General features: G+C 35.7%; 5 protein-coding genes and 4 long non-coding RNA genes across 30 annotated transcripts; 6 read left to right on the top strand and 3 right to left on the bottom strand.

Moving 5' to 3' along the window:
• Window positions 1-15,347: 15,347 nt before the first annotated feature.
• Window positions 15,348-21,181, top strand: LOC106018799 (uncharacterized). Its single transcript, XR_001193170.5, has 3 exons — window positions 15,348-15,611; window positions 19,400-19,514; window positions 20,449-21,181. It is a non-coding gene; the product is annotated as an uncharacterized lncRNA (long non-coding RNA).
• Window positions 21,182-42,055: 20,874 nt separating this feature from the next.
• Window positions 42,056-45,339, top strand: LOC140002398 (uncharacterized). Its single transcript, XR_011808820.1, has 3 exons — window positions 42,056-42,279; window positions 42,881-43,058; window positions 44,906-45,339. It is a non-coding gene; the product is annotated as an uncharacterized lncRNA (long non-coding RNA).
• Window positions 45,340-54,375: 9,036 nt separating this feature from the next.
• Window positions 54,376-90,651, bottom strand: TMTC3 (transmembrane O-mannosyltransferase targeting cadherins 3). 5 transcript variants are annotated; one of them, XM_038173101.2, is made up of 17 exons: window positions 90,513-90,647; window positions 88,113-88,315; window positions 82,183-82,271; window positions 81,226-81,336; window positions 80,437-80,653; window positions 78,384-78,602; window positions 74,887-74,986; window positions 74,119-74,234; window positions 72,402-72,574; window positions 71,248-71,500; window positions 65,894-66,042; window positions 62,575-62,695; window positions 61,861-61,972; window positions 60,949-61,052; window positions 59,654-59,823; window positions 58,601-58,827; window positions 54,376-57,073 (listed from the first exon to the last, which is right to left on the bottom strand). In XM_038173101.2, exons 5-17 carry the CDS (start codon window positions 80,623-80,625, stop codon window positions 56,253-56,255), a joined length of 2,754 nt encoding a protein of 917 aa, XP_038029029.1. In that variant the 5' UTR covers window positions 80,626-80,653; window positions 81,226-81,336; window positions 82,183-82,271; window positions 88,113-88,315; window positions 90,513-90,647; the 3' UTR covers window positions 54,376-56,252. The 5 variants fall into 5 exon arrangements, with proteins under 5 accessions (XP_038029029.1, XP_038029032.1, XP_038029028.1 ...); XM_038173104.2 differs by lacking the exon at window positions 82,183-82,271; XM_038173100.2 differs by lacking the exon at window positions 88,113-88,315 and having other exon boundaries at window positions 90,513-90,643.
• On the top strand, window positions 90,642-145,029 carry CEP290 (centrosomal protein 290). Of its 8 annotated transcripts, XM_072036821.1 has the most exons (56): window positions 90,642-90,779; window positions 92,983-93,039; window positions 93,607-93,727; window positions 93,864-93,941; window positions 94,722-94,791; window positions 94,993-95,039; window positions 95,389-95,532; window positions 95,756-95,809; window positions 96,701-96,853; window positions 97,209-97,391; window positions 97,744-97,833; window positions 97,909-98,031; window positions 99,451-99,574; window positions 100,118-100,290; window positions 101,278-101,440; window positions 102,140-102,240; window positions 102,330-102,417; window positions 102,898-103,010; window positions 103,200-103,296; window positions 103,393-104,000; window positions 106,125-106,209; window positions 107,039-107,181; window positions 107,818-107,982; window positions 109,623-109,772; window positions 110,803-110,918; window positions 112,279-112,381; window positions 114,301-114,531; window positions 115,117-115,290; window positions 116,832-116,943; window positions 117,234-117,439; window positions 119,969-120,120; window positions 120,708-120,819; window positions 121,655-122,110; window positions 123,237-123,401; window positions 123,638-123,745; window positions 123,835-123,969; window positions 124,506-124,772; window positions 125,544-125,651; window positions 126,221-126,417; window positions 127,059-127,272; window positions 127,482-127,619; window positions 127,705-127,926; window positions 128,509-128,631; window positions 129,978-130,123; window positions 131,063-131,218; window positions 131,831-131,954; window positions 134,144-134,275; window positions 134,544-134,630; window positions 136,294-136,458; window positions 136,790-136,912; window positions 137,238-137,410; window positions 140,836-140,977; window positions 142,724-142,797; window positions 142,930-143,033; window positions 143,874-143,980; window positions 144,262-145,029. In XM_072036821.1, the coding sequence occupies exons 3-56, from the start codon at window positions 93,626-93,628 to the stop codon at window positions 144,448-144,450; spliced, it is 8,115 nt and encodes a 2,704-aa protein (XP_071892922.1). In that variant the 5' UTR covers window positions 90,642-90,779; window positions 92,983-93,039; window positions 93,607-93,625; the 3' UTR covers window positions 144,451-145,029. The 8 variants fall into 8 exon arrangements, with proteins under 8 accessions (XP_071892922.1, XP_071892910.1, XP_071892923.1 ...); XM_072036809.1 differs by having other exon boundaries at window positions 103,200-104,000; XM_072036817.1 differs by lacking the exon at window positions 90,642-90,779 and adding an exon at window positions 90,830-90,955 and having other exon boundaries at window positions 103,200-104,000.
• Window positions 131,961-134,134, top strand: LOC140002397 (uncharacterized). The gene has a single exon (XM_072036930.1). It carries the CDS (start codon window positions 132,435-132,437, stop codon window positions 133,143-133,145), a length of 711 nt encoding a protein of 236 aa, XP_071893031.1. The 5' UTR covers window positions 131,961-132,434; the 3' UTR covers window positions 133,146-134,134.
• RLIG1 (RNA 5'-phosphate and 3'-OH ligase 1) lies at window positions 145,023-152,449 on the bottom strand. 2 transcript variants are annotated; one of them, XR_003495476.3, is made up of 8 exons: window positions 152,269-152,449; window positions 150,588-150,705; window positions 149,954-150,049; window positions 149,453-149,569; window positions 148,908-149,102; window positions 146,950-147,152; window positions 146,517-146,686; window positions 145,843-145,943 (listed from the first exon to the last, which is right to left on the bottom strand). XR_003495476.3 is itself a non-coding variant. In XM_027451719.2 (7 exons), the coding sequence occupies exons 1-7, from the start codon at window positions 152,356-152,358 to the stop codon at window positions 145,755-145,757; spliced, it is 975 nt and encodes a 324-aa protein (XP_027307520.1). In that variant the 5' UTR covers window positions 152,359-152,447; the 3' UTR covers window positions 145,023-145,754. The 2 variants fall into 2 exon arrangements, 1 of the variants encoding a protein (XP_027307520.1); XM_027451719.2 differs by lacking the exon at window positions 146,950-147,152 and having other exon boundaries at window positions 145,023-145,943; window positions 152,269-152,447.
• A 15-nt stretch (window positions 152,450-152,464) lies between these two features.
• Window positions 152,465-171,291, top strand: C1H12orf50 (chromosome 1 C12orf50 homolog). Of its 10 annotated transcripts, none has more exons than XM_072036894.1 (15): window positions 152,467-152,605; window positions 152,853-152,918; window positions 153,020-153,193; window positions 153,437-153,864; window positions 155,747-155,870; window positions 158,947-159,120; window positions 160,742-160,819; window positions 160,906-161,019; window positions 162,269-162,388; window positions 163,046-163,108; window positions 163,529-163,636; window positions 164,023-164,130; window positions 164,351-164,551; window positions 166,686-166,777; window positions 168,289-171,291. In XM_072036894.1, the coding sequence occupies exons 4-15, from the start codon at window positions 153,811-153,813 to the stop codon at window positions 168,349-168,351; spliced, it is 1,299 nt and encodes a 432-aa protein (XP_071892995.1). In that variant the 5' UTR covers window positions 152,467-152,605; window positions 152,853-152,918; window positions 153,020-153,193; window positions 153,437-153,810; the 3' UTR covers window positions 168,352-171,291. The 10 variants fall into 10 exon arrangements, with proteins under 10 accessions (XP_071893003.1, XP_071892995.1, XP_071893009.1 ...); XM_072036908.1 differs by having other exon boundaries at window positions 152,479-152,605; window positions 152,874-152,918; XM_072036911.1 differs by having other exon boundaries at window positions 152,483-152,643; window positions 152,874-152,918.
• An 8,315-nt stretch (window positions 171,292-179,606) lies between these two features.
• Window positions 179,607-181,938, bottom strand: LOC119713712 (uncharacterized). Its single transcript, XR_005260935.2, has 2 exons — window positions 181,595-181,938; window positions 179,607-181,154 (listed from the first exon to the last, which is right to left on the bottom strand). It is a non-coding gene; the product is annotated as an uncharacterized lncRNA (long non-coding RNA).
• Window positions 181,939-211,606: 29,668 nt separating this feature from the next.
• LOC106018797 (uncharacterized) lies at window positions 211,607-245,947 on the top strand. The gene is made up of 6 exons (XR_005262912.2): window positions 211,607-212,143; window positions 227,994-228,097; window positions 228,244-228,347; window positions 233,722-233,894; window positions 241,787-241,902; window positions 243,919-245,947. It is a non-coding gene; the product is annotated as an uncharacterized lncRNA (long non-coding RNA).
• Window positions 245,948-288,358: the final 42,411 nt, after the last annotated feature.

The following is a 288,358-nucleotide window of genomic DNA, read 5'->3' on the forward strand; positions in this document are numbered from 1 at the left end:
TTAAAACCAAGTCTGATGTGGTTCAAATTCACTTTGTTTTGGAGCAAATCTCTGATTTATTTAAAAGGTTGTAAAAGCTAATTTACACATATGAGAACCAACACATATACCTGCAACCATTTTTAAGCACCTAAATAAGTGCACAGAGCTGGGTTTTTTCAGCCTGGAGAAAAGGAGGCTCAGGGGTGACCTTATTGCTCTCTAGAGGTACCTTAAAGGAGGCTGTAGCAAGGTGGGTGTTGGTCTGTTCTCCCATGTGCCTGGTGACAGGACGAGGGGGAATGGGCTAAAGTTGTGCCAGGGGAGTTTTAGGTTGGATGTTAGGAAGAACTTCTTCACTGAAAGGGTTGTTAGACATTGGAACAGGCTGCCCAGGGAGGTGGTGGAGTCACCATCCCTGGAAGTCTTTAAAAGACGTTTAGATGTAGAGCTTAGGGATATGGTTTAGTGGGGACTGTTAGTGTTAGGTCAGAGGTTGGACTCGATGATCTTGAGATCTCTTCCAACCTAGAAATTCTGTGATTCTGTGATATAATTTCACCTCAAACAAAATACCAGTTCCTTCTTCAACAAAACACGTAAATTCTTCATTTCAGCTTCTGTTTCATCTGTTCACTTTTTATTTATTTATTTAAAGGCTAAGAGTCATCAAAATTTCATCAGATACAAAACATTTCCATGAATCATCATCCACATAGAGGACTAGAGGAGAACAGTGGCTTAATCTCTTCCATTATTCTTAAAAGGACTGTGGATAAAATACTTGCATCTTTTCTTGCTGGTGTGGTGGTTTTACTCAGCTGGACAGCTGAGCTCCACCAGAGCTGCTCTCTCACTCCTCTTCCTAAGAGGAAAATGGCGAGAAAATACAATGGAAAAGGCTCAGGTGTTCAGATAAGGACAGGAAAATCACTTATGAATTATCGCCATAAGCAAAGCAGAATCAACATAGGGAGATTAGTGAAATTTATTACCTATTTCTAACAAGATAGAGAAGTGAGAAACAAAGAAAAACTAAAAATACCTTCCTCCCATCCGTCCTCATCCACCTCCCCCCCCTGAATGGCACAGGGGAATGGGGGTTGCGGTCAGTCCCTAACACTTTGTCTCTGCTGCTCCTCCATGGTCACTCTCTACCCCTGCTCCACATGGAGTCCCTCTCACGGGATGTCATCCTTCCTGAACTGATCCTGCAGGGGCTTTCCACAGGCAGCAGCTCTTCAAGAACTGCTCCCACATGAGTATATGTACCACAGGGTCCATCTGTCAGGAGCAAACTGCTCCAGCATGGGTCCCCCATGGGCAGCAGCTCCCCCCAATCTCCCTGCTCCTGCATGGGCTCGTCTCCAGGGGCTGCAGCTCCGGCCCGAGGCCTGCTCCTGCGGGGGCTCTCCATGGGCAGCAGCCTCCTGCAGGCCACATCCACCTGCTCCACTGGTGGCTCCTCCACAGGCTGCAGTGTGGAGATCTGCTCCATGTGGAACCCATGGGTTGCAGGGGGACAGCCTGCTCCACCAGGGGCCTCTCCACAGGCTGCAGGGGAACTTCTGCTCCAGTGCCTGGAGCACTTCCGGGGAGGGGAGGAGAGGAATTATTAGAACACAAACAGGTTTCACCTTTCTTTATGGACAGTTGAGTAATGTTTTAAATTTAAAATATATTCAGAATAAAAAAAAATCATGTTTTCACAGATCTTCCCAAAGTTTCTCTCAGGCTAACTTAACTGACAAATATAAATAGGAATCAGCTGCAAGTAATATTTGTACTGAGAACAAATAGAAAATTTTGTTCTTCACTTGTATTAATGCCAACAATCTGCACTTCAGAATACAGGAAAGCTTATAAGTGTTCAAGTTTCAATTTTTGTCTGTCAGTCTAGCAGCATAATGATTTAGAGAAGAAATGTTCAATAGTTCTGCAAAATACTCTGATAGTATCTATCCATATTGTTATGTAGGAAAGAAATGTTTGATTGAATAGTATAACAATTCAATATATCAGATGGAAAATCCTTTTTTTTTTTTTTTTTTTTTTTTTTTATGATACCTCTTATGAAACTCAAACTTCTTTCAGTTCTAGCACTTTCCATTGACCAGTTCTGTTAGCACATCATTGAACTGTGATTCACTTTTGTTATCAAACAGAGGCTTATTAAAGGTCTGCTGCATGTCTTTTGCAACTGACAGAAGATCCCAGCAGGATCAAGTCAAGTGTCTAATTTTGTTATAAATAAGGGATTCAAAAAGCAGTTCTCCATTCTTGACAGATCCATTGATTTCCTGATTTTTTGGCAGGTTTGTTATGGCAGATGTGCTCAGCAGTACTGTAGGCTATGCTTATAGCTACTTACAGATTTTTGGATGCTGCTGTTTCTGCTAAGTTATTCAATTTAGAGCTGGAAACCCATATTTTGTAATAAAACTTGATGACATCTGTCACAGCTTAATTACTTATGCTGAGGTAGTACCTTAAGTCCCTTAGTATGAATAAATACCAGTGTGTATTATATGTAATGCTACCATCTATCAAAGACTAAAATCAGTTTACTATCAAATGTTGAATTAAAAAAGACTTCTACTGAATATAAAGACAAACTTTTTCACCATGAGGATAGACAGGCAGTGGAAGAGGTTTCCCAGAGAGATTTGTGCAGTTTCATTATAAGAAATTTTCAACCTAGGCTGGATAAAGTCTTGAACAATGTGGTTTGACCCTGTTTTGAGACAGCCTCCTAAGATTCCTTCCAACCTGATTTTTCCTATGATTATATAAGCACTTTTTTTTCTTGAATCAGAATAATTAGTGTATTGTTTTTCTGCTCCATGTAAATTCAAAGTTAACTGCATGCCATCTTGATCAGGCATTAGTTAATCAAGTACATCTAAATAACATTAAAATTCTAATTGCCCAAGTCTTATTTGTTAATTTAATATCAGAAGAAATTTAAAAATTTAAATGAAAAGTCAAGATTACTTTCTCCCTAATCTATAATTCCTAAACTTTGAGAACAGTTGTACCAATAAATCTTAAATTGCTTAAGATATGACGAAGAAGTACCAGAAAAGGTTTATTGATAACTTAGTTTCAGTCTACAATCTTATGGACTTTCCAACATTAATCCAAAGGAACAATTATTATTATTTTTACTATAGGTAATACTTCAATGCAGTAAGATGCTAAATTAATCCTAGAAAAACAAGATCAAAGTGTATGAATCCATGACTACAAAACACCCACATGACTCTGTAAACAAGATTCAGACACAGATAAAGGGAAATAACAGAGAAGGGAGAGGATATGTTAGTAGCAGCAAGGATAGAAATGTAGTACTGAACTTTCAAAATGTGCTGCATTACTGTATACTCTAAAGGGAAGGGAATAAAAATACATTCTTAGCAGTTGTTTAGAGAGAGAAACTGCAGACCACTACATATCTCATGATTTGTAACAATTCTGCTTTTGTGTATGAGCTCTACCTGTAAATTTCCCAAAGCTGTAATTTATTTGATAATTTGAGTACTTGATAGAACAGGCATCAAAGGGGTAACACTTAAGCTGGATTGTCTGAGTTCAAACAATTTTGTACAATCAGGGAAACACTAGTTCTGCATATATTGTGTGACCAAAAGTTCTCTGCAGAGACTGAATTTCTCAAATAATGACGGATTCCTTTTAAACTTACTGGAATATGAAAAGATTATACCAGGACTTCAGGAGGAAATTACTTCAATACATATGAAAAGTAAATTGGACTTAATTCAAGATTTTTGTTTCTAATTAAGACTGAACACAAGGGAAATATATACCAAGAATTCACAATGTTAATCTGTTTCATTTTTCATTTGTTTAACTATGAAATAAAGAGGAATAAGGAAAGGATCACAATCTCTGGATAGCTTGAGGCAAATTCTCTTTTTAATTCTAATATTGGGTAACTTCTGAGTACTTTGCATAGAGCTAAACTTGTTCTGTTGAGTTGAAAATTGATACTCTCAAAGGCAGTAGTAATTTAGAATCTAATTTATGGAGGTTTTGTTATGTGTCCAATGAAGATAAATTTCTAGTAGGTTTTACACAAGTCCTCAGGCACCTAATGTTCACTGAAAACTTTATCTGTGAGTACCTGTACCTTGTATTTAGCTGCCAGCAGAAGCAGAACAGCATCTAACTAACTTTCAGAATATCCACATGATTTCAGTGAATATCAGATGCTTGGGTATTTGTAATTCCAGTAAGTGCCTGTTTATTAAGTATATAAGGATATACTTATATACTTTAAGTATAAGTTAAGTATATAAACACCTTTAAAAGATGAAATGGTAGAATAGAAGACTAAGAACTTTTGTGCTACTCTGAATATTCAATACTATCCAAAATATTAACAAAACAGGGAAAAAAAAAGAAAAAAAAAAAGATTGTCCAGTTTATACCAAATATACCAAATTAATATCCTCAGTCTGTGAATGCTAGATGTAATCATTTCTCTGGGCAGTGCTCACAAGTAGTCTAAATAGAAATACTAATTCTTCTACTGAAGGGAGGTTAGCAGTAAAGTTAGAGTAGAGCTGGAAACAAGGGCTAATGCTTTCAACAGCCAAAGTCCTTACAAACTGCTTCATGCAACAGATGTATTCTAAAAGTGAAGGTTTGAAAAGTGCATTTATGGTATACTTTAAAAGAAATCAGACATATTAATGCAAACATCCCCTACTAGAGTGATTCAAATCAGAAGTCCTGCTTCTCTTAAAGCCCATATTAGCCCTTGGAGGGCAATATCTGGTAAGGTAATGGATGTCACAAACGTAATTGCCTACAACTTCTCCAAGAGAAACGATAACATAAGATGGGGTAAAAACATTGACTACAGTCTCCAGGGAAACTTGTCTGTTTGCATTTGATTACCTGTATATCCATGAAGGGCAGGTGATATTTTCATAGAATCAGAACCATCTAGGTTCAAAAAGACCTTCAAGACCACTAGGTACAACCATACATTTTAAACTATTCTGTTTAAAGAGAGCGCTACACATCAGCAGGGCAATGATTGTTTCATGGAAGTAGATTATTTCCAGAATTCCAAGGGACATCAACCTGTGAGTTTAAGGAAACTGCCTGTGCTGTGAGACTGCTGTGCCTCATGGTGCACCCTCAGTGTTGATACAAGGAGTTCCTCTTGGAACATATTTTGGTTCCCACTCTTCCAGAGACAGAGGGATCAGAACTGCCAGAGTATACCCCAACCTTCACCTCCATTTCTCTATAGACTTGCCATGAGTTCAGTCCATGCTTAAGTCGAAAGAAGCATGCCAAACTGCAGAGAATGACAGACTAAAATACCCTGTGAGTGTATGACTGGTTAGAAAACAAATCAGCTGCTCAGTAGGATGGGCCTGAATTTACAAGGATTTAGGGAAGGTGTCGTCTGTTTCCTAGTTTTTCCTGTCTCTGTCCCCCAGTGAGCTGTCTTTCTCTTTCTGGTACACCACTGACCTCTGCTCTGCTCAGACAAGCCAGAGTGCCAAGACTGCCTTAAAAACATTCCCAATGACAGCACCTCAACAAAAGAATGGCATGAGTTTCCCTAAGTCACTAGATGTGTCGTACTTGAACTGGGTTAGACTGGACTTCAGTACTGCTACTTCTGGAGCTGCTGGATCTGTGCCTGGTCTAGTGCCTTACTGCTGGAAATACTCAGGTGGAGTGAAGGCTTCAGTTCAGAACCCAGACTGCAAACATTACCATATCCTCTGAATTCAGAGGTCACACTCCACACTCTCATTTACTGGAGGTAGATGTGAAAGGTAGGATTCAGCATAGAGGTTAAGACATCTAAATGTATATGTACATTTATATAACTGTTAGTATTCTACTGATCTGAACTCTTCTTACCACTGGAGGGTAACTCACCCTGAAGTAAACACCAAGCAACTATCAACTCTTTCTCTGTATAAACTCCATCAGCTCTACACCAAGGTCTTCAGGAACTGTAATGGGAATTTAGAAGGGTAATACATATCTGGATATATAAGTAAAGGTATCTTAAATATGGACAGAGTCCCACAGCTGGTTCTTGTAGATGTATCACAAGAGTTTTCCTTTCAAATATGGTAGACGTATTTTTCTAAAGAAGTCACTCAAGCCCAACAACCTATTAAATTATCCAGCAAACCATTCTACAAGATGGCCTGGTATGTTTCTGTGTTCACTAGAAGGCAATGATAAAATAGATTCATCTACTATGAAAATTTATCCATTGGACAGAAATCAGAAGTGCTGTACTTCCGCTGGTATTTTTAACTGTATACTTTCTGTACACAAAAGTTACTGTTATATTCAATTCCTACTGAAGTTGCAGTTTCTCTGAATGGCAAAATGAGACACGTTTCTTCGTGTGACATAAGTTATAACATCTCTAAGGGAAAGGACTAAAATTTAGTGGAATGGTAGCCAACCAGGAAAGGCTAGGAGGGTAGGTAAACAATAAGTCATTTCCTATTCACTGTGTCTATTGTATTTAAATTATGTTTTGTTTTGTTTTAATAATAAAGGTCATAGAACCATGGCCAGGTTTAATAAATAGAAGCTTTCAAAATTTTTCTCAAGATCTAAAATAAGGTAGACAGGAAGCATAATTTTTTTTTAGAAACAAAAAGAAATCTCAGAATGACTTGGTAGTTTAGAGATCTCTCTATCATAGTTGGGATGCTCCCACTACAAAAATAACTACACCAGTAACAGTACATCTCAGAATCATATAAGAGTGTCATCACAGAATCAGAATATCCCAAGTTGGAAGGGATCCACAAGGACCATCGAGTCCAACTCCTGACTCTGCACAAGACCACACAAAAATCAAACCATATGTCTGAGAGCACTGTCCAAATGCTTCTTGAGCTCCAGCAGGCTCAGTGCCATGACCACTTCCCTGGGGAAGTGAAGCCTGTTCCTGTGCCTAAGGAACTTGAGGAAGATCTTAGCGGGGATATCTACATACTCTGGCAATCCATATGTCAGTATTACCCATGATCCTACCAAAAGTAACAAGTTTGAACCCATGCCTATCAAGACAAACAATTCTAGTATGCTTGTAATAAAAATAGCTGTCAGCAGGAGAGAAAAAACTTGAGACTAGCTTGTTGCTGCTACTCCAAGATAATCCGTTTCAAAGCTCCTGTCAATGAGCCAAGAATCTGTATGTCAGCTCTAATGGAGTTGTTGACTCCTGACTTTCAACAGAGGCTCGTAGGCTACAGCTATGTCACAATATTAAACAGCTTCAAACCATGGGTCTCTAGCCCAGGCAGAACTCACAGAATGGTTGAGGGTGGAAGGGACCTCTGGAGGCCATCTGGCCCGACCTCCTGCTCAAACAGACACACCTAGAGCAGGTTGCCCAGGACCATGTCCAGGCAGCTTTTGAAGATCTCCAAGGGGAAAACTCCACAACCTCTCTGAGCAGCCCGTTCAGTCATCCACAAAGTAAAGTTCTTCCTAACGTTTATTAAGAACTTCTTGTGTTCCACTTTGTGCTTATTGCCTCCATACAGCACATCTCCTGGAATACTTTGTCCCATGCTAACTAGCATTACATGGTTAAGGGACTTTTAAATTGGCAGTATAGATGAAGACAAACTATTTTTCAGAAAGAGATGTATATGAACCCCTTCGTGATATTTATCCTTTAGAAGAAAAATAAATAAATAAACAAATAAAGCAAGCCCCTGTCAGGCACCTGAGTGCAACAATTGGCTTTAATGACCCTGACCAACTTCATCTGGGGCCTCCAACCACACCTATGGGCCCAGACACTCTATTTAAACTCTTCTCTGGGCTTTTACTTCTCTCCCTAATCTGCGTTAAAGTCCTTGTTTCTAGTTCAGCTACAGATCTGCCTGGTGATGTACCTTCTTGATCCAGGCCCCAACCAGCAGGCTGACTTCCTGGTGTGTCCTGCATCATCACAAGGGACCTGCAGGCAACAGCTGAACTAAGTCCTAATCCTGATCTGTAGGTTTTTATATAGGCTTGATTATGAGCCTGCTTTATCACTATAATAATCTAGGCTGTTGGTTGGATGTATCTACCACCTGAGAGTTTGCTCAGCTCCTTGACTGGGGTCGCTGGGATGGTCCTGCCTACCCAGTGAAGCTCATACTGCTCCCAGCTCTCATAATGGAGGGAGAAGATGGCAAGTACTATGAATGTTTTATTTACTTGCATAAATTTAATTCTAAGGTGTCATTGCTTTCAGAAGTCAGAATCCCAGCTCTGGAGCTGGTGCTGTGGTTTCTCAAGGAAATATTCCCCAAGGAGGGATCCTTACTGAGAACTTCAGCTGTGTTGTTAAACCAGATGGGGACATCAGTGTTGCCAATTCTGGGACATCAACAATTTGCAAGAAGTGTTTTCAACAACAGTTTTACTGATTTTTTGACGCTGAACATTTGTGAGGGCTTTTATCAACTTGTTCTAGATTAAAACTGTTTTAAAAAGTCTTTTCTGGCAGATCTGGCCAATACATGCAGACTTCCTTTTAGCAGTCTGTTTTTGACTCAGCGTTACAAGGGTTTGGTACAACTCCTGATATTCTGGTAGTCATATTTAAGAAAATATTTCTCTGGCATAAGTAGAAATTTGAAAAAAGGTGCATGACAACATAGAGGCATCAGCTGGATCTTGCAGTGCATACATGCATACACTCTTAGCTACTAACACTACATTTGACTAAAACTTTAATAGGTGATTGTCGTGCTGAGTGTTTCTATTACAAGACAACACAAATTTGTTTGCCTGACAATTGTATTAAAAAATAAACTTACAAATGTAAGTGTTGGCACTAATATGCGGCGCTAATTTCTCTGTGATGTTGCTTTATGTATCTCTTGCAGATATGCTCAGACAAAGCTTTTGTCTTTTTTCTTTGTCTGAGCAACTTTGTCTGAGTAATAGCAATTAAGAGTTGTCCATAACAAGCCCTCTGGGATTGCTTGGTAATTATTCTAGAGGCATCATCATTAAACACATCCTAAAATACCAAGCAATATTTTGTGTAATTTAAGGTATTTGTTTCTAGTAACTACATTTGCAATTCATAAACAAATAACTTCTATGATAATTCATCTGTAAACCTGCACTGTAACTGTATAACTGCAAAGTGATGGGGTTACTGGAGATTGTAATTTGTGGATTTAAGCAGCCTAACATTGTGTTGTGAATTATGAAAATTGCAAACTTAAGTGTCTAGTGGCCTGTAAGATGAACAATTATCTCACCAGGAAATCAGAGGACTGAAAAACATCTTGGTCTGGGAAGAAAGTATAAATTAATCTACTTATGTTCTGTTGCGTTTTCTCCTTAAAGTACCATCTATTAAGCTAACTGATTTCTACTCTTGAGCAGGGCATGTTAATTCAGTGGGTACTAGGCCACCTCTGACTTTTCCCCTGATGACTAGATAGCGCTTGAGACAGTGTTTATTAGTGACCCTAAAATTTGAACTCGCCTGTTGTTCCTAGGAAACAAAACCTATCAATAGGTCTTCTATGGTAAAACTAAAGACAGAGGAGTATTAATATATGGAAAATCCTTATCTTCAAAATAGTCACATGTTTAAAAATAAATTGACTTTTGTCACCAACATGTCTGTTTGTTTTGTTTTTGGCAGGCCTGAACACCTCTGCCCTTTGGGCCATTGACACTTTTAATGTTACTCTCTGAATTGAGAATGCAGAGATGGGTAGTCCTTACTACTTACTTCCCAGTGTGAAAATGGATTTAATTCCACAGCACTCACACCTTTTAGGATAAGAAATGTGTTTAAAATCTTACAGAGATTTATAGAAGCAAGACACTCTTGTGATAGTATTGTTTGAGCAGCAGTGATTTCAGAAAAAATGTCTCCCAAATCATTAGCTTTTTGCTCTCAGTTTGAGATTCTTACTGAAACTAATAGTAAATATGTGAAAGTTCTAAGTGCTTTAGAAGTATGTTAAGAAGTCAACTGGTATTGGTCAAAGATGTTAACTTAATAAGATTCAAGTAGTAAACCTCTACTTCTTGCTGCAGATAGTAAATTGCAATGCCTGAAGCTGTGTCCTTCATTTTACCTCTTTCGTAAGTCAGACTGCTAGGACCACTTTTTGCCAAGAGTTTTAGTTTTATTGAGTTTTATTATTGAGTTTTAGTACTTAACACTAAGCAGTATATCATGTTGTATTCTTGTCAATTAGTACTTCCAGTCAGATCACTGAATGGATATATAAATGTCTGTTTTGAGCTTTGGTCATAAAAATACAAGAAAATGACCCCCACATAAAAATATTTCTTTTTCTTGGAAAATATTAAAAAGATATTTTAGACAGCCTTAGGCTGCAAATTCTTCACAGTGAGGATTACCAGATTACTTTGTTTATTTACCTCCTACAGCCAAATAATGCCTCTGAATAGTAAGATGTTTTGAAAAAGATATAAACTACTGATGACAGAGACATGCAGAGAGGAACAATTAAGGGAAAAAAAGAAAAAAGCTATTTGCTATTGTTTCATATCTAAGTAATGATAAAGTGATTTAACTTCATCTATTTATGTGGATGATGCTAGCTTAATTTCTAGTAAATATCTGTTAACAAAAAAAAAAAACAAGAAACTTATTTTCATTTTCTTCTGTCTTGGTACTTGTGGTGTAAAAAAAAAAAATAGTGTTTGTCTTCTAGGAAATAAAAGGCATACTTATTTATGTGATGAGATGTGATTTTTGAAAATTGAGAGAGGAACACCTTGCACAAATTCCAATATTATAAATACCAAGAAATATAAAAAATACTGCTTATTGCAACATTATCAGATGTAACGTCAGCATCCAATCCCTTCTTGACCATATTTGTCCATGGATTTAGCCCTTATTGTGCTTGCAGTCTTAAATTCTGTCACAAAACCTTATTAGAATGTGTTAGTGAGACATACATATTAAGATAAATACTGGATCCATTCCTGGGCTTCCCAGTGCAAGGCAGACATGGACTTACCGGAGTGTGTCAAGTGCAGGGCAATAAAAAAATGGTTATGGAACTGCAGCATCTGACATGAGGAAAGGCTGAGAGACCTGTGGCTGTTCAGCTTAGAGAAGAGAAGTGCTCAGGGGAATCTTATCCATGAGGAGAAACATGTGATGGGAGGAAAAGAAGAGGAAGACAGACTTCTTTCAGTAGTGCCCACTGGTGGAACAAGCATCACTGGGCACAAACTGAAACATGAAATTCCACCTGAGCACAATCTAATACTTTTCTGCTTTGGATGTAGTGAAAACCCAATGTGACACAGCCCTGAGCAATCTTCAACAATTCTGTGATTTCCAAAGCTAAATGACATGTGAGGATCAGCAATGGCAAATATCGAAAAAATATCCTACCAGGATCTCACATTTCCAACAAGGTCTGTTGTAAACCACCAAAGTCCTCACCATGCATACTCTAGAACTCTTTAAGTGCATGCAGTGTTTCAGTGCATAACTATCTTCCATCAAGAGTTCAGTTTCTGATAAAATAATGTTGAGGCTGAAGAAATCTTAAATTTAAGTCTCATCCCTATGCCTTTCCCTCACCCTCGCTGTCATCCTTAAATTCACACCCACCCACCCCTTTGTGTCTAGTTTCCTCCCTGTTCCAACTTCCCAGGTCATTATTCCTATATGCAGCCTGCTGAGAAAGGCACTCTCCCAGTGAGTCAGCAGGACACAGTCAGCAGCTCCCTGAAGAGTGCCTGCGAACAAAGTATGATGTTTTTCATGACCATGGTATGCTGTGTGTTTTATATCTCAGCTGCTGAATCCTAAGAAATTAAACAACATGGCAGTTGCCTGACCACAACATTGTTTTGTTGAAATTGCAGCTAAAGTGCAGTGGAAACTCTGATACTTATGGCACATACTCTTGAAAAATGGAGAGAATAAAAACAGCCCTTGAAAAGAAAGCATTTAACAGCTGCAGACAGGCTTAGAGCATAATAGCTCTTTGATCTCGTGTATGATGGGAAGAACACCACTGGGAGCTTAATGCCATCATTTTATGCAAATGTCATGAAAGGAGACTCCACGTAGTTAAATTGTTCTGTCTCAAATACAACATTTATGAAAGCCATTACTTCTTCATTATCATCTAGGTGGATACAATAGATCATTATATAATAGCAATTAAATCTAAATGTTAACTTTGAGTTTGAAGAAATAGAAGATTCTCTATGAGCAAGAACTGCCTGTGATATGTATAAGCCTGTTTGTAAAAAGTTATTGTTAAGAAATACAGACTCTAACTAATAATGCAAAACCGACCATATCATAACAAATAAAGCATATAAACTAGTGACTGAAAATGTAAAGGGGGAGGGGAGGGGAGGGGAGAGGAGAGGAGAGTCTGGGATAAAGTGTTTTTTTTTTGTTATTGTTGTTTTGTTTTGTTTTTTCTGTGTGCAATCCTATTGTGGCTGAAACCAGCAGAGATTTTTCAGAACACATCCTTCAAATAACAGATCTTTGAAAACATTGTTAAGAATGAAGGCCTTAATATTAAAGAATAGTATTCCTCCTATCTTATCCTAAAAATATAATATTGAAGTACTGACTTCTGACCCCTCAGTTTCTTTTCCAGGATATTCAAGAGTATTTGTATCTTACTTATCTGAAGGAAAAAAAAAAAAAAAAAAAGTGTTTGCTTTTTTGCTTCTAACTCTCTGGCCTTTGCCAGGCTGTGTACTTAAAAACAAGCAAACAGGTGAAAAAAAAAAAAAAAAAAAAAGGAAAAAGGTAACAATCATCTGAGAAAGCTCTGAATCTGATTTACAGCAAATATTTCTGAAATGCAAGCTGAATGTTTTTCTACTGCACAAGAAAAAGACATGTAGGAACAATATGCAGAACATTTACAGAAAATAATGCATCCAAATCTCTAAGTGACACATCTCTATACGAACTATTTACTCAAAAGAATTCCAAGTTAGAAGAACAAATAGAAGTAGTATGAAAGACAGATATGTTATGCAATGAGAAATTCTAGAAGAAAAAGCTTAGAGGAAATTTACTCTAAGCTGTTTGCTCATAAAAATAAATAAATAAAGGAAATCATCTTCTGCATAAAGCCTTTTGGATACAAACAACTGAGATCATACATTATGAGTTCAGTGTTATTCAGCCAAAAAAAAACACAAAGCCATTTAAAATAAATAAGTTATGGGTCAATGTTTATCCTGGTCTTGGGGGGGGGGGGGGGGGAGTAGAATTTTTTCTCTTGTTATCTTTGTTAAAAGTTACTGCCTTTTAAATATAAAACATGAAGAAGATATCTTTGAAATGTAGGCTTCTGCTTTAAATATAAGTATTTGACAGTTATAGACAATAATTAATAGTTAATTCCAGTATAGATTTAAATAACTGACAACATAGAGAATACAAGTAATTAAAAGAGTAAGGTCCACTTATTACTTGTTGGGAGTCTTTAATTTCTATTTATTTAGTAGTCATGGCAGCAATAGTAGTAGTAGTAAATTCTCTCATTATTGTAGAAATAAGGCACTGAAGTTGGAAACAAGAATTCATAAACTGACCTCTGCTCCAGTGGGTAAATTAATGGCCTAGAAAGCCTTATTCCTATCTGATTTAATATGTATGCATCATTGTTCTCACCACCACAATACGTAACCAGCTCTGCACATGAGCCATTCTTCAGGACTCCCAAATCCTTCTCTGTGTTTCTTTATATTTTGAATTACCACATACTATCACTGGTGAAACACATGCAGTTAGGCTGGTTGCTCTATGAATGCTAGTGTGTTACAATTATCTCTACTGTTTGCTGTGCAAAGCTCAGTAAAATCTTCCTTGGGTTTCCTTAAAAAAAAGTTACTAAAAAGGAAGGAAAAAGAAGTCTTTCATCTCCCTAACTTTTTTTTTTGTTTGTTTTTTTGTTTTACAAAGCTTGTAGGATCCTTTTGATACCTCTGTCCTTTGGTAAATTTGGTTGCAATTAGACACTAAGCTCAAGAACTACTGAGAAAGTATTAGTAAGAGCATGCCAGCCCTATCATTTTTAGCCAAATGTTCTGAGGGCACTTTTTGGCTCCTTTAAATTTCTTTAATTTTCCAAATATTAATTAAAATTATATTGGCCTAACTTGAATGTATTTGGGAAAATAGGCTGTGTGTGGAGGGGGAAATTTGTAATTAGTCATTTTTCAGCTTGTAAATATTTGTACCAGGAAACCGGGAAACCAGGAAACATTTCTACCACAGAATAAGTAACAGGCAGCACACCTTTTTACTATCTACAACCTACTGCAACGTACTATTGGAACTGTTTGTAAAAAAGCATATAACTGTTTTTATAATAATATTAACTTAGGGGATTTTTTTTTCCTCTCTCTCCCCCCACCCCAAAAAATAAAAAATAAAAAATAATAGAAGATTTATCTATTACAGAAAGACCTAATGCAATTCCCTTTTTCCACATAATGCTGCTGAGCAAAATGGGTTTGGTAAGGTAGTGACAAATAAAAATTCGGTTTGAGAGCCAGTCCCTGGCAACATTGGCACAGTGCTACAGCAGATGTTCCTAACTTTCAGATAGCTGAAAGGGCTGTTAACTGTGTCTTATAACTGAAGTGCACAAGGACAGAACTTGGCAAGGTAATGTTATTGTGATTCATAAAAACTGGGCTTCTTCAAAGCACTCCTGAGGAAATGGCATTCTCTCCTTAGCCCAGGGAAGTATATTGTCATGGACCGACTTTGTTCTCTTATTCCCATATTAAAAATAATTTTAGTGGGATTTAAAGTATTTTTTTTCCTCCATCATCTTTTAAATATTTAATCATAATATTATTTCATAAACCAAGAATCTCTACTTCATGTTCTGCTGTCACTGCCATACAACTTGGTATCAATTTTGACCCTGAATCTTGCTTCAAAAATGTGACGTAACATTTACAGCTATAGATCAAGATTCAGATTTTTCCCTTAGGTATCCATGTTGTCCATAGATGCAGCTCTTGATCTTGAGCTAGTAGTTTTGCCTAGTGCCTCCTTTTACCAGGAGGACATATTCTCCAGCCTGGAGCAAGCTCTAAGGTCTGATCTAGTGCCCTTGCCCTGTACAGTTTTAGCTGTCCCCACTGAATTCCCATTGTTGAGGAACTGCTGGTGTCCCTGTTGGGGCAGATGATGTCAGTTACTCCATTTTATACCGCTTAGCACAGTGGAGCTCTGTTCTTGGATGTCCCCAGGATAACACCCTCGTACAAACAATAGTATGTTTTTTGCTATCTGACCATCTAATTTCTCTCAGAAATCCAGCAGAGCTCGATACTGATGACATTACAGACAACAAAGCCAATTTTTTTTTCCATCTTTCTCAAATTTAAATAACTACTTTAAATGTCATAGTTGTCTACAAGTTATGCATCATACTATTTTTTTATTTTTATTTTTATTTTTTTTAAGATTCACCATGAAGGGAAATATAGAAGATTCATTATAATTTGCACTTTTTGTTTCTTTTTTTTCAGCAAAGGGAGAAGCAGTCATATGAGTAACTACTGGCAAATAGGTTACCTACCACTTGAACAAGGTATGTCAGATTACTGCATGGTAAACAAACAATTTTCACTTCACTCAGAGTGATGCTTCCTCTATTAGTCATTTATTTCCTTCATAAAATGAATATTTAATTAATTGCTCACAATGACATGCAGAGGCTGTTACAAGTTCTAATCTTTATGTGAATTTTGTGTCCTCAAAACCCAGTATAATATCTTCCTTCTGTTCTTAATCTTCCTAAACCAAAATGAAAACAGTTATAACATTAGATAGTCATTAACAGCAGGCTTACTCTTTGACTTGCAGGTGCCAGATGTAAATCTCTTGAAATCAATGTGTTTTTATATGGGTTGCAGTCCCTAAGAGACCTAACTACAAATGTGAGCCCCAAACCTCAGATTTATAGCACATTAAAAAAGGTAATTCTTCCTACGTTGTGTAAATACAACAGGAAAAATAGAAGCATTCAAGTATTTTGTTGTGGTCTTTGAATATAATGTAGATTACTATTCCTAACTTAAGAAGAAATTCCTACCACATGTTCTTTCAAAAAAGAAAACACAGAATCAAAGGAAGATTACTGCTATGAACATAAGGTATTGCTGGATATGACCTTATCAGGGAAAAAAAAAAAAAAAAGAAAAAAAAAAGAAACAGCCACTGGGTCAAGAGGCCTGAGATACTTCAGCTTTTTCAAAAAGCAAACAAACAAAAACAAAAAAACAGGTTGGCAAAGAAAAATCATGATTTAGAATGTAACTGTTTCCTGCATTCACAGTAGATTTCATAGCTCTACTTTTCCCCATAAACCAAAAACTTTATGTAGTGTTCCAACATCTGCTTATTAGGATCCATAACATCCATTGCTATGGCAGGACTTGGCGATCTCCAATTGCAAAAGTCCCTGACTGGTAGAACTGCATCAGCAGAAATAAAGTTCAGCAGAATTCAGACAGACAGTAAATTGTATGCATGACATTTGTTCACAAGCTCATGTGAGTTCTGACACAACTCCTTTAGGTACTCTCTGAGCTCCAGGACCTATAGGCAATTCAGGCAGTATATCCCAGAGTAGTAGCCAATCTTCCAGTCACTCTGAGGTCATGAACAATGTTTTCTTGGAGCTAAAGAGCTGCAGAAATGCATTGCATGCTATGCAGAGCTCAGACTGGACAGGAGCTTCCTGAGCTGGACAGACTTGGTGGGAGGAACATTGAAAGAGGTAGAGCTGGTTTAGTCCAGTAAGCATGGTATTTTTCCATTACAAGTAGAAGGTCACAGGCTTTGTGCTAACCTGACATTGTAGGAGATCCAGATTTATATGGGTTTGCCTATGTCCTAAGCTCATTTTAGCTTTTTTTTTGCTATGATAGCAATTACCTAGGTTTGGCTTAGGTTAGCTTTAGTTTATAGTGCAATAATAAGTTTTGGATTATAACACTGTGCATACAGTTTCTTTCCAGGTTCAAGGATTAGTAATAGCTATACCATTTCTGTTCACTCAGAGTTTAAAAAACCTTCACACCAGCAAAGCCCCACTGCCAGTCACCAAGAAAGAGGAAAGCCAAGTGGCTCTACAGCAGCCTTAGCCAACACGAGGAGAGAATAGGGAACATGCAGCCAAGGGCAGAGAGAGGATTGTTTGGCCACAGCTGGATTGGCTTATGCTGAGTTGTAAAAGAACAGAACAAAATGACTGTTAACATCCACATTCAAAATATGAATTATTGGTAATATTATGGTAATATCACTTGTAATATTGAATCATATTTTCATGAGGATCTTGATTTTTCTTTGTCTCTAATGAAGCAAATTATTCGTTCACATTTTTTGCATAATTTATGTAGTGCAGAGACTTTGTCCTTTATCCTTTTGATCAATTTTCTGCAGCATGGCTACCAGAAGTATCAACAACAGCATTCTTAGAAACCTTTGTTATTTTCCAGTACCTTATCATTGTATTCCCTCGCTGAAATTTTCCTTTCTTAAAGTTTTGTACAAATGTACGCATTCAAGTCGTTGTATGCAATTCTGAACATTTACGTCTGCCATGCATATATTTTGTATCATTTAACAAATATTGTAGGCTTGTGATTATTATATTTAAAATTCATATCTCCTGCCTGATTCATTAGATAGGCAACAGAGAAAAATACAAAAATTCATTGAAAGCCTGACTTGGCCTAATATCAAATAGATCCTAAAACTATAATGATTAGTTGCCATGTGTACTGTTGGAATCAGTCCTTTTTTATGCTCACTGGAATGTAGCTTGATATGTCTGTGTCTTGAACCTGAATGCAATATATCACATCATCAGAAGGCAAATTTTGTTTCTCAAATAACAGCACCAAAGTGTCAAGAAGAGGAACTGCAAGTTCTGTCTCTCAGTTCCTCTCCCCTAACACCTATTAGTGGCTCCAAAGCTACTAATGTTTAGCTTCAAGCACATCTCTCCATGGTCTGCTGTAAAGCTCCACCCACCCTCACACTTCAAGTGCGTTCCTCCTTATTGATCAAATTGCCTTATTGATCAAATTGCCAGCACAGTGTCTGTGGCATTTAGTGGGATCACGGCTGTTGTACCTGCCCAATGAGTATTTCACCATGCTGGCTAACTTTAGGGCTTTGATGAAATGAAACAACAAAATTCTGTAATTGAATCGATTATTCAATTCTCCAATTAGTTAGAATTCAATTATTCTAACTAATTACATACACACTTAAAAATAATTTAACTTTATGAACCAGTTCCTCACTTTTGTTTATTGTTTTGGAGTCCCCAGGGGGCCTGACTTCTTCCTTTCTGGTTCTGTCACAGTTGTATGGTATGACTTATCTAAAACAGTATTTAAAGCTTAACCTGGTGTTGTTAAGGAAGCAGTAACATTAACATGTCTTTAACTGTGAGAACAAGCCCTATAGTCTCTTAGCTACTCAGACATGCTCTTGCCTCAAAAGAGAGATTAGTTATTTATCCCTTTGCATTAGAAGATAACTTTGGGAATTTGTTTTGTTTTGGTAATAAACAAAGAATAACGGCAGTTACAGATGTTTATATAAGACACGTATGAATATGAGAAATGACATCATATTCAACCTGCTCACATAAAAACAGCATTTTGTAGTTTATTTTCCTTCTTTTAAACACAGCTGGCTGTGTATTTAACTGAATCATCTCTCAGACACTATCCAGCAACATTTTTTTTTTCTCTAGTAAACCATGATAGCTTTCTAGGAATAATCTTATTTCCCCCTAGTGATCCCATTCGCATTCAATTCATTCTCTCAAAAGCTAATCAAATTAAACTCTTAAACATATTTTTTTTTCCTGGAGGTCAGCTGGTGGCTGTCTTTCCACTAAACAAGGAACAATATCACCTGTGTGAACGCTTCAGTGTCTTCACTGTACTTGCCTATTGACAGTTCCTAGAGTCAGAAGTAAAACTTCTCTCTCTAGTTTACAGCCATCTATAATTCAGTATAAATTGTGCCCATCCATTGAAACATATTATTTATTTCAACATCAAAAACAAGGAATACTCTTCACATAAATATGTGATTAGCATAAAGACATGCACCTCTGTACTAGCTCTTGGTGGACAATAGAGGTGATGATAATCACCTACTTTGTGTCAGATTTAATTGGCTCCTGAGCTATGATTGAAAAACATTGTAACATTTTTAACAAAATCAAATTTTTCTGGAAAATGTAATAATCAAAGAGGTAAAGCAGTAAGAAGCAAGACTGTATCAGAGAAAATACATATTGAAGTAAAATTGATCTTATTCTTCTGTCAATTTATTCCATCCTAACAGAGACAGAACAATTATAATTGCACAAAAGAAAAGTTTGCTTCACTCCATTGGCTATAAGAGGGAACTGTGTTAATCATCATAGTTGCAGAAATCAGCTGTGTAGAAGTCTAACAAGGTAAGATGTATTGACTGGATATTTCACAAGAAGCTTGTCATGTAAGCATTTACATTTAAAACAACACAGTTTTATCACTCTATTACACTACTGATAGCATTTTAGAGAAGAGTAAATAAGAGAAAAATTTAAAAAGTAAACCAAATAAGAGTCTTATTTTGTTTTTAGAGAAACAGATTTTAAGATCAAATCAGAAAGATACACTCAAGCAGAGGCCTCTTACCAATATGTAAATAGAGAAAACTATATGAGAATGAAACAAAACCTGTTCTGATTAGTGTTTTTCTTCTGTACTGGGTGTAGCCTTTGATGTCTGCCCTTTGTGGTTTGTAAATTGAACAGACACAATAATATCTGTAAAAATAGAATATGAACTTTTTTTTTTTTCCCATATTTGCCAGAAAAGATATTTGAGGAAAAACAAAACAGAAACTTCCATCAGTAGCTTTTTAGAAAGCATTCTCTTTGTGGCAGCATTTTTCTAAAAGTAGAACAAATGATCCAGGAAAGATCGTTTAAGGATATGATGCTAGTTTGAAGAGAACAGTGAAATAAAAAGAAGCTCTGAAAAATTTAGCAGCTCTCCATAGTGAAGATGTTTAAGATAATGGGAGTTGCAATGACATACAGTCCATAGGTTGATCCACCACCAGAACAGGCTCTACTTTTTAATTTGAATGTCTGTCATGTTAGGAAAAAAATCTCAGGAATATTACTACTTAAAGAATTATATCAAAGACAGGAAGGAAATATTGGTGGAAAAACTGTTTCTTATTATGCAGTTAGGACTTGTGAGTATATTTTGAGGTTTCAAATCAATGGATTTGACCAACTCCTAGCAAATTGTGGACTAAACCAAATGACGATATGCAGTACAAACACATAGACTTATATGCTGATGAAAAAAAAAATATAGATCTCTTTTAAATTGCAGGTTTATCATCAAGGTGTTATTCTCAGGTGGCTCAGAAGAACAGTAACTGTCTGTATGGTTCTAACATGAGTTGAAGAATGACAGCTGAGAAGTGCAAATCACAAGCATGCTAAAGGGGTTGAGATGCTCAGTTCCTCAAGCCTGCCCCCTTAGGCTGTAAAGGTGTAACAAACTGGAGGAAAATTACACTTATTTTTGAATGCTTTCCATCTCCTTTCTTTTTTCCAACTTTTTTTTTTTTCTATGCAAACAGAGAAATATATTTTTCCTAGTGTAAAGTAACCATGAAGAATAAGAATTACTTTTGATTCAGAATCCAGAACTGAATAGAATTGCTATAGTCATTTCATATTAACTACAACAGCTCTCAGCCAAAAACAGTTGTTGCAAATGTAGTCTGTGAGTTGTCCATTTTTTTAGGCAAAGTTTAAATGCCTATGTAGTTAAATGTCAACAGCTCACATTGGTTGTGTAAACACTGTAGTAAACACAGTTTGCTAATCTGTTTTATCAACTGTGCATTCAAGTCTACTAGCTAAGCTAAGAGAAAACACTCTAAATATGTTCTCCTTCCTTTCTATTATATGTGTTCTCTAGACTAAAGAAGCATTCAGTATGTTGGGCATAGTTGGACATGCCTAGATTACCACTTTCTCAGGGTAAAAGCACCAAATATTGACAGGGGATGAAAGATTTTCAGAAAATAAATAATTTAATATAATTAAGAAAAAAAAAAAAAACAAAAACAGAGTACAGGTGAAGTTCTGATGCCAAGCAGAGCCAGTCACAGTACCACAGGCTTAAAAAGCCACTGTGCTCTAATTATTCATATTCGGGGAGATATGCTAAAATGCAAGATATTAAAGTGTAGAGTGTAATTGGTATTCCTTTGAATATACATGGACTTTTCCATGAGTCCAAAACATGGTCAATAGCTGTATTTTCCTTAGTTTTTATTCTTGCTTGTTGGTCAGACATTTATGGTGATTCGAAATCCTGAAATTTCTGGAGACAGCACATCTCCCTGATGCTTACAGAAAGACAGTCAGGTGTAAGTAGCACAGTGGTACTCATGATTTGCCTCATTTCTTGGACAATGGCTTTGCCTCAGTTAAGTAAAAAGTAGGTGGCATAGGAACTGAACTGTGACACAGGAGAAGAAATAAACGCCCTGAGACAAGGAAAGGAAGGAGCTCTTTAAACCAGCATTGCTGTTGGAACTAGGAAAGGACGCCATGGTTTTCATTTTCCCTGCCTTCCACACCTCCCAAGTGAACTACGACTTACTGAATTTCTATGGCTCTGCACACACCTAACTGTTTTCAATATAACATCTTCATTTTTAGCCAAAAGCAGAAAACAGCAAGTTTAATTAAAGCAAGCTTGCATCTCATGCTTTCTATTCATCAATTTTAAAAGAACCTATTGAATGCATGTATAATGTATGTGCGTATGCATGTATGTATATGCATATATATTTATTTATACAATCCCATATATTATGGATGTTGAATATATATATTTGGGGGGGAGAGGGAGGGGAAATACTATCTAGTTACAAATATGCATGACATATGCACTTACATAAATTTTATATTTTATTTTTATCTATGTAGAGTCCCTAGTGCATTGAATTTTCCCTTTTGCACTTACATGGGAATCTTGCAATTAAAATAATCAAAACTTTCTGCAATGGATTTTCCTTAATTTAGGAAAAATTACTAAAATTTCAAGCTGAAGGACTAGCTAGTCTGCAGACTTTCAAGTTAAATAAAATAAAATGAAAAACACAAGCATAAAATAAAAAACACTTTGTTTTTAGCAAAACACTTTCATCATAGCTTTCACATGTATTATTTTAATTATTTTTTTATAATTATTTTAATTATTTTAAGACAACTCTAATGGAGGCAGAAGGGCAGTAAAGCCATTTCATATGCTAGAATTGATTTGGAAAAGTTTATTATTGCTAAGATTTTCTGAAGCTACTGAGAGATCTAAAACTTCACAAGATGGTGCCTAGGTACAGTGCAGATCATCTAGATTGACTGAAAACAGTGTTGTCATTGTAACATGTACACCTTAACATGAGTGTTTTATCAAACAAAATTTGCAAATACATCAAAGAAATTCAAATGAATTCACAGGAAATACCAAAAATACAAATTTAAGGTAGAAGCAATGAAATATTGTTTCAACTACCTGAAGTAATATGTCCTCTATCTTTGGAATAATTTTTTTTCCAATTAACTACTTAAAAATATTTGTCTCCAAGTTTTACTTACTAAATTTCAGCATCCATTACTTCAAAGTATCTACTTTGGACTTTTGATCGTTTTCACATTTCAGATTCCCAATCTAGAAATTACCTATATGATCTCTAACAGCAAGAGAAGAGTTCATGTGAACAGAAAATACTATTACAGGCAATGAAATTAGATAGTTCTGCATTAAAAGTAGGCCAAAGTGAGTAGTCAATCTGACAGATGATCCCTGAGGACATACATTGAAAGAAAAATACTATTCAGTTAGAAATATTTCCTGGGATGTCATATACATGAATATGATAAATATGTATTTTATATATCTATAAATATATATATGAATATAATATATATTATATATAAATATATAAACACGTTTATTTATAAATATATAAACATATAAACATGAATATGTTAAATAAAACTCTGTTAATGAACATTTATTTTTTTCCATTATTTGCTGATGAGAATACACTAGGAAATAAACATTTTCCTTCTTCTGTGTAAGAGAAGAGAGAAGGACAACATCATACTAAAACAGGTTGCAATAAACATTTAAACAATCATTCTTCCTTGTTCTCCTTTCCAAAATTACATAACTACAGTCTTTCAGTCTTTCACCTATACAGTGTTTTTGGTTGGTTGATTGTGTTTATTTTGTTTGTTTGTTTGTTTTCTTACATAATAACAGACAAATTCAGGTGTCTATGTAAGTATTTTTCTGTGGGAGCATGTCATTTCTAATGTGTAAACTCTAGAGATGTGTCTGAGATGTTCAAGAATTTAAAATGTTTCCAGCTTGTGCATGATAATGCATGATATACATATATAATTTAAGCCAAAAGATAAAATAATATTGTATAAAGATGTAACACAGTATAAATGTTGGCCTCTTCCCTCAAGTAATCATGCAAAATGCAAGTAATAGGCAATACATGACCAAAAATCAACATACAACTATGAAACCAAACAATGTTTGATCAGACTGTGCAGCCATTAGATTCTTATGACGTTTTCTTTACATTATGGATCACCTACTTAAAAAGAAACAATTGCCAGGCAAATCTTTTTCTTAATGAATAATACAACATATGCCATTAATTTTTTATAGCAGGAATTCACTTTTAGCAAAGACAATATGTAAGTACATATTTATCCACAAAAACACATTTCTGGGAAGCTCACACAGCACTTGGACCAACTGTTGTGTGAATGGGAGGGCTGGCAAACTGTAAAACACCTGCAATCAAACTCTAAGGTTGATTGCATGGGAAGGAGAAGCTGCCTTGCTTAGCTGAATTTGGCAAAGTTCTGCTTCATTTACCCCCTCTCTGACAATTGCAACTTTTTAAGAAAACACCAGTCTGCAACCCTGTCCCAGACATCTCATCTCCAAAGCTAAGCCACTTGAAGATAATTTCCAATAGCATATCTTTGCTCGACAGGCTTGATACAGAGATTTAAGTACTTCTATAATTGTTCAATTAGCCTCTGAGATACCTTATTCTGCCATTTGGGCTTGAAAAACTCCCTTGGTGGAGTCATTTATTCTGACAATGTCATGTCCTAGTGCTCACATATCTTAAATTTATGTTTCTTCCCAGGAGAAAAAAAAAAAAAAAAAAAGAATAAATGTTAATTATCCTTAACAAATGAACATATAAAACATGTTAATGATTTCTTTCCATTATGTGTCCAAATGAGATGGATGTGTAACAATTCTCCTCCACAATGTCTGGCAACCATTGACTCCTACCATATGTATAACCTGTGTTATTCTTCTGGAACATAAGCAATGTTTATGTGGGGTTTTAAAAGTCTTATATGTCCATTTATAGTTTTTGAATTCCCAGTTCTTCTTGAATAACATGTCAGCAGTTGGTAGCATGTTAATCTGTGTTATTGCATAGCAATCGTGATAAATATAGATCAGTGTCTGACTCCATTCTTTTTCACTATGTATTTTATTATTTTTTTTCCACTAGCCCATGTCAATGGGTAATAAGGAGTAACAGTTACATATCTAAATTCATATTGCACATTAAACTGCCTAAATCAAGCCTACATCCATGGATCATTGTCAAACAGGACACTGAATATACTGTGTTGGAAAAAAAAAATGATGATACATGTTATCTAGTGAAGGAAAATAATCTAATATAAATTAATAATTTGTCCAGTAAATGCAAATACATTTATACTTATTTGCTTAATTTAATCACAGTTTGGTGTAACTATTATGGATGAAATTTCCCCAACATTGCTGTTCTTAGGGATTAATATAGTGCTGGGGGTGGTGGGATAGAAATAGTAACGTGGTATGCAGAGTTTATACAAAACTTCAACCTCTCTCCACCAAACAATGCTCATTTCTGTATGCTATTCACTGGGGTGCAGGCAAGGATTATTTTCTTCTGAAATAACATAGGAATTCATATCCGGAGGCTGTCAAGAAAATCACTGTGGAGAATTTTACATCATTATGACCTGCCCAAGCATTTTCTTGGAAGATTCCTATGTGATATGGTATTGCAGAGAAGACTGTTTCAGTAGAGCCAGGTAATTTCCAAGGACCACCTCCTACAAGCTCAAGAATGGTATATCTTGATGAGCAGGAAATCAATCAAGTGGCAGGAGACCTGCATGGAAAAGCAACAAGCTCCTGGTAAAACCTAAATATAAAAAGGAAAAATACAAGAAGGGGAAATAGGGTGAAGATTCCTTCATAGAAGGAATATAAAGACACAGTTCCACCATGCAGGGATAGTGGGAATTGTCCACCAAGAGTTGAATGTGACGGGGATATGAACAGCAACAAGAATGGGTTCTATAGATAGATAAGCAGAAAAAGGAAAATGTAGGCCAGCTCCCAAAAGGGGTGGGAGACCCAGTGACAAAGGACTTGGAAAAGGCTTAGGTATGCAATGTGTTCTTCACCTTGGTTTGCACTTGTTAGTCCAGCTTTTAGCAAACCCAGCTCCTTGAGACAAGTGAGAAAATCAGGATCAAAGCTATACTGAAGAAGGTAGAGGAAGAACAGTTTAGGGAGCACTTAAACAAATTGTACATAGGTAAGTCCATGGGGCCTGATATATTTACATGAGTCCCGATGAGGGAGCTGGTAAATTTCATTATGATGCCACTCTTGGTTATCTTTGGAATGTCATGGCAATTGAAGGGGGTTTGGGAACTGAAAGATTGGAAGAAATCAAATGTCAATTTAGGAAGGGAAAGAAGGAGGACTCAGGCTAGTCAGCCTTGCCTTAATCCCTGCCTAGGTGTGTGATTAAGAAAATTTCTTCTGGACAATATTTCTAGGCACAAGAAGGACAAGAAGATGATGGGGACATATTTAGCACAGATTTATGAAGGGGAAACTATGCCTTACTTACCTAATAGTTGTCCACAATGAAATGACAGACTTGGTGAATGAGAGAAGAGCAGTGGATGTTGTTCAACTTGACTTCATTAAGGCTTTCCATACCCTCCCATAATATTGTTCAATGACAAACAGATGAAGTATGGGCTAAGCTAATTTACAGTGTGCTGGACTGAAAACCAGCTGGACTGCTAGGCTCAAAGGTTTGGGATCAGCAGCATGAAGTCCAATTTGAGGCAAGTCACTAATAGCGTATCCCAGGGGCCAACCCTGTGACAAACTCTGTTTAGCATCTTTAGTAATGATCTGGACAATGGGACAGAGAGTGTCCTCAGCAGTTTTGCAGACGGCACAAAACTGGGAGCAGTGGCTAGTACACTGGAGGGTTATGCTGCCATCCAGAGGGGACTGGAAAGTCTGGAGAAATAGATCAATAGGAACCTCATGGAGTTCAACAAAGACAAATGCCAAACCTTGCACCTTAGGAGGAATAATCATAGGCACTGATACAAGCTGAGGGCCAACTAGCTCTGCAAAAAACTGGAAAACAGCTCTGCAAAGAAGATCGTGTGAGTCCTGATGGACAAGAAGTTAAGGATGCAATGCACCCTTGTAGGAAAGAATGTCAAAGGCTTCCTCGGCTGCATTAGCAAGAATGTTGCCAGCAGATTGAAGAGGGTGATCCTTCTCCTCTTCTTACAACTGGAGTTTGGAGATCTTCAAAAGCTGCTTCAATGTGATCCTGGGCAACCCGTTCTAGGTGTCCCTGCTTGGGAAGGGTGTTGAACCAGATGACCTCTGGAGGTTCCTTCCAACTTTGACCGTCTGTGATTCTGTGATTCTCTGAAGGCCACATGTGGAACTCTGGCTCCAATGCTGGCTTCGCAAGTGTAAGGCAGATATGGACTTACTGGAATGAGTCCAGTGTAGGGTCATGGAGATGGTTAAGGGACTGGAGCATATGACATAAGAGGACAATCTGAGAGATCTGGACCTGTTCAGCTTGGAGATGAGAAGGCTCAAGGAATCTTACCAATGCATAATAATATCTGCTGGTGGGGGGAAGGAGAGGAAGGATTTGATGAAGTCATACTTTTCTCACTGGTCCTCAATCAAAGCACACAAAATGAAATACAGAAACTTCCACTTCAACAGAAGGAGAAATTTTTCCACTGTGAGGGCAGTCAAACACTGGCACAGGTTGCCCAGCCAGGATGTGGAGTCTCCATCCTTGGAGATATTCGAACAGCAGCAGGACACAGCCAGGAACAACCTGTTCTTGCTGTTTCTGCTTTGAACTGGGTGGGTGGACTAGATGATCTCCAGGGGTCCCTTCCATTCTGTTATTCTGTGATTTCTTCAACCATTCTGTTATTCTGTGATTCAGTGATTATTTGGTGCTAGGGGCTGTAAGCATGCTATCCTACTCAACCTGTTCTGATTGTTTCAGTCTTTCTCTGGAGTATCTTAATTTCAGCAGTAGACTACTGTCCTATTTCATCTGATAATGTCTATATTTTTTGTTTGTCTGGGGTTAAAACATACCACAGCAAAAATTAACTTTCTACATTGCTTAACTGCACCTTTTATACGTCTTCTAAAGATTTTGTCTGCAAAGTATGCATCTTACCCTAGTGTAATGAATTCAAAAAAAGGAAACATCCATAAATGATGAAGAAAAACATCTCTCAAAGTGAAGGGTTTCCTAGCCCACATTAAACAACAGAAGCGAGTGATTTATGATCAGTTTTATCCAATCTTAATTAAAAACATGAAACTTTCTTCTATGCATCAAATTATCTGTTCAAACTGGTTATATATATCTTGATGTATTTTGAGATACTGAAAAAGAGTAATATGACCGATTCGTATAGACACATCTTAACAAAAAATAAAAGCAAGGCAGGTGAATCAGGCCTGTTATTCTCCATTTTGTCTTAGTGAAGGTTGGCTAACATAGAAACAAGCATCTTCAGTGCAAGTGTCTCAGTACAATAATAAATGTATTGGGATGAACTATACTTTCAATTTTCATTAATGTTCAAAATACCTAAATCTCTACATTTGATCAGATTTCTTTAGAAAGGATCTCTATCCTTCATCTTTGAGCTTATTTTAATTTGTGAATTTATCAATAGATAAGATGTTATCTCTCTTATATTCATTCAGTATGATTTCTGTGGTTTGACAACTTTTTATTTTTTTTTGCTTCTGTTTAGAGATTAATTCCAAATCTTTTTGTACTCCTTCCCTAAACTTGTCTACAGTGCCAGGTGACAAGAGTAACAAATTCAGAGAAAAGGAGGACTCTCAGAGAAAGACTGTGTGTATAGACTTGGGCACAGTTCCGTGCCTACATGTCACTTCAGCTACTGTATGCCCTTAATTCACAAATAGAGGGTTCTACCTTGGAAAAGTGTGTACTTGGTCAGATGCAAGTCTTAATTTTGTCTCCTGCAAGTCTTGGTTAGTACCCATCATGTTTGCCAAAACTGTCCCATTCTAACACATTGTGTTTGCCATTCTATCACATTCTTTTACTATCCTTCTGTTAAGAACATCTTTTTCACATTTTGCTTTTATGCAGGCTGTAGTACCCCTTCAAAATTTTAGTACAGTGGTGTCTCCTCTGCCTGAGTTAACTTGAAACTAGCTTGTGAACTCTGTAAGTGTTTCAATATATATGACAGTCAAAAATAAGGCTTTCCTTTCAATTAGCCATCTGTGATCTGTTGGCCAGTTCATACAACTTACAGTAAAATCAGTGCCAACGTTTAATTTAGGCCATAGAGTGCCATGATTCATATAAACTAATTCTCTCTTCATTTGCTCCTAAGAAGTTTCTGTGGCTATTTTCGCAGTTCACATAAATGCACACATAAACACACACACATACATATATTTTATATATAACTGGATTAAGCTTCATTAGGAAAAAAATTTCTATTCAAGAGTATTATATATATGCTAAGGATTTCTTTCTTGAATTAGCCCTTGTTTAGCCTCAAGCTCTTTAGAAATGGAATATTGTTTTAGAGGGATACATTTTCCCCTGCTTAAAGTATAAAATAAGTGGGTGAATTAACCTGAATATCCCAGACAAGCTATAGCCCAGACAATTACACCTTCCGTTACACCTTCTTACACAGTTTAGCTCCATCTTTTTATGCCTGAGTGAATAATTATGAGAAGTGTGAGTAAATATTTGTAAAGATTATTGCAAGCACATTTTTGGATTAAAGGTTTAAAGATATAATTAAAACTGAAAAGGACACAAAGGGACTGATGTAACATTGCAAGGGAGTTTCATTTCTGATATTTCCTAAATTTTAAGAGTATCCTTATGCAACTAATAATGATATATGAATAGAGTTGCTTATAGGTGGATAAAATACAAGCTAAAGATGATAGTTTTCAATGTATTCAGTCATGAAAGTTCTATTTGTCCTAGCATTCAAAATGCTTTATTTCAGACTGGCTAAAATTGAACTTGTAACTGACAATAGAACATGCTTTATGTTTAAACAACAAAGGCAATGTTAACTTTTAGAACAGAGAACAAGGTACCGACTAAACTAAAAGCGTCTTTGAAAATGCCAGACACAATTCTAGGAAGTTTATCAAAAGTATCCATTTTAAAAAACAATTATGTATGTAACATCAAAGAAGAAAATATTGCCAAGATTTTAATTAACATCTGAAAATAATGAAACGTATTTCATTTAGGTGTTTATAATTTGCATGTTGCCATGCTATTACACTTAACAAATATATTCACATATATACACTTGCATATGTAATCTGCTTTGTGCATGAGTGCTATTGCTGTGCCATATCTGTATGTATTTTCAAAATATAAGTCATACTGTCCAAATGATTTGGATTAATTTCCACATGAAAGCTAGACTTTCATTTCAGTTCTCCATGTACTCCCATTATGTTCTCCATGTTTGTTCTTTTAACCATTAGATGATCTTCAATTTCTGCAAAGACTCTATTCTCTAAAAATATTTTTTCTCTCCCATTGACAGTAATGGGACCATGCTAGCACCTTCAAGACAACTTCCCCCAAAAAATATAATAAAAAAATACAATTATAGTTGAAATATAAGTACTACTACTACCTACTAATATTATAATCAAAAATGTCTGTGCTGTTAATTTTATGATTTTTTTTCTCAGTGAAACAGAGCTTTAGTTTCATCTTCAGTCAGACCCAATAACGAACTTATAAACCAGTATAACAACTAACTACAGTTTAATAAAAATATTAAACCATTTGATATTTAATTAAATATCAGTTTAATTAAATTAAATTGATTACATTTCAAAATCAAAGGCCAATTATAACAGGGTTTGTAAGAAGAAGTTCAAATTGAAATGCTTAAGTAATGGTTATTAAAAAAATAAATAAATATTTGGGGGGGCTTAAAAAATAAAGTATTCATTAGCAAAGAAAAAGACAGGGTTTGCAATTTGCCTTTGACTCTCAGCATTGTCTAGGTGGCTTCACCCATCTGTTCTTCTGTTTAACTTCTAGTAGCAACACCTAAATGAAATGGCCAAAGGATCATTTAGCTTTTGGTAGTAAGTAGTTAATTTGGTAGTAATTAGTCAAAATCATGGAAATAAATTTTCTTCATAACTCTTCCAACCTTTTATTCTGTTCTCACAATATTCAGTATTCCAGCATCTGAATGTGAAAATATTAAAGTATTTCTTTTTTCCTCATCTACACTTCCATTTATGATTCCTTTTCTACATTTTGCTAGCTAAAACAGTTATGTCATTGTAGCTCTTCTGATAAACATTTTATTTTTTTTATATGTCCAAGAGAACGGAGCTTTTGCAATAAATAGTTCTAGCATTTAAACTAGATTAAAACAGCTTTTAAAAAAACATCTTACAGCATAGGATCCTCTTTCTAGAACAAGATACTCAGATAAAATTTTGATGAAATCTTTCCTATTTAACGTGATTAGTTCTTTCCCCAGCACATCCAGTCATCAACACTTACAAAGAGCAGCAGGTAAGAAGGTGGTGGAATACACAGAAAATAAAAGGACTAATAAAATCCCAGGACAACTAAAATAAGATTTTTTGTAGATGTATTTAGTACAGTATATTTTTTGAGAAATGTTTTTGAAACCTAGTTCAATTTCAAAACTTGAAGAAGTAAAAATTATCTTTCATTCCTTAAAAATAAGAATTTGCCATGTACCATGTTAATATATTACAGAGAACAGTTTCAGTTCTGTTATCAATCTGTTCATGTCTGGAATGTTCATATGCAAGCACAATACAGTCTCTCATAAGAATTCAGAGAATCAATGTATGAGAAGCACTGAAGTCCCCAGATTTTCTTAATAAAGAATTTTATTAGTCTGAAGAACCAGTTCACAGCCAAAGTGCCAGTCACTGGACTTGCACTGCCATGCTGGCATATGGTTGCACTCCTGACGGAGATGAGGTCCATGTGCACTGACAGCTCCAGAAGCCATTTAAAACCAGGCTGGGCTCAGTGTTCAGCTGCATGGTGTATGCAGGCCCCTCCTCACTTCCAGCCTCCCATAGGTGCCCTTGTGACTCCTCTCCATTTTTAAGAATCTTCCCCATCCTTTTAGACACCACAGAAGTGGAGGTCTCTGTGTCCATGACAAATTACTCCAAGGTGGAACAATAAGGTAAACTGCTGCCAGAGAGATAGAAAACTTTCCTTATGATTGACTAGTCTGTAAAGGCAATTAAGCACTACCATACACAACCAAAGTAGGATGTATAACCCATTCACTGAAAGATTTTAAGCACAGATTGGACAAACCGCTGTTAATAGTTCAGATATTATTGTGCTGCTTTAGGAAAAGATCTATATTAACTAATGTCTTGGCAGTCCTTAGAGAATATTTTCTGTGACTTTCTGTAACCTACATGTTGATTGAAAACATGGCTATTTAAATATTTCTGAAAAACCTAATTTGAGGTCACATCAAAAGAGTTCCAACTAAATCCTTCCTTCCTTCCTTCCTTCCTTCCTTCCTTCCTTCCTTCCTTCCTTCCTTCCTCCCTCCCTCCCTCCCTCCCTCCCTCCCTCCCTTCCTTCCTTCCTCTGGAATCATTGAAACCTGGACATAACTAGATATGCAAAAGAACATAATAATAAAAAATCCAAAACAAAATCCATAAAGTAGATGCGGACATCTGTTCTTCAACAATTTTAATAATTAAATTCATAGACATGATCATCTGTGTTCAGAAAAAAAAAAAAAAAAAAAAAACAAAAAAAAAACAATAGGTAGTGCCGATGGAATGATGTTATTGGAATTGACATTCTTTTTGGTGGCAAACTAAAGACGTTGTTTGTAGAGTATTACATTACTCTATTACTTAGAGACATTACTTAGGCATTACTTAGAGACAAAAAAAAATGCTTTTCACAAAAGAAAACAAAATTAATTGAATCAAAAATGTCAAACTTCAGTGAGCATCATCTGAATCTTCCCTCTACAATTCTAATAAATGTTTTGGAATTTCAGAGAGTTTTGCTTAAAATTTCAATGAAAATTTGGAAAGCAAATTGGAATCTTAGAAACAAGAACTTGGAATTATAATTTTCAGCCTGCCTGCAAATTTTTATCTTATTTTTGGATGTGCCGAGCTCAGTATGTTCCCACTACAATTGTAAACTTCCTGAAGTTAGTATGTCTGTTTACATACTGAATTAATGAGTGTTCCCACATACCTTTTTAAATTGTGGCCTACAAGTAGCTGATATTGGAACTATTTGCAGATTCCTTTTCTTGTGTTTACTGCAGGCCTAATTAATCATTCACTAAAATACACATTCCCCAATGACCCTTCTAAGAATCAGATAAAGTCCTGAGTCCTTTAGAACATAAAGTTTAGAGATTCAAGTAGTATTTGCCTTCTCATTTTCCCTTGAAGTTCTTAGAAGCCAATTTATTCTGTTAATACTAAGTGGTATTCATGCAGTGCAATGTTGGATTCTTCATTGAAAGCCATGACTCAAATGTGATTTCTATTCCCTTCTATAATGATGACTTAGTATGAAGTACTGACGCATGCTCTGGTAGTAAACATCAGTCTACTTTGTGGTGAGTGAATGTACTAACCAATTCACTGTGATTCACCTAATATTTTCTCACAGGAGAAGTACAGCAATGTTAGCAATAATGGCCAACATTTGCTCCCTTCCCTTCCCTTCCCTTCCCTTCCCTTCCCTTCCCTTCCCTTCCCTTCCCTTCCCTTCCCTTCCCTTCCCTTCCCTTCCCTTCCCTTCCCTTCCCTTCCCTTCCCTTCCCTTCCCTTCCCTTCCCTTCCCTTCCCTTCCCTGCCCTGCCCTGCCCTGCCCTGCCCTGCCCTGCCCTGCCCTGCCCTGCCCTGCCCTGCCCTGCCCTTCCCTGCCCTTTCCCCGCCCTTTCCCTTCCCTGCCCTGCCCATCCTTGCCCATCCCTGCCTGTCCCTTAATAATTTTATTAAAATATTATTTTAATATTCCCATCCTCTTAATATTTTTAATCCAGGAGGGCTGAAATTTCTGTTTGTTGTTGAAAGGTAAAAGGCCATGACAGATTACAGACTGGTTAGAGTGAGGATGTCCACCTGTTCACCATGACAATAGAAGAAAGCAAGTCAACAGAAGATCCAGGCTCTCTATCTAGATGCAATGAAGGAAATTAGAATTTTGCTCCTTTTCATATTTTCTAGACAGACACTATCCCTGGAACAAGAATCAAAAATAGTGTCCCAGACTAGTGGCTGAGAAATATTTAACATTACTTGGTACTTATTTAAGGATTTTTGCTTGTATTCTTTTCATCAGATGAATGAAGAACTCCAAATCCATCAACTCATTTCAATGTTTTTGTTCTGATATCAGAAAATTATATTTTTCTAATTAAGATTTTACAAAGGAAATATTTCATTTCCCTAAGAAAAAAATTTTGCATTGTTTAGAATACTTGTCACAGTTAAAAGCACCACAGAACAATGCCAGGAAATATCAGGTTATTTAGATTTCTAGTAAAACTAAGTAGGCAGTGGATATCATCAAGATGGCATTTTTAAAAAAACAGATTTGACATACATACATACAACAAACACTAAACAGGTTAAATGCACAGTTACTACAACTGGGGTTGTAGTAATTTAAGGGCTAAATCTTTTGTTTGATATCACAGTCAATGGACAGGTTATGTTTGCAGAACATTCAAGGAAATGGTTCCTAATAAATGCAAATAACAAGCTCTGATTCCACTGAATACTGAAAACAAGTACTTTGTTAATGATCTGTGCAGTATATTCACCTTAACTCAAAAGCCTGATAAATTTACTGTCGACTTGAACTGGATATTATTAGCTTCAGTCAACAATAATCAATAAGCTTTAGAGCTGATGCAAAAAAAAATTTGAGAACAGAGAAAAGAGCAGAAATACAGGTTGATGATTTTTGATGTTTGATATACTTGATTTTCTCAGTGTCCAACAACCTACATTATAAAGAACTTGACAATTTTGAAAAGCACTGCTGGAAGAAAAAAAATCAAACCAAAACATTTAAGACAGAGGCTGAACCAAAGAAAGACACCAAATGCAGTATCTATAGAAATAACATCTGAAAACAAAGTGATGTATTTGCTTAAGTGAGATTTGGATTCACTAAAAAAAAAAAAAAAAAAAAAAAATGAAGTTATGAAATTATACTTAGCTATCCGGCTATCCGAAAGCTGAAATAGGATAAGAACATCCAAATAAATGGATATTTTCCAAATTTATATAGCAAACCCTTTTGAAGAATGAAACTAACAATCTATCACTTCTGAATTTCCACTTAAAGAGAGCATATATATGTGGCTATAGTGACACAGAAGATAAATATTTATCAAAAAAGAAAAGAGCCTCATCTGTAAAACTTGGAAATTCACAGCTGTTGGGAACTGAATCAGAACAAATCCTGTCAATCCTGTCATGCAATGAGTGATTCCTGTAAAAGCACACTACGATCTAGGTTTTCTCTTACAAATGTCATCTATATGTACCACGTATGGGTAGACCCTGCTCTCAAGGTCTGCTATCAGTTATCAGACTGTGGCATAGAAAGAGACATTTAGATGGTAAGTACCAGGTAATATTGTCCCCCAGAATATTACAAATTCACAACACATCACCTCTTCTCACCAAAACAAAACAAAACAAAACAAAACAAAACAAAACAAAAACCAGAATATAAGAAAAAGCATAGGCCAGGCCAAAAACACACACACACAAAACAAACAAAAAAAAAACGAAAACCACCACCACCACAACAACAAAAAACATTGCCAGATGGTCTGCCAAACAAATTCCTGAAACCAGTTTTCTCTGGGGATTGGGACTACTGGTAGTAAGGAACAGAATATTCGCTCCTAACTTCCACAACTTTAACAGATGCCACATGAAGAAACACAAGATAAACACACTTCTTAGGAATAGTCAAAAAAATCCAAATAAATTTGAACTCTCTCTGTCTCATACACACACACACACACACACACACACACACGCACACACAGAGTCTTAGTTATTACTTCTATGACATTTGATATATGTTTAATTCATGGAAATATTCCAGCAGGAGATTAGTCTTTATGACTGTCAGAATAAGAATTAACCTATTCTCCTGCAAATAAGAGAAGACCAAAGTTTCTTTCTCCATAACCTATAGCAGATCTTTTCTCAGTGTGGTAATTTAAAAGTATGTAGAGATATAAGTGAACTTCGTTTTTATTTAAAAATGAATAATTGTAAAATTGAAACTTTGAACCAAATCATAAACATATTTTAATATAAAAAGTCATTTTTTTTTGTTGTTGTTGTTAGTACTAATAAATTACAGTACCTTAGTCCCTTCCTGTGTTTACATATAAAACACTAATTTCTGCTAATTGTATCAGGCTTGTATTACCCAAAGACTCATATTTAAATATTTGTAAATAAACATAGAAATAACAGCAATTTTCAAAGAAAGCAGAGAGGGATAATTAAATCCTAGTGAGTGCAACTACTTTTTCACTGTATTGAAAATACTGTAGAATATAATGTATTTACCTCAGAAGAAATTATGTTTAAGTACCTTTAGAATTTGGATTTATGATTATAGGTTATCTATTAGTGAAGGTACAAGTTATTCACGTTATTTCTAACAAAGATATAAAAATACATCTGACTGAAAATCAGCATTCTGATTTGACAGAATTTGTTTACTTTTTGAAAGTACTTTCCAGAAAATTGGAAGATTTTGACCCTGACTATCCTTGAATGTTCTTGGCACCTTCACTGATAAGAGAATGAGCAAATCTCCTAAAAAAGATCACATTTACAAGGTCTTTTACAAGGTTATTCATGAGGTCACTTACCAGATCATTACAAGATTGGTGGCCACACTTCTTCCAACAATGCAACTTTTCTATACTTGCTACTACATATCCACCAAAATTCCTGGCAGATTTTCCCTATCCCAGTGAGAGTCCTGTGTTGACATCTCCAAAAATTAATTGAACCATCAAAAGTTCATTTGAACAAAACACAGTAAATCTCTATAAATTGGCTTTTCCAACTTAAAATTATTTATTATCCATTTTACTCTCAAATCCCTCCAAATATGACTGTAAGGGGTATCATAAATATTTTTCCTATGTCCTTTGGTATAATTAACTCTCTAAATATATATTTTCTGAAGCAGGGGAGCTTTTTTAAACAATTGATATAAAGCTTTGTCTGGTACAAGGGAACTATTTGTTACCATTGAGAAGGCTTATTCACTGATTTATTTCCCAACTGTTGTATGACAGCATTTGTCCAGTAAGAACATCAGTGGCCCGGGTTCCAAACAGAATATTCTACTATTTGCCTTTAGAGGACATGTTTAACTTATGTACTTTGTGATATACATCTACATCAATACCACCAAGAAAGACAATACACTGACCCCTGATAATGTCAGTGAAGAATATTGGTCTAAAATTGAACTCAACAGTAAAGAGGCACCATAATTAGCAAAGGAAATAAATTTGAAAAGTTTCCGATGCCATATTAATATGCTTCAGTAAACAGTGCAGACCTATCCTTACAAATCAGACAAGTCCATAAAGACAGCAAAATGTTTGTGCAAGTTCAAACTTGAGCATGTCTGTGAATGCAGGAAGAGACTTATGTACTTGAGCATGTCCACCTGTTCAGTATCTCACCATATGACTGGATGGGTTACAATCGTAGTAGCAGTGTATGTAGGTATATGTCATAGAACCATATTAAGGTTAGAAAAGACCTCCAAGATCATCTGGTCCAACCATAACCCTACCATCAATATCACCCACTAACTCATGTTCCTAAGCACCATGTCCAACCTTTCCTTAAACACTCCCAGGGATGGTGACTCTACCACCTCCCTGGGCAACCCATTCCAGTGCCTGACGACTCTTTCTAAGAATAAATTTCTCCTACCTTCCAACCTGAACTTCCCCTGGCATATTAGATGAATATAGATGAAATAGAAGGAGATGAGGTTGATCAGGCCTTTCATGAACCCGTACTGACCCCCTGATTGTCCCGCATATGCTGCATGATTGCATTCAAGATGACCTGTTCCATCACCTTTCCTGGCACCGAAGTCAGACTGACAGGTCTGTAATTCCCCGGGTCCTCCTTATCATGTTTGTTATAGATGGGTGTTACATTAACAAGTCTTCAGTCATCCAGGATCTCTCTGGATGACCATGACTGATGATAAATGATGGAAAGTGGCCCAGCAATCACAGCCACCAACTCCATCAGCACCCTTGGGTGGATCCCATCTGGCCCCATGGACTTGGTGACAGTCCAGGTGGAGCAGCAGGTCTCTAACTGTTTCCACCTGAACTGTGGGGGTTTCTTCTGCTCCCATCCCACCAGGTCATGAGGCCGAGTACCCCAAAGATAAGTGGTTTGACTAGTAAAGACAGATGTAGACAGATGTAAAGGAGGCATTAGGAACCTCAACCTTTTCCTTATCCTCAGTAGTCATGTTACTGCATCTAGAAAAAGAATGGGGATTCTCTTTGACCCTCCTCTTACTGTTAATATATTTTTAAAAACATTTTTTTTTATCCTTAACCATAGCGGTCAGGTTGAGCTCATGCTGGGCTTTAGCCATCCTGATTTTTTCTCTGTGTATGCTAGCAACTTCCTTGTACTCTCCTCAAATTGCCTGTTCCTTCTTCCACCAGACATAGCCTCTGTTTTTCTCCTCGATACTCAGCAAAATTTCCCTGTTCAGCCACTCTGGTCTTCATTCCCACCAGCTCATCTTATGGCACACGGGGATAGCCTGCTGCTTTCTTTCTATGGAAGGCTGAGGAAAAAGACCTCTCTTGCAGAGAAGTTTAGGCAATTGATGACACCAAATCTGAAACACAGTTACTGGCAATAACACTTAGCCACCAAAAAAGAAATTATTTACTATGAGGGTGGTGAGGCACTGAAACAGGCTGCACAAAGATGTAGATGTACTATCTTTTAAAGTGTTCAAGGTCATGTTGAATGGGGTTTGAGCAAAATGATTTAGTGGAAGGTGTCCCTGCCCATGGCTAATGAGGTCAGAACATTAGATGACTCTTAAGATCTCTTCCAACCCAAACCATCCTGTGAAATTCTGCCTCATTCAGATGGACTCCAGGCTTCAATTACTCCTCAAATGACACCAGTCTCATAAACTAGAAAATTTCACTGCATAGATACCTCTCACCAACATACGGTTTCACAGGATAAACACAGCGGATCTACCTTCCCTACCAACTTTCTATTAAAAAACAAGGTCAGCAACATTCAGTTATTCATAATTCCTTTTTCCATAGGCAGAGATACTTAAAGACCACCTAATATGTAGGACAAGTAATTCTGTTCTTGTGGATGAAGGAAACTGTCATAAGGCAAGATGGGTTCTCTATCTACACAAATAAGGGAATATACTTTTTGTTGGCATAAAATATTTGGGTAAATTCTTCTAGGAGGTAGGAATTGAACTGACAGCAAGAGTAACTTACACAATCACAAACCTGTTGTTTGCCATTAAAAAAGAAGAGCATTAATTCCATAGCAAACTTCTGGACTGAGTTGCTTGCCTGAAAAGGAAAGGGTAAATAACATGACCATTTTTTGTCAGATTGTTTAAAGCAGTACTGGCAGGTACTAAGTAACTGTGAGTATAACTGAACACTTGTTTATGAGCAGACAATATATATACCCTTCTCCAAACTTAACATAAAACAAATATGGAGTATGGTGAAATAACTGAAACCAAAAAAAAATAACAAATATGGATGTAGCCAAAATATCTGAAGGCTTAGAAGTTTCACAAGCTATAATTTGACCCATGGTTACTGACACCAGTATACAGCACAGATTTCTTTGGCATTTCATGAAGTCCTCCTTAAGTCCATTGTGAGAAGAAAAATTACATCTCCTAAAATTCATCGAAGGCAAAAGTCATATTATAATAACTTCATATTATAATAACTTCATATTATAATAACTTCATTTATTGTATAACTATTATAGTCTGCAATGAAAGTTATGCACAAAATGTGTATGTGGAATACAGTTTTGCTTGGCATAAAGAGATTGTTTGGGCTTCATTCAGTTCACTAGGCAGCATGTAAAGGATAAGAATGCCTACCAGTAAAGATTCCAAAAGAATTTTCATTAAGCATTTCAAACTAACTTTTTAATGTATTTGACCTTACAAGTTAGAGAATGTTTATTTTGGTCATGTAAAAGTGCAATGAGTAAAAACAAAGACTGCATCTTCAGTGGCTGCTTCTGATCATCTAATTTTTTTTTTAATTTTGTTTTAATGACATGAAATTTTACAGGCCTAGTATAAAATGGTCTTATCAGAAGTGCTAACCACTACAAATACAGAATAAAAATTGAATCTCAAATAAGGTCAAATAAACATAGGGATTAAAAAGACAGTCTGAAGAGTTTAACTTTTTGTATACTCTTCTGAATTATTTAGTATTAGCAGCATTAATTATTAACATGCTAACTAACAAATTATTAATAAACACATTTTCACAAGTTATCATTAGATCTCTTTAGAAAGCATTCCTCAGATTCTCCGTCAGTTAGAAGAATTTGTTTCTGAGATGTATCTCTGCATGTAAAGAAATTTACATATAGTAGTATCAAAGGTTTTACAAAAATTCTCCTTTCAACACATTGTTGTCATCAAAGATCCCACCTTCTGAAATGTAGGTCTACAGAATCTGTGATTAGGCTTGTCAAAATTATATTATCTCTATCACCTTATGATCCTTAAAAGAATATGCTGTATCTTCCATATATATTAAAAATACAAATATTTTTAAAATCTCATGCCAAATTTAATCTCTGGATTTTATTTCAAAGTAAATGAATTCATTGCTGATTCTAACTTACAGGTATTTGCATAGTCAGATTGTTATAAATCCACATAAGCTTCCCTGAGAATAAGTGTTTTCATGTGTTTAGCTCATTATTAAAGAACAAAAAGTCCAAGCAAATGTAGTGATTTGACAGCAGAACAGTTTTATATGCATGTAAGAGTTATGAAAGAGGAGACCTAATACCCAGACATCCCCTATTTTTAAATTCTCTTGCTCCAGATCCCACAGTTTGCTTCCTACATCTGATTACAATTATCTTTCTATGTAACATGCATTGTCATATATTTATATGGTACCTGGCAATGTATTTGAAAATACATGTCATTAAAATAGTGCTTTTATTTCGATAATATTATTTCCAACTGCAATTATTCAAGAGAAAGAAAAAAGCAATCAAAGTGTAAGTAGAAACACAATTTCCATTTGGAATGTTTTCCATTTGTTTATGTAGTCAAAAATTAGATATCTGTGAGAATAGCTATGATTACAGCTTAAGAAATGTGGTTTTGGAAATGTTATTTCAATAGGGAATACAGAAAAAAGTGTAAACTTACATTAGCTCTACAACATTCCACTTAATCAGTCATCTCTTGCACAATATCTACTCCACTAAATGTCATGACAATTTTTGCAGGTTTTTTTGCAGTAACTAATTTAAGTTACATGGAAGGTTGAGAAATATTGTAACAAAAATGAGGACAGGTTATGTGGCTCTCATTGTGACAACAAGGCAGGTTATGAATCTGTATTATATTATTTGATTGGAAATTGCCAACTGGACACCTTCAGCTTGACACTTCAGTCCAGTGTGAGGAAACTTTTCTGTAGCCCCCGCCGGGCTGAGACCAAAACCCAGACAGCGTGGCCACAACCCCCCATCTCCCCACCCCCCCGCCAGACACCTTTACCCAGACAGACCTCCCAAGGGCTGAAAGAGCTACCCAGACCCTCAGTTGCAGGGAACTCCAGTACCCGGAGGTCCCTCATCAGCCTGAAGGCAGAGCTGGGTGTTGTGGGTGCAAGTGTGACCAGATAGATGATCTCTCTGAGCAAGTTTCCAGGCTGGGATAGGAGCTCAGCAGGCTGTGATGCATCCAGCAATCTGAGCAAGAGATCGATGTGTGGTGTCATGCGCTGGCACAGGCTGAGCCTTAAGTCCTTGCCTTAAGTCCTCCCAAGGGGGTGGTAAAGTAGCTTCCAACCTCAAACCAGCAAAAATGCAAGACTCACAAGACAAGGGAGGCTGGACCCTTGTCTCTGCTCAGAGGAGAATGAGGAATCTTCCCCTTGCCTCTGAATTGCCCCTGCACAACAGATATGATGCTCTGGAGCTCAGAAAAGAAGAGGTTGTCAATAACAACGTTAATGGTCAAGACTCAGGAAAGGGCAACTGCAAAAAGGTAGACCAGCAAACAACTTGTTTAGGAACCAGTGTCACAACAACAACAACAACTGAAAAAAAAAAAAAAAAAAGAAAAAAAAAGACAGAGAGTGTTTGTAATTGATTAGAGTATCGTCTCTGAGAGGCACCTATTTGCCTCCCAGACAACCTCTCAAGAGAGGTTTGCTGCCTGCCTGAGGCCAATTTCATGACATCACAAAGAGGCTCCAAAACATCAAAAGAGAGTTTATGTCCCTTGGAAAGATGCTGAAGGGAGCACAAGTAGTGTTATCCTCAGTTCTCCAAGTTGGAGACTGGGACCCAGGGAGGAGACAGCATATGGATCAGGTGAATGATTGGCTGCGTAGCTGGTGCTATGTTCAGGGTTTTGGGTTCTGTGATCTCAGGTGTGTTTTTGAGAGATTGGACATGCTGACTCTGGAAGGGGAGCACCCAACCAAGAGGGACATGTGAATGTGTGTGCATATATATACTGTACGTTTATATTTTTTCCCCAACCCTTAATTCCCCTTCTTCCAGGAATTTGCCCATCACGTTAAGTTTGAATTTTACTCTAGTGATGTTTTGGGAGTGAAAACAACTCAACAGATTTATTAGAATGGATTTTGCCTGTTACCTATTTGCCCTATTATCATCACCATTCAGGATTGTATTACCTTTACATTACTACAGTAATTTAAGAATTGTTGGTAAGGTCTTAAAATATTTTCCATGGCTATAGCTGTATGCAAATAATCTATTTCATGCTTTTTTTTCTCTATTATTATAGAAGAATGTTATTTATTTATTTATTCATAAATCTGAAAAATTATTTCCTGGATTAATTGTGTGTGCTTATCTTCTACATGAAGAAATAACTTATAAGCATTTATTTTTATAGACAATTTTCTCTAAAAGAAAATTATAACAAAACAGCTTTCTTTACCAGATCCATATTATAGAACGTCAAAACATAAAATCTGGAATCCCAGTAATGATGATGATGATGAAGAAAACATTTTTCTTCCACTTGTATCTTCACCTATTCCACACTTTGGATAAATCTAATCAAGATCCTTTCCTCATATGAGAAATATCTGAGGTGTGAATTCAAATGGAGTAGTTAAGTAAGTAACTGTTATAGACCAGCACTCTTTGAGTTACTTAAAAAGCAAAATCCTTTCAGTAACTGTTAGATCATTTTAAAATGTTTTTGTTTTTTGTTTTTTTTTTTTTACCAAATAAATTCATCCAGCCACCAAAAAATAAGAATAAAAAAAGAGCATTCCACACAGACAAGCTCATCTCTCTGTGTATATATAGGAGAGAATTAAAAAAAAAAAATAAAAAGACATTGTCATTTTCAATAAAGATGAGATAAAACATTGCGAAAGACTGTTAAAGTTCTCATGTGTGAATATGATGTGAATATGTAATGTGAATATGTCCAGTGTCAGGAGAATTCCCTTGACTCCTAATGAAGATTTAAACTAAATTGCTCTTGTGCCCTTAAAATATATAACAGGTTTTTAGATACACACAAAACAAAACCAAAACGACAATAATCACACACACACAAAAACAAACAAACAAACAAACAAACAAAAAACATCACTACCAACACACTGCATGTTGTGTTGTTGAAATCGGGAAACCTCTTTTTCTTGATTTATGCTTTGTGCAAGGATGGACCCTGCCAATACATTCTAAAAAACATTTTAAAATGCAAGTATAACTATGGAGCTGAGTCCTATGCACTTGAGGAGATAGACCCTCAGCATGAAATGACAGCAGAGCAGGTTTACTGAGAACTTTCTCATCTCACGTGACAGACATTTAAAGATCTTGCATGTCTAGCATGCACTGTTCAGAAGTAGGTGAAACCATGTGTTTTATAGGAGGTAAGAATTTTGAAGGCTTTCTGAAAATATGACAGGTTAAAGAATAAATTTATTTAAGGGTGGAGGTGAAGGGAGAAAATGAGAAAAGCTGTAATATCATTTATAATATCATTGCAATTAGAAAAAGCTTCTAACACTGAATAGAGAAGGAAGGCAAACTGCCCCTAACACTGAATAGAGAAGGAAGGCAAACTGCCCCTATCCTCTCTTTTGAAAAATGAAGTGTGAGTTGGACCACTAGCCTAGAGGTCTAGGGGCCAGTGGGAAATGAGCTCTAGAAAAAAGATATTTTCAGCACTGAGAAAATGCTGAGGGATGAAGATTTGCACACTCTCCTGACAGGTTTGGATTAAACCTCTGCTGCTCAGAAAGAATTATGTCTTAGATCAGCTACAGTCCTGCAATGATTTATCCTATTTTGGGATCCAAGCTTGCTAGTTCAGCCATCTCAAAGCGCTGGCAGAGGAAATCAGGGCTATCTGCACCTATCTTCTTGCCCAAGACATGCTTGTGAATACTTGGTACCGAGTGTCAAAGTGCTTCTACTGCAGTGTAAACAGGAAACACTTTGAAATAAAAATTTTCATAGCCAGAATTGTAATAGATATGATATAGATTTTTTTTTTTTTTTTTTTTTTTTTTTTTTTTAGTATAAATACAAACGTGTTTATGTCTTGGTTATTGAAGATTTTTAGATAGATCCTCAATGAGCATGTCAAACATATGACTTCTACTAAGACAAACCTGTTAGCTGATGGGAAACAAAGTGATAGTTTATGATAACTGCATTTACATTTGCATCTTTTCTGTATCAATATATTAAAATGAATAATAATTGTGTATGTTCCTTAGATCTTTGTGTGCTCAGAAACAATAAAAGAAATGGGAGAGAGACAAAACTTTTGGATGAGGATCAGACCACATTTCCAAAAAATGTGTTCAATAGTTTTAAAAAGCAATCCTGGAAACTCTTTCCAGGACCTCATCTTATTTTTAAACATACTCTACATTCTTTGGTATTGTTATTGCTCAACTGCAGTCTTAGAATTACTTTCACTCTTTTTCCCTCGTAGTCTCTAAAAGAAGAACCTGAAAAAAAAATTCTTTCTTTAAATGTAACAAATTATTTCAACAACCAGATTTTTCATATTTCCTGAATGACAGAATAAAGTTTCGTTTTCCATATCTTCTTGATTCACACCTATCTTCTTATTGTAAGTATTATTATAACATAAAGAAATATATTTGATTATAGATATTGTAGCAAACTGCATCTTATTGGCCCACAAGCTAGATGGCATGGAAACTAGAAAAGAAAGGGAAAGATCTAAATATCCTTCTCTAAATTCATATTACCTACAATAGTGATTCAGTCCAAAGTTTTGCAAGGCTTTCACTACTATCTCCGATATTTATAAAAAGGCATTACTTGCATCTTCAGAAACACTGAATTCTACTTCAAACTTTCATTTACTTCAAGTACTCTCCCATGAACTGAAGCAGTAACTCAGCATATATGACTATAATAGTGCGTACATCTGTTCTAACTTCACCGAGCTGGCTCTTTAAAAGTTCACTATTTCTTTATTTAATCTGCAGTGGGAATTTCTTAATGAAAAGAAAGTGGCAAAATATTTCAGCAAGAAAATAAATGTACTACTTCAGAAAGCTTATTTTCACTCTTGCATTTTCAGTAAGATTATAACCTCCAAAACCAGGCAATTTTAATATCTTAGTTTGCATTGTTCTGTACAGAATAATTTCACAAGCAAAATATGTCAGTTTGCAATAGGCATAATTACTTTCACAAGAGCATCTCCAATTTAAACATATGTATTATTATTATTATTATTATTATTATTATTATTATTATTATTATTATTATTATTATTTTAGCTCAGGGTGTTTTAAGGAAGTATGAAATTAGAGTGAACCTGCTAGGTCAGAAAATTTTATTCTTTATTATCACAGGCAGCATCTAATGCACTCACTTTCAAAATTGTTCATGGCTTTTGTTTGGGGGGTTTGTTGTGATTTTTTTGTTTTCTGAAAGACAGTCACAAATATATTGTTCTGAGAGTCCGCTTTTTGCCTTATTTCCAGACTGAGTTTGTTAATAGTTTTCTCCTTTTTATTCTTGTACAAACATTGGCTTTTAGCCTAAATGGTAGTTTTCCTTTTTTTTTTATTTTTTTTTCTTCCAGTTTTTAACCTCCTACTTAGTATGTTGATAACCACATTCCCGTTTGACTTGTTTAGCTTCAGACAACATGTTCTACCTCTTATCTAGAAGATAAGACTCCTGCTTTCCCTATTCACCCAGCAGAGATTTTCTGTATTTGTCTTGGTTTGTATTTATCAACCTTGGACATAGGTAATCAAAAGTAAGTTAATATTCCAGATGAGCATCAACAGTATCTTTGTAGTAGAAACAACTCTGTTTCTACTGGAGATAGCTTCACCACATTCACCTTATTTTCTGGCTAAATTACAGAAGTCATTTATGCTGCTGTGTAGGAAATTTCCAGAGTCGTTTTTTTTGTTTGTTTGTTTTAAGAACAAACCTCCAGATTTCAACAGAATTTTGATACCAGCACCAGAGCACGTCATTATCTATTATTGAATTGTATCCCATTTTTACTAATCCAGACCTAATAAGTGATTTTATACAGCATCTTATCCTGTCCTGACAGCACGTACAAATTTATATTGTCAACTGGTACAATCAGCATTTTCACTGTATTTCTACCAGGACTATTAATTGACAATTGGACAAGATTGAACAAGTTGAGTAGCAAGTTCTTATTAACTTTTCTGCTAACTACTGTGCTGCTGTATATTCCAGGGCTGCCTGTGGCTGTTTTCCCTTCGGATGGCTTTTATTGGCTCTCCAATAACTCTATTACTTCTTAACTGTAATTTAGCTAGTATTTTCTCCAGAGATTAATTGCAGAAAGACAGTATCAAGAATTTTCTTCACCTGTTAAATCAACTATTAAATAGTGTCTTAATCTACACAGAACTTTATGTTTTACAAACACAACATATTTAATACACACTCCATATATTTAATTTATCCTTTTGTCTTAGTGCAACTCTGCCTTCAAGAAAAATCTGTCCTTTGCAAACCAGACTTCAGAAATCGGCCTACTTCATATTTCCCATATTTCCATTTAATTGAACATAAATCAGTTTGTAGTTTTTTTTTCTTCTCCTGCAAAGTTTATTTTGTCAGCAAGATGCTTTAAATTAATTAATTAATTATTTATTTATTTTTTATTTAATTAACTAATCTCACCCTTTGCAGGTTCACAGCCTATTTAACCAACAAATTTCCAGCCAGATGTACACAGATATGCAAGACTTACCACATTATTAGTATTTGATCTCTAGTCTCTATCTGTGAAGTTCCATAACATTTATCTGTCCAAAAGCATTGTAGACAAGATCTTCATCTGTATTTATATCCACAACTGAGATTAGGATGGATTTTTTTTTTTTTTTTTTGATATATGTTACTCCAGTCAATTTTTTTCTTCTTTTTTTCTCTAGTGATTTTGAAGTTAATAGTAATGTTTCTTATGGCATGAGTCAGAACAAAAGCCCATTTAACTTCCTGGGCAGTTTCTGACTGTATCTACTGCCAACTGTCTAGACAAAAAGTTTAGGAAGAAGTTCAGGAATATAGCAAGTATGCATTTTTGCTCTAGGTATATCCTACCAGGTTTTGGTAATAGGAAGATCCTAAAACAGAAATTGAACCTATTACTTTGTGTTTAATGGCATTTCAAAGATCTTTGCTCTCATCAGTACCTCTGCTTTGCTCCAAAAAATGATTTGCTTCAGCTCTGCTGAAACAGGTGGCCAGCACAGTCCTGGGTGTGCAAGGATGTGACAGCTGAAGAGCCTGTGACCTGGCAAAGGGTGATGTGCCTCTGAACGGCATGACTATACACAAATAGTAATGATGAGAAGAGTGGAGTATGGAAGCGTGCAAGAAAAGTGCACACTTCCATAAACCAAGAAGGCAATGTATGAAGTAACTGTAAGGTGCATGTTGGTGCACAAAATAATGCAAGTAAAACCACAGAACAGAATGAGAGTAACCAGAGTTGGAGGCCCAACCCCCTCCTCAAAGCAGAAATAACTTCAAAGTATGACCTGGCTGATCATATCTAACTCCTGGAAAGTTTTGAAATCTCCAAAACATGGAGACCTCAGAACTCCACTTTAGTGATTGTTCTTGAAGAACTTTTTTTTTTTTTTTTTCTTCTTACATTTAATTAGAATTTTCCTTGTTGCAGCTTGTGCCCATTACATTTGCTCTGCAACACAGAGGAGAATCTGGCTGCAGCTTCAGTGCAACTACCTACAGAGAGTTGAAGATTGCAATAAAATGTCCCTGTAGTCTTGTCTTTATGAAAACCAAACCCAGCTTCTTCAGCCTCTGTTCACATCATATGTTACAGCCCCCAGCCACACTGGGTACATGGCAGAATTCCTTTTAAGAGCAGCCACCCCAAATTAGACTGTAGCATATGTAACCCACTTTCAGACTCCAAAAGTGAATGCTTAGAGAAAGAAGAAAAGTGAAAAGCAAGTTAGAAGTGATATTTCTGTGATACATATTCAAGTTCCTAGAAATCTGTGGAGTAAACAGCTCTTGATACAGTAGTTGTAACTTTGAGTTAAAAAGTTTTAGATGATTATTTTTGCTCTTAAACCTTTCCTGTCTGTGATATTCTGAAAGTGGCCTTCACAGCAATTTCACTGTTTGCTGCAATTATACACATAGGCTTTTCAGTATATAAGTAAAACAATCCTAAATTACATTAAAAAACAAAACCAAAACTTTGAGTATGGGATTTGACATTTTTTTTTCTCATTATGCAGTTGAAGAAAACAAATTCTGATCAAGAAACCTACAGGCAGGGAGGGATGTTAAACCATATTGTAAAAATCTTCATATTTCAAAAGAATTAAGAAGCTTTGTATGATTTTAGATGCTTTATTGACAGTTGCCAACATATAATGGAAGCAATGGTTTTATTTATTTTAAAATTTAGATCATTACATACTTTTATGATGATGATCTCAGGTCAGAGGCTGTATCTGCTAGCAACGTTACTAAGAGCATTGCAATTTATCCTGTCACATGGAGAACATGGATTAGACAGGTACTTAAGATTTATATTCTTACTTGGCTGAACTGTAGCAAAGTTGTTACTACAACTTCAAGGAAAACTAACTGTAAAGAGCTAAACACCGGACGGAAATATGGAATGATGCCTCCTAATTTCATCCTTATCCATACATCAGCTATTGTATCATGATCTTCTTGCAATCTTGTTGACTCTACCTCTGCTCCTCCATTTAACAAGATGGACCAAGTACAAAGATAACAAGTACAAAGGTAACAGCTTTCACCTCTGAAGTGGTAACAGGATTGCAGACAAACAATAGCACAAACAGTTGCTGCCCCTGGAAGCAAAGTGGTAACTGCTACCTCCTCAAAATACTGCCAGACCTTGGGCAGTAAACAAACCAAACCACAAGATATAACATAGCTGACCATTTCATGATTTATGTGACTGCTCCATAATAGGTAATAACCTGAAACAGTAATTTGGTCATCACTGCCTGAAGATGTTTTTCTACATTGCTGTTCCAAAAAGCAATGATAATAGCTTTCAATAATAAAGAGAAATGAGCACTCCTCCTAGCAAAAGTTGAAACGACAACATTCCAGTTCTTTAGCAAAGACTTACATATGTGATTTTATAAATATATATATTTAAAACAACAACAACAAAAGCAGAACACTGAAGATGTTTATCAGTGATAAATACATGAAGACTTTAAAACCTTCAGTTAGCTCCTCTCTTTTTTTCTTTTTTGTCTTTACAGCCTCTGTCCTGAAGTACTGGCAGTGTGAGAAAGTACCAATGCCAGGGAAATGAAAGAATATAAGAGAACAAAAATAGTAACTAAAAGTATCCGAGAAATAGTCTGTTACCTCACTTCAACCTAACATTCAGTCCCTTTATAGCATTTCATTTTGAACTGAAGAAGCAACAGCATATAATAAAAACAACTACATGACGGGTTTTTTAAACTTTGAAGTTGAGATGGTTTGTAGTTAGGGTAGAGAATCCCTAGGTATTAAGTATACTTTATGCATATAGAATTTGTCTTGTGTTTGTAAACTGAATGATCAGTTTACAAGAAACAAAAAGCTGCTGGAAAGAAGAGGAAAAGGTCCTGCAGACAGGGCAAGAACAAAACAAAGGTGAAGAAGAAAGATGATCAAAAGAAAGTAAATGAAATCTTATGAATTTAAACTAACACAAATAACTGAAACATCCTTGGAAAACCTTAAAGAATCATTTAAATTTCTCAATTGAAATTAAAATCTTTGTAATTTCTTTGTTTCTTTTATCTTTGTACAATGCACAATGTCATATTTTAACAAAACTCTTTCATGCATATGGATCAGAATTAAATTACTCCAAAACATTTTTTAAAAAATGTTTTCATGAACATTTTTGCAAATTAATTCTCTTGCTATATCTGTAGAAACAGATGAATGAATTTCCTGAGTATTAAGCTCCAAATATCTCCTTTTGCCTGTTTTATTTGCTTGTAGTTTTGCAGAATAAATAGTTAAGTGCTTATGTACAGAACTGAAGAAAAAACAGCATTGCAGACATGAAACTATTCAACTGTTTGAAAATTGTTCAAGGCAAAAATCTTCTTGATAAACTTTTTTTTTTTTTTTTTTTTTTTTTTTTAACCAAGACCATAGTTCTGCATAATTTCTGAGCACAGCAGTTAAAACATGCCTTTTATAATACTTATTGGATATCAATTACACTTAACACTTCTTATAAATTGGCTTCCTCACTTCCACCCGCTACAGCTTTCAGGTGTGCTGAACAACATAAATCAGGCTGTCTTTATCTGCTAAGGAGGAGGCACATGTTTAACACAGAATCATACAACAGGAAGGGACCTCAAAGGTCGTCTAGTTCCAATTCCCCTGCCGTAGGCACCAGGCACCATACATCTACATATAAACTGCCATACCTTGCCAAATGAGATGCGTGATTTCTGGTAGCCTATAAGTGAAACATACAGTGTGCCCAAACAAACAAGCAAGGCTCTGTTATTCAACTGAAGGCTGAGGAAAGGTAAAAACTGATCCCCTTGTGAAAGCATCAGCTGTCGTGAACTTGCTTTTAGTACTGGCAAGTTAGTACTACAGCATCCTGCTTTAATGGTGATCATGTACAACAAAAATGTAGGACTGGGTTAACAATTGCAAACCAAATAAAGGTGAGAATATGTTCAAGATGGTATTTTAAAAATCAAAAATTATTACTTCTACATTTGGTAAGACATCCTGTAATTGTTGTATTTTCCTCCTCCACCTACTCTCATTGTGTGTGGATGAATACACATGAATTAAAAATACCTTGCTACGTGTATTTAAGACAATATGCTGGTAACTACACGCAAGGAACAAAAGTATATGCTGAATAGGTGTAGGAAATCTGAACAAGTTGCTTTATTTTAATGATTACTTATATTCTATCCAGAATCCTTCAGGCTTCACATTTGTAAAAGTTTCATCTCAGAAAAGACTCAGAATTAATGACCTCATATAAAGCTTATTTTATCCACCCCCCCAAAAAAGAATAAAAAATATACCTATTTGTCTGTATTGTCAACCTACCAGTTACTACAGTTCCTGCCAGCACAGCCCCTTTCACTCATTAGCATATGTAGATTTTCCCACATCAAGGTGTAGTCTCACACAAAGCCCCAAAGACCCACACATTATATTTCTTTCTTTCTGCTCACATCTGAAAAAGACAGCTCACCCAAATAAGCATGTAACCTCCAAACCTTCTGTAAAACTTGTTAGTGCCTCTGTATGGACATTTTATCAAAGCCGTAACTCTTTCCTAGCTCAAGAAAGTTAGAGTATATTACAGTCTTCCCATCCAAGAATAATTATGTAGAAGGTTCTTTTTGTTGTTGTTGTTTTGTTTTTCATTTTTTTTTTCTCTTATTTTGTTTTGACAGAGACAGGTGTATGGTTTTCCATTTTTTTTTTCCCCCGTGTGTTTGTGAAAGACACATACATGCTGTGTGCAAACCACTGGTTTGTAGAAGGGGACTATCAGACCACAAAAAGTAGTTTGCAAGTTTTTGAAATAATACTGGTTACTGGTTTTGCTTCCACTTACCGAATACTATAAAAATAATTTGGTATTTATCTTTTTTTTTTTTTTTTTAATTGAATGTAGCATATGAATACATGTAAACTACCAAGCTATGCTATTTTGATCACAAATAGGAGTGGTTTACTTACCTTTTTTGTAAGCTAAGTTGGAGGTTTGGGGGGACAGGCTCTTCTTGCTCAGCTGAAACACGAAGAGTGCATGAAACATGAAGAGTGCTAAAGCTTTGTATGTAGAGGAAGTGAGGTGAAGGATGGGTGAAAGGAGAAGTGTCTTCCAGCCTTTCCATTTCCAGGCTTTTTTTTCCTATGCAAAGCAGGATTCCAAGGATGAAGGTCAAAGAGGCACAATTTTGGTTACATGGCATAGGCTGAAGCAGGTCCTTCAAGGAGGAGCAGGTTCTGCTGCAGCAGCTCTATGCATTTGGCTAGGCAGAGGTGGATGATCACAGAACCTCTGCACAAAAAAGTCCCTGACACATACACTTGCCCAATATGGGACCCTTCCTTGTGCCTTTGTGGGATGCAAACTATGCAAGAGCCCGGGGCGGGCTGCTAACTTCCCAGAATTGTTTTGATCTCCATTGGGCCTTTCCAAATGAAATTTCAGGAAGAAACAAATGCCACAAGCCTGCATGCTCAGCCTTTAGCTCTGTACCCTGGAAGCAGGCACGTGGGCAGCTTTACATTTATGTAGAAGGTACAGTTTGCTATTGAAAAAACCTCATCTGACACTGAAGCAGCAGAAGACTGAACTGTTGCATATAAAAAGCTGCTCTCAGTGAGTCTTAGTCTTGTGATGTGAAGAAGGGGAATCTGCTTGGATGCTGGGCTGGACAGCCTATATGTACAGTGCCAAAATGTTTCAGCAGCTTTTGAAGCACTTAACTTCTGCAACTGACAACACCCACTGAGAAAGCAGGTCCATGCTTTGTTCTGAAGTCCCATTAAATGGGAAGCCGCCTCAGTATCCCACAGGCCCTATTCAGCCTAGCTATTTTTGGTAAACGAAAAAGGCAGAGTAATAACATACTTTTGTCAGTGTTTCATGTTGATTTAGGAGCAACATGGTGACAACAGTCCTGTAGCTCCAGGAAAACAAAGAATGTGCATCTCTTGCATCCTACGGGCAAAGAGAACCTTGTCTCTTCAGAGCAGGAGGCTTGTGAGTCTGTCTGGTTCATACCAGAAGGCTGGTGGGGAATGAGGATCTGGATGAGAAGTTGCTATAGGCTACATAGGCATTTTTTCACAGGTTGAATCCAAGACTCACCTAAGATTTCAGTGCATCATCTTCCTTTTAAATGTATTGAAATTACATTGTTTCAAAATAAGGTACAATTCTGTAAGCCTCTGCAACTGAGCAGAAAACAAAATCTTCACATTTCAAAGTCCATGGCAACATACACGTACCACATTTTCTTGCTTTCCTTATATGTAACCCTCCATCTACACCAATCTTTCTATCTTTATTCCCGTCTTGACTTTTTCTCTTCCAGTATTGCCAAACCAAGGGGCAAACAGCAGTACACACTGAAAGGAATTTATCTCCCACTCCATTCTTTGTGAATTCAATCTGCAACACTTTGCACATGCCTGTTTGTAGGGAAATGTTTTTATTATTAATAATAACCAGCTATTTCCCTTCAGAGATGATAAAACTCAATGCACTAAAAGAAACCAGATTTGAATGAACATAAAATTTGACTTTTGTTGTTGTTGCTGTTTGTTTTTAGCAGTTACACAGCTTCAACTTACTGTAACATTCTTCCTGTGAGTTTAAAATGGTTGACACACCCTAAAATAGGATAAATACAATTTGGCATATTGACAGTAGTCAAAATACTTACTTTTACTACAGTTTTTAGAAGAAACAAAGGGTACATATAACCTGGTAAGAGAATGGAAGACCTACCACTGGCATACTCTAGTTTATTCCAGTCTGATGACTTTATTTAAAACTGATGGCACATCTGAGTGTCAGTAAATCTAACAACTCTTGCAAGTCTCTGAAGAGCAGCTACCTGTATGGTATGGCCAATATTAGAGCAGAGTGACAGCAGCTCAACTGCTGAACCTGAGAGCATGCCTCTTCAGCTCTCAGATTTACAGACTGAATGATAACAGCGTGGCAACTGGATTCTAGACTCTTAATAGTAAAACCAAAACAAAAACAGAATTTTGGCCTGCATAGCCAGACAGAAAGTACCTTTTCTTGCTACGCAGTTCCTTCCACTTTCAAATGAATGTTCCTTTGTATCACCCAGAACAATGACTAATTCATTTGTAAAACAAAGGTCAGGAGGGAAAATTTAATATGCAATTTAGTGTTTCTATACAGCTCCACATAACTATTCTGGCTACAAGTATCCAAGTTATGCACAGATTAAGATAAAGCAGCAATTTTCAAGGTGCGGTCAATGGATTCCTGGTGTTACAGTGAACACTAAAACCTATGTATAAGGAATGGCTGCACACCAGGTACCTGGTTATGTCCACAAATTTTAGATCATGTTTTTAAAAATCCATACAGTCTTTTCCTAGTTATTAACATACAAGCAATTGTTGTGGTAACATTACAAATGATACATAATAATGAAAAGGTCCCTGCAAAGCCTTCAGACATTTAAGAACCCTCCCACTAAGATAAACATTACATCTTACAGCTGGATTACTGCCAGAGGCAGAAAGCTGAGTAGTTACAGAAAGGACTATGGTTAAACAGGGTTGCTAAGGAATACTTCTACATCGTGAAATAAGATAAAACATGGAGAGTAAGAGTTAGATTTAATGATTAAGTTATTAAGGAACCCATCTCTTATACTTCTTTCTCCACCCAGCTCTTCTATTCTTTCTCATAATTAAGGGAGTCATCATACTTCAGTAATAGGTAATATATTTAAACAAAAATATATGCATAGCACAAGGGTAAAAGCAACACTGAAAATACAAACAAATAATTTCATGTAGGAAATAAAAATTATGCATTAGTGGATAAGTGTAAATGGGAATATTTTAGTAGTCGAAATAAATATTTAATAAAAACCACACACCCATAACAAAGTATCAAAACAACAGAACTTAGTATTTGGAAGCACACTATCCACATTTCCTTGTGTTAAACGTTTCTAAAATTCAGTGGCTTAATTATTATCACATTGTTCTAAGCAATCACTGCTTAAATCAATGTTGTGAAAAGTCATGAGACTTAAAATAGTGTTCCAACAATGAAGCCGATTTACTATAAACAAGGAAGAATTTCCCAGACAAAAGAGTCAATCCACAGTCACCCATACAAAGTTGACAAGGACTACTGCATAGCATATCGGTTGCTGTACCAAAAGTGCATTTGTCAGCATTCAACGAACTGGGGAAAGAGTGAAAAAACATGTTTTTTGTTTCTTTCCCCCATATATATACTTTAAAAAACAACCAGATGTTTGATAGCTGAAGAAAAAACATGTTTTCTTTAAAAGTAAAGCATAGACTAAAGGTCTTACAAGCACCATAAGATTTCTATTCGGTAAAACAGTACAAACCATTAGCACTGTAAGTAAAGAACAATTAAAAGGTTATCATATCATTCCTTATTTAGAACACAATTGAAAATTTTAGTGTGCTGCTGCATCATCCTATGGTCTAACACATACATACAACAACCAGTGGCATTTTACTGACTTTGATAAGCTCTCTAAACAAATAACACAAAGAAAAATGCTTTTCCACGTAGAGCAAACAAAGGTCTAGAAAGATTTAAACTGTTGATGTGTAAAATGGAAATGTAGAAAACATTAACCCAAACAGATTTTTATGTGGAAAAGCAGCAGTGTCTGGCTTATCCTATCAGTTCACCACTCATTTTTTTCATGGATTCCTTGAAAGTAACCTTCCTGAATATCCCTGACTTACAATGATTTTTGAGTACTATTTTCTCAAATAAGATTCTGCATTTAAGATTATTCTCAACCCATTACTCTTTAATCCCCATCTATACCCCACATCGTATTTAATTTGTAGTTCTCACATAAAGCATTGCAATGACTTTCACTGCTTGCCAAATGATATGAAGTCAACATTTTTTATACGTCCAAAGCACTGAAACCATCTTCGAGTTGGGCCATATTAAACACCTAAAAATAGCACTCCTCCTGTACTCTTTTGTGACATGATAAAGACTATTCACCATTTAATATACGTTCAATCTCTTCTAGTCTTTTCAAAGCAGCAACTCTCTTTTTCTCAATATCTTTGATTTCTTTTGTAGATTTTTTGGGAGTCTCTTCTTCCATATTGTTTTTCTCTGTTCGTTTCTTATTTTTTGATTGTCCTTTTTTGTTATCAGCTATCATTTGGGAGGTTTTCTGCTCATTTTTTACTTCTTTCAAATTTTGAAATGATTTTTTTTTTTCTTCTGCAGCAGTAGTTGCAGTCCCATCTGCCGGAAGTGATGACTGTTCTGTAGCACTAAGTGATGCAATTTTACTTCTAACTATGTTCAGATGACGCTGAATATACTCCTCATGAGGTGCCAGAGCTAGAGTTTCAACCAAACATTTTTCTGCTTTTATTAAGTCCCGTTCTTCAAAGTAAACTACACAAAGATTATGTTTTCCTTGTACATTGTTGGGATCCAGTTCCAAAATTTTTTCAAAGCACTGTTTTGCTCCAACTATATCTTTCTTTTGGTTCATAAGGATATCTCCTTTCAAAATGAGACCTTTGGTATGATCAGGATAGTATTTCAGTAGGTCTTCCAGGACAGGCAAAGCCATCAATTCTTTTGATGTCTGAGAATAAAGCAATGCCAAATTGAACAAAGCACTTCGGAAGTTTGGCTGTAACCTTATGGCTTTCTTCATCCATGCCTCTGCCTCCACATCTTTTTTGTCATCCATTGCCAGCATACCCAAATTGAAGTAGCCATTTGCGTCCTGTGGTTCTTCTTTCACATAATTTAACAGTCTTTGTTTAGCTTCGGGTCTAAGCCGAGCATCACCTAAATGACAAAAAATGCATTTAGATTTATACTGAACTATTTTTAGGCCAGGCCAGTAAAATGCTAATTCTTACACAAATTAAAATGTAACTTCTGTGAAAATTAAAAGGGTTTAAAATATTACTTTTTATTTGTGCAGTGTAGCAGCAAAAGTAAATGACATTTACATCCTTTACAGGACAAAACTACTTACAGCTGACTTGTCTCCAAAGTTAGCATCATTATCCTATTATCTGTTAAATTATATTTAGATTCGGTACAACAGATACAAAAGGCGTCTCTACAAGTTTAACAGAGGTTATTTTCATGTATGAGTGAGCAACTGGAATGCAGAGAAGTTGTCAGTTCTGACAAATCACCTCTCATAGAAGCAAAAAGAAGACTTCATTTTGTTAAAGACATATTGAAAAGAATACTGATACGAGATTACATAGGGTGATATCTGATTTAGCCAGGCTATAATACCTTATCATGTCAAAACAAAATCTGCAACTCATTTTGTTTTGCATCAGGTTGTTTAAAAAGTATAAAAATAATTTTGTCTGATAATAGCAGGAATCCTAGCTTGTAGTCTGTGCTACTTTAGTTAATATTTCAGTGAATATATTTTAATAAAGAATTCCAGGCATAGACTTACTGAAGGATGGGGGATTAGGGAGCTGATTTTAACCTCCTCCTTCCACCTTCCTGCCTGTACCTTCTTCCAGTATGGGTTACTCAAAACTAGAAAACTAACACTTCTGCTCTTTTGAAGCCCCTTGTGCTACTTCAGACAAGAAACAAGGTGTTTCTTGTACTACTTAATTTGGAAAGAGATGAAGAACAAGAACAATCCATTTGGATCAGCTCCAATCAACTCTATTATCTCTTGGTAGGATGGTAAATTACCCCTAAGAAAAAGGGAAACAAACCTTACTTGTCACTTCCTAATTACGTTTTGCGACAGCTTTTGTATGGTGACAGCCATATTTACCCATACAGGCAGAAGCTAAACATCTAAAATCAAAATCATGAAAATCCAGCTTGAATCATACTAATCAGAAATATTTCAGAGGAAACTGAAAACATTTACATGTCCCAAGACTAGACTTAAAACCCACAGAAGTCGATGATTTTTAATCAATGAGGAAAGGACAAAATCAATATACATGCAAAACTATATACATTCAAAATACTAATACAAATACTATCACTAATACAAAATATACATACAAAAATACTAATGTATTATACACACTTCACTATTTTATAGGTACAATTTTGAATAAGAGTTTTGTGTAACACTATTTTTATATGTATAAGATGTTCTATTGTAAACTAGTTTTAAATGTGCTAATCAGCTATAGTATATGTACACTTTGCATAAATTCCAAACACTACCAAAAAATGACAAAGACAACTATTACAAAAAACAGTTTCTTTGATGCTACAAACTTTCACTTTTCAAAAATAAACCAGTTCATTAAAAAAAGAGGTGATATGCATCCTCTAAATACATAATATTTATTTAAGGAGTAACTAACATACCAGATTCCTGCATTAGCAGGGCTGAGTTGAACAATGCTAATTTATGTGTTGGGTTGAGTTCTAGTGCTCGGTTAAAATTCTTCAGGGCTTCTGTTGGATCTTTCAGTTCAATGTAAACAATTGCCAAGTTGTACCACAGGTCTGCATTGGTTCTGTCTAGTTCTAGAGCTCTAAGGTAAGCTTCCTTAGCTTTCAGAGGCTTGTTCATTTTTAAAAGTAATTCTCCCCTGTTAAAGAATAAATTTAATCTTCAGCAATTTTTATTCATGTAAGTACAAAAATAATTAACATTTTTTCTGCCTTTTTTTTTTAAAGAAATTAATTTTCCTATAGAAAGTAGATGTGAAATACTAGTAATGATAGTTTTTTTTATTTAAAACAAAAAAAAAAACAAAAAAAAAAAAACAAGAAAGCACAAGATTTTGATTGTATACCATTCCCCAAAGCTTTCAGCTCTGAGAAGTTTACATACAGGAGATGTATAAGCAGAACAAAAGAACCCACATACAGGACTGTTATCAAGGACTCCTGATATTGGCTGTGTGACACTGCAAAAGCTGGAGTCTACACACCTCTGCACATCCCTAAGTCCCAGGAAGAATCATAATTAACAAAACAGTGGACAGAAGCCTCAAAACCCACAGTCATTTAGCCTCCTGTTTATGTGCTTCCCATTTCTTGCTTTTTCTGAACCATTTTCAACAAAAGAATAAAGAAAAACTCCATGATTCGGAGTAATCAGAAGTTTTTTAGTTCAAAACTAAACAAGGAGATTAGAAATCTGAGTTTGTTATTCATAAAGATGTCTAATGGAGGTGTCTTCCTATACAATGTTCAAATACACAGCATATGTGGAAACACTGTTTGAAGTAGGAATGTATAAAAACAAGACTTGTCATGAATAATTTATTATTGCCCCAAATTTTCATCATCTTATTTGAAAATAAATCAATTCCAGAAGCTAATGTAATTGTATGAACTAAACAGTGTTCACAGCACTGCAAATACCCAAATGTACATTCAAGAATATGTATCTTGAAAATTAGAAAATACCTGCTGATGTAAGCCTGCTTGAAATCTGGCCTCATACTAATTGCTTGTCGATATAATTGATCTGCTTCTTCAAGGCGAGATTCATTTGCTCGAATTAAGTTTGCAAGATTAATATAAACATTCAGGTGGTTAGGAGCAACTCTTGCTGCATACTTTTTACCTGGAATAATCTACCAGAAAGAATATATGTACCAAAAAAAAAAAAAAAAAAGAGTAAAAATATGAAAGACAATCAGTACAGAACTACTCTTCAGCCTGCTGCATTTGTTTTAGGGTACTACTGGACAGTCTAAAGTCACTTAACAATTATAAACAGCAACTCTTTCTCCAAGAAAAAAAACATAACATAATATTTTGTCTTCTTTGTTCTATGAACACGTGGAACATCACCTTAAATGGGGTACAAAAGTTACCAACTAAGCTCTGTTAGTACTTAACTTGGCTCATGCAAATAGCCATTAACAACCATCCAGATCTTGTAAAACTTTCCCCATTCATACAAAGAGTATTTCTTAAAGCCTAAAATGACATTCTATCAATCCTTTTTTTTTAAACCCTTCAGCTCAGCATAAGTACAATTTTACCATCCACTTACACAGCAGATGAAAAATTTACATGAAAGATGAAAATATATGGCATTAAAACCAACATACTGTCTACTAGGATCTTCATGCTGTTTCATGGTGCAAGCTTTTTAATGTTATACTCAAAGGACTACTGATTTTTCTTGTCAGTCTCATTTTGCCCTTAACATTTGTTACCTTGCCCCAAAAATATTCCTCTTCTTTTAAACAGCTGAAGTAATACTTACTAGGTATAAATATAATTTTACAAATGGTAAAGGTAACAGAGGACAGTTTTTTAGAAGTATTTTCAAAGATTTTTTTTTGTTGCAGCTGCCAACTGCCTTCTCCAACCTCCAACACTGCATTTCAGACTTCTCCTGTGGGCTCAGAAACTAATCATTATCGATTAGCTGAGCATTAAAGTATACCCACTGTGATTAGAAGCTGTAAGTGCACATTTGCAACTTGCTTATTTTGTATCCTCAATTTGAGCCATAAAAAAATCTAAAACAATATAAAAAGTAACTTAAAATATTTTTTAACAAAGAAGGTCCTCCAAGTTAGCATTTTTTAAAGTGCTATGATTGTATATCACCTTTTCTTTTAATAGATAGTTTGGGGGTAGGGGGAGCATATAGCAACATGCAGCTTCAACAAAAAAATAAGAAAGTTGTATCAAGAATGTAAGGTCTGAAAATGTTTCCTCCTATGGTGGTAGTTTCTAATTACCTGTGGCATCAATGATTTAGCAATCATATATGATTCTTCGGCTTCTTTAGTTTTGTTTAAGTTTTTGTAAGTTCTTCCTACATTCATGTGGGCACCAATATCATCTTAACAAAGAAAAGAGTGAAACTTCAAATACTTCATGCACTGAGTATCACAAAAAATATCTACGCTTGAGAGCAGCATTAAATACAGGTACTGCATAAAGACTAGCAAAAAAAAAACACAAAACAATTTAAATTATTTTTCACCTGAATTATGAAGCTAATAATTTAATCGTAAACCAAAAGATGCGTTATAAAGTTACTTGGGATAAGGTCAAAAATTATAGGTAAATTTTCCATGTATATGTCTTTAAGCTCTTGCTATAGTAGAGGCACATGAATTGAAAGTTGTTTATTAGCTTTCTAAAAAGGAAAAGGAAAGGTTGTCCAGTACTACCAAGAAACTCTTTTGCAAGAGTAAGAGAAAGAGAACAAAAACAACAAAAAGAGAATAAATGTGCTCTTGGATACATCCTATATATCTTTTTCATACTCTTCCGTAGTATTAAACGAGAAAATTAAATAATAATTATGCTTCAAAAGGAATTAGAGGTTGGATGATGTTATTTTTGAATGAACTGAAATAATGGCTTTAAATGAAAAGTATATTCATCTTTCTATAGATGCATATAGATATATATATAATTTCTATACATTTTCTAAATTTCTACTGAGGACTTTTTGGGTGAGGAGCTTATTAACTTGTAATACTAACTCATCAATATCACACTGAAAAACTATGTATCCCTTAACTGGCCTTGTTTGCTGTTCAGTTGGCAAAAAACAGGTAATTTTTGTTAAGTAAGCTAAGCAACCTGACATATTAGGAGCAGGGAAAAACCATTCAGTGGCAGCTAGTCAAAGGTTTTACCTGGTTGCACTTGGGTGGCTTGTATGAAGAATTGCAAAGCTCTTTCAAAATTCTTTTCATTTTCTAAGGCATGCCCCACATTGTTCCATAGTTTTGCGTTGTTCTTATTCACCTAAAAACAACAACAAAAAGATACCAATATATAACATATTCAGCTGCATTTGATTTTCTTTCAACTAAATCTTGAAGTTGGAAAAACACAAAACATATGAAATACCAAGCTGCTATGTATAAAGAACAATAAACCAGCACATACAGAACAATTACATAGAACTTCCTGCTCAACATCCATTTATTTTAGTCATTAGTACCTAAAAATTCCAGGGATTTTAAGATGTAATTATTGGAAAATGAATAGATGGTTGTTCAAACTATTATATCACGCCATATGTACATTTAAAGAAACTATTTTATGCAAACCTTTTGTAGATTTTGCATTCAAACATATTGTGTTTACCTCCAGTTAAGAGAATACACTCAACTGTTTTAACACATTAAGAAAAAATTCTTGTTTCTTGTGCATGAATTCCCATGTGTGCATCACACTGCTTTTAAAGCATTCCCAAAAGCTACTAATTAGATACTGTCAACATAGAAACAAAAGTGGCAAAACAAGCGTAATTTCTCTTCACTCTTATCATGCTCTAATGCAGTCAACTTATTTTAGAACAGCAACAAAATTTTCCATTATCCCCTTCAAATAAGATACAGTACCTTTAAAGCTGACATAAACAATGTGTATTCTGATTCCCAGTCCCAGTTTCTGTGCAGTGTTTTTAAGGCGTGCGTGAATAGTACCACAGCCAAACAAACCCAAGAGATTTTTCTTAGTACACTATTAAATTAAAAAAAATAAATAAATAAAAAATAAAGATTTGTTAAAAGCACACAAACAATTCTTATTTATACTAAATAAAATATCTCCTATCCTAGGAGGTAAAAAAACTGCAAAACATATTTGTGAATGGTATATTCTAATTTGCCTGAACATTAATTGTAGCAGTACAAAATTTAAAAGGAATCTAATGTCTGACTTCAAGTTATTTACCTGCTATTTTTTTTTTATCACTCTGCAATCTGCTTAATAAAAACAAATGCAATCCACATAATATAACGTGAAAAAAAATGTAGGAAAACTGTACTTTTGCTTTTCAGACCTTATCTGTAATCTTAGGCAAAGAACATGATCACTACGTCCAACAGTGAGGTTCTTCAAAACACTGTATAAAATGTAATAGCTTACAAAAATGAAACAAGAAAAACTAACATGTCATCCTATCCCTTTATTTAGTATCAGGTGATTCTGCACACTTTCTTTACTGAACCCATAACCAACCTTTCCCACACTGTAGCATACCTCTTATCAGAGAGGTCTGCTGTGGAGATCACCCAATGCTCCTAAGTAAACACGATGCAATAGTAGTACCTTAGTAGGAGAAAGGTTCAGTGCCTTATATTTTATATATTTTATATTTTATTTAGCTTATATTTTATTTTAAAAGCTACAAATCAGGAGCACAGATCATGCTCTATGGCCAGCTTGTCAGCAACAACCTTCTAGATTTTTTGCAGTTTATTTTCTGGAGTTTGAACATTGCTTGGATTAACTACACCAGATATAAAACAAACTTTAACAGACTGACCATTTGGTCTCTGAATTCAGATCTATATGTGAAAAAACACACTAAAGACCTAGTAGTCTTCCTGCAATTATGAACATGACTTTGTTAAAAAGCTTTAAAAATATCATTCTGAAGCAGACATAGCTATCCACCTTTGCCAGCTATTTCTTGGTTTAGCTGTTCACACCCTGTGTACTCTAGAGGGGTTTAACAGAAAAAACAGAAGCTTTTCCCCTCATATACAAAATGCTGCACATGCAGGACTGTGCTTGTTTTTGTTGTTGGTGGTTCTTGTGTTTTGCTTTAAAATAAATTAAAAAGTAGAGCAGCAGAACTGAGAGGAATTCCAACACCACAAAGCAGCTGGTGAGAACTGAGACATGTAATAATCCATATTCCCACCAGGCTCATGAAAAAGCCCCCCACCCCTTTCAATTTTACTAAAGCAAGCAAGGAGCCTATTCCACATTGTGAGACTTTTTAGAGCACTGACTTGCAATATTTTTGTAGTAAGCCACACTGCTGCCTAATTTTCCTCCCTATCTGTCCTCTCCTAGATCCTTGCTTTCTGTCACACTTCTATTTTTGCCACTTCGTAGTGGGATTTGTGATAATACTTTCTCCTCACTCCCACGGGGTATCACTGATTTCTCCTTTTCCAGTGCTGTCAGCTTTGGCAGCACCAGTTAGCACAAGTTATTCTGCAAGGCCTCACTTCTAACGACAGCAGACAACACAGACTGGGATCGGCTGCTTTTCAGTTTGTCCAGATGAGCAGAAGGATGGCACTAGGGTAAAAAGGGTAGAGCATCCAGCTCAGGGGGAAGCATTTACAATGTACAAGACCCTAGAAAACCTAAGGTCCATGCAAAATATGCATTTAGAGCAGAAATTTCAAAGGAGAAATTCTTATCTACATCATTCTTTACTTAAACAAATACTGAACAGTTCTGATGTACATTCTTAGCACTTAAACTCTGAAAATTTTATCAGTAATAAAGATGTTTTCACATGCTGCAGACTGATATACATGCATTACAAAAACCTTAGTCAGTCACCTTTGAATGAAGTTCAAATCATATCTAGACAAGATTTTTTTTTGCCAAATACTTAAAAATGATTTAAAACAGAAAATACCATGTTTATTTACATAAAAGAGACTAGGCAGTCCATTTTGTAGTGATGTGTAACAATAACTACCTTGCATTCTGAAGTGTTTGGTGTCAAAGGTATTGAAAAATATGTTTTGCGGTGTTTGCATTTTTAAATGAATCTCTGAATACCCTCAGACTAACAACAACAATTGGAGATGTAGGGGAAGAATCTCAGTATTTAGTGTCTTAAGGACTATTTTTCTTAAGAGGCAAAGGATCAAAGCACTAAGGTATCTCCCCTCTCCATCAGATTTAAAACTCCTCCTGTACTCCTATTCATTCAGTTTCTGTAATAAAAGTCAAAATGTAAAAATATGTAATTTGTGAAACAAAGGTTCTGTAATGTTTACCATTGTCTTACAATTTGGTTCTCTCTCCAAATACAAGCTCAACCAAATTTTTAAAATGGATTGCTCCAAAATAATTACAAAAAATATTTCTATTTGGTAAAATGGTTTGACCTAAGATGGCAAACTGCTATCAACTAAAAAATCTTAAGGGCCACGAACTCATGATAAAATTTGATTAATGATGTCACAAAAATTTCAAAGAAATCATTGATCTTCTGCAAAATATTTTAACCTAAAATACTAGCTTGTATAAATTAAATATATTATCCTTTCACCTCACATCACTGACGCTTCAAAAGACTGTGGCACAGACTGAAAAGATTGAAGTTATCTGTTACAATACTATGGAACTCACTTCACACAGCACAGCTAAAAGTAACTTCTAGTCTACCTTGTTTGTAGCATGAAGCTAAATCACAATTAATTTTTAAATAATTAAGAGTACTTAATCAGATGACTAACTCACAGTGCTGACCTTCTGACTGCACCCAACATACATATGGGTAAATCTAATTCAAAGTATTTGCTGACACGAAAATGTTTTTTCCTAATAAACTGCTTAGTAAATGTCTATCCCCTAAACCAGTACTAAATTCCTCTACAGGAAGAGCAGCCATTGTACTACTACGTTTTCAAAGCAATGCTGCTGATGGTGCATGTCTGTTTATAAATTAAAAAATATCCACTGGCCTCCTAAGTTCCTTGCTGTCATTTGCTCACACCATGGAACTGCCAAACAGTTACTATTGGTCACCTCTCTGCATTCAGTAAGAACTTGATGCAGAACAGGACCTGCAACGTCATACATTCACACTGGTTAAAGCTCTATTAGGGAAAGCCCGCAGTTACAAATATCCTTGTCTTCTATTAAATTAGGAGAAATGAGTTACAGATAATCTTACTGTACCTTTTATTTGATAATTTCTTCCATCCATGTGCCACTAAAATGCAGAATCCCATGCTAGGAACATATAACACACGTTCTGCTACTACAAATCCAACAGGAAAAAAGAGGTTTGATGCAGGAATGAAGGGTAGCACTATTAAGCAGAGTGCCTAGAAAAGAAACGCAAATTATTTAGTAAGCAAGATTAGGCAGTGACAGACTGTACTCAACAAATTATGAAGCAATTACAAAAGCAAAAAACAAAGTCTGACATACATGGTAGATCTATGTCTTTTTTTTGTCTTTTATGTATTAAGATCTGTTTTACATTGAGACCACTCTGAGCATGGCAAGTTAAACCCTACAAATGACACTTTCTTATGCAGCCTAGTGTAACTGGTTTTCTGTACTACAGAAAAGAGCACCTGTATGACAGAATGCTAGGATCAAAGGTCAAATTCAAACCAGTGTTTTAATAAGAGCTCCACATACAAAAACATGACAGACCTAAAACCTTGGAGACTGTCTTTCATAATAATTAACAATTATATGATGTAAACAAATTCATTTTACAATTGATTCTATTTTTAATCTCCATTACAAATCTGAGTAACAAAAATCAGAAGCAACCACTGAATTAACATCCATGTTTAGATACTATACTACAGGCACCCCAAAATACCAAAAATGACAATGAACTTATCAACTGCCTTAATTGGAGCTCTTAGGTTTCTGACAGAGATCTTAACAAAAAGGTGCATGCCTGGGGGAGACATTAAAGGACAGAGAAACTCATCTGCTACAAAGGAATTGGACATGACTAATAATTACAAATAAACTATTTTAATTATTAAATAATTAAGTAATATTAAATAATTAATTCTAAATATATGGTCTCCAAGTTACAAAATAAAAACAAAACAACCCCCCTACAAAAATATAATATTTATTTGAATATAGTAAAAAGGATTTTTTTTTTTTTTTTTTTTTATTTTATTTTTAGAAATTTGATATACAACAGGTTGTCGTCTTCTGTCTAGGTAAGGAGAACTGTCTTTCATATGTTAAAACAGTCAACACATCCAGTATGAAAGAATCTAGGACTTCACATATAAAAATGCCAAACTGATTAAAGGTTATCTCGTTTTTCATGGAGCCAAGAGTATGCACTTGGTGTATGGATCATTAACATGGCTCAAGTGGTCCACAGCAATTCATTAAGCTACAGGAAAAATAAATAACTGAGTCTTAAAGAAATTACAAGCATAATACGTAGAGAATATGTTGATTACTTGAGGAGAAAATTGTATTTAATGTCATTTCACATTCCTCTACCTTTATCCTTTACATTTTTATAGTATATGCTCCTTACAGAGCACCTCCCAACCTATCTCATCAAGAAGTAAAAATTCCACCATGAAACTTTAATATAGATTTTTGTAATTCATTCTGAAATGCAGGAATTCATCATGCTATCCCCAAGCCAGTCTTCTGTACCACTCTTTCACCCAGTTACAGGAAACGTCTTCATATTTTTTGGGGGGGAAGTGAGGGTTACTGTCATTCTGTATTTCACTGTTTCCAGTAGCTAAACACAAGCAATACTACAAAAGTGAATCTACAAAGCAAGTTCCAAGTGTGCTTTACCAAAAAAAGTGCTGTTTTGCAGATCTTTTACTTAAAAGTTATTCACACTAAAGTAAACTTTCAAATGCGTAAGGTTTGTACATATGCTTAAATGACACCTAATAAAAAGGACTGTCAATGAATCCAAGGTTTTTGGCATGGTTTATTTAGCTCTCTGCACTTCTTCTGATGGCAAAATGTCACACAAGATTTTGCTCAACTTCTTTCGGTCTCTTTGCCTCTCCTGTCTATTGTCCTTCAAATATAATTTCTCAAGTGACAGACTCAAAGCGCCAGTGCAGATAAAAAATTTGTTCTCTTCTGTTCATTTGCTCTCTTTATCATGAACTTTCAACAGGTGCAAAGCTCAGTTGAAAAATAGCCCCATCAAGGCAACTGAAAAACATAAAAGAGACAGAAACATTCACAGTATGCAGGAAGGAAAAAGCATGTGACAGAACTCTAAAATATGACCATAAAATATAAAGAGTAAGTGAACTGCTAGATGACCATTCAAAAAGTTCACAAGGAAACACTTGAAAACCTGAGATGCAAGTACGGGACGTTTGGAAATAAACAGTGAAAAGTTCAGAAGTACTGATGTCTGGGTACTTAAAAATCACTTTAACACTGGTCACTTAAAAATGCAAAAATGCAAAAACTTTCTCTAAGAAGCTTAAGGATACCTGTCTGCTCCTGACATTTGCACAGTAAAAAAACACCAAGGTTAGTGGCTGAGTAGCATGGAGTGCTGTCTCATCATAAACGAGGGCTGAGAAAGGATGGTAAAGCACTCGTTTGGGACACTTAAGCAAGTATCAACAGAGATAAAAAGTTTGTATTAAAATTTTGCCAGCCAACAAAGAACTGTCTAACCCAAAAAATTTAATTTAGAAAACAAAAGCCATGATCACAGACTGATTTGGAAACTTAGGGAAAAGCCAAAGTAATTCTAAATCTGTACTATTCATTGTACTAAACATTTTCAATATTTATATTGTAAATTATTTAAAAAGGTCACTTAGCCTGATAGTCAAGTTTTCTGACTGCTCAAAATGATAAAGTAAACACAAAATACAAGAGAATTTAATTCTTCATACATTGTTTCTAGGGCACATCCTTTATTAACGTCAAAATAATTGATTATTTCAAGCAGCATAACGACATCAACCTGCCAAAGCATGCATTCTGATTTATAATACACAATCCCATTTTCTGTTAGTTTAATATTGTCAGTTGGTAAAATAAATTGGCTACTTTGAAGAAGCAATTAATCTGTTTTATCCTCTCCCAATTCTGTTATTTCAAAAAGGCAATTTATGAACCTACAGCAAAACAAAATATGTCAAAGTAGAACACAATGTACCCACTTACCTGAGTTATACTTTGTGGAGATGATTTGTATCAAACAGATGCTGGCTGAAAATGGGTCCTTCAACTTTTCCCTCTCTCATTAATGAGTTCACCCTGTGGGATGTCTTGTGGAGAACCGTGGAATGTCCACTGTCTTCAGCATGAGACCTGAGGGTTTCATGGGGCTAATGCAAGAGCCAAAACATGCTAGAGATTTCTAAAGGCAGAAGCTCTTTACAAAGCCCTTTAGGACTCCTTCAGAGTGATGCTCATTAAGAGTTCAAAACCAGTGTGAACAGTCATGCTTTCAATAATGCTGTGCTGAAAACACAGGTGGCATCTAGGTTTACTAGGCATCTAGGCATACTAGGTGGCATCCATGCAGACAACTAAAATTTGTACCTGGCAGAGAACTAATTTATTTTGACTAGCACTAATTCAGGCTTTTATTGGAAGAACTGAGAACCAAGTGTGGAAAAAAAAAAAAAAAGTTAAAAAAACAGTACTTCAACATAGTTATCTGGAAAATTGCCATAAACTGTGTAAGTGGGTTTCACTAAACGAAGATTCAATTTCTTCATTTTAAAGATTATACTATGATCTCTCTAATAAGAGAAACTAAGAAGCCCCAGTGAAGAAACTGTTCTCTCCCTCTCTCTCCCATGACACAATATCCTGTCTACATCAAGACATTAATGGTTTACTGGTAGGCAGAAACGGCTTTTGGCCTACAGTGCTGTTGCAAGTTATAACAATTCATTTTCAATATTTTATATTGCATTCTCATCTAAGAGATTAGCTTTCAGGCATTTAGATACGTCTGCAAAAATCCGCATCCTACAGAAGGTTATATACACAATAAAGGTATGAAACAAAAATAACTTTCGTTCAACAGTGATTACACTGTGTTTAAGCTACACTGTAGATCACAGGCTCAGCTGAATGAACTCAAAAGACCCTTGCTATAAAAACCACTTGGAATAATAAGAAAAAAATGCCCTTGAACAAAAACTAATGTTGAAAACGTTAACCCTTTTCTCTTCTGAACTTTACGAGTTAGGAAGTAAAGGGAAGGGTTGGGAAATAAAGTTCAAGAGCAGTCACGAAAAAGGGTGTACTGCTCCCCATACACATTTCCACTACTTTCAGTACGCTGGATAAAAAATGTTTCAGCTTCTACCAAAAGGAAGATTAAACTACTTATTTATATTTAAGTACTATTGAACTATTTTTTTAAACACAACGTTTAGTTTTGAAATACATATTCTCCAATAGCATTAAACTGCTTTTCTGGGTATGTCATCTTGCGCATTTATTATACAAATAAGCTAAGTTTCTTTTGTTCATATGCTGTTTCCAAATTAAGGACTAGAAGCTTCACCAGATATAATACAGATCATTTATTTTCATGAATTTTCTAGTGAAACAATCTGCCTTACTCCATGACAAGACAAAAAAAATAAAATGTATTAGTCGGAACTGTAATATTAGGTCTCTTTGAAACGTATCCAAGTTGGTCTGCTGATTAGCAAAGAAATTCATAGCTTTAAATTGTGCATAAATATTCCCACCCATCTGAAACTTCCGTTGGCTAGAGTTATATATTTAAAAAAAAGCACGGTATTTCTGAGGCAAGCTCAGATTTATACTTGTAGATTTGTTGCAGGCATAACTGAACCACTGACTTAATGAGAAACATAGTATCAGTTAATCATTCACCTTGTGACTTTTTTTTCAATAGCCACAATCAAAAAGGTCTTTTTGGATGAAAAACATTTCCATTTCCTCCAAAATACCTATTTCAATTTTAAGGTTGTATACTAGTAAAAATCAGGAAGTGATTTCATAGCTGACAAAACGTAGTTTTGCCTTAGTATATAGAAGAGACTACAGACAAGTGCCTTCATTATAAAAGGGGAAAAAGGGGGGAAAACTTATATACCTAAATGCCAAAATATGTCCTTTTATATCAGAAAAAAATCAATTTCCTTGCTAAACGTGTAAAATAATTACTGATGTTTAAGTAGAGTTTGAAGGATGGAAATGCATTCTTATCCTCAAATTTAAGTTCTACTGAAAATCACAATTTGCTGTCCAAGTTCTGAAAACTTGAGATTGGCTACAATGCAGTTGGAAAATAAATAACAATAGCCATACTTATTCTCATCTCATCTCTTTATCTACATCTCATCCCTGACAGAGTAAACATACTTAACTGCAGTTTAACAGGTTTATGGCTACAATGATTTTTCTCTTTTCTTACGTATTAATTTTAGCCCAAGAGACGATGCATGACTGGGTTACCACAGACTAGGCATGTGATCAAACATCCTGCGACAGTTATATTCTTGGGGAGAGCGGAACAAAAATGAATATGAAGCATGCATCATTCATACCATCAGTACAGTCTTGGAGGAATCCCCAGGATATCGGAGACTGAAGACAACCAAAGATCCCAGAAAGCAAAAGAATATAAGGGTGGCAACATTTCTAACATCTAACAAAGACTCCACGAGTGGAATAGTTCCCATTGTCCAGTCACAGCATAACTCTGAGGGGTTGAGAAGAAGCCAAGCATTTACAGGGAGGAGGTAGTTGAAAGTCAGCTGCCTTGCTGGAGATGGACTTACAGCAGCTGGGTTATCAAACCTAAAGCAAAATAAAGGAGAAAAAGGAGCTTTTAATGAAAACAAGTTATGGTCTTCATTGACTGTATGACCAGATGCAAGTAGTCTTTAGATTCATAGCTAGAACTACCAATTACAGCCATGTACAATATCCTAATCTTCCTGCATTTGTCAGGAACCGCACAATTTGGGAACCACACATAATGATGCATTTTAGCACAGGACAGAATCTCCTCCAAGATTCTTTAAAAAACTTGTTTGGGATATAATCAGCATGTTTCAACAGTGATTTACACTACTTTTCCTGATGTTGGGTTCAATGGTCCTTGTTACGTTTTTAAAAATTTGCCTGATCTTTCAGGGAAAAACATTTGATTGTTGTATTTTTATATTACTTTACTTTTTAGAACGTTAAATTGCAGTTTTTCAGTTCTACCAGTATTCATGTACATTTATCCTCAGGCACCGTATCTGAAGTTAAGCATGCTTTCTGCATAATGCATGTCTAAAACCAAAGAAATTATTCATATGTAGACAAGGAAAAACTTGTTAATGTTCTGAAGTACTCAGCCAAGGTTCAAACATACAGCCAATAAAAAAATACTTCCGTAGTAAAACTTAATTTTGGATTATTAGAGTCAATTAACAACCAAAAGTGTTTTGTTTTTTTTTTTTTTTAATTAATGCATACTCAGATACCTTAGTACATTGGATATTTGTGTCAACACGTACTCAAATATACCAGTTAACAATTTGACAAAAATTGTAGAATTGTACAGCAATTCTACAATAGGGAGAGCAATTCTATAATAGGGAAATAACTTAGACTCTTCAGGTAATGCATCTTTGGCCATTTTATTCAGACATTGTTAAGCCATATCTTATGTATCAGTATCTGTAAATAAGAGACATTTTCCTATTACCTTGTAAACACTGGAAGTTGAGACTGTATAACCTGGACTCTGACAACAACAAGAAGCAGTGTACTGAACATTAGTACTATGAGCTTCAACAGCGTTTGGAGCATGGAAAAAGGTATACTGCCCTTCCCTTGAAGAATCTGCACAGCTGTGTCCAACAGCACTGGCAAGGTATACTGCAAAGGAAAAGGTGTTTTTAACAAGTGTATTCATTAACTGAGGTAAATGTAAGTTTTTTTTTTTTTAATCTTGTTTTTCTGTAAATGCATGCTCCAAATAGTTTCTTAATTAGGTTTCATATGCCTGTCCCTAAAGTTCACCATTCTAATAAAAATAATTCTATCCAAGTATTATTGCTAACGCTATCATAGTGTAGTGCCAAATTTTCAGACAGATGAATAAACATGTACCATCTTCAGACAGAGTTTAAATAATTTATTTTTTATTTTTTTAGAATTATCAGTCGCTTTGAAAACCTATCTCATGAACAAAATATCAAGGTACAGTAGAAATACAATTTATTTCTTTATTAGCCCAGGGTTTCTATTTTATGTCTCTACTGCAGTAACCCATCTGTCCTTGCCGCATGAACATTATGATCTTGCACGTTATATACCCTAATTTCTTTCCTGTGTGCTGACTTCTTTTCTTATGTCTTCATGTCTTGTGTTACAGATGACTTACTGCTTCACATATACTGTCTGACTAAAATACAGGGATTGATAGGGTTTTGAAAAACAGTCAAACTCAGTTCAAGTCCAAATCTGGATTTTTTCTTTTCAACTCAACTGACTTACATGAACTTTTAAAGACTTAATTGAGGATCATATTAAAAGTTACTGGAAGAGAAGTAGTGGTTTGAAGTTCTTCCTTAGAAATCTAGTTTGAAAATTACATTTATTGACTAGGCATATATGACCAATAATTACAAACATATTCCTTCAAGCACAGAAATGTGATTTTGACTTTTTAGCCTTTAAGTCTGCCTTGGCATATACTTCAGCTTTTACTGTTGTAGCTTTTAGAAAATATTCCCTCAAATAAATAAGGAGTGGTAAATTAGAAAGATGATCTTAGTACATGCAACTATACCTCTTTAAATTGCATATGGTTTGACTATTAAAAAGATAAAAATTATTTCACTGCAGGAAAATTGTCAAACAAAAGCTAATAGGAACTTCTGAATGCTCGAGATGAACCCTATCAGATTAGAAATTAAAAGTATTCTTAGAGAAATAAGTTTCATCAAAGTATTACTTAAAGATGGCTACTCCAGAACATCTGGTTATTCGTAAGCAAATAATGAAATGTGATTGTAGATTGTATGTTCTCTATTTTTCCTGAAGGATTTAAAAACAACCAACACCCCCTCTTTCTGCACCTCAGACTTCAGTCAAGACTGTTACATGCTAGTCTTTGCAAACCTAAACCAACTAAAACCTTTGGTTTTCGTTAAGAGATGTTGACTCTTCATCAAGTAGATTTGACAGTATCTCTGCACGGTGTGTAAAAGACAACTTAGAAGACATTTGCTTCCCTCCCCACGATCCATGTATTTTAAACAGCAACTGAGTCAAAAGAACACCTCAAAACATTAACAGAACTATAGAATTAGCCTGAATTGATGAAGTCAGTGTTGAAATATCATGCTTCCAAGTATTTGATAGCTCTTTAGAGAATTTCAAGAAGAAATCAATTTTAAATTTCAATGACATCTTACCCCTTGCGCAATAAATACTTCATACACACAGCATATCCCCACCACCGTTATTCCTTGCTCTTTACACAATGTTGCAACAGCTACTAGAAACACAGTCACTGCAATTGGAGTCCACACTGCAAATCAAGAAGACACTATTGAAAATGTTTCATCTTACAACACAAAAGCTTAATAAAGGAATTTTACCTAAGAGGTGAAAATTGACTCTATGTCTGAACACGATCTAAAAATGTGCCATTTGGACACACCCTATAAGCCTACTTAATGTGCCATTTGTTATTACAAATTCTCAGTCTTACCCTACAGACATTAATTCACAAGTTAGGAGTTTTAAAACTGCCTCCTCCTCTTAGGAAAGCAAAACCCAATCTTTCCTAACTCACCAGAATACCTTTTCAAATGTATCTTTTAAAGGCAGTCAAAAGTCAAACTGCCTTTGAAAAAGAGGCCACTTCCTACATCTGTACTGAGATTCTGCAGCTTACTGAGGTATCTCAGCATGTTTCCACTTACTTGCATCAATGAAAGTTACTGCAAGAATCCCCTTGTCATTAGCAAACTCTAGGTTTAACAAAACTGAAAACCTGCTTAAGCATTAAAGAAAATAAAAGGCAATTTATGATTGAGAAGTGCAACTATAGGGGCTATCTTGGGGCTGGATTTTTTTTTTGTACACACTTGTTGAATAATGTGTATCCACATTACCATTTTAGAGCTCTATTATCCCTGATACAGAAATTAAGTTACGTATATTTGTCAGTCATTTACCTATGGTATTATCTGGCCCTTTAGATTTAGTATATGATAAAAAGGCAGCTAGAAAAAAGATGGATGATAGAAGCTCTGCTCTGCCCACAACTCCGGTTACCTAAAAGAAAAAGAAAAAAACACACAATATTATTCCTTTAGTGATTATTCTAACACAAAACGAGCGCATGACCAATATACTAACAGGATATGCATAAACAGTCTGTAAACTAGCAAAAAAGTCTAATGAGTAAGACTGCTTTCAGTTCAATCAGTGCTGAAAACAAGACTATGATATCCATAGCACCACCATTAATGAGACAACTCAGAAAAGCTGTACTGTCTTATCTCCAGTAACAGCTGCAATTAGTACTTAAGAATTGGGCAGAAAAATAACTTTCTTAATAATACTTCAAAGAAACTAGTTTTCTTCAATAAAAGCTGTAAGTGAATGTGACAATGTCTGTCTTACATATAGATCCTGAAGACAGTGGCATACAGAAACTATAGCGGTTATTTTTGTTCAAACCTAAATGCAGAAGGTTTTTTCAGTGAAAACACAGATTAATTTCTGTGCTTCCATTGTAGAACTTGCATGTTTTCCTCATTCTCCCCTGCTTCCTTTTAAATCTATGCTGCAACCAACAGCCATGGATGAAAGACAGGTCACCGTGTTAATACCTACTGCAGTAGTCACTGTTCCTACCTGACCATAGCACCATTTAGGACTGTCTTTCCTCCTAATTTGCCCTCTTCTGTAACGTCTCTAATTGCATCCAGTTTTTTCTTCTTTTTTTTTTTTTTTTTTTTTGAGTAAACTGGTTGAAAGCGGCATACTAAACCAAGGCAGACAACCATATTTGGCTATTTGGCTAAGAAAACCTTACAGCTCACCATGTAATTGTGCTGATGCTGACGTCTGACTCTCAACCATCCACACTGTGCTTAAAATTTTTAGTGCTAGGTACATTCTTAGACAAGCATGATTGATCAAGCACAGCATAAAGGGAAAGTAACTAAATATCCAAGGTCACAGTGTTAAAAAAACTATTTAATTCTGATTTTTAAATCATTCTCTGGTGCCTCTGTTGAGATTAACTTACATTTAACAAAGGACTCACTGAAAGAGGCGCAGATACAAATCATATTCCACAACTGATATGGCATCAGTGACTGTGTTAGCATTTTGGGTAGTACAGAGGCGTTTATTTCAAAAACATCTTAAGATTTCTCAGAGGATTCAAATATTCCTGTATCACAAAATGTATCTGTATCACAAAATTATCCTGCATTAAAGCAGATTACATTACATTAAAGGAGAACTTAGATCGCAGATAAAGCAAATGTGCTGGTATGCTTCCACAGTCCACAAAAGAGAGGCAATTTCTGGATACAAAGATGACTTAAAAAAAAAAAAGAAAATTCCATGATTTACAAGGTTAGTTGACATCCCATGAGCTGTCTATGTGGTCAGCATGCCTCTGGACAGAACAGTAGCAAACTAGCATAGACTGAGTGGAACTAGAATGACTGAACTGGAATTCCAGAGACAAGGACAAATGAGACTATGATGCTGTTATTCAACCAGTTTCTTCAAATTTTTTCCCCTCATAAAATGATATATTACCCTCTCAGGAGTCCAGTTTCTCTCTGAAGTTGAGCAGAAAATTTGTCCTCTATTTATCCTGCTCTGTTAGTTTTTTCAGCAGAAATCCATTTATCACCAGGCAGGTAAAAGTTTGAAATTTGTATGTATTGTATCAAACTATCTCAAACAGGGGAGTAATAATAAGTAGGACACTAAACTGAAGGTATTCAATTCAGATACATTTCAAATATCAAAAGAAACAAGTGGTATCATCAAATGCTACGAAAACAAAGAATGAGACCTGTTCTGAAGTTCTTATTAAAGTCTGAATAAGTTTGTTGGCACCCAAGTCCAAGCTTCTAAAATATAGCTTTTTACTACCTTGTTTCTTTATGAACATGCCAACTTTCAACTATAAGAAACCTTTCTTGGTTGCTTGTTACATGGAATTCTCCATGCAAACACTTGAAACGATAGTATGTCTCAAAATCAGAAGGCTTACTTTGAAATATATGGGGAGAAGGAAGAAACATATTTTTACATATCTAATTAAAACAGCAGGGGAATTCAGTTACAACTAACTGCATTTAAACCTCAGAGTTTTAAGTACAGAATCAAGTTCTAGTAATTGCGTAGGCTTAAAGTGCCCTCATGCGGCTGATATCAAGAATTGCATACACTACCAAATGCTTTTGCTTCATAACTGTACTTCATAACTTTCTGATACAATGCCTTACATAATAAACTTTCATTGAACAATGTTTCACAGGATTTGTACAAATTCTTGATAACTATTTCACAGTACTAGAAGCAGCTGCGTTACTGTTATGTTATATGGAAACTGACAGTTTAAGCAAGATAAAGAATACTGAAATTCATAGATCATAGAATGAAAGAAGTTATAAATTTATCACTAAGCCACGAACCAGTAATGTAAGGCATTCCTGCAAAGATGCTATCACATTTGCTACAAACAAAGCCAAACTTTGAAACTTAAAGCACATGTTTTTAAAGAAACAGAAAAATGAGTGAAATTAACAAATAAAACTCATCCTTCCCCTAATACTTTTTTTTTCTGTTTTTGAGCACAAAAGCAAGGAAAAATTCTTAGGCAATTTTTTAGGCAAAATTGCAAATCTCTTGCAATTTTAAACATGATACTACCTTCTTACATAAAAGAAATTAGTAGCTCAGACATCAGCCAATTATAAGCCTTATGAACTTACTACCTGTAAAGATTTGCTCAAAATACATAAATTCAGGCTTCTAAATTGCTCCTGATAGGAATTTCTGTCTTAAGAGAACATGAAACAGTGATTAGAACTCTGGGAGTGTTTCATAGCTGTGAAACACCCCTTACGAATCAATGGAAAGCTGAAAGGCATAGGTATTTATTTTTTCTTATATCATATACTTTCAATTACAGGTTCAAACAAAGACACTAAGTCGCTAAATTGAATGTAGTATAGCAATAACAATCATAGAAAGAGTCCTGCTGGGATAGATAAAATGACAAAAAGGAGGACAGAACAGACTGTGATTAACTAGAAGAAAGTGTTTAGGAAATAAACTGAATTCAAGAAAATAAATTAAGAGATGTTCATAGTACTTATGCAACCCTGGATGGAGCATCCATGCAAGATAAGATAGTCGTCATAAAAGTGAAATGTCAGTGACAGAGATTAAAGTTATCAAACAACTAAATGAACATTTCCTTACTTTTCATTAGCTGTACGGAACAACAAACAATTCAGCATTAAAGTCAGACACCTTCACCACTCCTTGCAAATGGCAAAGTAAACAGTACACATAAGAAAAAAAATCACACACATTTGGAGTTCCAATATAGAAAGATAAACACAAAATATGACATCTAAGGTTAAAAAACAAACAAACAAAACTTGAACAAGTTTAGCACAACTTTACCTACCGCTTCAGTATGTATTGGGTGCACTGCAAAGAGTAAGGATGCAACAACACTACTCCTGTTGTCCAGAAAAAGCTTACAGACCTTGAGGAAGACTACACAAACCACCCCATGAAAGATGAGATTTAGGAAGTGGTAAGAAACTGCATTTAACTCGCTGAACAGGTAGTTTAAACGAAATGTGAGAACTGTGAGTGGTCGGTAAGATTTATGACTCCTCTCCTAAAAGGAAACAGATAAATAAATCAGTCACTACTGTATTATAAAGGTACTTTTACTCCAAAATATCTTTCTAAAGATCTGTGCCTTCAAGATTTCCCTCCACTGTTCTCAGACATATACCTTCAAAATAAAAACTTGAAAATCAGTAATACTAACAAAGCCTAATGCATTAAATGAAAACTCAATTTCAAGTAAGTTGCTGCAACAAAGAAGTGAGTTCTGACTTTTTCCAACTTATGTGTAGTATTGATGTATTATTCAAGTGTTTTGATCAATTTGACATTTCATGTTTTAGGTTAATATTCTTAGAAAAACTTTGTGCACTATTATCTACACATTTGCAACATGTCTACCAGTCAATGTGTCTATGTTGCTGGTTACTCCCTTCATAAGCCTTTTTAAAACCTTAATACTTGGGGGTTCTGATTGACAAAAAGGTTGGCGTGAGCCAGCAGTGCGTGCTTGCAGCCCAGAAGGCCAAGTGCAGCCTTGGCTGCATCAACAGAGGAGTGGCCAGCAGGTCAAGGGAGATGATTGTTCCCCTCTGTCCTGCCCTTGTGAGGCTCCACTTGGAGTGCTGCATCCAGGTCTGGAGCCCCCAGCACAACAAAAATAAGAACTTGTTAGAGCAGGTCCAGAGGAGGGCCATGAAGACGATCAGACAGCTGGAGCACCTCTCCTATGAAGAAAGGCTGAGAGAGGTGGGGTTGTTCAGCCTGGAGAAGACAAGGCCCTGGGGTGACCTTATTGCAGCCTTTCAATATCTATAAGAAAAACGGAGAGCAACTTTTTGCTTAGGCAGATAACAGCAGGCCAAGGGGGAAATGGTTTTAAACTATAAGAGGGGAGATTTAGATTAGATGTTAGGAGGAAATTCTTCCCTTAGAGGGTGGTGAGGCACTGGTACAGTGAAGCTGTGAATGCTCCATCCCTGTAGGTCTTTGAGGCCAGGTTGGATGGGGCTTTGGGCGACCTGTTCTAGTGGGTGGCATCCCTGCTTATGGCAGGGGGGTTGGAACTAGATGATCTTTGAGGTCCCTTCCAACCCGAGCTGTTCTATGATTTTATTAGTTTAGGAACCCATATACTCTGGATGAATACTGAACGAGATGGCATCTGAAAGAATCTGTAAACTTCTCTTACACATAATTTTCATATAACCATATCAAAGTCTATTTATTTGTAGAGCTAACAATTAGTATCCCACAACAAACTAACTCTGTGTATTACAGACATGAAAAAAAATGAAGATTACAAGGTGGTATGCTTTGATAAGCAAAAAACTTATGACATTTTTTTAATTTGTTCATCGATGGCACCATGTGTGACTTTATATAAATTTTGTAGCCACATTGCTGTTGTATGACATTCAATCAACTGCAGCTTTTCAGATAAAAATGTAGTGACTCAACATAAAACAAAAGCTCTGAATTCACATAAAAGATACTTATTGAAATAAATTCAATGGATTCAATCCCTATCCTCCAACTCTTAGAGTTGTTGTTTAAGAGAATTACCTTTCTTTCCAGACTAAAATTAGAAATAAATACTATTGTATGTCAATGTCTAGTTTTTCAGGAGGAGAAGGGAAAATAGTAGATTTTTCCAATTTCTGTATTGAACCTAGATAACACACAGAGTCTTGACGCGTGATATATGATTTTCTTACAAGTTCTTTTACTGAACAAAAGAATACATCTGTTCCTGATCTGGCAGTATAAAATACTAACATTACCAAATTTCATCAGAAACAAAGTGTTCTATTAAAACCACAGTATGGGAAAAAAAAAGCTGACTGTAATTTATTCCTCCAAGTGTTCTACAGACAGTTTACCTCAGACATTGGAGTACCCCAGAAGTCATTCTGAAACAGATTTTTTAATGGAGTAGAAGGATGTAAATCTTTGTTGTCCAAAATTGCTGAAACATCATCAAAAACAAAGCCGCAGAAGAGACTGTTCCAGTAGCAGGCTGCCACCACACCAACAATTAGTGCCACTTCCTTCAGGCTTACGTCAGCCATCTTCCCTATGAGCTTTCATGGGCAACAGCTGAAATAAATAGAAAGAAACTTGAGTGGTTTTATTAATTAAAAACTGAACTTGATAAATAAGATCAAACTACGACTTCTGATATAAGATAATGGCACTATGTATCAGTAACGGATAAAGCTTTCCTCACATCTTATTCATTTTTTAGACAATTAAGTGGTTAAAAGAATTACTTTCATTAAAGAGTTTCATGCCATAAAAAGCCCTCAAAAAGTGGATACTGTCTATTGCATTTCACACTTTACTAATAAAGAAGTGAAACTGAAGATGACTTGTGATGTGATTTGTAGCAGATAGTCATGCAGTTCAAGTGAATGCTACAAATTGGAGAACTGTGAAAATTAAGAGCCCTAGAATCCTGAGTAAATTAGCATGCTGAAAACTCAGAGAATGAGGTTTTAAAAAGGACCAAAAATGTGTTAATTATTTTAGGTTGAAAGGTGTTTCTCACAAAACCTTTCAAAATTCATTAACAAAAACAATTTTCAAAACATTCCGAAGAACAAACAGGAAACTTGTAGAGCAAGAACAGGTAAAAAAGGACATTACTGATAGTAAAAAGTTAAACTTACCATTGAAACTCACACTTGGCTCTTTTGCATTCTTTGTAAAAGTTCACAAGAAGGTCATTTTTTCCTCAGCTCTGTCCATTGCACTGATGTCAACAAATGTTCATGAGAGTCCTGTCTCAAGAAAAATGGCATGTCAAGAAAACAGCACAAATAAACCTTATATTATTTTAGCCTGTCTTGTATGAACTTCCTAATCTCTAGAAATTATTAAATAGCAATTCTATGACTATTTCATAAATAATACATAGGTGGCCAGGTCAAAAGTTCACGTTACTATGTATCAGGTTGTTTGGAAACAGTTTTGCCCTGGAAGAATAAGCAAGAAGGCAATTACAGTACAAAGGCATTCTTTCTGACCACTGGTTAACACAACACAGTTTAGTGCCAATTGTTTGGACTAAAGATATTGAAAAACTACAGACAGTTGAACAGTGACTTAGTTTTGAGAAAAAGAAGAGATGACTGAACAAATTATATAGCATTTCCCCCAAAACTAGAAAGGGGGGAAACATCTGTAAGGGCATGGAATGGGTAGTATTAGTAAGATAATGTGGATCAATAATATGTAAAAACATCAGCCTTGTACCTAGCAAGGTTCACACATTATAGCTCTCAAATAACTAACCAACTTTAAAGTGTTTGATTCTCCTAAGTCCTGAAATGCTCCTTTTTTGTTTTTGTTTAACGTTATATATTTTTTAATAACAGCGTTCAAATTATACTATGATATCCTGCAAAAATAGGTGAGCAAAGCTATCTTATCCAGACAGGTAATCTCAGTCACAGTCTGCAGCGTGGCCTGAGAGCATGACAATCACCTATCAGAAGTAGTGGTAAAGGTAAACGAGCAGTGGCACTGCAAGGGACACGTGCAACGAGATGCAGGTGTAGTTACACTAACACCAAGACTAGGATCACTTAAAAGAAATCAGAACCAACCCAGTCACTGTTACTCACATAATAGCAAAGGTTTTCTTTTCTATAGTACTCGCAGCTCAGGCTATTGCTGTTATTTCAACCAAGAGCCTTTTTTTAGTCGTCACCACCTTTGTAATAAAGAAGATAAAAAGCTATGTTAAATGTCAAAGGGTGCATCTTTATAGTAGCCTGGGTCAGAGTACTTTAGCCAAGATTAAGTCTGATCACATATTAGCAGAGAAGTCTTATTAAAAACAAACAAACAAAACAAACAAAAAAAGCATACTACAGGAATACATGGAAAGACATCCCCTTTTGGAACTTCAACCCATCAGAGGTTTATGTACTTTTTTTTTTTATCCCCCTTCCCCAAGAATGCAGACGAGAAGAATCTGCTATTAGCCTGTGAGAAACAATTTGAATTTCCTTGCTTGAATCAGCTTCTGAACAGTGTACTTCCAGCTTTTTTAAGTTCACTAGCTCTGCTGAAAAGCAGTGGTATTTGAAAAGGACCTACAAGTAGCATGTAATGATTTGTCAACATAGAAACCTACATTTCTGAAATACCATGTTCTAAAAAGTAAGGGATGAGGTAACATTGCCATACAGAACCAACCTGAAGATTTAAATTCCCTCTTTAAGAAAACACATCATTAGGTAAAAAGGTTTTTGGTGAGTTGAGACTTCTTTTGTAAGTTTACTGCTCACTTGGAGCAGCAAACCCTTGAAGATACTGCTTTGAGTTTCGAAGTCTAATTCTGAGGTAATTCTTAAACATTCCTATTTCAGAAAAAGCTACTGCTGAACAGCTGGGAAGAAAACAAGATAGATCTCTAAGCAGAGACTTCTATCCAAAGGAATGAGTTTATCCAATCTCAATTGCTAGCTCAACTACTTTTTGTAGGTTTGTACTTTTCCCTACACAGAATATACGTTAACACAGCTACTTTACTTACCCTTTAATCCTAGGCAATTCTGATGCTCTTACAAGCCTTTATTTTTATTCCCAACTTCTAGCATTTCTTCAATCCAGAATTGTAATTTTACACAACTGCTAACCACACTGTTCCCTTACAATGCTACATTTACCTGCATGCCACCAGTAGGTAAAGTACTACTGTTTTCTTTTTAATCAAAGGGAACTGTAAAGCACATAAAGATTTTAGCCACATCCAAAGTCTGGTTTAAGTGGTTATTTCACCATCAGAAAAGTCTGTTTTAGATCTCTGAAAAAGCTTTATCATAAAAATTTTCTTATTTGCTCCTTGCCCTTCCCTACACCTGTACATTTCAAATGCCACCAATGCAAATACATGTCTGTAAGTTTTCCTCTTCAGATAAGTATTCGAGCCACAGACATTCCCAAACAATTCTTAACAACTTACTAAATTTAATGTAAGAAGCAAACACATGCAATAAAACGCATTGTTCTGGTTTTAGCAACAAGCCATGCAACACAGTACTTGAACTGCTGCAAGCTTGGTAATCTCAAATGCATCCCAGCAGAGCACCCTCAAACTTCTGCAGTGTGCAAAAGCTCACTTGGCAACAGAAGGGTATAAATAATCCATAAGGCCCCCCATTTTCCAGTAACCTGCTTCTGCAAGCAAGAGAAAAATGGGAAATGCAAGGCCACGTACAATCTGTAGGCTGCACAAAACTGCAGCGTGGATAATTGACTACTACTCACTTGCACTCTGGCCTTCTGAGATCTTATTTTTCTGGAATCTATGCTAAAGTCAGGAAAATCACTTTTTCCATCTGGTCTGACTGCAGGGTAGTTTAACATTCTTGCTGAATTAAAGCATACATATGGGAAAGGTGTCTTTGCTGCCCTTTATGACATACAGCATGACAAGGAAAGGAAGACTTATCATCAAAACCAGAACCTCTTATCTGCTGCTACAACTGAGTCCATCAAACTCCGTATTCAGAACGGTCAACAATGAAGGAAGCTTATAAAAGCTAATCTGTACTCGCTACGTCAGGCAGCAGTATGTCTGCCATTAATCTCTGAGGAAAATAGCAATTGCCATCTGGCAGCCAACACTCTTCATTCACATCAACTAATTAGCTCTCATTTTGACATTGGAAAGCAAGAACCCATCTAAGGAGTATGCAAGACAAAGGAAGTCATAGATCATAGATGTGCAAGAGGCTGCTGAAGCTTTGGAATGCAAGTCATGGTGAGTGGATACACTCACTCCCTTGCTCACTCAACAGGCACATGGAAATTTGGTAGCAACACAAGCATGGGCTTGCAAGTGCCAGTATTCCACCATTCCGAGCGATGGATGTATTGATAAGTATCTGTAAAACATGCTGCTCAACAACTTTTGTTTTTATTTCTTTTTTAAACACAGGCTTGCTGTGATGGAGAACCACATAACTGACTGTTCCAACTCACATAAACAGGTTGATTGTCCCTCCATATTTTTTACTTTATTTAAAAAAAAATAACTAACAGAAAAAAAGCTCACCAACCTTTTACTTTCGTAACTCCTAAAACTGTACCTCTGATACTTTAATCAGCCCTTGGGCTGTATGACTGTCAATTCATGATCTACGAACAACCACTGAGACCTAATTTGACTGTATAAAATCAGGACTGACAAGTACTTCATTTCCAAGATTTCTGCCAAACATTTTAATTTACAACAATACTTGAACCTGTCAGGAAGAATATACAGTTGAATATACAAATATTACAGTTTGCCACAAACAATAAGTGGCAAGATACACCTTGAGAGACATGCTACATGACTGTGAGAGCTGATTGTGGAAAAACAGCATGCGGAAGCCGCGTATAATGCCTGCTTGTTAGGCTAGTTTCCTCAAGATGTTTGACATAGAAATTTGCATTCCACAATGCACCATTTCCATGCATGTTCATAGATACAAAGTGAAAAGGATGGAAAAAAAACAGAGCTCTCCAGCAGGTTTGGCTTGTAAGGCATGCAACCTTGCTCCCCCAGCACGCTGAGAATCCCTTACTGGTTCATGCAGTCATTTTCAAGATTTACAGACAGTAGGAATATAAGAGAAAAAAAACAAAACACTTTTGGAGAAGTAGGAGAACAAGAAAACGTTTCTCCACAATCACAACCAAATCCAGGACAATACAAACTGATGAGAGCAGCACGCCTCAAAATACAGAAGTCTGCACAAAAAAAATGAACGAAAATACGCACAAAAACGAGAGATGCTCTGCATCCTTGCTTGGGAAATTTGGAAGTATGGATGCCCCCTTTTGCCCATATGAATTTAGGCGAAATTAGGTTGCATTTACAGAGTACAGTTGCAGTCCTTAAAAAAACAACAGCTATCTACCACTCTACCACTAGCTATCAGCTAATAAACATGTTATCTGCCACCTTACATCAACATTTAAAGGAGACAATTTATGTTCAGATAAACCTTATGACCTAATTTTAGGAACTTAAATACATTTTACATTTCTCTTCTTCTGGGTAATGGCACTTGCTTCTTTTACAACTCTGAAGGGTATGAATATTTGTTTTGATAAGGTCTGCTTCAAAGAAAACGCTTTAAGTAATACATGTATATTTCTTTTTTTAAAAAAATAATACTGGCAGTAATTGAATTATTGAAAACCATAGCATTTCTGTATGGGAAAACACCTGTACAGTCCACCTACCCCTCCTCAGCATTCGCTCAGCAAAGCTGAGTGGAACAAAACTATTCATTAAAGTTCATCTCAAACAGTTGCCCCAACTGCAAAGTTTTCATCTCTTCCAATTTTTCTATGAGAGCTCCTATTATTTCTGAAACAAATCAGCAAAATTTACATATTAATATTTGCAGCTTTTGACAGTTTTTTAAAATTTAGTTCATGCTCTCAAAAAAATAAAAAAAATCAACTTACTGTCCATAAAACAGAATTGTTAATATATTCTAAAGACTCCTGTCTATTATTCTAAGAATATTTTCACTGATGCTTCATTAAAGACTAAATATTAAAAATACACCTGACATTTTAATCACACAAAGATGTCAGCAACTATTCTGTGGAATTATCAATGCAAGTATCAATAAGGAATTAGTCTGTAACTCCACACAGTTACAGACTATTTTTTTTTTTCATTTTGCACACATAAAGCATTGTCTGTTAATGTGAAACATAATTATTATGTAAATCTCAAGGAACTTTATTTTGTGTATATTAATTAGGCAGCTGAAAACAAAAGCAATTTACAAAGGGATCAGGAAGTTTCTTGAAAAGCTTTGCAAACAAACTAATGATCATTTATGCACATACCTAATCGTAAAGCGTGGGTTCTCCGCTCTCTCATTTGGAATTCTAAAACCAGCAAAGAGATACCCATACATGGAAGAGCTGCCAAAAACCAGCTGGGCATCTTATTTGCCTTGGATAAACGGACTTTGATAATAATTGACACCCTAAACTATTTAAAACATACTTAAAGCACACACAATTGACTTAAATTATCAAGTGTAATAAAACAACAGTTAAAACCACATTATTTTATTTTTTTTTCACTGGAGCAAAAGTTAATCCAATACTGAAATGAGGAACACCAGCATTGATATATACAACAGACTGCCAAAGCCAGCAGCTTTGTCACTTTAAAATGGTGTTTTAATTCAGTACCTAAGGCTCCACTACTGTCCCCACTGGTCTTGCCTATTTACCTCCATTTTATTTTTATTTTTTTTCTTGCTAAACCTAATACTCCTGCCAACTTGTTATCAATGTTTAATAATGGAAAGATATCACTATTTCCTTTCTGTTGTCTCTTTCCAACAAAGCCTTTAAAATTATCATCTCTTTAAAATGTCACTCCAAGGTACAACTCCAGTATGAATCAACTTAGATGCACAGCTGACATTTTAATGATTGGGCTTGGATCATACATGAGAGAAGGCAAGATGTATTTGGGAAGACAGGAGGAAGAATGTAAAACATGCCTGGACTCCTTTTCTTCTTGTTGAGACCCAGAACAGAACAAATATAACAAGAGAAGTTTCAATGCAGCAACTTTCTTCTGCAAATATGAAGCAATTTTCATTCCCTAGGAAGGGAATAGATACCCGTCTTGTGAAGAAGCACAGTTTTGAAGAATTGACTAGATGAAAAATGGCAGCTCTGACATAAGTAAGAACCTGTGCTGAATGCCAGAGGAAAGATTTCCCAGGGGGAAGACTGATAGGAGTTTGCTAGCAACCAAGTATTTTAACTCAGACATTTTAGGGTATCCTGGCACAGACAAGGATCAAAGCTTAAACATGGCTAAGAGGAAGATACTGGTTTAGCAGCTTCAGCTTGTTTCAACAGTCAGTTGAAATACAAATACCTGAAATACACAAATACACATGTAGGGTAATATATACCTTAAAATCATTAAGAGGACCAAACACTTCAGTAACACTTGATTTTTTTTTCTTCCTAACAAGCCATATATTCAAACAAAAACAAAATGCACTGTATATTTACACTGAACAACATGATTTGTTTCCTTAACAGGACACTGATGCAGAAACTGTCCCTAAAATAATGCTCAAACAGATTGACACTCAGTGTTCCAGAAAACACAAACAGTAGAAACTGTGTGTTCATTAACTCCAAAGAGCAGATGAACTACATGGGTGGCATAAGCTGAAAAGACTCTGCTATTCATGTCCTTATTTAGCATGCTTGGTCTGTATATGATGACTTCTGTTTGTGTTCTTGTTTTGAAATGACATTCCATTTGATCTCTCATAATTCAGTTCTGAATTAGCTCTTTGAAATAGCATAGTGTTATCAAAACTGTGGCTTAACATGGATGCCTCACTCTTCCACCAGGGAGCTCTGCTATGGAACTAAAATGATTCCCGGCTCCAGAACTACAAGCATGTACTCTCACCAAACAACGATCAACTTACATAAGTGTTATACAGACAGAGATGTCAAGGCAGAAAAAAATAATATAAATAAATTAACTCACTTGCTCTAAGCCACTCTGCATTTTAAACATTTTGCCACTTTATGTGGGATTTACGTTTCCATTTCACTCTTTTCGTTTTCATTTTTCACGCCTCCCTCAATATCTACTTTAGTTCTGCATCGATCTTCATTTGCTGCACTACAGAATTATAACCAAGATGTAGTTACACTGCCAGTATATGTAATCAGTATGTTATCTTGATTCTGTAACAGAAGACCACAAAAAAAAAAGAAAAGCTAAAACACATTAAACAGTTATATTAGCCTCTACAGCTTACTAAGCTACAGAATAAGATAAAAAAAGATGTTTCTATTCAGAGGCATCTTAACATAGAACAGTTTGGCTTGGAAGGGACCTTAAAGACCATCTAGTTCCAGGGACACCTCCCACCACACCAGGTTGCCCAAAGCCCCATACAGCCTGGCCAGTGATGGGGCATCCACAGCTTCACTGGGCAGCCTGTGCCAGTGCCTCACCATTCTCTGAGTGAAAAATTTCTTCCACATATCTAATTTAAACCTACTCTCTTTTAGTGTAAGGCCATTACCCCTTGTCCTATCACTCTACTCCCTGACAAAGAGTCCTTCTCCAGCTTTACTGTAGGCCCCCTTTGGGTACCAGAAGGCTTCAATGAGGTCTCCAGGGAACCTTCCCTTCTTCAGGCTGAACAATCCCAACTTTCTGAGCTTGTCTTAATACGAGAGGCGCTCCAGCCCTCTTATCAGCCTCTTAGAGCTCCTCTGGAACAACTCTAACAGGCTGCTACTGCTACAAGGTCTTCCCAGAGCCTTCTCTTTTTCAGGCTGAACAACTCCAGCTCCTTCAACCAGTCTTCAGAGGAAGATGCTCCAGCTCTCTGATCATCCTTGTGGCCCTCCACCGGCCCTGCTCTATGTCCTTGTGCTGGGGGCCCCAGAGCTGAACGCAGGGCTCCAGGTGGGGTCTCACAAGAGCAGAGCAGAGGGGGACAATCACCTCCCTCACCCTGTTGGCCACACTGCTTTTGATGCAGCCCAGAATACAGTTGGCTTTCTGGGCTGCAAGCACACACTGCCAGCTCAGGCTGAGCTTTTCATCCATCAACACCCCCAGGTCCTTCTCCTCAGGGCTGCTCTCAATCCATTCTCTGCTCAGCTTGTGCTTGGGACTGCCCTGACCTAGGTGCAAGACCTTGCACTAGGCTTTGCTGAACTTCATGAACGTAACAAATGGGTTATTTTATTTCCTAAATCACAGGGGAATCAAAATCCATTTTCCGAAAGCTCATTTTGCAGCAAGGCAGCTTTATTCTCTGTGGGTCCCCTGCTTCACCTATAAAGTCACTTCTGTTAAGAATTCATTGTTTTACACTCAATCACGATCAATTTTATTTTTTGCAACATTTTGCATTTTAGAAATACAATCCAGTCCCTCTTCCTTTTCCTTTCTTTACCGAAAGGGTTGTTAGGTATTGGAATGGGCTGCCGAGGGAAGTGGTTGAGTCACCATTCCTGGAGGTCTTTAAAAGTTGTTTAGATGTAGACCTTAGTGATATGGTTTAGTGGAGCACTTGTTGGTGGTAGGTCAGAGGTTGGACTCGGTGATCTTGGAGGTCTCTTCCAACCTAGATGATTCTGTGATTTCTCTCCCCTAACCATGAAGTTTACTCTTTCTACATAGAGAGATGTAACTAACCAACCTCTGGGTGAGATATAAGCCTTTACCTTCAATCAACAGTTAAGGCTTACGACATGGCCAGAACAAGTTACGTAATTAGGTGTGTCGAGCATCTTGCATCTTGTCAGCCTTCATTAAATAGCAATGCTGATTAAGCAATCGCAAAGAAGAGAAGTATGATTAATCCAGAAGAAGGTAAAAAAACAGAAGATTACCTCCTTGTCTTTTGATTAAAAAAAAAGAATTATCTTCAGCTTTTAACACACCCGTTGAATGAACACATAACATCTAAAAACACTTCAAGTAGTTGCTAGCTTTCCGTTTTTATTTAGGATGCGTTCACGCCTAGTTAGCTGTAACAGGGGACCCCGAACCTTTTGGGCCGTCGGACCGCTACCAACGCTCAGCCCCCCTCGCCGGCTGGCAGCGCTCACGGGACCCCGGCAGTTTATGGATGCAGCGCTCCGGCGGCTACCTGGAGGCCGAGGCCACGCAGAGAGGCGCACACACACACCCCGGCACGGCCCGGGAGAGGGCACGCTGCCTCCGGGGCAGCCCCCGTTAGGAAATCCACGGAAAGGCGCGGAGCGGGCCGGGGAAGCTCGGGGGACCGAGGCCGCACCGAAGCGCGACCCCAAGCAGCGGGGAGCACCACCGCGGGCAGCGGCGGCTCCGCCGAGCCCTTCCCCGGGACCCCGCGAGCAGAGAGCAGCCCCTGCCCGCCGCCACCACCGCCCGCCCTACCTGACTGAGACCGCCGCGGAACCGCCGCCGCCCCCAGCTGGCGCTGCCCAAGCGGAGGATGCCGGGACAGCGCTCCCCTGGGGGCCCCGGGGTGTGCCGGGAGCCGCGCGACATGCTGGGACTCGTAGTCCGCCGCGAGGCCCGCGTCTCCTTGTCTCTCCCCGCCCCTGCGCGTCTCCCGGTTCCAGGCACCGGAGACGCCGGGCGAGGCTGCGGGCATCGCCTGGCAGCGGCCTCCGTTGTTGTCGCCGCCGCCCTGGCGGAGCGGTGAGGCCAAGGGGCTGCCCGAGGGGCTGCGGCCGGGGCCTGCGCTGCCGACGGCCGGGGGGAGGCGGGCAGAAGGCGGCTGGGGCCGGGGGACCAGCAGGGGGGGCCCTGCTCCTGTCCTCGCTGAGGTGCCTGGGGGCCGTTGCCGTGACCGGGAGTGCCGGGGCGGGCAGTCCGTGAGTTCCGCAGGGTCTGAAACGGGGGCAGGGCTGGGACACGCTGCAGGGACGGCGGTCGGTGTGTCCCTGCGGCATCTCGGGAGGGAGTGTGGCAGTTGGAAGGAAATGGGAGCCCTGTACAAGGAGCTCTGTGGTGGGGATGTGGTGCTCTGAAGAGCAAGTGTATCAGAGCTAGTTTGGGTGACCTAGTTTGGAAATCCCAGGTAGCTTAATCTAGGTGAGCTCCGCTAAACTAACAGAAAGTTAGTGCATGTCCCACCTGTCTTTGCTGCTTCTTGATATTCAGTCTCGCTCAAGTATCTGTGACTGTGATATGCCTTCTACACACCGTTATGGAAGAGGAGCAGCTGTTTGTGTTGGTGCCCAGTGCCACTGTGATGGCGAGGAATCTCTGTGGTGCTTGGGCTGCCTCTGCTTTGGGCGGTCTCTTGTAGGCCGTCCTGAATATCCTATCAAGTTCTGATAGTATGTGAACGTGCCCAGCACTCCTATTTTATCAGTCCTTACAGAACTTTATACCATCGGGCTATTTTTTGTATGTTTAGTGCCTAAAGAAAGTCAAGAAAATGTTGTGATGGCTACCATCAAATGCATGTATGTTTCACATTTTTTAGAGCCCTGATCTCCTTGTTTCACCTCACAGACCTTCTGTCAAATAAAAGCACACATTCTACCAAGCGGAAGGAATCAGCTAAATTTTAGGAAGAATTCACTTCCCTTTTATTGTCCTCCAATACGTATATACTGTAAAACATACTCCACACCTCACGCTTGTGCCCCCCCTATATCTTACTGTAGATGGTCTCCCAACAATTGTGATTATTTTGTTTATATCTCTCTTCCTTTTGATACCGTTTTAAGACTGATACTTTCTTAAAGACGTTTTATAAGTTAAGGAAAAGGAATTTTAAATGAGAAAGGTAGGGAAAGATCAACAGTCGTAAGGTTGTGCTTTTACTCTCAGAATAGATTTGATAGTCATATATTTATTTTCTACATCTCATTAAATGTTAAAATCTATATTAGTGTTAAAAATATATTAGTTAATCCAAGTAGCACTGGATGAACTGAGAAACTGAGAATACCAAGACCAGTTATGCACCTGCATGTAATTTTCTTGTATTTTCCTTTGTCATCTACTACAAAACATAAAACGCAAGATTTATGTACATATAATAATAGAATAGTTTGGGTTGGAAGGGACCTTAAAGAACACCTAGTTCCAATCTCCCTTTCATGTGCAGGGATACCTCCCACCAGACCAGGTTGCCCAAAGCCCCATCCAGCATGGCCTTGAACACTTCCAGGGATGGGGCATCCACGGCTTCTCAGCCTGTGCCAGTGCTTCATCATATTCTGAATAAAGAATTTCCTCCTTATATCTAATCTAAACTTACCTTCTTTTAATTTAAAGCTATATCATCCTTACCAGCTCGTGGTTTTTATGGAATGTGAGGTTTCTAAAACATTTAATGAACACTGAAGAAATGATAAATACAGGGGGGCTCTGAAGTAATTCTCATATTCAAAGAAGATGAGGAAAGGGTGATTTTTATCTTCCCTTAGGGGTAAAGGTAGATTTCAGAGTTTTACAGCTCTTCTCTCAGGTTGCTCACAAATATATTCTGTGAAAGTAATACCTGTTCAGACTTTCATTAAAGATGGAAGTTTCAGTTGTTGAATGTGTAAATGATGAACAGTGAATGAGGGAACAGATCTTGAGATACACTTAGCATACACCTTTGCTATGGTTATTGATTCAGCTTGATTTTTTCCAGTAAAATATATATCCTTTTTGCATCATCAAGTTTATTGAATATTAATGAATTAAGTGTCCTAGTTGGTTTTATTATTGTTTTCTTTATTTTCCTAACCATTTATACATATTTATAATTTAAGGGCAATATGTAAATAAATTTTTGAAATGTGACAGAATCTGCTTTTTAAGGTTTGGCAATATAGGTCAGAGACAGCTCTGAAAAACATAATAATCCAAGTCTTCCAATCTCTTTTGTCTTTTTCAGGTATTGCATTGACTTCCAGGTACATGACAAGTCACCGTCACCTATAGCATCTGGCTGGTAAGCAGTAGAGTAGAACAAAACTGTGCATTACTTCCAATTTATATATTTGTCAGTTTGCAGTCCTGTCTCAATTCAAGTATTCTAATCAAAAGGAAAGGATGCTTAATGCAAGAGTTTAGTATTTTAGAAATTAATATCAAGAAATGGACGCTTGTGCCATCAGACTGAAGCAGGTGTTGGTTAAATATATAGGAAATAACAATTTTATCAATATAAGGAGATTTTTATCATGCAAGGGCAGATTCAAGAGAAATTGGGAAGAACTGAATAACGTTTAGAAGTGAAAATTGAGGTTTCACATGCATCTTGATGTTCAGGGTTTGAATCACAAATTCTTTGATTTTGCATGATGTAATTTTAACTTAAAACATGGTTTCACTATAGTCTACTTATTTGCAACGGAGCAAAATGTGAACTGAATGTTAATCAATATATTTATTAAAAAATCCATATGGTTATTAATATCATTTGTATTGTTCACTAGCCTACTTTAAGTCATATGATAAACAACTGATGGGCAGTGCTAATGTCTCATAATTGTTATTTCTATTTTTTTTTTCCAAGAAAATACTATAAAATCAATATGGCACCCATTTTAGATTGGAAGAAGCTTATGAGAGTTGATCCAGATGCTTTGCCTAGTCAAGAGGAACTGGCAGACAGATTGCTAGAGACTGTGTCCAAGGTACTCAAGGGGAAAACAGAACATACTAGTTTTGCTATGCATTCTCCTCTATACTATCTCTTGTCTGTCACATACATAAATGCTTTATTTTCTGAATTTCATCGATATTTTTATAAAAACACTGTTGTCTCTTTAGGTTGACGGGAAAAACTTGAAAAATGAAACTCCTGAACAGTTGATACATCTTTTTAAAATTACTCAGTCACTAATGAAGGTTTGTATTAATCCTCACTTACTACAGTTCTGTAGGTACATCTGCTTATTTTTTATTTAAATGAAAACGTGATTACTTTTTTTTTTTCTTTCTCTTTTCCTGAATTGAGTGTACTGGTTACTCTTAACAAGGATTTGTGTACTAAATGTGTACGTGCAACAAAGTAACTGTTTGCAGCAGTTGGGGTTATGGCAGGTACCAGTGGGAAGCGAAGTGAACGGGTGAACGTAGTTATGTGGTTAGGGAATCTTAGTTTTACAGGTAATGCAAAGATATTTCACAAATAAGTTAGATGTAGTAAGTAATTTATTATGATTTTAACTCTAATCAAAGTTTTTATGGTAGGGTGATGTTTTGGAGTAACTTTAAAACTGTCACTGCAAATGTAAGAAACTTGGCTACCCTAAAACTGGTCCTATAAGTCTATTGCATTTTGTATTTGCTCATAAACATACCAGAATCAAGAAATAAAAGCTGCACAGGTTAGCACATTGGTTTTAGTTTTTTTTTTTTTGTTTAATTATTATTTTTATTTTTTATCACTATTCTCAGCTACATGCTTTTGAATGTTCAGACAGCTGCTTAGAATAAATTACTAAAGAAAATATTTCAACAGTCTGAAGTTCTTAATTGTAAGGAAAATAAGCGGTTTCCTTTGTTTGAAGAGAAAAATGTTCTTTTGTAAATGTTTTCATACTTCTAAACGCATGGTCCATGAAATACTCTTCTAATTTATGTTAGTAAATCTTTTTTCTTTGCTTACTATGCTTTTTTTGCCAGATGAAAGCTCAAGAGGTGGAGCTGGCACTGGAGGAAGTTGAAAAAGCTGGGGAAGAACAAGCCAAATGTGGTAAGCAAACCTTAAGCTATTCATAAATGATTTGTTAAATATAATATATTTGTTTCTTTTTAATTTAACAGAGTGAATAAAATACTGACTGATAAAAAGTCAGTTGCTTCAGAGGGGCCAAATATTTAAAGGCTGCGAAGTTAACATTGTTGCTTTGTGTAATTTGCTGGTTAATTCTCTGTGTCTACTCTATTTTAACAGAAAATCTATTTAAAACAAAAGTGATGAAGCTGGAAAATGAATTAGAGGTATGTTTTAAAATTTTGTTTATAGAATGCTGCTTTTTATATTTTTTACAATACTGTTTTAAATAGCTAAGGAAACATAATAGCCTTAAGGTTTAGTTAATTCTTTTTACTAGCTTATGAATATTCACCAGTGTCCTTTTTATAAAGACTTGCATCTACAATAAAATTGTCTTTATTTGAATAAATCATTTTTTTAATTAATTCTTTTTTTTTCTTTTTTTTTTTTTTTCAAAAAGAAGCTAGTGAGACCTTCCTGTTGCTTTTCTTGAACATTAGGCTTAGTATCCCTCCCCTCCCACTATTTTGAAGAACAGTACTATATTTATTATATTGTTTTAATGCTCTTAAGATGGCACAAAGATCTGCTGGTGGTCGTGATACTCGTTTTTTGCGTGATGAGATCCGCCAACTGGAGAAACAAGTAGAACAAAAAGAGAGACAGTTAACAGAAATAGAAAAGGAATTGGAAAAAGAGAAGAAAGTGAATGAACAGGTAAGAATGGCTTGAAATCTCTAAACCAGTTCTGGAACTGTGTTTGAAAGTTTCATGTTTTGAAAAGAGCCTCTGAAATTTAAAAAAAAAAAAAATAGGACCACTGTGCATTCATTTTCTGTTTTGTTTCTGGGTTCGTTGCTTTCATAGTTTATGTTAGCAATATACATGCATATATATATACATACACACACACAATAAGGATTTTATCATCTTATTCTAGCTTGCTCTTAGAAATGAAGATACAGAAAATGAAAACATCAAATTAAGGAGAGAGGTTAGTAAAGAATTAATACTGATAAACAATATATATTATTAGTTTTCTACGTATTTTGGGGGAGTGATATGGTATTTAATTCTGTTCTAGATTATCTCCTAGGTACTGGTACAAATAGATTATTAGATTTTAATCAGATTTCACAAATTTATCATAGATCTGTTCAAGGGAAACTTAGTTAATTGAGGTTAGGAGCTGTCTATGCTTGAATTTACACAGCCCTAAAATACTTCGGCTTTGGACTTTGTCTTCTTGAGCAGTTAGTATTTTTCTTAAATTCTATTGACAAGTAGATTTGATGAATAGTGGACAGGATTTGGTTTAAGCTTGCTGCTTTTGCTAAGATAATTTTTTTACAAAAAGTAGCTAATATAAGAACAAATTAAAGATAGAGTTAACATTCTTTAATACTTTTTTCTTAAATCAGTCTCTTAAAACATTTCTTCTGGTTGTTTTTATACCTTTATTACCTCTAATCTTGGTCTGTGGCAGAATAAAATGGACAGCAACAATTACAATTAATGTTCTGGTGGAAACTTGAGAATTCCTCAGATGTGCCCATTTACCTACATGCATGTGTGTATATACACACATGCACAGGTATATGGAAAATTTTCCTTTGTTTGGACTTTATGTTGATTCCTATTTAGAATTCTAAAACAAAGATAATCTAATATTTTTCATGCTTTATTCTCTTGGTCTTGTTCTCTCCTTTTTAATCTGAAGAAAAAACAAATAAAGAAAAAGGTGAGGCTTCTTAAATTTTTAAAAGCAGACAGTAGGAATTTGTATGGTGTTTGTCTTAGCTCTTTGTGTTAGCTTATTAGAAAAGCAACAACTTAGTCTTCAGCTCTTCAAAATAGATTTATTTTTGGATTGCTTTCTGTGCAGAATGAACAATTACGTCAGGATGTAATTGACTATCAGAGGCAAATAGATTCTCAAAAAGAAACAGTTCTGTCACGAAGAGGAGATTATTCTGATTACAGATCTCAGTTGTCCAAAAAGAACTTTGAGCTTGTCCAGTATTTGGATGAAATTCAGGTAAAATGGATGCTGTTGAGTATGTCTTTCTGACAATAGTATTTTTCATAAAGCTATGCCAATTTACAGACTAAGTGACGCAGGGCAAGAGAATATCTAATGCAGTTGGGTTCTGTGATTCATAAACTCTCAATCTGTGAATGTCTGAGGTATTGAAGTTACTGACATGGGTCTTTTAGAGTAATTTTTTAGTGCTTAGTCATTAGGATTTGTTGAAATTGAGGATCCAGAGGTGAAATGCTCTCTTCTGTGCTACTTTATACTTTCTAGCATTACATTTAAGGTAGCTTTCAATTACTGGTTATTCAGGTATTAGGATGCATACTTTTTAAAAGCAGTTGCTTTAATTCTGCAGAATTTGACTGAAACTAATGAGAAGTTAGACATTCAAAACCAAGAAATGAGAAAGAATCTTGAGGAATCAGTGCAAGAAATGGAGAAGATGACGGATGAATATAATAAAATGAAACTAATTGTGCAACAATCCGATACTGTTATGGATCAGTTAAGAAAGGAGAAAGAACAGTACAAATTTCAAGTAAGAACTAACTTATATTATTGAATATATTTTTTTGCTTTTATATTGTATCATCATATTTTTCTGTAAATTCAAAAATGTTCAACAACTCCAGTTAAAGCACACTGCTGAAATACTTACTAAAAATAGTGATCTTTAAGCTTGATGCAAATTTTAAAACTTGATTGCAGATCACAAAATACTTTCATAAAGAATGTTAGAGTTCATGTGTTCTAGGAGCCAGAACTATACCTTGCTGCCATAATGCTTTTCTGCTAAGTTGTATGTGTGCATTTGTTTGTGTGTGTGTATGTGCATGTTGTTTAAGCAAAACACTTTTGTGATACCATATTGATCCAAATTGCATCTCTAGGTCCAGGAGCTTTCAGACCAGCTGAAAGCAAAGAATGAGGAAGATGATCCACTCATGGCAGCTGTAAATGCAAAAGTTGAAGAATGGAAGGTACTTCTAATACTTCTTGGCTAATTTTTAGGAATTGCTTCAAGTATTCTGATGGTATTTTATCTTCCTTTTCAGAAAATCTTAGCTTCAAAAGATGATGAACTCATAGAGTATCAGCAAATGTTGTTTAACATGAAAGAGGAAATAAAAATGGCCCGTCTTGATGTAGACAGAAACAGTATAATGGCCCTTCAGCAGGTACAGTCCATGTGATAAATTACACACACACAAATTACCATTCTTTAGGTAAGCTAGTGACCAAATTAGTCTTTCCTAGTTTGCAAAGACCAGAATCTGTGTCATTCACATTTGAGAATTACAAGGCAGGTTGATTTATTCCTCTATGAGGTTAGCATAATATTGCACAAATGAATGTTCCCTTTCTGTATAAATTGAGCTTTTGGTAGTTGGTTCTGTTACTTTCATATTTATCTTTTCTAACTATTACAAGAATGACTGTTTTAACACCTAAGCATCCAGAATATAATGCTGTTAAATTACAGTAAATTGGTTAGTCAAGGAAAAGTATTACTTAGAGGTTTTAACTTTTGTGTCCTTTTGTCTTGCTTGGTGCTATACTGTTCAAGTTTGTGGTTCAGCATGTTATAGAGCTAGCTGAATTAAGTGCCTCTTTTATTAATCTCAAATTAGATAATTCTTCATGATCTTATATTTCCCCACTTTATTGAAAAACTATCAAACATTCAAAAAATCTCCCAGCCCTTTAGGAGCCCCAATATCAATCAATATGCTTTCCATAATGTATACATATCAGAAGGATTTCCTGCCTTCTTCAAGTGTTTTTTGAATAAATGTATCATTATGTATAATCTTACCGAAAAAAAGGATTAAAAACAAACAAAAAAACTTAAGTTCCAATTAGCCTCTGATGATCAGAAGGCAAAAACATCTGAAAAAAGTCACGAGCATTTTATTCTGAACAGTTTTATGGAAAATAGCATATTTTTAAATAAGGCATTTAAAAATTAAATCAAGTTACAGCATTGTGTAGTAACACAATGCTTGTTATGGTTCAATATATGTTCACATATGAAAGGGTTGTAGTTAGGTCTTCACAACTTTGCTAAGTGATGTATCTTTAGATTTAAAATGTGGTGATATTTTACCTCTAAGAAAGACTGAGCTTTTGTTTTTTCATAACATTTGTATAAAGTAAGGTCAGCAACTCTTGAGACTTTTATATTGTAATTATTTTCTGAAACTTTTTTCCAACTCTATTTTTTCTTTTTATATATATATTTATTCAGTGTCAGTGTGATAGTATTGTGTGAATGCTTTATTTTTACTCTTTCTTTTATTTTTCCTGCTTTGCCTTTATCTATCCAACTTCTAGATAATATCTGAACTCTATGTTGTAAGTACAGTATGTTTGCTTGTTATATAATTTTATTGGGTCTTTTTATTAGCTGCATTTCATTTCTCCATTTTGATTTTGAAGCAATGTGGTGTTCTGTATTGGTAGTTTCCCTGTCAGTAAAACATTTCTTTAATGGAGCTTTTTTTTTTTGGTGTGTGTGTGTGTGTTAAGTGTGTAATGTGCCAAAGTGAGATGGTCAGTGAAGAATTTCTTCTTTTTTTTTTTTTTTTTTTTTTCAGGGTGTGCAAGAACGAGATGCTCAGATAAGACTTCTAACTGAGCAAGTCGAACAGTATACCAAAGAAATGGAACAAAATGCGTTTCTTATTGAGGAATTAAAAAATGATCTCCAAAAAGATAAAGGTAAGTTTTATTTTAAGGTATATTTAAAAGAAAATAAGAAGCAAAAAATTTGCCATATATTCTTTATTCTTTAGAAATACAGAAAAATGTTTGCCATATTTGAGTAACAGTACTCTAAAATTTTTGTTCCTTTCCATTTATCAAGTATGCAAAATGGTTTAAATTTATTTACAGTACTCCAGTGGATTTTAGAGGTAATATAGTACCTAATAAAACTATACCTGTATAGTTAATTAATGTTACATATATATGTAATAATGTTACATATTACATACTTTATAGGTTAGAGTATAAGATACATCTCAGCTCAGCTTTGTAAAGAGTTGCAAATGATTGCTAACATATAATTCAAAACAAATTCCCTTTTGTGCATACTTGAGGGTTGTTTGATTGAATGATTAAAAAAAAGCAATAATATATAGTCTTTTTTAATTACTTATTTGAGAGCAGATAATGAAGATCTTTATAACATCATGTGAAGTGTTTCTTGCTGAGACAGAAAGAATTCTTGGTTGAATCGTTGATCAAGGTTTATCTTTCCAGGTCTCTCAACACTTGCTCAGCAGAATCGTTTAGGAGAAATGCAGGAAAAGTTAAACTTGCTAGAAGAGAGAACAAAGGAGGCTGAGAAGTCTGCAGAACTAGCTGAAGCAGATGCTAAAGAAAAGGACAAAGAACTTGTTGAGGCTCTGAAACGAATGAAAGACTATGAACTGGTAAATAATTTGTCAGAGTGGACAGGCTATTTCATCGTATTTTTAGCAGAACATTTTCTGCTTGCATTTTTATTGACATTGTTCTAATTAGAACTTAAATGAATGACTTCTGATGCTATTTTCTTTTTCTTTCATTATGCCTTTAGAGGTTACTGATTGCATGTTTGTTAACCATACTTAACTTTTGCAAGTTGACAATTTTAGTATATGAGTAGGGGCTTCCGAAACACGTTGAACATTAATTGAATTACCAAGATAGGATTCTTCAAAGAATCCTGTAATAAGAGGGTTCAATATTGAATTATGTGGAGGTTACTGTGTAATCAGAAGATAGGTTTGTAGGAACTGATTTTATTCAGCACCTCTGTTTGCAATCAGCGCAGTGCTTATAGACTGGAAAACTTTTTTTTTTCTTATTAAGTAAGGTTTTAATGATTTGTTAATTTAAATAGTATGTATTAAAAATATTCAGATACCTCAGAAATTGTGTGTACAGTGAGCATAAAAAAGATAACATAAAAAAGATTAGCACTCTTTTGGTGAAATCTGTATTTGTGATAAGTGGATTTCAAAGGTATTTTGGAGTTAAGCAAGACTGAAAGTCTTGGTGTCCTGCATTGCAATCATGAAAAATCACAGATAGTATGGCATTTTTTCTAGAAAATGTTGTTTGTGTGAAAAATAGGCATTGCAGTTAGGAATTACTGAATGCCATGGTCAGAAAAATGAATATGCTTTGCTTTAGTGGACATTGAGTCAACTCCTTTGAATCCCTATAATCTTCAGGATTTTTTTCACTTCACTTTACTATTGTCTTTCCATAACTTATCAACGGTCTCCTATGCTTGTTAGTATAAGTTTTCAATCATAGTATTTTCTTCTTGTTTTGTTTCCAAATAGTGTCATCAACTTTGTAAAGATGAAACACAGATTCATAATTTATTTTTCCATGTGATATGTTTATAATTCCCATTTGGATTTTTACAGGGAATATATGGTTTGGAAGAGGCTGTTGCTGAAATAAAGGATTTAAAAAAGCAAATCAAAATAAGAGATCATGAGATTGAAACATTAATTAAGGAAGTCAATAAACTTGAACTGAAAATAAATGATTTTCTTGATGAAAATGAAGAGCTTAGAGAGCGCTTAGGTATGGTGTATCTGTTATATTTTCAATTTTTTATTTTGTAAGAATTGAAATAGCATTGTGTCATGGACATTTTTACTATACCAAGTAACAACTTGGTATACTTATATATTATATTATTAGACTAATACTTATGTATTACTTATACAGGCTAATACTTATGTATTAGTCTGCTAATATTTGCAAGTAGTTTCAGTTAGGATAAAAAGAGTGTATGTACATGTCTAAAGTTTAGCTTACAGGTTGCTTTGAGCATAGAAAGCAGGGAAATAGGTTCCATGTTGCTTTTTTGTTGTTGTTTTTGATTCCTCCTTGATTATAGACTACTTACTTAGCTTCATAATACAGTATTTGGAAATCATACATAACTTATTGAAATTGTAATGCTAGACTGAAAACAGAGAGAGAAATTCAGAAGCTTATTTTTACATAAAGAAATCTAAACATAAATACAGTTAGTTTTAGGCAGTATTTTATTGTGCTTTGTTTATTTTTTAGTAAATAATGTAAAATGGTGCTTTCATCTGATGTTATTATGGAGAGCACGATGTGTAGAAATATGTGTATATTTAACCATCAGCACATTAGTTTTTTTTGTTCTACTTGACTGATTGTTGTTACTTAAATGGGCTACCTACTAATGACCATTAACATTAATGTTCCTCCCAAATGAGTGATTATGCATCATATACTGTGTTTCAGGTCTTGAACCAAAGGCAATGATTGATTTAAGTGAATTCAGAAACAGCAAAGTACTAAAACAGCAGCAATATAGAGCTGAAAACCATATTCTTTTGAAAGAGGTAAGTGATAAATCATATTTTTTGTAAGACCTACATAATAAAACTGCATTTGAATGGAGTGAAATACTTGTCTGTTAAATAATATGCAGATTGAAAGGCTAGAAGAAGAAAGAATTGAACTGAAAAAACAGGTTCGTAAGTTGGCTCAGGAGAAAGGAAGAAGAGTTGCAACAAATGGTAACGTATTTTTTTATAAAATATACTGCACGAAGATTCTGTCTGTAGTTACTAATATAGCTGTATTTTGTCTATTAACTCGCTTAAATTATAAGACAAAATAATTATCACTGAATCTGTAGGAAGAGGTGAGTGGTTTTGTATTTCTGTAGTCTTACAGCCCCGTAGCTTTTTGACTTGTGATGGCTAGTAACACATCACTGAGAGTCATGCCATTGTCTTGTAGTTCTTAGATATGGAATGATCTCACCAAGATTTCCAGTAAATCTTTGTAATGGATTTGTTTCAGAAAACTTAAAAATTTAAATTCTGTGCCACCTAGGCAAACATAATCTACTCCAATGGAGAAGTTTACAGCTTCTTACCTTGCAGGTAGTTGAAAAATATAACTCATATATAGTAGCTTGAATATATTCCTTTGTTTGAAGTTTCCCCTCCCCCAAAATCATAATAATTTATTGTACATTTACTTACAATTAGCATTGGACACTGCTGACATGCAGATAACAGATAACTTTACTGAAGAGAAGTGGATGAATAAGAGGAAGCTTGATTTCTTGGACACCCATGATATTGCTGAAGTAAAGGCACAGGTAGGTTCATAAAACAAGTTCATAAGCATTTATTGTATTTCTGTTTCAAATAAATATAATATTGGTTTGTAAATATATTTTCAAATATTTTTATAAGCTTTTATTAACTGCTGTTAAAAAATCCCAAATTAATAATTTGTATTTTTTTTTTGAATACTAATGAACATTTTTTATTTCTTGTGAGTACAGGCTAGCAACTCATGTAACATGGAAAGGAGAAACACATTTGCAGATAGAGAAGCACGAGTTAGCCTTTTGAAGTCAGAGAAAGATAGAGCTGAAAAGAGTAAGGCTGTGGGAAATCTACGTAGAAGAACTTGTGGCATACTTGGGAATTTAAATCACTTGGAAAAAAATAGAAATGCTTCTTTGCTTCTTTTAGGTTCAAAACATGTGACAGAGTTGCAAGCAGTTAGTGACAACTGTAATTCAGAAACTCTTAGAATAAAAGAACTTTTCATATCACCAGAACTACAATTTACAGTGTCATCAGGGATAACAGATAATGCAGACATTACAGAGGTGTCAAAAGGCTCAAAATCAGACTGCACAGATTCATTTTCTATGTATCAGAGAACGTGGCAGACTTCAGAAGTAAATGACCAAAGTTACAGAAACAAAGCATCTTTTCCAAATCAAGTGTCTGTAACTTCTAATTCATATCAAAGAAGTGAGGGAAATTTTTGTGCATGTGCATCTCTTGGCCAAAGCTCTCCGATTTCTTGTGCATCTGTTCTTGGAAAGCCAGTGACTCTCAAAACACAAAGAATGACATTGAAGGATAAGCCAGATTATTTGCAAATGAAGTTCTCTGATTTAAATACCTTTCAAGAAGATGGAGAAGGAAGGAACTGTATAAAAGAATGTCTGCAGGTGAAAACTTTGGAAAGTGAATTTGAAAATGAACATTCAGAATACTCAGGTCAAGTAGATCCTGTTGAGTATCTCATACAGCAGTTGAGAAGGGAATTAGCCTTTCTTAGATCACAGGTGAGGCTCCTGTATAATATGTGTGTGCTTATCTGTTGCAGTTATTTAGGAGATAAATTCAAATACTGAAGATATGTTGGTGTAATTTCATCTTTATTTAAATCTATGCAGTGATTCAAATAGAATTGGCACATTTTTTAAATTAGAACAAAAAAATGCCCAAGTCATTAGTTTGCAGTTGATTTGTTGACTTAGCGTCAAAAAATATAGTGATACATTTTCTTTCTGTCTGTGGAAAAAAATTGCAAAACACACGTGAACATCCCTATAGACGGGTATGACGAGGGAATAGTTTTTATTCTATTATCTTACGTGCATTAGTGAAAAAAAATAATTATTTTCCTGCATACCACTTATTAATGCATAGATCTTTACCTCGCAAATGAATCAATGGTTGCAACTGTGTATTGAACGACACAATTTGTGGATAATCATCTTAAAATGTTTTTAAGTACACAAACAAATATCACAGTGCTAATTTGCAAGTACTAGTTGAATAAAGTAGGGACTGATTCAGTCCTTCAACGTAAAAGAAGAGATTTCTGTTAAACGATACACGTTATGTGACTAGACTACCTCTAAAGAAAACAGATGGTGTAAAGTTAGACTTCTGGAATAAGAAAGGCCTTTCCTTCTGGGAAACTTCTAAAAAATTACTGAGTTTGTTCTTCAATCCTTTTATCTTGATCAATTGGCAGAGAAATGGATAATATCCATCAGTTCTCAGAAAAACTGAAAATATTTTCAATGAAAAATTTAATTGATTAAAAAGATCCATAATGATAAAATACTTTAGGTTCTTATTGGCGTTTTTGAAAACTTGATAGAATCATAACAAGAACAGATTGATTTCAGGATACTTGCTGTGTTTTATTTATATGATAAATGATATTTAAAAAAAAATACTCTGGTAGCTTCCAAAATAATTACTATAAGGTGCTGTGTTACTTTTTGTATAGCGCAGGTCTTTGTTTTTGGTACCTGAGAGATATTTGGGGCATGAATCAAGTCAGTTTCTGAAGAGTCTCACAGTCCTACCTGTGTTATATACTTGTAGACTGTTGTTCCAACTGCTGCATGACTAAGAGTTTGTGTTTTCCTGGACAGTATTATATGGGGTATACCTTGTGTAATTCTTCTAGTAAATCTGTCTCTGCTGCACTTGCATTTCAGTCAGGAGATTAATATATGGGCTAGGAAGTTTTCATGAAGGCATAGTCCCAATTTGAGAAAAAGCTGGGACTAGTACACTAGATGACTAAAATTATATTTTGAATGGATCTAGAAAACATGTTTGTTATTTGTCTCGGTTTTGATGAGGAAACATCATGGTTACAATAGATGAGATCAGAAAATAGGTTTTTCCTACCTTGAACTGAAGTATTTTGGAACTGATTGAATTTCCGTTGAGCCCTGCTGAGCTATGGTCAACATGTAAGTAACCGATCGAATAATAAATCTGTGTGTGTCATGCATTTTTCTACTATACATCATTTTTTCCGTGCTATGGGAGTATGCTTTTCTACTTTGGTTTCTCTTAAAATACTCTTAACCAAGCTACAGCATGAATAATGCCTGTTAATTGCATTTTAGTAGAAAAGAATAAGTGTTTTTTGATAATTTAGCAGATAGGTCTTGGAAATATAAACACTTATATGAAAATGGAGATAGAATCATATACTAATAACTTCTTTATTTTAAGAATGAGCAGATATACAGAGATTTGTTGATTAAGAATATGCTGAATAGTTATCCAGAATTACAGCTTGAAAAATGGAGAAGCCAGGCAGTACAGGTAGTACAAGGTGTTAAAGAGAAGAAAAAAAAAAAAAAATAAATAAAATAAATATATAAAGCTTATCTATGCTTTAAATACTTTTTTCCTGATGATTTTGTTGCTATAAATAATGATTTTGTTGCTATAAATTACCTTGATTGTTCCCATCATAGTAACACATTATTTCAGTTTGTATACTGCATCAGTGACTATGTCACTACCAAATATAATTAGTTAGTAATATTTTTAAGTGTTTATTTTCATTTAACATTTCTTAACCATAGAGTCTTAATGAGAATTCTAATATTCCTAAATTACAATTGTTATTTTTCTTTTATTTTCTTTAGAATGAGTACCTCGCAAAAGAACTAAGTGAAAGAGAGAGAGACTTGGAAAAGAACAGGACTGTAATAGTCACATTTCAATCTAAATGTAAGTTGGAACATGTTTTAAAGCCAGGGAATGCTATCAGGTTCCTGCAGATTGTTTGTTTATTTGTACTTTTTTTTCTTTGTGACTATGACCACAGCTATCCATCTGTACAGTTTCTTTTAAATGCAGTTTATTTTGGTATCTTTCACAATGATTGAATTTGCCTTGTACGTGGAATGTTTTTATACAATTGTTCTGATAACCTCATGAATTGTGGAATTTTTGGTTGTGAATTGGTTTAAATTGGTAACACAATGATTACAAAATAATATAAATAGCATTTGCAAACTGGAATTTCCTTGAATTCTCTTTAATGCTGTTTTGTAAATATATGTGTTTATGTGTGTATATAAAAACATGTTTAGTTTTGCTAATTTTAAACTTAAATTAATGGTAGTAGTACAAGAAACATAGTTTATTCATACTAAATACATTAAACTAGGATCTTTCCTAGTTTCCTTAAAACTCCATTTTTACACAGAAGCATTTCCAAGATCACCGTATTTCTGGATCTGTGAAAGCTGATCAGACAAGCTACTAAAAAAGTGAAAACAGTGGCAGGAAATATTGAAGAATGGAAGGTTCAGTAAAGCCAAATGTTCCCATGAAGGATTTATCTGTTATTTTACTGATATTTCTCCAGCAAAATACACTGTTGGGAAGTACCTAGCAGATCTACTTTAAAATTCATAGTTAGGTCTGTATATAATATGAACAATCTTCTTGTGTATCAAATCAAGAGGTATTATGATGAAATGTCTAACTCATTTAACAAAAAAACTAACTCAGTTTTTACTGCTTTTAGACACATTAACAATATTTTTTACAGTAAAAGAATTATCAGAAGAGAATAAACAACTTGAACAAGGAATGAAAGAAATATTGCAAGCTGTCAAGGAAATGCAGAATGATCCAAGCGTGAAGGGAGGAGAAACAGCCTTAACAATCCCTAGTTTGGACCGTTTAGTTAATGTAAGCTTGCTCGCTTATTTGACCTCATAGGATTTTAAGGTTATATATATATATATATATATATATATTTATATATTTATATATTTTATATTATTGGGTTATTGTATAATTAAATAGTAACTGGTATATACTTTCTTGCTTACAAGTGGGAGTACATAACATGATTCCTCTGTAAAAAGGCAAATGAAAAATATACAATAAGAAGAAATTGCCAACAGAAAAAAAAAATGAAAAAAATCTTCTATCCCTTCAGCTGGATAGTATAAAACTGTCCTGGTCAAGTTTATTGTCTTATACGTAAAGTTTAAGATTAATGCTCATTTGCATGCCTTGTTGTTGTCTGTGTTCTTTGCATATCTGTACAGGACCTGCAGGAAATGTTGAAGAAAAATTACTTATTCAAACATCTTCCTGAAAAATTAGTATTTTCACAGGCAAATGCAATTATTTATATTATGGTATATGATATAAATTATGTGTCATCGGCAAACAGATTAGTAGATTTGAAAAAACTTAAAATGTCTTGCTTTTTTGGCTAAATTTATGTAGCTTAAAACCGGTTCCAGTTTATTATGGAAAAACAAAGCTTTTCTCTGTTTTTTCTCTGTTTTGTTAATTTAATATTTACTGTGTTAGGCAATTGAATCAAAAAACACGGAAGGAATCTTTGATGCTAGTGTGCACTTGAAAGCTCAGGTTGACCAACTTACAGGACGAAATGAAGAATTAAGAAAGGAACTGAAAGAGAGTCAGAAGGAGGCAACAAGTTGCTCTAATCAGCTGGCAAATGCAAATGAAAAGGTATACAATTTATCTTCCATAAGTTAATTTGTACTTAAAAGTTTCTGCTATGATAATTTAGAACAAAAACACACTATGCATAGGATACTGGATTTGTAATATAAATAACATTCTCCTCAAGAAACTGGCTGCTCTTGGCTTGGACTGGCGCACGCTTCGTTGGGTTAGAAACTGGCTGGATAGCCGGGCCCAAAGAGTTGTGGTGAATGGAGCCAAGTCCAGTTGGAGGCCAGTCACTAGTGGCGTCCCCCAGGGCTCGGTGCTGGGGCCGGTCCTCTTTAACATCTTCATCAATGATCTGGATGATGGCATTGAGTGCACCCTCAGTAAGTTTGCAGATGACACCAAGCTAGGTGCGTGTGTCGATCTGCTCGAGGGTAGGAAGGCTCTGCAGGAGGATCTGGATAGGCTGCACCGATGGGCTGAGGTCAACTGTATGAAGTTCAACAAGGCCAAGTGCCGGGTCCTGCACCTGGGGCGCAATAACCCCAAGCAGAACTACAGGCTGGGAGAGGAATGGTTGGAGAGCTGCCAGGCAGAGAAGGACCTGGGAGTGATGGTGGACAGTCGGCTGAATATGAGCCAGCAGTGTGCTCAGGTGGCCAAGAAGGCCAACGGCATCCTGGCTTGTATCAGAAACAGTGTGACCAGCAGGGCTAGGGAGGTGATCGTCCCCCTGTACTCGGCTCTGGTGAGGCCGCACCTCGAGTACTGTGTTCACTTTTGGGCCCCTCGCTACAAGAAGGACATCGAGGTGCTTGAGCGGGTCCAAAGAAGGGCGACGAAGCTGGTGAGGGGCCTGGAGAGCAAGTCCTATGAGGAGCGGCTGAAGGAGCTGGGCTTGTTCAGCCTAGAGAAGAGGAGGCTCAGGGGTGACCTTATTGCTCTGTATAAGTACATTAAAGGAGGCTGTAGAGAGGTGGGGGTTGGCCTGTTCTCCCATGTGCCTGGTGACAGGACGAGGGGGAATGGGCTAAAGTTACGCCAGGGGAGTTTTAGGTTAGGTGTTAGGAAGAATTTCTTTACTGAAAGGGTTGTGAGGCACTGGAACGGGCTGCCCAGGGAGGTGGTGGAGTCACCATCCCTGGAAGTCTTCAAAAGACGCTTAGATGTAGAGCTTAGGGATATGGTTTAGTGGGGACTGTTAGTGTTAGGTTAGAGGTTGGACTCGATGATCTTGAGGTCTCTTCCAACCTAGAAATTCTGTGATTCTGTGATTCTGGAATAGTGTTTTTTGTACTGTTACACTAGAGAACTAGAAAGCTTTTAAGAAGTTAAAGAGCAAAGATTTATTTAGAATAAACCATCAAATAACCACTGCAATAGTTCTGTCCAAATTGTATATTTTTAGAAATTATATTAGTGCACCGTATAAACAGTTCAGAATAAAACTAAAAGTATGTGAATCTGCCCTGATTGCTGTAGTGGTTTGATCAATTTGGCTCAAGCTACTGTGCATTTAATTATTCACATAATCACAGGGTTTTTTAAAAGGTTATTTTCTAAGAGTGTTTGAATTCTTTAGAATATAAGTGGAACTGAATTAGATTGTTAATAGCAACTAATTTAACTTAGGAAAACTAATATATTTTCCATCAGGTGCATTTTAATTAAATAACAGGAGTTACTTTGTTTATTAGATTACTCAACTGAAAAATGAAATTTGCTTATTACGTCAATCAGAAGGCGCTAACATTGTCTTCAAAACAGTGAATCTTCCAGAAGGGATGGCTCCTTCAAGTGTTAACATGATTAATTCTCTGAATGAATACTTAATACGTCTTATACAGGTAAATCATTTATTCTTTTTTATCAAGAATATTTGTAACACAGAGCAGCTTTCTCCAAAATCTACTGTCATGCCACATATGGACATGGAAGCAGTTTCCAAATAATTTTGAAGTTTTAACATCTGTAAATTTTTGGGGCTATTCTTTTTTTTGTTTTGTTTTGTTTTGTTTGTTTGTCTGTTTAAAGCTGTAAATGTTTTGAAGTGCTGTAAACCTGGAAACTAAAAATTGTTTATTTGACAACAATTTGGTTTTGTCTGTTTAAAGTGGGAATTTTGATCTAAAAATCTTCCTTAAATTTCTCCAGTTTTACACTTTTTACAAGAAATTCTGTCACTACTTTCTGGATTTCTGGGCCTGAATGTGCAAATCCTACTTTGATCTCTTTTTCTCTGTATAGTAAAGGTCTTTATTTACTGTATAAATTTTCATTCCATTATGTCAAAATTATGTCAGCATACAAATAAGTGTGAATAAGTACATTGAAACCGAAGCTTGTGTTTTCCATGGGAAGCATAGAGACCAAACATACATGTATAGTAAAGAACAACTATTTATTTAAGAAATGCAGGAGAAATAAATTGTGTTATTATTATATTATTTTTTTCTGTCTTTGATTACTTTTGTTTATTAGATAATACTTTTAGTTGCATATGATGATAATATAGAAAGGTACTTAGGAATGTGAAAAGAAAGCATGACTTCCTAGATAGATGTTCAATTAGTATTCTTTGTAGACTAAATATGTGGGCTAAGAACAGTGTTGTAAACTTTTGGGGCTGTAATCTATAGAGCATTTTTGCACTATTTCACACCTAGTAATATGAATGCCAGTGTTTATTGGACTTTTTTTTTCATTTGTTGCTTCTACAGAAAAAGATATTTCATATATTCAGTTCACAAAATTGATACAGATGAATTGACAGAAATATCTATCATGAAAAACAAAAGAGAAAACTGTAATTTTAACTAATGCTTTCACACTTAAAACCTATATTAAAGACTTCAATATTTTTATTTGGAAAATTAGGAACTGGAAAATAAAGAACAGTTACTTAAACAATTAGAAGACTCAGTAAAGGACTATAAGCGAAAATTTGCAGTAATTCGTCACCAACAAGGCTTGCTTTATAAAGAGTATCAAAGGTATTGTTCTCTGAATTCTGAAGGTTCAGGTATCTAAATGTTTAATAATTTTGAGTATGAGATTCATTATTATGTTGAAGTGTTCTTTAGTTAGTGTCATAAATGCTGCTACTCTTGGATACTCTTCATGCACTTCTTTAGTCCTGTAAAGGCTCAGAAAGCTTAAAAACTACTTTTTTCTACCAGATCTTTTTCGTAGTGCATACTTTATAATGAGGACTGCAAGATTTCATATCTTCAGTCCCTCATGCTTGTTTCTCTTTCAGACTCTCAGTTCTTTGTATGTGTCATTGAATCCAATTTCTATAAAGTTCTTCTTATGGTCAAAGGATCTTTATTTGGTAAAAGCATAGAAGTCAATCTGTTGATTTGCGTTCTTAACACACTATTAGTTATGGCTTTTTGAATAAGAGTGTTTCATCTTGTAGGAACTTCTGTGTGTTCTTTGAATCAGTTAAGACTTTCCAGACATTAGTCAAAGACACTATTTTTGTTTGATACATGAAAGTTACAGCTTTTTGAAAATATTAAAGACTATTGTATGCTGCCTCGTTAATAAGATTAGGTACCTCAGTCATAGGGATAAGACGATAACTCAAGGCTTCAGTAAATTCTTGAAAATCTTCAAAGGGGTTACAGGTTTAAGTAAGGGAAGGAGATTCTTTGATGTGACGTCCCATAAAGACTCACTTCAGAGCACCTTCCTCCTTTTCCTCCATTTTCCTCCATGATAGAGGAGATACCCTTTGAAGAGAAAATATTACTTAGAGATCAGGGACTGAGAAAGGGAAACTCTTTAAGATGTTCTATTCTCTAAGATATTCTGAAACACCCTTGATTATTTGTTTAGACTAACCTAAACTATCTTATACGGTCTATTGGAACTTCCTCATTAGATGTGTATAGACAGTTCACAATCTTTTGTTTCCAAATAAATAAATAAAAGTGAGTAGAGGAGAGTAGTTTGGGCCACAACAAGGCTTAATGCTTTTATGTTTGTTTGTTTGTTTTTTCTTTTCAGTAAAATAGAAAAAAAATAGAACGGGAAATCAGGTTGTTTATGCATTTGAAATAAAATGAATGCAAAGAAATAAAGACTTGCAAGACCGTTGAAACTTTGAGTTAATATTATAGCCATTGCCTGCCGTTATATTTAGAAAGCTGACCTCTAATGTTGATTTTGAATATGGGAAACCTAAGTTTTATTTTGAGGGAAAATCATTAATCTAGCAGCAACCTGAACAGAGGAGATAAGCTTTCAGTTATCCACCCACAATTTATAATGTCTTTTCCGAATTGCATTTTGAAATTCACCAAGCACTTCGTGATTGTAAATGAAAACGTGTAATTGCTGTTTTAGTGAAAAGGAAATCTGGCAGAAAGAATCAGAAAAAATGAAAGAGGAAAAGAAAAAGCTAGAAGAGCAAAAAGAACAGGATGCTACAAAAATAAAGGAGTATTCTGTAAGTAACTTTGTTGCTTCCAAAGTAGAAGTGGAAAAACATATTAAGAAGAAGAAGAAATGTTTTAAAATAATTCTATAATTTGTTAGAAGGTGAAAATGTTGCAGAGGAAAACTGCTCAATTAAAATGAAATCAGTCAGTGAACTGTACATTCAGAATCAGTATCAACAATACAAAAGGTAAATCATGTTATTGATACACCTACGAAGTGTTACTGTAAGCCTAAGAAGTGGAATCCTGCCAGCTGTCGTGGCATTTTTTAATGGCTTCAGGCTTCCAGGGTTCTGGTGTATTTTTCTAGCCACATGCGTACTCTTCATAAAATGAGAGAATGACTTGCACTGGAAGGGACCTTAAAGATCATCCAGTGCCAACCCCACACCATGGGCACAGATACTGCCCACTAGATCAGGTTGCCCCAGCCTGCCTGGCCTTGAGCACCTCCAGGGATGGGGCATCCACAGCTTCTCTGGGCATCCTGTCCTTCATGCTCCTGGGCATTTCAGTGCTTCATCACCCTATGAGTAAAAAACTTCCACCTAATACCTGATCTAAATCTCCCCTCTTTTAGTTTAAAACCATTCCCCCTTGTCCTATTACTATCTGCCTGAGCAAAGAGTCACTCTCCGTCTTTTTTAAAGTATTGCAAGGCTGCAGTGAAGTCTTCCTGAAGCCTTCTCTTCTCCAGACTAAATATCCCCAGCACTCTTTATAGGATAGGTGCACCAGCCCTCTGATCATCTTCATGGCCATCCTCTGGATTTACTCTAACAGGCGTTCCTTGTGCTCTAACATGGGCCGCAGACCTGGATACAGCACTCCAAGTGGGGCATCACAAAGGCAGAGTAGAGGTGGACAATCACCTCCCTTGTCTTCCTGGTCACACTTCTGTTGATGCAGGCCGGAATACACTGGGCAGCCTGGTCTACAAATGCACACTTCTGGCTGTTGTCATGTTTTTTGTTGACCAGAACCCCAAAGTCCTTCTCCAAAAGGCTGCTCTTAATGTGTTCTTCTCCCAGCCTGTTCTCATGTTTGGGACTGCCTTGACCCAGGTTCAGCACCCTGCACTTGTCCTTGTTGAACCTCATTAGGTTTACATGGGCTCACTTAACTGGTTTGTGCAGGTCCCTTTGGATGGCATCCCTTCCTTCTTTTGTGTCAGCTGCACCACTCAGCTTGGTGATGTCTACAAACTTGCTCAGGGTACACTTGTCCACCCTTCAAAACTGTCTCTCACCAATTTAGAGATAAAGATGTCCTGTGGGACATTAAGCTCACTGAAAACTGGAAGTTTACAGCTCAAATTCTTGCTCCTTGCGTGCTTGCTGAGATGATGGCAAAGCTAAAGCTCACGTGCCTTCTGTTACCTGAGTCACTATGGTTTCCTCTTCCAGTGCCTCCCAGGTTTTGCATTTGTATCCATAGGATCATAGTAGTCATGTGATTACTTCACAAATATTAGCTTAAGCCTCGAAGTGGGAAATTATTAGTTCTTTTTAGGTACTACAGTAATTCTGTTTGGTTTAGAAAACGATTCAAATACTTTTTTTTTTTTTTATTCTAAATGCTATATTAGACTAGTAAAAGGGGAAAAATGAAGATTATGTAGAGAATTTGTTTCTAAGTTAAAAATGTCAGCATTAGCTGAAATTCCTACTAGCCCAATGTATTTACCTTCTATTCCTCAGAAACAAGTAACTTTGAAGATTAAAAATTTTAAAATTATATATTAAAATGTTAAGATTAAAATGTGTGTGTTGAGAGTGTATGTGTTTTAATAGAAGAAATAAATTATTTCAGATTAATAGAGCTTTTACAGTGAGCATAGAAAATGTATTTCAACAAGGCAAGCTTGTCAATATAGTTGAGTTTTACCATATTTCTGTACGAGGTTCTTTTTAAAATGTTTTTACAGAATTTACTCAGTGCACTTCAGCTGGATCCTGATGAAACAAAAAAAATACTTGCAGAAAATAATAGAAAAATAACTGTTTTACGAGTTAATGAAAGGTCATTAACAAGGCAGAATACCACTTTACTTGAAATGGAACGGCATCTTAGAAAAGAAAATGAGAAACTGAAGAGTGAAATGACACATATGGAGACTGCAGTTATAGGGAAAATTGGACACTTGCAGCGATTCAAGGTATAGTTAATAATAGTAATAGTCCACTTTTTTATTTTAAAAGTTTGGCAATAAATACACTTTTTTTTTTTTTATGGGACAATTCTAGTTTGTTAAATGCCTTACACAGGTGCTTGCTAAATGCTGTGTTGTCAAAACATTTTTTGTATTTAAATGAGCATCATAGTACAAAATCTGTCAGTTTTCTGCTTCTGAGGTTGTTAACACAAGTCCTTTTTATTGAAATTGTCATATGAAAACAAATCTCACTTTTTGGCCTTTCAATTTGATAGGGCCAAAGGTTTAGGATCATAATAATAAGGATTAACTCATCTTTATAAAATATGGTTTTGACAGTGCTTTGTGACAGGGCATTGTAGAGGCTATTAATGATAAAATTGCCTAGACAGTTCAATACCAGTGAAATTTTGTCAATGTTTATTGCAAGCAATGCATAAAGTTGTATATTAATTTAGTAAAGCAAACCAGTATCATATGTTAAAACATTGTATTAACTGGTATTCTTTTTTCTGTGGAGTAAATTTTATTTTCCTATTTAAAAATTTAGGAAACAGTAGTAACTCATTGTATTGATTGTTTTCATAGGAAATGGCTAGCTTTAAGATTGCAGCTCTGCAAAAAGTATTGGATGGTAGTGTGCCATTATCTGAGTTAGAACTGGCTAATAAGCAGTATAATGCATTAACTGCTAAATACAGAGATATGTTACAAAAAGATAACTTGCTCGTCCAACGGACAACAAACATGGAGCATATGGAGGTAATGTCTGTGTTACATTTAAACCTTAAGGGAAGAAAAAAACAGACCTCATTATACATTCATTCTGCATTGTTTTTTCCTCTCAATTAATAGAAAGATGAAATAGAAGTTCCAACACTAGTTGGGACAGTTATAACTAGTTGCTAGTTGTAACAGTTCCATAGCGGGTATGAGCTGTTGGAGCAAGTCTTGCTGTTGCTATCAAATTTTAATTTGCTTACATGGTACTTTGTCAGTGTACTAAGAAACTTATGAAAAGTCCCAGATTTCATTTCAATGGGCATATATAAAATTTTTTTTGGTGTGTGTTTTTTTTTTTTTTTTTTTTTTTTTTTCTTGTTTGCAGTAAGTTAAGCTGTGGGCATATTTCTTCACAAAATATTTTTAATGCTTTGATTACCAAAACCAGGCTGGCAGAAGGAATACTTAGTATAATCTTAGGTGTTGGAGGTCATAAGGAAAGCAGAACGAGTGTAGATGCTTTCAAAGCTTCCTGACAAAGTAAGCACTTTTACTCATTCCTGAGTTACAGTAATGAAATGTTCACTTCCAAAAGGCACTAAGTGTGAAATGAACAAATAAATCACCAAATGTTCATGACATGTTTGCAGTACACATCATGTTAGGATCACGTTTTCAGTTAGGAGCTGAAAATCTGTGAATTTCTATTCTCGAGTAGAATGGATTTTCATAGAGGTCTGTGAAGCTGATTTGAAAGATGTGTTGCTACCTTCCACCTTACGTTCATGTCAGAAGTAAGTTCATGTCAAGTCCAAGAAGGCTTGAATAGTTAGAGTTCTTGTAACATTCTTGTCTATTGGGTTGTCTGTGGTTGACAAGGGCTAAATGCATGTGATGGGTAAACTTGCTGTACTTTGTCTCTTTGGAATCAGATTGGCGCATTTCACCTAAACAAGGAATGATTCCTTCTCTATTTTAAGGATTTTTTTGTATGTATGAAAACTTGCAACCCCAATTCAGTAATTTCACAGAGCTAAATAATCATTCATCAATAGCAAACTAAAAATGTGTTCAAAAAAATTCAAAATTGAAAATTAATATTAAGAATTCCTTTTCTTTTTTTTTTTGTTAACGTGGAAATTTGTGTTTCTATCTGAAGGAGAGGGGGAACATTTACAAAACCAATGTTTAGCATCGTATTAGATGCCTACAAGAAGCATGTGATCTGTCTCAAACATGTACTTATGAGCAAAATGAAATACCTTTCTTCCCTTCCCATTGGTAATCATAGGCTTAGTATGATAACCTTAGAGTATAAATTAGATGAAGAAATCTAGGAACCATAGTCAACTGTGACAGTAAATATTCGTGGTAATAGTCGTCGACAGTAAGATACAGCAAAAAGAACTTAGTGCATCATAAAATCATTCAGAATGGATTATGAGGCAGCTTAAGCTATTCTGTTCCAATGCATATTAATTAATGGGTTGTGCATAGGTAAAATATGTTTATTTAAAAGACTTTATGGGTCCTAAACATCAAACATGCTAGAATTAGTTTTCAACTTTTCTGTCATACAGCGTGAAAATGAATCCTTGAAAGCACAGATAAATTTATTGAGTAAGGAACTGGAAATCACAAAAGAGAAACTTCATACTATAGAACAGGCTTGGGAACAAATGACTAAACTGGGTAAGTATGAAAGTTGTATTGCAACACTAAAAAATAAACGGTATGTCCTGTGTAAAAGTAATATTCTATAACATTTTAAAATTCATGTGTCTGTTTAAAATAAAAATGAAAAATTCAAAATTGTTTTGTATCTTTTGTTAAGTCTTAGTTTTTTTCAAATAATTTGTTGTGTGTGTGTGTGTTTATTTTTTTTATTATTACTTTTTTTCTTTTGTATTGTTTCATTTTACTTACCTATTCTACCAAAATGGAGTTTGGTATTTTTCTCCTCAAAATATTTTTGAATATAGGGGATGACAACGCCATGGACAAGGCCTCAAAAGCGATAACCAACAGTGAAATTTTGTCCATTTCTAAGAAAATTGCAATGCTGGAAATGAAGGAACTAAATGAAAGACAGAGAGCAGAACATTCACAACACATGTATGAACATTTAAGGAATACACTAAAGCAAGTAGAAGAACGCAATTTTGAATTAGAAACAAAGTTTGCTGAGGTAAATCTGCTTTGACACGTCTTAGAAGCATATTTTTGAATTTTTCAAAACGAATGAGTTATATATCATTATGGCTTTGACAAATTTATGATGCAAAATATAGCTAATGTAGTTGGCTTTAGGAGCTGCGATTTTGCATGGACTGGACATCTGTTTAAAAAAAAAAGTTTATTTCAAACAGTAGTTATTCTCTGTAAAACGCATGATGAGCAACTTTACAGATAGTTTCTTAGTTCTTCAGCAGATTCCTAGAAAAGAGCCTGTTTGCGACCTATTTCTTGTCTAATTTATACGATCACTGTTTTGCAAATTTTCCCATAATTGTCAATGATTCTAAACATGCTAGAACTTTGCAGCCCTATTGCCAATGGCATGATTCTTTTGCAGACTGTGTTCTTCTGTCATGTGTCAAGCATTTTCTGTAATACAGGAATAAAAGTCGTGCTGTTGCAGGTTATGATCCTTATGTGTGCAAGTTTGTGGGGCCAGATGAGACTAGAGAAATGGTTGTCCCCCCGTACTTGGCTCTGGTGAAGCCATACCTCAAGTACTGTGTTCAGTTTTGGGCCCCTCACTACAAGAAGGACATCAATGTGCTGGAGTGTTTCCGAAGAAGAGCAAGGAAGCTGGTGAAGGGTTTAGAAAAAAAGGCTTACAAGGAGCAACTGAGGGAGCTGGGATTGTTTAGCTTGGTGAAGAGGAGGCTCAAGGGAGACCTTATTGTACTTCTCAATTACATTAAAGGAGTTTGTAACGAGGTGGGGATTGGTCCCTTCTCCCACACACCAAGTGATAAAACAAGTGGAATGGCTTCAAGCTGTGACGGGGAGGTTTAGCTTGAATATTAGGAGAAATTTATTTACTGAATGTGTTGTGTGGCATTGGAACAGGCTGCCCAGGGAGTAGTTGAGTCACCATCCCTGGAAGTGTTCAAGAAATGTGTAGATCTAGAACTTTGTACAGTACTAGGTTAAAGGTTGTAAAAGATGATCTTAGAGGCCTTTTCCAACCTGTATGATTCCATGATTATAATTCCTCTTATATCCATCTTAATCTTGCTATTTTTTCCCCTCAATATTCCTATTTGAAAGTTGTTCAATGAATAAATTATGTAGTAGGAGGAGACTTCATTCTAATTCCAGTCTAAATTTGTTTTTAATCAGTTGTGTGCCAGTATTGGCCTATAACCTAAACAAAAATGAAGAATAGTTCTGTTGATAGGTATCGATAGATTGTATTCATTCCCCTTTCTCATGCTTTACCAGACTACAGTCTAGTCTATTTTAATCTGCTGTGGACTCTCCATTTCTCTGTCATTTTAGTAGTGTTTGTTACACTGTTCTGATTTGAATTAATCAGGAGAATGGAGTATCTGAAAGAGCATAAAGCTTTTCAGCAGCAGTATTGTTAAAGCCCATTATGATGGAATGACTTATTTCATTAAGAAATATCTCAAGTACTGCACACAAAGATAACATCTCCCTTTTTCTGTTTTGAATATGTTACCTGTCTTGTGATATACTTAGGTATGCTGGTCTTCCTTCGTTTTTATTTGATGAACTCCTAATACCATATTTTTTTCTTAGTGGTTCCTCTGCATATTCCTTTTTAACCTCATTTCTGTAGCTCTAAAATGTCCATTTTCTATTTTGTGTATTCTTGTTGCCAAGAATTCCTAAATGAGCATGATTCCTTTCTTTTTTCCGATGTAACAAGATTGTGTTAAACTTAATGAAAATCGTGAGATCACTTTCACTTTAAGAGTTGAAAGGAAATCCTCGCCTTTTGAGCTCATAAATCTATTTCAACATGACTGTTTTCATACCATTTTTGCAGTTCCCACAATAACCTCTATTTGAATAGTTTATTTTTTCCAGATTAAAAAAATTGCCTGAAATATGTGAACTCCAGACAATAAGATATACCACACACTTTTGTTTGTTTAGTAAATCAGTTATTTTATTTATGAGTGGTATCAGATTAATCTGCCACAACTATATTTGGTAAATTAATTTCTGAGTATTCTCTGTGTCACCCAACGCTTTTCAGAAATTCATCTTTTCCTAATGCTCTTTGAAGTGAAACACTGGTTGGTCAGTGTTTGATAATCAACTTGAAAAAGGCTGCTTGATTGAGAAAGTTCTTTTTAAAAGGAACAAAAGAACAATGGTGTTAGGGTCTGGGTAGTTATTGCCAGTATTTGTATTACTGATCCCAACATGCTGGACAGTATAATAAATGGTTACATTAAAATTAATTTCCTAAAGAGTAAAATCTCCTTTTCCCTTTCCCGGTTTTAAGCAAATTCACTAATTGAAGTAGGGTTTAATTTAGAATCCTGTTCTGTGCTGATCTGTGTATCTATGTGTATATAATGCTGTGAGAGGAAGGGAAACTACTTTTCAAACCCAGATGAACAATGTTTTGTAATGACTTAAAAAAAAATACTTCGGGCACTTCTTTTTCTTTGCAAATTTGGGAGCAGTTCTGTTCTTATGATACCATTTTTTTTTAATTTTATTTTTTAAGCTCACTAAAATCAACCTTGAGGCACAGAAAGTAGAACAGGAATTAAGAGATGAACTCTCAAATAGTGTAAGTAAGGCAATAAGTGATGCAGACAGACGACAAATCATGGACTTAGAGAAGCGTGAGATGGAGCTCAAGATTGAAGTATCAAAGTAAGTGGTAGTTTTTTTTTTCTTTTTTTTTTTTTTCTTTTTCCATTTACTTAAGAGATTAACTTTGTATGCATACATCTTTAAAAAATAAAAAAACTTTTCAGATATTTTGATGAGATTGTTGTCATGGATATTTGTCTTTGAGTAAATTATGTAATGCTGTTATATTCCTAAATCAGCAAAGTCTGTGGGGATATTTGCAGTGATTTTGATGCTGAAAATGAGGGATTAGACTTGGGGAAAGAGAGAATGGAATAGAAAATGAATCTCAGTACACGTATGATTTATGCCCAGAAATGGGAGAGATATAGAGAAGGAGGGAAGTTCAGGTAAAAAACATTGGCTTTGTTTTCCTTGAGAAGATGACTGCTAGCAAATTTACAGGAAAATAACCAACAATAAAGGTGAGATACTATACAGAAGAATTTTTATAACAAGGATGCTGAGTAGCATTTTTATGCTAAAAGAAAAAAGTCTTAAAATGTTTTGATACAAGGAAACATATATTTTCTTAGCACGTTCTTTGTAGAAAAACATAAGTTGTTCAGTGGTTTCAAGTGACACAATGCTGTTGTTTCTCCTGCAAGGTTAAGAGAACTGTCTGATGTTGCAAACATGCAAGTTGAAGCTCTAGAGGCTCGCCAACAATGTAGAGAGAAGGAAGTAGAATCTCTTAGAATGCAAGTTTTAGACTGTCAGGTATGGTAAAATTCAACCTTGATTATGCAGTTTGGATTTTTTTTTTCTTTAAATATATATTTTTCCTCAGGGAAGGGAGCAGGGAAGAAATGAAGTAATTGTACAATGAATTAGGAAACTGCAAAAGACTTTCAGAAGGATCTTACCAAGCCAATCTATTGTCCATGCCTTTTCAAGAAATCTACATTACTTTAATAGTTGCTTTTTCTTCTTTCATTTTTAGTTGCATAGCTATTAAAAAAAAAAAAAAAAAAAGATCCTGAGCTTTTCTCCATGTTATCTCGGTGTATTGGTATATTTATATATAATTAATGATCTTTGGTCCTGTGGTGAGTCTTTATATATAAAACCAGGAAAGTTTGATAATGGTGTTTTGTTTATTTGTTTGTTCTTTACAAGACAGTCAGTGACTTGTGAATCTTGAAGATTAAGCTATATTAACAAAACATAATTTTGTTTTGTTGTTAGCTAAAACAATTTCTTGGGATTGTTTCCATGTTCTGGAATGGTTTTAGTCCCTAAACACAACACTTCTACGAGCTTTTATGGCATTATATTTCCTAATTCTGGGTATGCTTTTCTTTCCCGATTTCTGGTATTTTGGAAAGAGATGATTTTTACAATCATTATGTGAAAATCTCTGTTTATAACGTGGATGTAGAAACAAGAGTGGAAAAATAAAAACCTATGTTTAAAGGCTAATTCTTGTTCTTATCTGTAGGAAAAAATACATGCAATATTTAAAATACAGAAAAAATAATAGCTTTTTTATAAGTACACTTCATTCACATATTTACAATGAAAAAATAATTTTGCTCTATATTTTGATTCTTAGGCACAGTCAGATGAAAAAACAGTTATTGCAAAACTGCATCAGCATATCATAGCCCTTCAAGGCAGTGAATCCATTGCTGTAGGCAAGCTAGAGACACTAAAATTGAAACTACAGAAGATGGAGATCCATAATCTACGTTTAGAGCAGAAACTTGATGAGAAAGAACAAGCCCTGTATTTTGCCCGACTGGAAGGAAGAAATAGAGCCAAACATCTACGACAGACAGTTCAGTCTTTGCGGCGACAGTTTAGCGGTGCTCTGCCTTTAATACAACAAGAAAAATTCTCTAAAACAATGATTCAGCTACAGAACGACAAACTAAAGATCCTAGAAGAAGTTCAGCATGCCCAGCAGGAGCATCGAAATGCAGAAAACAGAGCGCTGGAGGTGGAGTTAAAGCTGAAAAGTTTAGAAGAATTATTAATTGCGTTGAAGGATACAAGAGGAGCTCAAAAGGTTCTCTGTCTTAAAACTTTCAATAGCTTTGTTAATCTCATGTGCGTTTAAACCAAATTTCATTTCAGTGTGTTTTCTAAATCTCTGTTTTAATGGAGAAATTAATGATTTCAGAATACATGGTGACAGGTATCATTTTTTGCCTTTCCTATTTTAAAAAAGTAATAACATCTTTAGTTATTTGCCATGTAAAAATCAGTACAGTGAGATTTACTAATTTTCTTCTGTGCCTATGTAAGTGGCATAAGAAGTAGGCACTTACTGTGAATTAAATAAAATTGAATTAAATTATGAGTTAAATTATGAGTTAAATTATGCACTAAATTAAATTAAACACAGAGTAATACTCTGAAGTTCTGTTCCAAGAGCTTGCATTTAAATCTTTACAAATCCATGTATTTTAAATAAATCCCAGGGAAGCATGGTGAGAAACGTTATTATACCCATGTAATTCTGCTTAATTTTATTTTGCTATTGTAGGCAATGTTGTCTTGCAATTTGAATAAGGCTATCTAACTTCTCTTCCAGATACCTGCATAGTATATAATGTGTTTTTTTTTGTTGTTGTTTTTTTCTGTCACAATTAAGGATGTCTGCATGTAAGCAATTGCTTTAGTGGCATGTTTTAAAAGACAGTCTTCAAAGTTATTTTGGGTGCAGTTCGACATAAATATGTCTGTTATTCTTAGTACATGTGTGTTTTTGAATACTTTCTTCTTTTCTACAGTTTTGTAATGGTTTCGAAAAACTTCTGTTTTATAAAAGATATATAGATTTGTTGTATTTTTTTTTTTAATTGTTCAGTCTGGACAGATGCGTAGACTATAACTTGATTAGGTCATATGAAAATTATTTGCGATGAGAGAGAGTTCTATTGATAGTGTAGGGGAAATATTTTGCCTCTCCAACTGTCTGCTACACTTTCCAGTCATTCCTTTTGCAGTTTAATAGACTTGTAATGCCTCCTCACTCAAGGGAAGTGAAGAAGCTTAAAAAGGAAGAACCTCTTTCTTTCTCTTGGTAGGATAGGTGCTCTCCTGCCTCAAAATCAGAGTGTAGCTGCAACTAGGCAGCCTGTAAGCTTGGTAAATTATAATACTATTATAATACTATCATTTGTTATTAGGTAATAGAATGGCATTTGAAGATGGAGGAACTCCATCTGCAGGAACTTAAACTCAATCGCGAGTTACTCAAGCAAAAGGAAGAGATAAAGTATTTGCATAATATAATTTCAGAATACGAATGTACAATCAATAATCTGGAAGAAGAAATTGTGCAGCAGAACAAGGTATGTATTTCTGCACGCTATTAGAAAAAACAGCATATTCCTTATTTTATTAAGTGATTTAAAAAAAAAAATCTGTAATACTATTTGTAACATAGATGTTTGTTTCTTGGTTCATTAATTCTTTCTAATATCACAAAGTATTTTACTCTTTGATATCTCTTCTTTCTTTTCAAGTTGGTTATAAAATCCCCATTGACTTAAACAAATAAAATGTCATTATCAAACATTTGTTATAGCTTCATGAAGAAAGGCAAATGGCTTGGGACCAGAGGGAAGTAGAATTGCAGCGCCAATTAGATGCATATGATCATCAGCAAAATGAAATCCTTAGTACAGCTCTAAAGGTACACAAACACTGAGTTAACTAAAAATAAACTGAGAAGAACATGTTTCAGAGCTGTCAGATAACAGGGATATGAATCTTTCTGTACAGTTAGAAGAAGCCACAGGATCAGTTCCAGACCCTAATTTGCCTCTTCCACAACAACTTGAGCTGGCTTTGAGAAAGATTCGGGAGCATATTCGAATAATCGTAGAAACAAGGGCAACCTGCAAATCGCTAGAGGAGGTAATTAAATGAATAAATTATCATATAAAGGATAAAGGTTGTATTTTTTTTTTTTTATGTAACAAATATCCTTTTATAAATGTACATCAAATATGTCAATTCCCTTATAAGTACTTTAACTCAGAGAGAATGTAGATAACAGATTTATTTTTAGTCCTGTGTTATTTTTTCCATTGGAACAACCTACTGGGGAACATTTAGATCGGTCCTTTAGTAAGGTAGGATGCTCTTGCTGTACAAAATTCAGGTGACTGTATCTAGTTAAATTTACTTTAGATACTTCGTGGTTCTTAAGCAATCTTAAAAACACCACCTTCTTAATTTTGATAGCACAAACTGGGGTTGCATAAGTGCGTAAGCAAAAGACACTGTGGGACTTTTTTCATGTAGTAGTAATTCCATACAGCCAAAACTGAATGCAAAAAGCCCTCTGATGATGTCCATTTAGACAAATCTTTCTGCTACATTTTTTTAAAAAGTAAGATCTTTTTTCAGCATTTGAATTCTGTAAATGCAATAACTGCCTTTGGTTCTAGAAATTAAAAGAAAAGGAAACTGCTTTGTGGAAAGCTGAACAAAATATATTATCAAGAGACAAAGTTATAAATGAACTAAGACTTCATTTACCTGCAACATCAGAAAGAGAGAAAATAACAGCTGAATTAGGAAAAAAAGAAGATGATCCAGAGTACCATCACGCAATAAAAATTGCTCAGCAAACCATTGCAAATATGCAAGCAAGATTAAATCAGAAGGAAGAAGTGCTAAAAAAATACCAACATTTGCTGGCTAAAGCAAGAGAGGTAGTTATGTTTTGCATAAATTTATTTCATTTTTAAGACTTTAATGATTCTTTGTTAATCTCATTGCTAGTGAAATCTTAAAAAAAAATAAAAAATTACCTCAGAGAGAATAGAACTATTTTTGTTTTCTGTAGAAAGTTCATGTAGAATATTTTAACTTCTTTAAAGAAGGAGACTTGCTCAGTCAAGAGGTTTATGTATGTGGTATTGGTCTAGGAATTAAACTAGTGTGACAGGAAGAATATTAGAAGTTTGCTGTGAAAAGTAGACTCCATATATTATACATTCATAGAATTTTCAAGTATTTACAACTGGGATTGGTGGACTGCATGTTGTAGTGAATTTGAAAAATATATGAAAGATATGCATTTATGGAAAATATACTTCTTAAATATACTGTAATTTAAAATAAGTTGTTAAAATATAAACCTTGTGTTAGAGCATCTTTTTTATATTCTTACTATGTGTAGTCATAGTTGGTGAGGAGCAACTACTTTGCTTTTCAGCTTTTATCCTGTTGCACCACACTGCTTTCAATATAGCTTAAAACTGCAATGGTGGATTTTTTTTTTTCCAAGGGAAAAAAAAAAGGTATAGTCATTGAGTTTAACAAGAAGAAGAAAAGAATTTTAAAAAGCAGAAGAGTTAAAGGAAAATTTGGGGAGTAAGGCTGATCAATAATTGAGCAATTGATGTGAAGGGTACTGCAGTTTCATGAATTGCTGGGTTAATGTGCATGAGTAGAGTTGCATATTTATTTTGAACTAACAGGAACAAGAGGAAATAGCAAAGAAACACGAAGAAGACCTTAGAGTTCTACACCAGAAGTTAGAGTTATGTACAGACAATTCCCTTAATAAATTCAAACAGACTGCTTTGGTGAGTTGTGTGTATTTATGGCATTAGTAAAATTGTTTCCAAATTTTGAAAATTGTTACTCAAAAGAACAGTTTTGTAGTCACAAGTAAATAATGACAAGAAGAAAGAATGGATGGTTGATATAGAGAGAATTGAGAAATTGATGAAAGAATTTAAGATAGGTGGATTAGAGGACAAGTATAAAAAAACAAAGTTACTGCCTTAGTATATAGTATCATTCTTTATATTCTAATGTATAGACTTCTAGGGGAGGGAGGGGGGTGTACTTTTTCTATATTATTTTTATTAACTCTTTGGTTGCAATACACCCATTTTTAATACACGTTTTCTCTTGACACTTTATGATAAGGCGACACCTACATTTATTCTGTAGATTTTTCCATGTAGGATGTTCATTTCCAAGTAGCATTACTGTTTTTTCTGTGGACTAGGAATTGCATCTCAGGAGATAAACATGATAAATATTAATGCTTGTTTATGTTTAGGATTGAGTTTATAATGTATCACTAACACTTACCTTTGATTTAAAGCTTAAAGTGTTTATCATGTACATTTGTTCTGTTTTACAGGAGTTAATGGAAAAGCCTTCATCACTTCCCAGCAGCAAACATTTCCTCCGTTTAGCTGAAATGGAGCAAACTGTAGTAGAACAGGACAATTCTCTTGCTTCTCTTGTTGGCAAATTGAAGAAAACATCATCTGAGTTAGAGAAGCAAAAACAAATTACTTTAATGAAAATCAAGGAGTTTGAGACTATCAGAGCCCAGTAAGTTTTTAGGCTGTTAACATAAGTCACTGTTGGTCAGCTATGTATTGATGTTACTGACAAGTTCTGTTGAAGTGAGCATGTCTGCTGAATTTCAGGTTTGGCTGAAAGTTTTGACTCAAGTTTGTTACCACGGTTGGTAAATATTTATATGAACTATTTTGTTTTTGTGGCCCTGCCTTATGGTTAATACTGAAAATATTGAAAAATCTTGGCTTCAGAAATGCAATTCTGTTATTGTGTGCCATCCAGTGAAAAAATATTCAGTGAGTTGGTATATGAGTTGTCTTTAAGCTGTCATGATTGCCCCCCATCCCGCCCCCATCCACTTGAGCTTGCTGCCTTATGGGTTTAAACTCATTAAAATTTAACCCCTGTTTAAAAGGGAAAAAAAGGACGATTCTTTCTTTGCAGTTAGGGATAGGAATTAGAATGACAATGTTCTTGTCTCATTATATTGATACTCTTGTATAATTTTCTTATTAAGTGGAGGCATTCTTGTAGAGGTAAGGAGTTTTTTGTTTATTATTTGCTTTTACAGTAAAAAATACAACACTGTGCCTTCTGTTATTTATTTGGAGTTTGCTGGCTTAATTATTGCAATGTACACTATCAATATATTAATTCTTATTTTATATTAGGCTTCAGAAAAAGCACACAGTTGATGTGGAACAATTGAAAGATGAAGCAAATGGATTGAAGAACTTGGTATCTCAGATGGAGAAGGAATTAGCCAATGTAAAAGCTGAACTACAAGTTCAAAAAGAAGCAAATAATAGAGCACCCACAGCAACACTGAAAAACCTGGTGGAACAGCTGAAGAGCCAGTTAGGCATGAAAGAGAAGCAGCAAAAAGTTAGTCATCAAAAATTACATACTTATGTCACTAATGAACGTAAATTTTTTATGTGGCTTAATACTTAAGAATTCTACTTATAAGTACAGCAGGAGATAGAATATAGTTTCATAATCTGACATAGTAAAATGCAATTGCATTTTGTTGTTTTTTAATGTTCATATTTGCAGCTTCTTTGCTTATAAGAACTTGTATTGGTTATTTTTAGGCTCTGAGTAAAGCACTTTTGGAACTCCGAGCAGAAATGACCGCTAATGCTGAACAGCAGATTATTTCTGCAGCATCACAAAAAGAGGCATATATGAATGTCCAGGAGATTGTTGACAGGGAAACAAAGGGGCTCATGGTGAGTACTAGGTAATGTCTTTCTATTGCATTGTTATATTGCTGTTAATCCTGATTTATTTATTTTTACTATTTTTTCCCTCTAGGCACAGATAGAGGAATTAAATAATCAAATTTCAAAACTTACAGATAACCTTAAAATAAGTAAAAACAGGGAGAGTGCTTTGTTAGATGAAAAGGAAGAGTTGAACCAAGAACTTCAGAAGAAACAAAAAACATTCACTAAAGTAATGAGAGAAAAAAATGAAATCGAAAAGGAGAATGAAGAACTGAAAAAGCGGATTAGGAGACTTACCAGTAGCATTCAGGTAGAAGTGATTTTTAAAAAATGTTTGATCTTGGTCAAGTTTCTGCATTCGATAGGCTGGTTTTGGGGGGAAAGAGTAAGTACCTTTGACAGGCATTAAAACTGATACTTGACTTAAAAATCTTGGCATGCTCATCATATGGGTTACATGTGAGCTATTACCTTTTGCTGTTGGAATTACGTCTCAAATAGAATGAAGAGGCTGAAAAATATTTTTTTCCTTGAAATAATGTGAAAGCCTGAAGAGTAGAATTTCTACCTTTAAAGCTTCTTTGAAAAATGGTTGGTTTGAATTTTGTGATCTTCCTGGTTGCCCTTATTTCTCCATTCAGAAGAGAAGTGAAGTGTGTACAGTATAATTGTCTAAACTTTATTTTTTAATTTAACTACTTGCTGATTATTTAGTTTAGAATGCAAAGTTAAATTCTTGACGTATTGTAATGTAAAGATAATTTTAAAAAGGTCATTTATGTTGTAAGCTAATTCCACCAACTGGAATTAAAGTCCTTATTTTTTGAGAGGAGAAAAATACTTAAGTAGTAGTCATTAAACTTTAAGTTGGTGAAAGTTTATAATTTTTCAGAACAAAGCTGATGAGCAAAATCTGACAGATGTACTTCAGAAAAAAGTTAAAAAGTTGGAAAATGAACTTGAGAAGAAATATGAAGAAACGGAAAGAAAAAGTGTAAGAAGACAAGAAGACAAGGTATGTGATGAATACTGAAATTGTGGCTTTGAAAGACATCATCAGCTTAAGTACAGGCAGTTCAATTCTCCCCACTGCTTCTAAAAACAACAGATAACCAGCCAAACTTTATCAGGTCAGAAGCAGTTTTGAGACACTTTTTCAAGTTCCCAGTGGTCTTTGTTGCAACTCCTGCTGAAACAGTAGTCTAAGTGCTGGTATGTTTTCCTGCCCTTTTTGTAGAATTAAAGATCCATTATAGAAAACTAAGATTTTACAGGTATCAGTGAAATTAATTATGTAAGAGATGTCAAATGCACATTTGTGAAATCAGTGCAATGATGAAAATATGAAGTACCTGGGAGCAAGAGCTGTGAAGGGATGATGTCTGCATAAGTGATTATTCTTCACAATAGCAGTCTCCACTTAGAGGTGGTTCTGACCTGCTGGAGACGAGTTCATTTTACCTCTTGTTTTTTTTTTTTTTTTTTTTTTTTGGTCTTTTGCTATATCAGTAACAAATTACTGGCTTGTCATGGTAACCATAGGGTATACTAGAACATTATAGCATGCTTGCATGACATTCAGGCTCTTTATAATATTAAATATGATTTTAAGACTGAACTTCCAGTTAGTTTGAGAATTTTTATATACCTGTGGCTTAGTGTCTAAAGATATTTTTCACAAACTTTTTTTTTTTTTTCCTTTTTGCAATAATTTACTTTCTGTCTTTTTTAGTAGCAGTAACTGTTTAGAGTGAAGACAGGAAAGATAGTACAGGGACTAACTGAAGGAAGGGAAAAGTTCAGCAAACAAATGAAAAAATTGCTTACAGGTGATTTTTCAGTAGTCGTTTGTGATCATGTAGGTACAGGTTTTAATTGATATATCATTTTATAGCTACATGATTGTAATTGTTAGTAGAAATTCTATTTCTTGTAGAAAAAAATCAAATGAACAGTGGTACAGCTTCGCAGCAAGGGCATATAGACTCCTGTTGAGCTGTAAGAAAAAAGATAGATGTGCTGTAAATTGGCATAGGAAAGCTGTCTTTTTTACTCGCCTGTAGTTCAAACTAAAAGGATATATTTCATAAGCAACCCTAATTTCCAAAAATGTATCACTCCTTTTCTGTAAAATGAATATTAAAAGGTGAGGATGAATTTTGTAATAACATTAAACTTCATCAGCTTTATATGCCAGTCACTACAGCAAGTTTAAAGTATCCAAGTTGGACTGCTCTTTACCGAATTACTGCTTATTGTTTTAAATTTAGAAATGAAAAATATATCATGTATGGTTTTCTAATGTGTTTGTTCACTTAAAAAAAAATCAAAAAGTACATAATTTGTTTTTATGCTTTGCAGACTTCCAAGGAGGAAATAATTAGATGGGAAGAAAGCAAAAAATGGCAAATCAGAACGGAAGGGATGCGGAACAAACTAAAAGAAAAGGAAAAAGAAATGGATACTTTGTTAAAACAGTTCAGTACATTGAAGGAACTTTATACTAAGTAAGTTGTTTTTAATGCATTCAGCTACAAACTGATGGCATAAGAGAAATACAGGTGTTTGCCACACAATTATAACAGCTTGTTATGTTTGTAAGATTGTTGCCTAGATTTGACCTTGCTATTGAGATTAAAAGAATAAATTAATTTTCAAGTAGCAAGTTACTCCTTTAGTATATACTTGTAGAAGCTGACAACCGTATTTAGAAGAAACAGCCTCTGAATAAAACTAATTTAAGATCTTTATTATGCTTCTCATATATACTGTTCTGTTATTTCCATGAAAAAAGTAACAGTTTCATGAAGACAGGCTGTTTCTTACACTGTGTTATTTCATCAGACTGCTAGGACTGGATGCGCTGCTACTGTCATGTGCTGTGTTACTGCAGTACTAACAGTTCTAGCATTATGAGATAGAAAACTTTAAAACAACAACAACGACAAAAATAAAAAATAACAAATAAAACCAACCACCACATATATGCATGGCCTCCATGAAAGTTAAGTTTACTTCAGTACAGTAATGGCAGGATTTTACAAATAAAATACGTAGTAATGATGGTTGGTGATCACGACCAAATGATGATGGTAGTCATAGCCATTGTTAGATTGTGGTTTGAAACAGCTTCAAATTGGCATTCTTACCAAATCTTTCAGGAATTTCACATAAAACACAGGTGAGACCAAGTGATTTATGACATGCATGCTGCTAACTTCACGTTTGCTATTTTTTCTAATATTTGTAATTTCTTTATTTATATTATTTATTTATTTGTAAAGCTGTGTCTATCTGTATGGTAACCATAATAAACAAGAAAAAGGGGTGTAGTATACTGAGCAAATAAATAGTAGGTGTGGATTCTTTAAGATGGAAAATATTTTCTTCTAAAGAAAGCAAGTCAGCAAATAAAGTTTTAGATGCAAATTTACTGGATGTTGCAGGGCTGAAAAAGAGAAAATTACTCTACAGAAGAAACTGAAAACTACTGGTGTCACTGTTGACCGTGTTGTTGGAGTAAGAGCCTCAGAGACTGAAAAAGAGCTGGAAGAACTAAGAAAACGGAATCTAGATTTAGAAAATGAAGTTGCTCATATGAGGTGAGAGGCATTTCAAAAGAATCTATAAAAAATAAGAAATCTAAATGAGAAAAAAAATCTAAGGAAAGAGATCAACTGATACAATTAGAAAAAACAGACCAAGTTGCAAAAGCCCTTCTTTGAGTCTGTGATGAGAAAACTTAAAGCTGGTAGAGATCAGTTATGCATGTTCAGAGAATATGCAGCAATGGTTTGTTATTCCAAACGTTAAATAATATGAAAAACATAGTTCGTTTTATGTAAAATTGTAGTTCTAATCCCAAGTTGGGGAAAGATACTGGAGCTAAGAAATTGCAATTATGGAGTGTATTCATAAGCACTCTATCTGTTATAACGGTGGATGTTGTGCCACGGTAATAGAAGCTGTACACATCTCAAGAGAGCAGATTGCTTTTCCCAAAATAGATACTCTCGATTCATGGGGATTAGTTGAAATTGTGTATGTGGCTGATTTAGTATAACTAGTCCATTAATACTAGAAAATTCTGTCCATTAATATTAGAAAATTTTGTCCAGCAATTGAGAAGTTCATGTTTGTTTTACATAAAGGGATGGTTTTCTGCATAGAAATAGCCATGTGTTTATTCTGGCTTCATTCATTTTTATATGTAGAACACAGCAAGCAATCCCACGAGATTCTGTTGTAGAAGAGTTACATTTAAAAAATCAATACCTCCAGGAAAAGCTTCATGCATTGCAGAGACAGTATTCAAGAGAGACATATTCTAGGCCCTCGGTAAGTTAATATACAATCATATTACCTAGAAATATTACACCTATTTAACAAAAACAATTGTTACTTATTTACTATTCTGTATCACTTGGCAGATTTTATTTCAGATTATAGCATTCTAGACCAGGATATGAAATACTCCATTTATGGTGTTTAAAAAAAAAAAAAAAAGAATTTCTAGATTCTGTGTTCTGCAGGTAGAAGATGAAATACTCAACTTCCTAATGTGAAGAAATAAAGGATATATATTGTCATATACACAAGTCTGCAACTGAGAGACTACTTTTATATGCTATATTAATTGAAAATTTAGCATACGCAATTTGAGAAAATTCTAAGCTGGATTTTAGTTACATTGGTTACATTAGATGTTTTTGTTTGGTCGGTTGTTGTTTGTTTTGCTTTATAAAGTTTACTGTATTAGAAATATTGAATTACTAGGTTATCTTAATCCTTCAAGACACAGATTTAAAAATTCAGCCTATGTTTCTTTATTTCCTGTTTTGTTTTACTGTCTTTTGCTTTCCTTTCATGCTTCATTCTATCTTCAACTCGAATCAGAGTTGTTACCAAACTGAACTGACCAACTCTGTTCCTGTCAGTATCAGTAAACAAGAGTATTTGAATTACCTTCAAAAGAAACCTATTTCAAATAGGGATGAAATCAAACATCAGACTAATCTTAGAATTACTGGTGGCAATGAAATAGATGAGGAAGCAGGCATACAAACATGCATTGTGCTTAATGAAGGCTGTGAGGTTACAAAGGATGCAAGTGCTGAAGTGTTTTCTGAACAGCATCCTGAAGATAATGAACAATGCAAGGGCACAGATATTTGTTGGGAACAATTGAAAGCTGAAGAGAATCACAGTGATAAAGAAGAAAATATAACCCAACCTGAAAATGGAAAAAATAATGAGGAATTTGGAGAGCAGGAGAGGAAGCAAGAAACATGCAAACAATCAAATGTTGATGAAGAAAAAAGTGTAGAAGAGCCTTGCACTGACAGAATGAGCTGCAATCAGTCTGATTCAGGAGAGCCTTCTAATCAAGCTAACAACTATGAAGTAGGAAAAATAAATGTCAATAATGAAATGAATCAACACACTCCAGAGAATAAATGTGAAACTTACCGAAGTGGTACAGAGGGAGTTGTAATGACCCCAGAACTCTGTGAAATGCCTAAGGTTTGATACTATGGTGGTCCTCTAGCATTTCTTCTGTAGAAATGACATAGAATTAGAATAGTTTGATCTTCATAATGCAGTGGTCTTGAAAGCTCTGCAGGGATATTAAAGTGGTCCATAAAGAAAATCCTAGCCTTTCACAATTTACATGTATGTCAGCTCACAAATAGATCAAAATTATAGAATTGACAGAAGCTTAGAAAGTTTACAATCACAATCATGCATGCAGCTGATTTATGACCTTTGCTCTTTGAAACTTATAATGTGTTATACTTAGAAAAAGTGCTATATTGAAGCAAGTACTTGATTTCTGTCAGTTAGTGTAGAGTAATGGCTTACATGGTTAATTACATAATTACATAAACAAAAACTGATTATTATCAAAAGATGTTACCAGTGTTGGGTAATAATTTTCCATATACCTACAATTGCAATAAGGCATATAAAGTACCCTTTATGTAATAGAAATGACTAGTCTCCATGGTTAAAGACCTAAAACATAGGAACTAACTCACTCTATGATCTGTTTGACTTCAGTGAAATTTGTACGCCATATGTAGTATTTAATAAACAGAATGTGCCCTGAAAATCAGATTCTGTTTGTAGGTACAGTACTTAGCTTACCATAGGTACAGTAAGCTTACCATACTCAGTAGCTTTTTTGTCTGTAGACTTTGAGCTTTATTTCTAGGCAATAGATTGAGACTTAATTCTAGTTTGACACTTTTTTTTATGGGTTAATACTAATTAGTAAGTTTTCTATAGCGGTTAAGCAAGTAGATCTCGTTAGTTGGTGATAAAATTATGATCAATTATGTTTCACAAAATTTCAGTGTTGAATAAATTCCAGAAAGATAGTATCCTGTTCTTTGAGTATTTTGTTTTGATCTTTTTTTCTGTGAAAAGTAGTAATTTTCTCTTGCTCTTTATGAGCTACAAACAGGTACAACAATACAATGTCTTATTATTTAATAATAATTTACTTTTCTCTCTGTTTTATGAAGACATCAGGAGTAGGATCAAATGATCAATATCAAAGAGAAGATGTTCTAAAGGAAAATTTAAGATTATCATCTGAAAATGTTGAGCTAAGATTCCAGCTAGAGCAGGCCAATAGAGATTTGCCAAGACTAAAGGTAACATCTCTTTACCTTTTGTCCACTTTAACCTGGCACAGGTTAGGGGGTCTCTTAAAAATAAGCTGTTTTTTTGTTTTTTGTACATACTATTAGTGTTTTTACACAAGATGAGAAAGCTTGGTAGAAACAATGAAAAATGTCATTGCAATGTGAAATTAATTTATTATTATTTTTTTTTTCAAAGTAAGCCAATAGTAACTTTGTTACTGTTCATTTCAGTTTGAAATCTAAATAAATAAGGTGCTTATCAATTTGTTTTTTTGAGGACCAAGTGGGTGACTTAAAAGAAATGTGTGAACTTCTCAAAAAGGAGAAAGCAGATCTTGAACGAAAACTGGGCAATGTTAGAGGGGTAAGTATCATAACAGCATTTTTCATCAATATTATATTAAACAAAAATATGAAAAATATAAACATTTTATTAAAGCTAAATTACCTGGAATCGTCTGAAAGAAAAAAGGCATTGTTCTTACTTGTATTGTTAAAGTGTTATAATAAATTAATGAAATTCAGTCAGAGGGAACAGAGCTACAATATTTGAACTATTGTGGCCTAGTTTTGTCATTTGCATTAAAGCTATTTTCAGAAATGTATTTGTACCAAAAATAGGAGTTTACAGCTGTGGTAATAAAAATTATATTAATGTATTTATGTAAATATGTAATACAGATTTATGATTTAAAAAGGTAGGAGTTTGATATGATGCAGCTGTTAGAAAGTGTAAGTTATTGTTAGTGAAGTTGTTTCTTTTACTATACAAGATGACACTTCAATTTTACTCAAATATTTTAATGGAGCAAATATTTTAAAAGTTAATGGAAAAATGCTTCAGGTATGCTGTGTGCCTCTCCTGTCACTGACTTGTCAAACTATTTGTGTGGCCTGTGCTTCCTAAAGTAAGCAGACTTAAGGAAGAGTCTTTGTAGCTTTTGAGGTATACAAGGAGAATGAGTTTTGTTTCTGTAAAAAACTGTGTATTTCCCATTCTTTTTCTTGTACATTGCAGGGACTGCTTGTGTATTTGGCTCACTATTATGCAGTGGTATTTTTTGGATAAGGCATTTTATAAAACTGCTTCATTCAGAGGTTCTGAGGAGGCAGCAAACTTTAAATCTTCCCTCCTTTCCAGACACAAACTAAAGATTTTTCTTTAGTTCTGCAATGTACCATGAAAAAACTCCAAGTTCCTTCAATGCTTCTAGAGAAGTAATGTAATTCTCACTTTCAAATGTGCTCACTATGTAGCTTTATGGAGAGTTCCTAGTACTAAATTCATCCCTATTTTCTGCTATACTGTGGTTTTTATCTCTGTAGAAAGAATAGGAGGTACTTCATGGCCCCAGAACTAGAAACAGTGGCATTGTTAAATCATTATTGCTGAGGGAGTCCATTGCCACAAAGAATATAAGAAAATAAAAGCTTTTGAACACCCTTTAACAGTTTATCTACGTTATAAATGAATGCAGTGGAAGAAGAAAAATAGAGAATTTTATTGTTAATTAATTAATTACTATTATTATTATTTATTTACTTGTGCTTTAAGCTGTAGTTCTGTCACTCTAATCCAGTAGAAATATCGTTGCTAAAAAAAGGGCCACCTTACTCTGTCAAGCTCCCATACAGTCATTATTTTTTCTTTATTCTTTAGACGGTGTTAGCATTTAAGCATGGTCAGTTGGATCAGGAAACTGCTCTACAATAAAAACTTGAGTACTTTGATTTATTTTCATAGTGTTTCACTTTATTTCATAAAATACAGCAAATTTTTGGACTTAACTGCAGCTTTTTTAGGTAACAGGAAATGAGAGAGCTGATATGTTTACCTTGGGAGTAAATATATCACTAGACTTTTCAGGGAAGTAAGTATGCAAGAACTTTATGATTCAAGACACAAACTATGACAACTTTTCAACAAATAGAAAGCAGTGGAAAAACATACTGTAAAACATGATTTGGAGCATCTCAGAATGTTAACTTGAAGTATTTACCTCACTATGTTTTTCCCCTCTGCACAGGCTGGTAGAAGTGGAAAGACAATTCCAGAACTGGAAAAAACAATTGGTTTGATGAAAAAGGTTGTAGAGAGACTCCAAAGGGAAAATGAAGATCTGAAAAAAACTCCAGCTGTGGTTTCTAATGTGAAATTACTTGGTCTTGAACAGGAAAATGAGAAGTTAAAGGTACCGATTCATATTAAATAACTATATTTAGATAGCAGCTTATATACTATAGTAGGAAACTTTAACAGCAGGCCCATTATTGACATTGATTAGTACAGAAGTGTTGCCAATATATCAAATATGAAACTTGTAGAATACAAAATCAAAACTTCATTTTAGAATAATATACTGCATGATTTATGTAATGGTAATTTTTATCTTAAGAATATATTTAAACATGATGAAATATAGTGTGCTAGATAGGTGTAACTCTGATGTGGTTTAAAAATAGAAATTGGAAATTTTCTACTAAGTAATATATATGTGTTTTAACAAACTGTTTACTATTTAGTCTGAAATGGAAAAAATGAAACTTCATCTGGGGGGACAGCTGAGCATGCATTACGAATCTAGAACAAAAGGAATGGAAAAAGTCATTACTGAAAATGAGAGGCTACGAAAAGAGCTGAAGAAGGTATGATCATTGTAACGTATCCCTTTATTTCCAGTAGTTACTGGATGTGGTAATTGTCTTACTTTTTAAAAAATGGTTGAAATGAAATAGATGCTTTTCTTAGTATTAGTATTGCCATGACCAAATTCTTAATTATATGTGGAGAGGAGACATCCAAGAAACAGGACATTAGAGTATGTGTAAGTTTTAGTGCCGGTGATCTGAGATACCATCTATCTAGGATACACCATCAGCGCTTAATCTCTCTCTCACCATCTGTTTAGATAACCCAGTGCTTTGTAGGAGGTTATCTATTTTATAAAACTTTGTTTTTATTGAACAATAGGAAGCTGACAGTGGAGAGAAGCTCCGAATAGCAAAGAATAACTTGGAGATATTAAATGAGAAGTTAACCATACAGCTGGAGGAAGCCATTAAGAGACTAAATTTGGCTGAGAACACAGGCCCTCAGCTTGATGAAGCTGACAGGAAAAGCAGCAATTCAGTTGTTGTAACAAGGTAGGAATTGTGAATTAAGTTCTTTTTCATTCCTCTTTAAGTATTAGCAAAAAAAATAAAGGCTTTCATTTTCATAATTTTTCTTTCCTCTTTTGAAGATACTTTTAATATTATTTTCTGGTTCTATATTAGTATGTAGAATTAGTATATGGATCTCTGATATGAATCCAGCAGAGTGCTACCATCCTTAAGTACTGGCCTTCCTCTTTCTTCCCATCAGCTGTAGACTCCTGTATAGTTTTGGTAGAGGACATATTTTGTGTTCCTTGCTACTCAAATGTAGTGTCTTTGTGCTTTGTGGAGTAATATCAGCATTTTTGCTGAATATAAAAAGCATATATTTCAGTACCTTACCACAAAGATAGCAACCTGGGGAAGAAAAAAAAAAAAAGGAGTCCCACAGACTGCATTTTCCAGCATGGCTGCATTTATTTATCTACATTTAACCGTGTAAACATGCAGAGGTTGTTAGGAAGCCCACTGGGATTTCCGTGCTCCTTGGGACCTGTGCTAAAGATCCCTCATATGTGTTCTGGAGGCCCTGAAAGCAAGTTGCAGTCAGCCAGGTGGTCCTGTTAATTGTAGTGGAAGGGAGAAAAATTCAGAGACTAGCATTGGATCATCTTTTACAGTATATATAAAAAGAATTGTGGGAATTGTCAACTCCTAAATTTGTACTTAGAATTCAGACTTTGAAATCAGAATCAAAAGTCACTTTTGCTTTGCTAATAATAGCAAATGTTTACAAATCTTTACTAGTCAGTTACCTGAAAGCTACCTGTCAGTTGTTCTAAAATTCAGGTACCACTTGCATCACTGAGGGTAGAACACACTAAAGAAAATGGTTTTATGACACCAGTTTCTACATTTCAACTTATGCATGCTGTATTATTTTGTCAGTACTTCTGCACGTAGTTCAGATGCTTTTTCTATGACAACCTGCTTTTAAAGGCTGAACATCTTAACTCGACAGCCTGAACTACTTTAATTGCATTTTTTTTATTTCATAGAAACAAACTGTTCAGTACTGTTTTGTGCTTTGTTTACAGAAAGTGTTTTGGGGAACAGTCAGCCCAAAACCATTGCCAGTCCAAAATGCTTTACTGTTTATACCTGTTTTCAAAAATGAGCTACAGCCAAGGAGGCTAGTCAGGTCTCTCACTGGCATGTTTAACAATGAACACATTGATACAGAATATGAAGTTTGATATAATATACATTCACATGAAAACAGAGAATAAAGGAGAATTTTATCCCTCCTTGAGGCAAGAATTTTGAATTGGGTGTTATCTCTTGTACTGGCATGTCTAAAAGGACAAGAAACTGAAACACTGCTTATGCTATTAAGAAACACCCTCTGTCCAAATAGGAATGGAAGAGAGCAAATTTTTGCAGAAAAATACTACTATCCAGGGATGACCTCAGGACAAAGTAAGCTCACATGCTGCAAAACAGAAAGAAACTTGTCTGATTGCAGGCGAGGTCAGATAGCTGTTGAGCTTTAGTCTCTCTGCTGCTGTCCGTGATTTTACCCACTTCTTAGTTTTGCACTCCCACAGAATCGGTTGGCAGCGTTTTGGTGGCTTCTCTGACGTGTTGGCTGAGGTATTTCACTTCAATGAGACTTCAGAAAGCTGTTCTTTTTTTTCCCCTTTCCTCCTAACCCTGCAGTGATGTAGAATGTCTTCATGCAAGCTCAGGTGACAGCCATATTACTGGGGGAAATTGGCTGCCAGCCACGGGAAGAACAGGATCATGCAGTGAAGATGGTAGGCCCTTAACAGCTTGCATTAGCATTATGTGAGAAACAATCTGCAGCCAGAAACACAGACTCAGGCAAGGATCTCAGTGAACTAACATTTTTATTCACGATTGCAAGGGCGGGCGTCCTGCAAGTAGGAGCACACAGCAGACGTGTATCATAACCTTCTATTCCCTGTTACCCAGTGCTTGATTTTTCCTCATTGGCTCAGTACTACAGGTTCACAAGCTACTTGACGCTTGTTACTATACCATGTGTTGATTTTTATTTCACCAAGTTTACCTTGTCAATTTCTCCTCTTCCTCCCCCTCCCTTTTTTTTCCTTGTGACTGGAGGGGCCCATGATATTTTTTTTTTTCTCTGATTCTGCAACTGCTTGTCTTGTTTTTCTTAGCCATCCTCCGTACTTTGGGACAGTGGGACCTTCATTGTCCCCTTACCTGCTTAACATACCCCCCAGTGTTATGCCTACACAATCACTTTTGAATATGCAAGGTTAGTGGAATTTTCCAATGCTAAAACACAACTTAATCTCTTACAATTATCAACCCAATATATAGTTTGAATATAGTTTTTCTTTTAGCTTATCTCTTTGAAAAACATTTGTGCCTAATTCTTTTTGGTTAATATAGGTAGGTGTGAGTGTGTATAGTGACTAATTAATTCTACTTGACTATTTCAAGTGGTGTGAGTAAAAATTTTTATTTGCTTTAACATGCTTTGAGATTAACATGATTTTAAAGTAAATGAATAACATCAACCTAGAAAAGCTAACCTAGAGAATCTCATTGTTGCGTTTCATCATGCAGTCTACCTCACACGCATGTTTTCCAAAGCACTTACATGGTAGTAAAAGATCCTTGACAGGGCATCATCCAAAAGTTTCATCCAGGGAAAACTTCATCCTTGGCATTCTACTGTTTGGCAGGTAGCAAGGTACTGGAGACTATCACTACCTGAAAAGCCTCTTCAGAGTTGGATTAGGTAACCTCCAGAGGAGCTTACCAACTGACATTTCAGTGATTCTACAAAACCATTTTTGTAGTCTTGTATGTCTCAAAGAAAATGGAATCTTTCTCAGACTATGGTTACTCCAGGGCAAAACATCATTTACTGTAGAACTTTTTTTTTCTGTTGGATTCCTCATTTCCTGTATCTGTATTAAACTTTTTCTCAGTACATAATTTCCATACATTTTTAATTTATAATACTATAAACGTATGACACTGAATTGAGACATGACCCATGCACACCACTGCATCAGCTGAGTGCAGTAAAAGACATGCATGTTTTTAGTAGGGCGTAGGCTGGGATATATGTGCAGTACAATGGAAAGATTCCAGGCCGTTATTGGTAAAGAAACAAAGTAAGGTCAGCAACAATGGAACACGTGGAAGAGCCTTTTTATTCAAAAATCACAAAAAAGCATTTCTTGTTGTGGTCATTCAGCTTGCTTATAAACAGGACCAGTAATTATTTCTAGGCCTCTGCTCCAAACATTTAGAATGCATTTTACAGCATTTCATCTATGTGAGAATATTTTAATCTCTATTTCTGCAAATGCAATAGCTTTTGCTCTTATCTCTCTCTTAATATATATATATATATATATATGTGTGTGTGTGTTGGTTTTTTGTTTTTGTTTTTTTTTTTTTTTTACCAGGATGCAGGAAACAAAGTTGAAGGAACTGGAAATGGATATTGCTAAAAAAAACGAAAGCATTACTAACCTTAAACAGCTGCTTCAGGAGGCAATAGAACGTGAACATAATGCTGATAAAAACTTAAAAGATCTGAAAGAACAAGTGAGTAAAGTCTAGCCAGATGACTCTGAGAACAGATTAATTTCATTCTAACGTCTATAGTGGCAGAGTATATTATTTATTCTCTAGCCCATGAGGTTTTTTTCAGTCTAAAATGCCGTAATTGTACATTTAGATACTTCAGGATTAATAAGGTTTACTACATATTACCAGTATATATTTATGACTTGCACTTACTGGGGAAATAATATTTCTCTGTAGTTTTATTTTAGTTGCATTGATCATTTGAAGCCTGTAAGTATAGAGGGTTCGTGTTGTCTTAAAATCATTCTAGCTTGGTCAGCACATTTAATTTGCCACCAGAACATTCCTCTTTCTTCCAGGTCATTTTGGGGGGACTGAGTCCCTAAAAGGGATTTTCATATCTCTTTCTAATATGGCATCTTACACACAGACCTTAGTAAGTCCTACAAATATATTTCGCACATGGAAGAATTCTTAATTTTAAACTAAGGTATCTTTGAAAAGATCTGTAAGATTTTGAACTTCAAGTATGTCAGACATTTAGTCCTAGCACTATCCACCTAGATTAGCTTCTATCTTGCATTGGCCATTTTCAGAGTAAAGTATTGATACAAGGAATTTTCAATATAAAGTCATATATATTATCAAAGCAGGTAAGCTTGTTCAATAAGCAGAACTTAGAGTGGAGTTCTGTAAAACAATTATTTTGTAAAGCTTTGCTTGGTTTCACTTTTCAGTTTAAAATCAGAATTATTAACATAAAGCATATACCAACAGCAAAAAAAAAAAAACAAAAAACAAAAAACAGACTATTTTATTATGTGGTATGACTCTGGGGCATCACACTTCAAGGTTTGTCTTGTGTCTCAAATGTAGATGATGGCCTGTGGTCAAGGTTAACTCCGTTTCAAAATGGAGACTGTCAAAGAATTTTAGACAGTAGAATAAAGTCTGTTGCTAACAGTAGCCTTACGGGAGTTAATAAATTGTCATCGTATTTAAAAAAACAACATCCAGTTTCACATTTGAAAGACTTTAACTTTTTCTTCCTCTAACTTCTACTGAAAGGCACTTCCACAGGCTAACTCCTCTGTTTAGAAACCTGTTTCTAATTTACGACTGCGGGTCATTTCTAGTCAACATCACATACATTTGCTTTTTAATTTAAAAATCACTTTTTGTATCACGCTTAAAAAGGAACTCAGATACTTAATACACTCAAATAAGCATGTTGGTAGTATTTTTATGCACCTTTATGTATATCACTTTCTTAAGCATATCTATAAATTATCCTCAGGTTTATCCATGTGTCTTAACTTTTTTTTTTTTTTTTTTGTAAATCTGGCTTGTGAATACTTACTTCTTTCTTTACTTTTCATGAAATATACAGCACTAACCTGTACTAGCTTTAAGAGTACTGTAAATAACTAGAAGCTTTGCAGAAAATGATAGTAGGTAAACATTTTTTTCTCCCTTTGTACTCAAGTAGTAGTAAGGGGAAAAAGTATTTATAATAGACATGTATATGTCTATATAGACATGTATATAATAATATGTTTATATAATAGACCATTGTACCATTGTTTAATATTTTATATAATAATCCATAATATATATTTAAAATTTACTGTTAGCAGTATTTTCATTTATTTTATTAAGCTATGCCAAAGAGAAGTAATTCCGTGATCCCATGTGAACTGCAGTATCTGTGGATACTGTTTTCAAGACTAAGACTTTTTTTTTTTTTTTTTAACTTGTCTTAAGATTGAGTTTCTCAAACAATTTTCTGAAGATGCAAGGACAGAACAAGGCCTCATCAGGGAGCTTCAGCTTTTAAGGTACTGTATTCCTCGGCCAGTATAGATGAAATAAGAATGATCAAGAAACAGAAGGAATTTTTATTTATATTACTAGATATTCTGAAACATTATGATGATTTTTTAAAATTCTAAAATTATTTTATATTCCAGATCAACTAATAATCAATTAGAGAAAGAAAAAGCAGAACTAGCTCACCAGGTGGAAAACTATAAGCACCACATACATACGTATACAAGTGAAGGTCCTGCAGCTGGTAATCTCTTTTAGTATCTCTAATAAAGATCTTCATGTATTTTGGGCCTAAAACAGTTTTTACTTAATGTGTGCTAGATGGTAATAAATCCACAGAATTATCTGGATTCTATTAATGCTGAAGTACCATAAACTGGAGCAGATTAAGGTCTTTGAGTAAACAGCCTTTTTATAGGGAGTATTAGTAAAAATTTTCTATAATGAAAGATCCAGCCTAACAAGAGGATGGAATCTTTGCAAGATTTCCTATCCCAAGAAAGTGGGTATTTCACGCTACCATTTACCTCATAAACCTCAGAAGACTGTTTGTAAGGTTTGTCGTTCATTGAAACCATCCTCCCTACTCCTCTTGCCTAAGGCTCCAAGCTGCCAGAGAAGTGTCCATTTCCAGGTATGTGGAATGATTTAAGAGTTAGCAGGCATCAGTCCCATAGCGAAAACAAAGGAGGACATGGAGAGCACTGCAGAGCAGTGCACTGCCATAACACCGGGGGGGGGGGGGGGAGGAGGGACAAAAACAAAAAAGCACTCTTAAAATCATGAATACAGTTTAAGATCCTTAAACTATGTAACTTCCAAAAATTCCTGCATTTAATTCAGAGAAACTGAATATTGTATTTCTCAGAAGTGTGCTACTACACTGACTAAGGCAGTATTGCATTTAGTCCCAAGAATCATATTCCATAATATATATTATGTATTTCGGTGGTTGTTGATCACAGTTGCGTTTACACACTTCTAATGTTTCAACTTTCAAGAAAAGCAAACCTACTGTAACAAAATTGTTCATGTGATTGATTATCATTACCTTAATTTCCTATCAAGTCCACATTTTTTGCAGGACATAATGAAATTGTTGAGAAGGATAAAAACGACAAGGGAATGACAGATGTAGCTGACCTCCAGGCACAGTTAAAAGCCTCAGAATTAGAAAAACAGCAATTAAAGGTGAGTTGTTAAGATTATTCTTGGCAAAAGCATCCTTTGCAAAATTATGGGTGGCTAGAAAGAGCTATTTGATATCCAAACTAACACTAAAACAACACCTCAATTTCTAAGCATTATATTTATAAAGCAGATTTTGTTGTTCATTAATTTGCTGTTTCTGAGTAGATTTTTGTGTCTCTGTAGTGAAGCGAGAACTCTGAAGAAAAAGGCAAAAAAGCTGTTTTTGACATGTATTTCCTAAGTTCTGTATATTGATGGTACTCCTTTGTTCTTTTTAATAGGAAGAAACAAAAAAGTTGAGAAGAGAACTGGAAAACTTCAACCCTTCCTTTTTTGAAGAAATTGAGGATCTGAAATATAACTATAATGAAGAAGTAAAAAAAAATATTATTTTAGAAGAAAGATTAAAGCAGCTTTCTGAAGAGTTTGGCATTCATGTGGATAGTCCAGCCAATGTTTCCATTGATTAGGCTCATGTTTAGTATCCTCATTATTAATACAGAAAATAAATTCTGGGGCAGTTATATAATACTGATTTATTTGTCTATTTTCTTTCTGGAATGATACAAATTATTAAAGTTACAATGGCTTGGCACATACCACAGCATGCAGAATTGGATTAGGCAGTGGATTGTGGTATACACCAGTCAAAATGAAAAACAGCTTTACCTCCCCCAGACACATAGCGATATTAATTCAGAACAGTAATTGTGGTTACGTGTATTTTTCAGAGAAGTCCAAGCTTTCAACTCCACTTAGAAGTTCAGAAACTCTGAATGCATACTGTGTATGCTGAATTCCTGATCAATAGTACTATATAATTTATTCTTGCTGTCGTGTGCTGTAATACATCTTGACTATGGTTGTCTCTCTTATAACAAGATCATTTATATTTACTGCATTTTTACAAAATTCAAGAATGAACAATTGTAAATAAACAGTATTCTTCTATATAAATAAATGTGCAGCTATGTGAAATGTTACATTTTATATACTTTATATATATGTGTACTTTATAGTGCAAATAAACAAAGCCCACTCATCACGCATTCTCACTTTTATTTATGTCATCTTTTTTCAAATACTTAATATATCCTTGATAAATTTAGGTGCAGTCTCAGAATGCCTATTACTAAACCAAGTCACATCTTTTCCAAGTTACTAAGGATCTTGAAAATAGAATGAGTATAATTCCTATTACATACTTTGATCTTTGTCCCAAATTATGAAATAGCTTAATTAGGTTTTCAGGTACTAGCATAATGCTGCAGCTTATCAGCTAAATAATACAGTGAATGCCTTCCCCAAGAAGAACTCGAACCTTTAAAAAATTATTACATTTCAGGCCTAATTCTAGTCCCACCAGAAATCTATCTTGTGCTGATAAGAAAAAGCAATCTGAATTCTACATGTTACAGTAATTATATTTAGAAAAGGGCAATCTATGGAACTTTTACAGTTGTTGTCATTCGTTAACTACTCCGATCAGCCACTGTTGGACAACATACTATTTGACCGTAACAGTTCCAAGAATGGGTAAACAAATTAAGTATTTTTTCAGAAGTGATAAAAAAAACATGCTGAAAGCTAGATCTCTGTTCTGAATGTCACATTTCCTATTACATACAACTAGTCATTTAGGAAGAACTTCAAAATGCAGAGTATTGTGCCCACTGCCTAATCAGCAAGATTCCTTTTTGGAAGGAGTTCTGTGATAGACAGAAACAAGAAGAGTGCAGGACATACAGCAATTAACTTAAAATAAAAAAAAACTTCAACCATCAAACTTGATATCTTTGAGTCTGTCGAATCTTTGACCATCTAGGTTTGAAAAATGGTGAAACAAACTCTTTGGTCCAAAGTCACAGTCATAATCATTTCTATTAAAAGAAACGACAACAGGCTGAGAATTCAGGTATGTCTCTGCAAGTGGCCAGCATAAACCAAGATGATGGCGATGGAGCTAAAAGAAGAAGAAACAGATCCATTTAGAGATTTGAATATAGTAGCCCAGCAGTGCCTATTTTGAAAGAAAGAGGGAGGCCTTAATTCTAGGATTCCCTGCAGTAGATCTCTTCTTACAAACATCCATTAGTTATCTGTTACTTGAATAACACGACTAAGTGAATCACAAAAGGCAAACCAGAACCACAGCTTCAGAAATAAAAGTTAACTTGCTAATTAAACAGAGAACACATTCTTATTAACAATCCTTATTCTAAATGACATTACAGGAAATGAATGTTTAAAATAAACTTTAAAATACTGAGTGATTTGTATAGAGATAGGAAAAACATTATTTTGTGTTCTCAGTAACTATTATCTATAATATAGGTAATGGAAAAGTTTAATAAGCTGTCATTTGTAGTGATTACTTTTTCAGTGGCTTGACTAATTCTGCTGTAACCTAATTTGCTAGGAGAATGTTTACTATTGAGAATTTGGAAAAGGCAGAATAAACAGTAAATCACAATACCTCAGATAGTACAAATTACATGTATTATAGTGATTTCCACATGTCTATCAATATATTTACCTTGATTAAACACCCATCACGGCAGTGCCACACAATTCCTTCAACTTTACCCTCACTGCAGCCTTCAAACCAAGACAGTATGTCATTTTGATTCAAAGAAGGTGGATTCTTTATTTCAAATGCTCCATGTGGTACAAGAAGATGTACAGGTTGCTTTCTGCTTCCCAATCCTTTGTTAAAAGGAACAAAAATCATCCTTCTAGTTATGTGTTTAAATTTAACATTTTCCCCATTTTTGTTATTACAGCTATCTTAAAAGCACCCTATAAAGGTAGATTTCTGTTAGATACTACAAAAATGTCCTGCCTTTAGAAGACCAGTTAAGTATAAGTATCAAATGTAGCCATCTCTTCCTCGTGTAACTTTTATTTATATAAAATAAATCAACATGATATACAGGTTATACTATCTTCTGTTCAGTCCTCATGCTCACCTCCTCAGTAACCATAAAATCACTGATGAAATTCTTCATGCTTTTAATCACAATCCGTATCACAAACAAGCATCTTTCTGAAAGTCTGGCATATTTTCTTACACATGGGGATTGATTGATAGGCCAGGCTGTTAATAAATGCATTGCCTCTTCACTGACTGAAGATTTATATTGAATAACTAAGAAAAAAGCTGTTAAAGGAACTGTAAAAAAGAAAAAAAAAAAAAAAGGAAAAAATCTAAATTCTAACAAAGCACATAGAGTATGTACTACTTTTCCTATCCATCCCTGCAGATTACTACAGCAGCCAAGCTAAGAAATTAAAATGCACTTGAGCTTATACATAATTGTGGGTTTTGTTAACAAACTTTAAGGGGAGAGGTCACAGCCAAAATTTAGCTGAAATTACACTTCCTTAAAGAGATACTCATAATATGTCACAATTTTAGAAAATTACAACTTTTTTTTAATAGGCACTAAAAATTATGGTTGAATAAAGCGTTTAATTTTAATGGACTAATAGTATCAAGAAAGCAAAAAAAGACAAGAAAAGGCACCATCAAACAATCTTAAAATATTTCGAAGACTAACATTTAAGACATTTTTTCCAATCAGAGTATTTATTCCTGAGGGGAAAGAAAAAAAAAAGTTAACTGGTCTAGAAACTGCAATAAGCATTAGATAAAACTTACTTCTTGATTGCTGAGAAAGTAGTTCTTCAACAGAATAGCCATTTTTCCCTGTCAGGTGTCAGACACAGCTCAGCATCAATATAGCCGAAACCTCAATTTTAGGTTTGGTGTAAATGGTTTACTCTACATAGGTATATGCAAAGCCAAGGTATACCCAGTTTTTGTTTTGTTTTAAATCACAGTTATTTTAATGCAGAAGCTTATTAATTCATGCTTCTTTTGTTGAACAAAACTGCTGCTCTTTTTTGAAAGGCAATAGCAAAGCATTTTGATGTTAAATCCTGAAGAATATGAAGGCAGAAACAGCTTCAATAGACAAGCAGACTCAGGACAACTCAGCTTTCTGAGGTGATTAATTTTTGGTGCCAACCTGCGAATGTTCATTGAGCTAGCCCTTTCTTTCCTTTCTATAAGATCACAGAATGGGCAGGGTTGGAAGGGACCTCTGAAGATCATCTAGTCCAAACTCCCTGCCAAGCAGGATCACCTAGAGCACATTGCACAGGATGGCACCCAGGTGGGTTTTGAAAATCTCCAGAGAAGGAGACTCCACAACCTCTCTGGGTAGCCTGTTCCAGTGCTCTGTCACCCACACAGGAAAGAAGTGCCCCCTCATATTCATGTGGAATTTCCTGTGCTTCAGTTTGCGCACATTACCTCTTGTGCTGTTGCTGGGCACAACTGAAAAGAGACTAGCTCCATCCTCTCGACACCCTCCACTCAGATATTTATACACATTGATGAGCTCTCCCCTCTTTCAGCGTGTCCTCATACAGCAGGTGCTCCAGCCCTCTAACCATCCTCTGAACTCGCTCTAGTAGTTCTATGCCCCTCTTGTACTGGGGAGCCCAGAACTGGACACAATACTCCAGGAAGGCCTCACCAGGGCTGAGTAGCGGAGGAGTATCACCTCCCTTGGCCTGCTGGCAACACTCTTCTGAATGTAGCCCAGGATACCATTGGACTTCTTGGCCCCAAGGGCACAATGCTGATTCATGGTCAGCCTGCTGTACACCAGGACTCCCAGGTCTCTCTCTGCAGAGCTGCTCTCCAGCAGGTCAGTCCCCAGCCCGTACTGGGCTTGGGGTTATTCCTTCCTAGGTGTAGGACCCTGCACTTGCCATTGTTGAACTAAGATGTTACATTTCTAATTTAGAACATGTTATTATAATTACAGGAAAAAACATTTTACAAAGAAAATTATTATTTTCCACCTAAAATATCGCTCAGTAAAAGAGTATTTAAGAACTGAACATACAAACTTACCGTATGGATTTGCATTAATATTTGTCCCAATAAGCTCCAGTGTTTGCTCTAGAAGTTCTGCCAGTGGTACTGGACTGATTTCCAAAAGCCCAGGGTCAGCATGGTGTTTCAATACCAGTGCTATTTCAGCCTCATAATTTACAACAGATGAGTGCCAGCAATACTGCTTACTATTTTTCTCCACAGGCACCCAACCTATGAGGAAACAGTGGGTTTTACCAAAGTATCTAAATGTATCGAATACATATTAGAACTGTAGATGCATTGAAAAAAAAAATAAAATCATCTACCTTAGCTACACACAGAGTTACTAGAAAAGCTGTCACATCTCAAAGAAATGTCAGAGGAACACAAACTTGTCAATTTTTCTGTACAGAGTTTCAGATTAAGACAAACTATTTTCATTACATCAGAACACAGCCTTTCTGGATAATGAATGCACAACAGTCCAATTGTTTTCTGAATGTTAGCTACTATTTTTTAACTCTGGAACTAATCCTAATTCACTTCAAAAATTATTTTTTCCCGCATTTTGCCATATTTACCCGGCATATGTCCATTTTCATCGGGCAAAGGATTGCCATTAGAGAACTCTACTTCTTTTGCTGGAATCCATGTATCTGGAACAGGCTTGAAATCTTCTTCAAAGTTCCAAATAAATTCTAGACATATAAATGTGGCATTTAGATTTGCACAAACTGTTAGCCAGTTCTACATTTTAATCTTCTATCAATGCAAGTTTAAAACCTTGTTTTAAAGACAGTAGTCTGCATTACTTTGTACAAACCCCAACACTTGTCATACTCATACAGTCTAGAGTTAGGACAGTTTACAGCCTGTAAGTAGTTTAAAATTTCAAACTGACTACAATTAAGAAATAGCTAATAGCCAAGAAATAGCTAACATTATATTTAAACTGGAGCAAGAGAAATAAAGTTGAGTGACATGAAAAAAGAGTAGGATCACTGACGTTTCCTGTGTTAGACCAGAGGTGTTATTCCAGTGGATAACTTACATTACCAAAGCAGGCAAAAATTGTCACTAACCTTTGCAATCTTCCAATGAATATAAGAATTGTTTAAACCTTTTTTCAGCTTGTTTGTTGGGTCTTCTGTCCAGCCTTGCCCATAGATATGGTCGCCCTAGAGATGCCAGAGGTATAAAACCAGCAGTTTACCCCAGTAACTATACCCCGCGGAGTACTAAAATCAACTGCACAAAAGGTAAAATATGAATTCTCACTTGTCACTACAGAAATTTCACATCCAAAAGAATATTTAAATTAATAAATTAACTACTGTATATAAATATAAAAAAATCTACTTGTAGAATCTTGTCTAGTTTAATAGAAAGTTTTCTTACAATTTCAGGTAAAGATAAGAATCCTAGTGATGCAATAAACCACAATCTTCTCATTTCCCCCCAACCTCCATACTTCTTTTAATCCTTCTCAGGGAAATTAAATATCCTCTATATAAATTCTAGTGTGCAAGGAAGATTTACTAGTAAGAAGTTTTAAGATTGGAATATTAACTTAAACTATATTTCATGTACGTTGGAAAGTAAAATCTCTAACAACTTTATGGACTTCTACCATATTTATGGTAACTATTACTTTGTAGTCACGTAAAACAAACTGCTAGTCAACATGAAAATATGCATATGGCTCTTTCTTATTACCTTTATAAGTAGTTACATAACAGCAGGTCCCATCCACCTTTTCAGTAGGAATTGCATTGTATATATCTGCCTCTAATGCCTTTTCATTTAGAGTTTCAGTTGCCAAAACTTTAAATGGCTGAAAAGAAGACAGGTACTTTAAATTCCAATCATTGCTACGTTACGGCCTTGTTTTCATATGGACTCTTGCTTCACATGGCTGAGCTCTACAAATCCAGTATTATGCATTTTATTGCTGATTTCTAATACTATCAAAGTATACCATTGTTTCTTCAAGACAAGTTTGCAGAATACCATAAGGCAAAAGAACAAAGGCAACCTATCTGCCTTTCCCTCTTTTCCATTTTTGATTTATAGACTGTTCTGCATTCCACTTTAAATGGTGCATATAATACAAATGGGTTCCAGTCCAACATTACAAAATTTTGAAATATACCTTCCCGTATTACTATGGTAATATAAGCTCATCATGACTACCTGCCCCTACCTTTTGGTTTGGAACTGAACAGCAATGGCACCATAATTAATACAACACATAGACCACTGGTATGCAAGGTAGCAAAGCATTCTATTGTAAAATACTCAGTGTTAACTAAACATTTTCATCTCAAAAAACAAAACAAAACAAAACAAACAGAAATAAGTGATCCAGGGATCTTAAACAAATATCCAAGCACAACTAGTCCAAGTTTCCAAGGTTTTCCTTAGTAGAATTTCTGTAATGGTTTCTGTGAAAACATGTTAACATTTATGTTTGGATTAAAATATCTTCCTGTATAACCAACCATCCCTCATCTCTCCCTTGTCAGCTCTGAATTGTAAACTGGTCACCAACTCCTGCTATCAAAACACAAAGAAGTCCTTGACTTGAAAAACACAATACATAAAATTCATAAAATGAAAAGCTCCTACATAGTTCCTTTACATTGCATGACTTTTACAGTTCAGTGATTGTATCTGTAACCATAACAAAGTATTTATGAAGACAACATTTTTAGGATAATGAGAAGATACCTGTTGGTTTACCTATCACCACCGTTGCCTTTCTCTCCTAGTGGTCAAAGCCCATGTAATATCCTTGCCTGCACTTGGAACAAGAAAACAGAGCATACCAGTTCCAGATCTAATCACATCTGCTTGTTCTATATGCAGGAACACCAAGTTAGGGAAGGAGCCTGACATGACCAATTATCAATATGGTGCTGGTACTGACAGTTTAACAACAGCTACGGATCCACTGGTGTTATTTTGTCCCTTCCACCCATAAACCAACCATGACTGAGAGGATGTCACATTGGTCTCCATTGCTTTCACCTTGATGTGTATTATGCATCTTAAGAGCCTCATACACCTTCGATCAAAGAAAACAGTGACAATAATGATGAAAAATGCGTATTTTTCCCCAGGCAGGGGCTGCAGGCCGGCTTTACACACACCCGGGCGCTCCCGCTGGAGCGGCCTGGTTCCTTGCCATGTTGCCTACACTTGGAAAAAGCAGAGTGAGGGCGGGCCCCGGGACACCCCCGTCAGGAGAAGCAGAGCTGAAGGGCCCCCATGCGGGCCGGGCAGCCCTCGGGGGGGTCCCGCAGGGCGAGAGGCCTCCCGCCGCGGTGGTGTGCTGGTGCTGGTGGTGGTGGTGGTGCTGGTGCTGCTGCGCGCCCCCCCGCGCCGCCCCGGGCACCTGCCGCTGCCGCTTGGCCGAGGGCTCCTCCTTCACCTCGGTGACGAACAGGCACGGCAGCTTGCGCTGCACCGCGCCCCGCCGCCGCATCGCCCCGCCGCGCCGCGCCGCGCCGCGCCGACAGCCGCCGCCGGACCGGCCGCCAAGTGCGCCCGCGCAGCCCTCCCGCCCCACCCCTCCCTCCTTGCGGTGAGCCACGGGAAATGTAGTCCCGGCTGCCGTGGCTTCTCCCCGTCGGTTTGGGGGGACGCTGAGGCTCGCGCAGCGGCGGCCGTTGGCGGAACTGCTGCTGCTGCCGCCGCCCGGCCGGGCTTCGGGACGTGGTGCGGCCCCCGAGGTGCGGACACCTCCTGCCTGCCTTCACCGCCCCCGGACGTGTGTTGTTTTGTTTGTTTGTTTTTCCTTCTCCCTAAAGAACGCCAAATTGCATATACTTCTGGTGTTGCTAGTGCTCTTGCTTGAATTCCATCGTGTATCTACCTTCTTTATTTGTATTCTTACTGCTTTATAAGCTTTGGCATTGTTTGCCTTTGAGGTTGATTTCCTTTTCCTTTTGCTCTTCCTTTTATATTTTACTTCTAAAGTGTCACTTTTTGATCTGGCAGTGCTCCACAACGTTCATCTTGAAATCAGAGATGCCACTCAGCGTTGTGAGTTTGATCCCATGTAGTCGGAATAAATGCATCCCTTACCGTTTTCTAGGATTAACACTTTATTTTCATCGCTAAATGTATTATTATTATTTTTTCAGAGGCAGCCCAGGACCTGAATGTGAATAGTGAGAGAGGTGTTAATTAGTAACAAAAGTGTATCTGGTGGTGGGCATCATGGGAGCAAGAAAAAGCAATTAGCTGCAACAAGATAAGCAGTTAACACCTAACAGTGTACTCACAGGAAGCACCGTCTCAGTCCAAAGAAGGATACGGTAAGAAAACCATTGAGTGCAAGAATTTGGATTAAAAATTACTCAAAGGATAAATGTTGTATTCATTATATCAAAGTTTTATTTGGAAGACCACAGCTTCTGTAGTTAGAAGTTGGGTATCATTTAAACTGTGCAAAATGGGTTTGTTCCATTTTGTGTGGAAATCTTTGAAAGAAGAAACTTTGAAGGACAAATACAAGAAACTCTTGGAAATGGTCCAATTTTCCATACTTTATTCTGAAGCAATGGAACTAAGGAAGATGTTCAAGCCCAAAAGGTCACATGATGTCATCATGATGATGTCACAAGATCTGGAGGAACAGTGGGTGACCGTGGATGTGTAACATTCTGTCCTGGCTAGCAACCATCTTCAACAGATAGCAAACCTGGAGAAGGTACCACCTCTGTAGCTCAAGTGTACTTGGTTTTAGCTACGCTGTCAGCTGGAGTTTTGTTTCAAAAAAGAAGCAGAATTGAAGTTCCGAAGCCCCCTTTTTTAAAAGAAAACTACAGTTTTCAAGATACGATTAAGATTTGCCTATGCGTTGATAGCTTTTATGTTTTCATGTATGCTCTGCCTGCATAAAGAGAGTGGAGTAGAAGCATAAGAGGTGAAAATGCCTGAAGTTGGGAATGACAGCTATTTCTATTTTTATTCTCCCTACGCACAGGTAAATGCTGTAGATTTTAGAGTAGTCAGCGCCCTTGAATTCCTTGATATATATACATATTTAGAGGGAGGTTTATTATCTAAATTTAGAAGTTGATATGCCTTGATCATGGCAGCATATTTAAATCAAATGTCTTATTTTCAGAATGAGAAGAGCTAATTGTCCTAAGTACCCAATGTGAATTGGGCTCAGATACTTAGGGAACGCATAAGTTAGAACTCCATATAAAAATCACTGATCATTCATCTTTCTTTATTGAGTCAAAATTATATTAATTCTGAGTAAACAGACCAAGTATATTTTCAGCTTGTAGCGACAATGTGAATTTCTTTACATCCTGTTACATGTAATGAAGCCATTCAAAATGGGGTTCTTCAAATGTTTCTATTCCAACTGGTAAAAATTTTCAAGTGCAATTTTTTTTTCCTTTAAAAATTAGACAGAAACTCAGTAAAAAATAGCTGGTAGACTGGCATTTACATATCCCAGCTGGCTTGTAGTCCATATCCCAGATATGAACCTGAGTTTCCCATATTCAGGGTAATGGTCATGAGCATGTGCCTTTTTGGAATTAGGAGTTTCCTTATCACATGCTTATGGAAGATACCTCAGGTTATAGGGATAAGTGAATTGTATAATCATAGGTGGTGCTAGAATCTGAAAACTGTTAGTAAGGAAGAGATAGAGAAAAGTAATTTTGTTTGACTAATGAAAGGGATTTGCATCGGAAGAGTGCTAATCGTGCAATATCATGCAGACTTTTAAAGTGGAAGAATATTAATATAGGGAGAACTGAAGTGTGATCATATGTAGGAGTAAAGCAGCAATTTTTTTTTTAAAGCTGTCGATACTTTTTTTTTTTTTTCATTAGGCTTTTGTTTGTCATATGTAAAAACAGCTGGGAGATGGTATGAGCAGTGAAATGACAGTAGTCTCAGAACATCATATCCTGAATATTTTTGTGAACTTGTAAGCATTTGTCACCATAATATGTTTATTCTTGGCTGCCATATTGCCTCCCTCATTAATTAAAAATAGTTTATATAAGAGGAGACTGACATTTAAGGAAGGAACTAATACACAGGAATCTAATATGTCTTAGCCTCAAAGTCATTCTCCTCATTAGGGTTTCAAGTGCAGATTCTGTCACTGTGAAAAACCTCTCAGCTGTGATACTGTGTGCTCATTATGAAGGCAAGGAGAATGTTCACATCTGTTTTGCAGATTTAGACATATGGAAATGAGGTACAAAAGAGCAAGTTCCTTCAAGCACATTTTTTTAGTCTGAAATCAAAAGTGACTTTCTCCTTCCAAAGTGATGTTTTGAATGTGAAATGAAAAAAAAGACTTTTTTTTTCTCTTGTTTTGTAATCCAAGTCTGACAAGTCTGTACAAGGATTACAAGTTCCCAAATTTTTACTTTTTCGTTTTTTGTTAGGCATCTCTGTGGGTTTTGTTTTATTTTCCCATGGGCCTGTATCTTTTAATATTAAGAGAGTACAGTATTGCACTTGTGCAGCAGATTTCATTTGAGATAGGTCTGATTATCCCATTAAGTAGAAAAGAAAACTCAAAATTTATGTGTATAAATTAAATAAAAATGTTGTATATTAAAAATAATAGATTTTTTCTTCCCAGCATCTCATAAAAAGTCTGCAGTACAGTGCGCATAAACAGCTTTACTCTGATTCTTGTCCGGTAACAGTTCTACCTCATTAAAACTCCTTGACTTAACTGTAGACAATTTAAAATGTTCTAACATACCAGAATATGGTCTTCAAAAGTGTTATTTATCTATTCACTACAGTACACCAGGTATTAGTCAATGTAGTCTCTTTTTATTGTTATATTTACAATATCTGAAAACTACTCTGTCCTGCAGCAGAAGTACAGCAACATCTCATGTTTCTGGGAAACACAGCCATTAGGCTGTGTGAGGATCAGTTGTGTCTTCCATCACAGCAAACCCCGTAATATAAATGGACTTTTTCTGCCACCTAGTAACAGTGAGTAAAAATATTTTCTCAACAATTTGTTTGTTAAAGTAAATATACAAAAGCATCCTTAAACTTCCACTGCTTATGTAATATGTATTAAGATCAAGAAATGTACTCCTGCAAATAAATCAGGTATGACCTAATCCAAGACAAGTTCAAGGCAAATAAAGGAATTGTATTGGTATTTAAATGGGTTGATCTATTAATTTATTTAAGTGCCATGTTACAAATCTTTGTAATCACGTGCAAGATGAATTAATAAATGGCAATTTAAGTTGCTAAGATCCATCAAGTAAAAATTTTACATTAACTCACCATTTACCGTCACAGGCAAAACAGACTCAGCATAGGGAGATTAATATAATTTATTGTGAACTATTAACAGACTAGTACAGTAAGAAACAAAAGACCTGCGGGGGAACAGGGAACAGGGGCTGTGGTCAGTCCCTAATGCTTCATCTCTGATGCTCCTTCACGGTCACTCTCTGCCCCTGCTGCCCGTGGGGTCCCTCCCATGGGATGCCGTCCTTCCCAAATTGAGCCTGCGGGGGCTGTGCACAGGCAGCAGCTCCTCAAGCACTGCTCCCACATGGCTTTGCACCACAGGGCCTACCCGTCAGGAGTAAAGTGCTCCAGCACGAGTCCCCCATGGGCAGAAACTCCCCCCAGGCCCCTGCTCCTGCATGGGCTCCTCTCCATGGGCTGCAGCTCCGGCCCGGGGCTTACTCCTGCTGGGTTCTCCATGGGCCGCAGCCTCCTCCAGGCCACATCCACCTGCTCCACTGGGGGCTTCTCCACGGGCTGCAGTATGGAGATCTGCTCCATGTAGGACCCATGGGGTGCAGGAGGACAGCCTGCTCCCATGGTCAGATCAGTACTCAGGGACATGATTAAAATATTCACAACAATTAACACCTTCAGAAATTTGTTTTTTCACATTCTTCTGTACTTAGGTATTTACTAGATAATACAGAGTAATGAAAATGGTCTGTAGGAAGGTAATAAGACAAGTAGTGTCTGTGTTGGAGGGGAGAGGTTGTTAGGATCACTATTAGCATAATGTGCTTAGGGCCATTAGTAGCATCATCTGTTGACAAAGTACAACATGTTATAAGAATGAGACACCCCATTGGTGGGCAACATAAGATTCCAGTGCTGTGTGTGTAAATGCATTTACCATCCAGTATTTCAAATAGATTTTTCAGGCTTGGCATTGGATGCATGTTATTTAAGTACAGTAATATTTTGTAAGGCAGTATACTTTCTCTTTTAACTTCTGAAAATCAGATTATTAAAAACAAAAAACCACACAGTTACAGCCTTTTGTTGTTGTTTTCCTTTGCTTCCCCCCTTCCCTCCTCAGTTCTTTCTAAGTGGAGCTCTTATCTACTAGCAGTCCTGGTAGACAGCTGGACTAGGTTAAAAGACCAGAGCAGGGAACCAAGACAAATGTCAAAAATGAGGCAGAAGCAGAAGTGAGAAGTTGGCAGACTTGTCATAGCCAAGTGAACGAGTGAACTGAAATACAGTTGTTCACTGGCCTTATCTTCAAAGCTGTAGACAGACGTCATAATAAATGTCTATAATGACCTCTATTAAGAAACAAGCACCTTGTGTTCCTGAAATTCTTTCAGGAAAGGGTAGGCTGTTGTATCTTGTAATGTAGAGCTTAACTAATCACACAGGACCAAGGCAAGTGATGTTTCTATGAGCATCCATACTGTACAGTTCCTACATCCACAACATCAGCCTCTGCCAACTAGCACTTAGAAACGTAGGCATGCTTTTGTATATGGTGTAAGCCAGAGACTGTGCTGAGTAGGCACTATTGACAAGGGCACCCTCTGTAAGCGTTGCCCAAAAATCAGAACTAGAAGATGGACCCTTCTCATTACTGGAATATATGTAACTTCAAAGTCTGTGTGTTCCACAATAACATTGCTAATGCTAAAACTGCATTTATTTATATCAAGACTTAATGTTCTTGTTAAACTAAGTTTGTTCTGGCTTACAGTATCCAAAGATAATAATACACTGTTTGGGACTGAAAAAATCTCCACCAAGTTAAAGGGTTGTATCTTACTTGCTCTTGCATGTGATACATGCAATAAATCTGATCTGCAATAGTGTTTTTAAAATTGATTTAAAATATACATATGCTGCTCTTTTGCAAGCACAAAATGCACAAGGCTAACAACAACTGGAATAAAAAAAAGATGCCCATGCTTCATGTTATTTCTATTTTTCATCATTTTTATTTTCAATCAGTTGCGTTTCCTGGTTCTCAGAAACTGCTGATCTAGTACTGAAATAATTTCACTGCAAAACTTTGTGGGTGGACATAGATTTATAAGAAAAATCATAGTTTTTATGATTTTCTTTTAATTTACTGTGAACTATTTTTATTAACTTAATATTATTTCACAAAATCTGTGATTTGTACATAGTGTTTGTACATAGCATTTATACAAATGTTATGTACATTTGTATAATCTTATACATTTGTACAAGAGAGTTGTGATTTAGAAAATTCTGATGGAAAAAAAAGAAGTCTACAAGATAAAAATGGGTAATCTAGTGCTTAGCACTGCTGCATTCTTCAAAATTGATGCCATGAAGACCAATACAGGCCTGCCTTCAGCAGATTTAATACAATTCCACAGGTGGGATCCTAGACTCATTCCACAGGTGGGATCCTAGACTCACTTCAGCCAAGGTATTACTAATCACACGTTATGAACATATGAACCTATGTTATGAACAAAGGGATTGAAAGAAAGAAAGAAAGAAACTTACTCAGATTGATCCACTAGTAGGAAGAGATATGCAACCTTTTTTGAACAGGGTAGGATGATCAAAATGTTTCAGTTGTCAAAAGACTATATTCAGCTGTGCTTTATCTTTCCAATCAAAGGAGCTAGTGCACATTCATTTTTGTACTTTCTGTGGTTGGAAGAGGCTCTTTTGCCTGCCTCTGCACAATTGATCTTTTTGCTGATTCTTTAAATATAGTCATTTCAAAAGATTACCTGTTGGTCCAAACCTAGTTCCTTCTTAAAAAAAAAATAAATGTTATTTTTTGCAGATGTTGCATTGCAGGAGGAGGTCCAAGAAGGGATTCTGAATCCAGCCTGTGGTCAAGAATCATTCAGAAATCAGGAGAATATTTTAAGACCAATTCACCCTCCACTAATTATTAACATCAACCACCAAGAGGACGAAGAGGAGGATGAAGAGGATATTGAAGACAAAGAGAACAGTAAACAAGTTTTGTTGTTTTTTTTGTTTGTTTGTTTGTTTTACAAGGAAGTACAGTGGATGTTTTTCAGCTCTTAAAATATAGTTCATAAATGATTTATTCTAATAACCATTACATTTTTAGGAAAAAGTTATTGACAAGTTTTTGAAATTGTTTCTGTATAATTCCTGAAGTGTTCCCAGTTGGTAGTCACCAGATGCATGAATAAGCCACCATTTTCTAACTTCTGTAAAATGTCTGGCTTTATATTTCGATATTGATATAATTTACATTCCCTTTTTCATCAAATAGAGTTTAAAATATTCAGATGACCATCAAATATTATTCAAAGTTCTCAGTTCAGGGATGATCCGAGCTATTGACACTTGCATTTAAAAAGACATTTTTAATGTCTTCCCCTTGTGATCAAGATTTTCAATAGCTAATACTATATGTTGACTGAGGACTTACTGTGTGCCTTTGCCTTAGCCGTCTCTGTAACAGTTACTACTGGGGAATGTTTAACAGGGGATTTACAGTAGCAGTGCAGGAACCATTTTGTTGTTGTGCCAAACAAAAATGTTTCTGGTCTATACAGCTGCAAATACTTTCTGTTCTTTGGCACTCTCTAATGGTATGGGTAAAATGCTATAAAAATTGCAAGTTTAGGAAGCACATCTTTTAATGGAAACAGGTTTTTGAAAAGAGGTTGGGGTTGTACACGCTAATCAATGAAGGTGAAGCCATAGGTTTCTGTGCAAAATATTGTTTGTTTTCAATTTAAATAATTTGTTCAACTAATTTATTAAACTGTTCAACTAAATTATTAAACCCTCTTTAGGCAGTCACATTTTATTACTAAAAGTTATTCTTAAATCTAATAAAAGGAGTCCATGCAAAACTGAATACATATACATATATATTAAAACAAAACAAACAACAAAAAAACTGTAATTAAACATTTGGATGTATCTCACTTAGAGATTAGAGATTCATAAGAAGTGAATGAATTGTGCGTCCCCAGAGAGTGAAAATGAGAAAACACTCTCCTGGGCATTCTGCAAACTACTTTGCTAGTAGTTAGGGAGCCCCAAGCTGCTTTTCACTTTCCCACTGCCTTTCAGGTTGGAAGGGCTGCTTATTGTTAGTGCTTCCTAACTCTGTTTCGGTCTGAATAAAATAAATATTCAGTATCAAAAAAAGACAGTATCAAAAGTGGGTCTTTGCTAGCCTTACTAACCTTAACTGAGACAGATAAGGAACGCTTACTTCACTAGCTCTGCCAGCAGACGTTACAGGATAGTAACTTTGAGCAGAGGTTTAGTGACAAGAAGTTGTTGGTGATAGGTTTAATCAGATTTCCTGGTGAATGTAAATAAATGGTCATTTTGTGAGTGAGTACTGAAAATGGTTTTAAGTCATTTTAAATCAACAGGCATTAGCTTTTTCATAGGTGTTGTTGCAATTCCAATGCACTTGGAAATACTTAACATTCAAGAGTCATTGTATTACCCAGAGCAGAGGTTGCAGTCAGAAAAAAAGTCATGACCAAAATGAAATTCATTATGGTGTTTGATCGTTAAGAAACATTGAAGGTCTTTGTATAGATATCTAATAATCTTTTAAAAAATATTTCCTACAGATGATTTTAATTTGTTGGCTAAGACTGCTTCAGACCTTGAAGAGGAAAGAGCAATAAAGGAAATGTGCTATAAATCTGGTAAATATGAAATTAGCGACTCTTTCATAAACAGCAATGCTGCCAATATAATAAAAATATTTTTTCCCATTTTGGATTGTGTTTAGGAGAGTATTATAGGATTCATTACCCTCAGGAACACCAATCAACAAAAATCATATCTTCGTCTCTAGAAAATGAGTTATTACCTTTGGAAGCTATCAAGCGGGATTTGCAGAAAGGCAAGTATTTTTGTATTGCTGTACTGCTTCTTGTATTACTATTCCAGGGAGGAAATTTTGCAGTTTGCACCTCTTCCCCCCCTTCTTAATTTAGTGAAAATAAAATACAGCACATAAAAAGAGCATAAAAATACATCTTTATTTTTTCCCCATGTATATGTTTAGTCACATGCATGGCGACTACCAGTATTGATTGTAGGTGGAAAAGATAGAAACTGGCTAACATTAAACCTGCATATAATTTCCAGAGGTACACAACATAGGCCTTTCATATTTTTCTTTAAGATCAAGATTTATGTGGTCTAATTTTAAACATCCCAAGTTTAGTTTATATTTCTCATACAGGCTGTCTGTTCTAAATGGACTAAGATAGGCACTCTTAATGGGCTGTTTATTCCTGATAAGGTCTGCCAAAGATTAAATTAATCACTTTTTCAGAGGTGCTCTGCTCTTTCTGCTGACTATATTGGATGTCAAGATGACAATTTGGCTATACACCAAATTTTCATCTAACTCAATTTCATTGAAAAATATAACAAAAAACTTTAAGCTCTTATGAAAGATAGCTACAAAATAGCTACATTTTGTTTTGAACGTTTCACATTTTCTAACATAAATATGGTCAAAGAATATATCGCAAAAATATTTCCTTGTTATTTCTACATTTAATATGTTTGTTATTCGAATAGTTTTGATAAACTTTTTCTGGCAAGTATTTAAATATATTTAGACTGTACACAAAGAATTCAGTGACAAATATATGAGTACTTATAACTTTTAATATATATATTTATAATTACATACATTCAGAAAAAATCAGATAGGTGCGTTTTCCCAAAGCATTTCTTCAACTGAGTTTCTGAGGTTTTAGATATTACGATGGCATGTATCTTAAAAATACCACATATCCACAGGATAGGATAGGATTCATAAGTATCATTCATGAAAAGTGAGAAGCTAAAGAAGTAGATAATTTGTAGCTGGTTCTTTACCTTGCATTTGTAGTCTTCTGTAACCTGAGTATTGTGTCACTTTCATAAAAAACTTAAAAGTTGTACATCAGTGTTTGAGTTACATTACACACTATCCAAATGACTAATAAAAGAGAAATAACAATATAAAACAAGAGGTTAAAGGAAATTGCTCTGAGCTAATTGCTAACTCACAAAGGTGGGAGGAAAAAAATGACAGTTTGATTTAATGTGCTTACACAAAAGCAGCTAAAATATCCTTTCTGTTGCCTTTCCAGGTGATGGTAATACAAATCCTACAAAACTTAATAATATAAAAAGAGAGGGGGAGACTTCAGGAAGGAGAGTGTCAGTAGAGGGTATTAACAGAACAGATCATAGATCCTTTGAAAATGGAGGTAATATACTTTAACATTGTCTTCTCATTGCTGAACATCGTGTGGTAAATACATTTACCATAAATGAATATGTGTATATGAAACTTCACTATTTAAATAGAAAAGAATAAGTCAAATTCAGAGTTTTTTGTCTGTTACTCATGTTATATGCACTTCTTATCATAACGCACCATTAATTGTAACAATTAAAAGTATCATTTATTATTCCACTTGCTTTAAGTCCCTAGTAAAAAAACAAAACAAAACAAACAAACTGACTTTTTCCTGCTTAATTTTGGAAAATAAATGTCTCTCTAAAGTTATAAAAAATGTGTAGGAATGACAAGTTAGTATGCTTTAAAAACCTGTTATGTGAAACTATCCTTAGTTAAGATGAATAGGCTTTGTATTTTTCAGTTATTGTACAGTGAAATACTAAAGCTTCAATCCTGCATCTTTTCTGATGGGAGCTGATTTCTCTGAACAGAATTGAACTTGTGATGTAGTGCCTTGCCATGTCGAGTTTAGTACAGAATCATGTAATTAAGGTTAAAGAATGCCCTATTATCCTTGAATTTGTGTTTACTTAACAATACTTACTCATTTTCTTCTTCAATACTTATTAGTATTAAAAATAATAATAATTACTGTATTATTCTTTTTTTTTTCTTCCCTTAGTTTGTCAATGCAAAATAATGCAGTACCATGCTAGGGATGCTTGGTCTAGCTTTGAGCAAACTGGTATGCATATTCTAGATCCAGAACTGTATGGAACAGTACTAATGTATCTTAAATATTCTTTACCTACAACTTTTATGTACAGTATGTGTTTCTCTTTTAGGTGTTCTTCACTGTCATTAGTAAAAAGTTACCACTGAGAAGCAATCCTATAATTAAATCTCTGCTCATACCCATGTTGATTTAAAGTTTTTAAATGTTAGATGTTTATCTTTTTTATTTTTATTTTCTGGGCCTTAATGAATCATGTTTGGTTTCTTTTTTTTTTTCTTTTTTTCTTTTCTTCACATTTTGTTTTTTATTTCTATATTCATTTCAGTGAAAATGTAATTCTAAAAATAGCAAATCATGTGTGTTGTCCACATTTGATTTTTAATTGTTTTTCTTTGGTGTAGATGATTTTTTGATACTCATTTTCTGTAGGAGGTGATTGTTTTGTGGCACAGAAAAACATATTTGTTGAAGGGAAAAGAAACAAGGCACTACCTTTAGAAAAAGCACCAATTGCATCAAAGTATTCAAATGTAAAAGGTATTTAATTATTACATATTTTCTGATTTTTAAATGAAATTTCTTTTACAGTACTAATGAAGTACTCATTCTTAATGGGAAACGTTCTGAGCCAGAACCAATTAAAGTAATTGTACTAGTTCAAAGTACTGTGTTTTTAGCCAAATATTGAGTTTTCTGACAAGATTTTGAGACCCTGAAATCTGCTAGAGGAAATGTAGCAGTTTTTGCTTTCCTTTTGTGGTATGATACTTTAAAAATAATTAAGGTGAGAAAGAACATTCCTCACCCAAGGAGACCTGTGTATGAAGTGGGAGATGAGTTTTTCAGAACACTGTAGCATTTCTTGATAAGAAAATGTTGTGTGCTTTTTGAAAAAGTAAATCTGTGCTATTTTAACTCCTTAGCAACAAGCTGCTCTGAATTGGTAAAGAAGCATCATTTTAAGGGAGTAAAGAAAAAGAAATGGATTTCTGAGGAACCAAGAAACTTATCTAATACAGTAACAGGCAAAGGTATTTTTAGAAAATGGTTGTTTTTTTCATTTTTATTTACTAAACTATTAGATGATTTAATAGTGCCTAGCTCTGTTCCTAGTGTTAGATATGGACAATTTGTATTTTGGTTGGACTTTTTTAAGGAACTTCTGGTCTTCCAGGTTCCAGTCTTCTCTAATATGTCAAATTTTGAATAATGCCACAATGTTTCTTTTTAAATTTGTTCTTCCACTTTTAGAAAATCACACTTCAAACCCAAAAGTTAAACCAAGTTACCAACAAAGTGATAAAAGAAAGGATGATGAAACTGCTTATTCTATTTCTGTGAGACAAGCTAGAAGAAACACTTACTTCAATTCTTCAGAACCCCGAAGATCAGCATACGTGTTCTACCGTAATGTTACAGATGTCCAAGAACCAAAGTTTAATGGATCTATGGGTGAGTTCCTGCTTACACAGAATTCTTAAAATGTTGCTAAATATCTGTTTAGGTACTTATTCTTAAATATGGGCAAGAGTAAATTTAATCCAGCATAATTTTCATAATTTGATTGCAGTAGTATCCATAAACAGAAATGTAAATACTTTTATGCTTTATAAACATTTAAAATTAATCAGAATATTAATGAAAAGTAATTCAGTCACCTTCACAGAAAGGATTCATTTCCCTGCCTAACAAAGAGGGATGAATCCATTGATGTGCTGATGTGCTCAAATATACTGATTCCCACTTTTCACAGCTCCTTTTATGTGATTTATTCTTTTTAAATAAATAAACCTTGTAATAGTCCCCTTTAACTTCTCATACTACTGGAAGCATTGAAAGCAAAAGTAGTGGAAGTAGTTTTGTAGTAGAATTTCAGTTTCCTTTCAAGAAATACGTATTGTTCAACTTTTTGCTACCATCAGCAGATGAAGGAATGATCTTTCTTTGTGTATTTTTTTTTCACAACTGGTATTCCACTGTGGTTTTGCCTATGATTTATGATTATTTTCATTATTTACAATTTTTTTTTTCTTCTTGCATAAACAAGGTCTTTACTCAAACTTCTATTATCAATTTAAATATATTCCAAACTTCGGTGATAAACACTCTTCATAATATATTATGTTCTCGCGTTATTTATACTGGAGAGAGGATCAAATTAATTATTTCTGCCATTCTTTCAGGATGATATTTTTCTTCATTGTTTTGCCATCTTTGACATACTCTACGATCTTCTTGGTAGTATACAATATGTCATAATTTAACAAGAAGCTTACAGTGGGATTCTGAGTTTTATATCTTGCTTTTTGGCAATCTGTTTCAGATATAACCATAATTTTGCATCTTTCACTTTATTCTGAACTTACTAATACAGCTTTACACAATATAATGTCTTAGTTTGTGTTTTATTTGTCTTTCTATTTCCAGTCTCCATGGTTTATTTGGATAACTGTTTTTTTTTTTATCTGTCACTTCAGCAGCAAATTAAGTGGTAAATAATTTAAATAATCATAAGATAGGAAAGTGATTCATCTTGCCAGTTTTATTCATCTGTCTTAAACTGGAATGAGGTCTTGATGTACCTCCCTATCTTCATTTCCAATAAAGGGAACCTCCTTTATACAAAGTATTGGTTTTAGATGAATAAAGTTAAATGAAATGAAATTTGACATCAGTGTTTAGTCTGCAGGACGAATATTTATTTATTTATTTATTTATTTTATTTTAATATTTGTTTTGATTAAATCTTGACAGGTTATACAGAAATAACAGAAAGAATGTTCTTAATGCAAAGGATACTTCTTATAAAATTTCCATGCTAAAAAAAAGATAAAGTATTTCAAAGAAAATATGACCAGAATTTTTGTCATATGTCAAAATGTACCATTTTTGATACTTTTCTTTTCAAGAGCACCTGAGCCATTTGGTCTGAAATGATCCAAACCAAAAATTATGCTTGACACATGAAAGATTTTAGACCCAAACTGAAAACTGTGATACTTAGATGTTGCATATAAACTGAAAAGCTTAGAATTATTATGTAATTATTCACTGGAATTACTGGATTTAATCTGGAGCTAAGAGAAAATAAGAATATTGATAATACTCATTTCAGCCAAATTTTATACAAAATGATTATTCATTAGGCAACATACCTTGGTGCAAAACCAACCGTCTTGCACAAGAATGTAGTATTGCCTTCCATCTAATGCTTTCACAAGCAGAGATAAAGGAGTATGTTGGTTTATTTTTTTTTGTTTTGTTTTAAACTAAAAGCAATTGGTCCCATTAGGAAGATTTTCAACACTGGACATTCATTCTGATTACCTCAAGGATGTCCTTGGAAGAATAATGTCACTTGGAAGACCTTGTGAGCCTCATAGAAATTCTAGAAGATTATAAATGTTTTTTAATGTACTAGGCATAAAGTTTATATTTAATAATACCTTGCATTTTAGGGGTGATTGACATGATCCATCAATTGATATTTCAGCAAATGTTTCTTTTAAATCACATATCAGACTAAGATAGTCTCTCCTGAAATTATAGCTGAAATTTAGGAACAATTTATATATTTCTTCTATAGACAAATATACTTCAGGATCTTGTAATGCACCAACTTGGAGGAAAAGGAATCCACATGCAAAGACATTCACTAAGTTTAAAACAACCATTCAGGTACCTGTTTTATATAAATATTTATAATTGAGTCTTTTTAATAAAGGTGATGTCTCTCCTTGCCAAGAAAACGTATAACTGCTCTTCAAACTTGCCAAACCAAAGATTGCAAGATTCTAAGCAATGCCGAGTAGTCTGAATGAGTTTTGTTTGTAGACATACAATTTTGCCAATATAGCTAACCTATGATTTCTAATTTTCTATAATATCACTGATATGAATACAAAATATGTACCTGCTTTTAAAGTGAAGAGATAAATGAAGTTGGTTTTGTCTTGTAGCACTGGACAAAGCAGAAGAGACTCTAGACACATGCAATCTATTTGTCTCTCTGTTTGTTTGCTCATGAAGTATCTGCAATAGCTGAACTATGATCAGTCTAGGTCCAAATTCATAAAAGGACTCAGGCTACCAAAAGCCTCAGAATACACCCGAAGAACCATTAATGCATTTTGCAGCTGTCTTGAAAGCAGAGATTAGAACCTTTATCTCCTTTCCCACGGATGAGTAGCCAAACCATTAGTCATCAGTCTGTTCTTCATTCAGGGAAGACATTTCCTTCTTACCTCCTATCTCCTTATCTATCCTCCACTGATATTTCACTCTGCAGTTGCATAGTTCAAAAGGTGGAAGAGCAGAGCATCCTCTCAGTTCTTCCAAACTTAGCCTAGCTTGCTGTGAAAGTGCATCCCTGAAAGTAGGAAGAAATAAGTTGAAATCCTGCTGAACAGTGCCCTTTCTTGGGTGAATCCTTTTAATGCGACTTTATTTTATAGAAGATGATCATTAACACATGTTTATGTTTGTTTTTATGTTTATGTTTATGTTTACATTTATGTTTATGTTTACATTTATTTTTATTTTTATTTTTATTTTTATTTTTATTTTTATTTTTATTTTTATTTTTATTTTTATTTTTATTTTTATTTTTATTTTTATTTTTATTTTTATTTTTATTTCTATTTTTATTTTTATTTCTATTTTTATTTTTATTTTTATTTTTATTTTTTTTTCTAAGCAGCTTCTTTGGTTTTTGGAAACCAAAGAATTCTCTCAGATTAGTGCAAAGTGGATGGGTCACAAATACACAACTTTGTGGCCCTGTGTTTCAGAGCCCTCTAAGTGGCCCAGTTATCGGTATTCAGATGAGTTCACACAGGGGAGCACTATGCCATTTTGATTCCAGTCTGAGATGCAAAATTCTGTTGAGGCACCAGACAGATGCAAAGCACCTAAAACCACCTACTGCAATCCATCACTAGGCTTACTAACAAGTCTGATCACTTTGTGCAAGTACCACATGGTTCTCAAACAACTGCTTGGAAAAGTTTTGGAGTGAAAATACTTTAATGAAACATTTTGAAAATAAATTAATTATATTAATATGAAATATTTTTATTTCTATTGCTTCTGTAAGTGTTGAAGGTTTAATTCTTAAAACATCTCTGAAAGAACATACAGTTTTACTCAGATTATGCACAAAATATTCAGTATATCTATTTTGACCACAGAGCCAAGAAGAAATGGAAATGAATATAAAAGGAGAAAGATTTGTAGAAAGGAGAAAGATATGAAACCAATACTTCAACTTACAAGAAAAATTTAAATTAAAAGAAGGAAATTAACAAGTACTGCCCAACTGGACATCAAAAGATGATAAAATTGCAAATCTCAAAAATAATCTGCAGGAAGTATACTTTAACATTTTATCAAAAGTGATAAAAATGCAAATTAAAAAGTATGTTCTGTATGTGCACATATACAGGTCTTCAATCTATTCACAAAGTTTAATCTGTTGTTAAAATTTGACCGTTGAAATGATTTATTACAGGCTATGGCTGTACACTTCAAGACTGATAGCAAAAGACGTCTTGGGGGGGGGGGGGGAGGACTCCTTAAACAGAGTATTCCCCCATTTTGTTTGACAGATACTTTAATGAAAAATTACTAATATGAATTAATATTATTAGTTACACTTGGCAGTTTCAGAAGACTTTCAATGTAAACAGCAATATTAATGCATTCTAGAAAATGGCTGTTCTGGTGTGAAAGACAGATTTGTAGACGATGTAATTGTTTGCTAGATGTTTGAGGGCTCATTCTGAGTTTGATCTTAATATTTTGCCATTTTAGTAGGGCAGCAGAACTGTTATGAACTAAATGAACTTCACAACAAAAGAAGAATTAACAGAAATATGTTTTTCCACACATTTTAAACAAAAGTATAAAAGACTGGATAAAGACAGAGAAAAAGACTGACAAGAAGACTACAACATCGCTTCCTGAAAAAATAAACTATATAAATGGTTTTAAAGTGAACAGTGACAACGTACTACTATTTCTCTAGAGAGCACAGATTTGTTATTAAATCATTTCTGCATTTCCATATTTATTTATTTTTTTCTTCTATGAGACAGACTGATTTGGTTTCTTTCCTGTAATTGGAGAGAATGGGTTTTGATCACCTTTATTCTAGGATTGGATCAATATATCAAACAGTAAACAGCACTGTGTAAAAATAGAAAAACTGACACACCAGAAGGCAGGTGTAAGCAGGAAATGGAGCCTGAAGGAGGAATTTTGAAAGATGAAACAAATGCACTCAAAAGTTAAAAATAGCTTTCTGGAAAACTGAAAATTATGTAATTGTGGAACATGTAACTGAAAGAAACATATTTCAAAGATTCCCTCCAGAGAGTTAAGAAAAAGAGGGGCAAGGCAAAGGATTCTGTCTTTCATGGAATACTGGTCAGTAGCCAATGTGTGCAACTATTGTACCTAACACTAAATTACAACATACTTATATGTTTTAATTTATATATAATTTATGTATATAAATATGAATGTATATCCTTGTCTCAAACCTTTTTCATTTTTTTTGCATTTACTTAACCTTTGGTCATTCATAGAACATACTTAGTTTTGGAGGAGAGCCCTTCAAACATTTTTTTAGAGCTCTGTGATCCAGTAATTACCTCAGTGGCATCCATGGCTATGAACATAAAAGCACTTTGCTTCTTTGTGACTGTTTAAAATTGTATCAGATGCTTTCCAGGGTGCCTTCTAGATGAAATTATTCTATCATTCTATGAGAAATATTATCATATATTTCTCAGTCCTACTTTACTGAGAATATCTTGCAAAAAAAATAGGCGAGTAATGCTTTAAATATTATTACTTTTAATTTTAGAAATTGATTATAATGGTGTAGGCAGTTGGGCATTACTTTCTTAGCTGAGAAAATAATAGATTATCTGTTTTAGCTGAGAGGTAGAAAATGTTAAAAAACAAAGCAAAACAAAAAAACTGGTAACATCTTTTTAAAATCAATGATTAAGTGTACTGAAAATGTCTCCCTCCCTCTAATTAAACATTGGATTCTCAACTTGTATCACACAATGCCTTGCAGCAACATTTTGTATCTTGTCTGCCTGAGGCAGCTTAAAATCTTGATTTGGAGGGTTGTTCTACCCAGTTATTTTTTAACATCTAGAAAAATACTTTTATTCTCATTTTCAAATAAACATAAATTTTACATATAATGATTGTTCAATCTCTGTAATTTAGAGGATTGAATTTGGCAGGGCCATAAATTGACCAGGGCCAAACTTTATTTTGGTCTGTTTTTTAGTATTTAATTAAAAAGGGTTTCAGTATTTAAATTTTGGAATTTATTTGGTTTGAGAGTAGCAGTGCAAAGATCCCACTCTGTCTTAGTAATTTTGTTTCAGAGTACAGCTGATACTCTTTGCTTGCTTGGGTGTTAACCTGTTGGTTTTACTTATCAGTGTACTGTACAAAGAAACGGAAGTTTGAGAGTTCATTACAATTACTAACAGTGTGTTTGCCAGAAACTTACTTAAAATTACTAAAAAGAACAGATGGGCATAAAATTTGAATGTTGCTGACTGTTCCAGCATCAGATAATGACAGAGTAGGTGGTGCTACAGTTTTAGACCTTCCTGGTGAATCCATCTTTGATCAAATATGTTCTGAACCCTGAATGGTGTGAAGAAAAAAAAAAACACAAAACAAACAAACAAAAATAAATAAATGGGTCACATGGTTTGGATTAGAAACAGTAACAAAGTGAACTTCTAGCCTCCAAATTTATGAACTTAACACTGAACTAGAAGTAAACTGAAGTTCATTACTGTATGTATTCCCTAAATATATATTGTGAAATCTGAGAAGGCATTATGACATCTGAAAATATAAATATTACATTTGATTCTTTCCCTTAATTGTATTTAAACTCAAAGAGCTTTGTTAATCTATGTATTTATTATAGTTCTGAGCTAATATAAAAAGGAAATAAGTCTTATCACTGTTTTCCTGTACCGGATAGACAAAAAATGAGTGACCAAAAGGTGAACAAATAAGAGGAGTCTAATGTGAGCCACCTGAAGGAGAGACTGTGCTTTATTGTGTGGTATTGTTACTATACTGTGTTTAAAAAATGGTGTTTGTATATTCATAAACATACAATAAATGCACCTAGTAAAAGTAAATAATGTGTGGAATTTTATTTATATTATTTACCTTGCTTGTAACAGGACTGTAATTAATTAGATAAAAATAATTTTTACTGAGCTTTGACTACAGTGAACTGACAAGCATAAAAGTATACCTTCATGAACTCATCTTTCAACTGTAAAGTTGCAAATTTTGCAGCAATCTCTGCACCTGAAATCAATAAAGCACCTTCATCTCTCCAATAACTACCTCACATTCCATAACAAGCAGTCTCTTGCACATCAAGGGTTGAGTGATCCACAGTGCAGCAAACCTGAGTGGGCACAGGTCTGTGCTACTCTGTGCTGTTACCCTTAAGAGTGTGGCCTTTGTGCCTGTGCTGTGCCATTCAAATGCCTTTGCTCAAAGGAAACGGAGGGTATTCAGTACTTCACGCTGTGAGGCTTAAGTAGTGGATTTCTGTGTCTTCACATAGTCACTGCACGACAAAACCCCCACACTGGTTTAAACTAACAGTACTTGAAAATCAGTGCTTAGATAATGTGTCAAAGATCAGAGGCAAAGGGCTTCTGAAGCATAGTTGAACTTGGTGTATCATTTATGCATATACACAATCCACTGCTGAGTTGAAAAGCCCAGGGGAAAGGAATGATCTGTTGTTTTCACCTTATGCATGTAAAAATATGCTAATGTTTTTCCAGATGGTATGTCTAAAAGCACATCAGATACCTAGTGTAGGTGAACCATATTAGATAGTAAACAGATTAACAGTGGTACCATCTGTATTTTATTAAAAGTTGCAGAGCTTCCAGCTTGAGAGCATGCATTCCTGAACAAACTTTTACAGCTAAATTAAAAACACCACCTCCCAGGATCTTAGCAGCACTGATGTTTTAAATAAGCTGTTTATATATAAATATATCATAGTATATCTCAAGTTGACATACAAATGAGGAAAAAAAAAGAAGATGGTTGTAAAATAAAAACAGAACAGTTTTTTTTTTTTTCCTGGAAATTTTAAAGATTGCTTAAAAAGGATGATGTTAACAATTTCACCCTAATGGAGATTTTTTTTTTTTTTTTTTTTTTTTTATAAACGGTGCCTTGTATAACAATACTTTATGTAAATAAATATATAAATAGACTGTAAATTACTGAACTAGAGCTGCAGTCACTAGGGGTCAGTACAGTCACAGGAATAAGCTCCAACGAGGCACACGAGTGAACTTTCATTACAGTGAGTTTGATTCCAGCTCTCCAGAGCTCAAGCCTATTTGCAATGTTCTCCAACAGCTTTAAATTAACAGAAAAGGAAGGTCCCAGAAGGCTTGTTATGCTTCCTAACAGCCACCTCAGGAAGAGGTGCAGCAACCTATATTCAAAATCACTAAATAGCTATTTTTTTTATTTAATTAATCTGAAGCAATGATGTTACTGTAATTTTGCCCTATCCTACACTTTCCAAAAGGCATTTCTGTTACCTCCCAGACTGGACAGCTCTCATTATCCTTCTTAGAGAAAAAGTCTTTTCTAGAAGCTGTTCCCTAACTGAAAATCTACTTTAACTTTTCTAATCTGGAAACCTTTTAGATATTTGTGTAGGACAAATGATTCCCACCTTGATCCCTTCTCCCATTGATTCATATAACCTTATTCTGTCTTTAAAAGATACATACCACCTATTACGGGCCGTCTGAGAGCACAATGAGAAAACCCATGTGTCCATCAGTGAAACCTTTAACTATTCAGACCTATCCCAATTAACAAGTTTTACTCAAATGGGTTTGACTAGGTAGCAAAGTTTGCCTTGATTTTGTCTACAGGAAAACAAACAAACAAACAAACAAACAAACAAAAAAACCACACACATACATAGATGTACAAAAAGTAGAAGAAGGAGAAAGTTTCATTGTTAACAACTGCCTCAAAACTGCCCAGCACACTTCTGAAAGTCTATCCACCCCACGGTGCACAACTTCAATCTGCAGTTAAGCATCTAAAAGGCTCTGCTGATTCTTCCTAGGCCTCTACTTTCTCCCAGCACTCTTGGAAGTCCCAATAAGCTCTTAGCATTCCTTCCCAAGCATGGCCTTACAGCAACCCCAATAAACTCAGTGTTACTTCTTTATCTCAGCCTGAACACTGAAGTTGCTTCAGCACAAAGTAGTTTTGTTTGTTTGTTTTTGTTTGCTAAACATAAGAGAAAATCTTTGGGGAGAAGAATTTTGTCTGACTAGTAAAAAGCTTTGAGCCAACTCTGATGTGGACCACACCTCCATTCAAGTTTCATATGGAAAATGAAATTTAAATTATAACGTCTCCAAAAAATGGATGTGGGTAAAGGTCTAGATGAACTTGGGGAAACTGGTAACAAAAACTATTCCTTCTCTCTTGAATGAATATGGGATAGTAGAACCTCAGAAAGAGATGTTAAATGCCTTTTCTTTTCGCATCCCATTTTTCTTTACAGGTGAAAATGACAGAAACATACTACAGTGGTATTGTGCTAGTGAGAGTAAAACCGTTGTGCTTAAAATACAAGAGAAGTCCTGCTGCTTCTTCCCTCTCTGTTTTTCTAAGAAAAGGGCAGTTAGGCAGAAGTAAATATTAAAATTTGCAGGGCCTTTTGAAATGTTAAGGTTCCTGGAAACATGGATCCTTTTTTTCAGATGTACCTCTTTTCCCAACTGTCGTACTTATATGGGCAGAAATAAAGTGAAATAAACAAACAAACAAACAAAAATAATAAAATGTCCACATGCAGGTAGCATACATGCAGGTAAGACTAACAAAGTTATTCTGCTCCTGTAGCTTCCAGTGGGCAGATTTTCTGAGCACCAGAGAACTTCAGTTATTTAGAAAGTTAATTCCCAAGAATTTTGACTCATCTTGTTTTAAGAACACATATACACTTTTTTTTTTTTATGACACATTTTATGACACATGACAATAACAGTATCTCCAAAGGTTGTTATCCTTACCATCGCTCATGCATCATGAAGATTAACGCATTTCCACTGCAAGAAACAAATGTGCTTCTTTCATCTTCACAGCTCCTCCTGAACTGCAGGAGAAACCTGAAGAGCAGATTTTGAAGATAATACTTCTTTACAGGAACTTGCACAAAGCAAAGCATACTCTAACATAAGCCATATAGTAATTCTATTGACTTCTGCACAATTATTCATATTTTAAAATTCAAGTGTGTTTTGACTAAGCACAGCAGAAAACTCAGTGGCTTCCAAGGTTTTCATTACAGTGTTCACTCTGGCCTGCCAAATTATTATTACTCTTGGAGATGAATGAGGATATAAAATCCAGCAAGACTTTTAACTTTCAAAGTGAAATTTGCAAACTGGGCAAATATGATACAGAATTATAGGAGAAACAATAAGTCACGGAAATATGACAATCATTGGTAAGTTAGATAAAAAGTGCCTTGTACTAGCAATTTCAGTTGGCCCGTGCCAATGAAAGCCTTTGCTCTCTTGGCATAGGGAGCACCTACTGGTTAAGGCAAGACAAGAGTCCTGAGTAGCTTGTGCTCTTGAGTGCAGACCATTAACGTTCAGAAATGTTTATCTGGGGGGATGTCATGGTTTCGGCTGGTATAAAGTTAATTTTCTTCATAGTGGCTTGTATGATGCTGTTGCTGAGCAGTGCTCTCACAGAGCCAAGGCCGTTTCTGCTCCTCATGCTGCCCTGCCAGTGAGGGGCTGGGGACGCACCAGGAACTGGGAGGGGACACAACCAGGACAGCTGGCCCAGGCTGACCAGAGGGATGTCCCATACCGTGTGGCATCATAGAATCATAGAATATCCTGAGTTGGAAGGGACCCTTAAGGATCATCAAGTCCAACTCTTGACACCGCACAGGTCTACCCAAGTTCAGACCATGTGACTAAGTGCACAGTCCAATCTCTTCTTAAATTCAGTCAGGCTCGGTGCAGTGACCACTTCCCTGGGGAGCCTGTTCCAGTGTGCAACCACTCTCTCTGTGAAGAACCCCTTCCTGATGTCCAGCCTAAACTTCCCCTGCCTCAGCTTAACCCCGTTCCCGCGGGTCCTGTCGCTGGTGTTAATGGAGAAAAGGTCTCCTGCCTCTCGACACCCCCTTACGAGGAAGTTGTAGACTGCGATGAGGTCTCCCCTCAGCCTCCTCTTCTCCAGGCTGAACAGGCCCAGTGCCCTCAGCCGTTCCTCGTACGTCTTCCCCTCCAGGCCTTTCACCATCTTCGTAGCCCTCCTCTGGACACTCTCCAACAGTTTCATGTCCTTTTTATACTGTGGTGCCCAGAACTGCACACAGTACTCGAGGTGAGGCCGCACCAGCGCAGAGTAGAGCGGGACAATCACCTCCCTCGACCTACTAGCGATGCCGTGCTTGATGCACCCCAGGACACGGTTGGCCCTCCTGGCTGCCAGGGCACACTGCTGGCTCATATTCAACTTGCTGTCTACCACGACCCCCAGATCCCTCTCTTCTAGGCTGCTCTCCAGCGTCTCATCGCCCAGTCTGTACGTGCAGCCAGGGTTTCCCCGTCCCAGGTGCAGGACCCGGCACTTGCTCTTATTGAACTTCATGCGGTTGGCGATCGCCCAGCTCTCCAACCTATCCAGATCCCTCTGCAAGGCCTTTCCACCCTCATTTGAGTCCACAACTCCTCCAAGTTTGGTGTCATCAGCAAACTTGCTCAAAATGCCTTCTATTCCTACATCCAGATCGTTTATAAAAATATTGAAAAGTACCGGCCCTAAAATGGAGCCTTGAGGGACCCCACTGGTGACCGCCCGCCAGCCTGACGCAGCCCCATTTACCATAACCCTTTGGGCCCTGCCCGTTAGCCAATTGCTCACCCATCGTATGATGTTTTTATTTAGCTGTATGCTGGACATTTTGTCCAGTAGGATCCTATGGGAAACCGTGGGACCTATGGGCATCATGCTCAGCAATAGAGCTTGGGTAAAGAAGGAGAAAGGGGGGATGCTGGGAGTGATGGCGTTTGTCTTCCCAAGGAACCGCTCTGCATGACGAGGCCTGCTTGCCTGGAAGTGGCTGAGCACCTGCCTGCCGATGGGAAGCAGTGGATGGATTCCTTGTTTTGCTTTGCTTGTTCATGGCTTCTGCTTTACCCGCTGAACTGTCCTTATCTCAATCCCAGTGTTATTGCACTTTTACCTTTCTGATTCTCTCCCCCATCCCACCAGGGGAGACTGAGTGAGCGGCTCTGTGGGGCTGAGCTGCCTGCTGGAGCTAAACCACTTCAGGGGATTATTCAATTTATTCCAGTTTATGCTTATATCTATAATTCTTTTTCATTGGCCAGGGAACACGTAGTCAGGAATACTGCCAGTACAGCTTGGACAGGTGGCCTGCTGAAGTAAACAGTGATACAACTTCTTATGTCATGGCCAGATGTCAAGAGTAGTCTTTAAATTGTTAAAAAAATTAAATGGAAGAGCTTGTGGCTGCACTTTTGTGGCCAGTATAAGGAATTGAAAATATGATAACCATGATATTTGGCAAATTACTTAAAATTGGATCTTTGGGAGATGAAGTTGTTAAATGTTTTGTGAAGTGCCAATCACATGTTCCTTAGTGAAAATGGCACATGACAGTAGCACTGAAGTTCCTGGTAAACTGACGATAATATTTCTTTCAGGTAGGGCAGCTGCAATGTTTCAAGTCTGGAAACTGGCAGATATTTAGCATTTCTTACCTTGAGGCCACAGATGCCTGCTGTTTGATTTAAAGCATTAGAAAAACTATCAGCATGGCTTGGACTGAAGTTGCTATAGAATAAATAGCCACAGTAGCTGAACTCTCCCATTTCCCATTGTTTTATTTGCCCTAGAGTGCACTGCACTGTTTTGAACTGACACACCTCAGGGACTCACAGCAAGATTTCATCCCCTTATTGCAACACGAATGATCCAACATTTGGTGTACTGGAAAAAGATGTTTTAAAAGCCATTATTTTCAAATCCCTAGGATGGTACACACTAATGTTTATTTAAAAGCCAAGTAACAGCAGTGCATAAGATCTAATCTAATAGACTAGCAACCACTTCTTATTAGGGTGCATAATGGAAATAGGTTTCAGCATACCAGATCATATCATTCATCTCTCAAATATCTGATATATGACTCTCATCAGAGCTGCTGTAAAGAAAAACATTCTCCTTATTCCAGTGTAAACTCCAGGCAGTAAAGAGCTTATGTCCTGAATAAAAGGTTTCCTGGTCTTTTGTATGTATACATATATATATATTTAAATGTAAACTATTTTGCTGTTGCTAAAATTATTGTTTTTCCACATTATTTTTGTCACCACTTAAAATGTTGATATTATATTATAAATTCATAACCTGTATTTTCTTTCCTTAGATGCTACAAGTGGCAATGCCTACAGTCCCTGAATGCATGGGATATCTGTGCTGATTTGCATTGGGTTTATATGGCAAGGATTTGGTAGTGGGGTGGCCAAAGTGGTGGCTTCTGCAAGAAGAATCCAGAAGCTGCCCTGTGTCAGCTAAGGGCCTGGACGTTGGCCAGAACCAAGCCAATAAGCAATGTTGTTTGCACATCTGTGAAAGCATCTTTAAGATAGGAAAAAAAACAAACAAAAAACAAAACACCCCCCCCCCCAAAAACAAACAAACAAACAAACAAACAAAAAAAAAAAACACTGGGGAACAGCAGCTGGGGAAGAAAGAGAGGAGTAAGAACCAGCCCTACAGCCACCAATGTCAGTGCAGCAGGATGGCAGGAAATGCTCCGGGCATGCAGCAGAAGTTGCCCTATGGCCTGTGGAGTGGCCCCTGGTGGAGCAGGCTGTCCCCCTGCAGCCCATGGCTCCCACATGGAGCAGATCTCCACGCTGCAGCCCATGGAGGAGCCCCCAGTGGAGCAGGTGGATGTGGCCTGGAGGAGGCTGCGGCCCATGGAGAGCCCCCACAGGAGCAGGCCCTGGGCCAGAGCTGCAGCCTGTGGAGAGGAGCCCACGCAGGAACAGGGGCCTGGGGGGAGCTTCTGCCCATGTGGGACCCGTGCTGGAGCAGTTTACTCCTGATGGGTGGACCCTGTGGTACACAGCCGTGTGGGAGCAGTGCTTGAGGAGCTGCTGCCCGTGTGCAGCCCCTGTGGGATCATTATGGGAAGGACGGCATCCCGTGGGAGGGATCCCACATAGAGCAGGGGCAGAGAGTAACCGTGAAGGAGCGGTGGAGATGAAGCGTTAGGGACTGATCACAGCCCCCATTCCCTGTTCCTCTGCGTGTCTTGGGGAGTGGATGTAGAAGGGGGGGTAGAGGGGAGGGGATGTTTTTCATTTGCTTTTATTTTCTCATTGCAGTATTCTGTTCGTGATAGGCAATAAATAACTTTAATCTCCCTATGTTGAGTCTGTTTTGCCTTTGACAATAACTTGTGAGTGATCTCCTCTCCCTGCCCTTATAACACCTGAGCCTGTTCCATCGTATTTTTTCTCCTCTTTTGCTCAGGAGAGGGAGTGAGAGAGTGGCTGTGGTGGAGTTCAGCTGCCCAGCAGGCTAAAACCACCACATGACTGAAGCTTTATGGAATCATAAACCATGCTTTCTTCAGGAAGATTACCAATCCAGATACCCCAATAACCAGTTTCCAAGAGTGACTGAGGGGGTATCCTTAGGGGAACTGCAGACATTTCCAAAGCAAAGAAATAAAGAGTAAATTGCATTGGAAAGTTTCTTTGTTTAGTGGTGATCTCATGGCTTGAAGTGATTGATTTTTATTTTCCTTCCAAATATATTTTCCTCCAGCCTAGTATAATTGGAAATATGAGTTCCATATTTTTTTTTTTTCTTGTATTAAGTGTATTCTTTTTTGAAATCATTTCAACTTCTTGACTTTCAATTTCACTAAATGATGTGCCCTTTTTCTATAAACAAGTAACTACACTGAAGGCAGACAATTGGTATTTTTATTCTGTTAAAAATTCTGACATTTCAAAAAGGTTATATTCCAATATTTCACTTAACAAAAGTCAGCCTCTCCCTCCCTCCTTCCCCCAAGTCTGCTTGTCATTTTTGTGAAATCAGAGCACTTTGCTGTCTTCGTTCTTAGGAATCTTACAAGGCCACCGCTCCTCTGTCCTGTGTTTCTCTGAATTCTGTGAGGGCAGCTTCCTACAGATGGCTATAAGAATAGAAAAATTCCACAGTTTTCTTTGATTTAACATAAAAATAGGAAGTTCTTAAAATTAGGGGGTAGAAAGTTGTAACTGTACATGTTAGAATGCTCTGGGGAAAAGATTCATTACCAAGAATCCCCAAAGGAATTTTGTGTCACAAATCTTTGCTATTAGGACAGTGGGTCACATGAACTACTGTGTTCTCTCACCTGCCCCACATAGACAGTGATTGCACATCACTGCCCCCATGACCATCACTCATAATAAAATGTAAATTTTATTCCTGCTCATCCATTTCCGACTTTATAACAGAATGGTATTGGAGCCAAAGCTCCTAGAGTTCTGGAAACTTTGAGTTTCAAAATCTTGGTCATCCCCAGAGTGTCTTTGCCCTGGAGTTTTGAACTTAAACGATTGCCCCCTAAATCTGAGGGGGTCCATGACACAGATCTGTGAGCTAGGATAATTTATAGCCTACTTCAAGAAAGTCAGGCATGTTTCTTGTTGGAGAAAAATGCTTGACAGGCAGAAACCTTGTCTGTATTTCCTTTGAAATCCTTTTCTGAAACAATACATTTCAGCAAAATACTTCTCTTTTGACAAATTGACTTTTTCTACTAAAACTGTGTGGTTACAAAATTCCCAGCTACCCCTAAGTTGAATTTACTGAACAAATTATTCATGGAACCCTAAACAGTATCTCTCAAAGCTGAACTGTCCCAATGATTTCATTCTCCACATAATCGATGTTTTCCCAAGCCTTTCTTCATTTTTGTTTTGTCTTTGTAAACCTTATGGCACATCCTTTTTTGATGAAGTGATCAGCTCAGAACAGTGGTTCAGAGGAAGCTCTCTCATTGATTTATATGATGGTGTCTTCTTTCAATATCGTTTTCAACACCACTGTTTGCATCCTAACATTCTGTTTGCCCTTTTGATCGATATCATATATTGAGCAGAGACTGTTATTGAGTTGTTCAGAGAAGCATCCAAGTCCTTTTTTCCTTCTGTGGTTGCAGGTAATTTAGAGACTTGTAAGGTGCATTAGTAGGTCAGATTATTCTTCCCAATGACTATCATTATCTCTTTTTTTCTGAGTCCTGTGAGGCAGGCAGGCAGTGGTACTGCAATCAGGTTTCCTCCGAAGTAGCACAGCTTGAAATTTGGTCTGGGACTCTGTGAGCACACTGCATCAGCAGCCACTGGGGAGAGGTGTGGAGGTAATGTCTTCCCCACAGAGACCTGTCCTCTTCTTCATCAGTGTGACCCTCCTTGGCTCTTGCAATTACACCATCACCAGATGAGCAAAAAGTAAGCAGAAGGGGATGTGCCCTTAGTTTCTCGAAGAGCTGTGTCTCAGAAGATGAGGTTTTAGTGCAGACTGTATGAGGTATGAAGAAATTATTTCTGGTGCATAACTGGTCAGCACTATGGCTTAGGATAAGACTTGGTAACATAACTTTCTTCATTTAAATTGCTGATTCCAGTTCTATAAACGTGCCTGTGACATTTGCTTAAGGGTCCATTTTTAAGGGTCCTGAAGGCTTCCTGAAAAACTAAGCACACAGCCACTGTGGAAATGCTGAATGTTTGTGGGGTTTTATTATTTTTCTTTTGTTATTTACTTTTAATCAGCCTTTATTCTGGCTCTCTGCAAGCTGTGCTGCAAGTTCAACACTGAAAAAACAATGCAAGCTGTTTCCTGCAGGCAAATACAAAGCCCATATACCCTACAGGGTGGGAAAAAAGAAACAATTCATTGTAACATGGAATAATAATTTTTAAAGCTTTTTGTCATAGAAGCAAGAAAAAAAAATTTGAAACTGAGTTTAATATTGCAGTGGTCAATGCTGAAAGACATTTAAATGGATAGATAATCTAGATTTCATAGATGAATATTTTTTACAGAAGGCAAATGCTGAGAGATCAGTTTAGCCTCTCAGGTTTTGCAGCATTGCTTTTTGCTGCTTGTAAAACAAATAGCCTGGATTAAACCAGATTCATTTTTCTGGCAGATTAAGCAGCTGTCTTCTGTCAAGTTCCCTGCTTGATCCATCTTGCCAGTACATGCTCATAAAAAAATTGCTTGCTACTAAAGCATTAAAGTAGGACTGATTCTTTTGCATATATTTATAGCTTGATAGCAACAAAAGTTATATTTCCAATTTACCTTTCAGCCACTTCCTGGAGAAGTACCATCCAGGAGAGAGCCTGTCTGTCATAGCCTGCTCAGTTGCGTCTCCAAGGTATAATTAAAAGCAAGTGTCAGAGGAAGCTCTTTTTTTGGGAGAGGCATTGCATATCTTTCTGAATGCTGTTCTGGAAAGGGACATCAACATGGTGAAGCTGAGAGTCACCTCTGAAAAAAAACCCTAATATAAAATCCACTAAATAAAATAACAGGCCTATGAGCTGCTAACACTAAACTCAACCAGGTCTCCAGAAACAGTATTGAATTTCTGATTTTATTTTTCTTTCCCAAGAAATGATCAATATTGAAAATGAGGAGTCAAATTAAGTTCTCTGTGACTCCTGTGCAGACTTCACTCTTTTTGATTAATTTATTAACAACACCTTCGCGAACACAGGGCCTGCAATCAGAGTTGCAGAGTTTAGCAAATTACCTTGTTAATGAAGCATGAGAAGCTGCAGACTCCTGTTCAGCTTCTCTGTTGTCTTTGTAGTGGTGGTGTGTGTGGGAGGAAGTAGTGCATATGCATTGCTAAAAATCATTTTATGTTATTTTATCTTATTTTATTCTGTTTTATTTTACTTTCATCCAGCTGAATAATGTTTAATTGCTGAAGTATGAGAGTGATTGGGTAAATAGTATCTTCCCTGTAAAACCACAGTTCTGTTATGGGTAGGTAAGGCAGTGTTTTTCTCTGGTCCCTCCTCTCTCACATGTCCCCAGGATTTTCATTTACAAGCAAATGTAGAAGAGCTAATCCTTTTCATGGGGGCATCAGGGAGGGCAGTTATTTTGGTCCAGATATCAAGAGGAGAATTTTCTCCAGACTGTGAGCTGTAAATTACACACAGAGAAAGCTCTGGGTAGGATACAAAGCTGCAGCAGTTTACAGTCACCCATGTAGGCACAATCTGGGGAGTGGTGTGGAAGTACTGTGCAGAGTTGTTTAGGCTGGCTGGGAAGAAGCAAGGTCTCAGTGTAGTATAATCTTCTACAAAATTTGAGGACCAAGTTGTGATGAAGGTTTAGGCTTGAGACTGGAATAAAAAAATAAGGTAGTCAACTTATTTTAAGTGTAACCAAGATAACTACATTTTTAGGTGTGGGAGAGAATGAATCACAGAAGTTACTTGAGAGAGATTTGGGGCAAAATAGCTGTAGAAATCTTGTCCTGAGGAAAAAAACACACTGGGTAGCTCACGTGATACACTAGTTGGACCCCTTGGCAACTTCTGCTTTACACAGCCCCCAGACATGAACATACATTTGTGTTCCTTGTAGGTGCAGTGAAAATGCAATGGAGAAAATCCTCAGAAGGAGCTGAATTGAAAGATGTCTAGACATGAAATGCTAGGAAAAGTAGCAGAGCTTCTGTGTACAAAAAGTGGAGATGCCTCCATTTTCTTAGTACTGCAAACCATGAATTACCTTTTGTATTGAGCTTTCTGCCTGTAAAGAATAGGAGCATCCTTTCCTCTGCATCCTCCTTGCATAGTATATTTCAAGTGTTTGGTCTAATGGTGACTGTTGTGATCATCCACCCCATTCCACTACTGTCCGCCTGTGTCTTCTGTTTGAATACAGGGATTTATCATAGTCATAGAATGGTTTGGGTTGGAAGGGACCTTAAAGACCATCTAATTCCACCATGGCAGGGATGCCTCCCACTAGACGTGGTTGCTCACAGCCCCATCCAACTTGGCCTTGAATACTTGCAGGGATGGGGCATCCACAGCTTCTCTGGGCAACCTGTTCCAGTGCCTAACCACTCTCTGAGTAAAGAATTTTTTCCAAATATCTAAATTCTCCCCTATTTTAGTTTACACCCATTACTCCTTGTTCTATCCCTACAGTCTGTGACAAAGTGTTCCTCCCCAGCTTTCCTGTAGGCCCTGTTTAGGTACTGGAAGGCTGCTATAAGGTGTCCCTGGAGCCTTTTCTTCTTCAGGCTGAACGTCCCCAGCTCTCTCATAGGAGGTGCTCTAGCCCTTTTGATCATCTTCATAGCCCTTCCCTGGACTCACTTTAATATGTCCATGATGTATTGTCAATCCATTTGGATTGTGTTCCTCTCATCAGAAGAATATTTGATATGTGCAGCTCTAACAGCTAAAGGGAGTTATGAAGCTAGAAGTGTGTGGTCAAGTAGGGAGGGATAAAAAGCTGGAAAGTGGGAGGAGGGAAATGTGTGAAAGAAGATCAAGAAATTGATAACATTTTGAGATGTACAAGATGAGTACTAACAGTGAAGGAACTGTAGGAGAACAAGAAGAGGGGAGGAGGAAACATGGTGTTGAGAAATTGATGCAAATGTGTTATTTTATGGCTACAGAGTTTGGACTAGAGGCTTACCAAGGACAGTTTCTAGCCTAAAAGTGAATTTTATATGTTTGGAATTTAAAAGCTGGCACAAGAACAGGTGGAACAACTCGAGGTTTTTAATGAGATTTTTCTGGAAATGTGTCCTGAGATAGAGGACCTCTATGGGTTCTCTGATGCCTCACAATAACTGAGTACCTACTGCAATGTGGAAAGAGGGGCGAGAATAAGGTAAAAGGAGGTTTTATTGTGGTTTTCCTTTTGTAGTTGCCAGCCATTTTTTTTCATAAGATTTATGGAAACTTTGATATTTTGTTTTACTCTTGTTCTACTTTTGTTCTTCAAGTTTCTTGGCAGCTAGAAACATTATTGTGCACAAGACAGAGCAAAAATACAAAATATGAGGCTTATGTGGCCATTTCTTTTGGGAGCTGATTTCTTCCTGGAAGAAGATTATAAACTAGAACAAATCATAGAGTGTAGCTGCAAAATAGAACAGAGGGTAGCTTTACACTTCTGGGTCTTTGAATTAAAATAAATCCTGCTATTATAATAATTTCACTTGATTTACTAAGTAGTGATCAAAGTCTTATTCTCTCTCACTATGCTCTGCCCTTGGTACTCTGTACTCAAGTAGAGGAAGAAGTGCTATTGCACATTTCCCAACCTTTCATAAATAGCTGCAGTCATCGTTGTGTCAATACTTAATAAATAACAAATCATTTTCATTTTGCCAAAGGAAAGCAGTTCAACAGCAATCAAGACATTTCTTCTGTGGCCAGTCTGCCCTGACTTTGTCTGATCTTTTCCTGTGAGATTCTTCTACATCTTTTATGAGGTTTAATTCTCAGGCCTTGCAAGGTTCTACCTCTTGAGGTCTCATAAGCAATCCTCATAATTATATTACTTTTGTTCCCATACTTGCTCTCAGAATGAATCACTCATGAGCTGAATGACATTATTAAACTTCATATCTTAAAAAGATTATGACTTTAATTTTCATTGCATGATATCCACTGTGGACAAAAAGATGCAGTGGGGATAGAAATGTTACCATTGGCAAATTATGGGGAAAGTTTAATTTTTTTTTTTTTGATTGTTTTTAAAAAGGATACTTCTGTTTAAGCCTTTGTAAAATACAGACTGAAAGAAATGAGAAGTCTAAACCTGTCAGAGTGAAGAAAACAGGCAGTAGTTAGTAAAGAAGTAATCAATGCAGTACAGCTGCTTTGGCGCAATACAGACAGATACAACATAGGATGTAAGTCCCATTATACCAGGCAGGTACTGTCTACATATTCCTGTAAAAAATGAAGTAAATACAACAGAGTGAGCTTTCTTCACCAAGAAATAGCAGCTACGTGGGGGATCCACTAGGAAGTCTGCTGGCAAATGCTGCTTGTTAAATGTGTTGATGCAGGGAGTCTCTTTGTTTTTTTCTCCTTCGTTAGTGTCAGTTATGGTCTAGGATGGGCCTAGGCTGTGGTTCTCCTGAGGAATCAAAGTTAGAGCCATCCTGCATGGCTGCTTACAGCGATGTCCAGGATTGATTTTGCTACCCAGCTGTTTTTGCCTAGTTCTCTTTTTTTTTTTTTCTTCTTCCTAAGAAACACCCAGACCAAATCCATGCCAGATACTGCAATTAATTGTGTTCACTTCTTAACTAAAAAGGGTGGACTAAGGCATAAAAATCTAATTTATGCATAACTATTTTTTAACACCTTGCGATTTTTGCATGAAAGAGTATAGATAAAAGCCAAGTATTAGGTGCAAATTCAAACTCATCATGTATAATGGAACGGAGGAGAGAGAAATGCTTTTGCCTCTCTTGCAAGAAAAGAAATAACTTATAATTGGATACCTTTGTAATGAGGTACGTTTTGACAGTAAAAAGATTTTTTGATAAAAGTGTCAAATACTCAAGTGTTGAGGCTAAAATAAATCCCCAGACTTCTGCATTTCAGTATCTTAACACAGGATTAGGCATTAGCTACCAGTCCTTTTTTTCTTTCCCCAGCTATTTCATTCCTCTTGGATACTCCAGCTGTGGCACTGATGGGAGGTGTTCACATGCTAAGATAGCTAAACTTCAGAATTTCTAAGAGAGTCATTATTGCATGCTGAGTAGGTCTAATGTGTCAGATTTGCTAAGTAAGCACATATCAAAGGTAAACTTAACACTGAACTTACAGCTATGTGTGATTTATCTGAGGAATATCTGCCTTTTCAGAAGTCTGCTCATACTGTTGGATGTCAGAAAAAAAATAAAATGCTAGTATCACAAGAACACAAGGAAAGTTATGGAACACAGGCCAGAGCACCATATTTTAATACCATGGAAGCATGGTATAGAGATACCTTGGGGGATGTTGACAGGCTTGACAGGTGGGCCTGAGCAAACCCCACAAGGTTCAGCAAGACCAAGTACAAGGTCCTGAATCTGGGACATGGCAATCCCAAACTCACATAATACTTGTGAGCGGAATGTGTAATATGCACAAGTGGTAGTTAATGGTATATGTATATATTCCAGTTATATCAGTGCACCAAAAAAAAATTTACTTGAATTCCAAAATTACTTCTTTTTTTTTTTCTTCTCCAATAGAAGCATAATTAAAAATAAAAATGAAAAATACAAACAACCTTGTTGATGTGAAAGAATAGAAGCATATAACTAAATGGGGTTTAATAAAAGATGAAGGTGAATACTGAATACAGTATTGCCAGTGTGGATGTATTAATTGGTGAATAAACTATTAGTTTCAGGGGGGATTAGCATCTGAGATGAACTGAGGAGATGCTTCTTAAAATAATTATAAGGATGCTTGGAATGATGCAGGATGTATGATATTACACAGCATTGATATGGTGAAGTGGGTAAGGTATTTATTCTGGAAGGCAAATACTCAAAAGTATTTTTTTTTTCTCCCTCAAATGTTCTTCAGAACTCCCTGCTCTCTCTTCACCTTTTAAACAGTCATAGCCTGCCAGCCTTACTAAAACATGTATGTTCTTAAAATGTAATTTTTAATTAACTATTTTAGTTGTTAATAACATCTGTTGCCCCTGAAACAAAAATACTTTTAGTGGAATCTCTTCTGTCATATGAAAGATAGGAAACCTCTGTTTTAAACTCTTTCATTGATAAGAATATAAATGGTGTCAAGTGTTTTTTTCAGTTCAAGTCTCTGTTTACCTGGTAAACGTCATGGACTTATTTATGCTTGAGGGCCAAGAGTCATTAACATTTAATGAAATGAGCTGTGTTCATGTTATTGACAAGTAATAGTGTTTATTTTATTTTTTTATGTTTTATTTTTTTTCCCAATGCTTATTGTACTGATACTATATTTGAAGAATGACATGGGAGGATGCTAGATTGTCATTAGTATCTTCTTCAAGGAATCCTTCACACTCTCTCAGTAGCTCATTCTTTCAATCTGTTGGTTTTTCAGAATCTGTTTGTCCTCGGTGCAAATCAATGTGTATTATAGATATACACTTTATTGGTTCTCAGGATTTATTTATTTTTTTATATTGCTGTATTGTATGTATCAGGATTAGCATGCTTGACAATAAACTGTTTAGTTATTTGCAGTTTGTTCCCTGTCTTCTGCCAATAGGAGAATAGTGGGACTTATACTTGCTTATGTATAATAAAAACATGTAAGCTTGGATAAGATTTTCTACTTAAATGTTTTTTATATTGTGATTTTTTCTGTAAATATGTCTCATAAAGTGTAACATAGGATTTCATTACATTTATATAGCAACCTAATGAATTAAGAGAAAAACTGCTTTTTGCATAAAGTTAAAAACATTCTTATATGCTCTTGCAGACAGTAGTCAGACCGAGGGTTTAAGTAATGCCATCTAATTTAAATGCCTTCCTTATACATTTTTTCATAATCATAAATGGTTAGCATTGATATTTCCATTGAAACAATTTGCTTTTCTTTAAGAATACATGCTGAGAGCTTTATTGCATTTTTTTTTTCAGGCCCTTGTGGGGAAAAATACATATATACTTTTTTGTTTGTTTGTTTTGTTTTGTTTTGTTTGAACATTTGCCCTTGGTTCTCTAGATTTTTACTCATTTGCTTACAAAAAATGGTACTTCAAAAACCTTTAATGTATTTTATATAAGATTCAGAAGTAAGCTTACTTCCTGATGTCAGCTGCTAGCTCACTTGCTTTGAAGCACTGTTAATGATACCTGAACTGTAGACCATCAATAGCATAAAGTTTCTATAGATCTGGCTCTGGATCATTAAAGCTGTGAGAAACTTTGCTGTTATCTCCAGTGAGCATCAGATGATTGATGCTACATGATATTTACAGTATTACTATAAATAAAGTGCTTCATAACAAGGATGTTATAGGACCAAAATGTATTTGAATCATTTTTTATAAATTCTATAATTCTCAAGTTCTTAGTTTGTTTCCACCTCCCACAATGTTTAAAGCCTTCACGACTTGTGCTGATCTGGATTTGTAAAGTAATTATTAAAAACCTTTGATATTTAAAAGAGATCAGAAGCATTTCTGCTAATTAATTATTTATTTCCCAAGTGATTCAGTCCTACCAATTTGTAATAAATATTTAAGATTTCTATGGAATAAAGAGGTGGGTATTTTTATTTTTTATTTTATTTTATTTTAATTTTGCCTTCATGGTTTTGAAGTTTGAAGCAAGAGAACTTAATTACGCTCAACACATTTTTATCTATATAGATTTTAATGTTTGCTGTGAATATTTGTCCTAGGGTTGATGGTTTGTCCTTGAAATAAATCAATAATTCTACCTCAGAAGATATATTAGGTTAGGCTTCAGTCCTGCAACAGCTTGTGTTTGTCCATAATTTCACTACAAATCCTAAACTCGGTGGTCTCCAGAGAAGATTATGAAGGCTGATTAGAGCCTTTATGCATTGGGAGAACTAGAACTTGAGAAAATGAATCCAAAACAATCACAAGATCAGCTGGAATCTACCATTTGATCTGTATCTGCTCAGAAGCAGTAAATACATCATCTAATCTGTTTTCTCCATGAAGTTTTGGGATTGCACAGACTTTTACAAGATATGTGGTTCTTTCTGCTTGAAATTCAAAAAGCAGAATCTTATCCTGAGAATAGTCACCTGACTCTTATCAGTAATCTTGGAAAGGACAAATAGAGCTGACCACTCAATTTTCAAAGTGTGACTGTTGAAGAAGAAAGTATTGTATCATAGAATCATAGAATAGATCAGGTTGGAAGGGACCTTAAAGATCATCTAGTTCCAACCCCCCTGCCATAGGCAGGGACACCACCCACTACTAGATCAGGTTGCTCAGGGCCTCATCTAACCTGGTCTTAAACACCTCCAGTGATGGGGCATCCACAACCTCTGGGCAACTGGTTTCAGTGCTTCACCACCCCCTGAGGGAAGAATTTCCTCGTAACATATAATCTAAATCTCCCCTCTTTTAGTTTAAAACCATCCCCCCTCATCCTGTCATTATCTGATTGAGGAAAGAGTTGCTCCCCATCTTTTCTATAAGCCCCCTTCAAGCACTGAAAGGTTTCATGAGGTCACCCCAGAGCCTTATCTTCTGCAGGCTAAACATCCCCATCTCTCTCAGCCTATCTTTGTAGGAGAGGTGCTCCAGCCCTCTGATCAACTTTGTGGCCCTCCTCTGGACCTGCTTAATATCCACATCCTTTTTGTGCTGGGGGCCCCAGACCTGGGTGCAGTACTCCAAGTGGGGCCTCAGAAGGGGAGAGTAGAGGGAGACAATCACCTCCCTTGGCCTGCAGATAGCTCCTCTGTTGATGCAGCTTAGGCTGTAGTTGGCCTTCTGGGCTGCAAGCACACAATGCTGGCTCATGTCAAGCTTTTCATCCACCAAGACCTTCTCTGCAAGGCTGCTCTCAATGAGTTCTTCACCCATTCAGTATTGGGTGTAATCCATGTCTGTGGTTGCTCTGGCCCAGGTGCAGCACCTTGCACTTGGACTTGCTGAACCTCATTAAGTTCATGTGGGCCCACTTCTCAAGCTTGTCCAGGTCCCTTTGGATGGCATCACTTCCTTCTGTTGTATCAACCTCACCACTCAGCTTGGTGTCATCTGCATATTTTCTGCGGGTTTACTTGATCCTATTTTCTATGTCATTGGTGAAGATCCTAAACAGTACTGGTCCCAGGACAGACCCCTGAGGTACACCACTCATCACTGTCCTCCACTTGGACATAGAGCCATTGACCGACCATCATTGGGTGAAACTTTCAAGCTAACTCCTTATCCACTGAATGGTCCACCCTTAAATCCATATCTCTCCAATTTGGAGACCAGGATGTCATGTGGGGCCATGTCAAATGTCTTGCAGAAGTTCAGGTAGGTGACATCAGCTGGTCTTCCCTTGTCAACTGATGCATCATAGAAAGCCACCAGACTGGTCAGGCACTATTTACCCTTGGTGAAGCTATGCTGGCAGTCTCAGATATAAAGTAGTGGCATTGTAGTTCTGCCTTCCTTTTAGCTTATTTTCTGGCACTTAAAATACTAGGAAGTAGAAAATACAGCCTTATTATTTTATTTTTTAAAATAACAATTCAAGGTTAACCCAGCTGGAGAGAAAATAAGATAGAGGACACTAGGGCACTGCTGAGAGCTTTCTTCTCACCCACTTGGAGCCCCTTTGGGATCTTTTGCCAGTCATGGAGAGGCTTTGAAAACATAAAATATGCAGTTTGTAGAGTGCATCAATTGTTTATTGGTGACTGCACACAACAGCTAGCTATGATACATGAGCTAGGATGCTAAGCACGAATATACTCACAAGGTCCAATTAGGGGAGTGTCTGCCAGATCAGCGGCTGCCCATCATATAGGGAGCTATAGGTTACAAGCTAATGCTTCCCAGCGTCATCTTATTCTCTGATTTTTTTTTTTCTGCCTTGAATCTTTGTACACTCATGTTAATATTTTTATTCTTAAATCACTGAACTCATTACTGTCCCATTTCAACAATTCTGAAAATACTTTCATATAAAATTTTGTCTAGCTCACTTCTAAGTCACTTGCTGAATTCAAACAAATTTGAAATTTGCAGTTTGTAGATAGTTAATTTGTACTTTCAAAGTTACTTCTTGATGAAATTAAATTCCTCACCAAGGAAGATGATTTTTTTTTTTTTTTCAAAAATATGAAATATCGCAACGTAAGCCTTGGCTAGGCTGCTTTTTGTGGGCTGAATCTGGCACACCCCTTCTGCTTTTAGAAATTAATATCCAAGTACATTTTAAGGATGGTTAAAAAATCTTCTTTCCTTCAGATAGTTAAGGCACTCAGCAGTATAGTGTTCTTTCAGACCTCTGTCAAGCACAGTCTTGTACTGATATGTCAGGTGTTCATAAAACTATTTCGGGCCCCCATCCTTGCCAGCCTGGTCAAGATGCTGCTGTTCATGTTGAGGCATTCTAATGATATCACTGCTTGTCTTTAAAATAAAAGCTATCCTTTTCTTGGGTGAGTCCTACATTCATGAAGCTCAGAAGGGATGTCTAAATCACATAGTACTACCTCCTCAGTATGATAGGCTATCAAATTTTACACTGCTGACTTACATCAAACCCAAAGACTTGTTAAGCCTTGAAGTCCTACACTGTGTGCAGTAGGATGCTGTCTATAACCCAGCTCACTAGGTCACTTTTGTCTGAGGTCTTTTACCATGCACAGGGAAAAAGAATATACACAGCTTAAGAGATTTATAGCTTTATACCTTTTGATGTGAGCATTTTTTCTCCTGAATCCTTGAGGCACTCACTATCTCAACAGCTACACTTTGTTTTTACTTTTATTATCTGGACTGGCTTTAGCTTACAAAGTTACTTTCAGCTTAGCAACAATATTCTTAGTAAATCTGAGCCTTGGCCTCGCAGCTGTGCTGTATCTGCTGAACATTTGTGCAGAGAGTTGCAATACTGATGTCCATGCATAGGGAACTTATTATATTAGACTTGATAGACAATCCAAGCATTTGCACAGTTTCTGGTGTTGCAGAGACATGATTTAATTTCCCACATAATATTATATTTTTTACATCTTTTAATGGTCTCTTTTAGAAGATTATTTGAAGAGCATTGTGAGACAAGTACAGGACTGTTGAAAACCTTCTGTGTCAATTATTTTAAATTGACTTGTATCCTAAGGATGTAACCTGTAGGTTCTTGCACAAGAACCTGTAAGTTCTTGCATAAAGGTCTCTGGTATTTGACTATTTTGTAATAAATACTTTAGCACTATGATCATTTATTCAATGATTCATATTACTATCTAGGAGTAACCTTCTAATTATTTACTGCTTTTTGTGATGTTATAATGTGATTTACATCTGTTTCTGGGACAGTACTGAATACATTTGCTGTATAATTATTTGTGAATAAACTGTTTTGATCCATACTTTCCATAAAGACACATCCATAATTAATGTCACAGGTCTATATTTATTTCCAGAGATTAAGAAAGTATTAATTCCCACAGCTCATTTGGACCTGCAGGGGAATAGCAATTCTTAGATCTAAATAAGCTATTCAGTATTCCCCTTTGGTATTAAATCTTCTTCATTTTTTTTCCCTTCCCCAAGCAACTACTTGAATACGTACCAAAAGAACATGTTTAGCACTAAAATTAACTACATTCAGATAACTTACCTGTTTAGGAAAAAAAACAAACAAAAACAAACACAACAACAAAACAAACAAACAAAACAAAAACACACGTGCATAGATCTTTGCAACTGAATGTAAGCAAACCCAAGGAAAATAGGAAAATGTGATCACTGAATTTATTGTAATAAAACATCAAAACATATAAAAACTTCGGTCACCAAGGTATTGGCTTCATATAGACTCATAATTAATTCATAGCTGCCTCAACTGTGGCTCAGGGAAAGAACATAAACAAGGAATGTGGGTTTTGTTGTTTTCCCTTCTGTGACTTCTTTTCTGCCAGATTCCAAATGAAATGAAACCAAAGCTGGCACTATATAAAATTTGATTCAGACTAAATTTCAGACACTAACGCCATTAAGCATACATTTCTTAAATAAAAAATGAGTTGTCTGCAAGTTGCCTTGACATGGTCTGCAAAGTCTAGTGCATAAGAAAAAAAAAAAAAAAAAAACAGACAACAAAACCAAGAAAACAACAGTTCAGTAAATTGTCAAATGCTACTGAAATAAATAAAAAGAAAAACCTTCTCTGCCCCTTCCTCTTTTCCCCCTTACATTTATGTATGAATATAATACTCCAGATAAAATAGACAATGTTAAGTCTGAACGCATAAGCAGAACATCTTTATTTATTTATTTATTTATTATTATTATCCCCAAGTCATTGTAACACATTTTGAAAAAATAACACATATTCCTTGACTATTTTGAAAAGTGCTTACCCTGTTTCAACTTTGCATCAAGCAAATGGAGAACTAGGACACTTGCCTCTTCCCTGTGGGTGTTTGCTGTAATCATACCAGCTTGGAGGTTAAATCTCTTTAGCATATCCCAGCTATACTAGCTACAGTGCTGCGGAAGTATCCATGGGTTTTCCAGACAGCTTTTTTTTTTTTTTTTTTTTTTGTCCAAAGTGTATCTAGTGTCCAAAATGTATCTAGTGATTAAAATAAACATCTAATTATTAACATTTTGTAACCCGAGCTATACTGACTTTCTACAGCTGTACAGGTTCCTATTTTTTTTATATATTTTTTATTTTTTTATTTTTTTTTAACAATGCTGTCATGAGATCCATTAACAATGTTTGCAATAAGGTTCATGATCCTACCTGACAACTTCCTATCCCATAAATAATCCATGAAGAGCTTTAATAAAATAAATGGTTAGTGCTCAGACATTCCTTTCTGAAAAAGCATTCACTGGCACAGGTGAGACAGTTATGATATTTCTTCTGCCTCAAAACAAGACATGCACCACAAATCATTCAGATTAAAAGAAATAGAATAAAATATAAAAATAAAAATAAATCAGTCTTCACCTAAGAAGACAAATCCAACAATTTCTGTAAATCTCTAGAGAAGTACTATTATTGTTACACAGAAGTCATTTGGAAACTGAGAAGATAACCAGTGAACTGATACTTGAGTAGCAAAGAATACAGACTATGGTGTATACAGAACACTCTCATAGCTATTTTTTCCCAACTACTTTTGCATTGACCAATTAAAAAACTTTTCAAAGGACAGGCTTCTCAATGCTGAAGTAGTGAACAGTCTTTAAATGTTAGTAAGGAAGAGTCTTTAAGAAGAGTTAATGTTCTTACTGTTTATAATTTTTATCTTTTATAATTTTATAACATTTATAATTTTGATCTTGTATATTTAAACTGAGAATCTTTGGTCTGTATCTGTAAGGAATTTTTATATCAGACCAAGAATAAAAAAGAAATATAACTGTATCAAATATTAAAATGCCAGTTTAGTTCCTCTCACGTTTTTAGCTTCAGCTTGAAGCTTTTTTCCACAGATTTGCAAGTTCTTTTGTTAACTGTACATATATGTACACCACTCATTCATATAATCTCAGAACAAACTGTAAAACTGGAATTGAGAACAGCAATGGCTATACAGGAAAACTAATACTAAACTATGAAAAAAAAATGTAATTATATATATATTATATGTAATTATATATTATATATGTAATTATATTTTGTAATTATAAACACTTCGTAACTGTTTGTAATTCTGTATTGGTTATGAATCCTACTGTATGTGTGCTCTTTGTTGGTTAATAAAAATCTTGACAAAGTTGAGTTTAAGTGGGCAGTTGGGATATTATTGTTATTATTTTCTGTAAATCAGCATACTAGTTGTTTTGTTATAATTTTCATGTGAGATACATGAAATATTCTGTATTTTAAATTTTAAGAAAAATATTTTAAGAAAACAAAATATATTTATTTTATTAAAAATGTTAAAGACATGCACTAATTTTTTTAACTCTATAGATTACTGTCAAATAACAAAAAACTTACTTTTTGGTTTTGCATTTATTTTATAAATAACTAAGGAGGCCGTAGCTTTAGACCAGAAACAGAGTGATCAGACAGCTGTATTTATTTACAAGAAATTTTTTCATTCCTGCTGGTATTGCTGATAGCATCAGTCCTATATTATGTTGGAGAAATTATCTTTGCCTGCAACTTCTCTGATTTATTTAAATTTTTTTTTGGAAATGGGGGAGGAACAAAGTGAAGCATAAACAGCTTCAGAATTGGAAAGATCAACATGGGACAGGGGCAGTAAATTTAAAAATGTGAGAAGAGGCAGTTTAAATACACACACTGAAATACGTACTTTGTGTAGACAGAAAATCTTGGATATTGAAAAGGTTTATCAAAGTCAACAAGAATGGCCAAATGTAAGCATGTACATAAATATTTGCAGGATCCAGGGCTTTGGCTGTTACAGACTTTAAGACTTGTTACAATTTTGTTTCATGGTGAAACAATATTAAAAAAAAAAAAAAGCATGTAACTTTGAGGTTTTCTTTATTTCAAAATTATTTGAAAATTAACAAACAAAAATATGTATAAATACTCACTTTTAAAAACTGAAAACTGGTTGGTTTAGTTTTCCTTGAAAATGTAATATTTACTTTAAAAAATCACCACTTATTTTTTCTCGCATTGGCTTTCCTACTAAATTTTTCAAACCAATCTCTTTTTCAACTAAATTTTGCAGTTTTTACAACTAAACTTTTCCATCTTAATTAGTGAAAAATGTAGCTTTAATAAAACATCCTTTCTTTCTTCCTTTCTTCTTTTCTTTCTTTCTTTCTTTCTTTCTTTCTTTCTTTCTTTCTTTCTTTCTTTCTTTCTTTCTTTCTTTCTTTCTTTCTTTCTTTCTTTCTTTCTTTCTTTCTTTCTTTCTTTCTTTCTTTCCTTCTTTCCTTCTTTCCTTCTTTCCTTCTTTCCTTCTTTCCTTCTTTCCTTCTTTCCTTCTTTCCTTCTTTCCTTCTTTCCTTCTTTCCTTCTTTCCTTCTTTCCTTCTTTCCTTCTTTCCTTCTTTCCTTCTTTCCTTCTTTCTTTCCTTCTTTCCTTCTTTCCTTCTTTCCTTCTTTCTTTCCTTCTTTCCTTCTTTCCTTCTTTCCTTCTTTCCTTCTCTCTTTCTCTCTTTCTTTCTCTCTCTCTCTCTCTCTCTCTTTCTCTCTTTCTCTCTTTCTCTCTTTCTCTCTTTCTCTCTCTCTCTCTCTCTCTCTTTCTCTCTCTCTCTCTCTCTTTCTCTCTCTCTCTCTCTCTCTCTCTTTCTCTCTCTCTTTCTAGGACACTTAAGTTAAAGCTATGTGGTGCTCTTGTAGCATCTATGAATAATGTAAGTCCATTTACACTTTATGGCTTTCACACAGCAGCATAAGTTCTAACACTGCAAGTACATATACAGGTTTAACACTTTTTAAATATTTTCTTTTACTATAGTTAGGAATGTAATTAAATGTTAGCAAATTACAGACCTGGAGGTTAACATGTTAACTTCACTCTCTTTGAGCAGATTCGTTCCCAACCTGTGAGCTTCAAAGCGAGCAAGTTTAGCAGCAGATCAAGAGAATTTCTGACATTAATTTAAAAACAAACCAAACCAAACAAACAACAAACAATAACAAACAATAAACAAACAGTAACAATCATTCTGGGAGTCTAAGTTTTAAACAGATTATAACAATATATACATATATTTGGAAACAAAAGAAAAGAAATCTGAAGGAAATTATTTTTCAGGCAAACACATACACACCTTTTTCATGACTGACTGCAGACTTTTCTTCTCTAGATATGAATATACCCTTTAGCCACCCTGATATTTCTAATCCACTTTCAATAAAATGTCAGTTTAGTAATCCTTCATTAGTCTGCCTTTACTGAAAATTCACTTGGGACAGCATCTTTAATTAGGAATTTTCCACTCATAGTTGGTACTGTTGACTGACTGGTTTTCTTCTTCTCTTCCCACAACATACCTAAACCAATGGGATCTTTGTTCATATTTCCTACTTCTTCTCTGAAATAATACTTTTTGATCTTTGCACATTAGTTCTCTGTATTCAGATCCAGACTTTTTCCAGACACCAGAAGGAAATGGTGCAGTAAGGAGTAAACGGACAGATAAGTTTATAAGGAAAAGGACTTTGCATATTTTCTGAATTGAAAAGGTCTGTGTTGGTGGGAAAAGGGAAGCAAAAGAGAGACTGGAAACTGGCCCCTTGTTGAACACTGAGGAAACTGTCAAGAATTATTTTAAGATCATATAGACAACCCTTGTTGAGTGGACTGTGTTATTCTGAAACACATTTTGGCGTGGGACAGGCTTTTTGTGGGCAATGCTTAGCTCAGCATGAAAAAGAAAGTATGAAAGCTGAAATGTCATTTCTTCTTCTGGCTATAGATTGCTTCTATTCCTGTTAATTAGGTTAATGGTTAAATGATAATTAATTTAAATGGCAAAAGCTTGATGATTTTTTGGCAGAAGTTCAAGTAAGATGAGTGATAGATGGAATTAGGTTCCCCTGCTTCTGAGTTAATGAACCGTCTAAGGCTTGCTGTGGCAATGATAAAAAGCAGTAGCTGAGTGATGGTAAGAACATAGCTAACATGGCAGTCTGCACAACGGCTTTGCTCATGAAGGGCCGAAGAAAAAGATCCTTGTTTTGGAGGAAAGATCAAGGATTATTTTGCTCCTGGAAATAGAGGACATCTCTTAGCAGTCTTACACTTTTGAAGAATAGTTGGGAAATTTGCTAGAGGCAAACAGCTTAAGGCTTACTTTGTGCCTGCCTCTCAGGTCTATGTGAAAGGGATGGGAATAGGCTTAGGAAGACCCTTGTAGAAGGATGAAGCCTCACTATGTCCACTTTGACAAACTGATATTATTATCTGTTCAGTACTACAATATGGGTACAATAAAAGGAGTTTACTTGCCACAGGAGAGGCAACAGGATGTCTTTATATGTAGAAACTGAACTGAAATGTTCACACAAATATTTGTAATTTGTAGGTTTATGGATGTCCCTCTCTGCCTGAGCATATCTTAGTTCTTTCAGCCACGCATGGAAAGTATTGTCTTACAGCTGTATAAGCAATGAAAATCAGGTTGAGTAATTGACCAACCTCTTCCTGTATTTGTTATGTTAATAGATTTCCTCAATTATGCTATCCTAATGTAGATTGTAGAAGACTGGCTATGATTTTAAGCAGTCTTGAGTGTAGTTAGTTTTTCTAGAAAGTTCCTAGATGAAGATGCAAGATCACATGAGAGATTCAAAGGGCAGTTCAGTCTTTATGGTTTTATAGCCATTACCTAATGCTTCATCAGAATGATGAGTGATAGTTTGGATAGAACAATCTGAACAAAAGAAATGATTCCTATGCATAGATAAATGCTGCTAGCTTTTTGATGAAAAGACTTACACAGACTTAAGGGAGACATGAAATTGTGCAGTTTCACGTAGAGAGAAATTTATGCAGGAGCACCATAGTGGCACAGAATTTCTGTATCATGTCATGTAGATGAGCAAGTGATCCCTATCTGCTCTCTGTAATGAGTTCAGTGAACTTTCTATATAACTGATGATGAGATCCAGCTGGTTATTGTGGAAAATGATGTTGGTGGCTGTGTTACATGAAGTAAATTAGGATAGTAGGATTAGTCTGTTGAGAATAGGGCCCCTGCTAGATGCTTCTTCCTGCTTGTGAGAAGCAGGTTGAGTTATCAGAGCTCTGTGGCTGCTGGGAGGTGGTTACTGTGTACTAGGGAAGCCTCTGGCTTTAGAGGTGGACCCTGGACATGCTAGTACAGGATCACATGATAGAGGTCTACCTGGATTTAAACTTTGAGTTTATCTTGCCTTTAATGGTCTTAAATATGATAATACTGTGATGTATTTCTGTAGAAAAGAGTCTACATTTCTTTTTTCTCTGATTCTTTAGAGAGCAAATGAAGTGCATATTACCAGCTTTCAAGACTACATTCAGAATCTGCACAATGCAGTATAGCTGAAGTGGACATACTGCTTGCTGCTTGGTATATCTAAGTAAATTAAAACAAACAAATAAAATCAGGAAACAAACAAAACAGCAACAACAGCAAAAACAAACAACAACAACAAAAAAACACAAAACAGAAAGATTAGTCAAGCTGATACTGATGAATTAGTGCTGTAATGGTATGGGTAGAACATGAGGTATATGTGCAGCTTGAGACCTGTTGTTAAATGTTAATAATTGAAGTGTGAGTGTGTTTGGAACCCAGAATGTACCACCAAATAATCTGTAGGCCAGAACTTTGAGCCAGGGACTCTATGAGGAGCAAGTAAATAATCCATATGCAATACCTCTACAAGAAAGCTTGGAATTTTGCTCTGTAGAATGAAAGCCTAGCAAGACTGCTTGCCTGAAAAAGACCTGGATGTGTTTCTTTGTATGGATCTTGGGCAGAAGTAAGGAAAGGGGAAAACTGGCAGAAAGATCTGGGCAATTTATCAGTGAGAAAGCCTTAAAGAAGATGGCTTAGGAAGCTTTTTGGAAATCTGCAGGTAGTTTGAACAGAAAAAACAAAACCTAAAACACCACAGCAATAGTTTATAAGTTCTAAATGCAGAACTATGGAATGGTTCAAGGAGGAAGGGACCTTAAAGATGATTTATTTCCAAACTCCCTGCCATGGGCATGTACACCTCCCACCATGGACCAGGTTGCTCAAAGTCCCATCCAGCCTGGCTTTGAACACTTGCAGGGATGGGGCAGCCACAACTTCTCTGCGTAACCTATGCCAGTGCCTCACCACCCTCATAACAAAGAATTTATTTCTAATGTCTAATCTAAACATACCTTTTTAGTTTAAAATCATTACCCCTTTTCCTATTCATTCTTGGATAAAGAGTCCCTCCTTATTTTTCCTTTAGGTCCTCTTTAGGTACTGGAAGGCCACAATGAGGTTTCCCTGAAGTCTTCTTTTTTCTCCCAACTCAAGCCTGTCTTCATAGCAGAGGTGCTCCAGTCTTTTGGTCATCCTTGTGGCCCTCCTCTGGACTCACTCCAACTGATCCATGTCCTTCTTGTGCCGGGTGCCTCAGAGCTGAACACAGAGCTCTGGCTGGGGTCTCATGAGAACAGAGCAGAGGGGGAGAATCTCCTCCCTCATCCTGCTGGCCATGCTGCTTTTGCTGCAGTCCAGGATACACTTGGCTTTCTGGGCTGCAAGTGCATATGGCTGACTCATTTAGAGCTTCTCATCAACTAATACCCCAAAGCCCTTCTCTGCATGGCTGCTCTCAATCCTCTCATTGCCCAGTGTCTATTAGTTTGGGATTGTCTTGGCCCAGGTGCAGGACCCTGCACTTGGCCTCACTGAACTTCATGTTGTTTTCACAGGCTCACCTCTTCAGTCTGTCAAAGGCCCTCTGGATGGCATCCCTTCCCTCTAGCATGGTGACCACACAGCTCAGCTTGGTGCCATCAACATGTTATAAATATGTGAATAGTTTCTGTGGAAATCTGATGGTCATTGACCAGAAGAAAATAATTTATGTGAATTGCAATAAGAGAAAAATAAACAATGCTGCCTCATTGACAGAGTTCCTTTGTACTGTTTAGGATACTATACGGACTCTTATCTATAATAGTATTCCTACAATATTCCTACATCAGAAGAATATTCCTACGTCACAGGGATACACCAAAGACAAGCAATTGCTGCTGAAAATCTCTTTCTTTGGCTGCATGGCCAAGATAATATGTTTTAGGAGACTTTTGTAAATGAAAAACACTTCTTCTCCTGACCTTTGTAACTCTTGCATGTTTCGTGTTGCACAGCTTGGGATGAAGGAGATAAAACTGTTTTCCAGATGGCCTTCTCTTCACTGTATCTGAGCACAGCTTTGATATAATTGGCAATCTGTCCCTGTTTGCTCCTTCTCTGGTGGAGGCATGGAAAAAAAGTGCGTGTGTTATATATTCCCTACGGGTGAGTGGGGATGCCCAGCACCATGTCAATGAGCATACACAGACTGGAAATAAAAACCATTTTTTGTATTGTGATCCTGCTGTATGTTGCAATTGCTATGTTGTGCTTGTGTTGCATTTTCACTACATTGTATCACTCCAAGTCAAAATCCAATATAGTATTAAATATCTTCAAGTAAGTACATTTGATATTAAACATTAAGACTTCACGTGGAATGTCTAAAAGAATCCACTGAGAGAGTTTTGGGCTGTGACAGGGTATACAGGTTAAAAAAGTTTTATTTTCAATGTCTACTTCCCAGCTCATGTTAACAAAAGTCAGCTTGGAGGGAGGGGGTATCAGTGGAATTGCCAGTGTATTATACTCAATTGTTGTTTCTTGATGTTGTTTTGTTTCAGACTTCATTTTACACAGCTGAGTGTTTGTTATGTAAGTAAGAGTATAGAGTTCACTGCATGTAAAAAAAATAGGGATTTCTGATAACTGATCAGTTATTTTGTATATAAAAATGTGACTTGCCACTAGGTGCCTCCATAACCACAGGGATTTTAATTTTAAATGACTGATACAATCAAATACTTTGAAAAAAGTGTAGGCAGTCAGAAATCTTTCCAACAAACATTATGTATTCTGTAGTCCATATTGAAGACCCAATAATGCTATAACGTTGTTGGATTTTGCAAGTCGCATAGCTTTAAAATGCTTTATATATGCAATTAAATGGTGTGTTCTTTTTTTCCCTTCTGCATTTTCAAATAATCCACTACCACCATTCCAAAAAGACTGCAAATTGAAGATTAATTTAAGATCATATATGTAATATTTGTGGCTGGGACAGGATAGCTGAAGACTGGGGATTCAGAAAGCGTTGGTTTCTATGCAACCAGCTGCAATTGCAGCAGTTTAGAATGGTTCAAGTCACTACTGATTTTATGCTTAGAAGCCTAAGTAAAAAGACATGTGGACTCATTAGAAATATATGTTACATATTGTATTTTGCTGAGTGCTGGCCTATGTTAGAGCATAACAGAAAAAGGCTTAAGACCAGAAACAAATAATGTGGATTTGTCCTTTTGTTTATCCTTTAAAACACCTCTTACTAATGGGATATGACCTGAAGCTTCATTAATGCATTTACAGGGTTGCTTTTGTTTTACTTATCTGTCTGTCCTTTCTGCCAGTTCTAATCCTTATGTTCGATGGTTTATTGTTTTTAGTGTCACTATCAGAAAAGAGCCCTATATGAAATTTCTAAAGCCATGATAAACAATGCACACTTACGTTTGAACAGATAAACCCATTTGGGAGTGAACTCTGTTATTTATCTTGCATATTGCTAATTCATTTTATCAGTATATTGCTGTGATCTTTCCATAATGTAGAACGGAATACTAAAGTTCTGCAGAGGATGAGAAACTTGAGACAGGGAGAGAAACTGATGCATTTTACTTAGAGCAAACATCACTAAGTTTTCAGCTGTGAGTGCTACGATCTAGAGACAGAGAATAGATTGCTAATTCCTGTAGTCTGGTAATCAAGAGTACAATCCAAGGAAACCGGTGAACATCTTTGTGTTTGAAAATGGTTAATATCATAGTTGCACTTTGGGTTGCATGTCTTGCATGTCTTAGATTTTCAACTTGTGATGGGTATGAAAAAGTGATTTCTCACTTGGTGAGAAACAAAGATACAAAGAGTGTGTATCAATTAAAGTGCTAATCTGACAACAGGACACCTGAATTAAGACATCTTTTAATACTTTATTTTGTGATTAATATATTTCTCTTCAGAATGATGTGATTACCTGATGCAATTGTATTTTGATATTTTATTCTCCTTCATTCTCTGTAACACAGAACAGCCATGGGTTGGGAAGTTCTGTCGGATATAACCTGGCTGGACTATATGGGATAGGCATAGTGGGATAGGCATGGAATGATACCACTGCCTTTGTGCACCCTAAGTGGACTCTTAGGGTGGTGTCTGTTTTAAAATGGGAGAAGTGGGGAAACAGTGAGTGGCAGTGAGCAGCCAGAACTGAGCTGCATCTCCGCACTAATGTAATATTTGAAATTGGGAAGGAAACACACTTGCATTTGAAACCACTCATTTTACGTCACTTTTCAGCTTCATTGTCCATTCTATTAAAAACATCAACAACAACAATAACAAACATTACAAAGAAGAAAATTAAAAATAGTTAACTCTGTTTCAAGGAATCTGGATGCTCTTTGCTCTTTTCCTACATCAAGAAACATTCCTTTAGCTCTTATTTTGATGGTGTTTCTTTTTCCACAATTTTCCACTGGAAAACTGAAAAGAACTAATTAGAAAAAAACTTTAAAATAATAGTTGTTTAGTTTGAAAGTTGTTCTCACATAATATGAATATGTATTTGTGACTAAGAGTGAAAACTATTCTAATTTCCCCAAACCTGCCCATGCATTCTTTAAAAATGTTCTTTTCTTTTTTTTTTTTTTTTTTTTTGGGGGGGGGAGAGAAAAAAAAAGCTTGCTTTTGCGTTAGGACTGTGACAGAGAGCTTAGAAATTATCTTTCAGAAAATTAGTTCTCTCTTAAAAGATTTAGAAATGCAGGATAACTTAATATATAAAAGTAATGGCTTCTATCCTCTAACCTATAATGTATGTAAAAAATGAAAACATAAGTGGGAGAAATACGAATTATGCCTTGTCACATGTGTATGTAGCCGTGATATGGGGTAAAGAGGCAGAAATTATCTATTGTTGACTTTGTATTTCCTTCCCAATTGCATGGAAGTCCCCCAAGCTAAACATTTAATAGCAAGGTAGTTCACAAAATAATAATGAGCACTACGAACTATTAGCTAAGTTTCAAACATTTATACAAACTAACTGATATTAGCAGTTATTAGAGGAGAAAACAAAAAACAAAACAGACAGTTGCATAACTGGAACAGATGATCATCTGCTGCACCATTACAGTGAATATTACATATAATATGCAACTCTGTAGTTTGTGGTTGTTTTCTATGACATATTATCTTCCTGTGAGCCTTATAGAAGATTTTGATGAGAAGACTGATGAGATTGATCATATTTTTGTGATTTTTTTCATTCATATCCTAAAATCACATCTGTTATGTACTTATAAAGAATTAATGAACTAAGCGTTACCATTTCAATTTTTCGTGTTGTTTGGAAATGGATTGAGTGCATTCAGACATGGCTTGAAATATTTAATCCAGCTGCAGTGCAACTACAGTCTAATGTGGTGAAGTCTCTGGAACAGTTTTTTATTCTTATCTCAAGGGCAAAGATTGCATGTTTACTTTCTGTGACTTCTAAAATTACCCCCTTTAAACTGACTGGTGAGAGGCTTTGTAGGGCAAGAATAAGTAACTCCAGAATCTTTAAAAATGTGGCTATTGCTTGTACTTTATGCTCCACATATCCCACACCTAGCTTTGTAAGAAGAAAGGCACTGACTCCTGCATCTTTACTTGTATCTTTTTCCCACTGTGTGTTTGCTTAAACTGCAAATCACTAAAAGCATGGAACATGCCTTTCTAAACGTTTGTACTGGAAGAATAATAAAGGAATCTGTTCTTTAAGGCTGTACTGAAATGATAATTTCTAGATAAATAATATATGTCTGTGGCCAGTAGAGAGAGGAAAGTAAAAATGGAATAAGCATGAAAACAAATAACAGATCAACTGCTCTGCTGCTTACTATTGCATTTTACATTTCTTGTCAAGTGTTCTATATTTTACCCAAAAGAATTATTGGCCATTTCTATGAGGGTATTAAAATTGAAAGTTGAATATCTATAGAAGTATCAATCTTGAATCTAACAATATCTAAACAGGTTGATATTGCATGTCATGATATTTTGTATGACAGAAATGGCAGCATGTAGCAAGCAGAACAAAATCATAATGTTTGCAGTAAGATCAAGGTATTTACTTATATAAAAACCATTCAGTTTCTTCAAATTATACAGATAATTTCAAAAGAGAAATTCTTAAAATCTTCATTCTACAAGAGCTCTTTCTAGACAAGTATCCTCTACTGAAGAGTTTCTGTTAGGTTTCAGGCCTTAGTTCCATAACTCATCTCCTTGACAATATTTTGTATTTGAATATTTTAGAAGTGAAAATCTTTCTTTATTCCATTTATTTACTTCATTTCAATTTTTATGGTCTTTGTTCTTTGAGTGACCACTGACTTGTGTACTAGGGCTTTAAAGGAAACTGCATCTTATCTTGGAAATGTGTACTGGGTCTGGTTGGGATGTTAACTTTCCCTACAGTAGCCCATATAGTGCTGTGCTCTGCACTTGTAGCTAGATCAGCAGCGGTATCACACCAGTGTTGTGTCTGCTGCTGAGCAGTGCTGGTACAGCATCAGGACTCTCAAACTTTCCTGGGAGGTGGGCAAAAAGTGAGAAAGGAACGTCACTAGGGCAGCTTACCTAAACCAACCAAAGGGATATTCCATACCACATGATGTCACATTCAGCAATAAAAGGTGGAAAAATGAAGAAGAGGGGAGGGGTGGGCTCTCATTGTGAAAACATCTGTCCTCCCAAACACCGGCTATGTGCATTGAGGCCCTGCTTCAAGGAGGCGTTCAAGCATCGCTCATTTGTGGGAAGTAGAGAGTATTTATTTTTTCCTCTGCACTTCCACACAGCCTTTACTTGTTGTTGTTGTTGTTGTTGTTTTTCCTTTTCCCCTCCCTTTTCCCCTTTCCCTTTTTCTCTTTTTCTCTTTAGTTTTCCCCTTTCCCTTTTTCTCTTTTTCTCTTTAGTTAAATTGTTTAATTAATAATAATCTTTCCTTCATAATTATTTTTTCCCCTTTAATTAAATTATCCTTATCTCAACCCATGAGTTGTTCTTTCCTTTATTTCTTCCCCTTGTCTTCTAAGGAGGGGGAGTGAGAGAGAGGTTGTGGTGGAGTTCAGCTACCTAGAACGGTAAAACCATCACAAAGTGAGATAATTGTCCACCTAATGCTGATGTATTAGCTTTATTATTATTTTACAATATTTGCCAGTATTCATTGTTGCTTTGATTTCCTTGAAGCATAATGGGAAAATCATAAATGCAATTTCTTGTGTAATGGATCTGATACTCTTGATCAGTAGAGTTAACAGATGAAAACAGAGTTTTCAGAAGAGTTAACAGAAAGCAGAAGTCAGAGTCCATCAAAGCGCGTTGAGCTACTACAGGATCTTGCGTGTTTAAGATGAGGAAAGGAAGGGAGGAGCGGCTCTTTCAGCTGACTCAGAACCTGAAAGTGAGGAGAGCCTAGGGGAGCAGTGCTCTTCCAGCCCTTCCAGAACAACTTCTCTCGCTACCATGGGACCTTGTAAACAGGCACTTTTCCTTACTCTGCATTGTTGTTGGCTCATACAGTGAATACCTTCAGATCTCAGTAATTGCTGAGTCAATTCTTCTAACAGGGGAAAGTAGATAAATACATAAGCAGTGCAGAAACAATCCATTAGTGAAATAAGTACCATCCTTGTAAGTATGTAATATGTCTTCTCTGTGTGTGCATGTGTGTATTGAAGAAATCATTGCTTTCTATTCCAGTTCTTGATTATCTCCATTCTTATTTCAATTTAGAGTTCATTCCATTAGTATCTCATATTACCTTTGTATGACTTCTGAGTGTTCCTGCCAGCCTGATTTGAATTCCATGTGGGGGCTGTTTTATTGGATCATGCATTAAGTGAAGATAAACCAGTAACTCTGGTTTCTGTGGAGATGGAACCTGAAGGGAAAAGAAACCTAACTTTGATATCTGAACAAAAACATCTCAGTTTTAAAAGCTGGCCAGTCTCTTTAATGTTTGCTTGACCTAAGGATATATTATTGCTCATAAAGGATAGTAAATGCTAAAACCTAAACATATGTTGCTTTCTTTTCTTTTCAGTGTATGACAGGCATATTGCTTCAGTAACTAATAAATCTGTCCTTGTCCTGGTATGTTTACAATTTCCCAAAGGATTTAGGAAAATGAGCAGTTGGAATCATTCAATGAAGGGAAAACAGAAATATTGTAAATGTCAAGTTTACAGGAAATTTCCTGGATTTCATTTTTTTTTTTCCTGTAAATTTCTATTTCACAGAATCACAGAATTGTCTAGGTTGGAAGAGATCTCAAGATCATTGAGTCCTACCTCTGACCTAACACTAACAAGTCCTCCACTAAACCATATTGCTAAATTCAACATCTAAACGTCTTTTAAAGACCTCCAGGGATGGTGACTCCATCACTTCCCTGGGCAGCCCATTCCAATGCCTCACAACCCTCCCAGTAAAGAAGTTCTTCTTAATATCCAACCTAAAATACCCCTGGCACAACTTTAGCCCATTCCTCCTCGTCCTGTCACCAGGCACCTGGGAGAATAGACCAACCCCCACCTCTCTACAGCCTCCTTTAATGTACTTATAAAGAGTGATAAGGTTGCCCCTGAGCCTCCTTTTCTCCAGGCTGAACAAACCCAGCTCCCTCAGCTGTGCCTCATAGGACTTGTTCTCCAGACTTCTCACCAGCTTTGTCGCCCTTCTCTGGACTCTTTTGAGCACCTCCATGTCCTTCTTGTAGCGAGGGGCCCAAAACTGAACACAATACTCAAGGTGCAGCTTCACCAGAGCCGAATACAGGGGGACAATCACTTCCCTAGCCCTGCTGGCCACACTGCTTCTTATACAAGCCAGGATGCTGTTGGCCTTCTTGGCCACCTGAGCACACTGCTGGCTCATATTCAGCCGACTATCAACCATCACTCCCAGGTCCTTCTCTGCCTGGCAGCTCTCCAACCACTCATCTCCCAGCCTGTAGCTCTGCTTGGGGTTATTGCGCCCCCGGTGCAGGACCCGGCACTTGGCCTTGTTGAACTTCATGCAGTTGGCCTCAGCCCATTGGTCCAGCCTATCCAGATCCTCCTGCAGAGCCTTCCTACCCTTGAGCAGATCGACACATGTACATAACTTGGTGTCTGCGAACTTACTGAGGGTGCACTCGATCCCCTCATCCATTCAGAACTGGTCTTAATCAATATGCCATCATATTTGATCATATATATATATATTTTAATAAGAAGTTAAAGCCCCTTCAATCAACAAATTCTTCTTCATTCTGTGCATTTTTATTTTTTTTTTTGTTTGTTTGTTCTTGTCTGTCTAATAATAATGAAAAAGTTAACAAAATGCTGGATCAAAGTATTGCCTTTTCCAGGTACAAAACTTTATTTGTTGTAGTGTCTTTAATACTTCATAGGAAAGCAATAACTACCTTCATAGTAAATAAGTAATAATTACTTTCACAGGAAAGTAATAGTTACCAGTAGCCTAGTGGTAGGTGTCCTGGTTTAGTGATAGGTATTCCTGCCCATGGTAGGGCAATTGGAATTAGTTGATCTTTAAGGTGCTTTCCAATCCAAACCATTCCTCTGTTTCTATGAAAGAATACTTCTAGAATACTTTCTTCAAACATATTTGAGAAAGGAGACTTCTAATGTCTTGTCTGAGCTTTCTCATACTGAAACTCTCACATGCAAAGAAAAGGTCAAAGAGTAAACAAAGTTCTCAAGTCCTGTTATAGACACAGTATATTAGAATTACATTCACTTGCATATCATATCATATTATTATTTTTATTTTTTTTTAACATCTGTTATTATGCTTTTCTATGCTGTATTATTTTACCATTTTGATTCATTCTGAAAGCAAATGTGTTGCAACATGACATTTGCCAAATAAAAAAATTGTAATTGTTTATAAGCCAGTCATAAGCATGTCACTAGCAACTCACTAACACTGTCATGTCACTAAATGTGTCCAGATGGATTTTTAAGGATGCTACAAGAAGAAGTATGCAAAGGAAATTTACCAAAGACCTTAGACTATGTCTGTCATGGTGCACTATACTGCAAAACAGCTCGATGAAAGAACCATTTAAGGGGCTGCCACTTCTCATTTCATTATATGGGCTTTTAAAAATTCTTGACAGTGCCCTTCAGACTACTAGAATTTGTATTAATTTTCTGGAGGAAATTTCAAGTTTGTTTAATTTGTTTGATACTTATTTGCCCCAGTGCTTAATGTTCATTTACGTTCATTTAGAATGATATTCTGTGAACTGGAAAGTTGCTCACAGTTTTTTTGTTTGTTTGTTTGTTTGTTTGTTTGTTTGTTTGTTTTTCTAGCCCTTTCAGATTTGGTGTATTTTATGAGGGAATAGAATTTGGTACTTCATGTTGAGCATGAATCTATGGTTTAGTTACATTTTTTGATACCTTCTAGTTCAATATGATTCCTAAGGACTACTCCGAGTAAGCATGTAAAAATTCTGAAATGCTGTAATGCAATTTACATGGGTTTTTCTCAATTTCTCTCAATCTCTATTTTCTTTCCTGCATGGTCTTCATTTGCAATAGCTATAAAAGAGAATAATCTGTAAAACCTGCTTTTACTTACTAGAACTACTTGTTCCTTCCATGTCTTGAGTTGGATAGATCTAGTAATTGTGAAGGAGTGAGGAGATCCATCCTGCAGTTGACTGAGAAATTTTGCCAGTCCTCAGATCCTATAATGGTAAACGGAATTCGGAATTAAGTCTCATAGAAGCTGGAGTTGATTGAACTCTTTACAGACAGTTTAAGAGTCAATAAAGTTTTTGTTTGATTGTTCGTTATTTAGGATTAACATTTAATGATTGTTCCTTTTGGGGAAGTTTAGCCTATAAAAATGTATTTCTGGTTTAAGTACAGCTTTCTAGAAACTATCACTTCTGTAGAAGATATGGAAACACAAGATGTGGAGTAAGGGCAAAATGATCTGGGAAAGAGACATTCATTTAGAAAGGGAGAGGTAATCCAAAACCAGACTCTACTTTCTGAAATTCAGTAAATGGAGGTTAATAAAGGACTTGGTCTCTGAGTTGTTTGAAAACATCTGAAAAAAAATTAGGGCTTTATTACATAGTATCATACAGTTATAGAATGTCCTAAGTTGGAAGGGACCAACAAGGATCATTGAGTTCAAATCCTGACTCCACACAGGACCATCCCAAAATAAAACCATATGGCTGACAGCATTGTCCAAACACTTCAAGTCATGACTGTTTTATCCATGACGGTAATCGGCAAGTGTTTTTATCTTGACCCACGAGCTTTCGCATTTCTGTTTTCTCCTATTTTCAACCCTGCCTCCTTGAGTTGCAAGGGGTGGGTGAGAGAGCAGCTGGGTGGGATGTTGTTTGTCAACCCACCAAAGCTGGTGGGTCAAAGCTGCTTCAAAAAATATTCAGCAAAACAATGTCTTTGGCAAATGTGAACTCTAAGGGTAATCTCAAACACCAATCTACAGAGAGTGATAATTTCTTCAGTTGGCATATCTAAACTAGAGAACTCAATATCTACAGAAATATAATGGTTTATACTGCTGAGTCACCCTTGTTCCATTTCTGAAAGGGGAAGAACTAACAAAGATGGAGCCAGACTCTAGCTTACTCCATTTTTCCTTGTGATGTTCCAATCCCTTATAACTGCTTAGAGGCAGTTAAGCATTTCAGGGAAGAAGTAATGTTGGATCTAAACCATCCTGAATGCTCTGAGAGAGAGGCTCATAAATCAGCTTGGCTGTGGAGACATTTGGACTGGATGAATGGGCTCTCAGAATCATCTTAAGAGACAGCATTGAAGGAATGTGGGACCTGGCTATGGACAGACTGGAACATCTCTGGCATTTATGATTTCAATGGGATTACTTAACACTTTCTGCTTTTGGACTTTAGAATGGCTGGGAAAAAAAAAATTAAATACTTTGACAATTATGTGAGTTTCCTGATTGTCTAGTAGGTTAAAAACACTGTCTGTCTTAAGGGAGCAAGGAGACTAAAATCTTGAAAGTGGATATGAAGTAACATTGTCAGTGTTTTGTCTCTTCTATAGCATTCTGCTTGCCTTATATTTTATATCATACTCTATAGATCAATCTCTTTCAGATGAAGAATGAATATGAATGAGTATGATATAAAATATATATAACTCACTTTCCATTTATATACCGATTCCCAAATGATAAAACACTGAGGAAGGACTGAAGTAAATATGAATCTATAGAAAAATATGGGATGTGACTGTTTTATAGAGATGCTTTCCTAAAAATATATTGCTTCATCCAGTACCAGGGCTTTAATTTGCTTTTCAGTAGGCCTTTTAACTTAGAAAAAGCCTGATTATAGTTTTCCACATATAATTACAGCTTTAATTATTATGTTGACCTTTCACAGGCTAATTCAAAATTCCAGAAGTTACAAACACAGACCATGCATCAATTTATTATTATTTTTTAGCTAGAATGTCTGACATGTTCTAAGTACTGAACAAAACAACCTACTTATGGTTTGTGTATGTGTGTGTATTATGTATGGTTAGATGATCAAAAAAAAAAGCTGTTCCACAGTATTTCATAATACAGAGCAATCTTGTCCATATGTGTCAGTTAATTGCAGAGCTCAATTCTCTGAAAGCTTTCAAAAACCATATTGCAAGTTCCATATGTGTGTGTGTGGTGAATTCAGGCAGTACTGACTTGAATACTTGGCACATGCTGTTGTCTTTGACCAAAGGCTGACTATATGCCTTCAGAAGCAAGTTCTGTTTTCTAGGATTTACATCAGTTTTAAGACAATGACTAGCTACTCACAGCTAGTTTCAAGATGCAGTTTGGAATGCATATAATGCTGGCAATAATTGCAGATTTGCATGTTGATAACCTGTAAATATCTCTCTGCTTGAAGAGCAACCCTTTGACTCAAGTAGAAATAGATTAACAGTGCTGGGGTGCAAATGAGGTCCTAAGTTCTTTGGAAATGGGATCAGTGGTGACCATAATATTGGTCAGAATACTCCCTGAACAGCTCTAAAATTTGTAAGCTGGGCACAGTCCCTTTCCACCGAAGGATTTCAGAGGTATGGGCTGTAGCTATCTTGATTGGAAGATCACTGTACTTCAAAGAGTGTGTGACCCATAGCGCAGCTAAACTTCAAGCCTGTGCTGTGCCACGTTGTGCTGCACCTACGCAATGGTCTTCAGGCCTGCACTGTGCTGTGTTCGCCCCATGGGCACCGGGCTAGCCCAGCCATCTCTTTGTCACGGAGAACCTGCTGGCAGCTCCCACTCAGTCCAGGTGAGTACACCATCAGCATAGCCTTGCCTTTATCTGACAGTGCTATATAAATCCTTATAGTGACAGTGCTTATAAATCCTATAAGATCATGAATGACTATAAAAGGTAACCATCCCATGGATGGGACCTGCATGGCATGATGCACTGTGATCAGAGACCCGTTTGATACTGCACAACTCTGGGTTATCAGCATTTGGCAGGACATTAGGAATATCTGTATTATCTACTCTTTCTCTCTCTTTTTTTTTTTTTTCTTTTTTTTTTTTTTTATTATTATTATTATTTTTAATAGTGTTAATTCTTATAAATAGAATTTTAAATGGTAATTCACAAAGTCTGAGTGCCTTTCTTATGGGGTTCATAAATCAGCATCTTATCCTGTACTCAGATTGAATCAGTTTTTGACAGACAGTGCTGTCAAAAGTTCATTATACGTTGCCTGGAGATTGCCCCACTTAACTGATAGAAAAGGCTGGTTAGAATGTGATCGCCCCTCAGCTGGGCAGAAATCTAGGACAGAAATTCCCAGCTTTCATTTTCCCTAACACAGCAGGGCAACCTATTATTTCTGTGTGCAGCAAAACAGTTTAGAAAAGGCTAGATTTATGTTCCCCTTCTGATCATCTGAGAAGAGACAAACTTTCTGTGTTGTCAGAGACTTAACAAATTAACAGATTTGACAGCTGGAGTCATAATTAACTGAATGGGAACAATTAAAGACAAAGATCAATCCAGTTACCTGAACATTGTTTGTGCATTTTTTTAAATCTTGCACAAATTTAAATTTTACTGGCAGTAGTATTTTATCATACAAAAAAGAAAAAAAAAAAAAGAGATAAGAATGTTCTATCTTAAAAAAAATCAACAAATCAAAGCAAAACTAAAAAAACACTATACTTGAAAAACGTGTGCAAATAAAAATACTTATTGCTCAGGAAAAAGGAACAATGAAATGTATGTCTGACCAAACATAGCCTAGTCAAAAAAGTTCAAATTTATTGTTTGTAAAGAACCTGACCTTAAGTAGTTGAATAAAGTATCAACTTACTCATTTAAGGACACCTCTGTTTTCTTGTAGATTACTTTCATTTTTCTATGCATATTTTTATCTATATTTGACATTGTAATTATGTTTGTTTATTTTTACAAATGAGTACTGTATAAGTCATAGACTTTAAAAGCAAAGAACTATCTTTGGAAAGACAGCTTTGTAAACAGGGTCCTCACTATAAAAGTGAGGACACTGAAATGTAAAGAAAACAATAAAGGATGGTAATTTCTTAACTGAAGTGTTTTGATTCTTCATCTTTTTTAAATCTAAGGATTGCTGGGATACCCAGAGGGAGTTTCAGTAGCAAATAAGTAATAGATAATCTGGCACTTTTTAAATTCTGACAATTCCTACTTTGCACAGAACAGTCTAACTCTCAGTATTTCCTTGTCTTAGCTATATGTGTTTTCTCCTAAAGGAGGACTGTTGGTATTTAGGACTTTTAATGAGTAATGACCTGGCTGAGATGTGCAGCATCAGAGAGTATATCATAGGTTGTATTCCACAAGAGAGGAGTTAGAATTATCTCATAACAACCACATGTACCATGGGGTAATTATCTGTTCCTGGTCTAGTACTTACAGTAGCATCATCATTCACCAAATTAGTTCTTGCATTTTAAGGAAGCTACAAATTAGTGTGTTTAAGCTACAGACAAATATGACTACATGGAGAGGCCTCATGTTAACTTATTATTTTATTTTTTTTTAAGACATACGTTTCCTTTTGTAGCAAGTAGTTTGTCATGCCTACTTTTTTTTTTTTTTTTTTTTTTTTTTTTTTTTTTAAGTTGATATTTAGACTTGCTAATAGTTTAAGAAGCACAGTAATTGTGTCTTCCAGAAAGGATCATCTTGCTACACTCTCTTTTTGAAACCAAGCGCTAAAGAGATTGGAGTGGGACAGGGGAGTCTCTTTAGAAAGAATATTTTTATAGTAATAACATTCATAGCAATTGTTTTGTTTGTCCTCATTTATTGGGTAAGTTGTTGGGTGCTGTTGTTTGAATGTTATTTCTCAAAGTGCTCACCAAATGCTTAACCATTCTGCTTTTTTTTCCACTTTGGAGAGTATTCACCCTGAGCAGGACACATCTTTTGCAGGGATGTCCAGTCAGACTTTGTTAATCCACTTTTTAATCCACTTCTAGAAAGTGAAAATTCTCTCTCAATGGAAAATTCTCCAGTGCCTTGAGCACCTCCTGCCCTCCTTCTGCACTGATCTTGGTGTCCACAGGGCTGCTTCTCACTCCTCTTTCCCAGTAATTGTTGCACAGCATTTTTTTCCCTTTCTTAAATCCAATCTCCCAGAGGCCTAACCAGTATCACTCACTGGCTCAGTTATGGACAGCAGTGGGTCCCTGTTGGAGCTGGCTGGAGCTGGCTCTGATCTGACATGGAGCGGCTCCTCTGCTGTGCTCACAGAAGACACTCCTCCAGCCCCCTTGCTGCCAAACCCTTGCCATGTAAATCCAATACATATGGTCAGGGACACTTCCCACCAGACTAGGTTGCTCACAGCCCCATCTAGCCTAGCCTTAAACACTTCCGGGGATGGGACATCCACAGCTTGTGGAGAGGCCCCTGGTGGAGCAGGTGGATGTGGCCTGGAAGATGCTGAAGCCCATGGAGAGCCCCCACAGGAGCAGGCCCTGGGCCGGAGCTGCAGCCCATGGAGAGGATCCCACGCAGGGGCAAGGGGTCTGGGGGGACCTGCCATCCGTGGGGGACCCGTGGTGGAGCAGTTTGCTCCTGGGAGATGGACCCCATGGTACGGACCCATGTTAGAGTAGTTCTTGAAGAGCTGCTGCCTGTGGGAAGCCCACGTAGGATCAGTTTAGAAAGGACGGCATCCTGTGGGAGGGACTCTACATGGAGCAGAGGCAGAGAGTGACTGTGAGGGAGCAGTGGAGATGAAGTGTTAGGGACTGATCGCAGCTCCCATTCCCTGTTCCCCTGTGTCTCTTGGGGAGTGGATGTAGAAGGTGGTAGATGGTGGAGGAAGGTGGGAAGGTGTTTTTCATTTGCTTTTATTTTCTCAGTGCAGTAGTCTGCTTGTGATAGGCAATAAATTACATTAACCTCCCTATGCTGAATCTGTTTTGCCTATGATGATAACTGGTGAGTGATCTCCTCTCCATGTCCTTATGTCACCCTCTGAGCCCATTCCATCATATTTTCTCTCCCTCTTCCTCTGAGGAGGCAGAGTGAGAGAGCAGCTGTGGTGGAGTTCAGCTGCCAGCAGGGTAAAACCACCCCACCATAGCAGGGGGGTTGGAATTAGATGATCTATAAGGTCCTTTCCAATCCAAACCGTTTTATGGTTCTGTGATTCTGTGATATTCCATGTCTTATGGCATCATGTGCAGCAGTAAAGGGTGAGGGGAAAGAGAGAAGGGGGGACAACATGACATTTGGAGTGATGGCATTTGTCTTCCCAAATACCTGTTACACTTGATGAGCCCTGCTTTCCTGTAAATGGCTGAACATCTGCCTTCTGATTGGAAATAATGAATGGATTCAATTTTTTGCTTTGCTTTTGTGTGCAGCTTTTGCTTTACCAATTAAACTGTCTTTATCTCAGTTTTCTCATGTTTACCTTTCCAATTCACTCCCCCATCCCCCTTGGGGTGGGGAGTGAGTGAGTGGCTGTGTGGAGCTTCACTTCTTACTAGGGTTAAACTACAAAAACTTGTTATATGAACATAGAAAGGGAAGATAGTATGCATCCATTCATTTATCTGAATAGCTATTCAAAGTGCTCTGTCGTGAACTATGAACTAAGCCACTAACTACATTTTTTGATTGAATACTCTTAAATATCTTCTAGGACTAGTCAAAATAACTGATTTATTATTTTTATTTTTATTTTTATTTTTATTTATTTATTTATTTATTTTTAATGACCACATGTCTGCAAGCTCTGTTTAAATGGAAGCCAAAGATGATTAAAAATAAACCAATATATTTGTAATTTTCAGAAGGCTGAATTCTGTGACTATGTTTTCGTTAAGTAAAACCATCATTTTATGAAATGGGAATTAACAAAAGGCACTTAAAATAGTGCTTGGAGAAGGGACAGCACTAGTAAACTAGTTAAAAGCAGTTTTGTGTCAATTTTTAAGTTTTAAAAATCTGGTCAATTAATAACACTTCATCTATGTCCCATTAACTTGGGTCTATTAAGAGACATCTGAGCAAGTTCAGATGTTGAGAACATTGAACTTTAGATTTGATATTAAGATATGATCCTAGACAAAGTTATATCTATTTGCCTATTGATAAAATGTGAATATAAAATACAGGCTTATTAATTGAAGGACTGGAAAAGATATGTTCATATGATTGACTACTGCATGATTCAAAAGGTTTGGGACAACTAGAAATTGAATAGCTACAAGCAACTTGTAGCAAAAAAGATTCCAATGATTTTCTTGATGATGATCCTTGGAATATTAACAATACAAACAGATTGATCTTTCTGGTGAGACCTGTACTTTGATAAGTATTCGTTTTTAAACCAAGTCTTAGATTGACACAATATGCTAAAGGCCTTTTAACTACTTTATATAATTTTATTATTCATTTATCACTAATTCATCACCATTTGACATTCTCTGAAGTGGATTCAGGGGCCTGAAGTGGGATTCAGGTCCAGAAACCTATGTTGGTTTAACAGGTCTTGGATTCAGTTGGATTCAGGTCTATAAACACTTTAAGTCACACAGGGTTATACATGATGAAACTTAAAATGTATATTTTTTAAATTTGCAGTAAGAGATGGAGGAAAAATTCACATTTTAAAATGTGAAATAAAATTTGTGTATTAAAAATGAATTGCAACATGACAAATTTAGGTAATGTTGGTAATGTCTATACTTCCTTTTTTCTTTTTCTTTCTTTTTCTTTTTTTCTTCCTATGCCTACTTATACAAAACTTTTGAAAGTCTTCCATATCAATTAAACAAATAAATGGATAAGAATTCCTAAGCTTTTAGCTATGGATTCAGTTTGTCTATCTGTCAAAATAATTCACAGAACTTTTAAAATTTAGTTCAAATATCTTGATGGTAAATAGATATCATCTGAGTTCCTCAGATTAAGAAGTGACCTTGAGTGACTTATCTTTTACTCATGTCAAAGGCAATAAAAACATCTTCTAATACTATGTGAGCAATAGAAGAATAAATGAAAATATGAACATGTGACTAAGTGGGCTAGTCACTTAGTGATGTAGAGGATGCAGATAAGGCAGGGTTATTCTTTGCCTCTAGATTCATTGCAAGGTCTCCAAACCTTTGTGCCTAAACACAGTGTTCAAATAAAGGAACCACCAGCAGTGGAAGCTTATCGAGTCAGAGATCTCCACTAGTTTAAAAATGGTGTAGAGCTTTAAGGAATTCCCAGTGACAATAGAAAGGCAAAAAGGAAAAGTGTGATATAGGGAACTACAAGCCAATCAGCCTCTCATTTTGTCCATGAAATGGTGTTAAAATTAACATGAGCAAAGTTCAAAGATTTTTTGTAAGGACAATATACATCTATACACACATATATTTACACACAAACATATATTTCTGTTAGTGAAGTGTTAGTGAAATTCTTTCCTTCTTTCAATAGTAAATAAATAAAAATAAATTAAAAAAAATATTTTAATTAAATAAAATAAATGTAATTAAATTTAAATAAATAAATTTCCATAAATTTTTCTTTAAATAAATTTCCATCTTTTATTTTAACACCCTAGTTAGGAATACTTGAGGATAGTGGTTTTCTGATAGAAATGGCTATGATAAAAAGTATCTTGGAGATTTCCTTACTTGCCTTACTTACTTACATTGTAAACTGAATGTCAAGATATTCATAGAATGTGCCATACGTTATTTTTACTTTAAAGTGTGTGAAAAATGAAATATGGGAGAAGAAAGTCGGGCAAGAAATTCTTCTATTTTTGCCAGTGGGCAGAGAGATATTTTAATAGAATCTGTGGAATCTACTAATTTCATCATTTCACAGTCACCCAAATTCCTGTGAAATAAGTTCAAAGTATATACTAATTGTAGAATGCAGTGCTTTATATCCATTTAGGGTTGCTGATATGTATTCCATACATAACTAGTGTGAAAAAACTATTGTTTCTTGTCAGGAACTTAGAGACTGGAAGAATGCTACTTATGTCAGCATTGTGTTCTTTTTTTTAAAAAAAAAGACACCGAAAACATTTTTATAAATTGTGAGTCCCATGGGAAGTTAAGTCACAAAGGAAAGGCTTGTTTCTGAATTTGAGACTTCTTTACATGACCAGATATACTTTTCTCTCAAATTTATGTACATTATCTTAGTCTGGTAGCAGGTTTTACTTGAGTAACATGACAGAAGTGCAGCAGCAGTATAAGTTTCTTTGAATAAACCCTAGGTGGTCAGGCATTAAAAACTATATTTACAGAGAAGTAATAATCAGTGCTATTAGAACAATGGAGGCATAGTATCTAATCCTGAGCTGATAACAATTTACAAGTAATCAGTAGTTAGAAATCTTTTAATATATGATGTTCCTTCATATCAATTGAATGGTTGGCTGACCTATTTATTATTTTTTATGTAAAGTTTATTTTTTGAGGTTATTGAGGCAAGAGAAAAAGAATGACTCATACTATAAACAGCAAATGTAACTTGTCTATTGCAAAGGAGAGACTCAACATGTATAACATACTTCAAAGTAGTACTGAATTTTTCCCCCCAACAAGTGTTATTTTACTTTTTGATTTTTTTTTCTTTGAGAATTAGTGTATTTCGCATATCCAAGATGCTCAGTTGTTTTTCTTTTACCCACCTTGATGTTTTTACCTTCTATTTAAATTGCAATAAATCAAGTAAGACAATGTGACTTCTAATATTGAATGAGATGAGCGAGCCTCCATAGGGACTACAAGAAGGTGTTGTGGAGGTGTGCTTTAACAGATACGTTGACAGCTTTTTTTCTTTTTCTTTTTCTTTTTCTTTTTCTTTTTCTTTTTCTTTTTCTTTTTCTTTTTCTTTTTCTTTTTCTTTTTCTTTTTCTTTTTCTTTTTCTTTTTCTTTTTCTTTTTCTTTTTCTTTTTTTTCTTTTCTTCTTCTTCTTCTTCTTCTTCTTCTTCTTCTACTCCTCCTCCTCCTCCTCCTCCTCTTATAAGAGGAAATAAAAAAAAAACAATTGGACAACTTCTTCTGTAACAACTCATTAAAGAGTTGTTACAGAGAGATTTATTAAATCTCTTTAATAAAGATGTTATTAAAGAGATTGGAGGGAGTCTGGGCTGCAGTGGCCATGTCCTGGTTGAGTTTGTGATCTCAAGGACTATGGGCCTGATGAAGAACAAAGTCAGGACCCTGAATTTCCAAAAAGTGAACTTTAACCTATTTAAAGACATAGTGGATGAGATCCCCTGGAATACTGTCCTCAGGGACAAGGGAATTGAACAGATCTGGCAGCTCTTTAAGGTTGTTTTTCTTAGAACACAAGAACTCTCCATCTCCCTGTGTATGATAGCAGGCAGGGAGAGCAGAAAACCGGGATGACTGAGCAAGGACCTGTTGGTCAAACTGAGGCACAAGAAGGAAATGCACAAGCAGAGGAAGCAGGGATGTGTGGCCTGGGAATAGTACAGGGACGCTGTCTGGATGTGTAAGGATGGGATCAGGAAAGCGAAGGCACAGATAGAACTGAGCTTGGAAAAGGATGCAAAGAATCCTTTGGATTCTACAGGAGGGATTCTATAGATACAGAATATAGAAGATTATATAGATACATTCCTCAGAAAAGAAAGGCCAAGGAGAGTGCACCCCCTCTGATGGATGAGGAGAGAGAACTGTTAATGGCAGACATGGAGAAAGCCGAGATGCTCATCAGCTTCTTTCCCTCAGTCTTCACTGCTTGTCAGGCTTCCCATGTCTCTCATTTACCTGAACTTCTAGGAGAGAGCCGAGGGACAAAAGTCCCTCCCACTGTAAGTGAAGAGTGGGTTTGAGACCACCTGATGAAACTGAACAGGAACAGATCTATGGAGCCTGATGATGTGCATCCCAGGGTCCTGAGGGAACTGGCTGATGCAGTTGCCACTCCACTCTCCACCATATCTGAAAAGTTCTGTCAGGTGAAGTCCCTGGTGACTGGAAAAAGGGAAGCATTGCTCCCATTTTTAAAAAAGGTAGAAAGAAGGACCTAGGGAACTACAGTGAGACTCACCTCTGTGCTGGCAAGATCATGGAAAAGATCCTCCTGAAAGCAATGTCAAGGCACACACAAAACAAGGAGGTGATCTGAGACAGACAGCACAACTTCACCAAGGGCAAATCATGCCTGACCAATCTGGTAGCCTTCTATGCTGGAGTGACTGCATCAGTTGACAAGGGAAGACCGACTGATGTCATCTACCTGGAGTTCTGTAAGGCCTTTGACACAGTCCCACATGACATCCCAGTCTCCAAATTGGAGAGAGATGGATTTGAAGGGTGGACCATTCGGTGGATAAGGAAATGGCTGGGAGGTCACACCCAGAGAGTGATAGTCAATGGCTCTTTGTCCAGGTGGAGGCTCATAGTGTGTGGTGTCCCTCAGAAGTCTGTCTCAGGAAGAGCATTGTTTAATATCTTTCTCAGTGGCATAGACAGTGAGATCAAATGCACCCTCAGCAAGTTAGATGACACGAACTGAGAGGTGCAGTTGATACAACGTAGGGAAGGGATGCCACCCAAAGGGACCTGGACAAGCTTGAGAAGTGGGTCCACATGAACCTACTGAGGTTCAACAAGTCAAGTGCAAGGTGCTGCACCTGGGCCAGGGTAATCCCAGACATGAGTACAGACTGGGAGAAGTCATTGAGAGAAGACCTGCTGAGAAAGAATTGGGAGTTCTGGTGGATGAAAAGCTTAACATGAGCCAGAAGTGAGCTTTTGTGTCCAGGAGGCCAACTGCATCCTTGGCTGTATCAACAAAGAAGTTGATAGAAGGTCAAGGGAGTTGATTGCTCCCTCTGCTTTGCCTTTGTGAAGCCCACCTGGACCGGTGAATCCAGATCTGGAGCCCTCAGCGCAAGAAGGTTGTTGATCCTTCTTGATCAAGAGTGGCTCCAGAGGAGGGCCACAAAGATGGGGCTGGAGCACCTCTCCTATGCCCCATCTGTGTTCAAGGCCAGGCTGGATGGGTCTTTGAGCAACCTGATCTAGTGGGTGGCATCCCTGCCCATGGCAGGGGGATTGGAACTAGACGATCTTTAAGTTCCCTTCCAATCCAAGCCATTCTATGATTCTACAAACTTCATGAAAAACACACTTGTAAAATGACCAGATTTTAAAAATTATATAAGACAGCTAGATAAACTTAACAGACTGAAACTAGTAATGTAATGTAGCATTGTAGTCACATTAAGTAATTTCCACAAACAAGAAAAAGGTATAAAATTGAATAGGCCAGGATGGATTTACCAAGGAAAAATCAAGGCTGACCAGCCTGATGGCTTTTTGTAAAGAGATGCCTAGGTGTGTGGACCAAGGGAAAGCAGTGAATGCATGACAGCATCTATTATTTAAAAGATATGTAAAAGTCAGTATTTCATATGTCTCTATATGACTTTCCAAATCCCCGTTCTCCTTTATCTCTCTCCTCCCCTACAGCATGGTTAATCATAAGATTTCTACTTTTCAAAGCTTTCACATTACCAATAACCATGTATACTTACACATATGAGTATAAATTCACGTGACAGTGACTAATGGATGATTGTATTTTTTTGTGCAGTTTATTGTGCTGTCTGTAATGTCAGTCATTATTCTATCTGACATGGATAGCATTTTCAGTCTGATGTATTTAAAATTAATGAGGCATTTCTTCTCTCTGTGAAGATGCTAATAAAGAAATTTTTCCCCTATGAATTATGTAAATTAATTTATAAACATTAACATAATTTTCAGAGTTTTGTGTTTTTCTTTTTTCCTAGCAATTCATCCTAACATTTAGAAGTTGAAAGAGCTTCAGTGAGTGGAATACTAAACTTAAAAAAAAAGACTTTTAAAAAAGTAAATGAAATGGTGTCAATCTTCAGGGAATAAAAATGATTTAATGATATGCACCAGCTTTTCAAAGTAGAAAAACAAATTTAAGGTTACAGAAATGTATTAAATGGAAGAATTTACTCATTCAATTATGTGCATAACTAAGTGTGGTTTTGAAAGCTCTTTTTCTTTCTTTCTTTCTTTCTTTCTTTCTTTCTTTCTTTCTTTCTTTCTTTCTTTCTTTCTTTCTTTCTTTCTTTCTTTCTTTCTTTCTCTCTCTCTCTCTCTCTCTCTCTCTCTTTCTCTTTTTCTCTCTTTCTTTCTCTCTTTCTTTCTCTCTTTCTCTCTTTCTCTCTCTCTTTCTCTCTTTCTCTCTTTCTTTCCATGAGAATATTACTGGTATATTGATAAATAATTGCAGTTCTTGGGTAACAATCTTGTATATTAGAATTGTGATGCATGTAGTCATATATTTTTCTTCTCATATATGTGTGTTGATAAAGAGGCATGTGTGTGACCATTACTGAGTTCAGACAATCACATACAAAATGAATACAACAAAGGTAACCAACAGATTTCCAAGTACTGTGAACTGAAACAGTATTCACCTTGAATTGCAATTGCTTCAATTGCAGATTTGGTTAAACAGCTCACAAGATAAGAGAAGAAGAACTAGAGACAGAAAAACCTTGAATACAAAAGTTTTGAATACAAAAGTAGTGTGTATCTTTTCATTATTTGCAAATAATTTTACCAACTTGCTGCTTATTATGGTAACATTTTGACATAAAAAAGGGAAACGCTCTTCAAATCCTGCCTCTAAATATCAAAATTGGAAGTCAAATTCACCCTACTATCTTCTATTAAGGTGTGTGTATGTAAGAGAAGCAGTAGAATATTGTAACTTCATGCAGTCTTTATGTATAAACATGTTTTGAGGCAATGAAATATCTCAGTTTTACTCATTTTTGATAATTTATTTTTTTCTAACAAAACTATTTTCAGTACAGATAACTGACATATTCCACTATACTTGCACTTGTGAAAATATTTTATTTTCCATCTTTTCTTGTTTTCATACGGTAACCCTTTTAACTGAGAATCTCTGACATTGTTCCAGATTCTTGATTTCAGTGCAGCATGGCACACCAGATTAACCTGTTGGTATTCTTTGATATTTTGTGAAAATTCAGTTCAATTGCACTGCAGTGTCTTACACTGGTTTTGAGCACAGCCTCTTCACTCTTATAGAATAGCTACAAAATTATTTCTAGGAAATAATACAAGTTCAGCCATGCTGCAAGCTAGCCTGCTCTTAACTATATGCAATTGGTGGACTTACTAGCTTAGATGTAGTACTATGTTTGATACAATTTGAGGTCTCTGGCTAGGAGCTGGCTTGAGGCAATAGTATGCCTGACAAGTATGTCTGCATTTAATCACATACATATTCTTATGCTTGCAGTTTTTGCAAAAATATTTGGCTAAGAATAGTTCCATTTTTGTAAAATATTTCATTCACCATATACTTGCATATGTATATCTACACAGACTTGCAAGTATGTATTTGATTTGACCTGGATGATAAGGTTTTCTATTTAATGATTTATGCAACAACATCATTGATCTGAGCTTAAAGGGTGAGTTATTTAGTCATTATTTAATTTGCATATGAAATTATTTGCACTTGTAATGCCACAGTACACACTGGAGCATATACTAACCTTATGAAAAGGCAAGTAAATAATCTGAGTTTTAACATGCAGAAATTCTAGCAGGGATGTGTAGGATGACTGACACTTGGATGAATGTTTTATGCGTGGGTAAGTCAGTCTTACTAGTGATAAAGCAATCTAAATTACTTCAGTTCTCATCTTCTTCCATCACTTTCTGAAGCGTCCAGAAATACTGACAAGTTATTTCACAGTTTATTTGGAAGGGTCTGGAATAATTCATGCCAAAAGAATTGCAGAATATGTTTCTAGAAGACTCTGCATCAGTGGAGTGCAGTATCTGTGAGGAAATTGTTGCTCCCAGATACGGCTTTTCATTTTGGTGGCCGACAATAAGTAACCTTGAGCACTCCAATCCTCTGAGATGACTTTGTAATGAATTAGCATCCAAAAAGGATTACATACTTAACTCCCATCGGGTGTCTGACCGGAGTTTTTTGCAAACTTGTAAACTTCAAGGAGAGTAAAATTATAAAAGTCCTATAGGTTTTTATTTTTTTTTCTCTCTTCTTTTTTTTTTTTTTTTTTTTTTTCAAAGTACTTGAGGATTTTGAACCCCTGCACCACGTAGAACGTACATACAGTCTTCTTTTTCCTCATCTTTACTTTTCTGTAAAGCCTGTCATTCCTTTCTAAATGTCATTTTGTACAGCTGCCAGCTATACAAGCATAAATGCAAAATAACTCCTCTAACTATTACATTTACACTGAATTTAGATGATCCTGTCATTGAAACAACATCTGAACTACTACACTCCTATTTAGTTCTGCCAAACAGTTTAGAGCAATGATGTGTATAGAGAAGACTTTTCTGCTAGACATTTGCTAATTTATCTTTGTTGCTCTGTATGCGTAATTATGCAAATACCACTTTTGGAAACTTATTACATTAATTATAGAAGAGAATAAAGGTGATACAATGCTCTCACTAACTTAAATATACAATAGGCATTAGAGTTTCAATGGTGGAAGTGAGAGTAGAATTTATGATGGTAATATTTCTAACCTTCCTAGGAATACTCCAAATAAGCAAAACATAAAATGAGCTGGAAGCATCATCTACCTTTATTATGGGCTTCATCATTCCATACCATCTCACTTCAGTCTTTTAGTATTCTCCTTTTGCCATGTTGAGTTCAATCTATAAACTATTTAAGAGAGAGGACTGTCTCTTCCAGATTGGAAAATCTTCCTGTTTTCCATCTTCTAAAGCTTCTCAGTAAGAAATATAATTTAATACACTGAATTAAAAAATCAACTCCAGTTTGGGTGTTGATTCATTTGTCACGTTCTCCAGCCCTTGACCATCCCAGTATGGTGACCCTCCACTGCATCTGTTCCTGAATTGCACCATCATACTTGTACTGGAGAGCCAGAGTATGCATGTTTTTGTCCTTCTTTGCTTCAAAGTCACAGTGATGCCTCATGTTCAAACTATCTTCTACTAGGACTTCCAGATCCTTTCCTGCAGAACTTTTGCTCACGCAGTCAGCCCCCAGCCACTAGTGTTGCAAAGGGTAACTCCTGCCATTTACTGAACATTGCCCTTGATATAATTGAATGTTTGAGGTTCTGATCAGCCTATTTCTCCAGCCAATCGAAGTCTGAAGAGCAACTCTGCCCTACAGCGTATTGATTCTCCCTCCCCCCACACACCACATTTTAAACTACAAACTGCCTAAAAGTGATATCACTGTCCTACCATCCAGCTTGTTAATAAACACTTTAAACAGTAATGGTCCCAGTACTGGTTCCTGAGGGACCCAGTAGTTATTGGCTTTGTGCTGACTTTGCACCACTATATACAGCACTCTCAAATTTGGCAGTCCAAAAAGTCTTGGAATTTTTCTATATACTTCATGGTCTCCTTGTTCAGCCCATATTTCACTAGTTTGATGATAAAGAGACTATAGGAGACTCTCAAAGGCCTTTCTAAATTCAAGGTATACACATTCACTGCCCTGCCCTTATTCACTATGCCCTTTGTCATAAAAAACAAGTTGATCATGCATGACATCCCCGTGATACACCTATACCAGCTGCTTTCAATTACCTTCTTGTCTTTCATGTGTAAAAAGTGTCTTTTAGGAGGATTTGTTTCCATAGACTTCCCAGACACTGAGGTAAAGCTGACCAGCCTGTAGTAATCTGGATTGACATTTCTGTTTTCCTTGAAGATAGTTGTGGCCTTTACCTCTTTCCAGTATCAGGAACATTTCCTTGATGTCACTTTTCAAAGACAGTAGAGAGTTGACTTGCATTGACATTGGCCAGCTCTTTAAACACCACTTTTGGTACCTGGGACTTGTGCATGTTCAGATAGGTTAAATTGTATTGAACTGTTTTCTATCACATTGTTACTATCTTTTCTTTTGCTACTGATGTATACACATTTGTTTTTGCTTTTCTAGTTGTCTTGTTACTTTCAGTTCCAGGTGAGCTATGTTTTCCCTGACTCCATTCCTACATGTGCAGGCAATGTCTTTGTACTCGTGTCCATTTTCTGTGTGCCTCCACTCTCCATCTAAGCTCATACAGAAGCTCGATGTTCAGCCATGCTGGCTTTTTGCCATGCTTCCTTGCCCTCCTGCACACTGAAAAGGGCCATTCCTGTGGTCACAAAAGACTGTCCTTGAAAATCAGCCAGCTCTCCCATGCCACTTTTCTTTCTGAGATAGTTTCCCATGGGATGCTGCTAAGCAGGTCCTTGAGGAGGCTAAAACTTGCTTTTCTGAAGTCCAGGATTGTAATTCTGTCAGTCTTACCCACTTCCCTTAAAGTCCACAGTCTCAGGGTCATTTCAGATCATTTTCTAAGGAGATTGTGATTTGAAATACCCTTAATAAGATTAACTGTTGCTAAAAGCTACAGTGAAACTGATACTGTGAAAGTATTAGAGATAATTAAAATTAGTTTACTAGAGAAATATTTCTTACAAAAATATTGAAAGCTGCTTTTTTAAATTTTATTTATTTATTTATTTATTTATTTATGTTCTTATGATTGATGACTTGGCTTTTCCCTCCTACCTTTTTTTTTTTCCAGCATACAGCAGAAATGATCAGTGTTTCTTGGTTTTAGCTGCTCTTTCTGTTGAGGAATATATTAATGTATTTATGAGGATTATTATTATTTTTAATATATTTTCCAAACACCCTCCTCATATTACTTTGTGGTTTCTAGTATATTTTTCTTATGTCCCTCTGCTTACCCTACTGATTTTCTTCAATTTGTAGCTCTTAATTTGCATTTAGTAGCATTGCTATCCTTTTTTTCCATTCCTTTTATGCTTTTAATTTATTTTCACTGTTAACCTAGTGTGATTTTTCAATCCAGTCTGATCTCTTCTTTGCACACTTTAAAAAAAATCTTATGTGATTTCTGTATATCGGAGCATTTGTTTCCCTTCTCTCTTTCTCTCTTTTTTTTCCCCTTCCTCCCTTCCTCCCTTCCTTCCTTCCTCTTGCTGAATTTGTGAAAGTTCTAGTTCTTAAAGCACCATGTCTGTGAATTTCAGCAAGACATTTTATTTTATTATTTTTTTTAATTAATTTTTATTTTTGGACTGAGATTAAATGACAATCACTTGTTTCTGAAATCTCACAAGTTTTCCTAAGGGAAGGAGTTTCTTCAAACCCTCTTAAAATAGAGAAGAGATATCTCAGTGTTTTACTTCTTACTGAGTATCAGATATGAGGTACTGTGAACACTTCAGTAATGAAAAAGTTTGATTATCTTGTACACTAGAGGAATCACTGTGAGACATAAATCTATAGAAAACCACTATTTAGGGTCTGCCACTCCCAGAATCACTTGTCAGCACAGTGATGAATTCCTGTTCTCAGGAAAGAAAGGTGTGGGATGTAGAACTACTCCAGCAGATAGGAAGTTTGAGATCAGAGGGTTTGTCTAGGTCAAATAGTTCTTAGAATTTTAATCTCTAACTTATGGTAATGTTGAATAAAAAATGTTAATGAACCAATACTGACCATGTTGGAATCACTTCCAATAATATAAGCATTTTTTACTTATTACAGGTATATGTTAAAGCACTTTGCATTTCCTGAATTCCATCTGCCCTGATAGCTATAAAGGACAACAGCAACTCTGAATTGCACAAACCTCATAAGAGCACTGAAAGGTAAAATGGGATATGCGGTTTGGGAATCAGCTGGCCAAACAGCTGATACCTGCTGAGTTGATGAGGTAGGTCAAGTGAAGTTTAAATTGACTCTAAATGTTAGGGCAGGCTGAGGTTTTTTCTCCTCTCTCCCTGTCATATTTCAGATGCTGACTGCTCAGGCATGAAATTTTGATTCAAGCACGGGTGTGGGTTAACAATTCCTGTCTGCAGGAGACCTGTCTGCAAGAGGAGGAGTATTATGTCTTCAGTGGGTACTGGTTATTCTCTGGATAAATTGTCAGTATTGCATTCAAATGCTTAGTTAAGGTTTAAACTGAAATTTTCAAAGAACATTCATGTTTTTAAGGAAACCAAAGTATTTCTTAGCTATATTTATCCAAGATACATACACCTTCATTCTTAAGATGAGACAAAATGTACAGTTTGTCATTATGATATATATACAGCATATTATGAGAAAATCTATGTAATTTTTACTAAATGTAGTAACTGAATTTCATGAAATGCAAGGCATATCTCTACATATCTCTTTTCTACCTTTGGACCTTCTAATATATTTCATTTTGATCTCAGACTTCAAGGTGAAAGCTTCAAAATCCTTTCTCATAAACCACAGTAATTCTCATAAGAGAATTACTGTGGTTTATGTATTTGAACAATACCATATTTTAAATATAAGGACAAACTTATCTGTTTCTTTATGATGTTTATGATGTTGATAATGGCTTTACCATTCAGTGGGACAACCCCAGATTTACCTAAAATTATGCTAAATAAACCCACCTGCTACAAAAAGCAGTACAAAATAAAAATATTAAAACATGAACTTTTGATGGTAAAATGGTAGTGTAAATTAGCTTAAGAAAAATAGAAAACAGATCAAAGCTACTTTTTTTTGTTGTTTGTTTGTTTTCCCCAGCATATAGAATGAGATATAACTGATTCTATGCTATTTATGTCTTTTAATTTGATCTGTTTCATTGCACATTTTCTTTTTTGTCCAGTTAGTAAGTTTAGTACCATACTAAATATTATATAAACAATAACTTTTTTTTAAAAAAAAAAAAAAACACTCATATTTTATCATCGTGTTCTTCCCCACTTTTTGTGTCATCTCCTTTTTACAGAGATTAACACAGATTCAAACTAGATTATTATTATTTTGATTATTCTACAAGACAGAAGAAGAATGCATGATAGAGAATATACTGTTTTTTGCCATTGAAGAACAATGTTTGGGGTTCTCTATTCACTTGCACTGCTGCAATTATTTAGAAAGAAATGTATTTAACCACTACCAAGTAGCCTAAGGATAACACTTGTGGTACAGGAAGGGATGGTGCTTAGTTTCTTTTTCAGTTGGTTATAGAATTGCTTTGGTTCTTTCCAAAATTGATTTTGAAAAAAGTTATGAAGTAGAAATCCACAATGTATTTAAAGTATATGTTCTATTCTACTAAAAGCATAACACATTTTTATATATTGTCATCGATTCTCGATGCAAATATGCCTTAGGAATAAAATGTGAAAATTTTATTTGGTATTGTTAATATTTTGAAGAAGGTTTCATAAATGACTGTGTTCTATCATTTTATAGACAGATTAATACACTAAATTCCCCCCCACCATTATTTTCTGGAATACAATGGAAATCATAAATAATAATAATAAAAAAATAGTGCACTTTTAGCTACATAGGGCAAAATTTTCACATGGAGGACTTCTTACTGTTGGTTGCCACTTTCTGCTAATGACCAATACCATGATCTTGGTATCCTTTAAAGAACAAATTTTTTACAGGCATAGAACTGAGAAAGCTAATCTGGGAAGACTATTTCAATTATTACAAAAATTGAAATAAACTCTATAAGGAAAAAAAAAAAAAAAAGGAAAAGAAATCATAAATCTTTGTTTTTCTACCTATCAGTATAATGACAACACCGAACTTTTTCAGAATGAATATTCCATTTCAAATAATAAAGACAAAAAATCCCAGAGATCATTTGAAGAAATTCTCAATGAGTTTAGATCTGATGATATGCTTCATAAAACCGAGGTTGTTATTAGCATATTTTTCAACACAAAGTGTTGTTTTTCTCAGATAACACTTCAAACCTTGAACCAGAAAACACTGAAGGACTAAATAGGGATTTATTGTTCTGGATGTGATGAAAGAATGATAAAAGTCTTAAAGATACAGATAAATTATGATTTCTCCTTGAAAAGATCTCTTGGGGTGCTTGCAATAACACATTCTCTGGAAAACTATATTATTGCAATGATTACTCAACACTGTTATTCACGGGTAAGAAGTAGCTTCATTGTTCAATGAAGTAAAGAAAGATTTCTCTCCTATGCTTAAAACCATGCATCTGATGCAAGCTAAACCTATCATGTCAAACTGATAGACCTCTGGGTGAGAGGATTAGACTGACCCATTACTATAGAGGCGAATTAAGCATATGTATCTATGTATTGTATTGCATTCATTCTCCTTTTGCTTTGATTTTTATGTGGTAGAAGTACAGGCAAAGACTCAAATCCATATTTTCACCAGATTCCACAAACACCTCTGTGGATTTTGAGCAGAAATGTCAGTAAGAACATTGTCTACCATTTTAAATGGTAATTTGAAGGGAAAAGTAGAGGGCTCAGAAAACAAGCATTTTGTATTGTGATTTAAGTAGTAGAATAACCCATGTATTAAGAAATACAGAGAAACCAATGCAAAAATACCTACTTAATTTTCAATCTTATAAAAATGATCAAATGACAAATTTACAGCAGGATGCACTTGACATATAAAAATAATTACCTGAAGAAGAGAAAATCTGCCTGACATCCCTGCTTTCAAGCTGTCTGCCACACTGGCAGTAATGTGGAACAGTATAACTTTTGTGTTCAACTTCAGCAAATATCAAGATGTAAAGTGTAACACAGAGTTTATACTGTAATGCCAGTTTTATGAAACTAAGTGGCAATCTCAGATTTTATGCATCAGTAGGACATTGATTGATGGTTGCAGGTCTCCAAAAATAAATTTGCCTTAACTTTATTGCTGTTTATATGCATGTCATGAACAATAGTGTAGGACTGCAGCCAAAGAGGAAAAGGAAAAAAAAGACACCCTCTCCCTAGCCCCCAAGATTTTTATTGCCTCATCTTATTTTCTGTAATTTTAGAGGCTTTAAAAGGGTGAAATAAACCCTTGGCAGTTCTACTACCTCAGCGCTAGCTTTTATGTTAACTTCTAATATTATAAATCATGGCAACTGTGTAGCTAGGTATTACCACTGCATAGTGAAGGAAAGTTAAAACAGAATTCATTGATGAACTTTCCTAAATGATTTGTAAGAGTGCAAAATGCCTCAGGTGAGTATCCTACTCAACAGAGCATAAGTAATGTTCTAAATTAAATTGAAAGGGGATAATTTTGGGGCTATTTACTCTCTTATGACACCTCTGTCAGAAGGAATTTGTGAAGCAGGATATGCTTCACCACCCAAAATAGACTGTTACATCCATGTTTTACAAAAATTTGCAAAAATGAATGCCTGTGCTCTATAATTCTGTTTCTTTTATTTTGGATACTTTCATATCTGGGGGATGTTCTTCTCCATTGCTAAACATCATGAAATCCTTACAAGTAAAATATTTGAGAAATGGCAAAATGTCTTTCTGTGCCTTGCCATAATTCAAAGACACATAATTAAGTAAACGCTAAGTAAAAAACATATTTTATAACTTTTTTTTTTTTTCCAACTGGTTGCTGAACAGGTTTAACAGTAGATTAGTGGATACTGGGAAGCCCAGATGTTCCTAGAAGGTCTCTGTACTACAGGATTTATGAAGTAGATCTAAGGTGATTTATTACCTGGTGTGATGTACCTGTGTTTTGGAGCTCTGTAGGGGCATCTTTTTTAGTACGTCTTAACATTTTGGGTATTAGCTCACATAACTATAGACCATAAATGCGAGCAATCTTTACAATATCTTCTTCATCTTGTGTATTTCTAGACCACTTTGGTAGGTAAAAAATTAAATCTCCACAAATCCTTCTGTGTTCTTTTTTTTTTTTTTTTTTTCTCCTCACCTTTGTAGAGATATCTCATAAGAGATAGCATGATAAAGAATAAAAGCACACATGCACACACAAAAAGCAGTTTCTTTTCTATCAAACATCGAATCGTTATAACAGCAATTTGGTTTTGATTCACAGGAAAAATATAGAACCAGTGTTTTAATTTGCAAGCAAAGATGCCCAAAGAAGACTTTTGAAAACAAATGAATTTAGTAGTCCTAATAGCTAAATAAAATTAGTCTTCATCAAATTCGTATTAAAAAATCCAGTCTTTCATTCTTTGTTTCTTCTTTATGTCCTAATTTAACAAAATAAAGGATTAAATAACCGAACTTAGGTTGTAGTGGTATTTTCCTACTTTATGGGTTTTTTTTTGATAATTCTTACTTTGTTGTCTTTATAGGCAAGGTAATGGAGGAAAGTCAGAGGAAACAGTGCCATTTCTATACAAGTGGAGTGTGATAGATTTTACAGTGTTTTTAAAATCCTACTGTCCCAATCAACTTTGCTGAATATCTTCTGAATGTAGATGTACTTTACTAGATTTGTAGCTGTCGTTTTCAGAGGATTTTTGATTATTAATTTGTGTACTTTTCTCATTTCTATCTTTTTTAACTTGTAATTTGGGTTATTAATTGCATCTTCTACTCTGTCTTCTTCACGGAGACTGAAGGTCTTCTTAATTCCCACTGAAATTTGTAGCAACTAGGAGAATTGTTCATCTATAGACAAATAGGAAATTTAGTGTGAAATTTAGTGTGTTAGTTTGCTGGTCTTGTTTTCTGTGTTTTTCCTTCTTATGAACTACTACTAATCCTTCCCTAGTAATTCTTCTTTTTGCTTAAATATAATCTAGGCTAAAAATCATAAATGTTGCTCTGCATATCTGTTTTGCTCCCACAAATGGTAGTTGGGTAAAATCCCATTTGTTTTGACTTAGAAACTTGAAAAATTAGAAATAAAGTGCAAAAGATGGCATAAAATATCCTGTCTTTTCTGGTTCCTTTGGTCCAAATCTGGTATATCTGATAGATTTTGGATACTTCTAAGAACCCCTCATTCTGTAGGATCCTTTACCAGATATATGCTTATTTGCTGCTATGACAGCTCTTCCTAAAGCAAAAATACATATTACTTGGCCATCTGAATACACAGGCCAGAGAACCATCTGGCAGCTGGTGTTTGAAAGAGGTAAATTACATAATCTTGAAGCCACATGAGCATGTGAGAATTTTGGCTGATGACTTTCAATGGTATATACCACTGCACCATTTCTACATAAAGCAGGAGAAAAAGAAGTACAAATATCAAAACACTGGGAAATATATATATATAAGTGGCTAATAGGGTGTGTAGGTGCATGTGTTTTCAGTTATTCTGTTTTTTGGGGGTTGGGTGCTTTACTGTTCACAGTCCAGAGTGACAGTAGTTGTCAATGCCAGTATTTCAAATAAATGACTATAACTCTTCTCTGTTACCACATGGTTAAAAGTATACATGGATTGTATTCTGTTTTCATAAAAAGTGTTCTTCTGTTCAGAGTGCTTTCCAGAAAATATGGGAAATATTGTTTCAGTCAACTTCTCTGCTGAATGCACTCAAGGACCAATTTCTTCCTTTCCAAGACTACATGAAGCAAGAAGCGAAGCAATATGTATGCATCCCACTGTTTCGACTGATAGTATGGGACTGGGCAGAAAGACTTCTGTAAAGGTATGAAACAGACTCCAGCTCAGCTCTTAGAGTATTAAGTATGGAGAGAGGACTTGGTTCCCCCAAGTGCAAAGCCAAAAGGCAAGAGCTGACAGCTTTGGTATTCTGGGTTTAATCTTGGAGCTATTAGAGCTATTTGTTTTTCGAGCTTCAGGTTCTGGTACAATCTCTGGTGGTGGTGGTGAATGTACCTTTCTGATACTGCATATATCTGTAACTGCTGCAGACAGACTGACGCCTGTGATATGGAGAGAAAGAGACCTCCCTCTCACGTGGCTGCTGTTTAGTTTGCTGTCTGAGCTCTACTTGAATTTGAGTGGAGAGAATTTGCACGAGCCCAACTTGCCATAAAACAACTGATCCAGATATTTATTTTATGAATGAAAAATTAGTCTCTGGATTTTCAAGTGGAACTATCCTCATATTTGTGTATATAATAACATGGAAAGAGACTGTTGATCTTTGTTTCATATCGTCAAGTTAAAAAATACAAACACTGACTCCGTGTTTTTAGGGTAGTAATATGTTTGTTAGCACACTATGAGCAATATGCTACAAATATAACCTAGTTAGTAGAACTACATCTGTTAATGGTATTAATTAAAGGTATAAAGTTAATCATAATTTTAAATGCTAGGTCACTTTTCACTGCTGGGAAGAACACTGGCAGTTTTCGCATGGTGGACAGTTCTGAAAAAGTGACAATTATGTGATCGTTCCTGTTTCCCAATATTGAAGACAACTGTAACTGTTCCAAAAATATACTAGGAAAACTACCTTAGGCCATATTTATTGTTCTACATTTAAAAGTCATTACAACAATGGAAGTTTATTATATATCTTAATAGACATGTTTCTGTTATGACAGGTAAGTGATCTTGAAATTTTGTCTCTTGTTAACATTGAAATGGAAGTATATACTGGACAACGTTGTCATGCCTGATATTTCAGAACACGGAACTGACAGCAGTTGTCGGGAAAGACTGAGTGGCAGTCATAGGATGCACACAATACCTGATAGTCCAGTTAAGCTGTATACCTGGACTGGAACTCCAGATCAGCAGTGTACTTAAAATGTGCTGAATTTTAAATCTCTCTGAAATTAATAAGCTTTAAAAAAGACCTTAAACTGAAGGAAATAGTTAATTGCTATATTGAATCATTATCTATGGGGGTGTTACTTCATAGAGCAGAAAAATAGGCTTGGAAGACTGATTCTGTAAGTATTCCTGTAAACTAAAAATGAACATTTCTGGGTGGTGGATAAGGTGGATATCAATTATTTTTATTCCTGTTTTTCTTCTTCCTGTTGACTGTAGTAAATGATAATAAACATTTGAAAAATGTTTAGAAATATAGAGGAAAAATAGAAATCTCCCCATAAAAATCTGAGGGGAAAACAGTGAGAGTGGTGTTATGATCTCTGAAGCAGGAATTTGTAGTCCAGCCTTTTATGTCTGTTTATTTTTAGATAGCAGGAAAAAAAAAATCTTTGAAATTTGAAGGAAATAATTTCCAGTCAATGTCATGGTTTGGCTGCACATGAGAGAACCAGTGTTGCAATCATATTAATGCTTTCTGGTTTTGCTGATTTGACTCAGTAGCTCTTGTTACTGCTTCATGCTACTACCTTATTATTTATTCATGTACGCTACCCAGAACAAACATTTCTTTGTGTGTGTTTAGGTTTTTATTTTGCCAAAGAAATGCTCAACAAATTTTTATCTAAAATAAATCAAGTTTCATGTGTAGGTTTTCAGTCTTTCTGAGGACTAGATTCTTTTTACAAAAATCATTTCCAACTCCAGAACAGATGTATGTGTTTACTAAGATACAAATTGTTTTGCAAATATTTAAGATGACAATCACATGGACACCACTGTTTATATGATATCTCAATATATGTCCCAATTTGGAAATAGAATGATTTCCAAAAAAATTGTGATTTTTTTGTAACCACAGAACATGGCTAATGAAGTGTACAAACAACTTTAAATAACTTCATCATAGTAATTTTTGTTAGATTTTGGGAATGCTACTTGCGTTAATTCATATACAAAAGTAATACATATTAAGTGTAGGAAGATTGCTCTTTTTTTCTTTATTATAAATATTAAAACACATGAAGTTACACAGTTGTTGTTCTGTCTTTGGCCTTAAAGATGATTACTTGATCATTCTTTCATTTTGTTGCAGCTTGCTGTTGCTAGTGATTCATCTTCAAATCATCTCAGTCAGTTCTTAGCTGAAAAGCTAATTTTACTTACGTATAAATACAATTTCATTTTATTCCCATTGACATTTGAACCTTTGTGCATCCATTAAGCCCTGTTCATTGTTCAAACAACCCCCATTGTTCAAACAATCTGATCTGAATATTAATAAAAGAAGTTTTCAGAGTTCATTATCTCTATTTGTACTCTTTTTTTTTTTTTTTTTTTTTTTTTTTTTTTTTTTTTTTTTTTTTGGTGGTGCTTGTTTGTGATATACTTTACATTTCAGAAGTCAAAAAAGTCAGGTTACTGGTATTCCTATGCAAGTACCTAATTTATAGGAAAAAAAAAAAAAAGGTAAACGGATTGATGGGGGATGCACAGATATAAAAGGCAGAAATTAAAATTGTTATGGGGATAAGTAGTTATGTCTTTGATTTTCATTTTATCTGATACTGGCATTTAGTTCTAGTCTATGCAGATAAAGTCTGCATGTATTTGATAGTAATAATCTTCCACTTAATTTATTTGTTCCTTAACCACTGAAGGTTAAATAAGAGACAAGATGCAGCTGGCCAGCCTTGCCAAATGTAACTGAGAATGTTAGGGCAAAATTTTGAGAAGAAAATGCTGTTTATTTTTTCAGACTAGTTGAGGAGAACAAGCTGGGGAAGGAATTAACATAGTAAATGCTTTTAAAGCATCATAAAAATATCTATCTAGAATTAAGCCATTATTTTCTGGTAGATTTTCACTTATCTTCTCAACCCTGCTGAAACCTTTCAAATTCAAACCTTTTTAAAACACATTTTGAGTTTTCAGTGCCATGACTAGGCTGGGCTTTATTTGGTAATTATTTTATAAAGGTCTTGCTTACAAAACAAACAAACAAACAAAAAAAACAACAAAAAAAAACCCTGATGTAAATTAGTTTTCTCAGCCTATGATTCATGTACATTCAAAAACCTGAAATGCATATTGAGGTTTTTGCATTAGATTCAAAGCTAGCACTCTTGAAAATAAATTCTAATCTGTGTGAAATATAAGTGTCCCCTGTGGTTGCACATAACTAATGATGCAATCTTCATTCCTATTTAGTGTAACATTTGGTAATATTGGATTAATACTGAAAGTTATGAAGAAACTTAGGCCAGGACAATTGTCTTGTTATGCATTCTTATTTTGGCATTCAGCCTTACCTAATATACCAGTGTAACAGGGCATGACATGCTGTCAGGGTGATTTGACAAGCCTGGGAAATTTCAAAGACAGTATTTGCGTAAGATTTTTTATTTATTAATACCATTTTAAACAATTGCTTAAATAAGCTTGCTAACCTGTTTGCATAGTTCATTGGAGACAGTCAGCACAGTGCTTCTCAGCATTTATTTCCAGCAACTCAGAGTTGGCATCCTATATGGAACAACTGGAAACAAATAGCACAGGGGCTCTGATTTTCTTTAACTTCCTCAACTCTGTATGATTAATTTGCATAATAAAGCCTTATGGCCTTGATCTTAATTAGATCTTCTGGCTTTTATGAAAATATAAATAGTAATTGCATCTTTTTTTTTTTTAAATTTGAAATTTGCTGGGATATTTGATGGGATATCATTTTGTGTAGGAGAGACCAAGGCTCTATATCAGATGGCATTTACAGGATATGTCTTTAGTGCTGCATTCATGCATTACACTCTCAAGAATGAGGTTATTCATGTTGTGTTTGTGGGTAATTATTTATTTTGCATCTTTAAATATTTGCTTTGTTACTGCTATTATTCTGCCTTTCCAGAAGTGTCTTACTGGCCCCTAATTTTTTCAGATAGTAACAATTCATAAAAAAAAAAAAAAAAAAAAAAAAAAAAAAAAAGACAATAAGACTTGTTTTGTGATCCTGTAGTATTTATAGTAGGATCTCCGTTCTTATAGATTTCTTATGGGATCTAAAAGTTCTTTTAAACTTATGTTCCCAGGAAAGATGTTCATTGTTTTTGATATCTGACTGTAGTGTCTCTGGAAAAACTGTCAGGTAGCATTGAAATACATGACATTATGCGTAAATGGTTGCAATAGGCAGACATAATTAGTTTGATGCCGATTCAGTAGCAGATCTGTGTGGGCATAAGTAGACTTAATAAGCTGTATTTCAGTATGTATGTGTGTCATGTTGTTATACAGTTGTGTCTAACAACTCCCAAGTTGGCTCTTTGGTCTTGGAGGCTGGCGCTAGGTCACAAAGAGCCATGTCTCACATCCATTTAGCTTCAATGACCAAATTCTGGCAAGTAAGAAAGTGCACAGACTTTTATTTAATTAATTAATTTATTATTATTTTTAACATGTATTGTTGCTACAAGCTGAAATGAGTTGGTATCTTTCCAAGACAGTATTGCACTTATAACAGCACTGCTCAGTGGATAGTTTTGTCAGAAGTCCTGCCTTCCTCCACAGATTGAAAAAATTTCCTTAGATAAGTAGGCATCTAGAGCTGTGTATATGTCAGAAGCTCATTATCCAAGACCCTGAGTTATAACTAAAAAATGAATCATCATCTCTAAATGTCTCTAAACTTTGCAGATAGAGTACTGACAGATTGTGTTTAGTGGGCAAGGATTACAACTTTGTATTTTGCTGGTTCTGGATAATTGTGTGCTCCATTTTGATCTCCCTTTAAATTCACTTCATGCAAGCATAACCATGTAAAATGCAATAGAGTGGAACCAATCTGTCCTAGCTAATACCAAATCTCTAGATGTGTATCCATGTTTTTAGGCTTGTTCTAGGATTGCATTAATAGTTACTATCTTTTTGTTTACCAATCTAATATTTGATATAGATTTTTGTAATCTGTTGCTCTTGATTCCATAACAGTCTACAGTAGGAGAGATAAGTACTTGATAATATCAGAAAGCTTCCTATTAACATTAAAAAAAAAAAAAAAAGATATTTAAAAATTCAGAAAATGAGTCATTATCCTGGTGACTTTTGCTCACATGGCAAAACTCTGGCAGTCTGAAGAACACTTTTCCCAGGATTATTTTGTTTTCTTTCAAGTACAATATAGAATCTCAATACAGAATTACTCAGCTTCCTATGTTTCTTAGCAAATTATGGTTAAAAAAAAATCAGCAAGCAACCTAAAATGTTTCTCTTTGTTAGATATTTTCCTGTCTCATTAATATCAAATCTTTCATATCTTTTGTAAATGTATGTCTCTCTTTACTAACACTTGATATCAGCTATTTCTGATATTAAGTGTCCACAGTAAATGGTGATATTCACAGTCATAGTAATTCTTAAATATATTGGACAAATTAGTTTTGATTATGATCATAGTCCTCTGGAATTATTGCAAGTCTGTTTGTTTGTTTGTTGTTTCTCTTTCTTTTTTTTTTTTGTTCTCTTTTCCTTTTTTGTTTTGTTTTGTTTTTCTGTTGGTTTCAGTTGAGTTTGGGTTTAAGCCTCATGCTCTGAACTGCTTATGTAACTTAACCTGTATTGCAAGGATCATGAAAAACTATAAACCTTATTCTTCATTTTTAATTCCCTTTGGGATTTTTTTTGATGTCAGTCTTTTCTAAAACTTCATAGTGATAATGACTGAAAACTGGAAAGGATAACAAAAATTCCTGATCAGTTTACTTTATTTACCAAAAATAAATAAACCAAGAGCCACAGAATCCTATGGTGCTGATATGTATCGTTGAGATTAGTAGTAGTGCAAACTAATTAGGAAATTATTTTTCCTTAAAAATGAGTTTCCTTTCTCCTATTCAATTATTCTGGTTTTATGCTCATAAAAGCATATTACAATATCAAATTTTGGATTTGGCCCTTCTGCTCTAGCTGATATTGTATCTATCATGTCATTACTTTTATTGTAAATTTCATTAATGAGGTCAAGGAAGAGCCTAATATTATTGTTTGAGTGTCTTTTCTTTATGAATTAATTTTGGTAGGAATCAGTTCTAATCATTTTTGCTACTACTTGTGTGCGTATTTTGCAGACTGCATTAATTAAGAAAATTAGCCTATAATTACTGCAGTTACCCATATCCTACCAGGTTTCAAAATTACAGAAATAATTATGATCCTAAGAGAGTCAGGCAACTTTTCAAATGCTGCATTATAGATGCTACACTAAATGCCATGAAAGACTTGACTAAAATATCAATGCATCTCGGCAAAAAAAAATAATGTCTTTCTGCAAAAAGATTTGGGTAAAGACAGAATTATTTCAGTTGAATTTGCAAAAAAGTCTTTAGTTTTGAAGGTCTGTGTGTTCTGCTTTTCTGCTACTGAACTGAATCTTCTGATACCCTCAGAATACTGTTTTTCATAGTAAATGCCCAATATTATCTTAATTTGTGTTTGTTTCTTTATAAACTTTCAATGGTGGATGGAAATATCTATAGAGACATTTGAGTCAGGGAGAAGAGGAGAAAAGGACTTAGAAAATTACGTTTCTCAGAACAGTGATTTCTTCAACAATGGTAAAAATCAAGTGATTTTCATATACTGTATTTTACTATATGTACAATTTTAATATTTCTTTCTCTTTCTTTCAGTATAATGTACATATACATATAAATAAAAGCAGATAACATGATGAAATTATAAAGACTCATGAAGGTCCTCTGTACTTTCTGTTACTGTTCTTGAGCTTAAGGATGCAGTGATGGCTTGCATGATGCAGTCAACTTGTACAGCACCGTTGATTCAGTCTCAGGTTGTGCAGACCAAAGTAGCTGAAGGAATGGGACACATGGAGCAGGGCTGAAATGTGAGGCTGTCTTCTCTCCTATTTTTACTGGAAATAAAGATGTGAGAGAGAGGGAAAAGGAAAGCAGCTACAGAAAACATACTCAACACCAAGGTAGTATGGTGATTCAGGCTGTCAGAGTCGGCCTTTTCTGTGGTCACTAAAGACGTTATATAGGCTAACTCATGTCACATTGTAAAGAAGCCCATAGATTCCTCTACTGCAATGATTTATTTTTTTCTGTGAAACAAAAAGATGATCCTGCAACTTGATTCTTAATTAAACCTTATACCTGAATGTTCAAAAGGGTTGCTAATAGGGCCATGACTTCTTTTCTGTGCTCTCTGTATTTCTTGCATCTTATGGATAGTCTATTAATGTTATTTTTTTCTCCCCATTTCTTCCAATACCAGTTAAGCTTTATCCATTTTCAGAAAGATCTGTTTATTCCAGGCTCTGTTATTTCAGGGGTGGCATAAATCCTCTATCCTTTTCTAACCTTCTTAATCGATGCCTAGCTATACTAAGGAATATCTCTTTTTTTTTTTTTTTTGCTATTACTATGTTATTTTTGTGTTCACATGCTATTTTATATTTGTGCTTCAACTTTACTTGTTTCATTTTCTAAGAGTTTTTAATATATTCTGTTTTCCATCTGTGTCTTGATGAAAGCTGTCACAGACACCCATAAACCCTGTGACAGCCTGGTGTCTCAATGCAATGCCGGGTTAAAAAAAAAAAAAAAAAAAAAAAGTACAGGCTGAAAGTAGTTTTTATCCTATTACCTTATGGCAACATTGTAGGTGAATGGTTCAAAAAGGAAGTGATGGAGGATTTAGTGCCAGTTGCAGGTAAGCAAGGGTCAAGCTTTGCTCTCTAAAAGTAACCTGAACCTTCCTTGTATCTGTCTGTGACAGGGACCTTTCTCATGAATAACTGGGGTCATATCACTCACAGATGAACATGATGATGTGTATCAACTGGTCAGAATTTCCTTTTTGCATGTGACCACCTATTTTTGGAGTATCTGGAGGTGAGGATCAAGTATGTCTACAGATAATCGATGTAAGCAAAAAAGGAAACATGAAGCAGCTGTCTAAAAGGCTAAATAGTGAGAAATGCAAAAAGGGAGAGAGATCTCATCTTCAGAAAATCTGATCCTTAAGTTACTAGATATTGCAAAGAAAAACAAATAATGTAGAATTTGTCCCTTATGCACTTGCATAGGTTTACAGGAAGAATGGCTCTCGTGACTAAGTCATTTTGCATTAGTCTACTTGAGGTGCCCAAATCTTTTCTCCTCTAAGAACCAATGAGATAACACAAAAAACTTTTTTTTTCCTATTTTCACACATCTCCTAGAATTATGACTAACCACCTTTCATTCTGACAATAAAAATTATACATATTTGATATAAGCCTGTTTCTAGACATTATATAGTTATGTATATATCTTTCACTCCGAGAATTTGTCATTTTTATGTTATAATCTTAGCAAGATTGAGGTGGGTTGTATTATAACTTGTACTGATATTTTAGAGGATATGAGAAATTTGGGTTAAACTTCATTATTGGTGAGAACCCAAGGCTTCATATTTGAAATATTCTAGAACTGTTAGAACGCTAGAAAGCATTGCCAGCCACACCATTACTTTTGATTTAACAGAGAGTAGCTGAATCTGTTTCTTATGAGGAACCCCTATGGGTTTGTATTGGGAATATTTGTAGTGAGTCTACCACATTGGTCTTAAACTCTTTTTAAGTGTTTTTTTTTTTTTTTTTTTTTTTCAACCTGGTTTTGAGTCTCATTTAGGTTTAGGCATGAAGGTTATAAATTTTAGACAATTCTAAAATAAAATAAGATAGTATCATTCTGAAGTTACGTATCTATTCCCATCTTTTTTTTTTTATTTTTTTTTTTAGCTTTTCACATTTTTACTGTTTTTGTGATCAATGGCTGTTTGCTTATTTCTTTATCAGTGCCTATTGATGTTTATTTATTTATTTATTTATTTTTCCCAAACATTTGAAAATTTTTAAGTTTGCCCTATAATTTTTTGAGTGGGCATTGCAATGGTTGCACACTCACAGGCTTAGATTCTGGTCAAGAGCTGCTCATGTAAGAGACCTAAAAGGTCTTGGTGACCTCAGAATTCACATTATACAGTGCATAAATATATGCACAGTTACAGTGCATATGCAGTTGAATGCATTGTATTACATAAAATATGCTAAATTTTAAGTATAGAGGTGTTAAAAGAAGTATTTTTAATCACTGAGAATGAAAACAAGTAGGATCTGTAGAGGTTTTACCTTGCTAGACAGCTGAACTCCACCACAACCACTCTCTCACTCCCCCTCCTCAGAAAAGGATGGGAAGAATAAAAGAAAAAAGCAATTCATGGGTTAAGATAAGGATAATTTAATTAAAGAAAAAATAATTATTAAGGTCAAATTATTGATAAGGGAAAATTAAATAATTTAACTAAATGGAAAAGGAAGGCGGGGGGAAAAGAGGGTGGGAGGAGGAAAGCAAAGGCTGTGTGGAAGCACAGAGAGAGAGGAGAGAAGTTATTCTCTTCTACCTGAGCGATGCTTGTACCTGAAGCAGGGCATCAATACACACAGCTGTTGCTGGGGAGGACAGACATTTTCATAATGAGAGCCCTCCCCTCTCCTTCCCCTTATCCACCTTTTATTGCTGAGTGTGAACCACATGACATCCCTTTGGTTGGCTTAGGCCAGCTGCCCTGGTGATGTCCCCTCTCCACTTCTTAACCACGCCTGCCTGCTGGCTCCTGGGGTGTGGGGGGGGAGGGAGTCGTGATGCTGTGCCAGCACTACTCAGCAGTAGACAAACACTGATGTGATACCAGTGCTGTTCTAACTACAAGCGCAGAGCACAACTCTATATGGGCTGCTGCAGGGAAAGTTAACTCCATCCCAGCACAGATCTCTTAAACCTCAGAGATTAAGTACTAAGAAAATTAATCAGTGGGTAAATAAATAAATAACAAAACATGTTTTTACTACTTCTGTTTTTTTGTAGGTAATAACTTGAGTAACCTAGATGTCATCATCAAGTTGGATTAGCAAATACATATTATAGTCTGACAGTTTGGCATTCCTACACTGATGAATATAAACCTCTTGAAGGAGAAGGCCGAATTTGCAAAGGATTCAACCTGTAGTGTACAACATGACATAACATTTTAATATTTCTGATCACCTAAGATGAATTCTAATGAATACATTCTTATAAGCTAGATCATTTAGTGAACATAAATTGTTCCTCTGGTAACTGTTTGTGAAAAAGATTCTTAATAAACGAATCACTAAACCTTTGAAAGCTTCCTCATGCATGCATTTACATGCACTTATAACAAAGCTAGCACAAGTTGTTGGAATATTAACATGAAACCCAGAATCCAAACAAATTAAGGAATATTTTTTGCCTTTCCTTGTTATTTGAGTAAAGCGCTACTTAGATCACCTTTTCAAGGCATGAAAAGACTGTTTGGAACAGACCAGAGGAAAAAAAATGAGGAAGAGTCGTATCTTTCATATGTCTGCTTACTAAAGAATTTTCACTGAGGTGATATTTCTGGAGTTAGATGAGAATAAACTGTAACCTATTCTATGGGGCACTCTCCTAAGAGCTGCAAAGCTGAATGATCATGTGCACTCACTTCATAGCAGGAGTAGGAGCAAAGTTCTTCACAATCTGAAGTAAATGCCCTGTATAACAGGATAAGGAATTAATATTTGTTCAGCTAGAGGAGAATAGATTATTTATGTCAGCTAGAACCACTACAAAAACAGGTTTCTATGAAGCATATTCATTAGGGCACCCTGAATAAATAGATTTGAATCTTTATCTTCAACAAAGTATTTTTCTGAATATATCTCAGAGTATCTGAATCTGACGTAAGTGAGAGAGTGGAGTTTTCTACATCTAAAATTCAAAGCAACAGAAAACAGCCAATAAAATATTAACGTTATTTGAAATTTTCAAGAAACTGTTTTGGGAACAAATCTACTTAGCTTTCTTGTTAGCTCAAAGTAGTTTATGGGTGATGAGAAAAATCTGCAAAAAAGTAAAAAAAAAATAAAATATTAAGCTTATATTAGTTAATTGCTAGATTACTATGGAATAGGCATTTTCCTTTGAACTACAATGTTATGTGAAATTTATATTCTACAATATTAAAGAATTTGCATCAGTCATGACTCAGTTTTTATTATTTACCTTGGAATATGATGATATAAATGCATAGTACTGGCAGCACAGAAAAAAAAAGTCATAAGAACAATCAAGTGGCTTTACTTTTCAAAAAAGAACTCAAAAAATCATTCTTGATTCTTGACCATTCAAAATGAACAAAACCAAGCTTTAATGACTCTTTCAATACAAACTACAAGAGATGATAATTTTTTTTTTTTTTTTAACTTATATGAAGGTAGTTATACATTTGGAAAGGACGGTGCAAGACCTGAATAAAGAGCTCTTTCCTGTGTTCTCTCATCATGATTTTTAGACAGCAGTATACTTCTGTACTGAAGATATTTTCAGTATTTCATATTAATCAAATGATTTGCTTATATGTGTTCTTTCCTGAATCACCTATTGAACTACATTCATTGTCTATCAGAAATTTCCTGACAATATAATTAAGCACAGAGCTATTTAGACATTCCCCTAAATTGTTTCCAAAGAATGAGCACTGATGAAGTTTCTATTGAAAACTCTCAAAATCGACCTTGGAAGCCTTCATATTTTACTTATTATTTCTTTGCACTTGAAAATTAACTCTCACTAAATTCACAATCTGCTCACAGATTTGCAAAGCATTATAAGTCAGTGAAACCATCAACCTTGTTCTGTTTGATAAGGCAGTGCTTCCACATACAGCACAAAATGTCTGTACAACATTGAAATATTTTTTCCCTATTTCTACCTATATTTTTAGAGATAACAGAAATCATGGTGACTGTGTGCTTTGTATTACACCTTCCAGTTTCTTTATTCTCTGCTTTGGATTCCAGTGCAACTGGAAAAACAAATGAATAAACTGATATCTGTTCTGTGCTTCTGTTTGCTCCCATATTATGTGAATAAATTATATAGAATGATCTAAACCAGGCTGTTGAGACAAGGATCAATAGCCCTAGCTGGCTGATAACAGGAATCATTTACTGCTTAAGGTAAGGCAGACCAAAAGTGGGAAACAGAAAAGATACCGAAATTAAGTTCTTGAAAACAAATGTATTAAAATTCTGAGCCAAATGGCTAGGTAGAGAGCTTGGTCAAAAACTAGGCTAGTGTCGTGGTTTAACCCGACCGGCAGCTAAACACCACACAGCCGTTCGCTCACCCTTCCCCCTCCCTCTCTGGGACGGGGGAGAGAAACTGGAAACTGAATCCTGTGAGTTGAGATAAAGACAGTTTAATAAGACAGGAAAATAATAATAACAATAATAATAATAACAATGATGATAATAGTACTACTAATAATAATGTGTACAAACAAGTGATGCACAATGCAATTGCTCACCACCCGCTGACCAATGGCCAGTCTAACCCTGAGCAGTCTGGTCCCCCTCCCCCGCTAGCCACTCGCATGATGTCAGATGGTATGGAATACCACTTTGGCTAGTTTGGGTCACCTGTCCTGGGTCTGTCCCCTCCCACCTCTTGCTGCACCCCCAGCCTGCCTGTTGGCAGGACAGAGCAAGAAGCTGAGATGTCCTTGGCTTGGTATAAGCACTGCTCTGCAACAATTAAAACATCGGGGTGTTATCAGCACTCTTCTCATCCTAAGCCAAAACATAGCATTCTACCAGCTACTAGGAAGAAAATTAACATTGTCCTAACTGAAACCAGAACAGCTAGAGATCAACATCTGTATTGCAGGTTAACAAACGTAAACTGTAGATAAAAGATCAATCTGAAAATCTCAAATAGACTCAGCAAGTTTCTCTGATCTTAAAAACATGTGCATGAACTCTGCAATACAATGATATCCAATGCAGATCTGTGCATCTCTTAGAATAAAATTATTGATCATGGCATGTTTCATTCCACTGTTACCACCACTACAGTCTTTTCCCCACTGTTTGAAATTAATGCATTTCAATATTTATTTATTTATTTTTAAATCTCATCATTATTAAACTTTGTTTAGACTGTGGCTTTGATTTCTGTCCAAGATACACTGGAATCAGAATACATTAAAATTACTTCAGCTGAAACTAGAGGTACTAAGATGCATTTTTTATTTATTTGTTCATTCATTCATTTAAGACAGTACGGTAATATTAATCTAATCTATTTACTTGTGTTGGACTGGAGGTAAGCTGTTGTGATTGTTTTTCTTCTTCTATAAAATAAATGGCCTAACTGTGGCTTCTTGAGAAGAGGATTGCATTTGAAGCCTCAGAAAGCATTTTGTTGTATCTACATATATTTATTTTTTTGGTAATCTATGGGGAGGTTATTTGCTTTAAAAATAAGTAAGACAACATATAATAATTGACTTGCAGAAGTATGTTAAAGGTTCTTTTTTAGCCACCCCTTTCTTTCTCTCTCCTATTTCCAAATTGTGCATTCCTTTGACATGATGAGTACTGAAGAGTTCCAGTAAAATAAAGGACTTAGCACTGTCAAATCTCATCAGCCTCGTGAAAAGAAGCTTGATAGGTCTTTTTGCTATGTTGTTTTATGCAGAACATTATGCCAGATACTGATTATTCAGCTGCCAATAATTCAAGTATGACACCTTTCTTTCTCTATTCTCTATCATATTGCTCAGCAGTCGGTAAATAAAGTGAGGGCTGTATGTCTTTGTCAGCCTGTCAGGCATATAACGCACTCACTGTGTTGTACTCATCAAGTCACCCTCTGCCTACAATATGAATGGAAGTTCTTGGTAACTGTGGCATTGTCTGAAAAGTAATGCCTCCGATGCTTTGTGATGCTTTGTGTTTTTTTTTGTTGTTTTTTTTTTTTTTTCCCAGCAAACTTATTCAAAACATCTTTCCAATGCATGTAGATAAAAAACTCTATATAGATTGTCGTGGTCAGACATTACTGAAGTCTCTTATTTGATTAAAATAGTAGCTGCCTGGTTAGTTATTTCATTCCTATGCTTTAGGAATGAAAATCTGAATAGTATTTTGATACTATTTTGTTACTAGTATTGATATATTGATATATCAATATATCAAGATATATCTAGATATATCTAGATATATTTTGATACTATTATGATACTAGTATTAACATTAACCATATATTTAATATGGGAGGGTTAGACTCACATTTGTGTAAGAGCAGAAGTGAGGTCTAAATATGCTTTATAATATCCTCTTATGTGAATATTTATAAAATAACTATAAACTAAAATAATGCCTTTTCTCATTCTCAGTGCTCCATGGGTGAATTTTGTTTTGTATGTCTCTTTTTTTTTTTTTTTTTTTAATATAATTACCAATGATATTGGGATGCATAGTCTTAAAAATAATTGCTAAGCTTAGATGGTGTTAATCACTGTGATGGAATGCTTAAAATGCTTCTTCATTTAATTAAATAGGATAAAAATAATTTAATATAGAACATAGATGCTATTTGAGATACTTTTTCTTTGCAAACATTAACCACAGTTCCAGACTCTCCCCCGCCTCCTTTTTTTTTTTTTCTTTTTTAGCATTTTTATTGTAGCACTCAGATTTTTAAATGTGTCAGTGTTTTATCACTTCCCTCAATTTTGTCATGATGCCACCATGGAAAAAATTTCCCCTTTTCAAAACTCACCTGAAATCTTAATCTATTTCAATCCTTATTTTCTTTTTGTGGTTGGGTGGAGGATCAAAAGGGAAAGAATTCCTGAAGAAAGAGAGGAAATAAGTTACTTTTCACTTGCAGACACACTTGTAGGGAAATCTGGAACTAAGAAAAATCTATTCTAATGAAAACGGTAGTAACAGCAGGTGATGATAGCATGACTCCATTTTTCCCCTTTAATGAGTAAGATCCTTAGTAAAATTTTGTTGGAAGGTATTAATAAATCAATTCTATGAAAAACCTGTCATAATAAAATGCCTTACCTTATCAACAGAAAGTTTGTTGTTTTTTTTTTTTTTCCTCATTCATTACTTGTGTAGGCTTTTACCCTTCCAACATCCCCTGAGTTAACTGGCAATACTGGTTTTCTACAATGATTTATGTATCACATTATAAAATATTAATAATAAAGTACACTTTTACTCAAGTAACCCCTTAAGTCATTTTAATTTGCCCTTTTGTACATTTTTTTGGGGGTAGTTGATACCATTTTATTCACTGATAAAACAAAAATGCTACTGAACTGCATTATTTTATTAGTCTCTTTTTATAAGTAAATTGCTGAACTTGTCTGACATCTACATACATGTATACTTAAAAAGTTACTAAGCTTAGAAATAAGGTGTTAATTCTTGATAATATAATATTTGTCCATCACCACACAGATGAATATTAATAGTTTTAATAGTAGCCTGGATGGGTAATCTGTGCCTCATGGCTGGGGGTTTTAGTGGGTGTAAGAGTTCAGTGTGGAGAGCAAGTAGGTAGCTTAATTCAGCTTAATTTAATGTAAAGGCCACTGAAACTAGAGCAGCTAACATTTCCCTTTCAAATTAAAAACAAATGTGACACCCAGTGTGATGTGGCGTGACTTGAGAAACCTGGATAAAGAAACCACGATGGGCACTGTGTTGGGGACTGGGAGATCTAGATCTCCTATTTGCCAGCCAGCATATAATCTCATTACTGCTTCTTCCTCCTTTCACACTGCAAGCTCTTTCTTTATTTTGCTAGACTGCCCTATAATCCAAAATGTAGCAAGTTTTTAATACAAACCATCTCTCTCCTTTACTTTCAGGAACCTGCTTGGGTTGTAGTAGAACTGATCAGGAAAGTTCTCATCAAATGTTTTGCCAGAGTCAGATTCTTGGCAGAAAACAAAATTGGTTGTTGGTGATGCCACTGATAAAAATGAAAACAAACAAACAAACAAACAAACAAACAACAACAACAAAAAAAACACAAACCAACAAACAAAAAAACAGAGCAAAAAGAACTGATAACATTTTTTTCCATTTATTTTTACACCATCTTATTATGTCAGTAACAATATAAATATGAGAGTTTTCATTTTCATTGGAAATGATGTTTTTCTTTCATGTCATCCATTTACAAAACACTTCCATAATGTGCTCCACAGAAGACATTGAAAAATTTGTAATTATTTGTAATGTTGAAATTTCCCATGATTGATATTCTCAGCTCTTTGACATGATTTGGAGAAAAAAAAAAAGAAAAAAAGTTTATTTCTTATGGTTTGAGTTTTAATTTTTAAATAAATATTAATTTATCTCTTCACTGAAACTAACTGTTTACCTAATAATGGGTGCACTTTCTTGTCTTGAGTCCTCAGAAGAAACTTGTTTAAATAAAATGAGATAAAAGCTCACCTGGAGAGAAAATTTGCTAGAAAAATGTGAAAATGAAACCGTAACAGTACAGCTTTCCTATTTTTTAGTTTGCTACAGAGGTTGCTATAAATCTGAAACAAAACATTTTGAATGTATTTAAATATTGATCTTTAACTGGAAAATACTTAAATGAGACAAGGAGACATATCCAAATTATATTTTAACTAAAACTTTATTTTTAATACATGATGTCAATATTGTCTTGATAAAAGGGGAAAAAATGTCTAAGCATAGCAACAGTCTTGGAGGCAGGAATTCAATTTTTTTTTTTTTTATACAATCTTCAGACGATAATCAGAAGTTTGACAATCAGCTAAAGAATTGAAGCATATCTTGCTGGTAGAAATCTATTATTCTTACAGCAAATGTAATCTGACTGTAATAGTCAGAATTCTTATAGTTCTAGAGATAGAGTAGGTCTCTCTTTTTTTTTTTCTTTTACCCTTTCATTGGTAAAGAAACTAATGTGGTATTGGTACTTAGAATAAAATAGTAGCTTTCACAGGAAACTAAAATGTTAAAGAATTGGGTGTAACTCCTCAGTGGTGTAAAGCATATTAATTTTAACTTATTTACAATTATGAGCTATATTGGCTTACTGCAGTTAGGGTCTAAAGTAAATTATGTCTTTCTATTTTTTAAAAAACCTGTAGTCTACTGTTTTATTAGCCATAGTAGAAGAACAGCAGGACATTAGCCTGCACTTTATATATATATATACACACATATATTTATATATATTTTCCATCTAAAATATTTTGACTGACAAATGGGAGAGTTTGATACTTCTAGTCCATGTATGCTCTAATCATTCCTCCAACATTTAATTCTACTTATACCTTTTAAAATGCATTTAGAAGGCTTTGACACCTTTTCCCAGTGACACAGGAAAATCAGAATTTGAACAGAGTTATAAAAAAAATAATCACCATAGAACAAGGCAACTTACTGAAATATACACTTCTTAAAACATAATGTTTCTGTAAAAGATTAAAATATTTAATTTTTAACATATAGAGTGATACAATGCTTGTCATTTTTATGTTGTCACTGAGATGTATGCATTCAGACAAGTGAGGGTGAAAGTGTGTGACTGCGTCTTTATATATTCATAAACCCATGCTGACTGGGCCTGGTTGCCCTGCAAGTGCCGCGTGATGACACTCAAGATAATCTGCTCCATGAGCTTCCCTGGCACTGAAGTCAAACTAACAGGCCTATAGTTCCCTGGTGTTCACCCAGCGTAGCATGTATCTGCTCATCTCACAGTTGGACAATTTGTCCAGAAGGGTACTGTGAGGGATAGTATACAAGACCTTACTAAAATCCAAAAATATTATATCCACTGGCTTCCCTTTATCTACTAAGTGGGTAACTTTATTGTAGAAGGATATCAGATTACTAAGCCAGGACTTTTCCTTGATAAACCTATGTTGACTGTGCCTGATAAAAGCTTTGTTCTTTAAATGTCTTTCAATAGCACCCCTGATAATCTTCTCAGTAACTTTTCCAGTTACAGAGGTTAGACTAACAGGTCTAGTTAGGTTAATTTCTTATCATCCCATTCCTGGAACCTCTGTACCACATTCTGTGTCTCAACTTATCAAGATCTCAGCTATGATACTAGATCTATATTTGTCTACACAGTATCATTATGTTGAAGTCATAAAACCTTTGTGGTGCCATCATATAAACCTAAACAAAAGTAAAACATATTAACAACAGTCACTCGGCCAATTAGAAAAAAATGGCTGGTGCTGCCAAATAAGGCAGCAGAACAAAAGTTTTGACAGAGCAAGCCTGTCAAACTTCAATCCCAAGGCCTTGTAAATTAAAAATAAAGCTTGCAACCTTTTGTTAACAGTGTCAACGTGTTATTATGGTATTACTGTAGGGTTACTACTGGAGAGAGACTTGAGTACCAGCAGCTCATCTTCTACACAGAAAAATATTTATCTGATGAAAGATACTCCTTCTACTTACAAACCTTGCCCTCCTACATATTCTGCAGGCAAATGCAATAGGGGCAGTGTCTAGGCTGACTGAAGTCATGCTGCTGAGTACATTGGATCACACAGGAGGTTAAGAACACAAGACAATATTTACTTACAAAGAACGACACATTTGTGCCACAAAGACAACATCCTCTGCTTTAAGATTGTTCAAAAAAATTCTCAGGCAATATTTCATGTCCTGAAAGTATAGAGATGAATATGAGGAAGGTTTCAGTGCATCTATGAGTAGCAGAGTGATTTACAGAGGAAATATTTCTTACATATAAATAGACCTTCAACCTCTGTTTCAATGCTCTGCATTCCCGTTTCTCTCTGAGCACCTGAATTAACTGTTTTTCAGGAATAATTCAACAGTTACTTTTCTTTGCCTTATACATTTTCCTTTTAGGAAACAGGTGTGATTTTCGTTGTGTGATTGAAGATTGGTGAAAGAGACTATTTTAAACAATCTTATTCCTTATTAATTAACAATAATTAATTAATTAACAATATCCAGGTCTTGTCAAAAGCTGTCTGTTTCCTGTACACTCTTGTGCATGCACACACACATTTCTGAACATCCATGATCCTGATTCAAAGGAACTGAAAGGGATCTGAACCAGCCTTCAGCTTCAATTTCTTACTGGAATGAGGTGCTCACACTGCTGCTCAAAGACTGAACACTCTGGATATGCATAAAAAACATGAAAGAAGAAATGTAGACATCTATCTCTACATGCCTCAAAGAAAGGAAACCAAGTTTCCAACAAGGAAGTAATTCCTAGGAAACAAATTAGAAAACATGCTGAAAACATATATTACTGAAACCTTCCCAGAGAAAGGATTATCTCCAGGGTTTTTGTAGTGTGAAGAGTTTACGAAGAACAGCTGAGGCTGAAATATAAATTTTCACCAAAATAACTTGTAAAAATGTTATCAATCATTCCATAGGCTTTTCTTCTATGAGAAATATCATTCAGAAATCTAGACTAAAATGCTTCTGAAGCTTTTGGATCCAAGTGAAATAGATAATCTGGGAATCTGAACAGTAACTTTGTGGTACCTTTTCCATTGACATGGTAAAGAATAAGGCTCTGTTGGTTGTTTAAACATTGTAAACAAAATAATGTACAGGTAATATTAAGAAGCACTTGATGTTTTTGTGTAGCTATATACTTCACATATATAACCATGATGGACACCCTGTGACTATTATTACTGGTTGGTTTTAGTTCTGTCACTTTAAATAACTGCAGCTTTTGCTAAGATGCCACTACTTTTTATTTAGTTAATACCTTGGTTTTAAAAATTAGGATCATTTGGGAGACACATTATTATTCTTAGCAGCAGCTTACTTCAAGCTCATTAATTTTCATCCTGTATTCTAGAGGAATGTCAGTTTTGTTTATTTAAAGTAGATAAATCTGCCATGTGGTAAATGATAAAAGGGAGATGGTCAAGTATGTTATGTTTCTAATCCTCTGTGCCCTGTCAAAATTATTGCAATAATGTGTGAAATATTTCAAAGGAAAAAGAGTAATGTGTTGTTTTATTCTGTGGAACACTTACGGATTGCATACAGAATACTATTAGTCTATAATTAGATATGTCAGTGTACTACTATAAAGAAATGAGTTTTTGAATATAATGTTCTGCATAAAGTGAAGAATGTTATGTATCATAATATTTGGCATTTAAACAAAATTTCTGGGTCTCTATGCATTTTATTAATATTTATTAAGTAAAGCACATGACACATTCTTTGACGTAACAATCCTACTTCTGTTAAATTAAGAAAAAAAGATGACAACATAAGCAGTTGGGAGTTAGAATCCTCATCATCTGCCTTTTCTAGGCTTCCTACTTTGGTTTTGAGACCACAGTCCTTCATACCCTGAAAATGCACAGCACATGCTAACATTCCAAAACAAAGATCATTTTCAGCCCCTTGAACAAGTAAAAAATTAGGGAACACATTTTCTTAGTTTATGTTCTTTTCTGTTCTATTATATGAACTAAAATTTTCTATTAACTCTTGGCAATCTGCAGGATGATGATCTTTTAAAATTCTCTTAGTTGAGGAAAACATTTCTTAGTATAAATAATATGGGGCCCCTTAATAGATAAACACAATTTCATTTAAAATACTGCGTATTCACAGTTAAGTGTAATTTTTACTGAACATATCTAATGACTCCTAGATATTCCAGACACAGAATTTCATAAGGTAGTGGCAATTATCCCACTAATTCATTGGATGTAATTGATTTGCTATGATGACACTGTAAAATAGGAAGGAGACTGTTTGTTGTGACATCTTTGTCTCCTGAGAATTTATCTTTGAACTCTTAAATACCTCTGATTGGCAAAGATGTTAGCATGCTTATATTATTTTAAAAATGCAGATTTTTCTAGGAGAATTTTGAATTAATTTGCTTCTGAGGTAAATTATTTTATATCCCAAAGAGTTTTAGAGCTACAGGTATATCTCCAAGAATAGCAAATATCTGTAGCTCCATAGTTTGCTCTGAAAGTCTACTTGCTAACGTGGGTTTAAGAGCCCTCAAATCCCTCAAGGAAAGAATGAAGTTTATGCTGGTGTGAGGAACAAATCCATATGAATTAGTACAAGTGTCTCATAAAATTGGTGTTTGCCCAGAAAACAAATTTCTCAATTGACTGCCTAAAAATAAAAAAGCCTTATCATATTCAAAATATATGATAAAAATAATCAGCAAAGGATTTCTTATACTATAAAACTATTAATTCCTACAAAGCCTTCTGATTACATGCATAGGATTATAGAGTAGAACCTCAAAAATAAGTTGAACAATGTATTTCTCATTTTCAAAAGTGTCACAGAGCCCTATAAATGATGGAATCTTTCTACACAGAAAAGTTGTCTCAGTGTAAGATATGGATGGTGTCTTTTCATAAGAAAGAGATTTCTATTCTGAAAGAGATTTTTCATAGGAACAGTTTAATTATCTGTCTTGCTCCTTTTCATTCACAGTCCAAGGTAAGGCTGAATATTCTGTAAATCAAATTTTGCATTTTAAGTATTAAGATTTGGCAGTCTTTGGAGACAGAATAATCAACAATATTGGAACAGGGTCCCCTCACCTCCTTCTAGGAGAACTATGCTCCTGGCTATCATTCTCAAAATAAATATGCACAATTCAGCTAATCTTGTAATATTTGTAATCTGATTAGATAGTATACCATTCAAGTCCTCTTCTGTTTTACATGCCTCTCCTGTTTTTGATTTGTGTGCATGTGTGTTTGCTTAAAAATCCTCCCTTATATTTATTATAACAGTCCATAATACCAAAGAGATGAGTCTCCTCTTTTTTTTTTTTTTTTTTTCTTTCTTTTTTTTCCCCATTTCCTTCCCCATTTCTTTCACCCTTCCTTTCCCCCTTCCCTTCCCTTCTGTAAAGAAGTGTAATGTTCTTTTTCAGTCTGGGAGAGGCCATTGCTTGTGATACGAGTTGTTACATCACACTAAGTACAATGGATCCAGTTTTCACCCTCGCAACACAGGGAAAATATTGATAAATTTGGAAAAGTTCTAATTGAGTTTGATGTAGATGGATTTGAATGTTTGAATACAGTTTGCTTGGACTGATTCCTTCTTGATCCCTTCCCCTACTTGTATGGCCAGATATACTTTTCTCTCAAATTTATGTACATTATCTTAGTCTGGTAGCAGGTTTTACTTGAGTAACATGACAGAAGTGCAGCAGCAGTATAAGTTTCTTTGAATAAACCCTAGGTGGTCAGGCATTAAAAACTATATTTACAGAGAAGTAATAATCAGTGCTATTAGAACAATGGAGACATAGTATCTAATCCTGAGCTGATAACAATTTACAAGTAATCAGTAGTTAGAAATCTTTTAATATATGATGTTCCTTCATATCAATTGAATGGTTGGCTGACCTATTTATTATTTTTTATGTAAAGTTTATTTTTTGAGGTTATTGAGGCAAGAGAAAAAGAATGACTCATACTATAAAAACAGCAAATGTAACTTGTCTATTGCAAAGGAGAGACTCAACATGTATAACATACCTCAAAATAGTACTGAATTTTTCCCCTCAACAAACGTTATTTTACTTTTTGATTTTTTTTTCTTTGAGAATTACTGTATTTCACATATCCAAGATGCTCAGTTGTTTTTCTTTTACCCACCTTGATGTTTTTACCTTCTATTTAAATTGCAATAAATCAAGTAAGACAATGTGACTTCTAATATTGAATGAGATGAGCGAGCCTCCATAGGGACTACAAGAAGGTGTTGTGGAGGTGTGCTTTAACAGATACGTTGACAGCTTTTTTTCTTTTTCTTTTTCTTTTTCTTTTTCTTTTTCTTTTTCTTTTTCTTTTTCTTTTTCTTTTTCTTTTTCTTTTTCTTTTTCTTTTTCTTTTTCTTTTTCTTTTTCTTTTTCTTTTTCTTTTTCTTTTTCTTTTTCTTTTTCTTTTTCTTCCTTTCTTCTTCTTCTTCTTCTTCTTCTTCTTCTTCTTCTTCTTCTTCTTCTTCTTCTTCTTCTTCTTCTTCTTCATTTTCTTCTTCTTCTTCTTCTTCTTCTTCTTCTTCTACTCCTCCTCCTCCTCCTCCTCTTATAAGAGGAAATAAAAAAAACCAATTGGACAATTTCTTCTGTAACAACTCATTAAAGAGTTGTTACAGAGAGATTTATTAAATCTCTTTAATAAAGATGTTATTAAAGAGATTGGAGGGAGTCTGGGCTGCAGTGGCCATGTCCTGGTTGAGTTTGTGATCTCAAGGACTATGGGCCTGATGAAGAACAAAGTCAGGACCCTGAATTTCCAAAAAGTGAACTTTAACCTATTTAAAGACATAGTGGATGAGATCCCCTGGAATACTGTCCTCAGGGACAAGGGAATTGAACAGATCTGGCAGCTCTTTAAGGTTGTTTTTCTTAGAACACAAGAACTCTCCATCTCCCTGTGTATGATAGCAGGCAGGGAGAGCAGAAAACCGGGATGACTGAGCAAGGACCTGTTGGTCAAACTGAGGCACAAGAAGGAAATGCACAAGCAGAGGAAGCAGGGATGTGTGGCCTGGGAATAGTACAGGGACGCTGTCTGGATGTGTAAGGATGGGATCAGGAAAGCGAAGGCACAGATAGAACTGAGCTTGGAAAAGGATGCAAAGAATCCTTTGGATTCTACAGGAGGGATTCTATAGATACAGAATATAGAAGATTATATAGATACATTCCTCAGAAAAGAAAGGCCAAGGAGAGTGCACCCCCTCTGATGGATGAGGAGAGAGAACTGTTAATGGCAGACATGGAGAAAGCCGAGATACTCATCAGCTTCTTTCCCTCAGTCTTCACTGCTTGTCAGGCTTCCCATGTCTCTCATTTACCTGAACTTCTAGGAGAGAGCCGAGGGAGAAAAGTCCCTCCCACTGTAAGTGAAGAGTGGGTTTGAGACCACCTGATGAAACTGAACAGGAACAGATCTATGGAGCCTGATGATGTGCATCCCAGGGTCCTGAGGGAACTGGCTGATGCAGTTGCCACTCCACTCTCCACCATATCTGAAAAGTTCTGTCAGGTGAAGTCCCTGGTGACTGGAAAAAGGGAAGCATTGCTCCCATTTTTAAAAAAGGTAGAAAGAAGGACCTAGGGAACTACAGTGAGACTCACCTCTGTGCTGGCAAGATCATGGAAAAGATCCTCCTGAAAGCAATGTCAAGGCACACACAAAACAAGGAGGTGATCTGAGACAGACAGCACAACTTCACCAAGGGCAAATCATGCCTGACCAATCTGGTAGCCTTCTATGCTGGAGTGACTGCATCAGTTGACAAGGGAAGACCGACTGATGTCATCTACCTGGAGTTCTGTAAGGCCTTTGACACAGTCCCACATGACATCCCAGTCTCCAAATTGGAGAGGGATGGATTTGAAGGGTGGACCATTCGGTGGATAAGGAAATGGCTGGGAGGTCACACCCAGAGAGTGATAGTCAATGGCTCTTTGTCCAGGTGGAGGCTCATAGTGTGTGGTGTCCCTCAGAAGTCTGTCTCAGGAAGAGCATTGTTTAATATCTTTCTCAGTGGCATAGACAGTGAGATCAAATGCACCCTCAGCAAGTTAGATGACACGAACTGAGAGGTGCAGTTGATACAACATAAGGAAGGGATGCCACCCAAAGGGACCTGGACAAGCTTGAGAAGTGGGTCCACATGAACCTACTGAGGTTCAACAAGTCAAGTGCAAGGTGCTGCACCTGGGCCAGGGTAATCCCAGACATGAGTACAGACTGGGAGAAGTCATTGAGAGAAGACCTGCTGAGAAAGAATTGGGAGTTCTGGTGGATGAAAAGCTTAACATGAGCCAGAAGTGAGCTTTTGTGTCCAGGAGGCCAACTGCATCCTTGGCTGAATCAACAGAGGAGTGGCCAGCAGGCCGAGGGAGATGACTGTGCCCCTCTGCTCTGCCCTTGTGAGGCCCCATTTGGAGTGCTACTTCCAGATCTTGGGAATCCAGGAAGAAGTTTGTGGACCAGTTAGAACGGGCCCAAAAGACGGCCACAAAGTTGATCAGAGGGCTAGAACACCTCTCCTATGAAGCAAGGCTGATATCTTTTGACTTTCAGTCTAAAGAAGAGAAGGCTCCAGGGTGACCTCCTTGCAACCTTTGAATACTTAAAGGTGGCTTATAAAAAAGATGGAGAGCAACCTTTTGCTCAGTCAGATATTGACAGGATGAGGGGGAATGGTTTTAAACTGAAAGAAGGGAAATTTAGATTAGATGCTAGGAGGAAATTTTTTACTCAGAGGGTGGTGAGGCACTGGAATGGGTTGCATAGGGAAGTTGTGGATGCCCCATCCCTGGCAGCATTCAATGTCAGACTGGATGAGCCTTGGGCATAGTGATCTAGTGGGTGGCACTCCTCCCCATGGCAGGGGGACTGGAACTAGATACCCAACACATTCTATCATTCCATGATAAATTAAAATTAATTAATTAAATACAATCTTGGTGCACAGTCAACTAGACTATGCCAGATGACATATATTTTATTAAAAAACAAAAACAACAGCAACAAAAAAAGTGAATGTAATCCACAGAAACAATAGTTTGACCAATGCTTATTTTGTTTCTACATTCACTCCCATATTGTAGTTGTATTCTAAAAATGAAAATAACATGAAAATAACAATCTGTATTGAGAATCATGTTCGCTTTTATGTGGCAAATAAGGATTTACTATGTTACTTCAGTATCACTAATATCTTATTTCCTTATTTAACTAAGACTATTTTTATGGCTGTATTTCACACTATTCATAAAGTGGTTATTGACTTACTATCTATGTGTAATCTTTCCACATAGCATTGTACACATCTTACTGAGACTGTATTTGATGACTTTGATGTGATTTTGCATAAACAGAAATATAGTGGGTCTCCTGAAGTACATTCTTAGTCTTGCTCAGAAGAAATATGGGAAACACATTTTTAACCCAAATGAACATGCTTCTGAAAGAAATTACTTTAACTAACATATATGAAACCTCACAACATGCCTTACAAAAGTCACTTCCCCACAATATACCCTTTATAAAAGTCACTTTAAAATGTAAAAGGACATTTTATTATTTTAATGTGTTTTTTATTTCTAAATAATAAAGAAGAAAAATCTACCTTTATGATTTGACTTTCCCTCGTGTTTATTTAAATAAATAGTGATGTGTATGCCTTGCATACAATCTAGAATATAGGTCTTTTCACAAGTTATTGACCATGAGGGACTGAAATGACTCTATCTTGAATCTCCAATATTATAGCATTAACTACAGCATACATGAAAAGAGAAATAAGAAATCCTGTCCACTTAAAAACATTTTTGTTTGCTTTATAACGGTGATGAACAAGAATAATATTAATATTATTTTGAGTAATATTTTTAAAACAAACTAAAACAAAATGCTAAGTATTCATAAATTAATTTTAATTAGCCCAAAATATGAGGGAATTTTTGAAAATACATGTACTTTGTCTTTCTGAAAACCATAGCATGCTTCTTGTTTATAAAATAATATACTCTAGATAATCATTATTTTTCATTCTGACAACAAATTTCTTTTCAATCTCTTTTAAGAGGACACTTCATTTTAGATATTAGAGTTTGCGGAGGAAAACTCTCCTCTTGAGACCTAGGATGAGTCAACAACATCTAAGTGACTAAAATCACTTTACTATTGACTGCATCACTTTACTGTGAGACTTTTACAAGCTTTGTTGTGCTTCCAAAGCACATTTACACCTTGATCCTGCAATCACAAGCATTCAAGTTATTTCACTTCCACTACAGATTTCACAACCCACTCTGTGTGGGTTCCCTCACTATATTTTTTTCGATAGCTTAAATGGACTAGTTTTAGTTTGTAATTGACTGGCTATTCACTTGGGATCAGCAATATTGTCCTGTTTGAAGGAAACCACACAACCGTAACTTTAGCCTTCCTGATTGTTGCAACAGCTACACTGAATAAGGCTTTGGAAAGAAATATGTCTGACTGTGCTTTCTGTACAAAAGCCTTATGCCTAATGACTGCTGCTTTGGTAGCTCACTGGTGGTGGAGTAAATACTCTTCCTTTCTTGTTCAGTCTCCTGGGAGATCAGAATAACAGAATGATTGCAGTTGGAAGGGACATCTGGAGGTCATGTAATTGTTTTCTCTCTCTTCTCTTGTATTCTGTGCAAAAAAATCAGGAGCAAAAAATACAATACAAAACAAACAAACAAAATGAAGTCATAAATACTATTAGAATGCATAAAGGTTGGAGCAAAGAAGATGAGAAGCTAGAAAGGATAGGGAAAGAGAAAAAAAAATATTGGGCTGTGGAGTGTTCTTTGTCTCATTTTTATATGCACAAATAGTACCATAAAGATGGAAAAATATGCGAAAAATACTAAAAAGTAAACCTAAAAAGAGAGGGTTTCTAATGATTTGATTTGATTTGATTTGATTTGATTTGATTTGATTTGATTTTTTATTATTTTTTTTTTTAGTCAGGCTGCAGAATGAACTTTTATCTAAAATAATGAGCAGCTTGTTCTCATTTTTTTTTGTTCCCAACAATGTTGTGTCTATTGTGTGGTGGACCAGAGATGCCCTACAGCAGCCCAGTTTTCTGCTGGTGGAGAAGAATGTGGTAGGTTGGTGTTGGCCAGATGTCAGATTCTCACTCAGCCACTCCTCTATCCCTTCAAAGTCAACAGAACAAGGGAGAAAATACAGGGAAAAACCTCATGTGTTGAGATAAAGACAGCGAAATCACTTGCCAATTACCATCACAGGCAAACTACATATGACTGGTATGAAAACTGATTTAATTTATTGTCAATTAAAGTGAAGTAGGATGGTGAGAAAAAGACAAAAAAAAAAAAAAAAAAAAACAAAAAAAACACCTTCTCCCATGTCTCCTTTCTTTTCACAGGCTCAACTTCACCCTGTCATTTCTGACTTCTCCACCTCCTCTGCCTTTGCTGCTCCTTCCACCTTGTGCTTTTCTCTTGCTCCTGTGGGCCTGCCACATGATGCAGTCCTTCATTAACTGCTCCATTATGTGCTCCCCAAAGGCTGCTGTCCATCAGGATAAACCCAATCCACTGTGGACTGCGTAGGCCACACTTTCTAGAGCACACACCCACTCATTACGGTATGGGGTCCTTGACGAGTCACAGGGCATTACCTGCCTCTTTGTGGCCTCTTCCATGGCCAGCCAGGGAATGTCTTCTCTGGAGCCTCGAGCACATCCTCTCCCTACTTTTTCACTGATCTTGGAGTCTTGGGCTGTTTCTTTCACATTTTTTTTTTTGCCACTCTGTGCTGCTGTATGGTATTTTGCCCTTTCCTAAACCTGCTTCCCCCAAGCCACCCTCAAGGTGGCTGCTGAGCCCAGCCACGCCCTGCACTGGGGCTGTTAAAGCCAGCTGCAACCAGCAGTGTCCAGCATGGGGAAGCCCCAGCCCTTCCTCATAGAGGCCATCCTGTAGCCCCTTGACAGTGAACCCAGTATAATGTGCATCAGGGCACCTGAACCCAGTATAATGTGCATCTCAAATAAGTTTTAAAAATATAATAATATCTTCAGAAATGTTATCTGCCGATACCTCGTGTCATATTACAGCAGTAAGGAAATTAAAGAGGAATAGATATGTATTTCCATTCTACCTCTTAGTGCTACTCCATCTGTTAGAATTAAAGAAAAATACACATGTAAGTTGGTTTTATTAACGTGTTTTTTTTTGTTGTTGTTGTTGTTTTGTTTTGTTTTGTTTTTAATCATTTTTTTTTTTTATTGAATTAGGTTAGCAATTCTCAAAGGCTCTATTAAATTCAGTTGTAATGCTTTAGAATTTATCCAGTTGGACTGCTTTTATGCTTTTCTTTTATTTATTTTTAGTTTTTTCTTATGAGTGGTAAATTGAATATGTGTAGTTTTTCCCAACTACAAAAGAAAACACTGTGTCTGTCTGAGATAATACGAAGGATTAACTTGTTCACTGGAGATTTTCCTAGTGTTTACTTTCATAATAGCAATTTTTTTTTATTTTTTTTTTTATTTTTTTCTGTGCCCCTGTTGGAAGAATCTCATCTGGAATCTCTAATTTTAGTAGTGCAGGTTTGCTTGGCCTCTCAGCGGATGAAATGTCGTGTAAGTCACGGTTAATGTTTTACTTTAGCAAAGGTGATTTTTGTCTATGTTGGAGAGTAATATCCACCAGAGAGGTCATGACTTGTGAAGATGCATGAAGTGAAGTGAGTGGCACAAAACAGTAGGTAGCAAAGCATTGCACAATTCAGTGAACAACAAGGTCAATTACTTCATATCTACTTGTAGTTCAGCACAGCTGGACTGAAAAAACTCGTAATGTCTGACTGGCATTTTGCAGCAGCTTAATGCAGAATAATAATGGAGTTTAAATCACCAGTTTACCAAAAAGTGTCATTCTGACTGGGCAAGCATAGAAATGAGAATCAAGCTGTCTATCAGAAAAGTATTAGGAAAAGGACTGAAAAGTATTAGTAGAACAGAAAAGAAAGAACACAGCAGGCAGCACGCTGTTTATTAAGCTATGGGACTGATATCCTAGATTTTCCTGTAAATTTTTATCTTAAAACTAACTGGTCTTATTACAGTAATTCTTTACTATTTGGACACTGCTAGTAGCTTTTTGTAGAGCCAAATTATTTCAGCAAAGAATTTGCAAATAATCAACAACTGAGTTCAAAAGTTCATCTTCACTAAAATCCTTTAAAATAAGTGAGTGTTGTGATTATGTACATTACTTCAAGTGCTGTACTTCACTAGAAAATAATTAGAAACAGTAAAGGTTAACTTCCTAAATGCAGTAAAAAAAACAAACAAACAACAAAAAAAACAAGCAACCATGAGGCAGTAGCTCAATAAGTAGAAAGAGAACCAGAAATGAATAGAGGAAAGTCAAAGAGAAATTTGTCATATGTTGATAACTGCAGAGAAAAGCTAATTGTGTTTCTTTAAGATCATTATGATAATATGAACCTGTCAGGTAAGTCTATACCTATTCTTTAGCAAACTTTGCAGTTTTATAAAGGTGAGAAGAACTGTTACAGAAGTACAGTGCATTTGAGATGTTCTTCCAAAATTTTATATCATGTCCATTGCTACAGGCATTTTAAATTTTGCATGCAATTTCACAAAGAAAGTAATATTAGAACTTGGAAGATATTTTAGAAGAATATTTTTGACATAACATAAAGTATATTAACTAAGGTGGGATATCAACATTAGTTTAAAGAAAGCTACAGTATTTTAAGGGTCATTAAAAAGGGTCATTAAATAGGCATGCATAGTTTAGGATAAATTTTCAGTTTTACTTTGGCCATAAAAAGAGCTGATAAGATTGTTAATGATTTACATGATATATTTTTTTATGTCTAACTTAAAGATCAGGTACTTTATCTCACACATAAAATATGAAGGCTCTGTACTCAGAAAAATAAATTCTATTCACCTTAGGGAATTCTTTCTTACAACATTTTTTTTTTTTCCAAATCTAACTGATATAATATCACAAGCTTGCTCTTTCTTAGTTACAGGATACTAAAACCATGTTACTATGGATGTTTCTGCTATTAACACTCCCATTACCTTCATACTTTCAAACAATGAAATTTATTTTAGTTAGTTATTAAGGAAAGCACTGAATTTAAGTTCATTTTCCTTGATAAAGAACTGTAGAGTTTGTGCCAAAGATATTAAAATCTTTCTTCTAGGCAGAGGGTATTCATGGAGCTGGTAATGGAAGAAATATTTCTCATGTGAATGTAGTAATTTACACTTGGCTGTTTGCAGAATGAGACTATTGTTTTAAAACAATAGATATTGTCCATTGCTACAAGCATGTTGCCAGATTAAATGGATAAATGGTCTACTCTAGTGTGGCAGCATTCCTAAATCAGCTAAAACAAAATTAACTTTAGTATTGTTACCGGTGTACTTGTCTGTTGTGTCTATGGCAATGCCCGGGAAGAACTATGACTGCCTTCTTTCAAGGCAGCAGTTCTAGTGCAAAGTTTAAAGGACACAGGAAAATAAGATAAGAATGAACAAAACTTTGTTTTCTTGCAGTAGCTGAGATGTTAATGTCAGCAAGTTCTGATATTCTCATTCTGTCTCGCAACATACAAAAGGTTTTTGACAAGCTGTCAACCTATACCTTTGACTGGCTACACAAAGGGCCACAGATGATCAAGGGGCTGCAGCAGCTCTCCTATGAAGACATGCTGAGAGAGCTGGGATTGTTCAGCTTGGAGAAGAGAAGGCTCTGGGGAGACCTTATAGCGGCCTTTCAATACCTAAACGAAAGCTGGGGAGGGACTCTGTTAGGGATATGTCCTATAGTGATAGGACAAGAAGTAATGGTTTTAAACTAAAAGAGGGTGGTCTTAGATCATATATTCGGAAGAAATTCTTTACTCAGAGAGTGGTGGGGCACTGGCACAGGTTGCCCAGAGAAGTTGTGAATGCCCCATCTCTGGTAGTGTTTAAGGACAGGTCAGATGGGGCTTCAGGCAGCCTGGTCTAGTGGGAGGTGTACCTGCCCATGTCAGCGGGTTTGGAATTAGATGGTCTTTACGGTCCCTTCCAACCCGAGCCATTCTATTATTCCATGATTCTACGATTCTATGATTCCTATATAGAATCTATAGGAATCTATATTCCTATAGATATAGGAAGCTATACCTTCCTTTTCTAGGTAACACCCTTTTTTTCCTCTGTCATCAGAAAAACAAAGCACAATTTTCCAATCAAAATTTATACATGTGGAAAAATGTACTCATAATTACATTCTTTTTGCTCATAACAGGAGTTCTGTGAGAAAAGGTGACTTAAACATTTTCTCTCCCCAGTGACAGAAACATTACAAGGTAATAACAGGCAACTAAAAATGGGCTTTCTTCTGAGGTTCAAATCAGCAGATTTTAACTTGTTACCTGTGGCAGAGGTTGTGAAGTACATAAACTTTTAATTCCATTGGTTCTGTTTTTTCATGTGTCAGATATTAACAGACCATAAAAACACTAAGTATGAAATTAAATGTCATCAATTTTTTAAACATTCTTTCAGACATAAGTAAATAATAATAAAAAAAAAGTGTAAAAAAGCGTAATTTTGCTCTCTTTATTACCCTTCAGTTTCTTCAAAATGGCTAGACAGTAGCAATGCACAGACTACTTTCCAGTAAGAAGTTCTAAAGAGGGTTTGAAAAAGAGCATTGTCTAAAAAATCACATTAATTTACTTTTCAACAACAGATCATCTAAGATCTCAAATACTAGAAAATTTTCTGTAAAAATAGAATTTAAGTTCTCCTCCTCTGAAGTAAGGTCAAGAAACCCTGTTGAGTGAACAGACTTATTAGTAATAGAAGAGAAACAAAACAAATTTCAAATGCAATTTGTCAGTCTATGCTCTGAAGGGCTCCAGGGTCTGTAAGCATCTCAGAGGTTTTTCAGTGCAATTGCAACTCTAAATGGTTCAGTCATTTATGCCATTTTGAGGATCCACAGATTTTTATTTATTTTTTTTCCTATAGATATGCATTTCTCTAAAACTAAGGCAAGTCATTTGCTTTAGAACATACTCAATAAATTAATTGATATAAGGTATTGGAAATTCTATCATATTACATTTCCATTACGTTTATTCTGAAAGCTTAAAAATAAGAAAAATAGCCCACACCATTCTCATATATAATCTAAGGAAATATGTATTGCAGGTTATCTTTAGTAGACAAAAAAACACATCACACAGAACAATCTGCAGCCATTAAGTAAGATAGTATATAATGAAAGCTAATGAAGAATGATGTAGAAACTAAACACACTGAACCTGCATCTGCTGCCAATGGTACATCACTCTATATGTAGTCCCAGTGAAACCTATTATGAACAGAATTGTGTTGTTAAATGTGGAATAAATGTAACTAAAACATTTATTTTTAGGCATATATATTTATATTATGTTGCATTTCAGTTCAGGACTATTAAATGGCCATAATGATGTTGACATGAGTTTTACCTGAGCAAAGTCTAGAGGTTTTGATCACCTAGGTGCAAATTTTCAGTGATTATCTGAGAACTCAGTTGAAATGAGTAGTGCAATATGAAGAAGAAAAAGTGACAATTATCTGTCTATCCCTCTGCAAGTAAGCAAATAGCTCCAGCAACCTGCTATTAAATTATTAGACAAACCCTCAGGTTATACAATGAAGGTACAGCCATTCCACATTACTTTTTCATGTCCCTTTTTGTGAGGTTGAAATTCCACTAACTCAGAGTGATGCATCCACTGGGAACCTTTCCAAAGCATATTTTCCTCTTGTGCATATAGTGCTGGTGCTTTGCAGATGTGTGGGAAATTATAGCATAGCAGCAGTAGCAAGTTTATAGGTAAGACCAAGGGACTGTGAATATCTCAGAATAGTGAAGGAACACCTGGGCTTTGTGGAAACCTAGCAGTTGGTGCTAGAAATTGTTAGCTGTAAACTCTCCACAAAGGAGTGGTCTCTGCAGTCTATTTAAGAGCCTCATTATAGTAAATATATGTAAATATGCTTCAAAGTGCTAGATGACAAAATTTTTTAACATTTTCAAAGAATCTGAGGATACGTTATACAGTTTTGCTTTGAGCTCTCTTTCTGAAATGTAATAGAACTGTAGAGAGATGACAATAAGAAGACCAGAAGATTTTGTAAAAAGGCTATAAGAATCTCGATTTTAGATGCACATAAGGACCTCCAATATGTTAACATAATTTTGTGAAAATACTGTCCTCTGGGGCCCTGGAGATCGTTGCAGGTTTGATGTCAGAGCCTCGTGGCTTGATGGATGACTGAATGAAGGGCAAAACAAAGCTGTATTGTTTGGAAGAGAAGGAGAACCACTGTGGTAAAGGCATGATCCCTATCAGAGAGCAGGAAGGGTTGTAAGCACTAATACTCTTTCTAATGACTGCTACATTTCCCCATAAGCCTCCTCTGGGGCACTGTAAACTCTGTAAACTACATCAGGCACATTGGCTGAGCAAGAAATTCCTTCCCCTTGCTAAGCACAAAGCCAAGACTGGACCTAGGGGTCTGCCTGAGGACCCTCAAGAAAATGGATTGCCATTATTTTTTTTTGTTGTTCATGCTTTACCATGACTGATTGTTCAATGGTCATTGTAATGCTGCAATTGCAGGTAATGCAGCAGTTGGTTTCACTTTAGTCTGTATTCAAATATAAAATCTTGCATGCTATACTTTTCATACACAAGCATTTAAATCCATAAACTATGTGAATGGAATGAATATGCAGGATAAAATATAGCTTATGGTTTTGTTTTCTTTAAAAAAAAAATCTTGTTTTTTCTTCTTTCCATCATAAATTCAAAAAGCTTTTTTTTTTTTTTCTATGAAAACGAGGGCTAATTTTCAATGAAAATTAAAGTTTAAACAGGAGTTAGATGTGTTTTATAGCTGACTTGCCTTATTATAAAACAAATACAAGCATCTCTTCTAAAGTAAGAGAAGTATTCTGTACCTTTTACATACAGCAATCATCTTCATTAACTTTTCAAATGATCTCCTGAACAGTGACTTATAAAATGTTAAATTTAATACTGTAGCAAACTCAAACATAATTTTGGCATAAATACTCAAATGAACCTGGCTATGAATTAACTGTTGGAGTTTAGGCAAGAAATCTTAAATTTTGTTTGAAGATGTAGCAGTTGCATGTTTGAAAAAGTACATGTTTAGAACAAACTGCAGTTAGCAGCCCAGGATGCATTGCGGCAGATGAAATAGTAGTTCAGTACATAGTAATACACTATGCTATATCAGTACCACATCATCAGAAAACAATAATATTTCTATTTTAGATATTTTCCTTAAAAAGAAAACCAAAAAAACCCTACACCTTTGCTTAAATAAAGGTGTCAGAATAAATCTATATATTTGTATATGTGCATATATATATGTTTAAATTAGTATAGAGTGATCTCTACCTACTTTGTTCTTAAAGCTGAAAGACTCTATTTGATAAGTGGCATATTTCTATACATTATACTCACAGTGTTTTTTCTAAGCATTGCCACATGAATAAAAGGTAATTTTTCCCCATGGTATAAAAAGTGTTTATGGAGTTATTGCACACAGTAACTGATATCTCTGCCAAACAGGTATCCAATTGTTTTTAAGCTTGGATAAGAAATAAGTGCAAGATCTGTCAAAATAACAAGTACATGCAGACTGTAGCAGATCCTTTAGCTAATTCATCATAGAAGTTTAATTGTAAATGGAAAAAGCCATTCTGAAATCTTACAGCATTTAACAGTGCAAGCAGTATTTATTGGGATGATAATATCTTGATATGGAAAAATGTTTTCTTGTCTATTTGCAGAGTTTGGCTATACCACACTGCAATGCAAGCACATAATTTCCTATTAATACCTTAATTAGAATTCCTCATGGAATCTTCTATGGGCTTGTGACTTTAAGTATCTTTGCCACTCAATATAAAACTTTTTTTTTTTTTCTTTCAAAAAGTTGATGGATAGATAATTTTATTTGAACAAACACCCCCACAAAATGTCTAGGAATATTTGCTCATCCTCTTTTATAGAAAAGCACAAACCCCCAAATTCCAAACTCCTCTGAAGCTAACACTAGACCAAGATTGAAACATCTCAATCTCCTTCCTGCCAGATAAAGCCCCAGTTTAGCCTAAGCTGCCTATTTGGGCACTCGATTTGAGTGTGACATTTGGAATCTTCCTTGTGGAGGACTGCGTGCATAAGCATCTTGCATCAAGGAGACATCCCCTGTCAATAGCATCCACATCTGTTGAATATCTTTATACCAGAACATAATACAAACAGAGATCAAGTTGGTCATGTTATTTCACATTAAAAAGAAACAAACAACCATCAGCAACAACAAAACTGTTTTCCCAAAGAAATCGAGAAATCTGCTATGCACTGTGAGTGTTTTTACAAAAATGATGTGGCTGCTGATATTGTTGGTTATGTATACATGTGAACAAAAGTATTCAAATCAGTGTATTCAAAAAAGTGTTAATGACATGATTAAATGCTCTCTTTGTTTACTAGAAAAAAGTAGTATATTCCCTAAAACATAAGAAAATAATCTGGTGTATGTGACATGCAACATAAATTTAAAATAATCAATTTTGGTGCATACTTATGGTTTACAGCCATTGAACTTCCTTAAGGAACATTTCAGCTCCTCTAATTTGCCCTATATTTAAAAAAAAAAAAAAAAAAAAAAGACTTCATAAATCAAATATCACTTCAGATATCACTTTATACATTTAGGTCAAAAGGTGATTTTTCTGAACTCAGTACCCATGTTAACATATGTACTTCTATATGAGGTTTTTGATCATACTCCTCTACTCCTCTATGTCTACAACATTTATAAAGGGAGAAATTACACTTGTACATGCATTTGTTGTCATGAAGAACACATGAATCCTAAAATGACTCTGGGAATCAGAAGATACCAGATTTTTTAAATCGTTTAACACTAATAATGCTGAGTTTCCTTTTTAATTAATATATCCTAATTTCATTCAAGACGATTGAAATTCAGTGAATCTCTTCTGCTAATTGAGGGTCCATCAAGCTAGCAAAAAACATGTTATTAATTTAAAGACAGTCAAAATGATCACACGTCTCAGGGATTATAATAGGCAGTAACTGACATTGGTGACACAACACATTTTATTAATAAGCCTTCTGTCATATGATGGTAGCTAAGCTGCCCTAAAAAAATCCTTCAGTAATGGAATTAGACTTATGCTGTCAGTCAGAAAAGCCAACAAATTAACTCTATCTATAATCCTGACTCAATTCTAATGTTATTGTCAAAAAATGCTGTCTGCTTAAAAAACAAACATACAAACAAATCCTTAAGGCTCAATATTTAATAACAAGTGATCAATAAGGCTCTCTGTCTTCTTTTTTTCTTTTTTTTTATGTATGTTGTGGACTTTTGGAGAATGCACATCCCAAATTACAGTCTGATTGTAAACCCGCTCTACCAAGTAACCCATAAGAAGAATGAGTTTGAATGGGGCCCTGAACAACGACAAGCCTTTGAACAAATCAAGCAGGAAATAGTCCATGCAGTAGCCCTTGGGCCAGTTCGAACAGGACCAGATGTAAAGAATGTGCTCTACACTGCAGCCGGGGAGAACGGCCCCACCTGGAGCCTCTGGCAGAAAGAACCTGGGGAAACTCGAGGTCGGCCCCTGGGGTTTTGGAGTCGGGGATACAGAGGATCTGAGGCCCGCTATACTCCAACTGAAAAGGAGATATTGGCAGCATATGAAGGAGTTCGATCTGCTTCGGAGGTGGTCGGTACCGAAGCGCAGCTCCTCCTAGCACCCCGATTGCTGGTACTAGGCTGGATGTTCAAGGGAAGGGTCTCTTCTACGCATCATGCAACTGATGCTACATGGAGCAAGTGGGTTGCACTGATTACTCAGCGGGCTCGAATACGAAACCCCAGTCGCCCAGGAATATTGGAAGTGATCATGGACTGGCCAGAAGGCAAATACTTTGGGATATCATCAGAGGAGGAGGTGGGTCGTGCTGAAGAAGCCCCGCTGTACAACCAGTTACCGGAGAATGAAAAGAAATATGCCCTGTTCACTGATGGGTCCTGTCGTATTGTGGGGAAGCATCGGAGATGGAAGGCTGCTGTATGGAGTCCTACGCGACGAGTTGCAGAAGCTGCTGAGGGAGAAGGTGAATCGAGTCAGTTTGCAGAAGTGAAAGCCATTCAGCTGGCTTTAGACATTGCTGAACGAGAAAAATGGCCAGTTCTCTATCTCTACACCGATTCATGGATGGTAGCAAATGCCCTGTGGGGATGGTTACAGCAATGGAAGCAAAACAACTGGCAGCGCAGGGGCAAACCCATCTGGGCTGCTGCATTGTGGCAAGATATTGCTGCTCGGGTAGAGAACCTGGCTGTGAAAGTACGCCACGTAGATGCTCATGTGCCCAAGAATCGGGCTACTGAAGAACATCAAAACAACCAGCAGGTGGATCAGGCTGCTAAGATTGAAGTAGCTCAGGTGGACCTGGATTGGCAGCATAAAGGTGAATTATTTATAGCCCGATGGGCCCATGACACCTCAGGCCATCAAGGTAGAGATGCAACATACAGATGGGCTCGTGATCGAGGGGTGGACCCGACCATGGACACTATAGCACAGGTGATTCATGACTGTGAAACATGTGCTGCAATCAAGCAAGCCAAACGGTCAAAGCCTCTTTGGTATGGAGGACGATGGCTGAAATATAAATATGGAGAGGCCTGGCAGATTGATTACATCACAATCCCTCAAACTCGCAATGGCAAGCGCCACATACTTACAATGGTGGAAGCAACCACCGGATGGCTGGAAACATATCCTGTGCCTCATGCCACCGCCCGGAACACTATCCTGGGCCTTGAAAAGCAAGTCCTATGGCGACATGGCACCCCAGAAAGAATAGAGTCAGACAATGGGACTCACTTCCAAAACAACCTTATAGACACTTGGGCCAAAGAACATGGTATTGAGTGGGTGTATCACATCCCCTATCATGCACCAGCCTCCGGGAAAGTTGAACGATACAATGGCCTGTTAAGGACTACATTGAAAGCAATGGGCGCTGGGACATGCAAAAATTGGGATACGCATTTGGCAAAGGCCACCTGGTTAGTCAATACTAGGGGATCTGCCAACCGAGCTGGACCTGCCCAATCAAACCTGTTTACGTACTGTAGATGGGGATAAAGTTCCTGTAGTGCATGTAAAAAATATGCTGGGTAAAACAGTCTGGGCTACTCCTGCCTCAGGAAAAGGCAAACCTATTTGTGGAATTGTTTTCGCTCAGGGACCTGGATACACTTGGTGGGTGATGCAAAAGAACGGAGAGGTCCGGTGTGTACCTCAAGGAGATTTAATACTGGGTGAGAATAGCCCATAAACTGAATTGTACCATGTTAATTAATATATTATACTGTATGTTATCACTACCATGATTACTATAGGTGACTAATTACAATGTATGGAAAAGAGTGTAACCTGAGCATGACATAAATGGTATGGAATAAGGGGTGGATAGATGTCCTGGTTTCAGTTAGAACAGAATTAATTTTCTTCCTAGTAGCTGGTGGAATGCTGTGTTTTGGCTTAGGATGAGAAGAGTGCTGATAACACCCCGATGCTTTAATTGTTGCAGAGCAGTGCTTATACTAAGCCAAGGACATCTCAGCCTTTTGCTCTGTCCTGCCAACGGGCAGGCTGGGGGTGCAGTAAGAGCTGGGAGGGGACAGACCCAGGACAGGTGACCCAAACTAGCCAAAGGGGTATTCCATACCATCTGACGTCATGCTAAACAATATATAGGGGTGGCTAGCCGGGGGGAGGGGGCCGGACTGCTTGGGGTTAGGCTGGGCATCGGTCAGCGGGTGGTGAGCAATTGCATTGTGCATCACTTGTTTGTACATATTATTATTACTTTCCTATTATCACCATTGTATTATTATTATTGTTATTATTTTTTTTTGTTATTATTATTTTCCTGTCTTATTAAACTGTCTTTATCTCAACTCACGGGCTTCACTTTCCATTTCTCTCCCCCGTCCCAGAGAGGGAGGGGGGAGGGTGAGCGAACAGCTGCGTGGTGTTTAGCTGCCGGCCGGGTTAAACCACGACAATGTTAAAGACAATAAGAAATATTTCTATAAATACATAAACAAGGAAAGCACTAAAGAGAATCTCCATCCTTTATCAGATGTGGGGGGAAACACAGTGACAAAACATGAGGAAAAGTCTGAGGTTCTTGATGCCTTCTTTGCCTCACTCATTAGCAGCAAGACTAGCTGTTCTCTGGGTACTCATCCCCCTGAGCTGGTAGACAGGGACAGGGAGCAGAATGAGGCCCTCATAATCCAGGAAGAAATGGTTAGCAACCTGTTACTCCACTTAGATGTACACAAGTTTATGGGGCCAGGTGGGATCCACCTGAGGATACTAAGAGAGCTGAGGAAATGTTCACCAAGCCACTTTCCACCATTTACCAGCAGTCCTGGCTATCAGGGGAGGTCCCAGTCAACCGATACCTAGCAAACATGGCACCCAACTACAAGAAGGACTGGCAGGAGGGTCTGGGAAACTACAGGCCTATCAGTCTGACCTTGGTGTCAGCAAAGCTCAAGCAGCAGATTATCTTGAGTGCCATCACATGGCACCTACAGAGCAACCAGGTGATCAGGCACAGTCAGCATGGGTTTATGAAAGGCAGGTCTTACTTGATGAACCTGACCTTCTACAACAAGGTGACATGTTCAGTGGATGAGGAAAAAGCTCTGGATGTGGTCTACCTAGACTTCAGTAAGGCCTTTTTCACCATTTCCCATAGCATTCTCCTGATGAAGTTGGCTGCTCAAGACTTGGGTGAGCTTATGCTTCGTTGGATTAAAACCTGGCTGGATGGCTGAGCCTAATGAGTCGTGGTGAATGGAGTTAAATACATCTGGAAGCTGATCAGTAGTGGTGTCTCCCAGGGCTCAATACTGGGGCCAGTATGGTTCAATATCTTTATCAATGATCTGGATGTGAGGATCGAGTGCATCATCAGTAAATATGTAGATGATACCAAGTTATGTGCGAGTATTGATCTGCTTGAGGGTAGGAAGGATTTGCAGAGGAATCTGGATAGGCTGGAAAGACAGGCTAAGTCCAACTGTATGAAGTTCAACAAGGCTAAGTACAGGGACATAACTTAAGGCACGACAACCCCATGAAACGCTACAGGTTGTGTGATAGAAGATTGGTGAAAGAGACTATTTTAAACTGCAGAAAAAGCACTCTTATTCCTTATTAATTAATAATATCCAGGTCTTGTCAAAAGCAGATGAAACCTGTATTGAGGCCAGTTCTCTTTAATATTTTTATTGGTGATATGGATGAGGGGATCGAGTGCACCCTCAGTAAATTTGCAGACAACATCAAGTTAGGCAGGAGTATAGATCTGCTCAAGGGTAGGAAGGCTCTGTAGAGGGATCTGAATAGGCTAGATTGATGGCCTGAATCCAATCACGTGACTTTCAACAAGGCTAAGTGTTGGGTGGTGCACTTGGGGCACAACAACCCCATGCAATGTTACAAGCAGGGGGAGGAGTGTCTGGAAAGCCTGGGGGAAAAGGACCTAGTGGGTATTGGTCAACAGCCATCTGAACATGAGCCAGCAGTGTGCTCAAAGGGCCAAGAAAGCCAACAGCATCCTGGCTTGTATCAAACACAGTGTGGCCAGCAGAACCAGGGAGGTGGTCATTTGTCTGTACTCATCTCTGGTGAGGCTGCACCTCAAATATCGTGCTTGGTTTTGGGCCCATCAGTACAAGATAGACATCTATGTGCTGGAGCATGTCCAAAGAAAGGCAATACAGCTGACGAAGGGACTAGAGAGCAAGTCTTACGAGGCATGGCTGAGGGAACTGGGGTTGTTTAGCCTAGAGATTAGCTGTTATTAGTTATTTAGCCAGGGAGACCTTATCACTCTCTACAACTTCCTTAAAGGCAGCTATAGCAAAATGCTGATTGGTCTCTTCTCCCAAGCACCCAAGCACAGATAAGACAAGGGGAAATGGCCTCAAGTTGTGACAGGGGAAGTTTAGGTTGGATATTAGGAGAAATTTCTTTACTGGAAGGGTTGTGGGATGTTGGAATAGGCTGCCCAGGGAAGTGTCACCACCCCTGAAGGTCTTTAAGAAATGTGCAGATGTAGAACTTAGTAGCATGGTTTAATGGTGGGCTTTAGGATTAGGTTAAAGGTTGGAGTACGTGAGCTTGGAGGTCTTTTCCAACCTGAATGTTTCTGTGATTGTATGATTCTAAAACCCCTCTTAGTTAGTATTTCATTTCATAGAGTCCTCTGCATAGAAATACCTCCAAAAGATGTTTTTTTAAAAATGAGTCCAGCTCATGAACTTAACTTTTAACTACAGCTGTGTATCTGCTGAATATAAAGCTTCTTGGATCTTCTTAGATAGGATTTTTGCCTTTGAGAAACTATGCTAATAAACATAAATTGTCAATAGGCTAGCTACATTGGTGCCATCCATTATGATTGCTTTATTCGTACTATTAAGTTGTTCAGACCTATTCTGAAATGCTCAGGTGCTAAATAATAATTGGTTTGCTGTAATTGGGCAATGAACAAAACAACTAAAGTGATATTTTTTTCATTCATAATGTTTTTCTTTGTGCCACTAGTAAGGCATGGTACACATGCTCTTTTGTCTGGATGACACCTCTTGAAAGTGATATGCCAAAAGTGAAGATTTGAACACACACAGTAATTTTGATTGCCAACACCACAGGTTGCATAATATCATCTGGCTGAGAAATCAATGACTTAAACATTATTTAAGGTGTTAAAATTCATGGGCAGCATACACACTGGGAAAATAAATGAAAATGTAAGTCATGAATACACATGAATACAAAGCTTTTGTAAGAAATCTTACACATATAGAGACAAAAGCATCTTCATTGAAAACCTAGCTGTCTCTTTTATTTATAGCAGAATTTATTTTAGCAATGTGTCAAAGCAGGAGATAGAGGGAATTATTGTGTTGTGATGTAAATTGCCAATTCATTTTAAATACTAAACCTTTTCAAATTTAGTTTCCTCATTGGGTTAAAAGATTTTGTCTAATTCTACTTTCAGCATAAAAATGTCATTAAATGTGTTTAGACTGTGGCTAATTTTGGAAGCATTAAGAAGAGTTTGTTATGAGATCATTATGAAGAAACCATTGATTTGTGTTCTTCTTTCTGTAGTCAGAAGTTTCCAGTGAATAGCTTGCATCCCAAACATTACTGGTTTATCTCTAGCAGCTCCCACATTGCTTTGTCATCCTGTCTGTATTATGCTAGTGTATCCAATGGCAACTGGTGAAAAATCAGTGTTGATGACTAAAAACCAACCGTTCTGCTAACTGCATTCTTTTGAATTATACTTATGGTTTGACGGGCAGATATTGTTGGGAGTCATGTAGACTGAAAAATGCTGAACCAGTAGTAAATAGCAGAAACATGTGTTTTCACAGCTAGAAATGATTGAGTATATGCACTGCTGGCCATGCCTTTTTTTTTTTTTTTTTTTTTTTTTTTTTTTTTTCCATAATAAGAAATAGAAGCAAAATTGAAAGGAGATATCCCACTAGATGGCCAGAATTACTTTGTAGAGGGTTTGCAACTATATCGAAGGTGTCAGCAGTGACCTGTATTATTTATTTGAGTCTAAAAGCCTCAAATAAAGGAAAAGGAAAATATGTAACAAAATTGTTTTCTTGACTCCTGCAAGAGTCTCTCTACAACAGCATGTTCTCAAAAGTTCTGCCTCTGACTGCAGGTTTGAAATGCTGAACAAGAAGTTGTTTACTTTTTTTTTCAACTTTCCGTCTTGTTGAGCCACCAGACAACTTACATTTCACTGTAAATGGCTTGTAGTGTAAAGGCTTTTCTAGTCAAAAAGGAATAAAATTTAGACTGTCTGACTGTGTAGAGTCTGTTAGTGGGGTAAACAATGAAGTTTACCTTAAAAATGCTTAGTGCTCAGAATAGGAAGAACATGTGGGGAATTATGGACAGAAGAAAGGACATTAATCTTTTACCATTTAAAACAGCCTAGTTCTTGTGAAATTTATTGAACTTGGTCAACATCATGGTAACGTACCTGCTTGTCCTGTTTTTGATCATCCTCACTGAATCCTAGACTGAATATACACATATTTCTCTTTGTCTTGGGGCCAATTCTTTTCCATATTTTTATTAAGGATCTAGATAAAGGATTTGAAGACACCTTTCGTAAATTTGCAGATGATACTAAACTGGGAGGTGCTTTTGTGTTCTAGTTTGTGCCCATTGCCCCTTGTCTCAGCACTAGTCACCACTGAAAAGAGCCTGTTTCCACCATCTTTTCACCCTCACTTCAGGTGTATATAGACATTGATAAAATCGTCAACCTGAGCATTCTTCTTCAGGCTGAACAGTCCCATTGCTCTCAGCATCTCCTCACAGGAGAGTTGCTCATCTCTTCATCATCTTGGTAGCCCTCCTCTGGGCTCTTTCCAGTATGACTGTGTTTCCTCTGTGTTTCCTTTTCTAGTGGGCCCAGAACTGGACACAGTATTCTAGATGTGGCTTCACCAGTGCTGAGTAGAGGAGAAGTATAGACCTACTGGCAATACTTTGCCTAATGCTCATTAGCCTTAGCCTTAGCCTTCTTAGCAACAAGGGCACTTTGCTGACTCATGTTCAACTTGGTGTCTACCAGGACTCCTAGATCATTTTTCTGCAGAATTGCTTATCAACCAGGTGGCCCCCAGCATGTACTGGTGCCTGGAGATATTCCTACCCAGGTTCAGGACTCTGCACTTCTCCTGGTTGAACTTCATGATGACTTCATGTTCTCATGAGTGAGCTCCCTGTCATTATCTCAGCCCTCAGTCTTTTTCATTGTATTGTCTTCTCCTGTCTTTCTGAGCAAGGGGAGTGAGAGACTAACTTTGTGGTGCTTAGGCACCTAGCGGATTTAAACTGCAATAGCATGGAGAAAAAGTTTAGGGTTGTTCTTGTTGGTCTCTACAGATTCCTAGGGAAGATGAAGTGGAGACAGAGGTGCTCATTCTTTCTCCCTTTTATCTAGTGACAGGACTCATGGCAGTAGCTCAAATCTGCATCGGGGAGATTCCGATTAGATGTTAGAAAAAATTATTTACTGAGACACTGTAACAGATTTCCTAGAGAGGCAGTTGATGCCCTGTGCCTGCCTGTGTTTAAGGGGCATTTGGATAACATTCTTAATGATTTGTTTTAACTTTGGGTCAGCTCCAAAGTTGACTGACAGTTGAACTCAATGATTTTTTCTTGGTCCCTTCCGACTGAAAGGATTCTAGTCTAGTCTAGTCTAGTCTGTTTCCACTATGTTTCAAACTCTAACCCATAAAATAACCCATTAACACCTATACACCTCTCCACCCTATTATGTAATCTGTGTTTTTAAATTTCAGTTCACGAACTGTATATGAAAAAGCACAGCGATTTAATGAGTATAATGTAAAATACATCTAATCACAACAGAAGATTTCATCACTTCCCTCTGTTACAATCACAATGTCCTATTTATAAAACATGTAAAATAATATAAAAATAAATGTGAGAGAAAAGTATATGTTTCAGTAATATAAAATGTGCTACACCTAAGAGATCTGTATAGTAAATGAGTTTTACCATTTGCTTAAGGCTTTGCCTTTAAAATCATATTTTTGGGCACAAGCTAAGAATTGAAGTTAAGACATTCAAACAGCTTAAAGTAATTCTTAGCTCCAGTCTGCTGGTAGATTTTCTTAACCCTTGACTACTCTTTGGAACAGGAGTTAAGCTAGAGACTACATGACTTCTATGACACTTAAAAATACTGTATTTCTGATTTCCAAAACCACACACAAAAAAATGTCAAGTGCTAACTTCCTCTGTTGCCTTCCTTTTAAAATTATCTAAAGTCTAGGTAAAAATTAATTTTATACATAGACCAAAAAAGCTTGTACCAGAAAACTGGCATCATAAACTCTGAAATAAACCAAACACTTTGAGTTCTTTAGTATCATGTAAATTCAGTATTATAAAAGTTCTTCCCTTTATGCACTTCTTTGATTTAATTTAGGCTTAACCCTTAGCATCTCTCTGTGATTATTCATAATTTTATATATCTCTGTGAGACTCAAACTTTTTAAATTATTTAAATATTTCAGTAGGAAGGCAAAATCTCTCACATATTAATCAAAAATATAACTATAAATATCCAGCAGCAAAGAAAACATTTTTTTTCCAAGTTTTTCTCTCTGTGGAAAACACTGTTATATATCAATTAATAAAAAAATATGTTTTCCTGAAATCTTAACATTGAGTATGATGTAGCTGCTAATATATAAGTATATCAATATTGAATAAGTGACTAAAAATATTATTAGTATTGTGAAAATTAAATCAATATTCTTCCAAAAATCAGCCTTTTATACTTGATGAACTTAAACTTTTGAAAACCTATGGTAAACATCAACTTCTCTCTTAGAAATTAGATGTGTTTTGGTCATGCTTTGGAGTTACTGAGCAGTTAATTTTACAGCCTATACTCCTGGTTATAGTAATTAATTTTTGCCAACTACCAAATCAAATAATGTAAGTTTGATGCAACATATGCTCCAATGCAATCATTTCAAAAGGTAATGATTCAGTGCTGATATGCAGATATTATTTTTAAACATTTTATCTGATAAGAAGTGATGACATTTATTCTAGTCTACTACAGAACGTCACCAAAACTTTCCTTCTATGTACATTGCTGATTATGAAGCAGAAAGTTCAGTAGTCATTAAAGGAGATATACTAAGATTGACTAGTCCTTTTAAATATATTACTTAATGAATTGTTATAACCATTTCTGGTCCTATATAGTTACCAATTTGAGCTTTTAAAATCCAAAATAGTCCTAAAAAACACATCATAAACATTATTGCCATTTCTAGGCAGTAATAACAGGCACTTATTATCTCTTACCTGTATCAGTAAAACATACAAATGTCCGATAACTATGGCTGTTATTTCATTCCAGGCAATAATAAATTTCAGTCCAAGTAAAATAAATTTAATCTTTTTATAAAGCATTTTATTGACAACTGAATTGAAATATTAAAGGGCTGAGGTATTACACCTATCTGAATTCTGATAAAGTAAAACTCTTGTTTAACTAAATATCTGGCTTATTTTTAATGAAACTCTGGTCTGCTTTCCTGTTTTTCTGTTTCACTGAAGGCTTTAAAAGCATCCAGATCTGTCTTGCTCATTAACATTCTCCTTTGTATAAAACCAGACTTTTTACTGCAAATGATATCTGTGTTTATTTAAAAGAATTATGTATTAGCAACTATCACATTACTTAATGTAGTATCCTATATTCTGTCAAAAGAAATCCAATTTTTGGCAAGAATAAATGGAGAAAAGCTGGGGGAAGGAGAAATTGGAGTTAATATGCTGTAGGGTGTCCTGGTTTCAGCTAGGATAGAATTAATTTTCCTCTTAGTAGCTGGTATGGTGCTGTGTTTTGGATTTAGGATGAGAATAATGTTGATAACATGCTGATGTTTTAATTGTTGCAGAGCAGTGCATACACTAAGTTAAGGACTCTTCAGCTTGTCATACCACCCTGCCAAAAAGGAGGCTACGGATGCACAAAAGGGGACAGGACAAAGACAGTTGACCCAAATTGGCCAAAGGGATATCCCATGCTATGTGATGTCATGATGACTAATCAATAGGGGGTGTCTATCTGGGACTGGGGGGGACTGCTGCTCCAGTACAGGCTGAGCATAGGTCAGCGAGTGGTAAGCATTGTGCATCACTTACTTTGTTATTATTACTTTGTTACTGTTATTACTATCATCATTATTTCTATTACTATATCATCATTTCTAATAATAATTCATTCCTATTATCTTTATTAGTATTATCATTATTTCTCTTCCTTTTCTGTCCTATTAAACTGTCTTTATCTCAACCTCTCAACCCATAAGCTTTTTTTTTTTTTTTTTTTTTGCGTGTGAATGGCTGTGTGGTGCTTAGCTGTTTGCTGGGTTAAACCACAAGAAGGTATAAATTATTTAGAGGTTTTATTTTCTGATTATGTTCAGTCAACCTCTAGGAAAATATTATCTGATTTCATATTTCAAATTGTCTTTCAACCTGTACAACCTGATTTCATTGCCATTTAGTTAAATTACAGCAGTAATTAAAATGAAGATAAGCTATTTCAAGATCTAATGTATTTCATATCCAAACATGAGGAATTATTCAAAAAAGCATTAAATGACACATGGAATCTGGTCCAACTCTTTCCAAGTTGCCTTTCTTTCCTTTTTACATCTGTTTTAGAATAAAGAAGAAAATTAATAGCACTGCAGATCTGGATACTGGAATTATTTGTAGTTTTATTAAAGTCATCATCATACTGTGTATTGCATAATACTGGATAATAATGAATACACCTTTCAAAAAATTAGTTGTTGTACTGACCTCAATAGGATTAGAGATCTCTACTGAAAAGTATAAAACTCAGTCATATGCTTATGACATCTTAGATCTCTGTCAAAAATCTATAAATCACAGCTGTTCAGTTTACCACAGATCAGCTCATGTTAGGTACTCAGACTGAGTCGTACATCTGTGGTGGTTTTACAGACCCAACCAACATCTAAGAAAAATTGGACCTAGAGTACAGATTTCCAGTGTTACTTGCTTTAATTTTAAAGGCTAGTGTATTGACTTGCTTAGAACACAGGTATTGTGAAGAGTTAACTAGCTGATGATGGAACTATGTTGTGAGATTTACAAGATTGGTTTCTGGTAAAGAATGCAATGGACTTCAGCTTTTTGCAAGATCCAGATAGTTAAAACATATATATCTATATGAGGATAAGCAGCAATTCAGACTGTAAAAGTTTAAGACCTCTATCACTTATCCATTTAAGTTAAGTGGTTCCTCTTAGGGCCCATATTTACCATTGATTGATGACCCTTGAAACACCTCATGATGTCTGAACACTTGCAGCTTAAGCTGAACATTCATTTATTTTATTTCTTCCCTTTCCCAAACTATTTTCTAGTGATTCACTTCTTCCTAGATAGTCTTTGTGTTTCTGAATGTAGATAACTCTAACTTGTTGCTAATTGCAGCCATTATGACATATAATTTTTCTTGCTATTCCTCTGAAATTTTGTTTAATTTTTGTTTAAAAATGAAGGAGATGAGCAGCAGCAATGATGGCTCTTGTGCTTATATCTTCTGGAGGCATGGGAGGTTGCCACTTCACTGAGAGCAGCTACTACCCTGAGACAGGAGAGATTTGGAGTTAGGGGGAGGGCTTGAGACTCACAGAAAGCGACAAGACACTCCTCAGAAATCAAGGGAGGCAATGTATATCTTTCCAGCTATACAGAGAAAAGAGAAGATTGGATAGGGTTTTCTGTAAGTCAGATAATCCTTAAAGCTGTTGAACTGAGGAAAAAGATTGAGTGAAACCACTGCAAATAAGTTAGGGCAAGGGAACAGATTGGCTTGCAAACAGTTGTGTTTCTTGTCTGTTTCACTCAGTGTATCTGACTTTTTTAAGATATTCATTGTTTTTCTTCTATTTTAATAAATTAGGCATTGGAGATTTGGGTCTTTTTGGTTTGGATTTTTTTTTTTTTTTTTTTTTTGTCATGGGGAGGCCACTCACCTTTAGGAAAGATTTGTACAGATGTAGGTCAAAGTTTTGACCAGTTGATTGTGAAGTGTGGCTATGCTGGTCGACAATCTGCATCCTTGGTGATAACATCAGACTGTTAATGATGAGGCCATCGGGAATGTAAAGAGTTTAGAGGGAGCAAAGAAGGGCAATTCAGGAGATGCCTTGCTGTCTCAGACTGCTTGTTCTCTGGCTGTTAAGACATGGAAGTGGCTGGGTGTTTGTTGTTGCCAGGCAAAACTTTATGACCAATGGATAGTTAGTGGAACTGGGGCGAATAGTATAAGAAGGGAGCCTGTCCTCAATAAGGGGAGTTGAAGTTATGTCATCAGTAAAGTAGTAGCAGCTACTGATCCTAAAAGAACCCTGGTGTCTGTGTGGTACCTACACCACAGCTGATTACACAAATTGGCATTAATTTTGCTAAAACTTGTATAGAGATTGAAAGTATTGGTGACTTCCAGTAACAGAAAGTCTGGTATAAGATGCAGAAATACATATGTGATGAAAATAACAGATAAATGACCAATCAGTACGATAAAGAAAAATAGTGATGTAGTCCAGAAGGGCTAAAATAAGTCCAATGCAGAGAGTTCTGGAATGAATAAGCTTCTCTGAATCACCAAATAGGTGGACAAAGGAGATACAAGTTTTTGACCCACTCCAACTATTATTCTCCCCAAGTTTCTAGAATGCTTTATATTACAGGAGTAGAGTATAAAGACAACTGAAAGATAACACGATAAACCATCTGAACTCTAAAAGTATCACAGAGTGGTTTTATATTTTTGTGATTAAACTACAGTTAGGTTGTTTGGTTTTTTGTTTTGTTTTGTTTTGTTTTGTTTTTTAATTAATTAATTTATTTTTTTTTGGCTTAGATTTCTTTTTAATTCACCCTATGATTATATGTATACCTAAATAAAGCAATTGCTGAGATATATATAAAATGTCAGTATTTAAATAATATCTGTATAAAATTTTTGCATGTAGGGTAGCATTTATATTATTATGCTTTGTATTATGCTTTCTAAAGTTGGAAACAATTTTGAATGGAATATCTCAGACTTATTGAAGGCTCTTGTAAAGCTGTAATCTGCCCAACTGCACAATCAGGGGCATGCATTGTTTCATGTAATCAGAATGAATGATAGAACACCCAGGAATGGCATAAAGCTGCACCAGGGGAAGTTCAGACCGAATGTTTGGAAAAATGTATTTATTGTGAAGGTTGTTGAGGCATTCAAGAGATATTTTGATAATACCCTCGTTTTGATAATATCTTAACTTTTTGTTAGTTTTGAAGTGGTAAGGTAAGGTAAGGTAAGGTAAGGTAAGGTAAGGTAAGGACTTCATCTTTGTATGTTCCTTCTACAATATTCTAGACTGTGATACACTGTGTTTCTTCAACTTCTGACATTGGAGATGTCCTTTATTGCTATAGTTACTAATCTCACCCAGAACCTTAGCTTGAAGGTGTAAGAATGTACAATGCAGTGCAATTCCTTGGTATTCTTCAGTATGAATGGAAAAGTACAAGAGAGCCGTGGACCACTAAAATAAAAATAGTAATTGTGACTGACTGTTAATTTATTTTTATCTTTATTCAATCAATGAGTTCTTCACAGTTCCAAACTCTTTACTCTGACTGTTGGTTTGGAAGCTTCAATAGAGAAATGGCAATCAAAATAGATATGATGTTTTAAGTCAGATACAGTGGTATGCAAAAGAAGATTTCTTTCTGTTATTGGATAGATTTGTAAAATCATTATTCGAGTGAAAATATTTTTATTCAGATGTCAAAACCACAGGTTTGAAAGGTGTTTCCTTTCTCACTCAATAATCACACCAGATGCTCTCCTGGTAGGACTTCATTGAAAAAATATACTGCGATAGTAACAATAATAATAATAAAGTGTAGACATTATTGTAACCTAGCTTGTTCCAAATTGAACAGGTTTTATCTTACTGCACTAACTGCTCTTCAGTACTGGTGGATTGCCATTCTCCCTCTTGCCCCTAAAAATCGAACTGACTGGACTTAAACGTCTGCCATTTTAATTTCTTCTTAGCTTCTGCACTAAATACTGATAATTAATCTAACTTTTAAATGTCAAAAAGAAACTTTGCACAATGTAACTCAGAAACAAATTGTCCATTGACAAATGGACAAATTATCCATTGACAAATATGGATAACTTTATTTTCTTATCTATAATTATTAAATAATTTAAGAAAGTATTATAGAATGCACATTATACACTAGATGTGATTTTTGGATTATTGTCTTACAAACTAATGATCACTGAACATTGTCACAATTTTTATGAAATCAGAACAGCAGACATGAAATGGATTTATTTGCCTTGCAGTGTTTTATTTTATAATTTTACTGAGCTTTTCTAATGCTTTTCAATGTTTTATAAATTTATTATTGTTTCTCAATATCTCTGTTAAAGAAGGTGTATGTTATCCTCACTTTAAAACCAGAGAGAGTATTAAAAGATGTCAAGATTAAGGTCATCTGTTTGAGTCCACAGTGATTTTTCTTTCTCTTCTTCCTTCTCCAAATATTTTGAAGGAAAAAAGTGAGGTTTAAAACTAGTTGAATAAGAGATGTTTTGCTGTTCAGACTTGGACATACATAGATAGATATTTAGAACTCATAGAATAGTAAATATGTCTTATAATGACTTTATTAAGCACATTTAAGAACTATAATTTGTTTGCCCCCCCCCCCCTTTTTTTTTTTAAATAAACTAAAGTAAATAACAGAAAACCACAATTATACGTCCCTTTTGGCAAACTTCTCAGTAGAATGTCCTAGCAAGAATGAAGTTAAATTGCAACACTTAGAATCTCAAATATCTAACACAATGGGTTTTGCTTTATAACTGTTTTATTATTATTTCAAGTTCACTACAGTAACATTTTTAAGTATAGTAAAAATTATTAAATTCATAAGCTCTTGTTCCTGTTTCAGTTTTCCAAACTGAAAAGTTTTCAAACTGAAAAGTTTGAAAATATAAATTGTTAAAAAATCATGGAAGACTTATCTCTGAAAGATGCCTACTTAAAATGGCTCAGATATTTCAGTATGAAGTGAGAGAGAAGTGACCTGGGGTTTGTGGCACCTTAGTAGATTATCATAACTACAAAATAGTACTTTTGTACTGTTTCTCAGAAGAAGCTGTGAGATTGCCATTTTTATTTTTGGGGATGGCATTTTAGAAATGGCTTCAGACAGAAATTTCATTTCATTCTTGGAAAATCAAAGAAAGACCCAGATATTTTCATATCTCTGAGTAATAATTCCTGAAAATCAAGCATTTGGATGACTTGCCAACTATCACACCCATATTACCTTTCTAATCTTCATCCTTTTAAAGAAGAAAAATGCTGCAAATATTTTTAAATATCTATAACCAACCTGAATTGAATTGTAGAAAACAAATGTAATCTGTATCTTAAATCATATACTTTGTTGTGTTTTATTGCAGTTGTTTCCTTCTATCATTGTTTCTTTACATTTGACTTTTTATTTATTTATTTATTTATTTATTTATTTATTTTAGAATACTGTAGTTCTTTTACTTTCCTTTAAAATACGGCTTTAAGTCTGAATTGTACAAAAATTGGCATATAGAATTTTGTTATAACATACAGGGCGGTATGCTCTCTCATAAATAAATCTCTCATTTCTTGGCATTTTTGCAGAAGACATTAAATCATTTAATCATTTCTTGCCATAATTGCTAAGCATGACAAAATGTTTTCCATGAGTTGCTCTTAGGCTAAGTAATAAAAAAAAAAAGCAACAAAAATAAAAATAAAAATAAACACATTGATAACATTACTACTATTGTAATAGAATTATTATATTATTATAATAGTGACATTATCAATGTCAAATTATTAGTACTATAAATCAGCTAAAAGTTACTGTATCATGTATTTTCAATGATATGCTGCCAATTGCTCTAAATTTGCTGCTTTTGCAAAAACTTTGAGGAGATCTATTTTTATAATTAGGTGTATAGCTTGTTTAGAGTTTGGAAAATGAAAGAAGTTTGCTTTGGCAGACTATTCTCTCATGTTTCACGTGGGTCTTATACAATCATATAGGAAAAAATAACTCTAGATATGGCTATGGTAAGGACTCCAGTACAGAATGGTAGAGTATGTGAGATTAAAAATAAAAAAAAAAAAAATAAGAGCAAATAAACACCTTGAAGTAAAATATGCAACACCAAAATCCTTTTATTCTCAACATCTCTTACTGGCAAACTGCATTCTTTTAAATACATAGTATACAAAGTCTAAGTTTCTTTTCCCTCAACATTTCTAGAGTAACTTCTTTTCTGTCCAATGAAACCTTCTTTCACACAAGCAGTTAATCCTGTAATGTACAACATAATTTTCCAAAGTCCACCCAGATGACTCAGAAAAAATGCCAAAATTTTAACAGTGATACTAGCTTAGAATTTGTCATGACTTCTGATGGTATTTTTTTTCTCCCCAGTTTTTGTTTCTTTGGCTCTCTGACTTCTGATTACATCCTGTAATTCTATGTCTGTTTCTATGATGGAGAACTCCTGAACTTTCCTTCTGGGTTATGAATTTATGAAGCAGAATGTAATGCATGCACTGCATTTTCAGTATAGAAGGATGCAATATGAAGGGGTGTAATTGCACAAAAGAAAACAACAGATTGATGGTGTCTTGTGGTAATATATTTTCTTGCACTTCTCATGTAATAGCATAACGATACATCTTAAATGGATCACATAAAGGATCACTAGTAGTAACATTTACTAAAGACAAATCTAAGTACATTTTAAATCTTCTAATGAAAAATGTCTTCTTTCTGCTCTCTTCACAGAATCACAGAATTATCTAGGTTGGAAGAGACCTCAAGATCATTGAGTCCAACCTCTTCTTCTAACACATCATTTTCTTTTCCTGCCTCCTTTCTCTCTCCCTGTACAGGTTAATAGAAATGGTGT

This window comes from Anas platyrhynchos, chromosome 1 (assembly GCF_047663525.1).
Source record: "Anas platyrhynchos isolate ZD024472 breed Pekin duck chromosome 1, IASCAAS_PekinDuck_T2T, whole genome shotgun sequence".
Lineage (NCBI taxonomy): Eukaryota > Metazoa > Chordata > Aves > Anseriformes > Anatidae > Anas > Anas platyrhynchos.

Excerpts from the sequence above, each read along its gene's own strand:
- TMTC3 (XM_038173103.2), bottom strand. The coding sequence starts at position 80,625 with ATGGCTGACGTAAGCCTGAAGGAAGTGGCACTAATTGTTGGTGTGGTG. Across the intron at positions 61,973-62,574 it reads TGTTTATGTCAGCTTTAAAG|GTGAATAAGAACAACGCAAA; the intron begins GTACTGTATCTT and ends TGTTGTTTTTAG. Across the intron at positions 59,824-60,948 it reads CTAAATCATTGATGCCACAG|ATTATTCCAGGTAAAAAGTA; the intron begins GTAATTAGAAAC and ends TCTTTCTGGTAG.
- CEP290 (XM_072036809.1), top strand. The coding sequence starts at position 93,626 with ATGGCACCCATTTTAGATTGGAAGAAGCTTATGAGAGTTGATCCAGAT. Across the intron at positions 131,219-131,830 it reads AATGAAGTTGCTCATATGAG|AACACAGCAAGCAATCCCAC; the intron begins GTGAGAGGCATT and ends TTTTATATGTAG. Across the intron at positions 136,459-136,789 it reads AGGAAAATGAGAAGTTAAAG|TCTGAAATGGAAAAAATGAA; the intron begins GTACCGATTCAT and ends TTTACTATTTAG.
- LOC140002397 (XM_072036930.1), top strand. The coding sequence starts at position 132,435 with ATGTTTCTTTATTTCCTGTTTTGTTTTACTGTCTTTTGCTTTCCTTTC.
- RLIG1 (XM_027451719.2), bottom strand. The coding sequence starts at position 152,358 with ATGCGGCGGCGGGGCGCGGTGCAGCGCAAGCTGCCGTGCCTGTTCGTC. Across the intron at positions 150,050-150,587 it reads TTATGTAACTACTTATAAAG|GGCGACCATATCTATGGGCA; the intron begins GTAATAAGAAAG and ends TGGCATCTCTAG. Across the intron at positions 149,103-149,452 it reads TGAAAATGGACATATGCCGG|GTTGGGTGCCTGTGGAGAAA; the intron begins GTAAATATGGCA and ends GTTTCCTCATAG.
- C1H12orf50 (XM_072036902.1), top strand. The coding sequence starts at position 153,811 with ATGCCTGAAGTTGGGAATGACAGCTATTTCTATTTTTATTCTCCCTAC. Across the intron at positions 153,865-155,746 it reads TTTATTCTCCCTACGCACAG|CAGAAGTACAGCAACATCTC; the intron begins GTAAATGCTGTA and ends TCTGTCCTGCAG. Across the intron at positions 162,389-163,045 it reads TAGATCCTTTGAAAATGGAG|TTTGTCAATGCAAAATAATG; the intron begins GTAATATACTTT and ends TTCTTCCCTTAG.